The 255,725-nt window shown below is 42.7% G+C and overlaps 3 protein-coding genes and 1 long non-coding RNA gene across 5 annotated transcripts; 3 read left to right on the top strand and 1 right to left on the bottom strand.

Annotated features, from left to right (window-relative positions):
- The first annotated feature begins 22,896 nt into the window (after nt 1-22,896).
- On the top strand, nt 22,897-24,813 carry FAM181B (family with sequence similarity 181 member B). Its single transcript, XM_058849300.1, has one exon. It carries the CDS (start codon nt 22,973-22,975, stop codon nt 24,008-24,010), a length of 1,038 nt encoding a protein of 345 aa, XP_058705283.1. The 5' UTR covers nt 22,897-22,972; the 3' UTR covers nt 24,011-24,813.
- Nucleotides 24,814-32,342: 7,529 nt separating this feature from the next.
- ME3 (malic enzyme 3) lies at nt 32,343-150,744 on the bottom strand. The gene is made up of 14 exons (XM_058862278.1): nt 150,350-150,744; nt 85,834-85,967; nt 84,361-84,510; nt 67,643-67,718; nt 63,760-63,921; nt 60,714-60,817; nt 48,975-49,084; nt 37,797-37,894; nt 36,517-36,630; nt 35,746-35,851; nt 35,033-35,175; nt 33,978-34,151; nt 33,457-33,555; nt 32,343-32,636 (listed from the first exon to the last, which is right to left on the bottom strand). The coding sequence occupies exons 1-14, from the start codon at nt 150,521-150,523 to the stop codon at nt 32,475-32,477; spliced, it is 1,806 nt and encodes a 601-aa protein (XP_058718261.1). The 5' UTR covers nt 150,524-150,744; the 3' UTR covers nt 32,343-32,474.
- Nucleotides 150,745-193,910: 43,166 nt separating this feature from the next.
- Nucleotides 193,911-202,038, top strand: PRSS23 (serine protease 23). Of its 2 annotated transcripts, none has more exons than XM_058856950.1 (2): nt 193,911-194,074; nt 198,900-202,038. In XM_058856950.1, exon 2 carries the CDS (start codon nt 198,913-198,915, stop codon nt 200,029-200,031), a length of 1,119 nt encoding a protein of 372 aa, XP_058712933.1. In that variant the 5' UTR covers nt 193,911-194,074; nt 198,900-198,912; the 3' UTR covers nt 200,032-202,038. The 2 variants fall into 2 exon arrangements, with proteins under 2 accessions (XP_058712933.1, XP_058712943.1); XM_058856960.1 differs by lacking the exon at nt 193,911-194,074 and adding an exon at nt 195,789-196,046.
- Nucleotides 202,039-225,749: 23,711 nt separating this feature from the next.
- LOC131591955 (uncharacterized) lies at nt 225,750-226,646 on the top strand. Its single transcript, XR_009280494.1, has 2 exons — nt 225,750-225,826; nt 226,424-226,646. It is a non-coding gene; the product is annotated as an uncharacterized LOC131591955 (long non-coding RNA).
- The last annotated feature ends 29,079 nt before the right edge of the window (nt 226,647-255,725 follow it).

Genomic DNA, 255,725 nt, shown 5'->3' with positions numbered 1-255,725 from the left:
AAAAGTGAGAAGTTTTGTCTCCCATGATGTCTGCCCACCAAGGATGATACAAAAAATGTCATTATGCTTCAAATAAAGGGATTTCTTTTTCTACCTCTGCTCTTAAAAGGGGGTATTTAGCTGTTGTGAATTGAATCTCTAAGGAATAATGAGTGACCTAAAGAGCTTTATGTAGGTTAAAGACAGCACATAGACACTTGGATATTTTAGCTCCTTGCAGGACTAATGGTGGAGTCATTGTGCCTTTCTGGCAGTCAGGAGGACACTATGAGACCACTAAACCTGGGATGAAAGAATACAGGAGATTGTATACTCCAGGCCTCTATCTTTAGCTATCCCCTGTTGATTCAGAACATGATTGTTATGCCTTAACTGGCATCTTACTGGATGTTACTACTGTAGCCTCTCGGTTTTGTTTTTTTTTTTTTAAATAATCTAATTTCTGGTTTTGAACCAAAGCCTTGGTCTTACAAATAAGACTATGAATCTGTCTTTTTTAAAGGCTGTCCCTGTCAAAAAACCTAAAATGGTTTGTTTTAGCAGTGCAGGTTAGCAGAAAATGGGCAGTGAGGCAGTGACAAGAATATGAACTGAAGATATCTGTAAATTAACAGTGCTTAAGTACTTTTTAATTTCCCCCTTCTGTTGTTAAAAAATCATATTTTATCATTGAAAGATGCTGGGCACTGGAGCTTCCACTGGTCTAAGTAGACTTGTGCTCCTATACTGTTTGAATTCCTTGATTTCCCATTACTGCCTCCAGCTGCAGGAACATAAGCCGTAGTTTACCCCACAGCCCAATTTTATTTTACTAGCAAATCTGAAACCATTTGCTCCACGTGCTTTAAGGCAGTGTCGGCCTCTATCATTTTCAGTAATACAAGCCCGATGGAGAAGTTGCTTTACAGCAGAGTTAGATTGCTGACAGCTGATTGCATTCCTACCCTGGGCCCTGCTGAGGTGGGGACCTGCTTTGCCCTTGCTGCACCCGCTGTGGGGATCGCGTGGTGCTGGGGTGTGCTGCAGAGACAGCAATGCCCTCAACACCCACAGCAGGGAGCGGTGAGGATGCGCTCCTTCAGTGCGGAGCACCTCATAGCTGTGCTCTGCAAGGCCGTGGTCAGCTCAACCTCAGCTGCTGCTGATCTTGCAGTTGCGTTTTGGGTGCTGGATATTCAGCCGAGGAAAATCAGCTGGGGGGGTGCTTTGGGTGTAGCCTCTGGTCATCTCCACGTGTAACAATGTTCTCTCCAAAGTCCTCTGTGCTGTACCCAAGTGTTTCCTGGGTGGGGAGCCGGGGCTCCCCAGGGTGGGTGGGGGCTGCCCAGGTGTCCGGGGCTTTTCCCTCCGCTGGTGATTTGAAAAATCTTTTGGTTCCATCCCCCAGTTTAGAAAGTAGGGGCAGTGAAACACTGAGACCGGGAATAGCAAATCCCTTCCGTTTGTCTTGTTGTTTTCTAATGTATGCGACCTCTCTGGGTGGTTTAAGCGGTTTAGGTACTTTCTATAAAAGGGATCTTTTAATGACAAAACTAATGTGATTATCTTACCAAGTGTGAGAGGGGTATTCAAGGTTTAAAGAAAATCTGTTAGAATAGCTGAATGTATCTGCTTAATCCTTTCTCTAATGTGGGTGGACAATGCTCTGGGAAGCAATTGGTCTTTCTTTCTTAGAGTAAATGCCTGATCTCCAGAGGTAGGAACTTGTTTGCAGCTTTTTATACCCTTAGCTTCACCTTCTAGAGAATACAAAGGCGCAGGAGAGAGGCAGAGAGCTTTGAGAGGCCAAGTTTTACCTCAAATAGCTGGGGGTGTAACCAATACAGGGCCAATTCCGGCAGGCGGCTGAGTACTCTCTGCTCCCTTTGACTGCCACCTGAATAGAGGGTCCTCCTTTTTGCCGTCCTGCAAAACCACAGTCCCTGCAGCATGGGATACAGGAATGTGTTCTCCTTTCTGATGGTGAAGTCGCCTGCAGTTACTTGGATGACAAGGTCCTGTCTGGTTTTGTGCTTTGGGTGAGCAGCCCTACCCCTGCAGGTCCAGGGCTTTAGACCCAAAGGTCCAGTTTTCTGTATCAACCCCTTGGAAGGGTTTGCACCTTCTGACAAGTTTTTGCAGGGTGGTGCCTGTGCCAGGAAGGGAGGACGGCACTAAAGGGTGGTGCTATGGGATGCAGCCGCACCTGGACCTTGTCTGGCACCGGCCTGGTGGTATTCAGCTTCTCTGCTGTTCACAGGCTGGTGCTTGTGATTCTTTGGTTTCCCCATGTCCATCTGAAAGCACAGATCTTAGACACATCTTGTCCAGAGCAGTTAGCAAGACAGGTAGAACTCCCCATGTTGCTGAAGCATTTAACGAAGCAAGTAGTGGCTGTGGGACTCTTTAGCAGATGGATTTGGCTTTACAGCAGAGACAAACAGGTTGCATTTTCTAATTTGTTTTCTGAGCATCCTCAAAACAGCACATCAGGAGGAAAAGGATACTGGCTATTGCCTTTCTCAGTTGGAATGAAACACAATCTCCTCTCACCACCCGGTATAGAGCAACACAGGAAAAAGAGGTACCTCAACATCAGTGTGTCTTCCTCGTGAACACAGACACCCAGCTATACTTGTATATCTCATCTACCTGCCTTGACTGTGGACTTGGTGCTGGGTTCTCTGTTGTGGAGAGAGTATTCAAGAACTTAGTGCACCATCTAAAAACCAGTCCCAGATTGTATTAAACTGAATATTCTGAAGGAGGGAAAAGCAATTCTGCACCACTGCAATGAGTCCTTCCTTCCCAAAGGGACAGGATTTTGTACTTGCTCTCAGTGAATGCCATGAAATTCTTGTCTCCTTTCAGCACATGTATGAATGGCCACCCTTCCTTCAGTTCTTCCCTCTAACTTGGTCTCATCTGCAAGGCTAAGACATTCCAAAGAACTTGAAATCTGAGAACAACATAGCTTCTTCATTGTCTTTTTTGTAGAAGATATGCTCAGACTAGTTTTGAAAACACTTTTTCTCTAAAACTTTTGCAGCACCCTTTTGCTGACCACCTTCTTGCTGTCTGCATCCCTACACCAATCCTGTCATGGATTCTCAGCTGAGATCTGATCAACTACCCAGACATGGGAGGAAAAGCTTTGGCTGCTCTGAGCTTTACAAGTGATGTTCAGTCCTCACAGCCTCCATGTTGCAATGAAAACAGGGCCCAGTCATTTCTGATAGAGACTGTGAGACAGGTTTAACAGTCAATCACCATCCAAGCAATTGGGATGACGAAGAGGAGCAGTCTGGGCTGCCTCCATACGAAGGGTAAAGGATTTCTTTTGGAGGGTGGTTCATAGGGTCAAACGAGTCTGAGAGCTATTGGGATCACCAATGTAATATAACCATTTCATAAGTAGGGAATTTGGACCAGAGTAAGACTAGTCATGTCTTGACTGTTTTCCTTCAGAAGGAATTATAAACATTTTAATGTGGTTATTTCTGTCCAAATCTTGAGCGGTGCTCCAGGGCTGCTCAGCATTCCCTAGGAAGCTATCCAGTACATTTGGGCAGATGCTTAGGAGTCATCAGGAGTGATGGCAGGCACAGCTCAGTGTGTCACTATTTTCAGGACTGGCTCTCCGGAGCTCTGCTTCCACACCTGCACACCTGCATCAGTCTGATATGAAGCAACGCAACTTTTCGCAGTGTCTAATGTCCCCTGGTGTTCCTCCAAGCATCTCGCAGGTCCACTGGCTGTCCTCAACTCCTTGGCTGAGGCAGGCTCTGGTGATGTGAGCCCCATTCCTTTGGTCTAAAGGGAGGACAGTGGGCTCCCCTCCACGGAACACGTATCTGTGTGAGCACACAGATGAGGCCAGTGCTTGCTAGGCAAAGGAGACTAATAAATGTCGGGGCAGCAGGAGGTGAGTGCAATCAACTGTGAGAGCCTGAGTTATAGTGCTAACCTGCTGAATTCCTGGGTCACAAAGTAATTTACAGAACAACCCCAATGTCATTCAATAATTACTCCGACAGCCCGGACCCTGGGGGGCGCAGCCTCCTGCCGTGGGCGTTATTAATACCATCAACAAGCAGCAGGATGTTGGTGTGAAGAAAAGAGCCTCAGCACAAGCGTGTGAACCTAAGGAACAAATGGAAAATGGTATTAGTAGGATATTGTACCAGACTCTAAAAACAGATCTATCTTGTCCTAGCAAGTCATTCAGCGAAACATGAATGTGTCCCCTGTGGCAGTGGAAATGGCTGATGGCAGCTTGCAACAGAAGGGGAGGAAGATCGGTGTGTCAGCGCTGCTCGTTTCTGTCGCCCAGCCTCTGTGATAGTCCCCATGGAGACTGAAAGGGAGCAGGGGGAGGAGGTGGTTTCCAAGCACCCCAGAATAATTTAAATTAATATCCAGTGAACAATGTAAACCTTCCCTTTGACGTGGCGTGGGAATAGGCAGTCACAGCGCTCGGACTGGGTCAGCCGAAAGGGAAGGTAATGCCGCAGCCCGGGATTTGATCAGCAGAGTAAGCCAGGGGCTCGACCTCTGCTACCTCGGTTCCTCCCTTCCCTTCCCACCCCTCGTCCTCCAGAACGTCTAGGAAAGGCAGCAAAAATACCTTTTGGTGAATGCAGAATTTCTGGATAGAAAGGTTGTATAGGAAACCTGCAAGTGGGTGTAGAGGGCAGCACCTTCTGCAATGTGTGTGGACCCTGGCGTGCAGGTGCCAGAGATGCAAGTGCCAACAGGGTGGCATTGGCACAGCTGCACTTTCAAATCATTTCACAACACTGCTTTGGGTTTTCTGAACTTTCCTCCCACCTGAAGTTCTGTGTGTTCTAAAGGTGACTGCAAATGCACAGTAAGGAATTATGTGGGCAAAGCCTGAAGGGAATCAAGCCTGAGTTGTTTCTCAGCTGGGAAATGACAGCAGAGAGCTACTTGCTACATTCCTTTGATCTGGTACGCATGGCTAATAAACAGCCAAGCAGAATCCTCCTGGTTCTGATCCTTCTTCATGCAGAGGAGCACACAGTTTATTTAAATGTGAGGGCAAGGGATTCTCCAGTGCTTTTAGAGCACCAGAGCCATTCCTGTCCATTATGTCAGGGATAAATAGTGGACACTGGCCTATAGCAGAAGATCCTCAGCCCCAGGGCTGTTCCTGTAACAGTGATGGAGCTGGGCTGTTACCTCAGGCACTCCCTGAGGTGTGGATCCATATCCTTGCTTGATCCACCCACCACATGTGTGTGGGATAGGTCACCGCCGCTGATGGGAAGTGACCATTGTGCCTGAGGTGCCCTGCTCTGCACAGAGCCCTCCTGGAGCATCTCTGGCCACAGGGTCAGGCTGTTACAGGAACAGTAGCATCAACACTTTGACTTGGGGTATGGGATGAGCTCAGTGATCCTTTTTGCCACTTAAAAGTGCAAAATGAGTAAGTCTCCACAAAACTGTGTAGCAAACAGAAGTTGGCCAAGTGGAGCTGCCCGGTGGTTGGCAGTACCCTGGACTGGTGCACTGGTGGACAAGTTCATCCTCTACTGGGCACGTCTGGCATGTGAGGGGCGAATGTGGCCAATTCACTGCTTTTTCATAGGTTGGATAGAATACAGATGTCTGTGTAACTAAATCAGAATTAAGCAAAGGTCCAGCAGCTGATAAATGTTCATCTGCCAAGGAGAAGTGCCCAGGAACCTGCAAAACCACCAGGCTGGAGAGAAGCTCAGCAGGCTGTCATTTTATGACTTGGGCAATGCAAGGAGGGACAACCCTACATCTGTGTAGATGCCTCATTCCTAGAAATGTTGAAGGTTGGGTTGGGTGGGGCTTTGAGTAATCTAGGGAAAGATGCCCCTATCCATGGCAAGGAGAATGGACTAGCTGGTTTTTAAATGCCCCTTCCAAACCAACTCATTTGATCTAAGGAAACATATGCTGATGGGGTTTCTGGCTGGGAACCAGGGGGAAGTAGGATAGATGAGTGTGTCCTACACCTATGGTGAGTGGTCACTGCCTGAGGTTTAAGGAGAAGCTTAGCCATACAAATTGTTCCATTGGCCACAAATGACTTCTTTCTGTGATCTTTTTCAATATTTGACTAGTGCTCTTTTTCAGTTTTCAGTTCTGCTTTGCTTTTGTGCTGCCAGTGCCCATCAGGTAGACAGGAGGTCCACAGAGCACTGCAGGCATTGGTGACAGGAGGTATGGGGTCTTTCTGATATTAGTTTTAGCAGCTGGTGACCTCCCCCCCATCTAACCTCTCCTTGACTTCTCCTACACAGCACTGCCAGAAGTGACTACAATTTTGTGCCTGTGCTGCTTCTCTTGATGAGACTCAGGAAAAAGGGGTGAGAGATACGTTACTGTGATGTTATCACTGTAACTGCCTAAGAGCAGGATTACCAAAATACTTCTATTTCCTCTATTTCCCCTTTTGTGCTCATGCATGGATGTTGCTACTGATATTCCCTGAACTCCCCTGAAAAATAAAGCGTTTTTTATCCGTATTCCCCAAGTGCCCAATACAAATGCAAATCAGCCCCGGGCCATTGGTTTGTTGGGTTTTTTTGGTTTTTTTTTTTTTTTCCTGTCTGGCCAGAATTGCTTGGCAGGTCTTTTCTCACTTGTTTCTTTCCCTCCCCTTTCCTTTAGCTGGTGTGTCCAAAGTGAGGTCCCCAGGAGGCTTCATTCCCACATCTCTGTGTTCCTCTTCCTCCTCCTCCTCTTGGTGCCCAACTTCTGTCTTTATTAACCCTTCATGCAGAAAGATCTGATGGGCTAAAAATAAACCAGAACTCACTCAAATTCCCTAAAATAATTGTCAGGTTTTGAGATGAGAACATTTGAGTCATCATGTTCCTGCTTTGTTACTGCTCTGCACAGCTCATGTCTTGGACAAAACTGAGTAGAAAATCACAGCTCTGGGGACCCAAGATTAGAGGGAGGAAGGACTCTGAGCTTTCCCATCACTTTAAATTAGTCAGTGATTTTTAGATAATAAACTACCTAAATAAGTGACTCCTGTATCCCACAAGTGGGATTTGAAAAAGGGGGATTTAAATTAGTGAGGCTGGTGCGAGTAACCACTGTTCTAAACCCTTAGGCCAAAGCAGGTGCCTACTCACTTAGAAAATTCACTTTTTAAAAAATCACAATTTTTTAAAAAGGACAAATAGTAGACTAGGCTGCCAGGTTAAAGCCATGCCTGCCCTTTCTTCTTCTGCAGTTGGCATATTTCATTAAGTGCTCAAATTTCGTCTGATGTTGACTCTGTCTTCAGTGTCTCTTGCCTATTTTAAAATAAATTACTTTTAATTATATTTAAAGCTGCAGTTGAACATATTTACAGGTTATGTTTGATATGTACAGGATAACTACAGGGAGAAGTTAAAAATGGGACACCAGCATCAAAATATTTAGCTCTAGCAATCTAGCCAAAGGCAGCCTGCAGGTCCTGTGATCCTGAGCTGAGCATCACTGCCAGGGGCAGCCATGGACTTGGTCAGGATCCTCGCCTTCCTCCCATGGGTTTCAGATCAACCAAGCACTTAAATACACACTTTACAGACACACTTTAAATACACACTAAATACAGACTAGTGGTACATGAGCAGCTGCTTCCTACCAAAATGTTCTTGCAATGGGCCTAGCATTTGGGACATCCTTAAACCGCAGCAGAGGGCTGGTGAAGCTCAGGTGGGGCTGAGGGATGTGGCTTCCTTCCCTCCTTGGGTCCACAAAGGGGCTCAAGAGCCCACAAACCTGCTGAGCCTGTGGGCTTGGTTTCATGTTGTGTGTTGGGGCCCATGGAGATCAGGAGCTGTCGGCTGACGGTGAATGAATTTGTGTGGGAAACACGTGGGACCCAATATAACTCCCTGCATCCCTTCATTGCTATTTCCCAGGTGCTGATACCAAGCAGCTTGTTCTGCCCTCAACGCTGCAGCTGAGCTTGTTCGTAAAAACAAAAAAAAAACTCAAAGGGAAAAAAATAATTTGTGTGGGTTTCCTTCTTCCCTTTTCATCTTCTTTCCTGCTGCTATTCATTTAGCATGAAATAACCCTCCAAATCAATCCGGAAGAGATCATTTGCAACTGTTGCTGTTTTCCCATTGCTAATTGCTGGTTTGAAATCCCATTCAAATCGCCCTGAATACACAGTCCAATGTTCCTAAGCTAAGTGCCTACCAGGTATTTTTCCCGATGGGCTTTTATTTCCTTGCAAAAAACCCCACAAACAACCAGTCCTGGATCACTGGTTGGATTTAATGAGACAATAGCATCTCCATAGTACATCTTGTTTCTGAAGCAGAGCAGTGTTTTGGCAGGAACCGACCTCTGCTGAGTTTCACAGGCCTGGCGGCATGTTTTGGTAGTGGCAGAGCCAGAAATGAAGCAGTTAATTGCCCTACTGGGAAAGAGGAAATTTCTTGTAAAAATCCAGAATCTGGTTGAACAATGTGGCCTTTTATTTTTCAGCCTTGGAATCAAGCCTGGCTGCCCTTGTAAACAAAGAAAGGAAAGAATCACTGAACCAACCCAACACATAAAAACTGACCACGTCTGTCTTTGAAGTTCCCTTTATGTTGTTTGGAAAACTTGGGATTATAGAGGTTTTTTTCTTTTTTCTTTTTTTTTTTTTTTCTTTTCCTTCTTTTTTTTTTTTTTTCCCTAGAAAAAGAGGGATGGAAGTTAAGGGAAACTTTTTCTTAAACAGAGCAGAAGTCATTAATTAAGTATCCCATTCATCGCTGAGGCACCGGCTCATCAATCAGATTTCTTATTAGCATTCTGATGACCCGCCTGACCCCCTGTCTCTGCACTGTCTGCATGACGACACCGAGAAGCAGACCACACACCGAACGGAGGAGGATTATTCGACACTTTTCCGTGCTCCAGGGCGGGGGGACGGAGCTGGGAAGAGGAACGATGACGGATGTTGTTGTTCTGGGTTGAGGCGAGTCAATCAGTGGCTCCCGGAGAAACAGCCCTGAGAGCCTGGGAGGGTGACTCAAGAGGTGTCTGCTGTGTGCACAGCACTGCTTTGGGGCTGGGACCTATGGCTTGGTGCTATCACAGGGTGTCTGCTCCCACCGTGGTCACAGGGGACTTAAATCCAGAGGGAATAACAGGATTTTGACACAGTGACTCTCAGGAGTCAGGAAATGATTGGGTCCTGAAAATGTGCTGGTGGCTTCAGGCTCCATAAGTAGGCTGTGTCTTCAAGGTAGGTAAGGGGACCACATTATCAGTCCTCTAGCCTTTCTCCTTCCAGGTATCCTAATTACAAGCACTTAGCTGATCAAATCTTTACACAACTGCTTTTGGGCAAGGTTTTATGTTAAAAAAAGGACAGTGACAGCAGCAAGCTGTGAGGTGTGCACATCTTGAGAGAAAATGCAACTGCAGCAGCGCCTTGCTTAGAGTGGGAATTTACACATGCACACACATGCTCAGAGCACGCAGCCAAGGGTTGCAGGGGTGTTGATTTAGATTAGGTATAAGAAAGAAGTTCTTTACAATGAGGGTGTAGAGACACAGGTTGCCCAGAGAGGAGGTAGATGCCCCACTTGGAAACATTAGAGGCCAGGATGGGGCTCTGACCAACCTGACCTAGTTGAAGATGTCCCTGCTCGTTGTATGGGGTTGGACAAGGTGGCCTTTAGTGGTCTTTTCCAACCCAAAATATTCCATGATCCATGATTCTGTGATTCCATGATGGCCCTGACCAGGGAAGACCGTGGCCAGTGGAGGAAGGCAGCAGTGGCAGTGTGAATGATGTGCCCATGTGCCTGCCACAGGAACAGAACCAGGAATATGGCACTACTCTTAGGGCAGCTTGTTACCAAGAGTTGGCTGAAATTGCTAAATGAGATTTGTTTTGCCAAGTGTTCTTAAAACCTTTTGACTATTTCTTTTTAAGCTGGGGGTGCTGTTTTCCTATTTCTTCATTCTTTTCTGTTTTTCTTTCTCTTTTTCAAAAGCAAAAGTACAGTAATGTGTGTGGAAGATGGAGAAAAGGAAAACTGGAAAATGTGAATGAAATTCCAAAGTTTCTAAAGTATAGCTGGCTTGAACCTGACCAAGTGTCATATATTCTCCTTTAAGTCTCACAGCCCTGGAGAGTTACCACCACAGATCATCTCTGGCCTTAGGCAACATTCCCTGAGTCATGCTAAAGCTGGTAGGGATTAAACACCTTTAGGAGTCTGAGCCTCAAGGTTTAGCCTAACAAGAAAAGTCCCTCTGGGCAGACAATTGCATCTTCTCCCCAGCTAAAACCCTAGTGTATGAAACATCCTTGTCTTTGGGGCTCATCCTCAAGGCAGAAGGTTGCTGTGACAATTAAAGGGAACACAAAGGTCCTTCCTGGAGATGCAAAGATGTACATCAGTCTTTGCTGATCAAGGAGGAAATGGACAGGATGGAAGTGAAAGTGGGTGGCAGTTTCATCTGTTATGTTTAACACCAAAGCAGCACTGGGAGCCGATACCTGAACCCAGAGCTTCATAACCCATGCAGTGCCTTTGGCACAAAGCTACAGGAACTGTTCAGTTTGCTGTCCCTAGGGATCCTCAATTATTGGATACCTCACCAGTGTGAGGGGTGCAAGTCAACTTCTTCTGCACGGCGTTCTGAAATTAGCATTTTGTTGCGGTTTGTGCCCAGCCAGCAGCTCAGCCCCACACAGCCATGCATTCATTCTCCCCCACCCCCACAGCAGCACAGAAAGAGAATAGGAAGGATAGAAGTGAGAAATAATGACAGTTTAATAGGTGAAGAGAAAGCTGCACACACAAGTAGAGCAAAATAAGGAATTCATGCCCCACTTCCTATGGGCAGGCAAGTGTTCAGACATCCTCAGAGGAAAGCAAGTAATGGTGACTTGGAAATGTTTTCTTAAACATGCATGAACATCCCAGGCAGCCTCTGAGGCCCCAAGTGCCCAACTTTGACTAATATTATAGAGGTATAACCATCCGCTCCTCGGCAAGTAACTGTAGACCAGGGCTAGCAGGATCAACTGCGGCAAGGATAAGGGCAAGTCAGGTATCAGGCTATCAGACAAAGTAGCTGGAAACCGGTTCCCTGGGCTACCAACACAGACATATCTTTTAGAAATACACTTTTAAAAAGGCCATGTTTTTTTCCTGGTGATGGGAAGAGTGCCTTGACAGACAGCTGTTAATGATGGTGCCTGACCCAGGGCACCCTCCCAAAGCTGCTTCTGGTCTCCGAGCCCTAGACTGATACCCCGTTGGGTTATTGCTGGACCTCTCTACCCAGAGACTACTTCATGGAACAGATTATGGATGGTGGCCATCAGACTGTGAGGCTCATCTCCACACCTCTATCAAGCTGATTACTGCTGTGTATTCTGCAGCTGGGAAACACAGAAAGGAATTAAACCCATCACTTCCTGAAATGCTAAGGGGGTTTAGATATTGACAATGAAGTCTAGTTTTCATGGCCCTTGTTAACCTAAGCAGTGCTTGATCTAGTTCCTCTCTGAAGTATCAGGTCAGGAGAGACTTCTGTGTGGAAGATCAAAGAATGCACAGAATTGTGAGGAAGAGGGCTCAAACCCCCTCCAATCTCTCTCTGGTGCAGCAAAGAAGGAGGTGAGTTCAGCTGGGTACCAGTTTGGGGCTGCTGTTCTGGTGCTGGGCCATCTCACACAGCTGTCAGGTATTGTTGTCAAAAATGGCATAAATTAAATTCCATGGAAAAAAAACCCCAACAAACTGGATCTCTGGTGCCAGCAGCTCCTCTTATCATTCTGCAGCCTGTTCACATTCCCTGGCAGATAATCACCATGACTAACATTTATCTGACACAGCCAATTTTGCCACCAAAATCTGTTTTCTGACCTTAGCTGACTATTCACAGACATGACAGCTCCTCCTGCAATAGCATAAATGCTGACAAAGCTCTCCTAGAAAATAGATGGATTTTGTGAACACTACAAAATCAAAATAAGATAAAAAAATAAGCTCCCAGAGAACTGGATGGAGGGGCTGAGTGCCTGTTATTTCTCTGTCTTAGTGGTAATTTCCTTCATCTGATTTGTTTATTCTGCTGTTGTCTGTTGTGTCTTCAGATCCAGGGAGACACTGCACAGTTAGATGGCCACGCTGGAGAATGAGCTGCCTGCCATACTCTTCATGCCAACTTGACTTTTGGGCTTCCTTCCTCTGTGATTGTCTGCATTTCCAAGAGGTCTGTAAGGCAGGAAAACTGGCACAAGGGCTTGGCAATGCAGTGAAGGGCCCTGGGGATTCGACCAGGGTTCAGGTTTACGTGTCAAGGTTGAAAAAGGACATTTTTATCTTTTAGCAGCCATTTGGGCTGTTCACCTGGGGCTGTATGTGATGCTGGCTGCAGACAGTGGTGGGAACTGGGGTTGAGACAGGGAAAAAAGGAAGGACCATGACAGATGTGCACAGGTCTGCCTGTGGTTCATTAGCAGATTTCTAATCTAACAAGATTCTGCTGCCCTGACCAATTCCCTGTGAAACTGACCCGATTTTCCAAAGATCTCCACTCAAGTCATGTGCATTATAAACCCCCAGTTTGTCCTCTGGGACACAGACTGGGGAGGATCTCAAGGAACCCTTGCTGGATAGGTATGGGAACATTTAATCCCCAGTAATTTTTTAACCACCTGATAGCTAAGTTGTCTTTCTCAAGAATGAAATTCTTCAAGTGAACCTGCCCACCCCTTCCAAAATTCTGTCAACAGTCCTTCTGCCCTCTTTATCCTTCTGATTCTTCCTCCATGAAGCCCATAGCATCCCATGAACCAAAATCATGCTTCTAAGGAAAACCAACTTTAAATTGTGCATCTAGGTCATGTGTTAACTCTGCAGTTGTCCACACCTAGTGATCCCCACCTGAAGATCAGGTATGAAGGCTCCAGACTGCAGAGATGGCTCAAAGATAGTTTTTTGCCTAAAAAATATCACCAGATGTACTCCAAACAGGTATAAATAACTTCCTCTGGGCAAAACTGAGTGCATACTGTTTGTATTTCCATACCTTCGTGTCTGGCTGTTTGTGAGGGTGACAGGCTCAGAACTGGCTTGAGTCATTGGCAAAAGTGCCCACCCTGTCTGTGTCTGAGGATGTAGTCTGAATCCTCTTACCCCTCAGGGTTTTCCAGTGGATTTTATTCCTCTTTGTGATGCCACCAGAAGACTGAATTTTGTCAATATTGGTGAGTCTCCCCATCCAAGCTGAATGATTGTTCCCTATTCCACTTCAGATCCTTCTTAAAAGTCCCTTTCATAGGCCTGCAGGAAATAATTAAAAGTTGTTTGGAAGATAACGCCTTTCCGAACTTTCATTTTCCTGAGCATCCAGCCATAGGAACAAGGCTTACTACATCTGGCAACTATTTGTTGTAGTGTCTGTACGTTCTTGGCGTGAGGCTAATTATGGATATTTTGATATATTAGTAGACTTTCTAAGCCTAGAAGTGTGAGTAGGACGGATTAGATGACTTGGAGATTTTGGAGAGAGGTGTGCTCTGTGTTTTTTCCCATTCCAACTTTGGTCCCAGTCCAGTTTAAACCGGCAATGAACAAAAGTTACTGGATGGGAGTTTCCTCCTCAAAAAGGAGTGTGGTGACCTCTGAATTTCTAAAAACCATTTTCAGGACATTATGGGCAACTGCCTGCACTGGCTTGACACTCCAATGGATGTTGGGTCAAGTTGGCTGGTGCCCTGAGCTCTTCAGATCTGGTTGAGATTAGTTTGGTTAGGTTGATAATGGGGCCTTTTTCTAGGTCAGCAAGAAAACAAGGTCAACAGCATCACTGAAATAGGGCGGGGAAGTTACTCTGGAGATGCCTGCTGCTCCCCATGAATAAGAGATTAGGGATGAGATCATGTGGGGTCCTCTCTGACAACCACAATCAATGGCTTCTGAGTATTTCTTGTTTGGTTGTCAGTGTCTGTATTTGGCAATCTGGTGGGCAGGGTCTTGTGGTCCTTACTGAGGTCCTTGCTGAGCTGGATCGTGGCTGTGGCGATGGCTGTCCCTGTTCAGGCTGGCACAGCCGAGCTCCTCTTGTGGAGGGAACAATGAGACCCTTGCACAGCGCACCCGAGGGAGGGTGGGAAGCAAACAACCCTTCCATCCTCCAGCTCCAAGGAACCCCTGAGAGCGCAGGAAGGAAGATGAGAGCATGGAGACACGAAAAGGGAAAACTTGAATGTGGTGATGGAGGCCCAAGCCATGGAGAAGGGTGCTGCCAGACCCCACCTCACAGGAACCCTGCAGCCCCCAACACGCCTGGCGGTCCAGACACGCTAGGCAGGAGCAGCACGTTCCCACCGCCGGGTGCGCCGCGATATGACGGCGTGCCAAAGGATCTTTAGGAGCTGAAGAGGGGGGGAATATCCTGGCATAGAATTTAAAATGTGCTCTAACCTTTTCTGCAAACTGAAAGCAAGAAAAATGCTCATAAAACTAGTCTTTGTGCACAGAAAGAAGTCCGTTTTTACACTGTTGCTAAGTTCCTTATTGTTTTCTGGCTGTTTTTTGTGTTTCTGTGGCAGCCTTTTCTGTGGGCCTCTTTCAGTGACTTAGCTATATTGGCCTGCAGATAATTAGATCAGTGCTATCATTTTCACTGTCCTTTTTCCTCTGGAGCTATTTGCATGATAATGGCAGTTTGTGCGACTCTCTCCCTCCGTCTCCCTCTCTCTTTTAAACAGACACCATTTCTAAACATGAAATAATTCAGGGAACAATCTGTGAGTGGCTCTGTTAAGAAAAGACTGAAAACATCTGGTTAAGAAAACATTTCTAGTAACCAAGAATCCAATATTTATGTCAGCTATAGCTTTAAAAGAGGTCTTTTCTTAAAAGCATTTTTAGTCTGTATTTTACTCTATATACAGTATTGGCTGTATGCAAAGCTCCTAACCACAGTATACTCCCACTCTGGGTATATATGTCTTTATTATATGTTTATGTAGACAATTTATAGGCAAATAAAACATTAAAATCTAAACTCCTAATGAAACCTATGACAGGTACCATTTAAAAGGCAGCTGTGCCCCACAGACTGGTTCTGAACCCCTCTTGCTGTGAACAAAGTCTTTTGTTCCACAAGATATGCCCAAATCTAGGCAGGAGAGCAAACCCATTGAAACCCAGAGCCTGGCCTGGGTGACTGACACTGGTGTTGTGGTGATTTAGGGTCTGGGGCTTCCCATGAGAGAATGTATCGTGGCCAAGGAAGCTCTTTGTGCAGGAGTAGGCTCTCCAGCCACGCCCAGGTCCTGAAGACCAGTGGCCATCTCAGCCTCCAAGCTGTGCCACACCACTGAGAAGACTATTTTTACTGTAAGAAAGGAGTCCAATGCCTGCTCCTGATGAGATTGAACTCCCTGCAGACATACCTCAGCAAGGGAGAAAATAAATAGTGAAAAAAAAATAAATAGAGAATTAATAAAATTGGTCCTGGTATCTGACGACCATGAAATTAATTTGGGATTTTGATTTCCCTGCAGCAGCTCAGACAAGGAACATCAGCTGTCCTACACCTGGTAATTTTTCACATAGATCTTCATATCACCCTGGCAAAAATGTATTCCTGATCTTGGAGGGCCCCTCAGAACAGCCCAGTGCTGCAGCGAATGGGTGGCAAGGTTGGGAAAAGAAAATAATATTTGCCTGTTGAGTTAAGCTTATTAAAGATGATTTGAAATTTCCTAATAGGCAATTTTTGATAGGCAAAACTGGACACAGTTTTGATAGCTTTCTAAGTTAAAAATAAAGCAATTAAAATTTCCACAATTGTTTTTCTTTTTATGAGAAAAAGATTCTTGTAAAGAAACAGGGTTTAACCAGTTTTCATTTATTTCAATTAATTAAATAATAATAATTATTATTTAAATACCGGAATATGTTGCTGAACAGTACTTTTACAGATGAACTTGTGCTGCAAATATCTCATAAAAATTGTAACCAGAAAAAAAATTCTCTGTTGGTAAATATGTGTGAGGATTTGGCTCTGTTGTTGTCTGCCATGGAGTCACGCAGAATCACAGAATGGTTTGGGTTGGAAGGGACCTTAAAGGTCTAATTTCAAAACCCTACCATGGGCAGGGACACGTTTCAGTAGGCCAGACTTCTCAGAGCCTGGCTTGGAACACTGCCAGGGCTGGGACATCCTCAGCCTCTCTGGGCAATCTATTCCAGAGCCTCACCAGCCTCACAGTAAAGAATTTCTTTCTTATAGCTAACCTAAACCTATCTTCTTTCAGTTGAAAGCCGTTCCCTCTTGTCTTGTCACTCCATGCACTTGTGAAAAGTCCCTCTCCATCTCTCTTGTATGAGACTGTTCAAGGTGCTTCAAAGTTTCCCCAGAGCCCTTGCCTCTTCAGGCTGATCCATCAGCTGAGCTGCACCAGGTTTGTTTGAGAGACATAAAGGAGTAGGAAAAGTTACAAAAGCACTGCCACTGCTGTGGTCAGAGGTACCTGCAAATCACCTTCAAGTCAGAGAGAAGTCACCTCCAAGTCAGCAGGGCTGAAGCATCATTTGAGAGCTGCCCAGAGTGGGAGAGAGTCCTGATCCCAGGCCACAGGAGAGCTGGAAGGACAAGCAGAGTTCAGCTCATAGCTACATGGAGCAAAGATGCCACAAATCACATGGAGATTTTGGCATGGGGTTTCCTGGCTCAAGAAAATTGATTAACAGAAAATTGAAAAACAGAAGGCAGAGACAGGGACTCACTTTCCAAAGTCATGAGAATTGCTGATGTCCAGAAATTCTGAACATGAGATCCATCAACCAGAGTGATTCATCACTTAACGAAATTCAGTGGAAATGGCCTCACTGGGAATTGGACCAGGTCCTTACTTCAGAGCATAAATCCTGAAAGAGATGGCTTCTTTCTGAAACACTGTTGCCAAGCCGTGTGTGACCATGATCCCACCCCAGACAGCAGCTGCCCCTCCTGTGCTCTCCCCAGTGTTGTGTGGTCAGACCTCTCAGGGACACCAAACACCTTTGGTATCACTGGCCATTCTGAGAGACGTGAAGGCTCTTTTGTAGCCTTTTTAAATTCTCACTATTTGCATCAGGCAAGGTGTGAGGAGCTCTTGTCCTCCCCAAAGCCACACAGCCCCTTCCCAAGGCCATGTAGCACCTCCTCAAAGCCTGCCAGGGACCAGGAGATCAAACAAGCTGGTTCCTGCCAAGCCAAGCCAAGCCAAAAAAAAAAAACATTAGAGGGAAGATAGTCTGCAGCAAACAAGACAGTGCCTGACTTTACTTGCTGTCTGATAGCATTTCACATTTCTTCCAAGCAGCAACCTGCACTCCTAGAGAAGTAAAGGAAGGAATTTGATCCTAACCCCCACACATTTACCTTCAGAAATGTCTCTGAGTGAAGATAAAACACTTAAAATTTCAAGGAATACACAAGAACTGAGAAAAAAAAAAAAATCCCCCTCAAATGTATGAAAAGTAGCTTCTTAATATTTTTATGTATTTGTAAATGTTTCTTCATTGTATATTTCTACCAGTAGCCAAGTACTGGATTATGAGCAGGACTTACTGAAAAAAAATTATAATTTCAACCTCCAAAACTCTTTCCTGAAGATACATGCAAGTGGTATTTTTTGCACAGCTCTTGCATTGATGTGTCACCAGCACTAGAGGTGGCTTATCAACTTACAAAAGGCATTATTTTTTGACAGACAAGTTCATGATTTTGCAATTCTTCTGCTCCAGGTAATTTATAATCAAACTTTAAATAACTATGGACAATTCAGGTGGAAGACTGACATATTTCAGCTGATTTCAGCATTCTTCCTGAATGCTCCATGTTTTCAGAGTATGAAAAATTATTAAGCCCAGTGAAGGTAGCTTCAGTAAAGAGCTGAAAGCCTGCTGCCATCACCTTATGTATTATATACAATATTTGAACAAAAATCACAATAGCATGAGGAAGATGAGGATTTCTCCAATCAGGAAGTTTATGTAAGGAAAAAAATAGCTACAATGTGAAATGTGAAATGTGAAAGCAACACTAAGTTTTTTAAGCTGGTGCTGAGGTTTCTTTTCAGATGAGCTGCCCCAGGAATTAGGTTTCAACACGGTCCCTTCCCCATTGCATACTTCTTCTGATTTTCTTGTCCTTAACCTTCCAGTCTACCCTCACACAGATAGATTCTCTTCACAATATTTCATATATAAAGCATAGAATACAGGAGAGGAACAGGATTTAAAACTGTCTAGAAGAAGGAGAGTGAGATGTGATGGAAGAGCTGATTCACTGCTCCAGGTTTACACTGGAGTAACCCCACTGAAATAAGGAATTTCACTCCTCCAAAACTGTGACTTGGGTCAGGCTCAGCTGAATGATAGATTTTTGTATTCATTCAGAAGTTTAAATGGAGTCTCCCATGTGTGCCTGTTTTTCAGCTGAGTCCTGCACACCTCACATAGGCAAAACAACCTCTGCATTATGAGCAACATGATGACAGAACTGGACGCTGAAGGACTGGACTGCATAACACCACAGAATTTCAGAAAATACTGGCAAACTGGAAATTAAGTGTCTCCCTAATGACTTCATGAACTCAGCTCCAGTGGAAAGTTTGCCTATATAAAGTTGATGGGATGAGGGATCTACATACAAATATTAAATTTACGTTACAGGGTGTAATTTGGCTTAAGAGGAATGTGCCTTTCATCTCTCCTGATTTTATTGAGTATTTTATTGCAATTCTTTCTTTATTAGTGGGAAAGCAAACCAGTATGTTTTAAAATTGTTCCCACTGTTGTGAGTATAAACTTCCTGAAGATTTTAGCCTGTTTGCAAGAGATTGACTAAAATAAAGAATTTTTTTTTTTTAGGTCAACATTTTCTTCTGGCAGACTGAGCCTGAAGTGCACTTTATTTCCCTTTAATTTAACAGCTCCAGCAGCTTTTCCAGTTAAATCGACTGTTCATTATTGAGCCCATTTATGAAGGGCTGTGCAGTGCAGTTTAATGAATCCCTGGCACAAAGCTCCCTTTCAGTGTAGGGAAAGAATAGCAGCCTATTTAGGTCCTGTAGGGCTGTATGTCAAAGGCTGCCTATAATACTTGTCAGGGAAGGGCAGAAATTCCCACTGATATAAGAATGTGCAAGAAATCAACTTTCACAACCAACTCGCCGATTAAGACGCGATCAGGAAATGAGTCCGTAGGTTGGGAGCGGTGACACCTGTTTGGGCAGCCAGATTTTCCCATAACTCGATAACCATATGGGCCATACAACCAGGAAGGAAAAAAAAAAAGCCCTCCCTCCCCTGTCGCAGAGATTTTCTTACTTCACGCTGCCTTCCTGATGCCACGATGAAAGGAAAATGGGTGTTGTGAATTGTGAGAGCTGGGCTCAGTGCTGGATTTGGTTTGCCTTCCCTAGGAGAAGGTTTTCCTAGTGAGCATAAAATCATGGAACAGTTTGGGTTGGAAGGGACTGAAAAGATCACCTGGTTCCAGCCTCCCTGCAGTGAGCAGGGACATCTTCAACAAGACCAAGTTGCTCAAAGCCTCATCCACCTGACCTTGAACACCTCCAGGGATGGGAAATCAACCACCTCTCTGGGCAACTTGTGCCAGTGTTTCACAACTCATCATAAAACCTTTCTTCCTTATATCAGCCTGAATCTATTTCCTTTTGGTGATGAGGAACAGTGTGAGATGTTCAGGCTGAATCCTGGTGGGATCCTGCCCCTGCGTGGCAGAGGATTTACCCTGGGGTTGGACACTGAGATGGGCGGCCCCATGGGCATCAGGAGGGCAGACAGAGCTTCTGCAACTGGCTCCAGTGAGGAGCTGCTCCACAGAAGTGCTGGCACTGTAACGTGGCCCTCAACAATGCAAGGTTTCCTTGCTTGTGGAAACTGCTCTCCTTTCTGTCCAGCTTGGTCTGCAAGGAAAACAGATTGTTCTTCTTGTGAAGGGCTTGATTGCGTGGCCATGAGCTCAATCTATGGCCAGAGCAAAGCCTTAGTGATCAGGGCATGCCCCTACTCCCTTTGATTCTCCGAGTGACTGTGCCCTGGTTCTCTAAAAAAGCCAAGCTTGATGCCAAGGGTGTTACTCTCAGAAGCCTTGGTTCAGCCCCCAGAGGGGGTTGAGATGCTGCTCCCTATAACAAGCAAGAAAATTAACAAAACCAGATAAATTTCCTACACAAAAGTGGGCAAAAAATAGCAGTAGAACCCCTGGAACCCCTTAGTAAGCACTGAGTGCTCTCCTGTGGGATGAAGGTTTGGGGAGGTGGAAGTAATTATGCAGCCACTTCACTCACCTCAGTCTCTTGGGGGTAAAGTGGAGGGAAAAGGACATCTGGTCCAAAATTTTGTCTGGGGTTGGGGGTATTTTGTGGGTCTAATCCCAGCATTTCCTGGACATCAGACCCTGCTAGTGAGCTGAGGTGGACAGCTGGGCCCGAGAGTCACCCTGCGTGGGCTGAGCATCAGCATCCTCAAAGTGCATAGGTAGAATACAAGCAGGCTCACACAGCTGCTGGAAAAGAGAGATGTTTTGCAGGAATAACCAAACTGCTATTTCCTTGGAAAAAAAAAAAAAAATAAGTTTCTTTACAAGTTGTTGACATCATGTGGCTTAGCAAATTTCCCTCCAGGCATTGCCCAACTTGGGGTAATCAGCTCTGCCTGAGAGAACACGGAGAATAAGCATGTTTAATGCAATTATGAAGGCTTTCTAAATCTCCAGATCTGGTTGAGAATATGTAAATTCGGCTGCTTAGCACAACTGAATGCAAACGTTCCTTTGCATGCCTGACAATTGTTTTAATACTCTCCAAGTTTTAGGAGGTAATAAAGTCTCCCGCTAAACCGTAGCTGAGCTATCAAAGCTGTTTAATTGAATGAATTCAGCCTTACAGAAGAGAAGCTGGGGCTTTCAGCTCTTTTTTATCTGAGCCACCGGATATTTAGCCACTCTGCATATAATACCACCCAGACTCATTAACAAACCCTTTAGACAAGCCATGGAATATTGCTGCTACGATGCTGAAGCAGATACTAATTTGAGGACAACTTTGTTGCTGCTCTATTTAAATAATTTTGTGTTGCTCAGATAAGAAGCAGTCCCAGACTGCCTGCACAGCCCATGAAGGATAGCGACCCCCATTTTCTAGACCCATGTGCAGTTCGAAGTGGCCTCACAGGGGATGCAAAACTATCTAGTGGAGCATACAGGGGATGTACACGTTGTTCTTTACATTTCCCCATCAATAAGGGAGCTTGGAGCAGGCTGCAAAGCTTGACAGGGTTTGACAGGGCCTGAGGGTAGCAGATCGGGCCGCTAATCCCTGTCAGTTGTATCTGAGCTAAGCAGTTTAAATCCACCTTCTATGTAGACATATTCATTCTGACATGGAGAGGTACATAAACTTCCCATAGCCCTCTGCCTACCAGTGGTTTTTGGCTTCAATTACACAGTTACACTCACAGCAAGTTCCCAACTAAGAGACTCTGGGAGACTCCAGCTAAGCAAGTTTTGCAAAGGAGACCTGGTCCAGATGTGCCAGCACCAGAGCCAAGGCTGTGCCTGGGGCTGTGAGGTTCTGCCTGCTGCTGGGACCCTGCTGAGACCTGCTGAGGTGCTGGTGAGAGATCAAGAAAATCAGCCTACTTGTTTTGTAGAAGATATTGAGCCTCCTTTTCTTTTCATGAAAGACATGCTTTCTCCTCTTTTCTCCTTGCAATACTTGCTTTGTATTCAACAAGTGTTTCAAACCACAGTTAGGTGAATTTGGCTGGTTTTTCCATTTTACCACTAATTACAGTCCTAGAAGCCTGTCTCACTTCCCTTCTGCAGTTTTTCCTTCCAATACAAAAGTGCTGTATTTCTAATGAATTGATGCAGACCATGAAAACCCACTTATATTTAATTCCAAATCAGATATGGATCTTCATTCAAATTTGGACATATAAAATCACTGAACATAAATTTGGAGCTGTGTTGAGAGTTGTTCTGCATCAATGTAAGAGTTTTCTGAAGGCAAATTGAAATACCTTTCCCCCGTAAAAAAGACCAGATAGTTCCTTCAGGAGCTGTTACCAGTACTTAAAGTAGCCACTTCACTAATTTTTCTGCCCTCCATATGGAAGATATATACTGCTGCTTCACTAAATCCGTGTGACACCAGAAGCATGGTGGTCAAGTGGAAGGTGTCCCTGCCCACTGTTGGGGAATTGGACTCGATGATCTTTGAAGTCCCTTCCAATCCAAACCAATACATGATTCTGTGAATTTAACTCCATGCACCCCAGTAATTTGAAATCTCTACTGGATCACAGCTCTAGATTTTCTAAACACATGACTAGACAGAGAATATGCTATGTAATGTGCATAGCAATGAGCCTGGAAAAAAGCATCCTTTACAAATCAGTCTAAGTGTGTGTATCCTGGCGGCTGTCAGAGCAAGAGCATGTCCCCGTGCCCTTGCACCCCGAGCTGTGCAAGCGCCGGACCTCACCCCAGACAGAGGAACATGTTTTCTGCCTGAAAACATGAGCAGCTTCAGGAGGGGGGAGCAAGACTGATGGGGTCTGAAGGATGCCGTGCCCGTGCTCTGGGGTGCCAGCGTGTGTTTGGTCAGGGGATGCCTGTGCACCTGTCCCGGGGTGCCTGCGTACTCCTGTCCGGCGGGGTCGCGTATCTGTCCTTCGGCGGGTGTGCCCAAGCCCTGGGATGATGCTCATCCCGCCCGGGTCGGTCGGTCGGTGGGTGGGTGGGTGCGGCCAGCCCGGGTCGGGGCTGCCGGCGGGGAGGCGGGGAGGGCCGGGGCCAGCCCCGCTCTGATCCCTCCTCCTCCTCCTCCTCCTCCTTCCCCGCCCGCCGCCTTTTCCCCGCTGCCGCTGCCGCCGCCCGCCGGGCGCATCCCAGCGGAGTCCGTCGGAACTCGGGGCGGCGGCGTTCGCCGCCGGCCATGGCCGTGCCCGCCGCGCTGCTCAGCCCCCACCACCTCCTCTCCTTCTGCTTCCCCGCCGCCGGCGGGCTCCTGGGCTATGCCGACCTGGAGAAGGGCTACGAGGGCGGCGGCGGCGACGCGGGGGACTTTAGAGAAGCCACCCGGGACCTGCTCAGCTTCATCGACTCGGCTTCCAGCAACATCAAGCTGGCGCTAGACCGGCCGGTGAAGTCCCGGCGGAAGGTGAACCATAGGAAGTACCTGCAGAAGCAGATCAAGCGCTGCACCGGCATCATCGCCCCGCCGCCGCCCGCCGCCTGCCCGCCCTCCGCCTGCCCCGCCCGGCCCCCGCCGCGCCGGGAGCCCGCGCAGGCGGCCGGCAGCAGCCTCCAGAGCAAGAGCCTGGCCGCCCTCTTCGGCTCCCTGCAGCGGGGCCGGGGCGCGGCGGGCGGCGCCGAGGCGAAGGCGGGCGGCGGCGGCGGCGCGGGCGGCGGGGAGAAGGCGGCGGGCGGCCCGCGGAAGGTGCCGCTGCGGGACCGCAACCTGCCGCCCTCCTTCTTCACGGAGCCGGCGCTGCCCGGCCCCGCCGCCCGCGGGCCGCCCGCCAAGGAGCCGGAGAAGGGCGGCGGGGGCGCGGAGGCCACCGAGTTCTTCGAGCTGCTGTGCCCCGAGTACGGCGCGCTGCTGCCCGAGCACGCCGCCCCGACCGACGCCTTCGGCGGCCGCCTGCCCGCCGAGCTGGGGCTGGAGCACGGGCTGTACGAGCTGCCGCTGCCCGCCGGGCCGCACCCGCTGCTGGGCGGGCTGCTGTACCCCGAGCCGCCCTGGAGCCCGGCCGCGCCCTGCAGCCCGCCCAGGAAGGCTCCGGCCGAGCCGCTGCGCCCGCTCTACCCCGGCGGCGCCGAGCCCGTGCCCGGCGGGGGCGGGGGCGAGGAGCCCGGCGGGCACCTGCCCGCGGGGTTCGCCCCCTTCTTCCCCGAGTGCCCGCTGCCCCCGCCGCAGCCGCCCTACGACTACGGCGGCGGGTACCACCGCGGGGGCTACCCCGGGCTCTAGGGCGGCCGGGGCTCGGGGACCGGCGAGGCGGGGAGCGGAGCCCGGAGCCCCCGCGGGGGCGGGCGGACGGACGCTGGGACAGCGCGGGGGCCGCACGGAGCTCCGCACGCCCCGCTGCGTGTGAGAGCCCCGCACCCGAAACCGCGGCCACGGCCCCCGCAGGATTCACCCTTCAGCACTGCCAGTCTCCTCCTGCGGTTTGGGCGACGCTGCAAATAAAATGTGAAACTCTGGGTTTCTTCAGGTGTTTCTGTACTGGCCGGTGCTCCCCTTTCATCCTCCTTCCTTAGGGGCCAGGGCCTGGCTGGCTGTAGGCGACGCGGGGACAGGGGCTGCGCTCCTCGGAGGTCGCGGGGACCGCTCGTCAATGATTCCAGTGTAAAACTAAAGCTCGTGTCAACACCTGAGGTGCGTTTAACATTTTTCCCAGGCTCACGATTGTCACGAGTGCTGGCAGGTATTCAGCTGAGGACACAAAGGCAAGAAAATGAAGCAAAATTAAAAATGCTGCTACCAAAACTCAGTGTCCTGAAATTTTAACAGCATCTTGCAGGATCTTGCAAACGGCAATTTACAGCGATTCGTAAGTTAATTGATGGTGTAAGTTCGGGACAAAAATGTACTGTAGCCACTGCGGCCATGTGATTCCTACAGACTGTTGGATTTCTTCCAGGAATGTGTCAAAGCTCAGAAAGCAATGCGCTTCGTCTCATTGTGTACAGGAGATTATCTGATAATCATTTAAGTTATGTAAAAGAGTCTATGATAGGTCCTATAAAAATAAAGCTACACAATAGATCCGAGATGTGTGGTTGTTACTGCTGGTGAGATGCGGCGTTCAGGGGGCTTTCACCGTGCATCCATCCTCTGTAATGGTTTCTTGGCAGGAGTTAAGACAGGCAGCGGGTTTTGTCTTTTCTAAGTCTTTTGAAATGTTGTATTTTATCCACAGGGACCCGTGCTCGTTTTGCCTTCATTTGTACCGTCGGTTTCTCTAACTTCATAGAAAGAAAGGAGCGATAATAATGCTACAAAGTCAAGGGATGAAAATTGTTACAGTTATGAAAACAGATTAAAATACTTGGAGGTTCCTATTGAGATGCAAGTTTTCAAAGGCAATCTCGCAGTCTGGCTCCCTGCCAGCCCCATGTGGATTGTTTGTTTTTTAAACGGGATCCACATAGGGATCAGCCTGGGGTTTTACCCTCGGTGGTGACAAATCCTTGTGCCTTCTGCGTTTTAAAAGATAATGTGAAATGTAAAGCAATTTTTTTCATTCTTCAACCCAGATTTAACTTTTAAGAGATTTAGGGTCAGCATGCTTGGAAGTGTGGAGAGGTGAAGCAAAATCCTTTGGAAATAAACTGAGATAATTTGTTTTGTCAAATGTTTTAATTTTACTTTTGAAAGTGAGAGCTGTAACTGCTGCCTCCCCTTTCCTCCCCACAAGCTGCCCAAGGTCTCCACAAGCTGTACAGAAAGGAGCCACCACGGATGAACATCCACATCTGATAGCTGAGTGCTGTTGAGGAAATGCACTTTTCGCGAACAATTTTGCAGCAGTTTATTTCACTCAGCTTCTCGAGAATGAGGATCAATGGGCAGCCTGTCCAGCCAAGGTAGCTACAAATTAGGTTAATCCTGCCGTGCTGCTGCTGTTGATGATGGGACAATGTTCTGCTCTGTCAGCTCTGTCCTGCCTTCTTCAGTTTGGCAAACCTCCCAGTCTGCATTGGTGAGCTGCACACTGCCAGCTCCCAGCAGAACTTGCATCTGAGACTGGGCAAGACCAGCTGAGGGGTTATTTCAGGTGGAGATGCATTGTATTATTTTTTTTTGTTTGTTTAGCTCCTGCTTCAAGCATGTGAATTTGCAGCATGTCTTGGCAGCTGCTAAGAATATTTCAGCCTGATGATGCTGTGCTAACAATCTCAGTACCCGCTTTTCTCCCCTGAGCTGCGCACCTAAGATTTGTTTCAGCAGGCCAGGCAAATGATGGGAGAGCTGATAATGCACTGGTCTCTGCTAAGGAACAAACACACCTTTTTAGGGTTTATCTCATAAGCTCAGTAGGCAAAAGTGTATGAACTGGGGATTTCATCCTGAAGACTTTATAACCTGTCCTGTCAGCTGTCTCACAGATGTCAGTGAGATTTTGCTCAGAAAAAGTAAACAAGAGGCTTTCAGAAATTGGTTCTGGGATAGACGTTGCAAACCGGGTCTGACTGCCTACAGACCTCACCTTCTTATTCCAAGTAGCCCTGAAGGGCCACAAATCTGACCAGCTGGTGGCTTTTGCTCATTTGGTGCTCTTCTGCCATGTAGAAGGTGACCTGTGGTGCTCAGAAGCATCAATCAGCCTTCTTGGGTTAGACCTTGTCTAAAACCAGTGGGAGAAGCAGCTCTGAGGGTGCCAGCAGAGCTGGGCTGATCCAAGGCTGGGGTGGCAGCCCATTCCCAGGGCTGCCAGGTTGGGAAGGTTCTTTGTGGGCTTGCAAGAGCTTTGGGTCAGGCTCTGGGAATCAGGCTGACTGAGCAGAAGCTGCAGAAGTCTCTTCAGCTTAGCCTCTATCCTGCTATAGTTCCTTAAGGGGGATGTTCAGATTATAGGGGCTTGCACTGAAAGAAAAAAAAAGATATCTAGAAATCAGTGTTCTTCAAAAGTATGGTTACATTGCTGCCAGAGGATGTATTTGTATTTGAGGAGTACCTGGCATGGGAAGTCTGATAAGCCTGGAAAGGAGCTTACAACAGCTTTCCCCCACAACACAGACCAAACAAAGAACTTTTGTGTAACTCCTGAGGAGCGCTGGAGGCCCTCTCCCCACTGTGGAGGTGGTGAGGGCACCTGAAGAGCCCAGGGGTTGCCATCTAGTGAGGCTGCATCTTTGATCTCCTTTGTGCATGTGTGGGCTCTTTTTGTTGGGTTGTTTCCCCCAGCTTGAATAGAGCAGGCAGTGAAAACATCACCTAATAGTCTTGCTCAGAAGCACCCTTGGGAAATTGTTTTCTCTTCTGAAACGCTGAAGATCATCATCCTAAGCATCTGCAAGAATAAAAGCTTTTGTAATTGAGCAAGATATTTTGGGTTTTTTTATGCACTTTTATAAGAAGTCTGTCCCTAAGGACTAAAGCTGATTCTTCTGTCTTAAAAGAAGTGTGTCCCTTTGATAGGAAACGGGTTCTGTTTGGTTGGATCGAGGTCAGACTACCAAACTATTTAATTTTACAAAGCCTGCACTGAGTTTCTCAGATACACTAAAGTCCATTTTATTGTTTGTGTATTTTACACATACTGGCTGATGTTACTGGAGATTTTGATGGGTAAGCATACATTAATTTTTCATATATAGTCAAAGATGATAAAGGGGGATGACTTGATTCTCATTTTAAATGAGGGAATCTTAACCTTTTCTTATGGTGATTTACTGACAAATAAGTAAGGGTTCACCATGAATAATTACTACTGTGCCTCAGTATTTTGTGACTTAAATGGTCTGGGTCTATTCCAAAACCACTTTCAGAAAGCAGAAAGATTCCTTGTTTTAAAGTGTTTTGAAGCAGGCTCATTAACTATTTCATGGCCTGAGCTTGGGAATGCTCTAGTACAGCCTGGCTGTTGATGATGAGTCATCTTTGCTGAGCTTACATAGCTGATGAAAGTGTTGGTGAGGAAGATATAGAAGTTTACTGTAAACTCTTTTTGTTTTCTGACTTTCTAAATAAACTGATTTTGGCAACAGTGCAAAAACTGAAGGTCATTCTGAACTTACTGGCAACAGGAGGAAAAAGGTGGTGGAGCAATTCTGTAGAGATGTGCAAGAAATTCAGATGAGACTGTGAGAGTTAAGCCTACAAGCCTGACTATATGAAGTGAGAGCTGGGAATGCTTTTAGGATAGCCTTGTGTCAGTCAAAGAGGCTGGTGAACATTTCCTTAAAATCCAATTATATTTGTAACACATCTACATAAGCAGCTAAAAATAGAGTGTATGACAATGAGTGCCCTCTCCCCAGTTCTGTGTGGGTAAAGATTGGCAGGAGATTGCTGAAAGGTGAAGGTGTTTTATAATATTTTTCAATACTTCACTGTAACCCTGATTATCCCCTTCCTGGCAGAGAACTACTTCACCAGTCTGCCGAGTTTTAGGCTTTTATGCTTTTTGGACCCCCTCCATATGAAATGTAAATGTGTGGTCAAAGCCGTATTTTTTAGGGTTGTTATAGTTGTAGTCCACAGACCTACGGTTGTCCAGAAGATCACAGACTCAATGTCACTGCACTGCTGTCAGTGGAATGTATTTTTAATCCCTTGAATTGGCCAGTGTGGGATTTGAAGAACAGGCAGCATTTCCCAAGTGATCCTTCACCTTTCCTTCACTGAAATGGGGGAAACAATTTCTACAATATGTGTCACCCTCCCAGAGGCAGCTAAAACTGCATGATTTACCCTGTGCTCCCCAACAACACTGGGCATATAAGAAAATGTGGACTGCTCTGTACTGAGGGAGGGGGGAGGAGAAGCATCAGGATTTGTAGTAACGGGTTCTGGTGCGCCTGTTAGTGCATGTTTTGTGTGCTAGGATGTCTCCTGGTGGGCATTTTAGACTGCTTCAGCCTTAGCAGCTAATTGTAATTCATTCAATGGGCTCTGCTGAACAAATTCTGGCAAATCCTGCTGTGCTAGATGAAGAGGTGACTGTCTCCATTTTCTGCCCTCTTTACTGTAGGTCCCATCCCTTAACTACATGCTGAAGGGAACTGGACCTGTGCCTCTGTTACTACAACCTGTGATCAGTGCCCAAGTGCATCCTCAAAAGGAGGGTTTGGAGTGAAGTGGGGGCAGTTTGGCTTAGCCCAGGAATGGCTGGAGCTCAGCTCAGCCGTTTCAGCCACAGCTACGTGAAGCAAATCTGCTGTCAGACTGGGAGTGAGTTAAACCTAAAACACTGGGTAACAAATCACTTTACTGATAGCTGTAGATGGGGAATACATACTGCTCTCTCTTGGAGAAGATAGGCATAATTGTTACTAATTTTTTGTTCAGCTTCATAAAAGATAGAGGCCCACAGCTTCAACCCTCTGTACCTCCACAGTAGTGAAAGCTCAGTGAATGACTTTTAATTTGATGTTGTCACCAATACTCTTCAAACAGAACAATCCTGCCTGAGAAGCTGCTGGACCAAGGATGGTGTCACAGGAGAGATTTTGTCCCTTTTTTAGAAACTGCAGGATGTGATACAGGCTCCTCTGTACCACAGGATAAAGGAGAAATTTATAGGGACTGATCCCCATGGCTCATTTCAATGATGTAGCAGACATGATCCTTTCTGTCTTCCAAACCTCACAGTGAAGAGCTTGAGCTTGTGCAGAGTGTGCTCAGGACTCTGCTCTGGGTTCAGGTGGGCACAACACTCCAGGATGGCATTGAGAGCTGTCCTGGACCCTCCCTTAGCATGACATTCTTATTTCATTCTCTTCCCATCCCTCTTTGATGTTTTCAGCTCCCAAACTCACCAGAATGTTTCTCTGGGTACTGAGGCTGAGCACCCTGAAAGGTGATGGAGGTTCATAGTCAGTCTGTGACATCTCTGGACATCTCAGTGATTTTTCCAGACCAATCTGCAGGAGTTACAGATTAATAACATCTAGTGCTTCCACTGCTGACTGTATGATTACAGCCTGGGTGACTATGAGTTGAGCTGGACTCTGGCAGATCTTGTTTCAATTATATCAGCAGCGTTACAGTTCTGTGATCAAATTCCCTCCCATGCCAGCAGTCTCTTCCCTGCCAGTGGTTTGTCAGCTAGATTTGTTAGGTTTGGAGTAAACAGCCCTGGTATTCTCAAGATACAGAAAGCAGAGATCAGAGGAGTAAATTTTGCTGAAGTTTAAACAAGGAGAAATTCCATCCTTCTACCACCGTTTTTCATCAGTGGATAACTAATAAGGAATTTTTTGCATAGAAACACCTCACAGTAGAACTGGGCTTCAAATAACAGCTATAATTGCTTCTGTGCACTCCAATAATTGCATATAAATCAATTACCACCATTTTAGGTATTTGAACAGCTCGTTCTATGAAGAAAAACCTTTCTTTCCTGTTTAATAGCCAGACCTTTAGCTTCTTTGTTTATCCACATATCTGGGACAAATGATTCAAGCTCAGCCATTAATTAGTGATTTTATCAAGATTTTCCTTTCAGGATGGAAAGGTCATCACACCCTTGAAGTGCCAGCAAAACAAATGTCTCCCATTTGCACATGAAGTCAGGGCTTGTGAGGAAGAAACCTCAGAACATGACTTAAAGGGTAGAAGCTTAATTTAGGGTGGCTACTTGTAAGAACACGCCTGGTGTTCGTAACACAAACGTGATGGCCAGACATCCTGACTTTTTTCCTAAAGTCTGTGATTAATACTTTTTATGGCTTAGATGACCCTTAACACCTAGAGACAGCTGACAGAACACCAGGCACAGGGGCTGAAGTAAAAAGTCAGGCCAGAGGAGGATGGCCCTGACTTCAATATGATTTTTATAGTATTGTCCAGAGCCCCTTGGGTTGTCAGAGCCACACACTGGTTCCTGGATGCCCCTGGAGATAGGCCAGTGCTACAGCCTGTGGCAACTCCAAGCAATGGGCTCTCTTGGCCAATAGATGGGCCCTGCCAGGGGAGGAAGAATACGTTTCACTACAGGACAAATGCTACCTGGCTAATCCAGACCAACTGGAATTATAAATAAGATGAAATTTTGTTATATAAGAGGAGAGACATGAGTGATGAGGCAAAGAGAAGCAAAGTTGTTTTTCCTGGCAGAGGTAATTCATATATCAGGAAATTGCTAGGCTTAGTATTGTGTTTGGATGACATGATAATCCTTTCTGAGTTTGAAACAGATATTAATATTAATTAATATGCATTATTACCTGTATTTATATATTTTTTCTTGTGTTTATGCTAGTTGTATCACTGGTTTCAAATTACCTCATTTTTCAAAGAAGAAGAAGAAGAAAAAAGTTTAAGAATAGAGACTTTTCCTGCTGCTGATAGAAAAACCTGGAGCAGAGAAATCCGAAATGAGCTGCTAGAAATATCTTAACTTTAAATTAGAGAAAGCACAGCAGCTAGAAGTCCTTTCCCTACACTATTTTAGTCTCTTTTACTAGTTGATGTTCCTTGTAGGGCAGATGCGCAGCAACTCCAACTCCAGTAAGTATTCAGTAAGTATTCCCTCAGCGGGAGTTCCTTGTACAAGACTGGACAAGAAAAGAAAATTCACTGTCACTGGTTAAGTGCCTGGTAAAATGAGAGGTACGGCGGCAGGACCTTCTCTGCTGGGGAAAAGCTGTGCATAGAAGTGCTCTGCAGCCCTCAAGTGGTTCCCTTGAATTCTGCATGGGGGGAACACAGGGCCGTGGGCTTTGGCAAGGAACTCTCAGGGCAGGCATAATGCTCCCATAAAGGCTCCCACCCAACTTGCTGTGCTCCCCCAAGCCCCACCTTCCCTTCAGCCCCACCAGTGCAGGGAGTGTGTGCTGGAAGAGCTGCCAGCAACCAACCCCTCTGTTCTTTCCCAGTTCTGGTCAGGAGCACCCATCCTACTGGGATAATATTCAGTGAGGCATGACAATTGTCACAAGGCTGGGGGAGGCCTTCCTGGAACTCTGTGACACAGAGACTCCCAGGGGAGCCCTTAGCAGTGTCCATCAGGAGCTGCACCAGCAGGATGGATGGCTGTATGTGGTTTTGGGGGTGTCCTGATCTCTGGCTTGGCTGTCCCCGATAAGTCCCTTCACTCTTTTTCTCTTGAAGGGTCAAATGAACTGAGGAGGGGAGGGGGTCTGTTGTCTCCACGGGGTTGAGGGAGGTTTTGGGGTTTGTTTCTATGGGGTGTGGCAGATGATAGTGCCAGGCTGCGTGACCCATGCACCAGTTTGGGTTGGTTGAGACTACCCAACATCAGGGACTTCAGAAGCAGAAAAGAGTAGTGTTTCCCAAGTGTGCAACTCTCCCAGGGGAATGCACACACTTCCCACTACATCCAGAGAGCCACAGGCAAAGCGTGGCTGTCATGTGTGAGGGATGGCCACGTGGATTCAAGCTTCCTATGGGCATTCCCAGTATCAATGGGATTCTGTGTTTCTGAGGTGGCCCTGGTAGCTTATCCCAAGGCAGCTGAGAGCAGGCAGTATGTTAAGCAGTCAGCAATCAGCAGTGCTGACTGACTGGGATGGATTGCAGTCTGTCTCTCTCCTTGGAGTACCCACTGCCCACCCTGGACTCCATTTTATTCCCTTCTGACATGCTCCCCCAAACAAAAATCAGTGGCAAGTAAAAAACTACTTGGACTCATTTACTTTTATCATTCTGCAAGCCTAGAGGTGTGTTGTATCAGCAATATATGACATAGGCCACAGGCCACAGGAACCGATGGCAAAAAAGAGAGAACAATTCTCACAAAACATTATATATTTTGTGTTTGCGTGGCTGCGGGGGGCCACCCGTAGTCATCAAGAACAAATGAATCGTAGTCAGAACTGTACATGAGCTGTTTCACAAAGGTTTCCTTGTCTGCTGGCTCAGGGTACCAAGAAGCAAGGCCATGCTTGTAGGCCCAGTCAGCAATCTGCAAAAAAGATAAGCAAAATGAGCTGCTGAAACAATGCTGGCACGTTATGAAGTTGAAACCAACTGCAGTTTGGCCCTGTCTGTGTTGTCCTTCTTTCCTCCTCTCAGAATTGTGCAGTTTTTTCTTTTTTCTCTTTGTGAGCCAACTGGACTTCACCCTCAGTTGGGTGAGGGAATGCAAGCTGCCTGCAAGCAGTGGCTGGTGAGAAATGCACCCCTCTGGCCTGGCAGAATGGTTAGGGTGTGCAGGTGAAGAAGTAGAGCAGCCCTTTGGCCAGCTCTGTTCACACCTGTAAGCTCCTTGGCTATGCTCTGCATCCATTAGCAGCTCTGAGCAGGCCAAGGAGATTCTCAGTGGGTGTCTCTGAATTACAGATCTGATGTATACAGGGCACCAAACCCATAATTAGACAAGTCCAGATCTGGAATAGTATTTATTTACATACTTAGGTCCCTACTAAATAGAGGAGAAAAGGCTCCAAAATAGCAATTTGGAACCTAAAATCTTTTGGCTATTTGAATCATGTTTGAATTTGACTCTAAATCTCACTTTTTGAAGTGCTGAAGACTCACAGCTTCAAGCAATAAAGCAGAGCGTTGTGAGCTGTGAGGCACCCAGAATAAGAATGTATTTTTCACATACGGGTTTTTATGATGGAAAAAATCGAAGCAGCAATTATGGCCAGAGTAATTCCTGAGAATGACTGCTTTAGACTTTGGAATAAATTGAATTTAAAAAACACATACCAAAAATGATTCCGGGGCATTTTCTGCCCTCCTTACCATGTAAAGTGGAGATAAGAATGGAAAATACTCACTTTCACAGCAATTTTGAGAGACACTTCTCTGATGTTGCCTAAGGGGGGATAGAGTCTTCCTTCTGCAAGATTCTGCTCTGTCACCTCAGCAGCAATAGTCTAGAAAGAAGAGGATGGTAGTTTATAGAGATGGTCTCAAGCACATCCCACATTCCCTCACATTGCATGGTATGTGGCTGAAACCTCAGCAGCATCGGGGCTGGGACTGGTCCTGAGTGGGAACTTGTGGCCTGTTCAAACACACATTTCATCACAGACTTCAGACTGGAGCCAGAGTGGGGAAGTGCTGAGTTAGGGCAGCAGGTGTGGAGAAGGAGAACCCTGTCATGGCTCCTGCACCTCTGTAGGTGTATTGGAACCATGAGCTTTCCCTGAGCCAGGAGAAGGCTGCAGCTTTTTGCTGAGGCTGAGCCATTTCCCCTCCATGCATTGTCCTGGGCCAGATTCTTTAAAACACCTGAAGTCAATAGGTGTGCCTTTTATCATCTTTTTACAGTATCAGTTAAATGTCAGTTGGAAACCTCTGCTGTGATGAGGAAGATTTCATCAGAGATGTGCCGGATCCCGCAGGTAGTGACTCCCAGTGCTACTCCTGGAAAGACGTAGGCGTTGTTTCCTTGGCCAGGGAAGAAGGTCTGTCCACTGGGCAGGGTTACCTTTGGGAATGGACTCCCACTTGCAAATATTCCCCGGCCCTGATCAAAGAGAGAGAAAAAAGCATTCAGATTTGGAAGAGGAGTCTTGGATTCCTGCTGCTCATCGTGATCTGTGCTCAGGGGATGCTGGTGACAAAGTTGCCAAACCTCAATCAGCAGAGGTATCTCCACCAGAACCACCTCCAGCTGACACTTTAGGAGGACCCACCTCCCCAGAGCCACGATCAGGGCCATGGAAAGGGCCTCCAAGCACCGAGCATGTGTTTGTACTGAAAGTGCTCTGATTTTGCTGAGGAGTCTTTCTACCTGTCTATCGACCATATAGGGAGAGTGGAGACTCATGTGGGATAAAGATCTGCGGCTGTGTGACTGTTCTGGCCATGGGCAGGTGGTGGGGAAGGCAAAGGAAGGAGTGAGACAAGGGCTCCTCTCTCAAGCCAAGTCAATCCACATGACTGTAATTCAGTGACACTGGGTCTAAGCTGAGTGATGAAATAGTTACACAAACAACTAGGCTGGCATAACACAGGGGACAGAAACCGGAGAGGACAGGATGGGACATCTCAGGCAGCTGTGGGTGAAGGAGGCAAGCACTTTCTTTAGAAGATCACTAAGTAATTCAGGCTGGTAGGGACCCAAATGCTTGCTCACAGCAAGGTCAGCTATGGAATCACACCAGGTTGCTCAGGCCTTTACCCAGTCCAGTCTTGAAAACTTGCAAGGACAGAGACTGCGTGAGCAATCTCAGCCCCATCCCCTGCTCCACCTCCTGACCCTCCGGACAGCATGGAAGCTTTTCTTTACGACCAGCTCGAATGTCTGTTATTTCAATTTATGCAGGCTGTTGCTTGTCTGCCAGCATGCCCTGCTGGGGTGTCCTGGCTACAGCCAGGCCCCGAGCTCCCTGTGCCCAGCGGTACCTGGGTGAGGCGGTAGCACTGCTCTGCTGTGCACTCCGCTTTGCTTGTAGGATTGCTCAGGGCGAACACGATGGGCCTCTCATTGAAGGCTGCCATGTCCTTCAGCAGCTTCTCAGTGAAAGCTCCTGCAACAGCCGCGACACCTGGAACAGCAACAGCAGAGTGAGGCGGTGCTTTCCCACTGTGCAACTCCAGTGCTTTGGGCTGGTCCCTCTGGGATTGGTGAATGAACTGTGGGAAGGAACCAGCTTCATCTCTGGAGATGCAGGTGGCAATGTTGCTTTCTCATATGACAATGAGATTAAAAGCATGTCTCAAAATAAAGCCCTCTGCTCCTCCAGGCAGAGTGGGCACCAGTGTTTTGGACAACCTGACTGTAGCACTCTGACTCCCAAAGGCCTTCCCGAGGTGCCTGTTGTCATCCTCGTCCTGCCCATCTTGACAGGCCCAAGTTTGTTGCTTGAGAGCCCCAGATCTTGCCTGCTCCAGCACCTCCCTCTACAGCTCTGAAAGAACTCCTACAGCTCCAGAAGTGAGGAAGCCTGTGCCCCATAGTTAATGAAAAAAGAATACGGAGAATTCAACCAACAAAATGGGGGTGAAAAAAGCTCCTTTTGTTTTGACTAGGAGAACAAAAGGAGACTCTAGAAGAAAGACAGAAACTCTCCTTAGAATTGAAGTGACATAAATAGGTCATATTAGGTGAACTCCACCTATAATTGCTGTAGGCTTCACTTTCTGCACAACCTCTTCCAGTGTGTCCACACTGGGGTGGTCCTGGGCAAACATTTCTTTCTCATGGTTCAGGTGGCTCCTGCCCTGTAAGGAAAAAGGAGTCAAACTTTGGTCTGTTGGCAAAAGGTGGACACATAACACAGTAACTCATCTTCAGTTCATTTCATCTCTCAGCCCTCTACCTAAAGCAGATTCCACATAGCAAGACCCCAGCATCAGCCAGTCAGGCATTGAGTGGCTGGTGTAATGTCACACTGGGCTGGCCTCTGCTCCTCTCACTCACTGAAGTACACTGTGTGGAGGAAGAACCTGGTTGCCTTTCATTTGTACATAAAGCACAAGTGTCCTCCAGTCTGAGAAGGGACAAGGGCAGAGGCCCTGGGGGCACAGGGAGTGCAGAATGGAGCTGGGCCAAGCTGGGTCACTGAGCAGGACACAATTTTGCTGTGGTAATACCCCATCTGATGGGCAAGACTTCCAGCACTGCTTGAGGCCATGGCCAGCAGGGTATGCTTCCAATAGAGAGGCCCAGCACAAAGTGTCATCTTTAGGGCAGCCAGTGCTGCTGGCATACTTGTCACCATGAGACCTAGTCCTCTGAAAGCAGGAACAGCAAAGCTGACACCAAAAAAACTGCAGCCTTTACTTCAGGGCTGAACAGGGGTTCAAGGTATCTGCCTCTTGCCTCTAGCTGGCAATGGATGGGAGGTGAGTGGAGCTGGAGTCTCCAGTTCTGGAGACAAATTCACCTTCACAAGCAGTCCCTTGGAGTCCACCATCCAAATTTTTTTTATGGCATCCTCTCGTGAAACTCCTTCCTTTTCCATGGCCATGAGGATGAGATGAGCTATGCCCAATGCAGCCTGAAACACAGTATATAAACACTTCATTGGAATATCACTATCTTTTGGGGGAAGATTGTGCATGAGAAGTGGGCTGGGTCATCCCCCAGCACTGCACAAAGCAGGGAGACTTTCTGCTCCAAGGGCTGTGCAGTGCCAAGGCATAGGGCTGATTTTAGCATTGTAAGTGCTACCATAAATAAAAACCCTAACAATCATTCAGCAGAGCAGATTGCAGGTGAGGCTGAAGAAGCAGAGGTTGTCTCCATAATTTAAACCAGCTGCTGCAGGGGAGGAAAAGAAGCAGACACTTAGAAGTGCTGGTGGCAATGCCAGTACAGAGGAGCTCAAAGCCAAGTGAGACTGCTGCATCTGAAATACGGTCATGAGGAAAGTCTTCTCCCATTCCTGCATGGGAAAGCAGTCCTGGACATGCTGTGTGTTTGGTCCTACAGCCATGCCTGGCCCTCCTGCCCAGATGGGGACTAACAAGGCAGGAGGGGCTCTGTGCCACGGAGACGGTGACCAGCACAGACATGTCTGCTAGCAGGGGTGGAGAGAGAGAGAGAGCAATCTTTGTCTCAGTGAGGGATAGACAAATAGTAACAGACCTTCCCAAAGTCTCACAGGTGGCTGAGAGCTAAGAGAAGTCCTGGACCAACACTTTTAGTCCATGGACCAGGCTTTGGAGAGTTCTTTCTCTCTTTGAGCAAGGCACCACACAGGCAACCTGGCTTCTGCCATGGAGTACTATGACTGACTCCAGACAGAAAGGTTGTGTTCTTACAGTTCTTTGAGTCTGAGTCCTTTGGACTCTGCTGCTAAAGAAATTATGGTTTACCCTAGACATCAACCCTATGAACTCAAACCAGCCTCCTTAATATTCCTGCCTCATAAGGGACTTCCCTAGAGGTACTTAAAGCCCCACTGACACATGGGCAGTCTTGTAGTATCCATGGAGCCTGCCAAGGACTTGTGGGCCAAGAAATCACTGAAAGACTGTTGGTAACTTCCACACAGCAGCAAGATCCACCTGTAGGACCCAATCCTGCCCAGGGACAAGGAACCTGCCTTCTGTGCTTCATCCTCATGAAACCAAGCCTTGCATGAAGTTTCATAGTTGACTTTTTTCTCTCTAAATAAAGAAGATGGAGCATGTTAAGGTACAAGCTCAGGAACATTCCTACCTCTCCAGCTCCCAGGAAAACAAACTTCTGGTCAGAGAGCTTGTTCTTTGTGATCCTTAAGGCTGCAAAGATGCCAGCAACTGCAACAGATGCTGTGCCTGAAAGAGAGAAACACCATGAGATGAACATCCTGGCAAATGCACTGTCTACCTTGCAGATACACTGTCAGAAACCTTGTGGTAGGAATCATTCTCTTAGATTCTGTCACTGAAGGATCAGAGTGCCTTCCCTATGCTGAAATATTAACATTCAAATTCTCCTGCAAGGCTGGAGAACATAAATTTTCCTCCATGTAGAGTAAAAGGGATACAAAATCCTTGAATGCCAGGAAAAGTTTATACCTAAGTTGCAAGGGTTTAAGATGCACCTGACTTCTCTAAGGTCACATAAGACCCCTGTAGCAGAGCAGTGGTTTGAACTTGGGTTCCCTTGTCAAAAACTCCTCTGTTATCATGGAATTACCATCCTCTTCCCTATTTGCCTTCACAGCCCAGCATCACCATTTTTTTACTCCTCTAACACCTTGATACCCTGACTCAGTCATCACATCCTGCTGCTAAACATTAAGGAGTCATTGAGAACAGGAGTTGGTCCCAGATTAGTGAGAAACAATGCAGTAAATGGAGCAGAGTCCTGCTGTTACAGCCACTGTGGTATCTACAGCTTTCCATGCATGAAGAGGGGCAAATGTCCAGACTGAATAACCTCCCTTTACCCCACATAACTCACACATAAATCACATGCAACATTCATCTCATGTCCTGTCTCAGGTGAAGGAATATGGTGGAAATAAATCAAATAAGGCACAAGCTAATAAGGATTCAGGCACTGGCAGTATCTCAGCTCACCTGGGCAAGCTGGATGCAAGGGGACCTGGGAGTGAAGCAGGAAGTTTGATCACAGAATATGTAAATTGGAAAGGACCCATAAGGATCATAAAGTCAATTAGTTTTATTCCTTAGCATTTGAAAGAATATCAGTTTGGATATGACCTAGTTTTGATCTGTTCCCAGTTCTAGTGCTGGTCTCTTCATTCTCATCTTTAGAAGCTTTGTGAGAAATCAGGGAGACCACAAGTAACGAGTCTTGTGGGGGTGGTCATGGCTGGGGCAGGCACCTTTAGGCTAATACACCCGATTTCACCCAATTTCCAGCATTTCCTATTTTGCTGCCTATGTAATCAGCCAGTGGTCCAGGGTTTCAAGTAGCCAGTGCTTCACTGAGGTTCCCTGCAAGTTCCTTAGGCCTGTTCCTGATGCCTGCAAGGCATCAGGAACAGCGTGGCTGAGAAACAGCAGCTCCTGAGCAGATGACCACAAGCAGTGACACCAGCAGATGGAGCTGCCTCATCTCTGAAGGACCCAGAAAACAAATTCAGCTTTACCTGCTCTTTTTCTTTAGTGTAAAAGCCACAGGCAAGCTAGGAATCTGCTAGTATATCCATGGGGAACGATTCACATTCTTATCATTTCCTAGCAAGCAGAAAATCTAATGTAAGTACTCTGCCAAAAAACTAACTTTATTGGCATGACTTATCTTGTTAAGGGAACCTATATAAACTACTCAGACAAAGAAAATCTTTATAGGCCAGACCAGAAGTATTTGTCAGTATGAAATGTGAAACATTTTGTGATTATAACTCATATGAGTTTAATTCTCCAAAAGCTAATAATTAGCCTCCCTTGAGAGTGATTCTGGTTTAGCAGAGGTGACAGCAGCCACCCTCCTGCAGCAGACATGGTGTCCACACTGGCACACTGGTACAGAACGGCAGCATCATTTCACAGAACCATAGAATGGTTTGGGTTGGAAGTCCCCTCAAAGACCATCTAGTTACAACTTCCCTGACATAAGCAGGGACATCTTCCACTAGATCACGTTGTTCCAAGCCCCATCCAACCTGTCCTTGATCACTTCCAGGGATGAGGCATCCATGAATTCATGAGGGTACTGCAAACATTCATGCCTTAAAACACAAAACAGACTAGACTGATGCTTGATAGCTTTGTAAGCTTCTTTCTTGTAATGGATCACTTGAGACATTTACTTAGCATCAAGGATGAATTCCCTTCATCAGCTCAGAAAAGTTTTTACCATTACATTTCCTGACCCAGACCATGAGTTCAGTCAGTTTAAAAGGGAGGTGATGGGGAAGGAACCAGCCACTGAGTGCCTTGTTGCTTCAATACTAACATGTCACACAACTGAAGGAAGTGTACAAAGGATTGCCTCTTGCCCCTGCTGCACTAAATATCTACTTTTTAATGCTCTCTTTAGAGTAGTATATTTGCCTGATGAAATTACACTGGACTAGGAAAATTACAGAGGAAGATAATGAATGTCCAAGAAATTTAAAAGAACATTGGATAACTGCCTGGGTTTTAGATTTTGTGTTTTATGGGTGTCACATAAGGAGTCCATGCTCATTCTCTGTGTTATGGTAAGTCTATAATCAGCAGGACTGCTTGGCATGCTGCCACAACAGATGCTGAAGATGGGACTCTAAACAAATATGTATGATCCTGCTCATGCTCGTGCTAAAGCAGCCACCTGAACTGAGTCAAATGAAATGCACCTTAGAAGAGCCACTACTACTACATGTTTTTTAGAGAGACAAGGTAACTGGAAGACATGTAGGCACTTCTGTTACGGACATCTAATCTGTGCAGGAAGAGATTCCACCCTGTAAGTCTGAACTACAAAGAAATGTGAAGAGACCAGGGTCCCCCAGTTGTCAGCAATGCCAAGCTTGTGACATGCAGTAGAATATGAACATCTATGTGTACACTGACACATGTTCACACACTGACTCCAAGGCTTACTTTGCACAGAAATCCCCAAATCCCTTGTGATGGGAGTGGGGAACTGATCAAAGTTAAAAGACCAGAAGTGAAACCATTACAGTGTGATGGTGTAAGTGCCAGGTCACAGCATTAGCAGCAAGAGATGCCTGGAAAGTACTGAAAAAACTGAGATGTAATTGGAGAAATATCTTGTTTCTCTTGGTCCTGACCCAGGCAAGACTGCTTTATACTCCGCGATTGTCAGGAAGTCTGATGGGACAAACGGCTGGTATTTGCAAACCCATTTAAGTGGGAAATGCTCTTGAGGGAATCAACAGAGGGAGGTACTTGAGGTACTTTTTAAAGGTGTCACTGGCAGGAATTTGACAAGTGGTGTGTATGAAAAGAAAGGGGGCATGGATTCTGTCTGCAGAGCAGAGACCTGTGGGACTGGGTGTGCCATTACTCATCTCCTGCACTTGTACTGCAGTTTGACTAACAGCAGGAGTCTGTTCAGCTCTGCCACTCCTAATCCTCCTCTCGTTCCAATGTGTTTCTAATCCCTCCACGTCTCCCAAATTGCATCTCACCCCCATTACTCAAGTAATAAAGTTACTGTACCTTGGCCTTAGCTCAATATTTTTCTTTGATAATTACAATTTCTGAGTACGGAACAAGAGTGTCTCTGTGGAGAAGAGTTCACAGCTGGTTCATGTAAAAAATTGGCTAATCATTGTGCTTCGGTTCTAAAAGAATCACAAAGTCAGACTGGGGTGAGGATCTCCTCACCATGGCAAGAAAAAAACCAGCCATCCTTCAACATGTTGGTCTATCTGTTTTCCAAAGAGAATGAGTGCTGCTATTGTGGATAACTGCTTCCCTAAGTAATTAGCCAGCTTGGCTGCTCTGTATCTGAGGTGAGATATGGAGGGGTACTGAGAGAAGAAAGGAAACTGCTTGCAAACCATCCTGTCTATCCAAGACTTAAAGTAAGTGCTAAACATGATATCACACAATAGCAAGCAGACCTCGGGACCTCTCTGGGAAGTCCACAGCAACAGAACCAGAATCAAAAAAGAGATATTTAGAACTAAGGCACATTCAGGAACATGGTCATCTCTGCAGGAAGCAATTTCTGACACTCAGGCATATTCAGAATATTGTAAAATATTAAGGAAAAACCTGTGGGGTTGATGTTCCACTAGTAATACTGCAAGTGAGAACAAGCCCCAGCAGATGTCAGTGGAGGTACACTGGAGCATAACCTGAGGAAAGGATCTGCTCTGCAGCATGGCATGGGAAAGGCTGCAGCAAACTCCTATTCCCGGGAACCTGACCCTTCCTCAGAGAGGGGAGGGCAGGCAGAGGGGCCAGCAGCTCTGCACATGGAGTCACAGGAAGCACTGCACGAGTCACTGGGGTGCCGAGGTCAAGGCTGTGCCGTGGGTGCCAGCAGCCAGTGGCTAAGCAGGGGACACGGGGGAAAGCGTGGACCATGGGGTGCTTGGGGGCAGGAGTCCTTTCATGCTGACACTGCCCTGTCACCTGTCCTCCCACCTCAGGAGAGCTGACTGAGCTGACCTGAGCATCACCACCGTGCTGAATCCTTCCAATAGCAGCAGCAATGAGAACGTGCAGCTACACCACAGCCTGTTTCTTTACACAACACCTGTGTGAGTGATCCCACTCTTCTCCACAGTACATTGGTGGAAAAGATGACCAAATTCAGCCTGATCTTTTATTTTTTGCTCTTGACCTGCCTGCTTACACTTTGCCCTGTCAAAACCATGCCAATATGAGGGCCCAGGGAACAGCAAACTCTAGTTTAACAGCTCCAGCAAAGGGCAGCCAAGGAAATATATCTAAATTTATGGATGAGGAGGAAGCCTAGGGCTTTTCCAAATTCTGGTTCACATTAACTCCCTGCAGCAGTTCCGCCCATTACTGGAAAGCAGAGTGGAGCTTGTCCAGATCCACTCCAAACGCATACTCAAAAGTCAAACACAACAAAGCTGGAGCAAAAAAACTGACAAAATGTTTGTAGCTCAAGGTCTTCCCCTCCATGGCTGAGGGCTAGTGTTACCCTTCCCCCAGAGGGCCTCTGTAAGACATAAAAAAAATAAACTTAGAAACGGTGCAGAGTTAGTCAACAAGAAGAGGAATAAAATACAAAGCATTGATGCACAGAATGGAACTTGCTCTCTTCAGGGTGACCCAGAATTGATAGTGGCATGAAAAAGAGCTGCCTGACAATGGAGAAGCCTAATGAGGCCATCTCTAGGTTCCTGCTTTTAATCCTTCCACTGTAAAGTGCTTGGACTATACTGTGCATAACCTTTATGATGGGTTCTGACCACAGCAGCAGTGCCCTCCCTCCTGCCTGTGTGGTGCCAGCCTGCAACAGCTGTGCCAACGCAGGCCGAGCCCCTGAGGAACACACACAGGCAGAGGCCACCAGGCAGCTGCCAGCACTCTGCAAGAAAGCATCCCCATCCCCATCACAGCACTGGGGACTCTGTGCATGCTGCTGCATACCAACAAGCTAAACCAGGTCAGAGCACAGCCCTTTCTTCTGTTCATTTTGCCTCCTTAGCCTGGACTTAAAAGATCACAGACAGCTTAACACAGAGGTGACCTGTGATGTTCTTCACAGCAGAGGAGAAGTTGGCAATGGCATACAGTGGATGAGAAAAACAGAAAACAAGAAAAGCAGGAAAGGAAAGGGAAACAAATATCACAATTCCCAAAAGTGACAGAAGATATGGGCCTGATCTTTAGAGTGCTGCACTAATAAGCCAAAGAAACTGAGGCCCATTTACAGCCCAGAGTCCACACCGTTCTGGTCTGGCTTGTGTAGCAGTCAGTGCGTGAATTCAACACAAACCCAGGAGCTGGCCCTTACACAGCACCAAGGGGAAATGCAGCAGCCTCTTCTGCTGTGGAGCACAGCAGGTCCAGAGGGACTGTTAATAGTGAGCCTCTACAGGACTGAGACCACCTTCACATCTATCTCCAGGCTGGGTAAATCCCCAGGGAAAGCCTGGTGCTCAGGGGCTGCCTGGCAAGACATTGCCTGCTTTGTTCCACAGTGCGGTACCGTTCCGCACCGCATTCCCTTCCTTTTGTGCTTCCCCCTCCTTGGCTTCCTGTGATAATTACCGATGCATTTTCCACGCCAGCTGAAACAACAAAGTAAGATACTGTACCATTTTAATCTGCAGAAATTAGTCTCTGCTGAGCCAAGAACTCTCACTTTGCCTGCTTCTCACAGCACATGGAAACGTGCCTGTGAAACAGGCCTCAGTTGCACATGATTGATTTCCAACTTGAGGCTGATCAGATTTGTGGCACTGGAGTCAGCTCAGTGACACATCATGCCTCAGCTGAGATCTGGAGCACTGTTGCTTCAGGCCAGGCACTGCTTCCTGAAGTGTCTTGGGAAGGTTATGGAAAGGTTATCTGCTAGGATAATGAGAAAAGGTGGTTGGTGGGTCAAGAGATATTTTGAGAACCATCAACAGTCACACATCCTACAACCATAGGGAATGACTGCTTTAATGACTTGGAAAAGACTCAGAGGTGTTCTGTGGAAGGGGGGACCCTGAGCATTGCCCACAGACTAGTTTAGATAACAGGCTTTATGCTTTTGTGCACAGTTCTCTTTGCCCTGCCTGTATGTGTGAAAAATTTTTGAATGACATGATCCAACACAATTAATTAACACATTAAAGATTTCCTCATTTTTTCTTCAATTCTGACTAAACTTGCAGAACTACTTCTGCTGTTCAGTACTGAGTAACCATCTCAAAGGCAGCTAAGTTGGTCAGCTATGATTTGCCTTGGGAGATCCATACTGTTCTCGTTCACCTTCATGTTCCTAGGTGCACTTCCAGAAGACTTACTTTGCAATCCCCAGATACTGTGGTTCGGCTAGCTGGGCTAAAATTCCCTGGATCTTTCTTCTTGCATTTCTTGAAGATAGTTGTGACATTTGTCTTCTATTCATGAATTAGGAATCTCCTCAGTTACCATAACCTTTCGAAGAGTGTCTTTGTAATGCTGTTGGCCACATACCTCAGATGAATCCTAAGATGCATCTCATCAGGTCTCATGGACTTTGTCTCTTGAACAATCCTTGCTAAATAGGCAGAAGTTCATGGAGATGCTGTAATTTTGCATGCCCAAAGTTCTCATCATGGAACTAGAACACTGGGTGCTTTCCTTGATCTGCATGAGGCTTTTGAAATAATCTCCCAAAACATCCTTGTAGCCAAACTGGAGAGGTACAGACTGAACAAATGGGTGAAAAAGTGGCTGGGCTGGTAGACTTAAAGGTTTGTGGTCAGTGTTACAAAGAGGCCAATACTATTTAAATTCTTCTCATAATCTGGATTATAAAACAGAGTGCACTTCCATAAAGTTCATGGATGATTACAAATTGGGGATAGTGACTGATACAGGGGAAGTATGACAGTTACACAGGGATCTCAGCAGGCTGGAGAAATGGGCTCAAGAAAACCTCGTGAGGGTCAGCAAAGGCAAATGCCAAGTCCTGCAGCTTTGCAGAAGAAAATTTTGGGGTCGTGGTAGACAGCAAGTGGAAGATGAGCCAGCAATAAGCCCTTGTGGCACAAAAAGCCAATAGCCTGCTAGACTGTGTCAACAGTAGGTCCAAAAAAAGAGGTAATTTTTTCTGTTTCAGTACTTTTGAGGTCATCCCTAGGCAAGCATGTCCCATTTGCGGTTTTCAGCACAATGACAAACTGGAATAAGTCCAGAGGAGGGACACAAATATGACCATGGTATACAAAAAGGACTGAGGAGCTTGGGTTTGAAAGGGCCGGAGAAGACTAAGAAGGCATCCAATTTCTGTTTATAAGCACTGGCTGGAGTATTTGTAAAGAGGCCAGATTCTTCTCAGAGGTGTAGAAAAAAAATATGAAGGGCAATGAACAATTAGAAAAATTCCAGTTAGATATTAGGGAAAAAAATGCACATGGAAGATGAGAAAACATTGGAACAGCTAGCACAAAGAGATTGTGGATACCCATCCTTGTATATACTGCAAAGTATTTGGCTGGACAAGGCTCTGAGGAATCTGAACTAATATAAAAATTGGATCTAAGTCTGAAATCACCCTGAGTGAGGGCTGGCTGATGTCCAGAGGTCCCTTCCAAAATAATGTCTTCAATGGCTTTATGTCATTTCTTGTATGAAGCAGGAATCCAGAGATGCCTGCTTCGAGGATTCACCAGATTTGACCACTTTGTAAGACTTTAAAGTTTCCTACTTTCTGTTTATCACTGTGAACAATTAAGTGGAGCCAAGATAGAGGAGGAAGAGAAAGAGCAGGAGCTAAAGCATTCTCATGTACCGCTAATCTTATGTGCTTCAGAGCCTTCCCTGGTACTGGGAAAAAGGAAGAAGTGACAATCAATTTTCTCCCTCAGAGCTGTAATTGAAGCTGTTGCCCCTTGCATGAACCCAGACAGAGCTGGGAAAGGACTGATGTCATCACCCCCTTAGAGGAAGGAGAAGCACTCCCTCAAAGGGAGCTCCCACACGTGGGCACTGTGAGCCAGCTCCTGCCTAAATCCCAGGCTGATGGCTTTCAGAATAAGCAACGGGCACTGTAAGCCAGCTCCTGAGAGCTCCCAGGCTAATGGCTTTCAGAATGAGCAGTCACCTTGTCCCTGTTGGTGGTACCTGGCTGGCATCCCACTCAGCATCAGCAGGCTGGCTCCAACTGGAAGGGGTCTGAGTGACCTTCATTCTCTGGGGTTAGGATGCATTTGGAAATACAGTAATTTGTGGGGGGGGAAAAAGAAAGAAAAAGTAGGTATTAATATTTTAAACAATTTTTCATTTTATGTAGGCCCTAGGGCAACAACAGGGATGCCTAAAGGATCTTAAAGGAAGCAACTTAAACCTTTTTCCCTCATCTCATCTGGGTGTGTATGTGTAGGCACACTGCATCCAGAGTCCCACTAACCAATGGTCAATGAGTTTAAATTAGTATAGTTCAGGCCTGACCTACCTTGCACTGTTTGTGCCTGTGTTTTTATTTCAACATACTCAAAACATTGCCATCTCAGAAGCTGGAATAATTCAGACTTCAGAAGGTCTGTTCCTGACTCGCTTGAGTAAAATTGATCAGGTCTGCTTAAATAAGGCTTTTTATAATTCTCATTAATCATTTAATGATTACATTGAACTCTAACACTTTTTAAAGTAGGTGAGTCATGAAGCATCAGCATGTTAGAAAAGAGATAGTCTAAGGTAAACCCAAAGAACAGGAGGGAGTAAGTGAAAAAATACCACTTCCTACCTTTCTCCTATCATCTGAGGATACAGAGGGATATATTAGGGTGGGTAAATCAGACTACTCATCCCAGATTCAACTCCTTTATCTCTGACATGACTCCAAGACAGAGGTAACTGAGTAGATCCACATTACTTCAGCATTCCAAAGGTCCTCAAAACTCGTTTCTGACTACCACACTACAGGCTTGGATTTCCCTTTCCTTTCGGACAGCTCCATAAAAAAGGTGCTTGCTTCCTTTGACTCATTGCTTGTTATGCAAAAGCTCAGCAGGATTTCTTTACTTATCTGCTAGGGAGAAACCAGTGCCAGCAAATGTTTTATTTGAGAATATAACCATGTTTTACTACAAAGAGGTAAAATCCTACTCATTCAAAAGGCAGGACTTGAAAGAATTTTCAGGGGACTTGACATCTCCCATGCACTGTGACATGCATCTAACTGGAGAGAATCAGATAAGGTCCATTTTATAACAATACTGTTTTAAAGCATCCTCCTGGATGTGGTTTGCTGCTCTAGGGCAGTCATTACCAGAAACTGTCTGAGGCATTCAGCTATGACCTAAGGCCAAAAGAAAACTATAAAAAATAGTCTCATGCTTCCCACTCAGAATCTGCAGTTTAGCTTTAACAGTTTTTTTTTTCTTCTCTCTATTATCAAAGAAACCGTTCCAATTCACCAAGAAACCTTTGCCATTCACTCCAGTTATGCCAAGAAAACCTACATCCAGGCCCCTGATACGTGATCTGCCACATCACCTGGCCTCTTTTTGACTGCTGACTCCCCTTCCACTTTCAGAGGGAGCCTTATTATGGCCGTTATCTGCTCATTTTCAGAAAAGTCTGAGTGCTTGGTTCCCCCATTCAATATTTCAATTCAAAAACATATCTCCTGGGTTCTCTTTTTCTGTGCTTCTCTCTCCACTGAAGTTTTTGGGGGTGGCAAAGATGAGTCTTTTTGTACAGGAGTATCCATCTGCCGTTCCCTGAAATGCCTTTAGCTTCTCTGCTTCTAAACCCTCATCATGAAAATGTCTTTGAGCAGGTCCATGCATCCCACTACACCAACCATATTTCCCCAAACCAGGATCTTATTCCTTGTGTCAGATAGGAAGAAGCTGCTATACACATTGCCAAATATTGTTAGATAAGCAGCAGATGCAGAAACAGCACTGGAAAGTCTGCTCACAAAAGAACCAGCATTGTGTGAAAAATAACACTGATGTTTCTTTCAGCCCCTTTCAAGTACAAGTGAGGATGAGCCCAACTGGCTGCAAATAATTAAATCAAACATTGGAAATTTCTGCATGTTTCAAGCAGGGCTAGACAAAAGAAAAGATGAAGGGACTCAGAGGAGAAGTGATTGTTTGTAGACATTTGGGAAGATCCTGTCCCTGTCACATGGGCAAACAGCCCTTCCAAAGGTTTAAAGCAAAGTCAGCATCAGACTGGGATGCAGACTGCATCCCTCTGGGCATTGAGCAATCCTGCTGACTGCTGAGCCTCTCAGGGCCTGGAGACTTGCTTGTTATAACCCCAGCTTTGCTGCTGTCACTTCTTTTTGATGCTGGAAGAGTTATGTTAACCACTCTAGGGGAGAACAGATCTGTTCTCAGATTACTGCAGAGTTAGCATCCACAGAGAGGAAAGAAGCTGGTTTACGTTTATTTTTGTGCATGTAATAAGAGTGTAACAATAGAGGGAAAATGCCAGGATCAGCTAATGACCACCTGGCTCATGAAAATGGAAAGCTTTGCATAACTGTTAAAACGTCATCATTGTTTTAGCTAAATTACAGAAAATTAATGGAACTCTCTAAGTTACCTGCATAATCTAAAGCATGTGATCCATTTTCTTCCTTGAATGTTTCTGCAATGAACAGCTAAGTTCCTAAAAACAATGGAGACTCACTTTTCAACTCAGATGGCTGAGCTTTTGTTTATATTTTTAAATGCTTCTGTGTAAACTCTAAAATTCGCTAGACATCTGACTACTGCATAATAAACATGTGATATTAACCACAACTTCTCATGACAAGGTGAAGGTTAAATTTGATTTTCCTAACAGTACTTACCCTGAATATCATCATTGAATGTACAGTATCTGTCACGGTATTTATTGAGGAGACGAAAAGCATTAGCATTGGCAAAATCTTCAAACTGGATCAGACAATTTATGCCATACCTGCAAGTTAAAGGGCAATTTAAAATGGATAGATACATTTATACAACATAGGACAAGATATACACCTTTCACCCAGACAATGTAGCTAATGACTCTAATACAGAAATTAAAGGATCATGACAGAAATGCAGTACAGTAACAGCAAACAGCAAACAGGAACACATCCCAAAGTCCAGACACTGAGAAATGTGGAGTCACCAGGGTTAAACTGTATTCATAATTCAAGTGGCTTCTTAATATGTGTAATTATATACCTATATGTACATGAATCCTTGGGCTTTTTGTAAGAGAAATTTTCAGTGATGTATTTGCGAAGGAGCTTCTCAAAGCAAAGGAGATGCTTTTGGTGTTGCAGCGGCTACACTGCATTACAGCAAATATGACTGCAAAGAGGACACCAGTTAAAGGGACACCACCAGGGGCCCACTTCAACTGTAAGAGGCCAAGAGATGAGAAAAAAATCTGCTTATGGGATCCCATGGAGTGTTTCACAGTGGGGCTGAGTGCTTCATGGCGTGATTTCACAGTCAAACTTCTGTGCCTTGGAAGTGTTATTCTCCATTGAGTTGTTTAGCAGGAAAACAGCACGCAATGACAGCTAATGGTCTGTGGAGTGGAAAGGCAGGAAATAATTGCAAACTTTCCATAATTGTCCACTGTTTTCCAGCATTTTAAAGGAGAAGTGTGCAGTTTATAAATTGGGTAATATTCAGGCTGGTCCATATGGATACACATTCAGCAGTTTGTATGATTCTAGGCTGCATTAAAGCTTTGCAAATAAAATCTAAAAGGATCATAAGTACTCGTTTCTCACATAAATGTGATAGGGCAGCGTGAGAAACTCAGGGAATGAGTAATGCAACTATTAGCAACCTATGGGCTGCAGGCAGGTGAAGGGGCTTTAAATAGCTGCACTTTGTTAGAGGTAGCATCACCTTACATATCTTCTATTCAGACTTTTCTCCTTTGCCACTGAAATCTGAGGTAGAACACCCCTGCTTTAGTGTAGAAACTGATACTGGATAAAACACACTCCATTTGAGAACTGTGGCTTCTGTCATGAAAAGGTCTTTTCATGCCACTCACAGTGTGAGCAGTCACTCTCTCCTAGAAGGGCCTTGAATTTTTTTATTATTTTCCACTTCAAGTATATCTGTCAGTAAGGAGACAATGATAAGCACATGCATTGTGCTCCTTTATTTTTCCATCATGAGAATCTCTCGTTTGATAAACCCCCCGGTCTCAAAAAGGGACAAGGGCTGTCTCTAACAGTTGCTTCTCATTCTGTGTTTGCTTTTAGAAAAGGACCACAATGGGGACAGAGTTTTTAGTAAGGCCTGCAGCATCAGGATAAGGGGTAATGGTTTTAAACTGAAAGAGGGTAAATTCAAAGTAGATATAAGGAAAATATTTTTTACAGCAAGGGTGATTAAAGACTGACACAAGTTGTCCAGCGAGGCACTGGATGCCCCATCCCTGCTAACATTCAGGGTAAGGGTAAAGGACTCTGAGCAACCCGGTATGGTTGAACATCAGCTTACTAATGGATGTTCCTCTTATTCATCAGTTGGATGTGTAAGGAAAACATGGGTATGAGGGAGATGATATGGCATCCAGAACATCTGCTAATATCTCACAGCAAATAACTAGCAAATCTTTATTATTATTTATTTGTATCACTGAGGAAGTAACATTACTGACTTGCTGAACAAAATCAATGATCTCAGCCAGTATTAATGTACATCTGACCAGCTCTGTGAATTCCTTCCTCACTTCACATTTGTGGTGTGCAGCAAGGGACAGTGCACAAGTTACTTCTACATTCATCTTTGATCCCTGTTTATTAAGCAGAGCACAAAAGCAGTATGATAGCCCATAAACACTTCATTTCTCTTTCTGCCCCTCAGTATGACAGGACAGTGCTGCAGTGAAGGCTCTTCTCACTAAGGTATTTTTTTGGAGATTGTTTTCTTTTCCACTGCAATACATCTACTGAGCTTTTTAAAGGATGAACTCCATTATTGTGCTTATGTGAGCCCTTGCATAATGTGAAAACTAAAGTTTTCATTCATAAAGACCACAAACTGTCATGGTAAGACCTGATGACTGGATGCTTCAAATGAAAGAACCAAGTGTTTTGGATTTACAGTTAAAGATGGGAATCTCAGATCATGATCTTAGTCCTCAAGGGCTACTCTCCTTACTGAAGTTTCGATAGAAATTTAAAGAACTTGTGCTACCCAAAGTCACTGAAATGAAACACAACTGGGCAGCTGACAGTGATTTGTCTCAGAAATTTACCAGTTAATCTTGCTGCCCTTTCCTAGTGGTACTTTGGTGGCTGTGTGCAGTGCTCCATCCGAGGGTGACCAGAGCAAGCTAAGGATAAACTTAGCAAGGAGTTTGAACAAACCAGCTGCTGGAGCCATGTGCAGTAAGATCTTTGTGAGTATCAACATGATGAGTCAGTTCTACTGTCCCTCCCCCACAGCACAGCATCTCAATATTTGTGTAATTCCTTTCATCCCAAAGGAATTCAGTGTGCTCTACGAAGAATGTTTGGGTAGCACCCAAAAGTAGAATGTAGCCAACTTGGGACTGGAGCACAGAAGTCCTTTAATATGCTAAGAAAAAGTCCAGCTTAGGTGAGAAGGTGGAAAATACTTATTACTGCAAGGGGAAAGGGTGTCCCAAGAGCTACAACATGTATTGGAATCCAGACAATAAAATGCAGCACAGAATGGGATTTCTTCCACTACTTTTACGTATCTAAAAGTTGGTTGTGTAGTGCCCAGCCGTGTATTGCCCAGCTGGACAACTCTGACTGCCCTCTCAGACCATGGAGAGAAAGGGCATATCCAGTAGCAACTTCTTTCAACTAGTATAAGTGAAACATAGAAACAGATAACATCTCTTGAGATGCCTCTTTCTTCAGACTGTCTGTGAAGGAAGACTAAGATGATCAACCTAAATTTAGATACCTAACTTTAGACACCTAAATTAGGAGCGGTAATCTAATATTATCTAATTATCACAGTTGGGAAGATGTGGTTTGGAACATCTTAAATATGTGTCATGCACCTTAGGTCACTGCCTTATCACCCTTTCACTGCAATACTATGCTGTCCTTCAATGTTTGCAATTTCTTTGTTGATGTCTGCAGAAACTGCCCTGCTTCATCCCTTGTGTATGGTGTCCAAGCGGTCCCCTGTCAGCAAACACAGAAGTACTTGATGAAGTGAATTATACTGGCCATTCTTCCCCTATCATAATGCTTTAAAATGAAAACAGATTTTGAAAAATTGTGTTTAATTGGAAACATTGTATTTCCCAATAAGAAACCAAAACGAATGAATTCCTTTGGAGGAATCATTTTTAATGAGGTATGCTTTTGTTGCACCTCCTGTTCTGTTTAATACGTGACATCTGATATGAATGCAGTCCCAGTTAATACTCACATACTTGTTGTCTATAGGTGCATGATGCCTTTTAATAGAAAAAATATTTGTAAAGTGAGTATTTGAACAAGGATTTCTGAAGATCCCTTTTAAGACACTTAAATATTCTTAACTTTGCAGCAAGAATTGATGCTGGCCCTGCAGAGAGATCTTCCAAACTGCTGTGATAGGAAGAGACTCGAGGTCAGTCTGCTTGGCTGGTTGTCAGATCTCACAGATTCTTCCACTGGTCCATGTGACTCATCTAACTTTCAGCTGAGAGCCTGAAGGAGATTTGGAATCAGATCAGCAGGTCACATCAGGACTGAATGTTTTCCACTCCAGGAAAGGCATGGCCAGCAATCTCATCCTGACTGTCAGTGATTCATCTTCTCTAGAGCATTCTGTGATCTTCTTGGCATCTGGAACACGAGTTCCAGCCATAATCTGACTGCTTTTATCTACAAGGAAAGCTCAAATGTAGACCAGCAGGATTTCAGACTTACAAGGTACATTGAAACTGAGCAAGTGCCATGGTCCAGTGTGGTTTCTCACTGTGGTTTTTTCAGTTCTTTATCTCCCTTTCAAAAAAAGGAAGGTTGTATTTTTTGAATGGTTTTGGGTTCAAAATGTTGACATTCCTCTTGGGAATACTGCAGTTTCCATTTCATGGGATCTCTTCAGTTCCATGTCTCCTTGTGGAACTGGAGTTTTCCCCTCAGCACGAGTTATTCTTACATTTGTAGGCTGTCAAGAAGGGTCCTTGAACAGAGGTGTTTTTGAAAGAATTCAGACATGCTGAAACTTGTAAGTAGTTACACTACAAAAGTCATTATTTAATACTATCACCATGTCTCCTGTTGGCTGCCAGACCACCATTTGGGGGATCCTGCTCTCTGCCATCTCTGGAATTAATTTACCCATTTTACAGAATTGGAAACAAAAAGATATACTTTGTCAGTTTTTCCTCATCCAAAAAATATTCACTGGTCTTTTAGGCAAAGATTATATTGCTGTCTCATTAGTTTGCTTATTTCATGGTTTTGTGCCATAAATAATTACAACCCAAATTCTGGGCCTCATACCTTGCAAAAATCTTCCTGTGAAAATAGCCTCACTGGGAAGTGCTTTATAGAATGGTCTCATACACTCAATTTTAGTCCAATCTCCAGCCTTTGCCTAGCAAATCTTGTACAAACAGTACTTTCAATGAAACAATATACTATTGGTTAGAATAATAGTACAAACTGTCACCCTAATGAAGGATTACTTTAAGAGCTTATAATGTAATACTATAAGCCTATTGTAAAAATTATCACCTGAAAATCTTTATTAAGAAATAATCCCATTTCCTGGAAAACACACAAACACAGAATTCATGCTTTGTTTATCACTGTATTGCTGTTCTGGTACTGTTACTATCCACCTAAACCTACACAGAACCCCTGGGCTGTGCAAAGACAAAAGATGCTTTTAGTGAAGTCTGTATCCTCTGCAGAGAATGATACACATTTCCCTTGGATGACCACCTGGAACAAGTGGTGGAACAACACTGTGGAACAGAAGAGCATGAATCCCATAAAAGGCGCAATGATTACATTGCTTTTAGATTCTTTATTCAAGAGACTTCTAAGCTGCCTAAAAAATCTCATTATGCAATTTTTCCTTTCATCCTCATTTGTACGTACCTCTTTGAGTTCATCTGGACTCATTATAAGCCATGAGGTCAGAGAGGAAAAAATTCATGAGGCAGTAGTTACCATCTGAGAAGCATCTGACCAAAACTTCCCAAGTCAAACTTCCAGTGTGGCCTGAGGACCTGTCCAGTGCCTTTGCTGACCAGTATCAAAAGGGATTTTTTTTTTGACAAGGGAGTATAACATACTCTTACATGTGTACAAACAAAATGTATTTGCAAGAAGATCCTGTTGCGTTATGGAAAGAAGCACAAGATAGAAGTTCCAGTCCTTGTCTGAATTTAAAATTTTATAGCACTGCTTTCAGCCATTCACGATGCAAGGAATATGCTTTGAGGAGCTGCAACTCCTTTTCATAGTCTTAGATAAAACCAGGCAGAGAAGAAACAAATTGTCCATGTCCTTGTCATCTTCTTACTGCTGCTTGAAACCCCAGCAATCAAAGTCCTGATTTCCAAGAAAAACTAAATTATCTGTAAAGAAACCCATCATCAGAAAACTACCATGCTTGGCAAGTGCTCAGCATATAAAACCGGAAAAACGAAGTCCACTCAAGCAAGATTAGAACCTGAGTCTGTCTGGTGTCCTGAGGCCAATTTCACTGTTAAATTGTTACTATGATACTTGTCAGGCACCTCCTCAAGAGGCCAGCTGAGAGCAGCCCTGTGGAGAAGGACTTGGGGATATTGCTGGATGGAGAACTGAATATAAGCCAACAGTGTGTGCTTCCAGCCCAGAAAGCCAACTGTGTCCTGGGCTGCTGCAGTCTGCAACCGCAGGATCACGTCCAGAGAAGCTACAGTTACTGGGAACCAGCATGAAACACCAATGAGGCGGGCCTCTGTTCATGAAACCATTTATTCAGCTTGGGAACAAACTCAGATCCAGAGACAGAAAGCTCTGAGCAAAGGCAGGGTGAGAGGTTTTGAGGGACAGAACCCTTGAGGGTCTCCACCTTTGAGGGTGGAGTTTAGGGTTAGGGACCACTAGAAACACAACAAGGGAGAAAACCCCAGAGACTCAAACCCAATCAGAACTCTGGGGCACCTCCTCCCAAAAGGTCTGGCGTGGGATAACTTCATCCAGGGCTCACATTGCTCATCCTCCAAAGCAGGAGGTCAAAATTCACACTAGCCTGGCTTACAGCCATGCCTCTCACGTTAACAATGCTTATCTGAAACGAAATCTTTGCCTCCCTCAGGCACCTCACAACACTGGGCTGCATCCAAAGCAATGTGGGCAGCACAGCAAGGGAGGGGATTATGGCCCTTCTGAGACCCCACCTGGATGCAGCATCCAGTTCTGGTGCCTCCAACACAAGAATGTGGACCTGTTGAAGTGGGCCCAGAGGAGGCTGTGAAGATGATCAATGGGCTGGAGCATCCCTTCTATTGAAGACAGGCTGAGAGAGATGGGGTTGTTCAGCCTGGAGAAGAGAAGGCTCCAGGAAGACCTTGGAGCTAATATAAACTTAAGAACTCTGGGTCCTGGGTTTAGAAATCCCATGCTAGGGAGCTGCATCACAAACCCAACAGGACGTGCTGCTGGCCTCACCATCATCTTAGGTTACAGACAATTTCTAAGATTGTGCAGGAGTCTCACTGGGTTTCTGCCAACACAAACACAGCCACCATGCTCTGAGGCACAGAGCCTGCTGTGGATTCAGTGAGTGCTGTGTCAATAAAAGCGCCCCCTGAAGCATATCAAGGAGAAGATATCAGGAAATCCCAGCATTGTACATTTTTGGAAACTGGGGAATGTGCTAAGGATTGCTCTTCTTAGTCACATGCCGGGGCATCTGCTATGAGTATTGTTAGGATAAGGGGAAAAATGAGGTTAAGATTGATTACAAAGTTCTTGGGGGGAAAAAAAATCTTGCAAGCTCATAGTCAACTTTCATTGCAATCCTTTTAAGTAAAAACCTCCAAACAACTATTTTGCACATCCGATCTCATGACTTTCAATCACTAAGACCAACACTAATGGCTGCTACAACCATTCTAATGTTTTTATGCACAATAACATCATCCTACTTGCAGTTGGCGTGAGGAAGGACTGCAGCTGGAGCTACAAGACTTCTCAGGAGCAGGGCAAAAGCATGAGATGCAACCATATTAGTGCTGACCCTCAGATGTAGCCTTGAGCTACCCTCTGGCACACACCAAGGAACAGAGCCTCACTGTACCTTCTGCACAAAAGAGCTTCTCCAGCTGCATCTTACTGAAACTGCTGTGTTACATCTGGCATAGGTGGAAAAGCCCAGACAAAAGCCTAGAGCAGAGGGCTGTGTGACATCTGTACTGTGTTACCCCAAAGGATTTGAACTCATGGTAACAAAAGCCACAGTGATCCCCAGCGGCACATCTGGAGCTCAGTCATTCATCAGTAGCAGAAAATCAAGCTAATGAAACCTAAATATTGTTACTTGACTTAAAATATCATCCAGTGTCTTAAATCAGATTACAGATGCTGGCCGATGATCTTATCTCAGATCAAGCCACGACAATGGACAGCTGGGATGGCTCTTCCCATCACCATCACTTCCCCCTCACGAATGGTGTCAGAGTCCCTCTGGCCACGGTAACTGGGGTAGATGGGCAAGGAGAATACCCACCTTGTATTCCATGACAGCTGGATCTGGTCTACATGACCGGCCCTGCCACGGCACTAATGATGGTGTGCAGGCCTCCTAACAGACACACAGATGCTAGGGAGTGACGTTGAGCGCTAGCAGTGTATGTGAGGACTTTTTTTGAAGCCCATCAGTGCCTAGAAAATGAAGTCTAATCTTTCAGGATCAATTAGCCAAGTTAACCAGAGCATGTGAAGAAATAACATGGGGGAGCACCTGTACTGGTGATTTTGTTTCTGAAAAGTGCTGGTGAATTTGTGATCCATGACCCTGGAGAACTGCTGAAACAGAGGTGGCTTCTCTTCAAAAAGGTTCTGATTGTTGAAGGGCACATGAGACCTGACTTAGTATGTTTGTGGGTAAAAGTACTGGGAAGGCATTAGGCAAAGAGAAATCAGGTATGAAACATACACAAGGAAAAAAACTCAGCAGAGGTATCTTTCTTTTCCCAGCTAAGAAATTGAACACTTGATCTCCTGATGCCTTCTGTTCTGTGCTCTGCCTTATGGCACAGGCTGACAGAAAGCTTGTTCCCCATGTCACTCCATTAATAAAGAACTGATGGGAAAGGAAAGGGGAGTGAAGTTATGAGAGGTTAATGAGGCTTCTGCGACACGGTTTGCTGGCGTGGGGAACTGCATCTCATGGAGTCTCAGGCAGCATGTTCCACATCTGACAGTTAGTGACTGAGGCTAGAGCTCAAAATGGAGGCTGAAGTTCTGGGACAGATCTGACCCCTAAGAGCACAATGAAAGCTACATGAGGATTGATTTGATCAGATATTCAAGCCCCAGAAATTCTGGGGTTTATTCCAATTATAATCCTTGGACACTTTAGGTGGATACTTATTTCAGTCTAAAGAAATGTACCAGGTTAAGAGCAAGACTGACTTATCCTTTGCCACAGTAACTGAGGAGATGGAAAACTGAAGCAGTCCATTTTCCCATGTGAAGCATACTGCTGCTCACTGTGAGAAAACAGCAATCTATCAGGCTGCTTCATTCAGACACAGGTAGGCTCAATGGGACAAATTTTGCATGTAGTTGCTTCCCAAGAGGAGCAAAAGGCATAGCTTGGAGCTGTTGTTAAAGAACGTAGTCATTTCACATGTTTTAGGTGAAAGACTAATGAATGGTGGTTTAGGCAGCAGGAAAACACAGAAATTTATCCAGCTGTTCCAGAACGAGCTTTTCTTTCTAAAATTGCTCAGGGTGCCCACATCTTATTTCAAAATATTGGAACAGCTAACTCTGAAGCCTCTGCCACATGCCTTGTTTCATTACTAGGTGGGTATTAAGAGACCAGGAGTCCTTTCTATTGACTCTATAGGTCTCCAGCAACAGAATTTTTACATCTGTTTGATATTATTATTCCATTAGAAGACTAAATCTTCACTCCCTGGCTTTTTTTGTGGGCTCCAACACATTCCACTTCAGTGACAAATGTCCCTTGAGCCAGCAGTGCTTTGACAGGGTGGGAGGTGCTCCTGCAGAGGAACTGACAAATGGTTTCCATGAGAAGTTAAAGTACCCTCAGGAAGTAGAGGGAATTTCTGCATGAATATCAAGATGAAAAGGAAACCCCCAAATTGAAAAGGATTTGTGGCAAAAAACCAAAAGGTTCCTCCTCAAGTAACTGAATTTGCATGTGACATTACAGACTTGCCTAAGAGATTGCAGCAGCTCATACTCACAGGTTGCCTCAAAAGTGGAAGCAGGCTACAATAAAGCAGCATGCTCTTGACCTTCTGAACAATTTCTGCTTCCTTTTGTAACAGAAGTGAGAGCTCCTACTGGGTTGAATCCAATCATTCCAGTGGAAATTTGACACTGAATGAACCTGTTTCATATGAGTTTGCCAAGCCCAGGCTGATAGCAGGATTATTCACCAGCCCAGAGTGCATAAAGATCACACCCTAACAATGCTTTAAAGTACACTGGTGGTCAGGATGATAATATAGGGTAATGGCTCCTTTCGCTCTAGGATCTCCAAATACTTTACAGATGTGAATGGTGAAGTGCAAAGCAGAATTTCCCAGCCCCGCTTGCTGAGAACTTTCAGGGTCCTTACTGTGTTTAAGGAAGTAATCCCAGTTAAGGGAAATAGAAACATGGGGACAGGGGCCCCAGGAACTTGATTACCAATACTTGGATGAAAGCGTTAGACATGACTTCACCATCTCCCAAGATAAAAGTTCATTGTTCATGGTCTTCTCCCCTCAATGTGGAGATTAGCTCATGTAAACTAAACACAGGAAAATAACTGCCAATCCTTCCTCTCCAACAGCAAGTACAGAAAAGGCAAATTGTCTTTAGTGGGTGCAATGAGCTTTGCATTTAACACCACAAGCATAAATCTCAGAGCCACATTTATGACGGCTGAGACCATCTGCATTCTCATTCTATTGCTCCCATTCTATCATCAACACCAACACTGCAATACCCCCATGGTCTTCTGGCCAGAAGCAAGCAGGATAGGGTTTCCCTGAAGGATTAAGTAGTGACTACAATCAAAATAAACAAAACCTCCACAAATCAACCCTGATGACTCTTAAATTGTTTCTACTTGTCTCTTGTGACTTCCTAGTTGTGTTTTACCAGCTTTCTAGCCTCTAAGAATTTCTTCCCACTAGATAATGTACAAAGCATCTACCAAAATACTACAAAGTAATCAAATAACATTTCAGTCAAGATTCTTTATCAAACGTAAAGAAGGTTCAGCTGTGAATGAATAGTCCTCTGCATTTCTGTCCCTATTTCCTCCACTCACAGCCAGCTGGGCATTCACACCATGTGTAAACCCATCCTTCTCAGTGGATGGGCAGGTGTTGTGTCAGACACTGGTCATGGTCATTTTTAACACAGGCGGAACTGTGAGTTGATGACACATGTACCACACATTCCCTCCCCTTTGTTTAGGAGGAGATACACACATACAGCTGGCTGGAGACACAGAGGGAGGATCAAACATAGCTCCTTCACTGGGAAGAAAAGACAGGCAACAGCTTGGCAATCAGGCAGAGACTGCAGCTCTCTGCTGCTCATCAGCATCATTCGTGGCTTTAGGAAAGGCAGAAAAAGCTGCTTAGCAGCTTATAGTTTTCCAAATATGAGTCTTTTTTCCTTAGCAATTGTCCTTACTTTCCTTCTTATGATAATCTCTCTGGATAGTCATGGAGATTTTAATACATTTTCTTCTTTTTTCCAGAAAGTGGTGCACAGGGCTGAAGTGGTAGTTCTGCTCTTTCCATATTAAAACTGCCTGGTACATCAGAGACCGTCTATCCCAGTTAGTGGGTATGAATGGAAGTATGCAGCTGGTCTGTCCCATGCTTAAAAAGACATTGCTTATAATCCTGGCTCTCTCACTCCACAGAGTTAAATGCCAGCAGGAAAGTTCCTATTTTTGACAAAGCCATAGAGAGGCAGTCTACAGACTCCACACTGTGTGAAGGAACATGCCATTTCCATTTAGATGATTTCCTTCACAAAGGCAAGAGCTAGAAACTTCCTTTATAAAGTGTAAATAAACCAAAGTTTAGGTTCTGATTATGCTGAATGAGGATCATAAACACATGACAGAGGCCAGACACAGCCCACAGTACATATGTTTGACACCTCTGGCCTATGTGGATAGGAAATACTTATAAACAGTCAGTCCCATTTCAGTTCTCTGGAGACAAATATTTTTGACACAGAGTGCTCAAGCACAAAGAGTCATTTGCAGACCACCCAGGAGACTTGCATTGAAATGACCTTCCTTTGCTTGGATGATCAATTATACTAATGTTTATTTCAGGAGTTGCAACATTTGTTCTTAAATGGAAGCAGCCCAGAGGAGCCATGTATAATAACCCCACTTACTTGTTGGTAACTGCCTGCATAAACTCATCAATCAGTTCGTCGTACTCTTTCCCACGAACCCTCTTGTGTTTCAGTCCAATATACAGTGGATCACTCAGGAGAGCCTAGGACACAAAGCAATTCTGTTGACATCTTCTCTTCTGCAGATGGACAGAGATTTATGTCCCAGCCTACCAAAAATTTTTGTCTGATGTAGTCGTATTAATTTTACTTACTATGCAATGAAGGCCAGCTCACACGTCTCTTCCCAAGCAGGAAGTGCTTCCTTAGGAAGTTGTGGCCTATCTTTTAGCATAAATAAAGTCAGAGGGATGCAACTCTTCTTGACTGCCATAGGAAATGGAGCTCTGCATTCCCAGAACAGCTCTTTGCCAAGGTGCCTCACTCCTAGTGAATAGAACTGACCTCGTGTGGGGAGCGTTCACTGTACATTCAGTTCTTAATTTTGCACTGAGGGCAGGACAGCTGTTGACCACAAAAAGTGCTTTGTGCAATGAAGACCACCTGATGTAACTTGAAATGATGTGTCATTTAGGCCTTTTAGGTGACAGCAGAGAGTTGACCACAATCAGTGATCAGATGGCAGAATGTTCCCAAGACCTGCACCTGCCTAGCACTCACTTTGGTTATCTGGCAGGTACAAAGTCAAGGTATTTTCATACAAAAGATTAATTTATACTTTGATTCCCAATAGGAACATAAAATCAGGCCACTTCTCCAACCAATCCATCAGGTGTTAAGTAAATATCCATAAGCCACTGGGTCGACATGGAAATAGCATATATTTTGGGGATGATTACAGGACAAACACTGGCAGGAGACAGGTGGGCCAACACCTCTGAGAGTCACTGCAAAGGAACTCTACTTCCCTTCCAATTTCAGGAATGGAACTATCTGTGTGAGGGGAGGATAAGCCATCTCAAACTTACTGTCCTGCAGCCATATAGCATTAAATATTAGCAGGCATGCTATTATCAGATCTGCTTCTACAGCCACAGCTGTTTTCCCTTAGAAGGAAAGATGAAAGAGGTTTTCCTGTGAGTTTGATACATTAGGGCTCTTCAGGGCCACGAAACAGAAAGGAGACCCATTTGCACAACTTCACGGATTGCTCCTACAGCACTGTGTGCTCTGGGCTCTCTTCACGGAGCACAAAATTCTGCCACAGAAAAGCTGAGAAATGCCAAGCTCTTAAAAAAGCCTGATTTGCTGAAAGCAAATACAAAGTGCTATGCACCGTCAGAAAGAGAGGCTGGCAACTGATGCTAAAAATAGAATACAGTGGCTATATTTACTGAGTTCTACCTGAGGTTCATGTGTTAGCGACACAGTCACTCTTGGCTCACCAGATAATAATGGGCAAAGATGAACAGGATGAATGCCTGTAAGAGGTATCCTATTTTATGCACTGATAAACGAGTTCACTTGTGGGGCAGGATGCTCCTAGAATCTGCTTAGGGTTCAGTTAATCTGGGTTTATGCACATGAGAGAGCCATTAAATAAACAAGCAAACACATTATTTATATCATGAGGAAATACATTGTTCATATTGCTGGAAAACAGCAGCTTCTATATCTTAACCGCAGATGTGGAAATTGCCTTCACAGAGAAGTTCCTGAACACATAAATTACATCTAATCTTGGGCAGAAGAAAAAAGGTCCAAGACTGATTCTGTAAGTCCCTTTTTCTGATGCCATCTGACACTTGCAGAGGCCTAAAAATCATTGGTGACACTTTGGATTTTAGTGTCTCCTGTCTGCTGAGACAGAAAAAAGATGGACAGGCATGATCAGATGCTTTTCATGGGAAGGGAAGCACTTTTACCCAGGTCCCTCTGGGAGAAGCTCCAACTGGGAGGCTCAAAGCACTGGTGGTGTGCAGATCAGCACGGAGGAGAAGGAAAAGATGAAGGATCCAAAGTCAAGTACAATGTTCTATTGACTGGAGATTGCAGTGACTGAGAGAGTGAGACTTAATTCCTGCTTTAGCCTCAGCGGGTCCAAACTCAGAGTTCTCCCTTTTCAGGAAAGACCATGAATCAGGCCGAGATGACCATACCCTGTATTCCACATGTCCAGGACAGTCGCTGTGTTAAAGGGGTAACATAATCCTGGGGCTAGAGACCAAAGAAGTAATTGAGATTTTCAGATGTCATCTATGGGCACTGATTTTGTATTCTTTCCTTCTTTTCAAGGGTCTAGTGTGAGAGATTTGGGGCAGGACTGAAGGAGGTGCAGAAAATCTAGCTGTCCATGAGCATCAGCATGTCTCCAATTGTCAGCATTAATTTGTATTCATACACAAACTCAAAGCTCTTATACCCCAGCTTTTTTATGTCCCTCAAGAAATGTGTGTTTGGTTTACATGGGGTCATGTGAAGCACAAGTACATTTTACAAAAATGGACAAACTTGGGCTATCACAAATAGCTATAGGATATTAATTTTTAAAAGGCATCCTCACAGATGTCCATTCTGGCATTGCTGAAATGTTTCACTTTGGCCTTTCTGAGCCAGAGTCATAAGGCAAAAATCTGCAAACAGATGGAGTCCTCTTGCTTGGTTATCATGTGCAGTAAAATGTGCAATCTAACAAAACAGTGACATTAATCATTCCCAAACCACTCACCAGGGATTCTCCATTTCTGGAATATAGTCATCTCTACACAGACACGAATATCTGCCTATTCCCTCACAATTGCCAGAGGAAGAATAATTTTGGGACTTCCTGTACGAAGCCTGTCAACTTACCTTGCCATGCTGAAAGGTGGAGCTGAGCTTTCAGCTCCAACTGGTAACACTCTGAGTCTTCTTCACCAGGTGACCACAAGTCCATTTAGCATTTATTTCAGCTCCACGTAAGAACAAAAGGTTCTCATGCTTCAAACAGGAATTAAACCTTCCCACTTTCCTGCAGTGCCGGTCTAGTTATCATCTCATCTTGGATGTCTCCAGTTTTGACTCCACATTTAGGGACCTTGCCCCAGTTAAGTGCTAATCTTAATTCTTTCTCCCCCCGTGTCAGATTTATGAAAAATTGTCTTACCTCGTTGTCTGTGCCAACATCCAGTAAGACAGGGAGGCATTGTTGTGGGTGAACTCCACCACAAGCTGTGTACAAAGCAAGTTTTCCAACTGGGATACCCATGCCGTAACTTCCTAGGTCTCCTAAACCAAGAATCCTCTCTCCATCTGTCACCACAATAGCCTAGGAGGATCAAAAGAGACTGTTGTATGGGGTTGCCAAGGCTCTAGAAGCAAAACCAGCTCCACTGTTTCCACACTGATGCCATTTTGCAGATGCACTGTGCAACAGATATTTGCTCCTTGTCCTCAACAGCGTGTAAATTAGCTGTTAGCAACAAGGGGCTGCTCATTTTTGTGGGTAGAGAAAGTGTGGTTAACAGGTAGCAGCTCACACTGTGGGACAACAGAAGCTCTGCTGGAGAATACTTCAATTCACCGTAGCAGAGCCCAAGCAGCATGGCTTTTTGTGCATCCCCAGCTGCACTACAAGAAGGATCACAAATGAGATCTGGCCTTGATTTTTTTGTCTTTTTTTCTAGAAGAAAAAGGTGTGCTTAGGAACTGCATCTGTGGAAGAAACATATTTCAGTGTCCTTTTTATTCAACATAAACCATACACGTTTCAACTTTTTGCTATTTGCTTTCCCTTCTGAGTCAATGTGAAGTGTTAGCAATGAGAAGGTCTCTTTTTGGGTGGGCTCCATCTGGTTTTGGGTGTGCGCTCACTTCTTTACCACACCCAGAGGATGCAACTGGGATTGAAAGGCAGTAATGGGAATAGGGAAAGCTGCAAGCATATGCACTGCTACAGGTTTATCCTGAAATTAAATGGAGTTAATATTCAAACTATGCAGAGAATATTAAAACAAAACTAAGTTCTAATGAATCAAAATATTTCTCTGGAGCACTGATTCCCTTTCATCCAAATAAATAAGTGTTCTCAGGCAAACCTAGAAACTTCTCAATAGCATTTAGATAGCCAACAGAGAGAGAAAAATTCTTTTCCTAAATTCTTAGCCTAGGATGTGCTGCAGCACTCAATAGTTATCAAAGCTCCTCAAGGCAACACTGAGAAATGAATCAGAACAGAAAATACAGCATGGGAGAATTGCTATTTGTTACAGAGAAGGGAAACTGGATTAACATGTGTTTGTGGCTCTTTGGATTTGAAAAACACTCCAGAACAGAGCAGTTTCTGTGAGTACCTGATATACAATTATTAAAAACATTAACGTTTTTATTCACTCATGTTCATATGATCAGAACTCAACAAATAGGACATTAATCCTGGCTGAGTAGGGCACACCCTTCTACCTGAAGTAGAAGGTTGCTGGTTTAACAGTTAGGAACCTGTTTTCTACTTCCATCTGTGATACAAATTTTCTTGATGACTCTAGTGAAGTCACTGTAGTGAAGTCACAGGTGTGCAGTTTATGAAAGCCATCTAAATGGTTTCTAAACTCATTTGACATCTGATAGAGGAAGACAGTAACCTCCAGAGGGCATCTCCTCTCTCCAGCAGCTGTTTTGGGAACAGATGAATGGGTTATTTCACTTTGAAAAGCTCAGTTCCCTCTTCACTGGCAGTGCAGAAGTACTTACAATGGCAGTAATGACAGTACAATGACCAGGCACTAAGTTCCCAGGCACCTGATATTAACGGAGATGATTCTGGACCATGGGCTGTACCCAGTTAACCAGCCCAGGTTTGCAGTGACTTAGTAGCAGGCATGTGGCCCAGCAGAGTGATCCAGACTGCTGTGCTGGTCTCCAAGCTGCCAAGGCAATGCAGACAGACAAGTGCTACTGTTGGCATTCCCAGTTCTCTGCACTGATTGCATGAAGTCAGCCTTTACAGGATGAATTGATACTCTACACTGAGTGAACCAACAGAAAACACTCAATGGGAAGGGTTCTGAATAGCCCTGTACAGCAGTAATCCTGGTGGGGATTCAAGATCCTGAGTGCACTTATAGGGCAGGCATCCCACAGAAAGAGGGAGGAATGAAAGAGGGAAGGCAGGATGGAAGACCAGTGCAGTAGCTTGCACAGCAGCACACTTGTCTTGGAATAAAATACATCTTTCTACACCATCCTCACTCTGAGTGGCTTGAATTCATAGCTGCCAGGATGACACTCATCCTGTATGATTCTTTGCATTCTTTTTGCTTTAGCTGGGCCATTGTGAAGAGAAGAGTACAGGACTAAGGAACCAGAGGGAAAATTAGAAAGGGAAGGCACTCCTGAGGATGGCCAGCATTTTATCCAATACTTCTTCACGTCAGGATTCATTAGCCATCCTGGAAGAGACACAAAACCCCCACATTCCCACATAAGTATGAGCAGAAATGGTTTCTTCTCACTTGTTCTGCTTCTGGCACTACAATTCTTTCAGGGCAGCCCAGCTTTGACAGGAGGGTTGAAGGTGTGGCTCATTAGAGCTTGGCTGAGGCTTTGCTAAGCTAAACAGAGCACCAGCATCTTTCCAGCACTTCCAGGTAGAAGATCCAGGGTTTGGCCCAGATTTCCCATTTCTACAGTAAGCACTGTTGCCATGAAGCCCTAATGAGCCAAATCTAATGAGCAAAAGCTGGGCAGCATTTTCAGGTATTTCTGCACCATCTTTAGTGGGTGGTGTTCAATGGTGGGCAGTGTTCAGCCTTTCAAAAAAAGACCCTGGGTCCCTCCAGGGACTTAGGTACAGTCTAGGTGCCTCACTAATTATCTCAAAATCTTGAGTGTTCCAGTGTCTACCAGTTCAGGCATGGAGAAGTCTGTGCACAAAGACACAGGGAACCCTGTGGTCCATAGCAGTGATATTGTTAAAATGAGCTGCCTCTGGCAAACCTGGAAAGTAGATAGTCTGAATCTCTTTCATGGACCATTGCCCTTCCTATGGTCTGTTTTGGGTGCCAGAGGGGCTGTTTCAACAACAGTCTAATCCTTCTGTGCCAGTTTCCCCATCTGCAAAAACATTTCTATTAGCCATAATGAATTTTGCTCACGGTTCTGAAAGAAATGGAAATACTGAGTTTGTTGGACAGAGCAAGGACAAAATACCTAGCCTGCCTCTCCTCTTCTCCATGATTCCAAACACAAGTTTATATGACTGTGATCACTTTTTCTGAAAACATGTTAAATTTCTTTTTTTTTTCCCTTAGAAATGGAAAATGCTTGTAAGATTTCTCAGCTGCCAAACCTTTGCTCTTGGAAGAAGCAGAATATTGATAGGGGACCAAAACTCTGTCAATAGCCATGGAAATTCCCAGAACATATACTTTCAGACTGACAAAATAAGGTGAGGTGACTGGCAAGACCTATCTTAAGTGTTGACTTTATTTCATGCCAGGGACTTGCCCAGCCCCAAGCTCTAGTGAAAAACACTTCAAAAGAACACTTGTTGGGTGGGGTGTTGCTAATATTTTCAGCTGCTGGATATCAAACATGATTTTCACAGTTGCCAGTGTTCTTGATGCTGCATGACTCACTGGATTTGGGAAGGAGTCCTACAAGCATGTTGACAACAGAGATATCTTAAAGAGCTTTGGTACGAGTTAGCCACACTATTCTTCAATACACATATCTTACATTTTCACTAGGCCCCCTATTCTGTACAAATTTATTATCATGCACATTTATTTTTTTTATTGACCAAGATTCTGCTACCACTGAAAAAGTTGTTCTTGACTGCATACATACATGACAGAGTCTCTAAAGTCCTAACTTGACTGGAAATTGAAACTGAACTGAAGTTCAGCCTGAAAATTCTCTGAGGAAGGGAAGTATTTGCTTGTCCTTTTGAATAGCCAGTTCTTTAAATGATGCCAAGCAGTTCCACTTAATATCCCATTTTGCATCAAACTGCCTGTAATTTCCCAGTCCACTGAAAACATGCCACATACCTTAATATTTTCTTCAGGCCAAGAGTTCAGCATTGTTGCAATATGGCCTTTGTCATGGATGGTGATAAACAATCCCCTAAGAGAGGAAAAGAAAAGGAAAGAAAGAGAAGTAAAATAAGCCTTGTAATAAAACTAGTAACTCCAAGATAAAAGAAAACAGGTGAACTTGAAAATGGAGGGATGTGAGCTGCTGAGTACAAAGCCAGGCAACTCACTGATACAAAAATGAGACCTCAAGGGACTCCTAATAGCAAGGTAAATTCTCATTTTCAAACCAAAAGGCTCAGCATCCTTAATGGGGTCATTCAGCAGCCACCAGTGTTGCACATTTAACACTTGTGAAACATCTTTGCTTCAGGGAGCAAACTCCACCTTAGCGCAGAAGAGTTTTCTACTTAAAGCAATTTTGATAAATGCAGTGGAGGCTGATGGTTTTAACATAAGCCTTGTTACACATTCTTTCTCGAGGAGCTTATAGCTCCTGGCCATCCCAACAGTGAAAGTATGATCCTTGTCATCCAGCTACCAGTGTCAATGATAGCGATGGCTACTCCAGAGCTAGATATTTTGGGTCACCTCTCTAGTCCACAGAACTCCAACTTGATTGGATCAATATCTGCCATGTCATCTGCTTTCATCAAGCCAACCCTGCCCTATTTTCCCATGAATATCTGATCCTAGTTTTTGACATTCACCAAGTGAAAATGATGAAAACTTATGAGAAGTGAAACAGAAAATCAAATGTTTGGATGTAACTTCAGTGTGAAGTGTTTATATGAACAATACCATAGATGATTGCACTAAGGTTAATCACTTCTCAATGCAAAGGTCTTCAGGATTTAAACAAAAGTGCCTTCTTTTTAAATAAAATTAGGATTTGGAAAAGATCATTTTTGAAACATGTTTTAGATTTGTGGCTTATCTTTTCATGTCTCTGCTGTTGTTACCAAAAAAGAGTATCTGTAGCAGGGATTCTTTAAATACCCAGGACAGTATTACTTACATTGACTGATCTCTGCTCTGATACTCTGGGATTTTGCTGAAGTTCCTTTTAGGCTGCACTAACCCCAAAAGAAGCAACCTGTCCTCTCTATCAGCACAAATCAAGGGCTCTAACTCGAGGACTCCCCTTGGCAGGAGGATGCAGCCATTTTCCTTGCCTTGTTATCTGCTCACAAAAGCAGGAGTTGTGTCAGCAATTAGTAACAGTTGGAAAAATGGGAGAGATGCATTTTTGTTGCTTACATCTCTCAACTATTGCTCAGACCCAGAAAGTTCAGATCCGGTCATGGTTTGGGCTTCTAATGTAAAACATTAGGGAGAAGAAGCTTGAAAACAACCTCCATTGTAAGGCCATATGAGTGATGGATAATCAAACATAATTGGGCTACTCACTCTGGCAAGGGCTTATCTCACATGACTCTTCTAGGGGACAGATATCTTCCCACAGTCAGCTGTGGGATTCCTAATGAAAATGCCCTTTACTTTGAAAAGAAGAAAAATAAAAGTGCTGACTTCAACACTGATCAAGTCACAATCACACAGACAGATCAGAAAGGCAAAAAAGGAAAATAACATTTCATTTATTCAGTGTAATTCTTTAACACTGTGCCAATAACCAATGAACTAATCACATACACATGGCTTGCCTCAAAGACACTATTCACAGACGTCAATCTTCATAAAAAGGGAGTACTGTATTGCTGCCATCTATGTTTAGAAAGCAGTTATTAACTGGGAATTAAAAGTGCAAATTAGTAACATCACTGCATATATTTCAGGTTGTGATATGCTTTTAGGAAGAACGCTATTGTTTGAAGGTAACATTTTCCATACATAATGAAGACACCTATTAAGTGTCTAGCCGTGTGCCTCATACATTCATATCTCTTCAGTACTGAGGGGAGTCCACCAGCCATTTAACCTTTGAAAAACATCCTGAGCTCACAGCAGAAGCTGAAACCCAACTGTCTACCCACTGCTGGTTGTGCAGCTCAATGGAACTGAGAGTTGCTTCATATAAAAGTGGAGAAGGCAGCTGCCCCTTGATTCTGACCCTTGAATCGGGAAGGCAGTGGGCTGGTCTTCAATCCCTGCTCGGGATTTGCCAGTAGAGAGAGCTCAGCTTGGGTCTTCCAAGATCTGATGACTAGCCTCACTATACTCCTTGTGAGAGCAGGAATCTCACAGTTGTCATCAGATTGGCTTGGCTTAGATAGTCTGGTTGGTGACTGAGAACCAAGCATGGAGAGACAGCCCTCTCAGAATTTGTGTTCCCTTCTTTAATATTATGTATTTGATGCTAATTTCTCCTTACTTCACTTCAGGCAAAATCAGATGGCTTATTTTAGACTAACACCCTAATGGCACTACCAGCTTTGCAAGGGAAACCATCAGGAGAGGCAGAAATGGTGATCCATGTGGGGAAAGTGACCTCTCAGTGACACAACCACATCAGGAAGCAGACATGTATCTAAGCAAGACTTGTATGTCACTAATGCTGAATCTGAGAGCCAAGGGCCCAGGTTGAATAAAACACCTAATTTTCCAGTGCCTTTAGGCAACCAGCTGAAGCAAGTTCCTGAATCTTGCTGAGGCTCTGTGGTCTCCCATTAGGTGTTCAAGCATTCAGAAGGGGATCCTTTTAGTAGTGAGCTGGAAATCCCTTCGCACATGGAATATGCAATGACCAATTCTGACAGGCAGTTGAGCAAATTCATGGTAGTTTTGAGATTTTGAGATAACAAAGGGAAACAGACACATTTAGAGTCAGGGGTCACAGGTATGTCCTCGTTTTGTGGTCTCCCTCCTGACAACAACTTAGCCACAGAGACGAGCTGGCCAATTAGTTAAATAAACATGCCCCAAAATGGCAGAGGGTTTATCTGTCCAAAAATCCCTTCTGCAAGGCAGAAGGAACAAACAAGCTCCACAAAATGAACTCAGCAAAAGTCTTGCTGATGAGAGAATAGGGAAGAGTAGCAGCCAGGTTTGTCTCAAGGACACACAAACACTCTGAGGGTGGTGTGGCACTTGAACAGGTCACCCAGAGAAACTGTGTGTGCTCCTTCCCTGGAGATATTCAAGGCCAGGTTGGATGGCCTCAGGCAAGATGGTCTGGTAGAACATGTCCCTGTCCATGGCAAGGGGGTGTACTACATAATCTCCCATCCTTTCCAACACAAACCAATCACAACTATGATTCCATGATTATAGGAGGGGTAACAGGAACAAAAGCTTATTTGAGTCTTTGAGAACAGAAAGCTAGAGCTCTGAATATTAAGAGGAACAGAATGGCCTATGTGGACCAGTAGTAAATAAAAAAACATCCAAGTGGCAACAAAAGAAATTAACTTGATTTACAGCTTGAAAAGATGTAGCCTAAGCCTTCTGAAGGAGAAATGAAACCTCATCAACCTTTATCACCTTTATTCTGCCTTTATCATCATGTCTGCTCCAACACCCTTGGTATTACAGTTGATAAATTGCTTCAGAGAAACAAATGATGCAGCTTTCTTTTAATCTCCTTGGCACTCAATAACAAGGATTCAATTAAAATGTAAAGCTAAAAATGTAAGCAATTTTGATCAAGTCATGTAACACAGGCATTGTGTGGGGCAGAGACACAATGTTTTTCCAGACCAGAAAACTCACCTGTTCCCAAGAACCTGCCATTCTGCATGGGTTCAGTCATGCATGGGGACAAAACTACACAAACTAGAGCTTAGTAAAAATTAATTGCCTCAGCAATTTCAACCCAGAAAGTAGATGCTGTACCATTATTCCTGGTTAAATAGTAACCTTCAGAGAGCTGTTAGCTTTGTGGGGGTAATTAAAAGTGGGGAGTGCTTCAACCTGCATTCATTAGGGTATCAGAGCTGCAGTCTCATATTCAGTCCATTAATGTCACAGGTTTCACTACAGCTGCTATTAGTTAAGGTGGAAGTCAGACTAGATTTTATTGTGCCACTGAGCACATCTGTAAGAGTCCAGGAAACTTCAAGGAGAGTTACAGCTTCTTAATTTGTCACCGAGGCAGTATTTCTGTCTGGACGTCAGCAAGTCCAGTCAAACTGCCTGAACTGGACTGCAAGATCCAGCAAACTGCAGGTCACTGCAAAATCCATCAAAGGGCTTGAGTATATTCACCCACAGGATCTTTTGTAATCCCTAAGCCAGGGACATTATCTTTTCTTTTCTGATTTTATCCTGACTGAGCTCACAGCAGTACTCCAGGACTTATAAAGATACACTGTACCATGTGATTCATAAGAAGAATCCTGCTCTAACCCCCAGTACTGGTTAGATCTTGGACTCCTGATGGCATTCTGCTGTCCCTTAACAATCCCTTAACTACTGTATGATATGATATGATATGATATGATATATACATTATAGAAAAAGTTCAGAGACAAAGAAAATATGGCATATTTGATGGCCAGAGAAAGTGATACTAGATACTGCTGATGGCTTTTTGGAATAACATTAATGTTTTTTACAAGGACAGGTAATGATAGGATAAGGGATAACAGCGCTTTCAAACTGAAAGAGGGCAGGTTTAGATCAGATACTAGAAATAAATTCTTTTCTGTGAGGATAGTGAGGCACTTGCAACATGTTGCTCAGAGAGTTTGGGGACTTGTTGGATGGGGCTTTGAGCAATCTGACCTAGTGGAAGGTGTCCCTGCCCATGCCACGGAGGTTGAAACTAGATCTTCTTTAAGGTCTCTTCTAAACCAAACTATTTCATAATTCCATGATTCTTTTAGTTATTTGGGAAGGAATTCTTTTTAGCATGTCTCAGATACTAGAAAAAAGAAATGTGCTTTAATCCTTTAATTCAATACCAAGTTACTTCTTTAAAAGGGCTAAGTAGTATTCCCCTTTCTGACAGTCCTGGTTAGTAATGCTGACTTGTGAACTATTTCCCATTAGAAAAAAGACTGAAGCCAGCAGTGCTATCTCTAAAGCTATTGTTTGTTTACAGAGAATGTTCATTCCCTAAAGCACAGAGGGGAGTGAAAAACATTATCCAATCTTTCCTCACAGCTCTAAATCTCTCCTCACTTCCCTCTTACCCAGAAGTCTCTCTCTCCCTCTTCTAATGGCTTTCCCTTGGCACTTACTAACGCTCCTGTGGTTATGTTTGCAACCTCCTGGTGTAGTCTTGCCCCACTGCTGCCCCTGACGTGAAATCAAACAGAAATCCACTGCAATCAAATGCAATCAATGCCTTTGCTTCATCAAGCTCCATGTAAAACCATGTAAAAGCCACTACTGTGCTCTTCTTCCAATCTTGTTCTGTGCTGTGGGTTTGGGCAGCATTCCTGACTTCAATTACCTGTTTACATCTATAAAATTAATGGCCTCTTTACACTTACCATATATGAGTAGCAGTCAGCAATTATACTCACCAGCAGTCACACCACACTGGTCAAAACCCACAAAAGAGCAGAGCAAATGATGGCACTGGATCACTGATACATATACTAGCATGAAGCAAAAGAACATCACTATTTGATTTGCATGAACTTCCCTTACTAGCTGAAATTGAAAATGATTGCATTTTTAGAATCTGTGGAGGAAAAGAGATACCACCAGAAGGACCTCAAAAGCTCCTAAGTTGACAGAAGTTGAAAAACGCAAGCAATTCACTCAACTATTGCAGCATCATCCTTCCCCTCGCTCACTCCTCCAGAGGACTTCTCTCCGAAGAATAAGATACTTGCTCAGTAAGGGAGGAATGTAACAATGTTATCCAATATTTACTGGCACTACAATGGTCAAGCCTGACCTGACCTTGCTCAGAGTTTGGTATACAGTGGGAAGAACACAAAAAACCTCAGCTGCAAGTTCCACATGCTTTCTGCACAGAGATCAGTCCATCAGCCTTCTTTATTCAGAAAAGAGGTGTCTTCTTTAATGGGCTACCAGGCTTTGCCTTATAAAAGTGCTTGTTTGGAGAAGAGGAACTGATGGAGGGAAGTAGGTTAAAATGGTAGCTAAGTTACTTCTCAGCCAGCCAAGGAAGGGTCCTTCCAAGGAGTCTGTCTCCTTTGTGTGTGCTGCCATACCAGTTCAGTGAACTGCAAGACTAAAGGTAACAAAACTCAGGCTTTGTTTAATTTTCTTTGCACTTATTAACTTCTAGTCTGGGTGCTATGAGGGGAACTTGCTCCACAAGCAAGGAGACGATAGAAACTACCATGTAAGTTAACATTAAGAAAATGCACATATTCCCAATACTTGTATCAGACAAGCAGGCGTCATGAGTAAGTGTTTTTATCTGGATAGGAATGGCTCATTCTTGGAATATTAATAAAGGTTAAGTGTCTCCACTTATAACCTGAAGGTGATGAAATTCTACTCACATAAAAGTCCTTGAGCATTTTAACTTAATTTGGCCTGGACTTCCCTTAGAAGACATAGGAAGTCCATGGGAAATCATTGCTTAAAAAAGCAACAAACAAAAGAGATGAGTCAGATCTTTGCCAGCATCCCAGCCTGCACCAGGCTGCCGTTGGACAGCCATAAAAAAGCTGTAAGACAGCAGCCAGAAACCTACAGTGAGTTATAAGGTTGAACAGAAAACAGTTCTGACAGGCATGGCACAAGCTGACCTTCTGCAGTGATCACAGCCATTCCTTACACAAAGGTGTGATGCTCTCTGAAAACCTAGTGCAGGACTGTCTCAGAGTAACACTGAAATCCACATGTCAAAATTATTTTCACACTCAGGAAATGAAAAACCAAGTTGGCTTGTCAGGGTGGAAGGACGCTGACTGCCTGCTGCATGCTGCTCTGTGCTCTTTGCAGTCTGGCTGAATTATGCCCCCAGCCCAGCTGACTGGTAGGTTTTTTGGCTGCCCAAGGTTGCAGAAGGGACACACGTGAAGGAGGGACCAGCTGATGGACTTGGCTTTTGTTGTGTACTAACCACAGAAAACTCACTGCTGTGCCAGAGGAACTGGCTGGAGGAGCCACTCTGGATTTAAGGCCAGTCTGTGCTAGAGATGAAATAAAACGTGGTTACAGTAAGGGCCTACATTTGGTTTTATTTATTTTCACTTTCAAAACTCATGTTAAAAATTGACAGGTTGAGCAATATGAGCCTTTAGGGACATTTCCACCAGCTGCACCCCCACTGTTGACTTTTTTTGGTTCTGGTCTCTGCCAGAACAGGACAAAAGGCTTCAGAACAACAAAATAAACTTTGAAATTGCTTGGCTGTTTTAGGGAGCTTGAGATTACAAATGCCTGTGGGCTACAGACTTTGGAGAGAAAGTATGTGCTAGCATGAACTGATTTGTCTAAATACAGTACAATTAATCATCAGATTGGACAAAATCTCTGTGATGATTCATCAGCTAATTTTTTTTCAGATTTGTTTATAATAAAGGCCAAGAAATTTTCATTGTTTTAGGTAATTTTCTTTGTAAACTGTAGGCTGCTGACCAGTACCCTGAGGTAAGAATGAAAAAATAAAAGAAAGCAAGTACAATCAACTATTAGTGAAATCTATAGAGAGACTTAAAGGCAATACATGTATAATTTAAATACAGTAAGAGATTTAATTTCAAATGATCTGCAACAGGAATAACTTCATTACTACTATAAATGTCCTTAACATTGTCATCATATATTTTAGGTAGGAAACCCAAAATTCAGTGTCAAAGCCAGAAGATGCAGGCTCCAAGGTACAATAATGAAAGATTCAGTATCCACACAACACCCCTAAACCCACACTGGGAAATCTCCATGATCCCAAGGGACTGAAAGGTACTAAGCTGTAGGAAACTGCCAAAGATCAGGAACAGAGAGATTTAAGTGAGCACATATGAGTGCAAGCTGTAGCTCTCCCCATGCTTTGGCATAGTCCAACCCCTGCCACATCAGGAAGGTGCAGACCACAGCCTAAAGCAAACCTTTTGGATCCATCTCCTATCTGCCAAATTATTAACACCCACCATTATTTTTAGCAGCTTTGTTTTTCTTCTTCCCCAGGAAAAGGGCAATTATACTGTGTCTTCTCTTACCTGCTAGCTCATTTCAACAAATTTATCAGAAAGGCAAAGGTCTCAAAGATGTTTGTTCCCATACCCTTTTATGAAAATTACTGTTGAGATAAAGGGGTTCATGTCCTCACCACTCTGGGGAGGGGAACATAGACCTTACTCAGACTATTATTCTGACAGCTGCCCAAAAACACAGTTTGCAGCTGCCCACAACATGTGCTGTTTCCCAGCAGTGCATGTAGTACTTTAGTACCTGCTCAGCCCTTGCTAGCAAAGCCTTAAAGCTTTCCTGGGCTGCATGAATAAGCAGAAGCAGAAGGCAGAGAAATGGAGGAAAAAAGGTGACTGTAGAGGAAACCAAATGAAAAACCAGAATGGTTATGGGCAGGATAAAAAAGGCACAAATAGAAAATCAAGGGAACAGCAAGCAGAGCACTGAAAACTGTGCTCACTGCTCCCTGAGGAAGAGGTGAGGGAAGGGGAGGAGCACAAGCTGGTGTAGGTGGCTATGCTGAAGCACAGGTGGACACGAAAAAAAGATGAAGGGGATGTGGAAAGGAACATAAGGTTTCACAGATACAAAATGTTAGGGGACAGTCTACAGAACGCAGGAGGAATCCCAGATTTATTTGTTCTGCTAGTCAGGCATCAGCCTAAAGAATAAATATCCTTTCTTTATCTCCAGGGGGAAGTTGATGGAGGAAGACCAACTCAGTACATATTGTTACTGGTCATTATGCAGCAATGTGAAAAGGCAGAGGGTTGGAATCAGGTCCCCAGTGGATCTCTGATATCCACATTCTAGGATTAAGGCAAGAGGCAAATAAACCCATGTTGCTCTTGGCTTGTCAAGAGCTGCTTTTCCTATTGTATTCTCAGGACTGGATTCTCTGGTTGAACCAGAGAATTGCCATAGCATAAATGGCATAATTCAACGATTAAATCCTCCTTGTATTTTAAAACTTGACAACCCCAAATTTCCCAGTATTCTTTCCAGTAGTAGTGTTTCAATACTGTTTAGGAGGACCTCCAAGAAGGTCTGTCTCTGGATCATGCTGCTGGAGCCAAGGACTGGGTAAGAGCAGGTCTGCAGTATGGTATCTGACTCTGGCTTATCCCAGATCTCCCTTCTTGCTAATGTGCAGGAGGGAGAGGGAAAGACCAGAGTGCCTTCTGTCTCCCACAAATAAATTTACAGATGCAGTTGGGTAAAGACCAGGCATTGAGGTAAGACATAAGTTTCCACCATCCAGGGATTTCAACCAACCAGCAAGTGTCAGCATTTCCCAAATTCAGTAACCTTTGTTGCATTTAAGCTCATTATGCTCAAGGGGCTTGATATTCTTTGTTCAAAAACAATTTTAAGTGTAGGAAAATTTGACTTGGCCCTGATTTTCCTCTGCATTTTTGGAGGTTCAGTTCTGCACCTGACTGTGTGCTGGATCCTGGAAGTATCTTAGTAACTGGAAAATTACAGGATTACAAAGAAAAACACACTGAGATGGTCAATCAGTGCTGTTGCTCAGTTGATTTTGACCAAGGAGCTCTTATCTGCTTCACTGCTAAGCACACAATGTATTCTGTTTTACTTGATAGTGCAGAGGTTAAGGTGGGATCAAAAACCCCTGGGAAGTTAAATTAAGTCCTACCCTGATTATATTTCCTTCCTGTGCTGTGCAAATTCTTCCAGGACCCACACCTTCCCTTTTAAAGTACACTGCAGGGAGCCCCAAGAATGAACACAGAATTAGGACAAAGTTTGACAAAGGAAAGAAAGACTATTTTCACAATACTAGAGAAATCAGCTTCCAGATAAATGAAATATGATTTGGTATACTTTTAGTGAATCCACCTATTAAAAAAAAATCTAACTTCTGCTATAAATTGCAGCAAATACAGAAAATAGCAGCAGCTTTTATATGAATTCTTCCATAACTAGGTCGTAGAATCATAGCATCACAGAACTGTTTGGTCTGAAGGGGACCTTAAAGATAATCTTACCATGGAAAACCTCTTGCCATGGGCAGGGACACCTTTCCCTATACCAGGCTGCTCAGAGCCTCATCCAATCTGGACTTGAATGCTTCCAGAGATGGGGTATCCACAGCTTCGCCTGGCAACCTATGCCAGTGCCTCATCACCCCCACAGTAAAATACTTCCATCTAATCTCAACCTACCTTCTTTCAGATTAAAACCACTGCTCCTTACCCTATTACCACATGCCTCCATGCAAGCGCCTCTCCAGCTTTCCTGGTACTGCAGGTGCTATAAGGCATCCCTCCCTGGAACCTTCCCTTCTCCAGGCTGAGCAGCCCCAGCTCTCACAGCTTGTCTTTACAGGAGAGGGTCTCCAGCCATCTGAGTGTCTCAGTGGCCTTCTCTGAACTCTCTACAACAGGTTCTTGTCCTTCTTGTGTTGGGGGCCCAGAGCCAGGCACAGGCCTCCAGGTGGGTCTCACCAGAGCAGAGCAGGTAGAGGGGATAATCACTTCTCTTGCCCTACTGGCCACTCTGCTTTGGATGCAGCCCAGGATATGGTTGGCTTTCTATGGCTGTTCCCCAGCCCAATGGATACTGCTGTCCAAGGTTTTCATGACAGTCAGCATCATTTCCCCTCAAATTTACATCCTGGTATTCATTATTCTAAATAATTCTTCTCCCTCCTCCCTGTCTCTGGCATTTTTTGTTTGAGGTGGAGTTGTTACTTGTGTCAGCAGCATAGATTTATGCCAGATCAAAGGAGAACACATTCTGTTGTATTTCCTTCACCAGGTCAACCTCTTTCTTTTGGACAACTCCACCTCTTCCTTTGAGATCCTCCTGGTAAATCAGGGAATTTCAACAGACTTAAATCACCTCTGACAGGAGCAGAAAGCATGACCTTCATAAATTAACATGAGATTTTCTGTTAACTTCTGTGGGCCTGACATTTTAATTCATGCCCATAAAAGTTTCTCATGGTTGTTAGAGCCAGTGCATACACATTTTTCTTAGGAAATGCAAGGAAGAGAGAGAAAGTCTAGAGATACAGAACAAGGAGCACTGACTGTTTTCTAATGAAAACACAGAGCTAAGCCCTTTTTCACTCCCTTTTTCACTCACTGCAATGCAGAAACTGTGTTATAGCCTCAGACCAACACTGTTCCATTCCCCAGCCCGCATGGATCTGAGCAGGACCAATACACCAGCTCTTCTATCAGAAGTTCTCAGAGTTGAGAAGAACTCAGAAGTTCCAAACAGCCATTTTCAGCAGCCTTGGGCTCCCTCTGCATGAACTACTTTCTCCTCACCTATTCCAATTGTGGTTTTCACCCCCTCATTCAATAACCTTGTCCCTGCATGTGCCCTGACAGCCTCTTCAGGGCTTCCTGACTACACATGGTCTCTGTGAGACTTTCCATGGACATTCCCTCCCCTTCAGTCAGTTTGCATGTCTGGGCCAATGTTACCTAAACACATTGTTAAACACATTCCTCTTCTCATGCACTGACTTCAGCTGCCTCTGGAAGTAGGCTGAACTAGGCTGATGGCACCAAGAGAAGTTACAACGACTGGAGTTTTTACAAGTAGAGATTATCTAAAGGGGTTTCAAAACAAACTTTCAGGAGGACAAAAATACAAAAATCCAAACCCCAGTCTTCCCACTCACTTCTGATCTCCAATGTTTTATAGAAGAGGGAATGGAGACAATTCTGTGGTTAGGAACAAGTTTATAGGATTTACATTTTTGCTCTAATTCCATTTGGTTTGGTCTTCAAGTGTCCAGAAATGACAGGTAACTTTCCCTTCTACTGCTCAGACAGCACAAAAAAAGGTCACTCATCAGAACCAGACCTGCTGACAAGACAATTCTGCAGACTGACTGATGTTTCATTTACTCATTTTTCATCAGAGACACAGATCATTATTCTGTCAGACTTAATTTTCACACCATCTGCATCCTGTTAGCTTTCTCCAGGTTCAGCCTAATCCCAAAATGTTTTGCATTGTTCTGCAAGCAGTTCTCAAGGATATTTACATTGTAGGAAAAAAAAGAAGTGAACTTAGGCAAGTTTTTTCTGTCCCCATAACCCTTCTCCAATGGTGATATAACCACCTTTTCCAGTTGTATTCTCAGAGGATGCCAAAAGCTTTTGAGAAGCAGCTGACAACTTTATACTATTAAATACCACTATGTTTATGAATTAACTAGTCTTGAGAGACTGTGGTCTTATGCCACTGCAATAAACTATCCATCATTATCACAGAAGAAATAAAACCCTGATTCCATGCCCTAAGTTTCCTCTTTACTATCTCTTTGTGAAGACGTATAGTCCCTTTCAAAGATACTGCCACAATTAAAAGAGATCCTCGGACTTAAAACATACCTTTTAAATAGCACTGCACGTGTTCAGTCCTGTGCTCCATAAGTACCCCCATGGTACTCACTAAGTGCATTCTACATTAAAAAAAAAAAAGAGCAAAAAAGGAAAAATAAAAAATCAAGATACTACTACACTCTTGTTTTTGGTAGAGACTTTGTATCCTTACTCTAAAGCAAAAAGGATTCTCAACCACAGTTTGAAGGCTTACAGTGGTAGTAGAAGCATTTCCTAAGGAAATGGTGACTGTCTGTTAATGGGATCAAAGAACGAAGATTCCTCCTTCCTTCCTTCATTTAGTGTCTCAAAGTTTCAAGCCCTGCTCTGTTACATTTCATTCTTTACTTCTGATAAACTTCCAATTAGGATAAGGAGTTCCTGGGCTTTGAAAAGCAAACACTTCCAAGGCCCATATTCCTTACTACCTAGGATAGGTAAGCCAGTTTTGTTATCACTGCTGCTGAACATAAGCAAACCTGGCCCCCCATGCCTTGAGCAGCTTGCTTCTGCTTCACCACATCAGCACAGCTCCTGTCCAGGTAAACTGGCTATTTGGATTACTGCCAGTCTGGCCCAAAAAGGACTTGGATCTGCCCAGATTTATTCTTGAACCATCACTACACGGCAGCACGGACATCTGTGGAGGCACAGGGGTGGTGGGAGGGAGGAGTTGAAAGGATGCCAGGGATGGATTGCAGGAGACAGACTGCAAAGCTGCACGTGTACAGACATTGGATCTGAAGCTGTACAACTCTGCAAGAAATCTCCCTTAAGTCTGGATCACCCTTGATCATCATACACTGCAACAGATATATTCTTTAGATGAAACAGGTCTTGTCACCTTGGGACTCTATTTTCAGTCAAATCCTTTGTGGATACATCTGGGTCCCCTCACCACCATTACAGAACTTGTGAGTCAAAGAGACCAATGGATTTTCATAACAAAACTGCAACTGCAAGACGCAAAATGAGGAGGAGCATAACCTGAGAAGTGCCCAAGAAGTGAGCATGTTTGCCTGTCCTAGTCCTATACTCCTCCTGTTACTGGCCACAGCTGCAGGCAGGACCTGTGCATAGAAGACTTCTCTTTGGATGTGTTACTCTTCATTTGTGCTTATTTAACATGTTTTGATCACAGAAGAGAGATTTTAACAGGGCCCTTAATCATTACTGCAAAAGAGGTGCTACTGTTTAGTACTTTAACCTGTACTTACAAATCGCATAATAATTTATATTTCTTATTTCAAAAATTCAAAATACAAAATCAAGCTGTACTTTAGCCTGAAGGTTATAATGCTTATTACATGGCTTTAAATAAACAAATATTGTTAAATCACCAGGGAGCTGGCTGGAAAACAAGATAGGAAAAATGTATTAAACACAGACACCTTCCAGCAAAAACTTCACAGCTCTTAGGCAACAGTGCCTGGATGTATTTTTTATAAATTTTATGGTTCCACCTCCATTTCAGTAATTCTAAATCTCTGAGGCTTAATCACATAGGAAGAAGTCTGAGGTCAATGGAAAAAAAGAAATCCTGTCTGAAGAATTTTAAGCAACTAGTACAGAAAGGCAGTAGGAGTTTGGGGAAGGCAGAGAACCTGCTGGGGCATCAGGAGCTATGCCTGGCCCGCCAGAAGAAGTGGGGAAACTGTGGGCATCATAGATAAGCATGAGAAGAGTTGAATGCTTGCAAGTGTTTTTGTTCCTAGTAGCTCTTTTCTACTGTTAAATATAGAAAGCCTGTTCATTTAGACTGTTAGCTGGATAGCTTTTTGAAAGAGAAGAACACCAGGTGTCTTTATCTGCTCCATTTGGAGCAGATAAATCTGCTAGCAGGGAGTATGCTGGAGCCCTGACCTGGAAGGAGAACTCTGTCCATTGGCCCCATAAAAGTGCAGGTTAGAGATGTTTACCCTTTAAAGGTTTGCATATAAAGACTAAGAAAGCGAAAAAGAAGGATTGATTACTGCAATTACAACAACAGTATCTGACAAACAAAACCTGCAGCCATGTAAACATAGAAAAATGTGCTCTGAGAAATGATTCTGAGAGGAGCCCTTCTGGATATCCCAGGACTGTTTTTAGATGCTGGTGTACAAGAGCTGCTTTGTAAGCAAGTTAAAGTGCACTGTAATCTTTCCAGGCTCAACCTTCAAGCTGCACTAGTTGCAACCTTCAAGCTAAGCACTAATGGGCTGAGAAAGATCCTAGCATAGGTAAAAAGCTAATTGTGTCTAAAGGTTGCTGCCACTGTGGCCACAGATAGACAGCACAACAAGCTGTGTTTTTGCACATCCATCCACGTTGGAGCACAATGTGGGGTTTTAAAATGGAGATTTTAGCAGAAGTATTGGCATCCTACCTGGAATTATGTGTCTTTCAGGCCAACTCCTAATGTATGTAATATGCTCCAGCACAGAAAATATATACTCCAAGACACTTAGAGTCAGATTGAAAAAAAAATAGCATGTACATAGACTTCCCATTTTAATCTCATCACTTTACATGATACAAGAGCTCTTTTCTTTTCACAACAAAAACATTCTTCTGCTAAAACAACCTTGATTACAACCAAATCTGAAGCTAGGCCGAAATTCATTCTGTATCTTCAGGGAAACAAACTCCTCATCCCAGGAAACCAAATGTACCAAGGACATGGTCATTTGCTCTTTCCTGAAGAAGCCATGGGCTGGAGTCCAGAAAAGACGCAGCCCAAATTTAGCAGCAAAACTGCTGGACCATGAGAACAGACATTCCTATCACACTGGTAAAATAATGTGGATTTAAAACATGAGAAAGACATGAGCTACAGGAAGGGGAATTCTCCAACAGAAACAACTGCAGAAAGAGTTCAGTATGTGGACAGATATCCCTGCTTTCCTGAAGATAACAGTGGATGGAAAATAAAAGAAGCAAAGCTCTCCAATATTATTTTAACTTATTGCAAGATAAAGGCAGCCGGAATGCAAAGATGACACAGTGGGTATACAGCAAGAATTGCTGCAGGAATATTGATTAGCTGAGAATCAGCAGTTGCTGCATTAATATTGATTAGCTGAGAACCAGCAGTGTGCTCTTCTCTGCCTGACAGTGCTCACAGTTCAACACCTGGAGACACAATCTGGGCTCTATTATCTCTGCTCCCTTTTATTCATGCCCAGAAGTTAGTGTCCTCCCTATACAAAGTGCAGATCCTTCTCTTGTTTCCTCATACACACTGAGGAGGAGGAGGGGATAAGATCAAGGCTTGGAGAGACGAATGACTTCACCACAGCCCAGCAGATCCACTAGTTGCACATCAAGGCACAGAACACAATTACCTGGCACAGACACAAGCCTGTGCAAGAGCAATCCTGAGGAGCAGCTCATGTGAAGGAATTCATTGGCTTTATTAGGAATTTTCACGACAAGCAGGAAGCAAACATGTTTGCCAATATAATCTTATAGATAAAATGTTATTAATTATCTTGTCTACACAGCCCTTATGTCTTTGAGGTATGCCTTAGGGACTCCCTGTGACCTAGACTCAGTAGAACTTACCTCAGCTGCCCCATCGGTGGCACTAGTCTCAGCTGAAACTGCAGTCAAACCTCATGCTTGTGAAATCCCTTGAAAATAATATTATTCCATTCCTTTACTTTGCAAATTTATATAGCAAAAGTTTAAATGTTCATCTGACTACTGGTACATTTCAAGGACAAAAAAAACTAAAAGCCTGCAAAGAAAACTGAACCACACCATTGAATTTTCAGGCTAAGTTAAAATGCACTTCAGAAAGCTAACAAGGGATTTATCAAAGCATTAATCATTAAAAAGAATTATGCAGAATGGGGTCTTCCAACATGGTACAGAGTGTTTAATGTTGCATGAATTTATACAGTGACTGTTCTGAGCAGAGAGGGAGGCACTGATGCAGAGCATCATCTATGAAGATGATTCTAGTGGGGTAGTTTATGGAAGTGCATACAAAAGTTCAAAATCAGCACAATGTATCCAAAACCCAACAATTACGCAAAACAGCATTGCAGAGGGCACTCAGTGCTCCTGAGGCAGCAGATGGGGAGGGGTGCAGCCCTAAGTTCAGCAAGCTGTTTGGGGACTGTACAGCACTGTTCGAGAACAAAACCACTCTGTTCACTGTTTTTAGGAAGAAGTCAGAGCTATTCTCGACTCCCCAACTCATCATCAAGTGTACACACACGAAGCTGCTTGCTGGTTCATTTTTTGATGAGGGACTGAGTTTTAGATGTTTTGGGCCACCCACATAAAGATGGTGTCAATACAAAAGAAACATTCACATGAAACTGAAAATAATTCAAACACAGTCTCTTCACTCACCGTGGTTTCCTGAAAGCCAAACCATATTGCTGACAAGCCAGGCCAACTGTTGGGGTGTAAACTATGGGCATGAATTTCTCAATATCAGAGGTCAGCACTCGGTAAAAAAGCTTCTCATTTCTGTCTTGCAATGTCATAAGAACAATATACCTTTAAAGCAATAAAAAAACAGTTTTATAGTTACATATCAGTATTTATGGTAGTTCATAGTTTCACAAAAAGCAGTCATTGACTTACTCAGTATGCACTCAGTTCTCCCAAGCCGTGACACTCCTTTCATCATGAGTAGGTACTTAGAGCAAAATCTCCCAGAGGGCCTGGCCAGCTCCACCATCCTCAGTGACAGCTCACAAAGACTCAGTGACTCCAGGGCTGGACGTCACAAGCATGCACAATCTTAGAATTTTGAAATTTGCATCAAAAGGCATCACACACAGCTATCAATATATAATTTTCAAGATTTGTGACACAGAAAGGCCAGTGCAATTGGTCTACAGGGTAAGAGTCCTGCTGCCTCATATCAACAGCAACTGAAAGAGATGGAGATGCAAACCCTGCTGTCCATCACAGCAGGAATCAAACAGCATCTTCCATTAGTAACCCTGATGAACAATACCGGATGCAATGAAAACTCAGAAAGATTAGCTGATACGATATTGCTTCTGTTTTCTTTCTACTTTTTCCTACATTCTGACAGGTTTTTTTCCGTTCTTCTATTCAGTGTTTTAGTGAATGTATTCGGGAGCATACAGATAGGTACATGAACTACATGAATTCACTCTATTTTCAGTGCTCTGCTTTTTTCTCGTACCCAAAGTATACCAGAACTCTCCAGTAATGTAGTGGTAGAAAAAAGTAAAATCAGTGGATCTGCTGGACCAGGTCCAGAGGAGGGTCATGAAGATGATCAGAGGGCCAGAGCACCTCTCTCCTATGAAGACAGACTGGGAGAATTGGCCTTGTTCAGCCTGGAGAAGGGAAGGTGCTGGGGACATTTTCTAGCAACTTCCAGTACCCAAACAGGGCCTAAATAAAACCTGGAGAAAGACTTTTTACAAGGGCATGTATTGATAGGACAAGAGGGAATGGCTTCAAACTGAAAGAGGGTAGGTTTAGATTAGAAATTAGGAAGAAATTTGTGAGTGTGGTGAGGCAGTAGTACAGGTTGCCCAGAGAAGAAGCTGTGGATGTCCCGGACCTGGAAGTGTTCAAGAACGGGGCTTTGAGCAACCCAGTCAAGCGGAAGGTGTTCCTGCCCATGGCAGGGGGTTTGGAAGTAGATGATCTTTAAGGTCCCTTCAAATCCAAACTACTCTATGATTCTGCTGCTGGAGAATATGGACCGCTGGAAAAAAGTGATTCAGAGGGAAGGAACTGTGTACATTGAAGCAGAATCCACAATTTTTCCTTGAGGCTTTAAAGAACTGAAAGGTAAAGGGGGAAGGGAGAGGAAATAAAATGTTTTTGACATACTTGTCTAGATCATTAGACTTGTTTTCAAAGTTTTTCATCACACGAAGGACTTGAACATCTTGGCTCAGGAAGCAAGGAGGAAGGAGGCCATGAATTCCCAGCTGTAGCCTTTCTTTAAGTGTAAAAGCCATTCCCTGGGAAGAAAAAAAGGAAGGCACATTCAAATGTCATAATATGCACTAACAGCTAGGATATCCAAGAAAGCAAGCAACAGCATACAGCCCCTGTGGGCCTGGAAGCAGTCCTGCCCTGCAGGAAGTGTGGGGTCCAGACCACCCAGACCTGCAGCTTCTGTATTAGGTGTCCAACACCAGTAGTGCTTTAATGACTCACACCCTCTTGCCATCTGAATTTGGTTTATTTCTGTAGTGTCTCTGACTTCACAGTGTACATATACTTAGTGTTTCTTCCACTTCATACTCTTTTTATATTACCTCATTAGCTCATGCCTACTAGTTTCCATCGCCTTCCTGGAAGCACAGCGATCATACTCCTTTACAGATCACATAACACATGTAGAATCATGGAATCATTTAAGCTGGAAAAGACTTCCAAGATCATCAAGTCTAACTGTTAACCCAGCACTGCCAAGTCCACTAAATTGTGTCCATAAGCATGACATCTACATGGCTTCTAAATACTTTCAGGTATGGTGACTCCACTGCTTCCCTGGGTAGACTGTTCCAATGCTTGATGACACTTCACATGAAATCTTTCCAATATCCAATACAAACCCTTCTTGGTGCAACTTGAGACTGTCCCCTCTCATCCTATCTATCACATCTTATCCTATCCTATCACTGGGAGAAGGGACTGACCCCCACTTGGCTACAACCACCTTATAGTGGTTGTAGAGAGCAGAGGCCCCTGAGCCTCCTTTCTCTAGGATAAAGACCCCCAGCTTCCTCAATTGCTCCTCATCAGACTTGTGCTCCAGACACATGTCCAGCTCTGTTGCCCTTCTCTGGACACGCTCCAGCCCCTCAATGTCTTTGTTGCAGTGAGGGGCCCAGAACTGAACAGAGGACTCAAGACGTGACCTCACCAGTGCCCAGTACAGGGGGACAATCACTGCCTTGGTCCTGCTGGTCACACCATTGCTGATACAGGCCAGGATGTCATTGGTCTTGCACTACACTTTGTTGAACCAATTCGCCTTGGCCCATCAATCCAGCCAGTGCAGATCTCTCTTCAGAGCCTTCCTGCCTCCATTAGATCAACACTCCCACCCACCTTGGTGTCACCTGCAAACTTAATGAATTAAGTACACTTCACTCCCTTGTGTAGATCATTGATAAAGATGTTAAACAGGACTGGCCCCACTAGTGAGCCCTGGGGAACACCACTGCTGACCAGTCAGCAGCTGGATTTAACTCCTTTCACCACCACTCTGGGCTCAGCCATCCAGCCAGTTTTTCACCCAGCAAACAATACACCTGTCCAAGACATGAGCAGCCAGATTCTCCAGGAGAATGCTGTGGGAAACAGTGTCAAAGGCTTCACTAAAATCCAGGTAGACAACATCCACAGCTTTTAATTCATCCACTAACTGGGTCACTGTCATACAAGAAGATCAACTTGGTCAAGCAGGGCCTGCTTTTCACAAACACATGCTGCCTGGTTGTCCTGCACATGTTGCATGACAGCCCTCAAGATGACTCTGTCCATGTCCATGTCCTTCTCCAGCACCAAGGTCATGTTGACAGGTCTATAGTTCTCTGGATCATACTCACAGCCCTTCTTGTTGATGAGTTTCACATTTGCTAACCTTCAGATAGAGACTTCTTCAGATAGCAAAGATTTATATTTGGGTACTGCACAGTACACCCAACTCATCCACTTCAGTTACCTACTAGTTTATCACCAGACACAGTTTACTAATGGCATATTAGCGGTGTGGAAGACAGACAGGCCATGTAGGATGCTTTCTCAGTGCTAACCTTTTGTTTTAAATACAAGTAGCTCATAGAGTGCCACAAATCTTATTTTGTAACAACACTGTCCCATAGCTGGAGCTCAGCTGCTAGACTCTGTAGGATGACCCTGCTCTTACAGGACAAGGTCATGCTTCCTAGGCAGAAGCCTGAGCATGTCCTGCTCCTGTGCAGGGGCTAACACTCCAGACCACCAGCACTGCCTTGTGCTGGACTCAGCCTGGTAAACAGCAATGGTAAATTAATTCAACAGTCTTTAATTAATGGTATTTCTGCTATGCTGATAGCAGATTAGACAGCAGGACGTCAGAAAGCATTTTCAGGAGTGTCTGGGGAGCTTAAATCCTAATGAAAACTTCACCTGTAACTAACAAACTGAGTAACAGATATCTTGATGAACAGCTGGCAGTGAAACATTCAAAATCTGTAATTATTGAACTACATCTACTCAAGCACACAGACATGCTTGACAAAATATTAATGAGCAGCTTTATGGCTGCAGAGATGTTAAACTGCTGTTTTCTACCATGGATTTAACATTTCTCTATGACAAGTAACTGTTACCACTGCCAGAGGAAAAACTGGATACTGAGAAGGTATCTTGATGAACCTGGTTGTGGCAACCTTCCCTTCCCTCCTCTTGCTTGCTCCCATCCCTCCCATCCCAGTGGTTGTGCCAGTATGAGCACGTGTGCAGTCACATGGTTAATCATCAAGAGGAAGTACCTGGATTAAAAATAACTGCATCACTTGATCTCAGATAAGCTCCCCTGGCTGATGATACCACAGATGGCTCTACAGGCATTGGCAAACTTGAGAACAGCCATTGAGAACATATGGCTGTGGGAATGAACCGCTGGAAGAGCCACTCAAATGTAAGTGGTGCAGATGCTGGCAAAAATGTTTGTCAAACTATCAGCAATGCCAAGGAACCTGTGCCAAGACAGAGGGAAGGATCAAAACCAATTTTCCTGTTTGCCAGATCCATGCTCTGTATATACACACTGTGACTCTCCTTTCATTAGTAAAACGTGCACTAGTGCAAATTAAAAGAAAGAAAAAGTCTTCATATATTTTAGAAGCTATTCATCCTCCAGGATGGCTGAAAACAATCTTTATCTCACAAGCATTTTCACAGATTTTTTTTTCTGCTCTGAATCAAAATAGAGTAAAGTATTTTCAAAAATCTTTGCTCTAAGAGCATAGCAGAGAGAAACTGTTCTTCTTCCAGCCAGCAGATGAGGAATTAGCAGCTGCCTAGGAGGCATGAGGCCAGAATTTTGCTTCCAAACCCAGAAACAGCACAGAGGTCTCCATGGTTGTTGTTGAATGTTGTACCCAGGACATGCCTGTTTCTGCTGAAATGCCTGACATTTCTGACCCAAATTTCCTTCCAGGACAAGAGAAACTTCCCCCCAAATGAGTTTCATAGCAGAACTGTGGGAAGCAGAAATGTGGGAAGTACATTCCCACAAGATAAATGAGTTTTTGTAAGTCATCATTTCTGAATTAAAAAAGAGGTATCAAGTTCTCATCAGAAAACTTGTAGTCATCTGCGTTCTTCAGGTTGGAGACTTCTGAAGTACTAGACTAAGATCAACACTGGACACCAGCTCTGAGTCAGAATTTGGCTTTACATTGCCAATATTGTATCAGCAGGGAAAACACAGCTACTGTGAATGTCAAAGTTTATCTACAATGAATGGGTAAAAAATAATACAATTTCAAACCATTTACTTCCTGTGACCTTTGCACATGCAGGACAGATAATGTGAGACAGAAATATTTGTCAGTAAATACTCTACTTGCTTGTCTAGAGAAAGGCACATGGAAGATCGGCCAGTCAGGGTGTCAGACCTGACCCCTGCTCATACCCTAGAACAGAAATGAAGCTAGCTAACACAGTAAACCAGCAGTGGTTACTCTTCTGAAAAGGGTAGAAAAAGCAAAAACAGTATCCTAGGCATTTCTGCATCCAACCACTGAAAATCCTGTCATAATTTTTCAGTAGGAAATAAAGTCCTTTCACCGGTTTTCCACACAGTGGAAGGTTTTAGTATTTCATCAAATGATCACACATCCAATGCAAGAAAAACTTTCTGTATTTCAGCTCATTTCCATACAAAATAATACCATAATGCCTTACAGAAACAACAGTCTGAATGGCTCTTGTTTTCCAGACTGAACTCTGCCTGAATGACATTTCCAACCATCCTGCAAGACCAGGAGCAGCTCAAACTGCTCCAACAGCTCAAACTGTTTAAACACAACCACAGTTGTGCTGTTACTAGCCCAAGGCTAAGCATGGTAATAGTGACACTCAACATCTTTAACTCGCTGCAGTTCTGCATTTATCTGAACGAGCTATACCACTATAAGCATCTTCATACTGGAGCAATCCAGTGTGATGAGGAACTTGCTGCTTTCACAACCAAAAATTAAATCTCCAAAACACTTCTCAGTACAGAGCTGGTCCATCATCCAGTGCCTCTGTGGCAGGGTTGGGAGCAGAACAGAAATTGCCAGCTCTAACATTAAGTCTGCTTTCTGAAGTTTCTGTCAAGGCCTAGGAGCAGGACCCCATGGTGAGGTGGTTATATTCACTGAAACAGCACAGCGTGAAATGAATCTGGAAGCACATTCTGCCCCAGATCAAAAGCTCAAATTCACTGAGGTATTGCTGTGTTTAAGATTAAAGCTTTTAGACTTAGATTTTTTTAAAGACTGCCTGAAAGCCATATTGTATCTCTCTTTTTCTGGTCTTGAAAGGTCTAATGATTAGATGATGAGCACAACCTTGCAGAGCTGAAGCCAGGTGCTCCAATTCAATTTTAAATGTATTGGAAAGGAGTTGGCATGGAGAGGGCAGATGCTATGTCACTAACCAAAAACAAAGGCAAAAATATCAGCTGCCCACAAGGCTTCACGCTACATAGAAGCTAAGTGAGGGGTTTTGTTCCGAAAAAGGCTTACTGCAAATAACCTCAAATGCTTCTGTTTCTTATTGCTGACAGCACCAAGTCTGTTATGTGACAGGTCCCTCTTTGCAGTTCAATTCCATAAAAGCCACTTATTTTGGAAACTGAAGGGTGAAGCCAATTCACAGATAATGATTAGTTTTATCACTGCCTGAACCTTCTAGCAGTGAGAAGGGGCTGTTTCACTCAGGACTGGATACAAGCAGGGGGGATGCTGGCAAGGCTTGTTTTTATAATTTACTCATTACAGTAAATTATAATAAATTATACTTGTGTTTATAATATGTGTTTATAATTTACTCATTATAGATCACCCTTCTGTAGGTGGGAATAAAGACACAAATGATAGTTCCCATGGTATCAGAAAACTGTTTTTAATGTAATGGATGCCTAATCAAGGGCTGAATTATTCTTTACCTAGTGTAGAACATCCAGAGTCCAGCGTAGCTCAGATAATCTCCAGCTCCTTAGCATCTTTTTGGAGCAAAGCCTTGGCTTACTGCATTTATCCATATCCCTGCGCTCCAGAGAGCAATGAGCAGCCACAGCACAGGGAGGGCTGTGGGACTTCTTGTATGGCCAGACCAAGAGGTTCACACAGTTTATACACAGTCCCAGGCCACTGCCCTCTGTGATGCTGGGATTCCAGCTGCAGGAAACTTTTGGGACCACATCCTTCATCCATGCAAGTGAAAGCTGGTTTGGCAGTCTCTAAGCTGAGTAAACAAGTGAACATCTCCAACCCTTTGGCAACAGTCCCTGGAACTGGGATCTTCCTAGTCTGACTAGAGCAGAGTGCTGGAAAGGCACAAGGAAATAGAGACACAGAAGGATCACCGCTGCAGGCTTCAAGAGCAGGTGCAGTTAATCTACATCTCCTTTACAATTAGTATGTTAACAGCCACGCTAGGGAAGACCTAATAGTCAGGGAAATTAACAAGCTTATTCTATACAGATTTTTCCTGTCATGTGTTTCCCATAGATATTTGCACCTGTCCAGTTTTATGGTAGGGATGTACTTTGACTATCTGCAAGTGAAAGTTCCTCCCATAAGGGGTCAGCACCAGAAGCTAAACTAATCCCCACTGAGACTGCACACAGACTGGGAAGCAGAGAGCAACAGCAGCAAACATCCATTTTCTACATGAAGTAAGATTTTTCTACAGAGATCAGATCCTACAGTGACCTTTTTGACTCCAACTGACTTGATAAGCTTTTTCACAGTGCTCCTTCTCAGCTACTCAAGCTTCTCCTCCTGGTGTAGATGGACTGACAGGCACTGCACTCTACCCTGGAAAAGATATATTGAAAATATTATTTGCAAAAAAAAAATGAAGGAGGGACATCAGAGGGGAAATTTTTTATTTTCTCCTTTCAAAAGTCTTGCAGCTTCATATTACCTTTAATTTGAATGTGTGCTCTTAAATTTAGGAAAAACCTAACCTTGTGATGCTTTGGGATATGGGGGAGATATCTCTAAAACCTGAAAAGAATCTCCCCTGTGTCCTCTCAGCAGTTATTGCTCGGCAAACATTCTGTTGCCTGTGATTTACAAACTCTTCTCACAGTGTGTATTCATCTTTCTGAGTTCACAGTCACTAGCTCAAAAAATCCCTCACTCTCAGCCATCACCTTCATTACAAAATGATATAAAAATGGATTTCTAATCCTTTCATATTGTTCTTCCTTCCTCTCCCACAGAGCCTGGAAACACTATTAAAAACTCCAAGACAAAGATAATTAAGCAACTCAACTTTGTTTGTTTTAGTTCCTGGGGGAACTATCTTTAATGAGGTCCTCTAATTCAATTACAACATAATTTGTCCCTACTATTAATGAGGTTTTACCAGGAACTCTTTCGCTTTGTGCAAGTAACTTTTTTTCACTGGATTACATTTCTATTATTCTTCTCAGTGACTTCTGATTTACACCAACGTAAGACTGAGCAGAACTGGAACATGACAAAGCCCCTGTGCCACAGGGATCTGATCCTGCACACTTTAATCCCACAGAAGTAAACACTTTCCTGGTGAGAACATCCCTGGTGCAAGATGTGACAGGGTCCCAAGCAAAAAGCAGCCAAGCTGTACCATTCCCACGTGTTGCAGGAGGTTTTCTTAATAAATAAAACTCATTGGACAAATGTCTTCAGAGATTTATTAATTAATCCATAGGAAGAACTGCACTGCTAAACTCCTCAAGCGCCTGCACTGTGATTTCAAACTGCAGTGGTGCAACTCTAAACCAAAGTTAGTCGACAACTCATTATGATTTCCTGCAGTTTGTCAGCCTCCAGGGCAGCAATTTGTCCTCCATATAAAAAATTAAATAAATAAAATCTATATTCTAGAGACTTTATGTGTTTTATCTGCAAATAAGTTTCTGTTGCACTGAGAAAAACAGATTTTTAAAAGATGAATGAGGCAAAACTCCCCAAAGAACAGCTTGTTTGGCACATTGGCTTCTTCCCACAAAAACATGTTAAGATCCTCACAAAGTTCTAGCCAAGCTAAAGGGAATATTTCTTTGGCTCTATGGAGGGATAGATAAGCCTGACTTTTCTTTTGATTTTGACTAGATTCACAAATGTGTTTACATGCATGATGTGTCCAAATACAAGCTTCAGTGTCTTTTGGTAAAGGAGAAGAGTTAAATCACTTCAGGGAGAACAAGACTGTCATATACAGAAATATTAGGTGGCACAAGGAAGAAAAACCCCAGAGAAATCCTGAGAAATTATTAGGACAATAGAGCAGTGCAGAATCACAAATGGTGGGGGACACATGGTGCATGTAAACAACAGGGTAGAAAACCACTCCTGCCTGCATCAGCCTAAATCATGAAGCACTTGCTGGTTTCCTCCTCATGTGTAGCAAGATATTGTAGACAAGAGTGGCCTGATGGAATAGGCAGTAATAAGGACATCAGGTTTTGGGATACTGCTAAGCTGTTGAGCAGAACCCTGAGGCAAACCCCAAATTCTCAGTCCCTTCTCAAAACTATCCCATGTAATCCTGGCACACAGATTTCAGTGGATTGCCCCTCGTAACTCCAAAGCAAATGAAGACTCCTTGGTGTCGCCCCTACTTTATTCCCAGTCTCCCTAAATAATTCCACATCAGTTTTACATCTACAACTGTCACAGCTTTTCATGCCAATTAGTGAGTGAAATGAGCTAGTCCAGGATAGAAATGGGAAGCTCATAGTCCACATGCCTATCTCTCAGCTAAGGGGGAAGCTATTATTTCTTCTCATGAGGAAAGAGGGCAGGGTAAAATCAGTTTCTGCAGACAGTTTGCCAAGCACTAACCCAAATATTTCAGTTACTGTGATGTTGGAGACACACTTTTCTCCCAAATATAATGTTGCCGCTAGACAGGAAGAATTCAGTGTAAATGACAATGCTTGCATTCCTAAGCCTGTGAAAACAAGCCATCATCATCAATTTGAAAAAGCAAGTATGTCTGAGAAGAAAGATCAGGGCAATTCTAAGGTTTAAATGTGATCCAAAACATTAAGAAAATACAGTTTTAAAAGCCAGTTTTACAATGTCTGGAAACTTCTCCCATTGTACAGGCAGTTGATCATGTGAATTGTGGTTGCATAGAACTGCTTTTTGTTGTTGTGCTATTTAGAGCACTAACTTCCTTTTGAGGTCCCTTTTGAGTAAATCACATAAAATGAGACTTGTGCACTTACTGCTTGCATGCCAACTGCACCACGCTGTAGGTCTGGAGGGTGGGAGCCTCTCTGCAATTTGTATCTCTTTTGCTATTGCCACATCAGCAAATGGGGTTGCTCCAAATGTAGGCTGGAGCTGGATTACTGCTCATGGATGACTGCTGATGCTGTATTTGGTTAAACACCACTGAAAAGCACTGCCTCAGCCATACAATTAGCTGTTTCACAAGAAAATAGTTTGGGTGGAAGCTGAATCTGAATGAAACCAGGAGTAGTTTTGTTACTGACTTTACCAGCAATGTCTTCTCCACTGTAGTATTCTTAATGGCCTTGTCACTGTCCTCCTTCACATGCTGTTTCTAGCAAAGCTCTGTAGAAAGGAGCCATAGCAGCAGCTTCTTGAGCAGTACCAGATGTTCTCTGCACATCTTTGTCTAATCCAGGAGAAGCAGGCTTGGCTCCTGAACCACAATTTTGACAGCTGTGCAAGGAGATCTAACATATGTCGGCTTCAGAGCATTTGAGATGTTTACTAAACATTCAGATATCCTCTCAGATAATGGATTCTAGAGAAAGGCAAGGTTTTCTTTTAAAAATTAGGAATACGAGAAACAGACAAGGCTTTAACTGAGAAATCTGCCATCTTAGTAAAACAAACACACTAGAAAAAACACCCTGAGCTTTCATTTAATGATACAACCATCACCTGAAGGCAACAAAACATGCAGGTAAACACAGGGCACCCCACAGGAAATCTGCGTGAGCCTAGCTGAGTAATTTGTACAACTTTTGTTTTTCCCTCACTGATTCTGCAGTCCTGCATGGCAAGGTCATTGATGGACTTCCACCCAGGCAGCTTATGCTGAGGCTCAACAGAGAAACCGACCCCCAGTGCAGTGCTCATTGGCACTGGAACACACCAGAGGCATACAGCAATCTCAAGAGTGTCCAGCTTCCCTTTGGAGATTTTTGTGCAGTCCTCATTTGGCAGCTCACCTTAAGAGTTTAATTGTGCTCTGTGCCATGGTGATATTTTTCTTCCCACTTCTCAGCCTTCCAAAGACTCAACCCTCCAGTGGTTTTGTCTCTCAATGCATTAAGCAAGTTGCTTTCCTCTCTCTACTCCAGCATTTTTACAGCTGCGTTTCACAAAACCCCTTTTTAAGACTGACAAACATATGTGTGTGTATATACATATATACAAACACTTAGCCCCAGTGTCCTTTTCCAATCCAGCCTCCAGCCAGACCCAAAATGATCTCCATGCTGACCCCTGGGGCCTGTCGCTTTGCCAAGCACATGTTCTTCCTAAGCTCACATGGGCTATCTAAGTGTCCAAACTACTTTTGGCAGCACCAGGAGAGTAGCTGGCCTATCATGATTATTCTCTGACCCGTCCCCTTGTCCTCTTTGTCTGAATACTTTACTTTAAAGTTTTTATTCCTTTTAATGCATAGAGGAAAAAGGAAGATGCATGAAGTGCTCACATACATTAGTCTGACCCTCTGTCTTCAGCACTCATCACCTTTGTGTGCACTCTCCCTGCTATCTTTGTTTACTGACAATTCAAAGTGAGCTATTGCTAAATTCTCTGCAGCCAACTGCTCAGCACTTGGCACACTGAAGCATCTGGGCTGCAATTTCTACAGTAACAAAATACAAAATGATACACCCTTTCTATCAAACTTCCCCTTCAGGATCTCTAAGTATTCCAATTACACAGTCCTTTTATTTTCCACTTTTTTTGCTCCTCAAAATTCCATTTCTATTGGTTCCATGTGGTGTGAGTACACTATGTCCAAATATTCCAGGTGACAAAATACCACTAATTTCATACAAGTGCTTTAATTTGTATCACTTTCTCAAGACTGAGCTTAACCACTTCAAGTTTCAAAAGCACACACTGCTCTATAAACTGTAAATCAAATACCTAATAAAGTTCCTGAGATTTTTTAAAAAGAAAGTTCAAAAATGAAACTCCCATTTTCCTCTTCAAAGTGCTTTTAATCAAGGACAGAATGAAATAAGTTATCCAAGTTCAGAATGAAAAAAAGAGAAAGCACAATTACTTGGAGATGAAATTTGAAGATTAAACCCCTTTTGATTCCTTGAGCTGTCTGACAAACATTTCTGTGGGACAGCAATTGCAGCTACATGTTATGAAATATTTCTGTCAGTTTGTAAAACGCGTGACCACATGTTGGTCAAGACAGCTGAACTGTTCATTATTTCTAGGAAGCTGTAAATCACCCCTCTGGCAAGCCTTCACATGAGTTTCAAAATAAATTGGTTCTGTTCTAGATCCCATTAGATGCTATAGATTAAAATGCAAATAATATTATTGTTGGCATTGCTGCTGCCTGTCCACCTTGGCTCAATTACTCCAGCCTGTCCTAGCTTAAACAAGTATTATCTGAGGCAAAAGCAGTGGTTTCCTTCCTCCAGCAGAACATCTATTCCTCTGTACCCAAAACAATTTGGCTAAATGACACAAATATGAAGCGTGACTGCAGTAAGGGTAACAAACAGTCCAGGCTCTTTGAATACACAAGTGTTATCTCAAAATAATTTGATATATGGATGATTAGGTAAAGATTATGGTTAAAACATTGATTTTGCTCATTCACTTCAGTCAGGAGACATCAATCAAATCTACAAAACTGATATTCAGTGTGGGGTTTCAACTTAGTAATACCTGCCTTGCTAAAAAGGGATGTGGGAAGCATTGGAGGCAGTGCCAGAGTCTGCAAATACTGGGAACGCTGACATGATTTTCACTCATGGCCTGCCATGAAAGACATGTACACAGGACATATCTTTGGGAATAGACCCCCTCAAATTCAGGTTTGAGGCCAAGGTTTTGATTCTCCTCTTCCTGACACCACAATAATGCAGCAACATCAGAGTAAAGCAAATGTAAAATGATTTTTAACTTGGTGCTTGAAATAAATGAAGATCGGGATAGTCAGAGCTGAAAAGTTGGATGGAGACCTTATCTTGACCTTTAAAAATAAAAAGGGCACTTATAGGAAGGATGGAGACAGACTTTTTAGTAGAGCCTGCTGTGATAGGACAGAAGTTAGTGGTTTTAAACTGAAAGAGGGTAGGTTTAGATTGGACATAAGGAAGATTTTTTTTTTTTAGAATAACATTCACATTTTTTTACAAGGGCATGTAGTGATGGGACAAGGGGGAATGGCTTTAAACTGAAAGAGGGAAGGTTTAGTTTAGATACTAGGAAGAAATTATTTCCTTTGAGGGTGGTAAGACACTGTAAGAGGTTGCCCAGAGAAGCTGTAGATGACCCATCCTTGCAAATGTTCAAGGCCACTTTGGATGGGGCTTTGAGCAACCTGGTCTAGTGGGTGACATCCTAACCCACGACAAGGGATTAGAACTAGATAATCTTTAAAGTCCCATCCAACGCAATACAAGAGTTTGTGTTCTGGGGAAAACAAGGCTACAACTCACCACCAGTATGATTTTGGCAGTTGTCAGTGGCTGTGTGGAGTTTTATCATATGCAGCATCTTTGTCCTGGCCCTGAACCTCAGATGTAAGAAGTTATCACACTATCTATAAAATCTGAGCGAGGGAGCACTTCTGAAGTTGTAGATTGCCATTATGTTTAGCATTGAACAAAACCTAACAAGTCACACTCTGCTTTGTCTTTCCTCCCTACAAAAGTGTGATTGTCAGAATATATGTCCATATGGCATGTCTTTTGTGTGTTTACAAAAGCTTTGTGTTCTGTCCCATCAGTACATAGAAGTGCTGACTTTTCCAGGTCAGTCATTAACCAACATCACTTGCTTTCTGGCAGTGTGCCTGACTTGCTGTCACATGGCAGCATCCTTTCCAAACTTAGGAGAAGAGGTTGGCAGTTTTGACTGATCCATTACGGATTTTGATGAACTAAGGATTCTCTTGGAGGAAAGTCCTGAAGCTGAGCGGCAGCCCAGGGAGTTACTGAACAGTTATTTAAGAATGCGCGGACACCTGCATCAGCAGCCTCTCCAGTAAATAAAAGCCAAAGGCTGGGCAAAAGCCCATGAGCCAGAGAGATGGAATCCCAGTCCTGATACCAGTGTGGGCAAACAGAGGGGTTTTTGGTGCAGCTCTCTAGTAGTATGCAGTGGTCAGAAAGAAGCCAATGAGATACTTCAGCCCTCACAGCAGGGTCAGCACTGCCCCAGGAGCTGACTCAGTCTTTCCAGAGCCCAAGGGGAGTTCCCAGTCACCAGGACATGAGCATTTCCAAGCTCAAGCGCATTTCCATTCGTAGACCAGTTTCTACTGTTTTGTAACAACACAGGTGTTGCATGCTTCTTCTGTCCCCTCTCTCTTTTCAGATTTTCTTCCACAGAAAATGCAAAGAAGTTATGTGGCAGAGGTGATAACAAATGCCAAATTATCTCATGGCTGTTGCTATTTCCAGGATGTATCACTCAGAGCTTTCAAGAACGTCAGTGAACATTTTGTTTGGGCTGCAGTACTGACACATTGTCATTGTATTTCCTCTGATGACTTCCTGAAGCAAGGTTTTTGTTTTTTCTAGCTGATAGCAGATGTATGTGCCCCAGAAGCTAAGGAAATGAACACCATTAGTGCCAAATCTGCAGGACAAACGTGATTGCTGCTTCAGCACACAATTAAAAAAAAAATGCACTAAAATTTGATTATTTTCACCATTATTAGTAACTTGTTATCACTACTTTCATGATAGCATTCTGTGTACAGATAATGTCAGTAATAAAGAAAGATAATCCTTCAGACAGTTCCTACACATTTATTGTTTTAGGTTGTATTAGGCAACTTGGTACACACTGATTTAAAGATCACAAAATCACTCCTGCTGGCACAGAGTGGTGACCTGCTCTATCCTGTTGTGAGTCCACCAGCCTTCTGTTCAAGTGTACACAGCATATTTCAGCCAAAAATGTTAAACCTTGTTTTTTAAATAAATCAATCTTTCAAGTTGCTTCCAACTCATACTAAGATTTAGTGGACTGAGCCCTTGGATACAGATTGAATTTTGACTTAGAGCTTGGTCTCTGAACCACCACAACATCTGGTGTGTTGAGACAGGGCAGATACAACATCCCAAAGCAAACTGTGTGCAAACTTGAAATATATTGTCAAAGATATCTAGCTCTGGAAGAAGTCAATACGATCCTGGGTGTGACCTTCTGGAAATAACCAAAAGCCTTTCCCTTCAGCAGTACCCCTAACAATTCAAAACAACCTTTTATTCCTAAAACCCTATCAACTCAACTCTTCAGAAACACAAAGCACAACAGAGAGCTTAACCATAGATGGAGTCTGGACTCCACAGAGGAAGGAGGATGGTGTTTCTGTGTCTGAGTCCCAGGATGACAATCAGTGATATGAAGCCTAAGGATGAGCAGTTGCTTGTCTAAAGACAAAAGCACATAGTTAGTCCTTCTGCTAGAATAAATTTTAAAAATTAAATCTTTAAAACCAATTTAGAAATTTGTCTGAAAGCCATCTCTTCTGCCCAAAGGTTGCAGATTTGTTCAGAGCCTAATGCAGGCCATCACTCAGCAGCAGGCTAGGGTGGAAATTATGATGCTGACATTTAGGCCTGGCAAAATCAAACCCTGTATGTACTAAAACAGAAAGCAAGGTGGAATAAGCTTCCTTTGTTACTTAGTCAGAGACTTTGGCTTAGCATTTAGACAAATTTATTTTATTTATTTATTTAATTTATTACCCTAACCCTAGCCCTTCTTTGCAACTTAAGAGAAGCTGGACTCCGGTGGTAAAGCCCTGGCTCCACAGCAAAACTCATGTTGAATCCAGAGCAGATCAGATATGATAAGTCTTTGGGATTTGTTTGCTAGACAAAAACATAAATGTAAACAATGACAATTACTACATTATTATTAAAAGCAATGGCAAGACATACAAAGGTTTAATCATACTAAACCTGCAAGGTCCTGTGAGGAGGAGGGAGTAGGACTCAGTGATCCTTATGGGTCACTTCCAGCTAGAGATCTTTTACAATTCTGTGATCTTACAGACTTAAAGGTTTTAAAATAAATGTAACTTTTGTAGCAAAACAAACATTGCATTATTAAGCTACGTGCTTTTTAATTTATGTAGAAACAACAGAGCCAAATTCAGTATCAGGTACTGACAGTCAAAATGAAAATGAAATGAAAATAAAATTTCATTTTTTTCATGAAAACAGAGTGCTACTTTCCAGGTGTATTTAGGTACTTGTAGATGCATAAATATATCTACTTGGATTATCAAAGGTATGTTAATAAAATACATCTCTAATTTGCATTGTGTTCAGATCCCAGAGATTTAATATAGCTCTGCCTAAATACTTCCACAAGTCTGACTGAAAAGATAGTAAGAAACAACAGATTCTCTATTGCTGTATTTTATTTATTTTATAAACTAGGTTTTCTCATGAAGTTATCCTGCAAGGCTGGGTACACACACTCACACACACAAAAAGAAGCTATACAAATTTATTTAAAAGAGACCTTTATTTAAAAGAGGCCAAATAGCCCTAATACAAAATCAGAATAAAAGCATCTGGGAAAGGAAAAAAGAATAGCTGCTCAACTAAAACAATGTCTTGGGGCTGTCTTCTGATAATAAGAACTTGATTATAGACATACATGTACATAAGCATTGCCAGCCAAGGAGAAAGAACATTAAGAAAAATAAAGACAAAATACAAAATCAGGTTTCCTTTTCATTACAGACCAGACCTCAGTGAGCCACTACTTCCCTCCAGATCATTTACTCCAGCAGGATGCTGCTTCTGCACCACAGTGCTGTAACTCATGAGCTGCTTTTGCTACCGGGGCTCATTTTGTTGAGGGGGCTACGTGAGTTTTTCTAGATGTGCAGTTTTATGGACAACCAAGTTCCTCACCTTCTAATTTTCAGACCTCCTCTGCAATTTCTAAGGCTCAGAACATCCCAGCTTATTAAAAGGATGTGCGTATGTGTGGCATTGATAATTTTGTTAATGAGAACAGAAGCAGTAGGAAGTTAGTGCCCCGAACAAAAGTGCTAAAGGTAAAATGGCATTTTGGGAAAGCCTCTACCAGTTGATTTCTTCTATTTAACCATGAACAAACAAAAAGGAAAAAACAAACTTTAAAGTGAATACAACACATTTTTCACATGGAGTCATGTAAATGAATCTTTGCTGTTGGTTTTTTTGTTTGTTTAGAGGAAGAGGAAACAATGATATGCAGGTATTTAATTGTACTGAGGAGACAGACATACTCTGTTAGTGTGGTTTTGTCAGCAAACATTTGATTACTTGAAGCTTTCTTTAGAGTCTGGAGCAGAGCCAGGTGGTGACTAGTGGTGGCACTGAAAGAAGAGGAACACGGTGAAAGTCAGTCACCAGAAGAGACCTTTTTTGCTTGTGCTTTGCCAAGTTGCTTGACAATGTGGCTGATGGAAACAGCTTCTTTTCATCAGTTACAATGCGATTCTTTCAGGCTCTTTCTTAGCTCAGCCTTATTGTCAGCCGTGTACACAGCCCAGTGCCGAGTTCTGCAATGAAGTCACCATAGAAATGACATGATGAGCATGTACTGACCTCCCAACTGTGTTTCCTGGTCCTGAAATAAATTTGAGCTCAGTTATTACGGCGCCTCTGATTTAATAATTGGCTTTTGGGAGACACTCAAATGCTTCAAATGGAATCTTTTCTTAGGGTCAAATCCTGTCTCTTATTGTAGCCTACGGGAATTCTGCCACTGGACTTTAATGAGACAACAATTTGGCCATTAATCCATGAAAATTTGCTACTCTAGTTCACACTGCCCTCACATTTAGGACTCTGTTGTTCAATTCACTCTGAAACAGCTTGTTTTCACTTTCAAGATAATTGTGCAGACTAAAGAGTAATTCAAACAACAAATTCAGCAAGAGAAGGCATTAGCTGCATTAACTGTATGGCTGCTGGCTGGACATTGTTACCCCCACTGCAGAATCTTCCCAAACCTGCTAACAGTCACCAAGTCACTGAAAAGTAATTTAAACAGAAAGACAATAAAAGCACCATAAACAAGGAGTTTCTATGGTGCACAGCCTAGGACCATGGATATCTTTCACCTCCAAGAGAGAGGAGCCAATTCTTTAGGTCAAGAAACATCAAGGATCAAATTCTCTCTAGTTGTATATGAGGGCTCACAATACTGGGAGTGTACCTTAGGGCACACCTTCCAAACTGCCTCTTGCACATCCTGACTTCTCTAAGCTTCTGTCTATCACAGCATATTACATTTTTGTAGTCTTGTTTGAGTTGTAGGTCTCTGATAATCTTCAAGCAAGATACAAATGCTCTTTTAGAAATGTCTATACAGTGCTGTTCAGAAGCTGCACACTTATGTTCCGAACCTCTCTTTACATACTCGTGGACTCCTGGGGCTCACAGGTTAAACTGGTACAGAAAATACTGCAGATTTTTGGAGGTGACCAAGGTCACAGTAACTACTACTAATTTCAAATCTGTAAGATAACTTTTCCTACCTTGGGAATTGTTCATCGCTTTTGTTCACAGCTGTTTTTAAGTTATACTCCTAGACTTCACTCCTACATTTGCAGCACCTAGAGAAATGCGTTGATAAACACAGAGGCAAATTTCTCTGTGTGGAAGAGGGTTGAATAAAAGAATATCCAGTTTACCATGTCCCTGGTTAATAAAACATAGCATTTCTCTCCTGTTGCCTCTCATAGATCCTGTTTAAGTGGTCTGGCACACTCTGAAAATGCACAAGGGCTCTATTATGTACAGGCAGTAGGTACAGCAGGTTTCACTGGACTGTAACTGATTTGTTTCAGATGAAGGGATGCTGTTAACCACCACTGTGAATATAATTGCTTAGTTGATTTCCACATTCTTGTCATTGTTGGCCTGGCTACTGCAAGAACAAGCTGGTGAGGAATTCCCTACTGCTGGTTAAAAAAAGAAAAGGGAAAATAAAAAAGGAAGTCTTCAGGTCAAACCAGGAGTTCATCCAGACATGCCCACACCAGAGGCAATACAAATACGCCTTTTCACCACTGCACTGCTTTTCCTTTGCTCCTTCTTTAGACCAGAACCAACTCCAGAAGAAGAGATCGTCCACGTGAAGAGGGAAGGAGACCTGTGATATGGTCAAAATATAGAGGTTCCACCTCCAAGCTCTGGGATGAATAGTATGATTCCTTCTGTGGCACATGGCAAGGGGCTCAGAAGCCTTTAGCAGACTTTCAGTGCTGGTTGTTGCTTGCACTCTGTCCTTACACAAAGCACAACTCTGCTCCTGATGTATTGCCTCTGTAGTATGTCTTATGCTATGAAATTTGTGGGAAAGCCCCCAGATTTCAGCTGAAACCAGAGCTGGGTGCTTCCACCAGAGCATAGAGAAAAGACACAATTTATCACACTGGGTCTTAGCGGTTCTGGATCTGGTTTCCTCCCCTCTCACAGGCTCAGACCAGAGTGTTTCCACCTTGGAGTCTGGTAGCACCTGCAGCCTCCAAGAAAGACTGATGCCTGCCTGTGCCAGACATTATACATACATGGGGTCCCATGGGTTCTGATCTAAAGGTTGTTGAGCAGCATAGCACTAGGAGTGGAAATGTTACAGGGAATGTACTTGCAAAGGTGTAACTAGAGAAGTGTGGTAGTCCATGGGTTCCGGGTATCCAGGAGAACCTAACATCTCTCTACTGCCAATTCCCACTACGTTTTTAATCTACATTCTTTGGATTTTTGCTAACTTTGTCTCTCCCATGGAAAACTCACGTGCACATCCTTCCTCCTCTGACTTACTCTTTTCAAAACACCAGAAATGATGGCCTTTTGTTTATACAGAGGCTTTTGGACATGCTTTTTCCCTCCATCTGACATGTAATGCCAAATGCACACGTAATTCTTTATAGACTGGGAATCCTACGCCTGCTTTCTTACCATTTAACTTATCACCTTCATCATTATAATCTGAATACGGGGTGTATCATATTATACATTTCTCAGTAAAACTCCTTGGAAAGTAAGGTGGAAACACTATCATTTATAGCATTTTGAGCATTTTACTTGGTTTAAGTAATTAATCGACATCAATTCTCCTTATGAAAATCAAACAAAAAACCCACCATGGTGAGACAAAGCTCTCTACAGAAACAGCCTGGCAGCATTAAGTATTGACAACTATGCTTGCAAGCTTTGCTTACCAGCACAGCAGCACAGACATAAGCTCAATGCACTCCAGGTACCAGGAGAAGATTGTAACTTGCAGCAACTGAAAGAAAAGCAGCCTATTTCTTTTCAATAAATGTGAAGGTGTTGTTCTGTACTATGAACAAACCCTCAAAAATATCCATATTAGAATATCCTTGTCATGCATCATGGCCTTAGGATCCAAAGCACATTGTAAAAAAAGATACAGGAGATGAAAATGAAGCAATGAAAAAAGATGGGCTCTGTCCCAAGGAGACAACTGGTACAGAGAGGCAGGAGACAGCAGAGGAGCAGTACTGATTAGCATGATGAGCTTCATCCTCAGCACAAGCCTTGCAGTGCTCTCAGCATGCCTGCTGCCAAGTCAGTAAGTCAGCTCAAAAATATTTGTTATGTTAAAGTAATCCTCTGTGCAAGTCATTTAGGGTAGGATGACATTCATCTCAGAGGTAAAACACAAAGGATCTTTGGCTGAATTCTTATTGTGAGTGACACGAAGAAAAACCCCTCGCCATAGGACACCGATTTATTGCCTATGGCCCCTTTGAAATATCTGCATAGAAAATCAGGCTACTCCCATCGAGCTGCATGACACCCAGCTGGGCATGCTGCGCAAATGAGGAGCTCACAGTGCCAGCTTTGGCAGTCACCAGGCCTGCTGAGGACAGACATGGCTAAGCAGGACAACCATTCCATAACACAACACAGTCAAGGGATGCTCCCTTGGAGGGACAACATTGAACAGACCCTATGGATCTACACAGCAGAGTGGAAAAGACAGCATGTTGTTCTTTGTAAAAGCAGGGAAGACCAAGGAAGAGATGCTCCAGACTTCTGTCTTGCTTCACGTAATTGGGATGCATTACCAGCTGCAGGAGGTATGTAACCAGCATAAATTACTGCATCATTAGCTACCTAATAGGCAACTCTTGCTCTCAGAATTAATTGGGTGAGCCAGGAAGGGCAGAATAAAAGTAGACAATGATACTGTATGAGATGTTTTTCTTCTAATACCATTCAGTAGCAGCATTAGACCACCCCCATCTGAAGGCTGTAAGGAAAAGTTTTGGGATGGCACTACAGCAAAGGGTACAGATGGCTCCTAGTAATATTCTGTCACCAGGGACCTTGTATTGAGTCCTATTACATTCTTTCATATATTTTGTTAATACATCACTGATCCTACAAATCTGACATGCAGTGAATAAGAAGTTAGAAGATGAACTAATTTTCCCAATAGCTCCCATATACATTTTACTGCGAACACAAAGGCATTTCAGCTTTCTGGCACTGCTGCCATGCAAAGTTTACAAGTTGAATTTTGTGGTCTGTGTCTGAAACGTGCAAAATGACTTTTCAGTTTTACTGCATCAAAGGGAAGTTTTTCCAGACTGCAGAAGTGCAGTCAAACATGGATGTTTAGTTTCAGCCTCACAGGAAGGGCTGAGAAGCAAACGCAAAGCGTACTCCTGCCAGCACAGCCCTTCAGGGAGGTCACAGGCTAAAGGTTTACAGCACTTTCCCTAAAACAGGAAAGGAATTAAGTCATTGTTTCTATACTAGACAAAAAGTTTAAGAAAGACTCAAAGGCCAGGCTCAGTGGTAAGCAGATGGAACCCACCAAATACTTTGTAAACTTCTGTCTCAAACTACCATGGCACCTTTGGGGGACATCTCTGCTAGTGAGACCCAGAGCAGTTGTTTTGGAGGTGGTACCAACAGAGCAAATCCTGCCCAAATAGACTATAAAGCATAGGAAGTCCAGCTTCCAGGTCCAGGCACACAGCAGGGTACAAATATATACCTGCAAGAAAAGCAATGATTTTGAGAGATGTGGTGCTTAGGGACATGGTTTAGTGATGGACTCGGCAGTGCCATGCTAACAGCTGGACTTGATCTTAAAGACCTCTTCCCACCTAAATAATTCTATGATTCTGTAGCACTAGCTTAACTTGGTCAGGTAGTAGTTTTTTTAAAAGTTGGTTGAGTGTTTCAGCTTCGCTGGTACTCAAAGGAAGTTCTTTCTAATGTGGAGAAAATGAGAGAAAGCAGAAAATATTACAAAGGAATGACAGGTTCGTGTTGCAGGCTGCTTTGAATTAGGAGTCAACATCTGACAATAAACAAAAGAAGCCATGCAATGAGAATCACCTGTGAACTGCTATGACCGAAAAGACTGGTTAGATTCATTACAGGAAAGTGGAAAAAGAATAGCAGCACACAGAAAAGCCAGAAACAAAGCAAAAATGCTTCAGGTTTATTCAGATACAGAATTCAAAAACCCTAGATGAAATGACACCTGTATGACATTTCAGCATAAGAAAGACCGTGCACTGGAGATGTTATGCAAAAAGACGCTGAGAACATGCAGATATACTGAGTACCTGGTTACATTGAGACAAAGAGTGCCTGGTTACATTGGGATGGAGGCTGCTGCAGCTGAAAGTGGTCCAAAAAGCTAGGGAATGAAATACAAACTTCACCATCCTAGGTACAGAAGGACGAGCTAATAGCTAGATAGCCTTAAAAAAGGTCAGATAAAATTGTATCTGAAATAGGCTAAATTGTAGCTTGTAGAGAAAGGACTGCAGTTTGGAAAGAGATATTCATGTGGAGAAATATAAAATGTACATCACACATAGGTGATGGTAGTTGCACTTGTAGTTATGGTAAAGGTCAAGGGAAAAAGAAGGGACAAACAGCAGATCTTCCCCCAAGAAGTCTTCTAGTGAGAAGAAAATAAAAATGTGATGAGAGATGTATGAATAGAGGCAAACAGCTACAGATGGCAAAGGACGATGGGACTTCAAGAACAGAGATGTCATGGACTTTGTCGAAGTTGGCAGAGACTGGAATAGAAGGAAGGGTGTAAAATACTGTATTTGAGGATTTTTTCCTAAGACGAGGAGGTCTTGTCACTAGAAATGTTTCTCTTAGCAGGAATATGCAGTATGTACCACATAGTTATTTAGACCACAGAGAAATGCTACATTTGAACTTTTATCAACGAAGAACCTACAGTATCACTAGGACCTGGTCCTACTCCACTAATTTATTATTCCTGGCATTATACCTGTTTCCTCTGATAAAGAAAAAAAATAAAGAAGTGATGTAAAGGATTTATGACTTTCTTAAAGCACAGCTCAGCTGTAAATAGGAGACAGGGAGAAACTTGAATGAAAAGACAGCAAAACCTCAGAAAGGGGTGAAGCACAGCTGATGGAATGACAATATCTCTGAGTGTACAACTCCTGTCCTATGAAAACAGGTTGAACATTTTAATGTGAAAAGCTTGTATCAGGCTTTAAAACGCCCATAAGGTATGAAGTCTTGCACTTCTTAGAAATTAATACCTAGTCCTCAAAACCCTTGCCAAGGAATCTGCCATGTCCAAAAGCTCCAGGTCTCTGCATCCACTTCTACATGGAGCCTACCAAAAGGGCAACACCACTAGCAGCAGCCATACTGGGGCTGCCCCTGTAGCATCTGGAGGAAGGTCTTAAACTAAACCAGAAATCTGCTGCAATCAACATCAGAGTTGAAGGCAGCTGTCAAGAAGGGAAGATTCCCCACAGATCAGGGTCCTTCCCTCTTTCTCTTTTGATTCCTTCTGAATCCTGAGCAGCTCATCATGGCAATTCTCCTATCCAGAGCCAAAACAATTTGAACACTTACAACATGGCGGTTATTGAACATTTCCCCCATTAGTGTGCATCTCTGTTTATAGTGCCCTTGACTAATGCAGGCCCTTCCCAATGCTGAACCTATATGACTGCATATTTTAACAGCATATTCATTTGTATTAAAAAAGCATCCCTTAACTGTAGCCAGATGTCCACTGAACTCTGCAAAAAAGCTTTTTCTACCAGTGCCACTTGGTTTACTCTTACATCTGTTGTGTAGCTCAGGAATTAGTAGAATGTAAAACGTTTTATGAATTCCCTCTGCTCTCATTCATTGTTAATGTATTCAACATGTTTTTCTAAAACCACATGCACGTTTTTTCCATTTCTTCCAATTTACTTGCATAACTTAACTCCCAAAGCTAACCTGGAAAATTCACAGAAATTGGAGACAAACTCCATCCACCTATATAAAAGCTTGGTCCATTTCTTTTTCCAGAGAGGATCATTTCCAAAGGGTGAAATCTGACCTGACTGAAGTTAAAGGGCAAAACTTTGAGGGGCATCATTAAAAGAAAGTTTGTCTCAAAACTACTCCCAAGATTCTTCCCTCACCCCAGTTATTTATGGTTATGACACACCATCCACTCCATATGAACATGTTTGAATCAGTATTCAGATGTTTGAAGCTCCTTGGACTGTACTCAAGCTCATACACACCATAATGGTATCATGGAATTACTAGCAACTTGGTTGGTTATTTTCCTAGACATTTCTTTTCTGTCTGAGACTGAAGTTTCCATCTTATTTTCCCCCCTTTAATCTCAAGAAGCGAGCACTGGTCTCAGATTTGCCAAATAAATCCCAAACCATCTTTATCTTTTTTTGTTTTTGGAAATGAGTGAGGGAAAAATGACAAACTGTAATTACCATCTTACTCTCTATTGTGCAAAGCCCAAATTGCTTCATATTCAGCACAATAGTAATTTTGTTCTTTAAAGTAAATTCTGACCTGATTTCAATTTTCTTCTTGGGTAAAAAGGTGGTTGGTTGTTGCACAGAAGGAGGAAGAAAGCAAGTACTCAAAATTGCCTGTGTGATATAGATGTAAGAAGAAAGGTTAAGAAAATCAACAAGCAGGAATTCATTGTTTTGGATGCTTCATTTCCATCATTCTGATTTCAGGCTGTGCTCACAGTGCCAACATAAATCCACAGAGAGCAGCAGCCTCTGCACATCTTGTGCTTCCAGCTGAACTTGCTACTTTAATGAAAGTAAATTCCTGTGCACACTGTTCCCCAGCTGAATGCTTCAATGGGCAAATCCAGCTCCTCTCTCCTTGCCAATGTCCTGCTGACATAGCCCACATAATGACACTGCATGTTGGCACAGGATAGGAAATACATCTGGATGAGGTTCTATGTCCAATTTTGTAGTCATGAGCCAATTTTTTTCCCCAAATGCTTCTTGCCCTACTAGTTCTCCTGGGGTGGGGAAAGGAAACATATGATTATTGATCTGCCTGAAGAGGTTACATTCCTCATGACATGGCCTTGGAAGAGTATTAATTTACTTCCCACTTAGTCAAGCTTCCATGAGAACATCCCACATCCAATACACCCTTTGGGTCTAAGGTCTGCTCAGTTGCAAATTTACTTTCTTTTAGTCACAGAGAAGAAAAGGGGTTGGAGGGGGCATGAAGAGGTCCTCTGGCCCATATGGCAAGATGAGCTACACCTACACCTCTCTGGACAGACCATTTCTTTAGTCTTAACAATCTCGCATGTTAGAAGTTCCACACCACCCATTCACTTCTCTTCAGAAAACCATCCTGTTGTCCAGCCCTTACTTGCAGTGAAGCTCACTACTTCCCATCATGTCTCCCATAGCTACAAAAACCAATTTATCCCTCTATGCTACTGCCCCGCTTCAGATACATGAAGACCACTGTCCCTTATGGAACACACCTCCAGCTTCTGACCAAGAGGCCACGTCTCTTTGGAAGTGCTGTGTGCCAGATGGGGCATGGCACCCGGCTCAATTGCACAGGCCAAAGGGAGGTGAAGGTTCACCTAAATACATCTTGCAAAGAACAACCCAATCTATATATACCGATATGAAGACTGGATTTTATTTTCCACAACAGTATGAGATCGTTGTCTTCTGTTTGGTTTGAGATCTGACACAACCCCCCAATCCTCCTTCGGATCCCTTCCTGCAGATGTGCTCCCTGGCTGGAATTCTCCCCTCAGCTTGTGTTTGCACTACTGATTATTGCAAATCAACCTCACATATGTATGTTTTTTCATGTAATTCCTGCAGTTTGTGCAAATCCTTTTGAGTTCTAGTTCTGCCCTTGGATGTGCCCACAGACACTCCATAGCTTGTTGTCATCAGCAAACATAATGAATACATACCACAATTGCATTGCTTTAAAATCACTGCTAACTCAAACCCTACAATACACAGAAAGCAGTAAAAAGCACAGAAAATAGAGCCCTGCTATATCACTGCTGGCATCTAAATTTTTAACAGCCAACTTAAAAGAATGATTTCTTCATTTCTGTGTTCTGCCATGGCAAAGTGCATGGGCCATGGTGGAAGGTTCTTCTGCTCTCAGTAAACTCAGGAAGAGGGAATCACTACTCCCAGTGCCAACAGCATTCCCATGATCTCAAGCAGCAGCTGATAAATACAGATTGCTCAGGCCTCCTGAGTCCATGAAACTGAGGGAGCAGTGAGTACAGTGAACAAACAGGTAACAGTACCATGGAGTCATTTTACTATGTCATTTCTTTATTGTTTACTGTATAATTTCCATCAAAACCACAAACAGGACAAACTGTTCAGGAAAACAAAAAGTAAGTACTGTAACTGCCACTACCAGAAATGTTTGCTACACCTCACATTTCAGGACAAAACTCCTAGATTAGATGCTTCAAAGAGCAGCAGGTTCCCATCAGAATGAGCTACTTGGCAGCTACAGCCAAGAGAATTTCAGTACCATGCTTCGCAGGGAAACAACACAGGACTGGAAAAGGCAAAATTGAGCAAGCCATTTGTTTAATTAGTATACCATAGTTGTTATAAAATTATAACCACCAGGTGGGAAAATGTCTCCAAAAGCATCAAATGAAGCAAAAAATGGTTAAAGGAAATGCAGACTGTGTACATCTTTCTCTGTTTTGTACATCTGTTGTTTCCTGCCTTTGCTCTCTCCTTCCTTTAAGCTTAGGTTTAGTTGTTACTGCATCACAGTGATGAGCATTCTTGAATTATCATTTCTTCACTCTACCATGTCCTACTTCACAGCCCTGTGCAGAGCATCAGGCAGTTCACTGGCATTACTGTCCAACTCCAGACATAGCTCTCAGCTGTGGCTGCAATCAGATGGGACAGCTCAGGGCTGCAGGCAGAAGTAGCTGCCAGCTCACATCTGGAGCCAGCTGATGGCTGCTTCAGTCAGCTAAAGGACTTGTTCCTCATTGCAGACTTCCAGCAATGCCACTCACAGCCCATGACTATTACAGTGCCCCTGCAAATCCTCTGCACTGAAATGGAAAGAGATGCAGAGGTCTTGGTGCCAGCTCTTCTCTGCACTAAGAAAAACTTTTTAGATCAGCTTTACCTGCCCACTACCCAGGCCTTTTTTGATCCTGCATCAGCCAACCTACAGACCAAATGCTGGGCACAGTATAATTGCATTCACGACTTGCATTGAGGGAGTGAAAACAAAAAATTTCCCATTCCCTATGAACAGCCAGGAAGGATAAACAACATAACTCAGCCTCAGAAGTTCTCTTCTTCCAGACTTGGACAATAATCTAGTGGCAGTCAAGGAAAACTGGCAACAGCCAAGAAGGCGTCTCCTGCCTCTCTATGGGAGCAAAGTAAGAACATTAAGTTGTGTTTTCTCACTTCTCCTAGCCTTTCCAAAGGCTGTATCAAAAAGGGAGTAGGAAGCAAACAACTTGGTGAAGTGATCCTGCTGCAGTACATCTGTCTTTTCAAAAGCTTGAGTCAGCAAGCTGTGGAGGTTGGAGCACTTGGCTTGGAAGAACATTAACCCCACAGAAAAGCACGGCAAGCAGCCGAGCCTCAGCACACTACAGCAAGCCCCCTTCCACCACAGCACCTTGCTGCACTAGCAAAGACCAGTGTCTGTGTTTCTGAAAAGCTGGATGCTGCAGTGTGGGAACACATGGGATGGAGGGAAGGCAGGAGGTGCAGGCAGGATGCAGAGCAGCCCCAGCGTCACAGCCAGAACAACAAGGGTGTCACACCAGTGACCCAAGCAACCTGCTCAGGAGAGCAGACTCTGACAACAGCCGGCACCAGCTGCTTGAAAAAGTGGGAAATGATTTGCGAAGGTGGCAAGTGGGCATCTGCTTTGCATCCAGTGGGTCTCCTTTTGAAGATCTGGGGCTTTTGCCCGAACAGTCTATCTGCACCCACACATGTATTGGCTGAAGTGTTCGTGCACTCAGTTTAAGAGGCTTTGGAAGTAGAAAATAAAGACCTATATTTGTATTATGATTCTGCAATGCTCCAAACTTTCAAGTTAATTCAGTAAATAACACGAAAATCCAGGGAACTACACCTAGTCTCTTAACCCTTCTGTGAGTCTCACTTAAAAAAGAGGTGATGCTTCTCACTTCATTGCTTCTTTCCACTTGTCCCTCCAACTCATAGGGGCTACTGCTGCCTCTTCAGCACCCATCTCAGGCACAGCACAGATTCATCATACTGGTCTTACTGCCCCAGCTCTGTCCCTCCAACATGCAGGCTGAGCTCTGCACTAGGCTATGGCTCAGGCAGAGAGTACTCTACTTCTTTCTGGAGTCCAGGTTTCCAACCCAGTACTTTTACAATCTCACCTCAGGTAACTGTAAATACTATATTAAATGTTAGCTTCAACAATTTCCAGATTTTGATGGGTTTTATAAGCAATTTTCTTCTTGTAACTACACTATTGAAACTGTGGCATGATGGGAAGAAAAAAAAGAGAGAAAGGGCAGCCCCAAAAATGTTTAGAAATCTCATGTTATGATGAAGCACAAAATTATTTTTATTTCACTAAAGCAAGGGATATGCTTGCTTTCAAAAAACACATTTGAAATGTTTTCAAAAAACATTTGAATACTTTAGATTTCTGTACATAGGAAAAAATTAGCAAACAACTCAGGTACCTACTAAACAAAGGACAAAAACAGGTCGTAGCAGGTCAAATAGCTAAACCCAGCTTTTCAGGCCAAACTGATCTGAATTCAAATCAATGATGTCCAATTCTGTAATTTACAGCTTAGTAGCATCTCCCTCTGGAATGTCAAAATAGCAACTCAATGCATAGTCCAGTGCTTTCACATTTCCCTAATGGAGTTATTCACATGCTGAACAAAGCCTGAAAGGAGCCAGGCTGGGAGGAAAAAGTATGAATCTCACTCAATATTCAGTATTTAAAATGCAGGTCAGAGAACACAATTGAGTTTAATTTGAAAACTCAAACGGGACCCTGCATGTTAATGTACTTGCTCATTGCTTGGGTTCATTTCAAAGTGTTCCCACTTGATTGTCCTTGGAGACATTTGTGTTTGTATCTAACAAAGAAGATAAAAAATGACAGGAAATGTTTGTTCTGGGTGTATCTGTGTAAATCTGCTTGCACCAAAGATGTTATTGCAGCCCTCCACTACAGCACTGAGTTCATGAGACAGGAATGGTTGAACACTCAGTGCTGCATGAACCTTCTTCCCTGGAAAACCCCTTACTAAACTGCATCCATAGCAAAATGTAGTTTCCAGGGCACTGGGGTTTGACTTTTAGAACCCTGGAAAATTTTGTCAGGAATTAGAGCAGTGACGCAGATCTGTATCACAACCTGCCTGGAAATAATCAGGTTTTCAATTCTCAGACGCAGTGCACAGGGGTGCTGCTTAAATGCACAGATGCATTGATGATGTATTTATAAAACAAAACTTCACATGTTTTTATTTAGGGTTATAAATAAAATTGTTTCTTGAAATCACTCAGTGTAATAATAAACTCTAAGTATGTGAAGCACAATCCCTACTGAAGCCCATCAGCTGCTGTCGGTGCTACTCAAATATGACTGTAGTGAAACAAGTTGGGCAGCATTCCTCTAGATAAATTTTTCAAACCCTTTAAAGTTTAGCCCTTCACTATCTGTTTTTGAAAAGTTATCATATAATAGAAATCAGCAAATTTTATTGCTAGATTTAGTATATTTTATAGAACCAAAAATTAAGATGTGCTCTGCTTATGTTTCCTTCAGTTTACAGCTTTTGTGGAAAAAAAGGGCGCAAGCCAGAGCTGAATCAAATACTATGAAATATTTTGAAGAAACAATTTAGACTACTTCAGGCCAGAACTGTTCTGAAGGGAGCTACTAGGGGGTTATTGGCAGTATTCCAATGAAGGATTGACCTCCTCCCTTATCCTTCTGAAAGACACGATATGAAGTACATATATAGGTATAAGAAAAAAAAATAATTATATACTGACTGGAGGCACACAATGTTTGCAGCAGACCTGAACAAACAGCCCAGTTTGAATGGTCCAAAAAGTCTGAATGTTTTCAGACTACTCCTATCTTTCTGCTCTGTTTGTAGTCCAAAAGTTTCAATGCTAAACTAGTGCACTGGTTTTCAAATTTTCCTCATGTATCTTTCCTCCAGAGAGACCTGCCCTGACTAGAAGACATCACTTCTGACTGCAAGGTGCAGTAACGGATGGAGGGCTAGAATCCCAGCGCTGGGGCACACAATGAAGTGAATTGGAATCTAAACAGATTATGAACAGAAGATTAACTTGTGTAGATGCTTGTTATTTCAGCTGAATTAAATGCAGCTAATAGCAAGTGGCAGCAAACACACACATGTAAACCAGGGTTGTTAACACCAAACATAGGATGCAAATCATACTTTTGAAGAAATATTCAAGCCCATTTTAAAGCATTATCCACAGATATAGATATAAAAAAAATAAGTCACAGTAACATAATGAGGTGAAGATCTGGAAGATCCTGTTCTGTTCTTTAGGACTGTCTCAGGCTCAAGAACAAATGTAAAGCTGGAAACTCAATATGAAATTTTCCTGTATTGTGTGACAGCCACCTATAAGGTGGCCAGTGTGTATACTGTGAAAAGTCCTATTTGGTGTTGCTTCAGCTGGGAAAATGCTGACTTAAGTGGTTGCTTATTGAAAAAACTTAATATCCAGTTCACACACTTGGTCAAGAGTGGTGGATGTGGCTCATGCTCTTTGGTGTGACCCAGGTTCATGGGGCAGGGCCAAGGAGTCCATCTGCAGTTCAGTGCTCACCACTGTCCTTCCCACAACCTGCACATATGCACTAGCCCTGGGAACCTTTCTGAGCTTTAATTTCCAAGGATATCTTATCGTAGACAAAGTCTGCTGCTGCTAAAAGCTGTTCATGAGAGGCATTCCCCCTCCACAAAGACTGGGTGCACACAAGACCAGTCTCAATATAAGACCCACTTCCAGCAGCTGCAGATAGGACTTGACAAAGGCTCAACTCTCCATCCCATCTTCTTGCCCTTATCCTCTCTTGCAGTCATAAACCAATTCCACGCCCACTTGAGGAGTCAGTTTGGACACTGACATGCCAAGGAATTCTTCCCAGGAGGGACCAGGAGAGCTGTGGTATCTCTACAGTCACCCCTATGTGAAGAGCACACACTGCTCTTCAGAGAAACAGACTGAAACATGGGACAACTGTTAACCACCTCATCTGAGTGAAACCTGACCCAAATAAAATCAGAATTTGTTTTTAAATCCCATAGCTCTTAATTTGTGACTATTTGGCTTTCAGATGCCTTGTACTTGTATTTGGTCTAATGAGAGATGTTCCCCTTTCTGCCCTCAGCAAAATACCCTGGATTTCACTCTCTAGCAGTGCAACAGAAATTTGAGGGCTGCGTTTTTCTTTCCCAAAGGGGAGACAAAAACTACCGAGCATCTCTACTCCTTTGAACCTTGCAGACAAACTGAAAAAAATCTCATTACTTGGGACATATTTTACCTCCTGCCAAGGGTGAAACAGGCCAAGTGCAGAGATAGCTAAAAAACCAAACCCAGTCACCCTTCCTCCATCCCTGCAAACTCACTGGAGCTTAAAGCATTTCCAGAGATCTCCCACTGTGGGGAGCTACAGACCACAGTGCCCTCGAATCACCCACAAAGAAATAAAATTAAGGGGCTTTAATACAGCAGGTAGGAATTAGATGTCAGGGTCTCCTTCTGGAAAATTTGTAATAATTGCTGTGGTAAGCAGAGAGTCAAAGAGATGAGTACCCAGATGCCAAAACCAAGCTGGTCCCCTAAGCGAAAGGCCTGGCAGGTCCCCTTTTGCATATTCCCATCTAAGCTGCAGGTAGCTGATGCCCTGAAGGAATGTGTGCTTTTCACTCCTTCAGAAATGCTTCTGGCTCTTTGTATGCTGCTCCTGATAGAGGAAATCCCTTCCCAACCCCCAGCAGGAGATCGCTTTAGGCATGTGCACAGACAGACAGCCTGCTACGCCAGCCAAAATAGGCTTCCTTAAATCCTGCACATTGACATCAGATTGTGAGCTGATGTTGAAGAAAATTTGTAGAAAAACTCCTAGCTGTAAACAGATGGCCCCATTTTACCTAGTAGAGAGGAACAAGAAAAATCAAGTAACCATCAGATTAACACTTGAATAAAGCAAGGCAAAGTAGCACAAAGATTTCAATATGAGCTAAGCACAGAACTGAGAGCTTAAATCTGACACAAGCTTTTGCGCCCCAGCAAAAAGCCTCACACAGAAAGAAGTGACAACGCAACACAGAAAGCCATGGCAAAGTGGCAGCCTGTCCACCCTAAGAAGATGCATCTCCTTAAGATAGCTGCAGGGCTGACTGGTATTTGAAGATTTAACTCAAATACTCACTCACCTACAAGACTCTTGGGTGCACCAAGACACTGACCTCCCAAAAGGTCAAATTCTTAATAAGCATCAGAGTGAAGAAAGCACAAGAAACAGCCTGTTTTTCAAATTCCAGGCAGGACAAATCCACCCTATCAGCCATGGAGCAGTGTCTGATGATGCCAAATTCAGCCCTGCTTGGGGCTGGACTTCAGCTGCCAGGATGAATCTGATCCAATCAGTTAAAAGACAGTAGTTTTGTTTTATCCCTCACACACTCCCAAACTACGACTATTTTTCCACCTTTCAGTCTACTCATACAAAAATTAAGATCTGGTACAAAAAAAAACAGGCCAGACAAATGAAAGTTGCTCTATTTGAAATTGCTAAGGAGAGAGGCCTCCCCTTCTGGCAGGGAGACTGAATCAAGATCACTTACAGGGCTGCTTAAGTTGGTTTGCTTGGATTCAGAGCAGAGGCCACAAAAAACATTCACAGATACAGCAATGAAGGCATTATGATCCCCATAGCTTATCAGGCTGGACAAGAATGTACTTTTCTGCAGCAGGTTATAGAAATATAAAATCCTTCTTTCTTGTGTTTTCACCATATCTGCTGTATTTTCACACCCATAACAGGGAGTAAGTTCTTAAAAGCACAAGACCCGATGATTCAGCAGAAACACTGGCAATATGCAACACACATAGAATGAGGCTAAATTTCTATCAGTTCCTCCTTTCCATCTGCCTTATGGCCTCTCCTATCTCTTGCCTACTCCCTGTGCTCTCATTTAAGTCTCTCTGTGCATGTGATTTTGGTAAATTATCTGGAGGCATCAACATTGTGACCTTTTAGGAGCTTCAGTTTATACAAATGAAAGAAAAATGGCCCAACAGCAAAACTGCATTTAAATATTTGCTTTTTACTTCAGAGATGGTGATCAGCTTAGAAAGAAAGAGGTTTATTTTAAACACCTGCAGACTCTGGTGGACCACAGCACCAAATCATGCTGACATGAGGCCATGGTTTATGTCTCATTGGGGTTCTAACTACTATAAGTAGTTTTCCTCCTGAAATTGTATACAGGCACATGCACAGCTGCTGAAGTGGATGCAGGTAGGAAACACATTTACTGTGAAACTCTCCAAGAGTTAGAAAACAATAGTTGGCTGGCGGTAATTTTTTCTCTCAAGGGCAACATTTTACAAATACAGATACATAGCCTGTAAATGAAAACCAGAATAAGAAGATATTAGAGATGCACCACCTTTAGAACTTTTGGTGTTAAAGCAGTTAAATTTTCAATGTTTCATACACTGAAACCTTCGTATATTTTCATATCAAATGTACATAGCCAAAGTGGATGAAAAGCAAAGTGACAACAAATCACAAGCAAGATACAGTACAGGCAGCAGAATTCTAGATTTTAAGGTCCCTGCAGGAACTGCCTTTACAGAGATTTTGAATGCAACTCTAATGTAAATTTAGCATTCACAGTACTTATTGAGCATCTGTATTTTCAGCTTGAAAAGGAAACAAACCTTGGAACTGGCAGAACATGATCTTCTTATGCCTTAAGGAGATCACACTCAGGTGCAACAAAGCACCTGGAAGCACAGGATTCTGTAATGGCAAAATCCTCCAAATAACACAAAGCAAGAGTGGGCAGGTGGGGGCAGTAATTTAGGACAGGACTCCGTGCCAAATCTGGCATATATATTAGTTTATGGTGTGTGAAGCATGAAATGCCTGCAGCAAGCTCCACATGGCAAATCCAATGAGATGCGCGTATGTTTAAACACCCTGGGATTTCTGAATGCTGCAAACAGGGAAAATCAGTTTGAAGTCAGAAAAGATACGGCATCTAAGGATCCCAGGATAGTGTTAGTTACACAAGGTCAGGAAAGCTGAGAGAAGTCCACTCTAGAAGCAGCATGAGGGATCAATGTTCTCCCATATGCAAAAGCAGGAAAAGAAATAAATTTTCAACATACATTTAATCAAGTCCTAAAGCAGAATTACTAATGAAAAGCCCAAAATAAGAAGCCTAAAAAGGACAAAGAAAGGAGGAAACACCATCCCATCTACAGAAGGCGAAGTCTCACCCTGAGTGACCACAGAGTACCCACAAGGTCAAGTCAGCTCTTTGGCAGAGCAGCCTCAGGTGGCTGGAAGAGCAGGCAGATGCAGTGAGCAAAGCCTCTCCTACTGAAAAAGAAGGGGATTGGCTAAATACCCCCTAGAAGGACATTTTCTTACAATTTTCTTTTGTAGATGTTCAAAGTAGTACAATTGTAGCCTACAATCATGAAGATAAAGGTCAAATGTAACTCTTTGAGTTATGGCTGGTACTAAACAACTTCCCAGTGACAGTTTTGGGGAACCTTTGGAAGTGAACTGACAAATTTTCCCAAAATAAACCAATTGGTTCTCTAAAGCTAGAGATACTCTTTACACCCTTCTGGAAGCAGCTGATTTAGGGACTGGTGGAACAACAGAGAGGTTTCAGGTCTCTTCAATGGGTGAGAATCCACTGCCTGAAGGTGAAGAGCAGAAGTGTAGATCAGTCGCTGACCCTGAAAACATTGTCTCATTCCATCATTCAGAAATTAATATGGTTAAACAAAGTGTCCTGGGAATAAACAAGTCATTTGAAGGACAAAATATAAAACAGAGAGTTTGGGCATTTGTGACTTTGGGTTGGTTTTTAAAATTATTTACTGGGCATCTTGCAAAAATATGCATTTCAGTGACCCCAAGTGCAATGGTAGTGTGTATTGAGTCTAAAAGTTGGTATGTGCTTCAGAGACCTATATCTACCCAAGTGTCTTTACTCGTATCTTAATTACAGATGTATTCCCCTGGGAACAAGACAAACATTTCTTTGCCCAATGTGACCAACCTTCATAGTCTGATGATTACAAAATTTCATTTTTTAGCAATTATCATGGTCTTCAAACATAAGCATTTGCAATTATTGCATTATCTAAATCAACACTTTAAGACATAAATTAAAATTACATCGTTAAGCTCACAATTTTGCCTAGCAGCATTTCCTGTTCAGTGATTTGGATCAGCGTGGGCTGATCCTTATTGGAATGCCTGAAACCTTTAACTGTATTGCATGTGAGCACAACATGATTTTACGTTCATGGCAGTGATTTAATGTCCACTCCTCTTTAACGAAGTCTTTTAAGTGATCCATAAAGAAAAAATTAACAGCTTTAATACTCTGGCTTACAGTAGTCTCTTTATCGATTAGCATAAACCCCAATACTTCCACAACAACTCTCACAGCAAATAAATGTCAGCAGCAGTTGATCTGGTTTGGAAATGAGTGCTTCTCTACTTCTGGCAACAGTTTAAGGGCACAGTTTTCCTTTGAAATAGTGAGCCTAGTTTCTCATTAAAAATCTGATTTTGATAGCACTTATCAGCAATACCTCAAGCAACTCTACTCATGTTAATAACATAACAATGGGGTAAAATCAGGTTAAGTGAAAATAAGGACTCGGGACCACAAGCAATAAAAGTTTGGCATCTGTTTATACTGGATCCAAGCTTGGCCTGGCTGATCTAACTCTCGTGTATTCGTGAAAAACAAGTATGTGCAATGCAGCAGAGGTACCCGAATAAAGCTGAAAAAGCACCCACTGGAGAATTTTTGGCTGCTTCTAATATTCTAATCTTTTATTTACTCAGTAAATGCTTTTCCCCCCCAATACAGACAAACTCAAAAATTACTTGCCTCTTTCCTTTATATTCTGGCAACCTCCTTTAGAAGACTATGAACAATCTGGGGGCTCTATCATACCCCTACATGAAATAACAGGAATTTACTGTCCTCACATTCCAATCTAAATGAACCCCAAGCCACTCTGCTCTGGAAACAAAGCAGCAGGCCACTTTGGCAGTGACTAACGCAGCCACAGTCTTCTTAACAGGAACTATGTTATTACTGGCCAGTTTTCCAGCAGAAGCAAGTAAAGTCTCTCTAGACCCATATGCTTAGGTACAACTTGTGTCTTACAAAAAATCCCCCAAGCAATACTCAGGAATTTGAGTATTGTGACTAATTTGGGGGTCTCATGCTGAAACACTTAGTGTCCAACTTAAAGTTACCAGGAGAAGCCATAGCTTTATCAATCTATAGTGATGGCCAGGATTTCTGAAACAAAATGAAACTGGAAAGACTGAAACCAATCAAATTAAATTAATGTCTCAATTTCAGACCTGAGAAGTTAAGGAAGGCACTAAGAAATACAAATGGAACTTGTGACATCTCCAGCTCACTGTTTTAACTCCTGGGGATTTTCTTTCAAAAGATAACTCCTGAAAATGATATACAACTTTTCATATGTGCTTGGAAAACTAAAGTTGTATTTGTCCATCCTTTGCATGCCACTCACAATTTTGGAACACAAATAATCCAAATATGGTCAGTTGTTCCTGCTGAAGCCCTGTTGCAATTCTGGTGACCTTTGTCAGGACATCCCTTTTTGCAGGGCACTTACGAGTGAGATGAGCAGAACAGATCTCAGCACGGATTCTTCTGGGACTTCATTGGTAACTCCCTTCATTCACCCCAAGCCATTGTTTCTTATCTTTCAATTACAGATATAACCAGGATTTTCCCTCTTCTATCACAATTCCTTCACCTCCTAAAAAGTCTGGCAAGGACTACATCAAAAACTTATCAAAATCCATATAGACAATATCAATCAAACCATGTTATCTATGAATTTGTTGATTCCTTCAGAGATGTACAAAACAAGGTGATTATAATAGTCCTTAAAGAAGCCTATGGATTCTTCCTCAGCAGACTTGACTATCCAAGCATCTACTCATTCAATCCCTTATTAGATTCTCTGCTAGTTTGCTGATGCTGCAGGCTTGTAGCTCCTCACATTCCTTCAGAATGCTCTGAAGCTGGACATCCATCAACCAATTCAAGATCTTCAGATACTGAGACAGTTTTAAATGATACATTTCACTACAAGCAACACAGGTACTTATGTGAGTTTCCTTAGATTCTCAGGTGAACACTATTATGTTTTATCTACTGCACCATAACTTCCCCCACAGTGGCCTCATTATTGGCCATATTCTTTCATGAATTTACCCCAAAATACTTCTGTTTGTCTCACCTGTTTCTTCAATAGTGAATAACAATGCAGATAATTAATTTGGCTTCTCTGCAACAGGGTGTCCATCATGACCAGCTGCTCAGTTTTAAACTATGATCATAAAGCGACCCTACAGTCTCTGGTCAGATTTTTGCTTTTGAGGATTTGAAGAATTAATACTGGTTTTTTGAGTCCTTTAGCTAACTGCTTCTTCTTTTTGCTTTATATTTTTGTATCTTTATATCTTATGGAGATTAGGATCCTTTTTACTTCTCATCCTTTGGACATGTTTTTAGCTTTTTAAAAACTGTCTTTCTGTCATTTCATAACCTAATTTACTTTGCTATTTAGCCTGTATCTGCTCCCTTTGACCATTTCCTTTTTTTTTTCTACCCTTGTTAGAGGATGATATGTACTAACAATTCTGGTGGGGCATTGTTCAGCAGCCCCATATCTCCTCCAAGTGTTTAATTCTCTTAAAATCCCTTTTTAATGTGCTTTTATCAATTTTCTTCATACTCACACACACTTAATCTTACAGAGCTGAGTGTAACTGCAGTGGATATTTGGCCTTTTTATTCTGCAGGGACAATGAATCTAATGGACACTGTAGTCACTGGTATGAGCTGCACTTAAAATGAAAAATTTTCAGCCAGATCTGGCACCTTACTTAATGTCAAATCAAGGTTTTTTCTGTTTCTTTTTTGGGGTGCACCTTGGTTAGCTGCTGCAGGAAACAAACACTGACACTGTCTGCCCATTTCACCTCTGGGCAAATCTTAGACAAGATGTGAGACAACAGCTATGGTGGTAACTGGATTTTCCACATACAAGAGTATTTTCTGCCCCTGTGATCTCTGTGTATGCAGTTAGAGTCATAGTTCTGGTAGAAGAGACAATACTAAGTATGTAATGTTATTCTCTTCTTACTGAACATGAAATTTCAGCCCAGGTTGCACAGAATTCCCAACAATTCCTGCTACCAAATGTGATCTTTAAACTATTCTGATTTTTTTTTTTTCTACTGATCTCAAGTGCATACAAATTCATGTCCAGACTTGCCCCTTACTGTGAATTAAGTCCTTCCAGAAGGCAAGTGACACTCACACACACTCAACACAGTTAAACACTCCCACACACACTCACTCACATGCAGGTGATACCAAAACATTGGAAGTACAGTTGTTCTGGCCTCTCTTATTTTCAAAACAAACCTTTGACAGGTTTTTCTGATAGCCTTTAAAGAAGGAATAGTCTATGTACAAATATTTTTTTTAAATTAATAGCAAAAGTTGGAAAGATTATGAAAAGTTGTTGCACAGTGACAGATGAGAGGGCAGCAGCTATCTGTCTGCCTGGCTTTCACATACACACAGCAGATGCTATTCTCAGAATTAATTTTCCACATTCCTGTAGCTCTATACTGAGCCCATGGACTCTCATCTTGAGCAATGACACAGATAGAAGCCCTGGCTTCAAGTTTTAAATGAGCCAGAGACTTTCCTGCATGAAAACAAGTTGTCCAAGTACTTCTGCCATCCAAGAGTGCATTTAAGTAATCTGCAAAGACCCTCCTGGAAAGAGCAATGTTCTTGCTCTTCTCTGCTTCAGAGATGCTGTATGGATGTGCATGTTTTTTTAAACTTTGAAAGATCTATGCTGAGGAATAGGGAAGGAGAAATAAAGAACAATTCTCTTGGCACAGATTAAAAAAAAAAATTACACCTTCTGCCAAAAGTTGTAGTTTAATTTTGGTCTCACTTAAAAAATAATCTTTACAGAACATTAAAATTCTACATTTTGTGTCCCTTAGGCAGCAATAAAGTATCAATTAATGTCAAGCTAAATAAAAATAAACAAACCCATTTGTTTTTAATATCTAGAAATTAATAGCTAGAAATTAAAGTCTTCAAGCTTTAAGCTCCTGGCTTCAACCAGAAGGACAGAGCTACTCTTCTTGCTGTCCAGGTCAGCAGTGGAGGCCAAACTCCAAGGTCAAAATTTACTGAAGTATAGTCTCCCTCAGGAACATGAGTGCCACACAGTCACTGATAAATTTAGGTAGAAAGGGACCTCCAGAGATGATCTAGTCCTAACCCTGCTAATAGCATGTCAGCTTGTTCAGGATCACGCCTCATGCCTTCTTAGTTGTTTGCAAAAACCAGGTGGGTTTGACAGAGCAGAGAGAACGGTGTGACTGGAGCACAGCACTGACCTAATAATTTAGAATTTAGAAACTTTTCAGAATAAAAGAGATTAAATCAGTAGAAAAATTAACATGTTTTTGGTACCCATTGTAAACCAAGTTTTGTAGTGTGGGGTTTTTGTTTGTTTCAAACAAAATGTCCAGGAAGAGAGACAGGCAAAATATTCCTTGTTGCCCAGACCTGGCATGCTGTGCAAGGTGACCTGAACCAGGCATGCCAGACTGTCTCGTCCTCCTGAAGCTCTTTCTCTTACAGTCACTGATGGAGCATCTGCATCCTTGTTCATCTGCCTGAAGGAACCAAAGCCAACTGCCTCTTGATCTTTTATTGCTCTTCTCCCATTCCCTGCTTCTCTCATGCGGCAGAGAACAACAGAACAGTGTTTCTCACTATTTGAATTAACCTAATTATCACAGTGAGACCCCAGGCCACACATGCTGTACAGATCTAAATATAATTACAGGAATATTTTCATTTGAAGAATATTTTTGTTTGCATATTCCCCTTATGCCTCATTTTTCCTCAGATGGATTACTGAAAAACTCATCTGATTGTGTTCACTGAGTGACTGTAGGACCCTTGGTGGAGGTTGGCTTTTGTTATTTAAACCTTATTTCCTCCTCTCCTTTTCTGTCTTTCTGAAAGAGAATAATTCAGTTCTTTCCTCCTTCCACATTAATTCCTTTTTCTTTATTCTAGCTTAAGTTTGAGCTATTAAAATAAAAAACCCTGCAATATGGTAACAGGAGGAAGAACAAAACACAGTAGGTAGGCTTTTATTGTACTTAGTGACAAAAAGTAAAACTCCTTTAAAAAGGCTAAACTAAAAACAAGAGAGTTTTAATATTTCATTTTAATTAGAAACTGGAAAACTTCTAACAAATGCCTTTTGTGAAAAGTTTTGAAAGATACTTTTGTAAGGGAAAAGGCTTTTAACAGCAAATAAATGAAACCCCAAAGTAAGCTCCCATCACAGAACCTTGGGGACAAACCTTTTAGTAGGGCCAGTAGGGACAGGACAAGGGATAATGGTTTTCTGCAAAAAGAGGGTAAATTCAGGCTATATATAAGAATGAATTTTTTTGCAATGAGGGTGGAACTGGAACAGGTTGCCCAGAGAGGTGGTAGATGCTCCATCCCTGGAAACATTCAAGGCCACACTGAACAGGGCTCTGAGCAACCCTGATCATGGCAGGGGGGGTGGACTAGATGAACTTGAAAGGTCTCTTCCAATCCAAAATATCCTGTATTTCTATTTGTTCCTATTCACAAGACATTGGGCTGCTGCTTGCCCAGCACTATCAACCCTACTGGAAAAGCTGATTAATAATTTTCAGCTGATCCCCAACCTCTAATTAGACTTCAGAAAAAGAGTTCCCTGCACTCTACCACAAATCAACAGAGACCTGCTGAAAGAATTCCAGGTCAAATTCCCTGGATGCAAGTGAGGTGAATTATGACTACCATAACACAGGCTCCAGTAACAGTATGAAACAAAAAAATAAGCAAAACACCCCAAACAGAAAACCCAACTGCACTTCCGAACAAATAGCCAGGACAGATGAAACTTCACAGACCCACAGGGCTTCCTGCAGTAGCAACTTGGAAGTAGATGCCAGGAGAGCTGCTTAATGTACTTGGGGTACAAAAGTTGACAAAGCTACAAATGATGTGGTAAGGAAAGAATTTTAGAGCCAAAGTTGAGAGGAATGCTTTAGCAGAACTGCACCTGTTCAGAGAGATAGCACTCCTGGCCATGCCAGTCCTCACAGGCCTCTTTAAGGGCACAGTCATTCCGAGGACAACACAGAAGGCTGAGTCCAGAGCTGTCTTGACTTCCCTCAGGTTATCCTCATGTGTCATCTCCAGCACTGTACTGGCAGAAACCTCTCCACAATTTTGAAGCAAGTGACAGACCTTTCCATCACCATGCTTCTCCAATCAGCAAAATTTTTCCTTTCTTCTAGGTTTCAGACTTACTTTCTTTCACATTCTCTGCAGAACTGAAGTCCAGTGTGAGATCCTCAGCACAGCTCAGAGAAACATTTCAGTGAATGACAGGAGTGCCCAATAAGATAGAGCAAATGGGACTGAGAGCATAAATGAGTTTTGGGATCTGCTCCTACAGCTCCACAGGGCATCCCTAGGGAGTTTCCACTGAGGCTGCAATGATGAACCTGCTGGGTTTGCATTAATTCTCTTACAAGTTAATGAACCCTCAGAGCAGCAGATGACTTCAAAATACGTGGAAATTTCAAGCCCAGCCTGTGATAACAGAGGAATTTATTTTAAATTAAAGCCAGGCTCAGAGCAAATAATTACATAAAATGGGCAAGGACTGTTTCCTTAAGAAAAAGTGTACGTTATAGCAGTTTGTTTTTAAAGAAAATCAACACAAAAAAACTGTTGTAAAGACCCTTACAGCTTATCACTACAGCTTTACCACCACAGTGGTGTTTCCCCTTTCACAGAGCAATTTGTATTGAAATTCTATCCTACAGATTTATTAAATATGCTCTGAGGCTGTAGAATATGTGCTTATGTGCTGCACTTGAAGTTACATTTTCAGTTTATGGTAGTAATTTTCATTTCAGAGCTGTATTTTAGATATTGCTTTAGAATTCTTATTTTCTTCTGAAATGAGAAACATTACTTTCTATAAATGCACTTTTTAAATTAATTTTCTAGCTCTACTCCAACACATTAGGGCTTATAAAAATCAAGCCTCCATCCTATTTTTGAATTTTTCACTCATTCACCATGAGAATTTTAGCAGCTGGCTGAGAACCAATTACTTTAAAAAAGATGTGCTAATTTTTGGTAATAATCTTTTGTAGCATTTATTATTATTTGTGGTTTGTTTGTTATTTTTTAAACTTGGTGAGACTCAAAACTAATCTGCATCAAATGAAACTCACATTTCCTGACTCTTAGTATTATTCTCTTCCCTGCACACATTTGAAAAAGAAACCCCAGTATTGAGATTGAGGAGGTCATAAACATCTGAACATTAATAATGTACTATATTACTTGAAGGTAAAGAAGAGAGATCCACTCTATCTAGTTAGCCCTAGTAATTAGTCCCCAAGACTGAGAAATTGAATTAGACTGGTACATGTTGTCCTGCTTCAGAGCCTGCATCCCACCACCTCAAGGCCCTCATTAGCAATGCCTTCATTCTATCGGCACCTCAGGCTCTGAGATTCTCTAGATATTTCTCTTGAAAAGTTGCTGGAAATCATATTTCTCCTAGAGGTACAAAGAAATCTGTGATTATTCCCAATCTCTTCTAAGAGAAGGACAAGAGGACATCAAACAACACTAGCAAACTGCAAGTTCAAAATAAATGAAACATTTCTTTACACAACTCTCAGTCATCTTAATCAATTCATTATCTTGGATGTCACTTCTCTGAATATGGAGTTTAAGAGCATTTAACAAGCAGGAGAGAAAAAAAATTTGAAGGGTATTAAATGGAATTATTTAAGTTTGTAGATCCCCGAGATGGATGCTGATGGTGGCAGAAACACTGCTGCTGCTTGCTTGCCTTCCCCTGTTTTTCCCTAAGGACCTGCTGCTGGCCACTCTAAGAACAGGACACTGGCATAAAGAGTCTGGTCTAATTAAAGCCAAACAGACATATCCAAAGACTGAAATTATTAATCTACCTGAAATCCAGGAAAGTTAGGATATGAACAGCTATGGATGCTAACTCTAAAGTAGAGAGCATGGTGCCTGTGGAATAGCAGGCCGCATAGCTTTCTCAGTCTTGCCTGAGAAAGTGGCCTGGGAAATCATGGAGAGGAATTAAAACAATCCTCAGAGATAGAAAACAGCCTTGCAGGTGCTGTTTGTCTGTTCCTTGTTTTCTTGCAAGAGAAGGTCGAGGGGTGGTGTACCGCACTGACCAATGATGGTGATGTGTTAGTTTACTAACCAATAAGAGTTTCTTTTCTGTACTTTTCACGTATCAGTCTATAAAAAAGACCTGAAGCAATAAACTGAGAGAAATTCTCCTGATCAACTCCCAAGAGAGTCTGTGTCGTTCTTCTCACCATTCCTAATAGAGCGACAAACAGCCATTTGCTTGGTAGAATACAAGGAGCCTCCACATTAATTCAAGTTGCTCATGGGTTTTTTCATACTATTTCTTGCTATGGGGCTGACACAGCTTTAGCACTGATGCTCCAAGCCCAATTCACTGCAGAGCCAAGGCACGTGCCAGGGGATCTTATCACACAGTAAGTGCAGAAACCAAAATTCTCCAGCACTTATAACAAGATCCCTTAAAAAGGCCAAAGTGTATTCTAATTTATGAAGCACTGAAAACAGCATTAGGAACAACCTTAGTAGCTGGACTGTCTTAACACCAACACAAGACTGTACTCTCTGAACAGTAAACCTCACACTGACTGGTTATGACTCATGGCTGAACTAGAATTCCTAAAGACAGTGAACTGGGGATGAAGTAGTGGAACCTCTGAGATTTCTTCAATTTTATATTTTTTCTTTCCAAACTGTGGAACAGGGGAAAACAAATCAGAGGGTGGGTGGAGAGAGAACATAGTAGAGTCAGCTTGACCAGCCAAACTCTGCTGACAGAGACAAAGTATTATCCAGTATGTAACTCACCAAAATGCCCTAAACTAACATACATGGACTGTATGGCTTCTGCAATCAAGGTACATGTACTTACAGCCAGGCATAAATGCTGAAATAAACTCAAACAAGATATAGGTAATGCTACAGAAATAGCAACCCTGACAGAGTGAAATAGACATGAATGGCTTTAGATGAATAGGCTGTAAAGAAAACAAATACAAGAGTGTTTTCCAATTTGAAACTTTTTGGATGTAACACCACTGTTAATGCAAGGGTACTGAGAAGGAAATTTTACTCTATAAAGAGCAAGATTAAAAAGAAGCTGTATCATCCATAATTTTGGTGTTTTTTTTCCTATATGTACACACACTTCTAAACATATCAAGGTGTTCCTCAAACTTCTGCTTGTGCGGCAGCTTTGGCTGTGAAAGGCCTTCACAGAAAAGAAGCTGACTATGATCTATCACTGAAAATATTAGCAAGGTACAAACATCCTTTGGAACAACAGCATAAACCCCATCACATGCTCTCTTACTACCAACATGTTTACATGTACCCAGCTGTCAGTACTTGGAGGATTTATGCAGGCTTCCCACAGATAAGCAGTCAATACAAAAACCATGTCTCACAGGTCTGTGAAGTCAGAAACTAATATATAGTGTTTCTTGAAACACAATAATATATTTAAAATCTGAATGTTTTCCTGAAGGACTGAAGCATGGCACAGAGAAAGCGTGTGCTGTTCGGCTAGACCCCATCCCAGTGCCAGATATATCTGAAATATCACACTAACACCTGACAGTGCTTCAGAACTAAGTCTTACTTAGCAAAACAACAGCAGGCTTTTCTTCATATTTAATGAAAACAAGACCTGCCTGCAAAAAAACACCCCCAAAAATGTTCTGGCCTTTTATACAGAAACACGACCTTTATTTGTAGAAAGGAGACTTGACAATACTCTACAAACAAGCAGAACCCTTTGAGGGCTCACAGATGCAGCAGATCCTTTCAAAAGCCAAACACCCACATAGAAGGGTTTGTACCACAACAGAGGGTCCTTTGAGGGTCTGTGAACTGCTATAGTGGTAAAGCTTTTTGCTCAAGGCAGGACCACCGGATTTTGGGTAGAATGCTGTCACAAGGCCCTGAAGATAATTGCTGCATCTATTTAAGATCTTTCAGTCTCTGATGGTCCAACTTGAATGTTTAGCCTTAAGTTGATTGCTGCTGTAGTAAAGTGAGCAAAAGTCTCTGTCCACATAAAGAATGAAGAAGCATGAGAAAACTGATGAAAGGTCAGTTTTGGAGCACAATAGACATAAATTTTGAAGCTCCCTTTGACCTTGGTTCTTTAACTCCAGAACTCCCGTTACTTATCTACTGAACACCATTCATCCTTTGCCAGGCTTCGTTTTTGGAAGGATGATGAACTAGCGCTTGAAACACAAATCATCACTTACTCTGGGGTTGATGAAGTACTATTTTTCAGAGGTCCATCAGATTGCTTGCCTTTTATTTGGAACCTCTCCTACATGGGTATCTCTATGAGAAGTATTTTACATGTACCTTCCAATTCCACCAGCCTTACAGGTGTTGCAGGTAGGAGAGCATTTCCTACAACGGCCAAAAACCCCAAGAGTACTGGCAATCACCAGTTGTGAGGCTTTAAGCAACCCTGTTCCAAAAAACAGCCCTTATAAACGGGGTCTAGTTCTTCATTCCTCTCTAAAATAGCTACCCCATTTACGTGAGGAGCAACGAGCAAGATACCATAAACTCTTAGTGCAAATCAATTAAGAACCCAAGGTTTAAAAGACATTATTAGAGAACTAAATATTTTAAATAATAAAATTAGAAAACTAAAAAGATCAATTCTCCTATGTAAAGTTATCTGCAATTGCTTTCTCAGCTTTCATATTAATTATCATAATGAAAAATTAGTCCAAGAGAAAAGTGCCATCCTGGGGGAATGAAAAGCTTTCCAATTAGCAATGCTAGGCAAATGCATTAACCATTCGGCACTAACCATAAACATTGCCATTCTCAGTCTCACAATTATGAGCCCCTGGAATATGTCTATCATCGCCATTTAGCTTGGCGATGCAATACAGTCACAGATAAAAAAGTAATGGACAAGCTTTCAGGGTCACAAATTCTTCTTCAAATACTGGAAATTTTTGTTTACTCTAGACCACTTAACCAAGCTATAATTTGTGGGTTTAATACCTCATGATTCACCAACACTGAGGAAGCCCACAAGAAATATAATTTTCAAAGAATTTCTTAAAAATGTGGGTGGAAAATCCCTGTTTGCTGAGAGGTCTTTGACTCTGCTGTGGACAAGCATAAAAATCCACAAGCAGCTGTCATACAGACCACACTGGATTCACACTGAAAAGATGCAGGCAAGGAGAGCTGCACTGACGCTCTAAGATGTCAGTGTCCTTTTCCATAGTCTAAGCTTTTAGCCACAACTTTGTAAGTCTTATTAAAGCAAGATGACATCACACACAAAATTAATAATTTTCATACCTTATTCCAAAACAAATAAACAGAAATAACATCACAACTGAGCTACAATATAAAGAACAGTAAGGTGATGTAAAGTGCTTTTGCATATTTTAAGACTAGAATTAGAATTAGATTCTGCTTCAAAAAGAAATTCTACTTCTATCCAGAAGTTCTTCACATGGGGACTCATGTCTTTAAGTAGAAAGAATGGAACAAAAGAAATTAAAACCTGTGGTCATCACTGATGTGGAAAGAAAAATAAACCATACAAACCAAAGCAAACAAACACAACACCCACCTCTCAAAATAAAACAACATCATCAATGAAATGTCTCCCTGGCTAAAAAAAATGAAAGATTGTAAAGCATACTTTGAATTTTGAGATTTGAAGAAAAGTGGTAACAAAAGTTAATTGTACTATTGTTAACATATCAAAAGTAGAATTGCACTTGCATAGCACGTTATATTAAAAACAAGTGTAGGAGAATAATTAAATACATGTATATAGAAAGCTGTCATTACCAATACTGCATTTCACCTGTGAATCCATGATGTTTCCCAGTAACACAACCTCTGCAGCAGTCAGGTCTATTTATAGGACCAGTGATTCCTGGACTGGTCATTTGGGAGCTATGATGGGTCACAGAACAGACCCAGTTATAAAGACTCACTGTTAGAAAGATTAAGGCTTTAGCAGTGTGCATGCAGACCTTGCAGCTGGCTTCGGTTGCTTATGCTGTATATGCTTAATATACAGTACAGATACTGCCTACATCTGATGTATGTTGTTTGGGGTTTCTAGAGTTTTTACATCATCAGGAATCCAGTACAACACAAAACTGAAAGCAGACCAATTCACAGAAAGTGCTGACTGACAGATTCCCCAGAGACAGGGGTGAACTTGAGCTATAAAGCCTGCATTAAGGAACTGTAATCAGATTATAATTGTGAACATTTAATTATGTCATAGAAACTCGTTCAGATGGCAAAGTAGCCCAAAGTGGTTTTAAATGAGAATCAGGATGTGCTGATCAATTAGTAGTCCAAAGAAGTCTGCTAGTGATCATAACACTGTTGAGAGCTGGCAGATTACTGGATGTTGAGAAGGATAATACCTTACATTTGATTTTGATTGTAGAGGTGAAGCTACAACCTTTCTGGGCATCACACACACAAAAACCTCCAATTGCTTTCAAAAAGCTTCTGCAACCATTTCCCCAAGAGCTTATCTGCAATACCCGCCCTTTAAAATAGTACACTTCTTTCAACACCATGACATCACCAAAACCTGATGTCTGATGAAGCACAGTGAAGACAAAGAGGTATTTCTAAGGGAAATCTTAATTTCGATTTTAAATCAGATGCTTTTCTGAAGTTTTTCTCAATGTATCCGATGGCTAAGTAAACTGTGGGCAATTATGTTTACATAAACTGTGGGCAATTATGCTTACATCCAGTGAATGAATTTGTTTGTAGCAAAAAGCATCCAGATTGAAAAAATGGTTTCTGTAATCTTCCCTTGGTAGCTAATCATGTTTCCAGAAGATAAAATCTTCCAAATCTTAAACTTGATTGTAAATTCTCACCACATTTAAGTCCTCAAAGGCAAGAGAGAGAGGCATATGTAACCATTTTATCTCTGATTTCCTGAGACATATTGATAAAGTTTAAAAAAAAATTATCATCTCCATGCTAATGTGCTGCAAACTTAGAGAACTACTGACACAAAATGAGGAGGCAAAGTGCACTGCACTGCAGCTATATGGTACTTTATACATCTAAACAGCATTATGCAGACTTAACTCCCTTCCCTCCCCACTGTACAGGAGCAAGATTTTGTTTTAGTCATTTTGAGAGGATTATTTTTGTTTAAAGATACAGAAAAGTAAACTAACTGGCAACAAATATATGTTATACAAGATTTCAGAAACAGGAACATCACCTACTTCTACTGTATCTTTCAAAATGCCAGGCTCAAGGCCTGATTCACTGCTTGCCCATCCTGTTCACCCTCAAAAAGCCTCCACGGGACACTAGCAGGATGATCAGGCTGCTACAACTAAGAAAAGGTCTCAAGTCCGTGCTTTACAGTACACTCAAGGATAAGTCTGTCTCCTGTGGTGCAGCAGATCAGAGGGAGGCTCAGATATGTCCTCTCTCATCCATTTTTCAGCCACCTGATGCCAACAGATAGAAGGACCACATATACTTCCTCCTGAAGAGATTTGAACAAGAGTTTCAGTTTCAGGAACAAAATGAAGCTGAGCTGCTTACCAAGACAAATGGACAGACAGAACCAGGATCTGGGCTCCTCCAAACTAGCCCAAATACAGCATAGACACAGGCAAAACCTCAAATCACTTTTGTAATCAGTCTTGCTTTTATTATTGGGCAGAGATTTTGTTTATCTTCTCCTTATCTCATACTCCTGATGATAAAATCCCCTCAGTTATGTTAAAATTGTTTTCTGGAACACCATATTCAAAATAAAGTGATATTAATAGCATGAAACATTTCACACTTTTCTCAAAAGTTACAGATTCTCCACAGAATGCAGCTTCAGATTTGAAGTTATACCTGCATTTCCAAAGCATTTATATTAAGGATCTACATCCAACATTAATAAACATTAATTATTTTAAGAAGAGCTCTAGAAGAGACAGCTTTAGCAACTATGTCTGACGATATTATTCAAAGCTGTTACTTCTTCAGAGGAATGTTTTTAGTTATAAAATACAAAATATGGATTAACACAAAGTAGATAAACACATCATTTGTAGATCACAGAACACACAAACTGAAGCTGATGTTCACCTAACCAATTGGTTACATGACAAAACACGTTCAGTCTCTTAATTTTCCTGTTTGACACAAGATAAGGAGATGCCTTTGAACATTCTTAGAAAGTCACCATATGCTGAGAGATCAGTGTGGTTTTAGTGTGATGTAGATGCTGATGCATTGCAGATGGCAAGAGCAATGCCTCTGCCTGCATGACAATCAGAAGAGAATTTCAGAGAACAGCAGGAGTGAATCAGAACTTAGAATAAAGAGGCCAGATTCTGCCAAAAACCATAGTATAAGCACATACGTGTGATTGCTTATGGGGGGAAAAATGGGCAGTTTCAGACAAATTTAATGTAAAATTCTACTTTGATAAGCATCCACCCTATATTTACGTTGTTCAAATCTTATACTGTTGGGAGTGTTTCATATCTATGAAAATCTTACTGCTGATTATAATGTTACATTAAATGCAAAGGGATGCTCCTGCAGTTGCACATTTTAAAGTCATTTCCTACTACATGCAAATACACAGAATCTCTATTACATTATGCTAGCCTCAGTCAAACTTTCTGCATAAAAGCTGCCATGATACTTCTACAAGTGTTTTTCTCTCCAGACAAAATAAAGCAGTTCTGCAAAGCCTGAGGTTACCTAATAACTCAGAGATATTAAAAAAAAAATAAAATTTGTTTTTCCTAAAAGCCAACAACTACTAAGCTATGTTTATGCTGGAACTACATTGCTAAGACTCAGCAAGAGGCAAACATTCTGGGTTTATTTTTATCCTTACTGAAAATCTATGCCTTGGAGTATCGTCTGCACAGACCTAGGCATCCACATTCATATTATTCACCAATCTTTCTACCACTGAATTTTCTCATCAAATCCCAGAATCTGTGCATAATCCTGAACCTACAACCTGGTGTAAGTCTCTCCACGTGGATCAAGGAGATAGGATTCCACTTCCTGACTGTAACCAACTGTACCTAAGGATCTGTATGATCAAACCCCAAACATTTACACAGTTTTGCTGATCTGTTTTCTTCTCAATAAATTCATTGACTTTTGGCTTGCAAAGGGCCTGGTATATAGAAGAGGGCCCAAGTTTGCCATGACTATGGGTTTTATGCTTTTTATCATACTGTACAGGCAATCCTCACTATGATCTTTGTTATTGCTACACTTTGCTTTTCTTTCCCTAACTAGGAACAAGAGAGTTGGGATATGGGATTTCTGAACCAAAATAGCAGACGCCTCAGAATACCAAAACAAAGTGAACCAAAATTTAATGTCTAACTATCTGGGGAGAATGGTTTAGAAGGGTTTGCTCTCTATGGCTTGGAGGCAGATCCTGGCTCCAAACACCCTTAACGTGTCTTTTTTACTAATCATACTTTAATCTTACTGCTCAGTTACTGCATAGCACATGGGGAAGACAGGTCAAACTCCTACACTAGCATTAGAGAATCCAGGATCTAAACCCATTATAGTACAAGGGCCTGTCATACTGCTTCAGGATTTCTTCTTCCATGCATCCACTACACTTCTGCTTTTCCTTTTTCAAATAAAAGAAAGAAAGCAATTCAGTGAAAAAATGCCATGAAACCTCAGATGTAGGCAGATACATACATTCAAAAGTGACTGTTTTACTTCTCATTTATTTAATACAGCAAATGCCAACTGACAGACATCATAAGCTGTCTGAAGCTCATCCTGCAAGTTCATTTCAGTTTTGCAGTTGATTTTCTTCTGCCTGGTACTAAAAAATACATCAATACAAAAATAGGTAAAATACTCAAAAATACTCAAAAATACAGACCAATTATTGTCTTGTAGTTTTGCTTCTCTTTCCTCTGAATGCAGAGCAAAGTGCATCACCATTTGTTTACAACCCAGCTGTGTTCCTATAAATCCACTCCTCAAATAGGCGTTAGCCAGAAGACACCCGGAGTCTTACAGCAGTGGGATACTAAATCAAAAACCTATGCCCTAGTTCAGCAAAGTACTTTCTTAAACAATATGAAGCCAGTAAGATTATAACTTTACTGCAAAGGGCTGTAAGTACTCATTTGCTTCTCATAAAATTCAATCTGCTTTGGATCTAGTCCTAGACATGTGCTGGAAGGTGTCATTAAATAAAATGAGAGGAAAGCCAAGCTAATAATTTCTTGATTTCTAAGAAATCACTGGTTGTTACATCTGTCTCATCAGATACTTGAGTAGCAGTCACAGGGGGACCACACATCACACCCACTAGCCCACTCTCTGGCCCACTAGCTTAAAGTATTTAGTTTATTTTAGTTCTCTCTTTGAATTACTGTTTTAATTATGCATACAAGGTAATAACCTTAAGTTTACAGGTATTGACATCTGTATCTGTATCTTATGCACACTGTGATTTGAAGTTTTGAACTGTTACGAAATAAAGCCAGAAATAAAGCCAGAAATTTTAAGTGACTAAATAAAAAAGAAGTGAGCTCTAGTAAACAGAATTAAAATAACCTCCTCTAACAGTGATGTATTAGCACTCGCTTCCTTTGTGCACAGCTTTTGGGAAATATTTCACAAAATGTTTTTCATTTTATACAACAATGCATATTTGATGGCATGTATGGGATAGAGCATTTGATACATCACATGTGTTTCTAACAGGCTGTGGTGGAGATTATTTTTGGTATAGATAATAGATGCTACAACAATACAACTGAGTAAACAGGTTTGCTGGCTGAACGATGAGGGAATTTATTCAGAGAGACTCATGTTGACCTACAAATGTCCCATATTACCTTGAGCAAGCTAAATTCAGCTCCACCCTAAAGTACTCCAAAACTAAATGTAAATTATGACATGATGTCCACACCTGCATGATTCTTTCTTGAATGTATATCAGTGATTCAGAAACTGTCCTCCATAACTAATAAGAAATAGGACAGAGTTCAAAAGTGTTTGATGTAATGCAGCAGTGTGTTAGGGCTCCAGTAGCCTAAATGAATCCCACTAATGACAAGCAGAAAGTGAATGATACATGCCTTGAAAGTCCCAAGAATCAGGAATAAGAAATAAACCACAAATATTTGTCTCAGTCACAATCTTCTTCTTTTCTCATTTTTCTTTTTCCTTTCCTTTCCTTTCCTTTCCTTTCCTTTCCTTTCCTTTCCTTTCCTTTCCTTTCCTTTCCTTTCCTTTCCTTTCCTTTCCTTTCCTTTCCTTTCCTTTCCTTTCCTTTCCTTTCCTTTCCTTTCCTTTCCTTTCCTTTCCTTTCCTTTCCTTTCCTTTCCTTTCCTTTCCTTTCCTTCCCGCACCTTCCCGCACCTTCCCTTCCCGCACCTTCCCTTCCCGCACCTTCCCTTTCCTTTATTTTTTCCCAAGTCTTGATGTTCAAATTCAATAGTTTCTATACCTCACCAAAATCTGGAAGCCACAGCTGGGGTTCATGTGTCTAATCACAGCCTCACTGCACTGAAAAAGTAATCTGTGACTCCATTTTATACTCAGGTTGGAGAGCATTTGACATAAATGATGCATTCTAGCATGCTTCTTGATTTGCAGAGCAATAACTACGTACCTTTACTACTTCTAGTATACCTTCACATCACCCGTCATTTGTCAGGTGAATTAAAAAACATGAATAGAAATGCTCTTCCTAAAGAATGAGCTCTGAGATCTATTCTCTCCTGCACAGGTATCTCAAGGCATTCCATCTGTTTCTACCTGGATTTTCTGCTGGGGAAAAATATAAGGATTTTGGCTGTTGCCCTATGATTTCTGAAAGTCCAGGAACTCAGAGCTTCAGTCTCACATGATGAATTAGTCTGCAAGTGGACAGTAAATCCACTGCATCCCAAATATGATCAGCCTCTGCATATGCACAGACTATATGCAAAGGAGATGTTGGTTAAGTAGAAGCCCCAGATATATGGTCCATCTCATCCAGAATGAGGTGAAGAATATACAGTGCAAAAAGTTTGTCCAGATGGTCTAGTAACCATACCCACCTCAGATCTGGAAAGTCTCACATACTTGCAGCTCCTCAGCTCAAGCCCTCAGCCTCACCTCTCCTAGCAGCATTCTTCTGCCTGGATAGGAAAATGCAGTGCTTCCCCAAAGTAAAGGGTGAAGCTTCCTTTCAAGAGACAGAAAGTGCTTTCCATAGTATAAAATAACTACAAATCTGAAAGGAAATAGGCTCACAGTACTTCAATCAAATTTGGTTTGGGCCCCAAATTGGGGTTCACTGCAAGCAGCTCAGACTTTGAGAAAAAATTTCCAACACTAGGGAAATTAAAACCAGTGATGAACTGATAGGTGACTCTTATCAATGACTTTATGTCTCCTACAAGCACACTTGATACAGTACTGCAGCTCAGAGAGTACATTATGATGGTGCCAATCAGACTTGGAGAAAGACTTGAGTACGGTTCCAGCTGCTCCCTGTATCCTAGGAGATCTGTAGCCATGTTCACCACTGCTCTTCCCTGCTCCACCACTGTGCCATATTTAAGCTCCTGTGAGATGTTACAGTTATTCTGTGACAAAAAAACAAACCCCAAAAAGTTAAAAGCATCTACTTTACTGAATTTGCTATTTCTCAGGAAATACTAATTGAAAACTTCTTGCTCTATGTTACAAATTGCAGCACAAATATTATGATTCTGTAAGTCAAACAAGATTAATATCCCTCTTTCCCTGCAGGAAATCCTAATAAATGCTACAAGGGTTTCCAGCTTTGCAGGAAGTGAAACTGCTGGACTCTCATACTCTTTTATATTTGGCTTCAGTGGGAAACTCATTTTGCAACTCCATCAAATACCGGTTACATTCCTACAAGGAAAACAGTCCAGCTGCCAGTCAATAGGACATTCGACCTTGTAAAGAAACCTGAAAGGCACTTGTACAAAACAACAAGATCTGGTTACAGTTGCACTGTCACTGCCAATTCCATTAAAGCTTATCTTTAAAATGTAATGAGCTGTTTAAAAGTGGCCAACACTAAACCCACTTTACAGCAGCAGCCAGAGTCTTGCTGCTGCTTTCCAGTGCTTTCCCATCACTTCCTTTCTATTTATATGAGAAATTACTTGGTTATCTTATAACTCCAAATACAGTTAACATGCTAAATACAAAACAATTACTTGCCTCTAGGGAGAGTGCCCCAGTTTCAGCAACATGAGTCATTCATTCTGCTTTCATAAACCCACCCCATTACCCTCGACCAGTGGACATGTGGGAGGTCACAGTTCAAAGGCACTTCTGTAAATTTTATTAAGCTACAAGAATTCTGCAGGGCCGCTTCAAGCTCTCCAAGGCATCTTAGTGCCCTCGTTTTTCCTCCAGCAGCTCTTGTGAAAATGTCCAGCTCTTCTTGCCTGCATGTCAGAGGACAGCTTCTGACTTTGGAAAGGCATCACTGAGCGGGTCACCCCAAAGCTCCTATGGAAGATGAATGAGTTTAGGCAGACAACTGTGGAGGCCCAGGGCCTGTTACCAAAACGTCTCAATGCTGGAGTGGCAGAGGGAAAAGGGGAGAGATACCTCTCTAGAAAAGTGTAAGAGAAGGCCTCCTTCCCATGGGCCTTTTGCAGCCACACGTTGGTGCCTTTTGGGTTCTGGTGTTCCGATAGTGTGTGGGGATTGATGTCACCCTTTTTCAGCCCCTGTTTACCATTCATGTACCCTTCCTAGAATGTTCTTCCTTCCCTTAACCCCTATTTGCTCTGTTTTGCCACATTGTTCCACCCGTTATCCCCTTGATTCTCCCAAACCTTAGCCATTCCCCTGCACCACTGTCCCTTATCCCTATTGGACCTCGACCCTCAGATCCACCCCTTCCGTCCCTCATTTAACCCTGTGCCCTGAGCCCAATCCTTGGTTCTCATCCCTGCACCTAATCAAGGCTGTGTTCAATAAACCAGTTGTCGGATTCCAAATGGGAACCCATCCCTTTGTCTTAAATCATCAGCATTTTCTTTGGTGTGCTCCAGGCCCTGAGAACGCTGGTTGCTCTCTGGGATCTTGTTGCAGCATGCGCCGTAACAGACAACATTAAAATAAAGAATGCTAACATGCGCTTTTGATTTTTAGGACACAACTGTGGGAGTAGCTGGAGCCTTCATGGGATTCTCTATCAGTAGAAATTGGTATTATTGGTAAATTCCATTTTTGCTTGGAGACTGGCTTAAACAATCAGTAAGCACAATTTTTCATATATGCTTTCATTTTAATGACCATTTATTAACAGAGCAAAACAATGAAATTTGACACTCTACTACCATTAACCTTAACACTTCATAATGAAAAGGACCTTGTATCTTGAAAGGTGCAGCTGCTTATTCCTAAATTCAAAAAAGGCTCAATGTAAAGTTGACTGAAGTTAACAGAAACCCTCCCAATGACTTAAGCCTATGCTGCCCCTTAGAAACCAAAAAGCAATGCTCAGGCAGAGCTCTGCTGTTGCAAGCATTTTTTCCCCCTAGACACAAGCCAGGAAAAGCTGCTGGCATCAGCACACGGAGTGAAAGGCACGTTCCACATCTCCTTCAAATAAATACTGCTGCACATCGCAACCTGGGCAAGTTACCAAACCTAAGAGGAATCTGCTGCATGTGTGCAATGAGCAACAAGTCACAGTGGTATGTGCGCTGAAAATCCTCACAACTTGAGACAAAAAAAAGTATTTTATTTTACCTTTACTGCTGAACAACTATTTCTGTGTCTGAATGTAATTTACAAGCTCATGAGCCACCAATGGCAGCCAGGAGTGAGTATAAATACTCACTATTGAGTATAAAGTAACAGAAACTGCAGAACAAGCCTCTCTGCATTAAGACCAGCGGTGAATTCCATTTGGAAAGTTTTCTGTCTAGTCGCCTACCTGGAGCACATGGTCACATCTATCATTGCTTTTCATGGCTTTCACACATCAGCCACTGTATCTGCCAGGCACCAGGGGAAAAGAGTGGTTTTCACTTCTTCTTCCCAATATTCTCATCACTTCAAGTACTTTGGGATCCCCTCCCACAAACTGTGTGTCTGTCACCACAAAACACCTGAACTACTAAGATGTTAGTACAAGTGTCTTTCACACTTCTGCAACCACTGTACAACTTTTTCCTAACAGAGTAGTGTCTGCTGGAATTTAGACTTTATGCTCACTCCACTACTGCAAATGACCTTCTCTTGCAGATTTTTTTTGGGTCTTTTTCCTAGGTTTTAAAGAGGTTCTGTCATAGAAAAATAAAATCCAAAACAATGGGAGATACAATTTTTAGATTTTTTTTTTCTTTCTCAGTAGTCAGATTAGCAGTTCGGCAAACAATTTTTGATACTTTTCTCATTTAGTGGCTAGATCTAGAACCCTTCATACAGAATTGAGGGAAAGAAGGGTCTTGATCCTCCAATAATTGTGATCAAGGAACCTGATTTACAGAGGCAGTTGTTTTATCACAGAAATTAGCTACAGATGCAAATGACAACATGAAGACATCAAATTCCCTGTGAGATAGGAAATGGCTAAAAGTGAGAAGCTTTTAGCTTTGGTGGTGGTGGGGTTGTTTGTTTTGGTTTTTTTTATTGGATTTTTCTTTCTTTGTTTATTGGACCAAGTAATCTATCTGGGGATAATTAAAACTGAGCTGCTAGAAGAAGGGCTATGAACATGAAGATCCATGGTCTTACTTCTCCCCTTTTCTCCCCACCTCTAAATCATTAGACACAATAAAACAGATTATCTCTTGCTCCAGACTCTGCCCTACTTACCTGCTTAGACCATCTTGACAACAGAAACCCTTAATAACCTGGACACTAAAAAATAACAGGATTTGGCAGTTTAATCCATTCTCTCATTTATAATAATCACAAATAATGCAAATAATCATAACTGTAATCACCTGCAGGTTTTACATCAAACCATTTTAATGAAGATAACACAGAATTTAATAGTTTCCATAATGAATTTAAGCACTAGGCAATGTGACAAATCCATTAGCCCAGCCAAAGAGAAAATGTTCAAGGTATCTTGTCCAGGAGAACACAGCACTGTTGTTTTTGAAATAACCTATTTTTTCCAATATTTAGAGACACAATGAAGTCTTAACTACATGTTTTATGAGACTGAGCACAACTAATCCATATGGACTTACCATAAAATAGACTTACCATTTTTTAAATTAGACATACAGAATAGAATTCTCTACGGTGTGAAGCTATTTGTTTTATATACACAACAGAGAAATGTACTGACAATCTGTTTCAGTTCTATGGGTCCACATGTTGAGAAAGGCAACGTGCAACAGAGAAGCTGCAAAGTAGAAAATGCTGATATGCAGAAAACTTTTGCATTGGCCTTAGATTTCTTTGTCAGAACCATAGTCTACTCAGTTCCTGTCTTAGTTTTGTGTTTGGCAGCTGCAGAACTATAAAAATCTTTGCCATTTAAAACATTTTTAGAAGAATGACATTGTATTAGGCTGACAATACAGAAGTCATTTATCAAAATGTCACATCGTCTGGAGAGACAGATAGCAAGTGTCACCCCTGGGCCTCAAAGAGGAGATTAAAAAATTAAAACATGCTCATCATCTCCACTAGAGCACATTATAAACTGAAAGTAGTCAAGTTTGCTGTTAGGCTAAGCCTTCTATTGAAAGAGAGGTAATTTTCAGCAGTGTTTATTCTCCCCCAAGAACCAAGGCCTGTCTGACCTGTTTACAACAGCTCTAAAGCTAAGTCTGTCCCAAAAGAATTTCTTTGGATGAGTGCAACAATAGGTTGTTCAAGGTTTGGTAGCAGGTCTGTATTTCAATGAGAAAAAGACAGAAAAGTAAGTAACAGAGGAAAAATAAGAGACAAAACAAAACCCAAACCAACAAACAAGCCTAAAAAAACCCAGAAAAATCAGACTATCTATAGAACTGCATGTCATTTAATAAGAGAGAGGCAGAGGCAAGGGTCCCCCCATGCAGGGCAGCATCCAGCTTTCAGCTACAGCAGCTGTGTGTATTGGCAGCTTCCCTATCAAGCTTAGGGCTCAAACTCTGCCAGGGGCTCAGTGCTAGAAATGCCAGAGTGCTGCCTGCATGGGGGCACATGGTGTCAGAGGCTCTCTTAGAAGTGAAGAATGAGTAAAACAGCTGAAGCACAGGAGAGCTGCCAAAAGGTATGTTTGCACAGTGTCTCCCATTAGCCAGGCAAGTGAGGTGGGGCAGGAAGGTAGATCAGCATCACTTATAGCAAGTCAGAGAAATAAAACTATCCCAAAGCCCTGGAGGGGCCTAAATACTATAAAAAATTGTAACTGTTCCACCTTCAGCAAGGGGTATAAAGAGAGCACAGTTACTCATTGAAGAACAACCTTTCCTTTCTCATCTCTGAATGAAGGTCAGTAACAGCACTAATTGTTCTTCTGGAGGTGGCTGCTGCAGAAGCTAAAGAGGAATTCAATTTACATTCTCTTAATCCAAAATGGATTTGTCAAATGGAACTGGCTCTAGGTCCAGTTTTGTTTAGCAAATGCCAGATCTAACACAACAAAAACAAAAACTTAGGAGTCAAAATCTGCCACACAGCATTACAAGGCTGCCAGACCCATCTCTAGCCAGTACCTTACTGCATGTCCAAACCACGTGAAAGCAAAACCAAGCCACAGACTACAGCTCTCCACTTCATCTTGGAGATCAGCACTGCCTTTCAGCACCTTCAGGTGAATCATCACTAATTCTAACAAGCTCCAGTGACTCATCAAAGAGCAGCACACAGTCTCTAACACCAGTGACACTGTATGTTGTGCTACTTAGTGGGGCAAGGCTTGAAGCGTGCCAAAGTCAGTGAAGTACACACTGTTCACCCCACTCATAATATGCTCAGTCTTCCTGCAAGCATCTACAGTGGTTCCAAAGTAATCATAATCTACTAGTAGCTTATCCCATATTTCACTAGATGCAAGGGATAGGAATGTGAACAAGCTGCAATATTCAGCACTAAATCCATTCTAACTGCAACAATATCAATTTTCATATTCTTCACCTAAGAGTTTGTGTTACTTAAGTGCAAATTTTATTCAAGTGCCAGAAAAGCTTAGTCCATCCTATGAAACCAGAGCTGCATTCATTCTTGGCTCAGCCTTAACAAAACATGCCTGATGTAAGGATTAAGGCTTCTCCAAAAGAAGGGGCATGATAAAAAGAAAGCAACATAAACAGCTGCCAAACTGATTAACTTCCTCAACTTAAAGGCAGTTTTAAAAGTATTTTTACAACATTTTCAAAAAACAGAAAGAAGCATTTTGTTCCAAAACCAATTTATTTTTATTAAAATCTTATACTGAGTGCAAGCATAAACTCAGCAGTTATAAAAGCTGCCCAACCAATGCTTCCAAGAACTCTCAATCTCATTTATAAGGGCTGAAGGGAAAACAAGGACCAACATATTAATGGGTTAGCACAGCACAGAGACAGGGTCTGCATCAGCACCCCTCTCACCCTCACAGCAACAGACAGTCTATGCACTTCCGAGCTTTTCCATGGGAGCGCTACTCCCAAAGCATTAGCAGCATCCCAAAGGGGAGAATGAAGTGCTGGCAAGAGGTTATGTGGGCAGACAGGAAGGCAGATGGCTTCTTGGTTTGGCTATGAAAAGGGAGACAAACTGGATCAAAGCTGGGTGAGTAAAGGGACTTTTCCAGGCTGCTGCTAATACCAGAAGCACCAACAGATTTAGTTTGGGCTCAGTCTGCTGACCACACCGTAACAACAAGTTCTTTGGCATCAAACCATTAGGAAATGTCCTTACCAAAAGACAGTCTGGACTCAGAAAAAGATATGACTGACACTAACACCAAGCAAACAAAATAAAAGTTCATATTCCAGGATGATGGCCAAAACAAATCTAACTGAGCAATCATATTTCCAGAATGCCACCGCATTTGTTAAAATATTTGGCCAAAGCTCATGGCCTAGGAGTTTGTTTCCAATTGAAGTCATGGGGGATACACACACCTTGGCTTGACTAATGAAGTACAAACATGCTCTGGGCACCATCAAAGGCTCATCCCAATGCACAGTGCTCCAGTTCACTCACATTTCAAATCTAGAGTATTTAGAACCTGATTTGACAAAACATCATGTCTCAGCTATAGTTTTAATTGGGTCTAAAGCTGCAGGGCTTGGCTATGAAAATGTCTTGTTTGACAGCCCTAGAAACACAATTGTACTATCAGGTCAGTTCATGTACATGGGCATCCTGTCTCCCAAAGCAGCCACAAGCCTTAAGAAGAGTAAATAACACATGGTAATAGGATACCCTTCCACTGTACTCTCCTATCTTTTCATTATTTTCAGTTTGGGGACTTTCTAAGCCAGGTGTTTTTTAGATTATTTAGTAACCCCCAGTAGAGGATTTTTTTTCTCTCTAAATTAACTTCTCCAGTCTAAAATTTGTCCCCCAAAACTTGCTCAAATAGTTACGGGCTCCTGAAAGAATATGAAGGGAACCCCTAAACTCTGCCCACCTCATACTCTTGCTTTGCAAAACACAGATGGCAAGTTAACAAACACTGGAAGGTACACACTTAAAGCCCCGTGCATCACTCAGTTGTTATGTGTCTATCCAGACCTAAAGGTAGCCAACTGAAAAGTCCAGCTGCAAAAAAACCTCCAGTTGTAAGAACTCAACCTTGTGGATTTAGAGAGATTCACTACTTTGAAAACAGAATTCTGCCTCGATTTGATCTTGCCAACTAATTTCAGACACACTGTTTTTGTGCTCATTACTATTTTTTTTTAAATCAAGTAACTTTACAAATCCACCTAATTTTAGCCCTGTTTCACCACAGCTGCCAAGTGCAGCCATGTGCAAGATCATACAATTTGTTTCTCAGCTGCAGTGGCAAATTACTGACACCATTCAAAGAACTTTCAGTCAGCTCAATTTCAATCTCTGCAAAGCTGAAAGACAAACAACCTTTCTGTATTTGAATCATGTATACAGCAGTACATTCAAAAAATGCTGCAGAAACCTACACCAATTCTTTAAGGTTTGATTCTTACAGATCCAGACTAGTAATTTTGTTTTGTTGGGTTGTTTTTTTTTTTTTTGGTAATTCACTATGACATTCCATGAAAAACAATGGACAACATGCATGCACATCAAAAGAGTAGAGAGTATTATCCAGATGTACTCAGAGACCACAAAGTCAGATCTCCGCACTGCACTTGCAGGAAAGTTTAATGGATTATATCAACCCTTCAAATAGGGCAATATCCTGCCACTCCAAAAACAAACTGTGACCTCCAATGCTGCATCTGTTTGTCATGGCAGATCTCCAAGCAGGCACGATTTATCTCAAAATTAGAACTTCCAGAAAAATGCAAGAAGTGTCATCAACCTTCCAGTCAGATGTCATGAACAAAGTTGCAGCCAATTTTGGACATGACAAGATTTTTGAGTCCTTGCAAGGGTGTGTGGTCAAACTGGGAATTGGCCAGCTCAGTCCATGGTCGTTCAAATACAGAAAAGGCATATGAATTTGTGACAGAATCCCTGGAAAAACTGGGAATCATTAAAGGCACATCTGAGATGAACAGAATTGCACAAATCTTAAGAACTGACAGCAGTGACAGAGAGATCATGACATGGCCTTGACCACATCTAACACAAAGCAGCTTTGATAAACAAGGCAGCAGGTAAGGGAAGCCCCATCTTTCCTCCCAGGGTCTCAGCATCAAATTAGCTTTTCACTAGGCTGAGGCCCCACAGCAGAACAGACTTATTTCTCAGCAAGTCCATTTTCATTGGATCACCACAGAACACTCTTATTGGTGCTCTCTGGTTATTTTTAGGTTCTCCAATTTTGCGGCATTCAAAGTCTGGAAAAGAACTTCTTCATGAAACACTTCATAAAAACATGTGACAAGTTCTTCTTCACCCTATTGTTATTTCTGAGACTCTTTAGTCAACTAAGAACAACTGCTATTGCCTTTTAAAGCTGCAAGTACCTCTCACAAGAATGCTGATGTTTCCCAAATCCTGCCTTTGGATTAAACATGGACTGTCACACTTCACAACACAAGGAAGAACAGTATCTGAATACTACAGTAAAAAGAAATGTAGCACATAGTAAACAAAGACCAAAGGGAAGAAATAGCTGCAAATTTATTAAATACGTAACTATTTTTTGGATATATTTTTTTTCTTCTTCTCAGGCAGCTTTGGAAACCAGGGGAATTTCTCAGAGGACAGCCTGCTTTTACTTTTACTAATATTTAGGATACTACAGAGGACCTGTCAGCAGCGGATTTTGAGCCTGCTTCTTCTTCAAAGCACCTTCAACCTAGTAAGCAAGCAAAGACTTGGATCAATAACCTCAGACTGTAAATCAGTCTGCAGTTCTGCTGAAGGGACAGTGTTCTTCATTTAATAAATACCACACACTTCACAGCTTCAGATTGACAGCTTAAACTTCATCCAAAAGCTATAAAAGAGCCAGGATATTGAATAAACCAGCAAAACGCTGCCCAAAGTCTCACTTCTGAACATTTTTATCAGAGGTTCTTAGAGAGATGTAAGGACTATTCCCTGCAGAGCTGCTTGCAATCAGTTGAAAATTTAGATTAAAGTGAGATCCACTGCAGAAAAACAGCAATAACTCCATGTCTGCATTTAGTTACCAGAAGGGTAAAGAGCAATTGATATGTGAGGAGAGTACAACAGCTGAAAACCTACCTAAATTAGGGATCCCTAGTTTTGATTTACACTACTGCAGCTCAGCAGACCAAAGGGCCACCAATCCCACACTGACAACACATGAACTGCCTGAAACACACCTTTTCAGCTGAACACAGGTCATTCACAGGCTACAATGAACTGTTAAGAACCACAGAGGAGCAGAAGCCTGTTTAGAAAAGTCTGGAAAGAGGTCTTGAGTGTTTAGCAATGACGGGTTACCTAGGTGCATACACGGGCAGTCCTTATCTCTTACCTCAGATGTTAGCCATCTCTGTCTTGGCTTGGATGCGCTGTAGATGATTATCTCCGTGACTGTAAGGTCCGCACTGACTGAGGAACATGACAAACAGCAAACACCCAGCTGGAGGCCAGCTGGGAGACTTCTCGTGGCCAATTAAACATGGCACACTACAGTACATTTTTCCTCTAACAGGAACAGTTTTCTACTCTTCTCTCCACCTGGCCAAAAAATCCATTTAGATGTCAAGAAAAGTACTTTATTTCACGGGAGGAAGGAAAACACTTAAGAAAAGCCTCAGTTCTGAAAATTACAAAACAGGACATTAAAAATCTACTCTTGCATCAGCCAGATTCAACTGTTTGTGTGTTATTATTGCATTACACAAAGGTCAAAGTATTAGTTTTTCAGTTCAAGTCAATATATGCAATAAAACTAGAAACACTAGCTATGTGACTTTTTGTAATTACCATGAAGCACTCATCAAAACCTCTTGATGTCAACAAATGACTGTTGTTTATGATCTAGTTGGCAGTCCCTTTTCTCTTCAGCCATACAGACAGCCATAATGATTCAAACCAGAATCATTATACAGTGTCTGTCTCTGCACTGCACTTGCAGGAAAGTTTAATGGATTATCTCAACCCTTCAAATAGGGCAATATCCTGCCACTCCAAAAACAAACTGTGACCTCCAGTGCTGCATCTGTTTGCCATGGCAGATGACAAACTTGTTGCATATTCAGTAATATCCAGTGTCATGGCATGCCTTGGTCCTTTAGGATTCATCTCTATGGATGCTGAAATGGTACCAGAAGATGCAGCTCAATGTATAGCATCCTACACAAAGCAAAAGTAGTTATCCAAAGGGTCTCCAGTCTGGAAGCTGACATAGGAGGCTCATGGACTGAAAAACTGTGTACCAAGCATATGACACATAGTCACAGCCCAATCAATTGATCAATTTCAATACCATGTTTAACATCTGCTCATTTTAGGTAAATAATGCACTTGTAGTTATTTTTAGTAATATTAACACAAGAAAGTAAATCCCAACATTCTTGAGTCTGACATATTCGATCCCAAAATTGGCACCTAGATTATTTTTTCTCTTCAAATTATGGAAAGGCATAGAAAAGCAGTATACAGTTAAGGGGTCTCACTTCACACATCTTGTAGAGTGCTGAAAACTTTCTCCAAAAGCATTTTTTTTTAGTTCTTATGATAACTGTATTGTTAATGTTTCCACAGTATTGAGGATAAATACATCTTCAGCCTGGCGAGATGCTGCTTTGGTAGAGGAGCACAGACAGCTATGGATATGCTATAAAAGGAAGACTGAAAACAAGAACAGCCACACATGCTTGTTTTACCATGAAGGTGTGAATGACCCGTTTCACTACTACATGTGTAAAACTATATACATATATACACACATACACACATACACACACACATACATATCTATCTATCTATCTATCTATCTATCTATCTATCTATATATATATATATATATATATATCAGGTTTTGGCATTCGACTTTAAGGAGAAGCCATGCTTTGTCCAGTCCAGGTTTCAGGTTTTTGCGTTTTCAGGAAAACAGATTCAGCTCCCAGGCAAAGGCACTTCTGTCCTACCCGGGCTCTCTCAGCGCCACTGCGGCAGCAGAACAGCGGCCGGAGGGGAGGAGGCATGTGCCTGACTCCACAGGAGGCTGCAGTACGGAGCCAGGAGCTGGACATCCATCACACATCCCCAGCTGTGCTCATGTCAACCCGCGGCCGCTCCCCGTGCCCAGCATTTCACTCCCGTGGGAGCGGAGCCGCTCCCCGGGGCCGGTCCCGGCTGAGGCCGCCACAGGGACACCTGCCATGCAGGCCCTTCCCCACCTCCGCCGCCCTCCCCGAGGCCCGGGCCGCGCACTCCCCTGCAACACCCCCGCCAAAGGCACCCACCTTGTTGAGGTGCGGGTTCCTGATGATGTCGTAGCCTCGCTTCTTGACGGCCGAAGCGGGGCTCCCCGCCTGGCTGCTTCGGGCCCGGGTGACGGCGAGCAGGAGCGGCCCCGGGCCGGGCCCCACCGCCCGCAGCAGGCGGCGGGCGCAGACCCCGCCGCACACCGGCACCATCGCTGCTCCTGCCACAGGGAGCCCGGCGGGCCCGGCCCGGCCCGGCCCGGCCCAGGCGTGCCCGGCCCAGGTGTAGCCGGCGCGGCGGACCCGCCGAAGCGAAAGGAAACCCAGGAAGCAAATCCCGCCGCAGCCCCGCGGCGGCCGCCCCTCCTCCGTTACCTGCTAAGGCTCAGCCGGCGGCGCAGGGGAGGGGGAGCCGGGCCGGGCCCGCCCCCGCCGGGGACAGCGACACGCCCGGCTCGGGACCCGGCGGTGGGAGCGCGGCTGCCCGGCGGTCCTCGCCCCCTCTGCGTCCGCACTGTGTCCCCCAGCCGCCATAAAGGGCATCGGGTGGGCGCTGCAGCGCCTGCGGACCCTGGACAGGGACACGGGGCGCCAGCGGGACGCGGAACGGGACAGCGGAGCAAAGCTGCTCGGAGGAGTTGTTAGTACTTACGGAGCATCTTCAAAGAACTTTTCGGTCCAGGAGTGTGAACAGCAGCGGTTGGTTTGGCGTTTCAAGCCGCATATTATCCATAAATTCCCTATGTGAAATTTATATACACCGTATACTGTACATATAATGTATTTTCTATGTATATAGTTATATAATGTATATAACCTGTTTGTTTGGTTTGTGAATTTTGTTTTTGTTTTTGTTTTGTTTTGTTTTTGTTTTATAAATGAGCTGGTTTATCCTTTAAAATGGTGAAAACATCATCACCACAGCCACTTCTGTGGAAAAAGCAGTGCTCTGATTACCCCCAAAAACACTGGAAGATTTGTGTTCTACTTCATCTCAATTTCATCTTAAGATCAACACCACTTCTGTATCTACATCCCTCTCATGAAGTTCACATCTGCTTTGCTAGAGGGACACTCTCCAGCTTGTCCTTCCATTAGTGTTGCTGCCTGCAGGTGTGTTTTTTAATATGCTTTAATATATTTGTGGATAAATGATACTATCCATTCAGGAGAGAACAGATTGCAGAGCAAAAGACATGGTTGTTTTTCTTTGCCTTGCCTCTAGGCACTCAATAGAATAGACTGTTGCATTTTGATTCCACAGTCATGATTTCTCCCTAAAGAGCGTATGGCTTCATGCATTGTTTTTAGTGTGTTCAGGATATTTACACCTCTGCTGTAGGCAATGATTATATTCAAACCTCATACTTGAGGACTTTGGCAACTTGATATCTACTAGAACTATGGGTGGGAAAAGACTCCTAGAAGTAAGGTGGTTTGTCTGGTCTTTTGGTCTTTCCCTGAAAAATTGGTCATAGATGGAGACACACTTCAGGGAATACCCAGGTGGTGGAGAAAAAGAGTATGTGCATCACTGAGCCCAAGTTGGGGAGATTACTAGCGCATAGAAGACACAAGAAGAAATATACCACTATTCCTACTTATTTTTTGTTTTGTGTAACTGTAAACTGGAAAAATCTGGAGATTTCAATCTCCTCAGGAACAATTTGCATAAAAACCAAATCAATATCATGCCAGCTTGCCAAAGCTCTCTTCCTCCCACCAGCCAGTTGGTACACCAGCCACCATGTCCGTTCTCTGAGATCTTCATGACCTGCTCTGGACTCGCTCCAACAGGTCCACATCTCTCTTATGCTGGGGGCCTAGATCTGGATGCAGCGCTCTGGGTGGGGTCTCATGAGAGCGGAGTGAAGGAGGAGAATCCCTTCCCTGACCTGCTGGTCACACAGCTTCTGATGCAGCCCCGGGAATGTAGGCAGGGAAATGGAGGAATCGTTTGCCTTGGGGTACACATCAGGTCGAATGGCAAAGGTGGGAATTGCTACACAGCCCTTGTACAATGGATTGGCAAGAAGTGCAAATTGGGGAGTAAGGGAAATGCTGTATCTGTAGTGTCTCATTTCTAAATGGGCTGCAGAAATGGCTGCGTGTGTGATCTCCCGTTGTTGGCTGCTGAGGTTATTGGACAGGGCTATTTTAACAAGTGCACAAGATTATAAGAATTTTTGCCTCATGCACATATGGCCACAAGAAGATATATACACATATGTATGCTTTAGACTTTACTGTTACTTTGTGGACTCTTTCACATACTTTGTTTCCTTAATTTTAAAATTCTAGCTTATGTGCTTCTCAGAGAAGGGATGTATTATATATTTATAAGTGTAAAAATTAATTTTTCTCTGCAGCGACAAATTGTCCCCTACTTTTGTGCAGCCACTGCTTGCGGGGGCCATCTCATCTTTTACCTCCTGTTGGCTGACAGTAGCCATCAAACTGACTTTTTCATCTTAGTGAGAAATAAATTACAAATGCTGGGCCTCTAAAATTCACCTGGCGCTGCAAAATAAAGCTTGAATCTGATTTAGATGCATTATCTCCAGGCTGCAGAGTGCTTGCTTTCAGATGCACATAAGTGTACTTCGTCTAATGTGAAAACCTCTCTTGAAAGCAAATTGAATAAAAGAGATGGTCAAATTCTTGATTAAAAAACTAGAAAGAACATTACAAAAAAGCCATAAAAGCAATGAAATTCGCACTTATATTTGTCATTGAGGTCTTAGGATTTTTTTAAGCTATTTTTCAGCAGCAAGAGGGAAACAATGGTTTGTGAAGTGGGATTCCATATACACTTGGGGATTTGAGAGTTGCTACAGAATGCAATTGAAAGTGTGTTACAAGACCCAATTTATTCCTCCAGTAATTTAAGAAACGTCTTTGTGCTGTGGCCTTGCATTTAACAGTTTGGCATCTAAGAGAATGCCAATGAAATACTCTTTAAGCTTACCAGAGAATGAATCTCTGACATATAAAGCAGAATTGTATAGTGTCTATTCTTCTACGGTATTATCTTTCCTCTCACGAAATGAATTGAGCTGCAGTTATAAACTTTCATTGTAGTGATTTTCAAATCAGATACCTTGAGAGTTCCTGGCCTTGTGCAGCCATGTGTCCCCTGGTTTATTAGATTTTGCACAGACTATATACTATTTAGACTGTTAATTTAAATTCATTGTAGCATGAGAAGCCTAACACAACAGGAGTAATGAGTTTTGGTTGGGATCCCTCTGTACAACAGTGGCTAGAAAAACTGTAATTGCTGTAGAAGAGTCTGGAGTCAGCTGATTCACAGACAGAATCACCGGGACACGTAGATTTGAAAAGACCTAAAATCATCGGGTTCCAACTTTAACCTAACACTGCCAAGTCCACCACTCAACCATGTCCCTACAAACTACATCTATATGATTTTCAAATACCTTCATGGATGGTGAGTGAACCACTTACTGGGAAGCCTATTCCAGTGCTTGATCACCTTTCAGTGGAGAAATTTTTCCTAGTTTCTCATCTGAACCTCCTCTGGTGCAACTTGAGGCTGTTTCCTCTAGTCCTGTCACTTGTTACTTGGTAGAAGAGATCGTCTCCCACCTCACCACAGCCTCCTTTCAGGCAGTTCTAGAGAGCAATAAGGTCTCCCCTGAGCCTCCTTTTCTCCAGGCTAAACACACCCAGCTCCCTCAGCCACCCTTCATCAGACTTGTGCCCCAGACCCTTCCCCAGCTCTGCTGCCCTTCTCTGGACACGCTCCAGCCCCTCAATGTATTTCTTGTAGTGAGGGACCCAGAACTGAACACAGGATTTGAGGTATGGCCTCACCAGTGCCCAGTACAGGGGACAATCACTGCCCTGGTCCTGCTGGGATTTGAAGACACCACGAGGATCATTGTGCCAACCTTCCCCAAGCGAAAGCAATTACATACTTGATGTTTAATCCACAAGGATTCACAAAAGTCCGTTTTGGATGCAGCAGCCACAGAATCCTTCTGTTCGCCTCTAACAAATGTAAGACTCAATATTACAGAGAGAATGCCACAGATCACATGCTGCCATAAAATAGCAGATCCCTGCAATGAGAAAACAAGCCTCTCTGGTCTTAAAAATCCTTATTACTGCAGCCTGTCCCATGCAGTAAAGTTCAGAGTTTTTCTAAAAATATAAGTAGGATTAATGCAGCTGTGCTAACTCCATATTTTCTCACACACATTACAGATGGAGGGACAGGCAGAGAATTCTTGTTCATGGTCACATAGTCAGACAGTGATGGAGCTGGGAACAGGATCCATACATCCTGGCTGTCAGTCCCTTGCTTACTCTGTCTTCTATCACTAGGCTGCCTTTGTCACATCTTACTTCCTTGATGTATGCTCTCACGGTCTTACTCTTCAGCAGTGAGAGACTTCACTGTCAGCTGGACAAAAACCTCTGCAGTTATGCAATTAAGGCCTTAATCATACTCTTGGACCTCTTTCTCGGCTTTTTTAAGTTATAATGATGATAGTTTATACTTACACCTCTTAAAATGAATGCCAAGGATGGAAATAAACATAATTCAGTCAATAAATTCTCCCTTCCTCTCTAATACAAATGGTGTCTTTTTGTTGTTCTTATGTTGTTTTACTCCCATCTTATTACATATGTCCTAAGCAGCGCAGTAACCCTGTAGAACAGATGCATGATCCTCAGTGACCAAAGAAGAGGACAGAACAGAAAAGACAGTGCACTGTTTAACTGCTTAATCAATCTATAGTGATATATAAATACACATTTTAATTGTATGTGTGAAAAGGCAGGGTTTGAAAATAGCTATTTTGAACTTTGCAAAATGAGGAAATAATACCAGGTTGTGCATAAGTGAATGTGGATGCTAAATGCAAAAAGCAAGCAGGGAACAGAGCCCCTGTGAAACTAAGTCACACAAGCTTCTCATTCTGGCCTGAGAAAGCATAAGAAAGAATCCAAACAATCCTTGGTAAAGGGCAACAACCTTTGTGTCGCTCTATTGGGAACGGCGAGAAGAATGACACAGACTCTCTTGTGAGTTGAACAGGAGAGTTCCTCCAAGGTTTATTACCTCAGATCTTCTTTTATAGACCAATATGTGAAAGTACAGAAAAGTAAAACTCTTATTGGTTAGTAAACTAACACATTACCATCATTGGTCAGTGGGGTACACCACCCCTCTACCTTATCTTGCACAAAAACAAGAAACTGACAAACAGCACCTGCAAGGCTGTCTTCTATCTCTGAGGATTGTTTTAATTCCTCCTTATGATTTCCCAGGCCACTTTCTCAGGTGAGACTGAAAAAATTATGCAGCCTGCTTTTCCACAGGCACTGTGCTCCCTGCTTCTGCTCATATTTAGCATCCATACCTATGCAGGTGTTGTTTAGGATCCTTGCTGTTTACTTGCAAGAAACAGTCAAGGGGTGGTGTTTCAATTAACCAGTGATGGTGATGTGTTGTTTTAATGACCAAAGACAGTTTTACCTCTCGGACCTTCTCGGGCATGTCTATAAATGAAGATCAAAGACAATAAATCTTGCTGTCTTAGACAACGCAGCTAAGAGAGTCATATTGTACTCCTCACCATTCCTAATGTAGTGCAACAAGTGAACATTCTCAAAATTATTTCAGAGCCAGATAAACCTGGATATCATAAGAAAAATAAATATCATAAAGAAACCTGCATGCCTACATGCAAAGCATTTCTTCACTCATCTTCTACAATCAAGCAGTTGTAATCCCTTCATTTTTTGAATCTCACTCATCTAAGAAGGCTTACTAATGTTAGGTGGAGCAGTCTCCAAGCGCTATATTTATATAATGCTCTTCATACTCATCCCTGTCCTCAAAGGATATCTTCCTCAGCAGGCAAGTCTCCAACAAGAACTGTAGTACGAGTAAGGACCAGAAGAATTCATCTGTTGAAGATTTCTCAGGATCTTAGAGAAAGTGGTGCTGGTATGGTACAGACCCCCTTAGAAATCTGCTTTAACTTGACTGGCCTCTGTATAATTGTATAAACTCTGCCATTAACAACCAGGAGCTATCAAGTGAAACTGCAACCATGGCCTCCTGGTGAAATCAGCTCATTAGTGCTGTATCTGAAAGCGTGCCTCCTTTAAACTCTTTGGGAGAGGGAAAACACCGGCACAAAATTTCCGAGCGATAACCAGTTCACAGAGGGCAGCAGCCTCTCACTGACCTTTGCTGTGCATCCAGTTATGCATGACAGAGCTCTTCAGATCTCTATTGGTGAAGTACAGGACTGATAAGCAAAGTAAACAGCTGAAAGTGAGAAGTAGCTTGAAAGGTCAGCTGCAGAACAGGTACAGATGTACTCAGCTGCTGACATGCTTTCCTACCTTGGGCAGAGCTCTCAGTCTTGCTGCCATTCAAAAAAAAATGTGTGTAAAGTCAGTCTTGCAGAGACCTATGCAATTTTTAAAAAGTGACAGGCTTCAAATCATGTGGCATAAAAACATGTTATTTCCATAAGTAAAGCAGAAATGTTTGCTGGTTTTCTCATTAAGTGCTCTTTTTCAGCAATACAAAGCTTTTAAAAAATTTTATCTGTTCATCAAGCCTTCAGTTAATTCTCTGACCTCCAAAAAAGGGTTTCAAAAAGCCTTTGGGTATGATTTTAGGAGACTTTGAGTCTTCTATGCATCTTAAAATAAAGGAGGCCTAACATTTTTTAAGTCAATGGGCCTATATTTTTGACTGATAGAAATCAGCATAGCTTTTTTTGACATTTCTTTTCACACTAGCAGAATCTTTTCACCCTTATATCACTGACCTTCTCTCTTCATTCCAAACAAGCATCATTTCTCCTGAGTGCTTGTAGTTAGGAGTACCTATTTATTGCAGATACAAAAACCAGAAAGTAGGAAATTAACACTTTAAAAGGCCATTTAATAAAAGTACAGGAAAACTTGCACTGCTAAAAGTAAATTGTTTTAGATGGTTCACTGAGAAAAACCTCTCAGATACTCTGCTGAGAAGATTTGACAGTTTGGGTAATAGACTTTATTTCATGGAACCTGAATGCATGAGACAGCTGCAGAAAGGAATTTTAATCAGTGTGTTCATTTTCTAATCAAAGCTGCTGCCCATCATTAAAAATAGAGGCCTGCCAAGCTCCAGCTGAAGCCCAGCTTTGCACTGAAGCTGCTGGGAGCTGGGCAGACATGTGCTTCTGCTGACTCTGCACTGAGAAATCAACTTTTGGCAAAGGAGGTGGACAGCAGCTGGCTCTGCTGATGTTGTAAACTTCTGCAGCACAAGTTGCCAGCCCTGTGTGTCAGAGAGGGGTGTTGTTTTTGGTTTTGGCTTTTTTTATTTTTTTTAAGAGGAGGGAGAAGACAGCAATTATAACATTGAACCAGGCAGAAATGAGCTTGAGTTGGGTTTTTTTTTTGCAAATGTACATTCTTTAGGCCACAGTGGGGAATTGTGACATTGAAAAGGGGATGAATGAATTAGTAGGCAAAGTAAGAGGAGTCCTTGAAGCTGTAGTGTGCAAATGCTGCCAGCACATCCATACAGGCTATTGGATCCATGCAGAAGTCTAGGAGGCTTCCAAAGGCTTTTTAACCCATGGAAAATCCCACATATGAAAGTTAATTCTTTATGAATTGCCATTTAATACAAAGGGAAAACATAAATCATTGTAATGGTGAACATAATTTATGCCATAATGAATCTTAAATGATGAACTAATTTGTGTTGCTTCTAAATTAAGAGGGAAGGAAATAGCCACAGGCCCATCCCTAGGAAGCTCAGACTAACTCCACTAACACCTATTGGCATATGCAATGCTGATGAATAAGCTCATTCTCTAGAGCTGAGTGGAGACAATTCATCACTGATACAGAGAAATCTGCAAGCAGCAGAGATTGCAGTGAGCCATTTATAAGTGAGGAGACACTTCCCAGGAATCACAAAAGGCAATTTGATAACAAAATAATTGATGCCCAAAACTCATATCAAAATCAGTGAAAGCCCCATCTGTTTCCCAACATCACTAGAGACAGCAATGGAAAGAATCAGAGGGAAGAAAGGTAGAGACATTCCAAGTCCAAAGGGCATGCACAAGTTATAGATAACCTCTAAATTCTGAAGACCTGTTAAAATCCAAACATTTCCATACATCATGCACCTTGCAGCAGTGTGTGGGTGCATATTTCACTGAAATGGAGCTGTGAATGTCAACATGGACAACTCCTAAGAGCCCTCTCTTTTGTCACTACAGCAGAATATGTAAGCGTTCAGTGCAGGAAGCAGCTGAGGGTTAGTGGGACAGATTCTCAAAACTCAACCACCAGAACAATAAAGAGGAAATGGATACCATCTTTTTATCACAAGATAAACTATCACTTGCACAAGCGTCAAGTTGCCAGTGCTGTGTAATAAAAAATTGTATAACACAACAAAATGAATAAAGGACCTTTGAAGCCCAAAATTACACAAAATGCTCCTAAGACATTAGATGTTGCTTAACTGCTGAAAACAGGAGGGATAATAATTTAAATGAGCAGAGCCTGATGTTGAGCAAACAGAGAAAGATATCAGCAGAGGCCACTTTCTCCCATCCTAAGATAAGCACCTAAGGAGCTGTGAATCACCAGCTGGGAAGTGCCTGACTCCTCTCATCCTAAAGAATGGAGGTGTATCTTTAAGTGCTGTCTAATATTTAAACAGGTAAAACAAACTAGGATTAACCCTTAGAATCCACCTGTTATGAGCCCAGTTTGTATGCCTTGTTCACTACAGTTTGTAAACTGTTTATAAACAGTTTATAAACATTTTCCTTTCATTGAAGCTGGCTGCCTTCATTACTGTGTATTCACATCAGTATTCTCTGGGAAAAGCCAAACTTTCCTGCAGCAAGAGAAGGGTCTCTACTGACATCTAACTCCCATATAGATGCTGTATCTGTAGCAGTGGTATCTTGAAAATCGAAGGATTAAATCTGAAAAGGAAGGCCAACATGTGTGCTGGAAGGAGGGTGGAAGAGAAGATGAAGTACAGAAGCAAAATTGTTTTGGAGTACTAAATGTGCTGGAGGCTCTGGTATGACAGTCTGTGTACCAACAGCCATAACTAAAAGTGCAGACACATCTCTGCAGCCTGCCAGGCTTCTCCCCCGTCCCAGCACAGGCAGATACAAGAGACCTTCCCCTTCCCACTCACATTCTCTAAACCTGGATGCTTATTGACACTTGGCTGCATTTCAGAGCCTGTGTGAGTCACTGAGCAAGGGTTTATTACTCATTGCTGAGCAATAGATCAGGAATTAGGAGCTCCGGGGTTCATGTGTCTGTGGTCACTGTGTATGTGAAGTTAAATAGGGCAGGTTTGCCTGGGAACCCTTTGAGTCATCCCTGGGAACCCTCCGAGTCATCCCTCTTTTCCTTTTATTTCTCTATTTATTTATTTATTTATTTACTTAGTTTTCAACAGGGTTCAGGGACAGGGTGTTCCTGCTTTCTGGGTTATTTTGTTACTCAAGGGTGAGCAAGAAGACAAACTGTGCAATAAAATGGATTTTATTCATTGTGGGAAAGTCAGTGTATACAGGGGGAAAAAATGTGTTCCACATTCTCTCCACATGATGAATTTAAGATTCATGTGGAGATAAACCAAAAATACCCATGAAACAGCTTTGGTTTTTGCTTTTCATTTCCACAGGAGATTCCCGGAGTTGTTTGTTTGAAATAAACAACATAAAAGGAGACCCTCTGCCCACTCTCTGATGTGAAGCAATTAATGGCTGGATCAGCATTTCCACTCTTAATTCTGCTTTTCATATGGTTTGTTTTAAAAATTTGCTCCAGTCATGAACTTACCATGTAATAATACTTTGCATTTAGAAAAGTCTTTCATCTGAACAGCACAAACTGCTTTGGAAATGTTAGTCAATTAGTATTCACACAAGCATGAGAAATACAGGGGTTTTTTTCCAAGAGAAACTGAGGCATTTGCGGTGAGACCCTAGTGACATTTTGTATGGTGATATGACAGTATCAGAAACCCAGATTTCTGTTCATTAAGTCTGATAATCACTTGAACCCATCACTCTTTTGATGTCCTACTTAAAATCAATCTTTTTCATTTTCATACTGAGAAGAAATTTTAAACAGTTACTTCAGTATTTTTTTTCTACATAGCTAGATGTAAGTTTAGGATATGAGGTAATAATAAATAATAGATTGTAAAAAAATATCTTGTATGTATAATCCTCATGAATGATTGTAAGACCTCATTGATGAAACAGAGGAAGTCATCTGCTGTTGATCTGCAGTCATCTTATGGGTGTTGAGCATCAAATACTAACAGCACACTACATCTGCACTGCAGCATCTGCAACTGATAATGCAGATGGGAAGAACTGTAAATTATACTTATCTGGGACAGAATTTTCCCTTGGTCTCATGATCACGGAGTATCACAAGGAGAGTCTGGATGGGGTTAAGTCTAGGTAATTTGGACAACTAATTTACACTCTAAATTTCCAAAACTGAGTAAAGAGTTCTTGTCCATTACGGGCGAGATGCCCATTTCCAAAGGCACTGTAAGCTTCCAAAGGCACTTCCCTCTTTTCATTAACTATACAGACCATGTGGGTTCTGAGGTTCTGACTTTTAAAAGATTACTTAGCTGGATACAATTCAGGGTACCATTTGGTTGCCTCCATTGGGAAGATTGGATGCATGTCTCCTTATGATGTTCTGCAAAAATTGCAGTGGCATCTACAATGCCTAAATCTCTCCTGCTGATTTCAGCATTACATGTGAAAATCTTATTTTTACGGCGTGGGAAGAAACTCTAAAAGTATCATTTGTTTCTTTCCTTGCTCATTTTGCTTAGGTAGAACAGCTGCTAAGATGTTCTGTACTGTGGCAGACAAGATTACCCAACCATACCCTGCATGATGTGACTAAGCCTGTGGGTGCTCTGTGTGTTATGGGAATGACCTATAAAGAAATGTCAGAAATTACCCTTGTCCTTCACAACCTTGTTCTCTGACTTACAGAAGATTGCAGGAGGTGGTTGTATCATGCAATCAGGAGGAAGGGGGGAAGGAAAAGAAATTTTATAGGAGCCCACAGGATTATAGCTCTCCTGAATGCCGAAACAAGTAGTTTCAAGTCAAGTAGTTCCAAAAGAGTGAAATATATGAAGGAGGCACAAAATTGATGAAAGGGAGATGAGATGCCTCTCCTGCCCTTGGCACAAAAAGTAGTGGCAGGTTTGGGAAAAGTTGGCAGACAAACTGGAGGAGCTGGAGCTGGAGCTGGGCTATTGAGGACCTAATAATCTCCCGAGTCATAGAATTCACAAAATTAAGGGGGACAGTGGTACTCTGATATCCTACTCGGTTTGTGACATTCAGTTTGACCTTGACACCCAGTTCTGGAACAAGACAATGCCAATACCTTAGCTTAGAAACAAGAGCCCTAAAAAGAAAACTATAGTGGGCTCTATTTGAGGTACTGCAAAAAGACACATGGAGGGAGAAGGTAAATCCTCATTAGTCCTGCTAACTCTGTTTCTCTTTCTGAATATGTTTTTTCGATCAGTTACAACAATTGATCAAATTTCAGTAGTCAAGGACCACCATATCTGCTCCTCTCAGTGTCCAATCTGCAATGGATTAATTACCCATGTTCTACGATTAATTGCATAACTAAGAACAAAACCTATCAGTATATTACTAAGTTTCCATCCAAACAAATAAATTAAATCTTTGTTTTAACAATGAAATACCAGGTTGGCAGGGACCTTAAGGACCATCTGGTCCAACCTGTTCAAATCCCATGAAGACTATAATACAACAGTCTGCATATAAACTGGTTCCCTGACCTTTATCAGAAGAAAATGTATTTCAGCTTTAACTCTGGGGAGGCAAGGGTAAGGAAATTGTGTGACTGCTAATAAGCTGCCCAGCACTCAACATTCTGAGAGGATTGCAGAGTCATGCATTATCCTAATGACTCTTAAGAGGGGGTGACAGTCCTGCTCCACAGTATATTGATCACCAGAGCAGCTGCCAAACAAAACAGCAGCGGCACATCAAATATACATTGAACTTGGCTCTATTTCTTACAGTATCTTGTTCCAGGGTTTGTAACTGAACAACTTGAGGCATTAAATCGTCCTGTTTACATTAACTGTATGTTCCTTCTGGCGAGCTCTCTGTAACTATGGTGTCAAAATGTTTCCCATCTTCTGACACATGGTTCTTTCTCCAGTCTCCTGGGATTCCCATTTTTCAGAAGAGGACCTGCACCATAACTGAACAGGATCTTTTTTAGGATCACATGGGAAGCGTGTGTCAAAACAGAGGAGTTCCACCTGTCCATCATAGTGGGCTAAGAGCAAAGCCATCTTTCAGTAAATTCTCAGCTATAATCCTTTTTTCTGCCAGCCTGTTAAAACGCTGAGTGCCATAAGTCTTCTGATTGCAAGTGCAGTAACTGCAAATAGAAATAATTCTTGTGGCACTAAACAAGAAATTGGGGAAGCTGCACGCAGTAACAAGAGGTGAGTCTAAACTGATGTATTGCACTGGGCACAGTGGCAGCAAAGGTACTGATGTAGGGAATGTAACAAGGAGGTACCTCCCTGCTGCACACAGGGCTTAGACTTCCATTTTGTGTGGAAGCTTGTTTTGTTGCAGCTTCTCTTCTTTTTTCTTTTTTGATTAATCTAGGGCCATTGTTGGTGGTATAAAAGCCTTTTAACAGATTGCTTAGGGCATGGCCCACTGTGATCAAGGACATTTAGTCCCTGTCATTAAACAGTGCTGCCTTTAATCCCCAGAGGTGAATGACGTTACATACTTTTACGATGTGGCAAATACATATGGCAATGTTCAGATATGGGTTATGAGAGAGAGTTTTTTACAGGCACGAATGCAAACATATAAAATCGTTCTGAGCAAAGTCAGAATAATTTGTGATACATATTTTGGCTCAGCTTGAGGACCATCAGTAAAACCTGCATACAGAAAAGAGCAGGCAAGACTAATAAAAAACAGAATAGTTTGTTATGATTTGGTTTAAGAGACCTTTCAGCTGCTATTTTCTCATGCTAATAAACATTGGCCATTACCTGCCCATGTACCTTTGTTTAGCTTGCCATGAACCACACCTCAGAAAAGACACTACAAGAAAGCTTTAGAGGAACTTCCTAAAAGGTCATGTAGTGATAGGACAAGGGGGAATGGTTTTAACCTGAGCGAGGGCAGGTTTAGATTAGATATGGGGAGGAAATTCTTTACTATAAGGGTGGTGCGGCATTGACACAGGTTGCCCAGAGAAGCTGTGAATGCCCCATCCCTGGAAGTGTCAAGGCCAGCCTAGATGGGATTTTGAGCAACCTGGTGAAGTGAAAGGGTCCCTGCCCAAACGTAAAGACTTACAGACCACAGTTGCCAGTCTCAAACACTGAAGGCCACAGAAGGACTTTGTCATGAGGTAAGTAGAGAAGGGAGTGACAGGATGGCGCTAACCCCAGTCCTGGTGGAGGTGAGATCTGGTTAGCACATCCCGGGTAATGCATCCAGACAAAAATTCACACTGTGGTAAACTGTATAAAGAAGTAACTGCTTGTACTCATATCACTGGTCAGACAAAGATCACTCCAAGTTATGGGGCAGATGGCATCTGTGACCACCAATGACCACCAAAGCCCCCTGAATATACCCGGAACCTGGGCTGTAAGTTAAGCCACCACAGCAGGAACCTGAGATAAGATAAAGGTGGTACTATTGTCTTGGGTGTTATCTCAGACCTAGGGGAAGGTTAACAAAGTGGGGAGAGAAGAGTGTATCACAGATAATGCAGGATTTATGGCCCACTTGGAAAGCCAACTCAGCTGAAATCAGCTTGGATGGGGTAAAAGTTCTAGCAGGGGGAGATTGCAACCCTCAACTCACAGATCAGCAACACAAGAAACCGACTGACCTCAAAAAAAGAGATAGGCAGAGCATGTGGACCAATTAGCATTAGAAGTGAGGGAATAATTTAACCAATAGAAAAGAGAACCGTGTAGCCAATGACCCTTTGTTTGCTAAGGTGTATAAAGAGAGAATAAGAAGTTTTGAATGACCTTGAGATCTCCACCATGAAGAAATTCAGGGTGAAGAAGGATGAACAGGACAGGATGATGCTGGATCCATGGGTTGAGACTACCTGCTATTTGATCTCTATCTCTTTCTTCTCACTCTTATTTTTTTCTCTCTCCCTACCTCACATTTATTGTTAAATAAAATTGTATTATTGACTTCCACATATGGTCTTGTTTGCACCTTAATTTGGTCAGAGGCATCTCTCAGCTGTTGGGTATTGATACCATGGCAGGAAGTTTGAAGCTAGATGATTTTTAACAGCCCAATCCAAAACCATTGTATGATTCTACATGAAAAGGATGTTTGTGTAGACACTCAATGGTCTGTGAGAACCAAGTCAGATCTGGTATTTTATATCCACGCCCAGAAGAATTACATTGGAGTCACTCCTCTTTGTCAAAAGTTAGTTTCAAAACACAGTCTTGTTTATAAACGATTCCTTTTTAAGGCTGATTCCGGAACATTAAATGTCTCTGGGTAGTTTTAACTATTATTTTATTTGTCTGATAAGAGTCCTACTTGAATATTTGAGACTTATCCTGGGGAGCACACTAACAGGGTACAGTCACATCAACATCTGACTGGAAGGTTCACTAGCCATGAACTTACAAAACCTCAGCTATTTTGTGGAAATAGCCCTTTGCACGCTTGATCCCCCGGCGCCAGGGAAAAAGCTCCCTGGATCAGACCACATTGACCATGGAGTATGCTCCAGCAGTTACCGGGATGCTCCAGCAGTTACCGGATGCTCTGTGAACCCACATCCCAATTAACCCCTCAAGAACATGTTCACAGGCCTAAGCACAAGACATTTAATCTGCAGCATACAATAACAGGCACTCTTCAGCATCAGGTAGAGAATGTTCTTGTCATGTGAGAGATTTTGGATGTTAACAGAGGGTGGGAGCAATGGCTTTGCCAGTGAGTGGGTTTTGGGACAAGATTTAAAGGAAGAGAAGATTCTTAAGAGTGCTGAAAGCCTGAAAAGCAATGATTTTTTTTTCCCCTCCAAATAACAAACAAAGCTGAGACCACAGAGTCTGCCCATCCTGAGTCCCTGGGATACCGGAGGGAGATGATGAGTGATTAGAAACAGCTGAAATAATATTTTAAACCTCTATTAATTAATCCTGTAGCAATCCCACTGTCTTCAGAACTTCCTTTGACAGGAAATTTTCCTTCCATTCTCTGAAGGCCAGAGACCATTTTTTTCTTATTATTGTATGTCAAAAACGTGTTTTAATATTAATTTGTAAGAGTGCCCTGAGTGATGCTGTACCTACCAAACAATCCTGCAAACGTGAAGAACCACCACAGAGCGTTAAACAACTCACTCCACCTATAGGAAACAGCCTGTAGTGCATAAACATGCCCCCAGGCACCATCACATCTGTGTTCCCACTGCCAGGTATCCAGCTTGGCAGGACACCAACGTTTGGCTTCTAAAAACAAACCTGTGACAGCAGCAGGAGGCTGTCACAGGGCTCTCTCCCACAACCAGTTTTAGTCGTCTCCCAAAGCTGGGGCTGAGAAGCAGCCTTTGAAGAGGTGTCAACAAGGAGAATTTTCCTAACTATTCTACAGGGCGAGTCTGCACCTCAGGGGGTGTGTGTATGGATCCCGGTAGTGCTACTGCACAGCTAGGACACCTAGGAACGGTAGTGCTGAAAACCCCAACAATTCAAGACCTTCATCTGCAACAAAAAGAGGCAGGAACACACATGAAATAGGTGTTAATTGTGTTGCTCTTGCTCTTCATAACACTGACTCATTCCTTCCATTTTGACAGGCTATATCCGGAAAAACAGCTGTCAGTGGTGGCTGGTGGTGCCTGCAATCCTGGCAGAGATACAGCAAGACAGATCACACCTGTTTGTATAGGTGTAAAAAGGCCAACACTGAGAAACAATCAAGATGGAAGAAGGCCTTTTTGTTTACTCTGCAGAGCTGTTTGAGAAGTGGGCATGTGCTATTCTGCCTTTTCCACCATTCCTCCTGGATTACTTTGTCACTGGGACAGGTTCCAGTCTCCCCGACATGGAGATAGGAACACGGGGGCAGTGTAAGTAACCTGGCCTTGCATCTGTGAGTTCTGCTTGCACTAAGCTTGCTTCACTCTTGAGTGTGTCAGCTACGTGTGTCTCATCTGGGAAAGCCTGAGGATTTCTGTGAGACTCTGACACAAAACTCACATGGGAATAGTTTCCTAAAGCAGAGCCACAACCTCATAGTGGAACTCCACACAAAGAGGGAAAGAGTGCTGGGAAGAAATGCTGGGGTCAGGAGTGGTAACTCAAAGATGTAGCTGATGACAAGAGAAGGGAAGAGAGTCCCAAGAAGCTTAAAAGAGTGAACCTCATCTATCAAAACAATTTGCTGCTGTCCTGCTCTTGGGACAACCTAACTCAAATGCCTGAGATGAGACTGGCAATTAAGTGTGGTGACCTCTGAAAGCTTATGGGGTATAAAGCAGCATGTGGGAGAAGGATGCTATCCCTTCCCATTACACAGTGTTTTTTCCATGACCATGTAGGAAGCTGTGGCAGAGCTGGACCTTGCATGTGGTCTGAGGAGCCCCAGCAGCCACAGCCATCCCTGTTGGCTGATTGCAGACGCTGCACTTCTCTCATTGACCTGAACAACGCCTGAACATCACAAATGTCCAAAATGCAGAAGCGTTAAACTGGTATTATCTCACAGAGTGAAACAAAAAGAAGCACAAACATAGAAGCAAATAAATCAGTGAGATTATTAACATTTATAAGAAAATAAAAGTAACCCAAAAACCCGAACATACTCAGTCCCAGCTCCCACCAGAACGTGCTGCAGTGTGTTCACCTTTACCCGCAGGGAAGGGATGGGAGAACAAATACCAAATGCCAGATGTTTTATTGCATAATGGATTACTGGAAAATGGAATAAGGATGAATATATAGATCAGTAGCAAAATAAGTAATAAAGTAATAAAAGAATTCACTCTCATGCAAGAAGCACAATAATTATTCATAGGAACCAGAGGAAACTCCATCCCTTGCCAGAGTTTCAGCTAGACTTGAGAGTACACACATCAGGAATATGCCTGGGAAAACGATAAATCATGTTATCTGGACCACTTTACCATCTTTAAAAAAACACCATACTAAAGAAAATTCTGGTTTAATACATTCAATTCAAAAATGGGCTGGTTTTTCACTTGGTAAGATAACTTGGCAGAAGCTGACTGACTTATTTATTCACTTGAACATTTTCTTACGTTAGATAAGAATTAAGAAAATATCTTTTTTAGCTCATTGAAGAAAAAAATATTTACTTTTATAGTGACTGCTCCTCTTCTTCCAGACTAGAACTCATTGTCAAACAGGCCTATGAGTAATCTCTTGGTGTGAATCTACATGCATTTGCCCAGGGCACAAACTCCTACCAGATGGAACCTGAACTCTATCACAGAGTTCTGTGAAACCAACAGCTAAACAGGGAGTCTCCTGTGCTTCAGCGGCTGCTTTCTCTAAGCCACATGTTCCTTCATGCAGTGAAATTTTAAGTAACTATAGCTTGCACATCTGTTCTCAGAGACTTCAGGGTAAAGGAACCAGCACGTACTGAGATTACATTTTAACGGATGCTTTCCTGGATTCCTGTCCCACCTACCTCTAAAGAGCAAGGTCCATGGCACACTTTAAAACCTAAGATATGATTTACACAGAGGCAAACAGCTTGCTGCAGTATAGACAGTCTTTCATCAGAACTGCTGAAAGTCTTTGGCTGTTTTCCTCACCTCTACTTTTCTCCATGCCTTGATCCCTCTTACTGTTTCCTGACTCCAGCATCACTATTTGAATACATCATGAAACCACACACTGAGCCTGAGACTATTTCTAGAGAAATGTTTGTGATACCTATGGAGAAAGGGTATGGCAACAACAGGATGGTGAGAGATGCCTGGAAGAAGGTATGGAGAGGGAAAAAAAAGACAGGTAAAGGTACAGAAAGTAAGTTTCTACATATTGTCTTGATGAAAGCAGTAGAAACACCTTAAAGAGGAGTAGGGTATTGGAAGTGCTGATACAGAGAGCCAGTGCAAGCAAGTGGACAAAGACCTGTCAATTGAGATATTTCTAACAGCTTCATCCTATAGCTAGGGAAAGAGAAGGAAAAGGGAAGGACAGACTTAGGTAATGGTAATACTAAGGGCTTTATCACCTGGGCATCCTTGCACAGAAGATAAAGGTCATGGTTTCATGCTGTAGAACAGTATTGAGGCATTGAACTTTGGGGTTTGGGAGGGAAAATGGGGTTGCCATTTCAGGCATCCAAACCAGAGTGCAGGCATGCAACAAGAGTAACACATGTCTGTGTTACTACAGCTTGATGAATAACTGCCCATCAGCTGTATACACCAACATAAAACAACTTCACCTTTCATATCTGCCAGCCAAAATGTGTGAACTGACTCTGAGATGAAGGTGGATCCCTTCCAAGGCACTGTGAGAGAAATTTCAGCAAATGCATGTTTATTGTTACCCAGACAGGCTTAAAACAAACCTGAGGTGCATCATATTGGCAAAGTCACAGTATTCACATCAGATTCACAGTATTGGCATCAGATGGCAAAGTCACAGTATTCACACTGCTTTTATTCAGATAGTCATATAAAGTACCATGGTTTTGGGACTGATAGTCTGCAGTCAGTTGCTTCCCCATATATTTTGTGGATTTTCCTTATAAGACACAGAGAAAAACTGCCCAAAGTTATTTTTCCTTTCTTGGACCCCATATTAAAAAGAAATATGAATATTATAAAACTGCCCTGGGAAAAAGAGAGAGTGCTGAGTTTTATACTAATAGCTACAGGGTTCTTTTTTAATCCAAGCCCAGATGACAAGGCATCCCTTGTGTATTATAAAACACTCCACGTAAATAAACCATTAGCCTCTTAGGTGGAGGAGGAGTTAGGGACTGCCAACCTTTGCCTTTAGGGTCTGTGCACTGAGTAGTTTAGGAACCTGCCTTTTTTTCTGTGCTGCAGGCAGATGTTTGCAGTCAGCTAAGCCATTCCAGCAGATATTTCCCAACATTCATGTACTTTACAGATTCCCTCCAACCCAAGCAAGCAGTCATTGGCATTGCTGGTGTATGGTGAGATCACTCACCCAACGCTGTTAGTAAGGGACTAGTAAAAGTGTAGGGGACAAGCCAAGAAAGCAGCTAAGTGTCACTAGGCCTTTTTTAAACATGCCCATTCAGTTTATGATGCAGAGGTAATTTTAAAAATCATCATTGCATCCATTGTTCCTCAGTTTAGGGAAACACCAAAGCTGCAGGATGCCCAGTAGTAATCTTTCTCATGGCTAAATAAAACCTTGTGTTTACATGGCACTTTCTGGTGTGAAAAAGGCTCTGCGATTCTTCTATGTATCTATGTCTAAGGACTTTGATCCTTACATATCCAAAAATCAGCAGGTTCCAGTTCAAACTGGCTGCTGAATAGAAAAGTAAATGTGGCCAAATGCAATAGAGGCCGTGTAAACATTGCACACACAAGCACACTCACAGATATGTGGGAAATGTCCATGGAAGCAGTGTATCTGAGCCATATGTGTGCTTAAATAGTGGGTTTGTGTGCCCTGAATACTGTACACTTGAATGAACTTTCCCTCAGCAAAAGTGCAGTTTTCCATCTTGTACTCATATTTTTTCCCCATAAAAATATTTTAATGATTTAAGTCCCACAAGCCCAAGAGCTCCAGATGCATATTTTAGTTGTTTGTCATAAGAACTATCTGACATAAAAAATGACCACCCTTTCAGCCAGAATGAGTTTGCACAATGTTTAATGTTAAAGTGAAGAAGTTTTTCACTGTAGTGAAATAAGTCCTTGTAAAAGTGTCATTTGTGAGACTTTAAAACCAGCAGTGGAGAAATAATTATTTATTTTTTTTTACCATCTGAAATTCTTTAAAAGGAAATAGGTCTCTAGAAGGAAAACTCTTGTTCCTGTCAGAGGCAGCAATAACTTTCCAATTGATTTCAGTGGTGCTCAGGTTTTAGAGAGATACATCTTTTAGCTTTTTCACTTTTTGGTTTTTTGGAGTCTTGAATCATCACCATCCTACTCTTTTGGGAAGAACTATGTACTTACCATACTAACTAAACTCTCCTGCAAGGGTAAGAAAATAAAAGTCATAAGTGTTTTTCCTAAGCCATCCTAATAGATGAATGAAACAAAGCACTGATTTTCCAGAGGTCCACACAACGCACTGCTCATCTGCCTGTAACTGTTGCTAAATCAAGTCAAGGCATGGATCTGTCTGGCTGGCTTCCTATTTCTTCTACTGGGTGCATCCATCCACTTTGCTGGGACCTGGATTTGGATGCAACAGAGAAACCCAACAGAATTCCATGTATGGATGGAAATGGATGTATGTTTCAGAGAAAACTGGATTTGCACGGATTTCAGGAGGCAAAATTCACTCTTATCTCTTGAGGAACAGGATTTGGATGTATCTCTTAGGACCTTTTCTTCCAAACATGCTACCTCTATCTCTTGGAGAAAAGTGCTTGCAGGGGCACATGCCAGAGGGAACAGACTGCTTCAAGTCAGATGTGGTTAATGGAACATCCATGTCTCATCTCTGTGTAAGACAGTGTCATACATTTCACAATTCTTTTTCAAACTGCTTGTTTTTCACTCTGGGTTAATGATTTTCCCATAAGCAGTACTCTTTGTTTCTGGAATTACTTGGGTGATGCCCACTTAATTAAGGGTCCTCTGCCCTTTTCACCTTGGGGTGAACTCAGATATGGAGAGTGATTTGCCTAAAAGGGAAAGTTCTAGCAGTCTTCAGTTAAATATTCACTTATGCCTTTTTTGGTGTGCCTTGTCCTTGGTATTCCCAAATCCTCTGAGACATCAGTACCAATTCCCACTGACTCTACAGACACTCCCCTCCTCAAGGAGGGTTACTCAATACTGCTTTGGACACATTTTCTGCTACTTAACTTGACTGCAAATATTTTTGTATTTATGTTACTAAGGTCAACAGAGACCTTGTGGACAATTTCCTTCTGTTTTTAGAAAAGTATGTGCAAGTGTGGTTAGGATGCAGACATTTCAAGCTGGGCTCAGAGTGGACTGCAGAACCAGGCTGAGGAGCCTTGTGGCACCCAAAGAGGTGTTCCCTGCCTCTATGAAAATACCTGTGTGCTGGCAATTTGAAGAATATTGTTCAGGGTGGCAGCTGGCTGAGGCAATCCAAACCCTCCCATTTGGGTGCTCATGTAAAAGCACTGCCGGTTAGAAGGTTTTTATGTTTGTCTTAAAGATGACTGATCAGATTTAAGCCAAGCTGCTTTGGACAAGCCTTGAACATGCCCACAGGGATGGGAGGTATTTGGGAGGGACAGTGCTAAGCCTTCTTTGTGCATGTTTAATCTTAGGTTGCTGATAGCGTTTGAAAAGTATGGCAAAACCTTCACTGAACAGTGTGTACTTTGACACAGCACCAAGTCCTTGGTGGAAATGTTGTCTTCTTCCCCTAAAGGTGATCAGGCTACTATGTACATATCTTCAAAAGATATGTAGATTCTTCAAAAGCTACTCAGAGATGCTTTGCCCAGTGTCCTTCGCTAGTCCATGTAGCTTGTTATTTAAAAGTCCCACTGGCTGCAGCTGTACTACTAAATGGAACAGACCAGTGACTGCTGCCTGGCATGAAGCCAGAGGCATGTTATGATTCACACTCACCTGACTGAACTATTTTACCCCTAAAAACAGTGTGGCCACACCCAGCCTACCTTTTGGGAATGGTCCCAAGAATGTGCTGTTCTCTACCCTGTGCTAACAGGTATGTATTTTCTGCTGGCTCTTGCTAATCCATGTTCAGGGGCCACGAAACAGCACAGACAAGCATGGGGCAGTGTCAGAAGTGGTGTCGTGGCCCTGTTTAATTTAGCAGTCTAGACACAGCCATTAAGACCAAGAGTTTAGCAGGATTTTTGGAAGGGCCAATGCGTTTATATGGCCAGTGAGAATATCCAGAGGAATGGGAAAAATATTTCAAACGCCAAAAAAAAAAAAACAAACCCAAAAAAAACCACCACCCAACCAAAATCAGATTTTTGGAACTGATAAAGTATTAAGTTCTTCTGGGATCAGATTACACAGAGTTTCTGGTATCCTCCCTAGCAGCATCTGGTCCTGCAGCTTTTTGGGAAGAGGATGCGGGACACAACAGCCCTCTGTCCGCTCTGCTATGTCAGTCCTGGTGCTAACTGCCACACAACGTTAAATTTGTGGTAAAATCTGTAAGGAAAATGTGAAAATACCTCTCATGTCCTCTGATTTCCTTGGCTCACTCTCTGATACGAACAGGAAAAAGCCTGGAGCTGGAAGCTGACAGCTGGCTTCTGTGCAGGGCTCCATCGAGATCAGGGGACCTGAGTGAAGCAGCCCTGCTGAGTGAAGCTGTTCTGCTTCACACCTGGGACAGTACTTGAAACAAACATGGATTTAGTTTCTAAGGTGGTTTTACTGCCTAATATCCTTATACTTGTGGGAAGTATACATCTTATCTGTCTGTCACGATTTTTGCAGAGAATTCTGCAACTGATCCCCCACTTAAGCTTTTTCTCTTGCTTCCTTACTTAAACCTATCAAAACACAGACATTTAGTCTTCCCCATGCACACATATCATAGCTTGCCTCCTGTATCCCTTCTCTTACCTCCAGGATTCAACTTGGTATCTTGTTCCAAACATGCCTGTGGTATGATGAGTTGGGGGGCTTTTCTTCCAGCTGAGCTTCCTTTTGTGAAAGTCCATGAGAAGCAGCAACCGTAGAAGAGAAGGATGAGGCAGCTGTGTAGAAATGACACCATGGGCAAACCCAGTCACTCATTCTTACAGCAGCCAACCCACATGATTGCCCTGGATAGAAACACCAAGAGATTATGGGAAGTTCAGAACAGCCACAAACATCATCTGCACCCTCTTTCCTGAGGACAGAATCTGGGACACAAGCATAGGCATTATAAGAAAAAAAAAGCGATACCTGAGTGAAGAACCAGTGTTGACAACTCAGCTGGAGTCCCAGTAGTGTCTGTTGCAAGATCCCAAGGGAATTACATGCACAGATCCATTTGCATGGCCAGGGTACAGGCACAATGCTTCTTAGTGTGGGAATGAAGACATGGATTGTGTAATCCCTATGAGAGACTCTGAGCCAAAATTACTCATGTCACACCATTTCCATCAGGTGAGTGCCACTGCCTTTGATGGCTGATAGTCGGTCTGCAGGTATTTTATGTGCAGTGTCCATTTACATTGAAGAAATATAATCCTGGATAATATATCTGTCTTCTCCTTTCATTATGAGGGCAGGTTTCAGGTATGAGGTGAAATGTAAAGACACATCCTCTATCTCATGTTGACTACAAATTCCCACTGAAAAAGGGCTTTGGAAATACAGAATCAGACCCAGGCAAAATTGAAATGCAGTTTGTCCCTGCTCTTTCTCGTGGGTGATATTCCATCCATTACTGAGGCTTAGCACAAAGCGTAGCCAACACTTAAACCCTCAGCAGGATGTTAAGTGGTGTCTAGGCTTTGTGCTGGGTCTCTGCACTAGCCTGAATTTTTACCAGTGAGGAGAAGGATTGCTTTGTCCACATTGAAAAGTACACAGCCAGCCTTCTCTGTAGTATGCCATTTAATTTAGTTTTGATTTAATCCTTTGCATTGAGGGGATGCTGATTGCCTTGAAAGAATAAAAGCTGCCACTCTGAGGCATGTGCCTTTTGCTAGGCATGTGATCCAAATGGTTACATTCAAATCAAATCAAAGCATTTCAAGGGCCAAATGTAGTGCAGTTTTTCTTACTTGGCATGTAAAGTTTCAGTTAATATTTTTAATATTTTAAGGCAAATTAGAAGCAGTATTCTAAATGCTGAGGATTAAGGACAGTACCTTCATACATGCAAGTACTCCTGCACTTCTTACTTCATATGAATTTCCACTAGCAGCTGCTTTTTGGATGCTGGGATATCAGATGTGGCCATGTTTCCTTTGCATCATAGGTTTTTAGTGAACTAAAATCTGATAGCTGTGAAATAGCTATCAAGTAAAAAGAGGAGCTGAAAAGCTCTGAAAAATAAAATAGAAAACCAAACTTTTGGTTCAGTGGCTTGGTAAATATTCCAGGAACTACTCTTCTTTCTACGGTATTAGGGAGGAAATCCTCCCTCCTTTTCCCTGTCTCCTTGCGGAGGCTGATGTATCTGGTTCTCATTAGGGGCTGGTTATAGCAGTGGGATCAAACGAGCTCGGCCTATAGTTGTGAGGCACTGCAGTCTCCTGCTTCAGGCAGGGGGCTGAGGCTCAGACATCCTGACTTGCATTCCTGGGTTTGACTCAGTCAGGCTGTGGACAAGTCCTAGGTACCCAGCTTCTAACCTGTGTATCAGGTATTCACAGTGCTCTCCAGCTGTGCAGAGGCTGGGAGATGTATGAGGTTGCCTTGAGTTCCTTTGAAGTATTTAGCTTATATTGACTTACCTTAACAACTCAGATGCTGGTCTGTCCCTATTTCCTAACAAGTAGGATTGTCACGTGGCTACAGGATGGAAAGAATTAGCCCCATCCCTCAAATAGCTGTGTTGTCCTAGCACATCTCAGCTAACTTCAGAAACTTATCTCCTACATCTAAGGGTACAGCTCCACTAATAAATTGAACAAGCCAGGGAATGCTGCAAGGTGCAGGATTTGAAGTGCTGCTGTACTGCTAGAAGGGCCCTTGACACTGGTGTAGTGGAGGGCACTAGCCATGTTCAAACAGTGCCCTATCATGACCTGGGAACCTGCCATGACCCAACACAGACACCTTGATTAGGAGAGCAGGCAGATTTACTTGACTGGCAGTAGTCTGATGCAGTCTGGCCTCAGGTCTAGAGTTGGACACATTTCACTTCCTAAGACAGACCAGATCTAGGACCAGAAAGATAAAGACACTTTCAGAGTATGAGTTAGCCCAGCCAGGATCTGAATCACTCCTGGAGGTATCTGTCTGTCTCTCTGCAGTGGAAGACTTAGGTGTTATCTTCTTCCGTAGCTGCCTCAGCTGTAGGTGTACAGTCGGGGCAGAGGAATCTGGACAAGTAAGAGAAACCAAGATGTATTTGATTAGACCAGAGGAGTGTACTTTCCCTTGTACTCTCCCAGATGATAAATTAATTAATTGATTGATATTGATTTTAATACCAACATCCTGGTATCACTAATAAATAATGACCACTAATAAAAACATTTAGAGCTTTGAAAGCTAAACTGGATGGTTTTGGAATATCAGAATTTGGTATCTGCATCCACCCAGCATCACTGGTTGTTTAATAAATTGTAACTAATTCCTATAACATTCTAAGATGACTTTGAGTAGCAGTGTGTGTCCCTGCTTGATGAATGTGTAGACTGAGGTACACAGAGGTGAAAGCATGGTTTGTCCTTTCCTTCCCCCATATATATATTCAGAGATGAAGCTGGAAGTGCAGCCCCTGGGACTCAGTTCCTACTTTTCCAAACCTACCAGCCAAGGAAGTGTCTTGCTTTGTTTTAATGAAGCTCTGTTTGCCATTTCATTTTACAGACTGTTAGCCCAGAATAATGGGAAGTGGATACCCTGATGGATGACAGGAAGCCTTTCTAATTTGTCAAACTACAATTAATAGCTGGCAAGCTCAAGACCAGCTCTCTGTCAGTAAATACCATTTGGGCCAGAGTCACTTAAAGATTTCTGTCCTTGTGTCTCCAAGTTGGCAAGGTCAGCTGCAGCTCAGGCTGGAATCTGAATCCCCAAGTGCAGAAGCAATCCTGTGGAGCCCTCTTAGAAACTATATCCCAGGTATCCAAGGTTATGAGTCTTTTACATCTGGTCAGAAAAAAAAGGCAGAGACAGTAAGAACAGGGCAAGGTTGGATTTGTGTTTTTTAATGGAGTTTTGTCCTCAAGCTCTTCTCCGAGGTGAATTTTCTTGCCAGACATTATCAGCTTCAGTGGTTTGGCTCAGATTTTTGCTCTAGATTCTTTTGTCCTGTTGACTTTTGGATCAACTCTGCACTGGCTCTGTTTTGAAGATTGCTTTACCCATATTAATGTTTAACTTACACAAGTATTAAATCATAAGTTTAACATGGAAATGTTTTAGTCTCTGAGCAGTTCCTTTCCTAGCTGATTTCACACTGTACATAAGTACAGCTTCACTTGGCAGGATTTCTTCTGTTTGGTGCTGGTCTCATGACACTCTGTTATTACTGTGGCCTTAATTCAGAGGAAAACAATAAAAAAAAAACCCACTATGGTATTGTAGGCGTTACTGTGGGTTCCTGTGAGTCAGAATGGCCCAAAGTAGGGGCCTTGGGTGAAGCCTGAAATTAATTTATTTTGCATTATATCCATGAGTGTCCACAGGCAGTGCTTTGGGGCTGGGAACTTGGTGGCGAATCTAGAGGCTGTATGAGGAAGAAAAATCTTTCTTACTGTTGTCATATACCTTTGCAATTCATCAGTCATGGTTTGATTACTAGCTACAACTAACAATAGAAACAGGAGAGAAGAAGATAGGAGATGCATCAGGACAGTTATCCTCATAAAGTCTTAACTTTCCATGTTGGCACAACTTTGGGCAGACTTTCCAGGGAACACAGTGACAAGAGTTGTTGTGGCTTCCAATACCCTGAGTTGCCTGCAAGATCTCACAGAATCACAGAATATGCTGAGTTAGAAGGGAACCATCAGGATCATCAAGTCTAGCTCCTGCTCCTGCACAGGACATCCCAAGAGTCGCACCACGTGCCCAAGAGAATTGTCCAAACACTTCTTGGACTCTGTCAGGCTTGGTGCTGTGATCACTTCCCTGGGGAGCCTGTTCCAGTGCCCAGCCACCCTCTGGGTTAAGAACCTTTTTCTAATGTCCAACCCAAACCTCCGCTGGCACAGCTTCAAACCATTCCCTTGGCTCCTGCCACTGGTCACCAGAGAGAAGAGATCAGTGTCTGCTCATCCTCTTCCTCTCATGAGGAAGTTGCAGACTGCCATGAAGTCTTCCCTCAGTCTCCTCCAGGCTGCACATGTTTGACAGTCATGGCAGAACAGTGAGAGTAAGAGCTATGACCTCTCCAAATGGCCTCAGTTCTCATTTCATCTATGTTTTGTTGGTTGGTTGTTTGATGTGAGTTTTTTGTCTAAGAGGCTTTTAGAAAAAGATGGACTCATTTTATCTGCATGTCCAGGACACCCATCAAGCAACAATTCTGCCTTTGCTCCTGCAGGTGAGAGTGTTATCAACTCATATTGCTTCCACTCCCTCTCCTGCTGTGTCTCCACTGGGACACATTTTGAAGGAAATGATATTGTGCTTAGTGACAGAAAGGCAAAGCAGCCTAGGAGTAAAACGAGGAGCTCCACACATTAATCTCAGGTTACCACCTTGCTTTTCTATCTCCTTCTGAAGCCCCAGCAGACAGCTCTGCCCTTGTAAACAGCCATCCTCCCTAGCATGTGAGCGAGCCCTACAGACCCTTCTACTCTCTCTGTACAGCACATCCTGCCTGCCCATTCACATCCACGGCAGTCTTGTGTGCACATAAAGCACATCAAACCACAGAGAACTGAGGCTGCTGACCATCTCCTGAAGCACAAATGCAGTGCAAGTGCCTAACGCCTACCTCGTTCAGGTGAACTGGGGGACAACCCAAGGGCCCAGAGCTGTGGTTCACCTCTTGGCATTCTCCAGAGCAGTGAGCAAGCTGCTCATGGCCTGATGGTGCTGGAGCTATCTGGATTCACCAAGCAGCCTTCCTTGTGTTTTAGGTTCTGGGTGGATATGCTTGAGGATTTCAAAAAGCTTCCAATTTATTGTGTGACATTCTCAAAGCATTTTATAAGTCTAAAAACATGCTCTGCTTAGCACTGGAATACTCTTACCCAGGTTGGTGCTGGGCAGAGCAGATGCTCAAACAGTGCTGGTATTGCTGCTAAGGTCAGTGAGTGATGGATAAATGTCCCAGTGCTGCTGGCAAAGCACCGTGGATAAGAACATTGTACTTAGACTGGAATTTGTCTATGGCTCAGAACTGAACAGCTCTGTCTTACAAAAAGATTTCAGGGTCTTCAGGGAGCAATGGTGGTTTGGTACTCAAATTTATGTCCCCTGTTCTCCTGGCAGTACATGGGCCACAATACACAGCAGGATGTTCGCCTGCTGCTTAGTCCAATAAAAGTCACTCCCTGTAATGACTGGGAGGATCTTTTGGAGCCTGTCTACTCCTTCCTGACTACTGCTGCTGCTGCTGCTTACAAGAGAGATCCCAGCCTGAGGGGAGCTCTGGCATCTCTGCCCTGTTTCATAAAACAGATACCAACAGTATGAGTAAGGCAGGATCCCATGTGACTGTATAACCACTGCTTTCCATGGGAAGATATTTCTCACGTTAGAAAGCCCAGTGAGTAGGAGGGGGGAAATCTATAGCCGTGGTTTGGCTTGTGACTCTGGAAAAGATATGTGATGCAAGCTAAACTACTGGCCCCTCTCACCTTTCCTTGGCATGGGAAAATTTTTCTTCCTAACTCTCAACTACCAATGACAGTGCAAATGATTATCTACTAGAAGGTAGTTGTGTGTTTCTCACTGTGTTTTGCATTTTATTAGGTAGAAAAACTCAAAAACTTTGGCTTTGTTGTGGCTATAAATTAAAAAGCTGATCAGAATCATTCCTCCAACAGGAGTCCCCAGAAAAAGAGGAGGAAGTTCACTCAGTGAAGTGAAAGAGCTGGTAACTGTAGCTGTGTACATTGTTACTCACTCAAAACAGCTCCTTGGGACAGCTTTCCAACCTCACTCATCAATGTTAATGTATTCCATTTTCCTCTCCACGACATGTGAAGTTCAAATTTATCTGAGCAGCAAACAGACAGAATCTCTATTGACTGATTTTGGCTGGAAGTACATTTTCTGATTTCCAACCAAATTTTTCATGGAGTTTCAGATTATTTTATGAAACAACCATGTCTTCCTGCTTTTATGAGAATACAGCTGGATTCTACAGAACAGGTGTGAGCCCCTGCCCCTAATGTTTTAGCCTATATTAAAATAAGGGATTAATTAAAAGTGATTAGATCTATCTGAAACCTCAAGTTTCCATTCCACATGAAATGCCAACATTTTAATGTCAGTTCTATTATGGTGAGAACAAAGAATACTATTATGACTTTAGTTTTGGGCAGTATTAATATAATGTAATATAGAACAAAATATTGTTTGGAGACAACAAGTTGTTGTGAAATAAAAAATCAGTCAAAGAAGTCAATCCAAAATACCATCAAAGTCAGCACTGTTACAGAGGAAGTTTTGAATGTAGATGGAACAGGAAAAATTATGTCAGAATATTTTCAGGCAGTCATAGATGCTTAAATAACTGCTGCATTATCAGTAGGTAGATTAAATAAATGCACAGCTCTTCTCCTGGCAAAATCCAGCTATTAAGCCAGAATGTCCTTTCACTTGTTCCTATGCAGTGTCAGCAGTCTAGTGAGAGATACAGCTAATACACACACATGCACACACACACACATATATAAATATATATACACACACATATATATCTATGCTTGGTACAACCCAGCAAATAGGTGGATAGGAACTTTCCAATAGCGACACATTTCCAGGGACAGTGCAAAATGACTTTCAGTAAGAAAGTCTTCTGCTTTGAGGAGACCTCAGCACTGATATCTGTGATGGAGGAATAAGCTGTCCTTTTGCAGTGAGGGTTTACCTGGGGGGGTGCTGTGGAGGCAGCTGCTCTCCTGATTAGCACTGCCCACAGCTCCTCCTCGGCTCTGGATGACACAAGCTGAGTATCTGTGTCTCCTCTTGCTGCTAGCCAAGTATGTAGGTCCAGCCTTATGTTGCAGCACGTTCACAGAGACATACATAGGGCATGGGACTAGCTGAGTTGCCAGGTTTTGGATCACCTGTTTGCACCAGAGGGATATTTTCAGGCTGCCTGACCCAGTGAAGATAATGTGTCCCTGAGCCGTGGAACACAAGCAATGCTGACATTTTAGAACGGTTGGCATGAACCCCTGCCTGGCCACTGGCTTCTTGTCCTTGAGACATTCAAGTTCACATGTGAGTTTGATTTGATTGCTGTATCCAAGTAACTCTTCCTTGCCTCCCAAGGTTCCAGCTGCTCACTGCACTGCACTGGACCCCTACAGACTCTGTCGTATTGCACCTCTCAGCTGCGGATAACTTAGTCCAAATTCTCTTATGGCAGTGTTGTGCATCCTTCCTATTTTGTACAGCTTCCTTTCTCCATACAAAGATCTGGATCCTACAGTGGGAAGATCAGAGATGGAAAAAACAAAGTATCAGCACAGTTACTTATACACAGCTTGTTTTATCATTTTCTTATTGCCATTCCTTTTCTTCTGCTGGCAGACAGGAGCAGTGTCCTGTTCCATAACTCCACAGAGCATTTGAACTTGTCTGTGTTCAGCTTCTCGGAAAAATCTCTTATGGAAAAATTGTCTTCTGACCACTAAGAAATCACTAAGTGAAAAAGGCTTTGCCAATCTGCAGTCATTCCCAGCTCAGCACCAAAGGAGGTCTTCCTTGGAAATCACCAGAAAATATAAACGTAGAATTATGGTGGCAACTATCTTCCATTCCAGTCTTCCAGCTTTCAGAAGGCTATTTGTGACAGGGTCTAGCAGGCTTGGCATCCAAATAATGAGGAGGCTGTAGGAACTATCCAGAGCAGTTAAGCGTGAAACTATGTACTTCCTATCCACTGCATTGAAACCACAATCTAATTACCTGCTTTTATCCTTGGACGTAAGTTTTCATCTGCTGTAAATTAATATAATTGAATAGGCAAAGTGACTGGTCCAAGTAGTTTCTGAAAGGCTTTAAGAAAAACATTAAATACAAGCTTTCAAAATTTCACAAGGCATGTTTTTATGCTATGGCTCAGATTGTACTATTCCTTCAAATACTGGTTTGCAAAGCTGCTTTCAATGTGAATTTTTATTCCAGGTAACTATTTGCTGTAACAACAGAAAATGCTACTGCCTGCAGCTGGGCATGGGAATGACTGTGGGATTCTGGGCAGGAGGGGCAAAAGCTCCCTCTTCTGATGGCTCCAGAGCTGAGGCCAGAAGGCCAGAGGAGACATGAAGGACTGGGTGAGAAAAAAATGTTATCAGGCATTCCAAGGAAAATCCAGTTAAGGGTAAAGCAACTTGGAGATGTCAGTACAGGTGTAAGTTCAGCTGTTAATCCCACAGCTCTTTCTTAGTACCTTCTATCCCAGTCCATCACTTCATGAGACCCACAGCTTTAAATTCTTGTTGTGACTGTGCTCTAACAGACTTTTGGGCTTCTAATATTTCAAAGTACTAAAATGTCTCCTTCTAGATCAGAAAATCTGTCCTACTTCTACCCTTAGCATTTAGCCAATTGCAGTTTCTTAGGTTTCCCTGTTTTCCTCTAGAAAGCCAATGCTTGCAAGAAACAACTGAATGTGAGATTACAAATTGAGAACTAAAACCTGGTCAGTATTCCCAGACACAAGTGATTTTTCAACAGAGGATGTCAGAAACTTGTCTTCTTGGCAGTGTCTTCCTAATTCCAGTTTTATCACTAATTTTGGCAAGTGACCAATAGGGAAAATGTTTTCCAGCAGAATGGAGTGGGGAAAAAATGTGACAAGGGAAAACGGACAATGTAGGCTGGGCTCCTGATGAGGGATCTGTGATGCTAAGGAATAATCCTCCAAGGAAAACGCATCATGGGGAATTGTAGAGAAATTTACCTTGTAAAGGACCTCTGGAGATATCTAGTCATGCTGCACATTAGAGCTCTCCTTGACAATGAGCACAGCCTTCTTCTCCATCTTCTCTGTACTCCCTGAAGACTGAGATGCATGTTCTAGCTCCACCTGAGTACATCTATGCACTCTAGCCATGCAAACATCCCATCACACCTCTGTAGCTGCAGTGATGGCATAGCTCCACAGTCCTCCAGTTCCTCCTATTTATTTCCCAGGTGGTGTATTAGTGTTCAGGAACTCCCCATGATGTCCTCTGCTTCTGGGGAACATAAGGGCCTTCCCAATGCCCTGCTTCCTCTGTGATTTCATCTCCATCCACAGATGAACCCACTTTAAAGTCTTCTTCCATTGGATTAGAAAAGAGCCAGAAGAGCTTTTTCATGAGCCAGGCAATGGCACATGGAGCTTTCCCCTTTTATCAGGCATTCAAATCAGGTCCGAGGCAGCAGCAACCAGAGCTACTGAAAGCTGGCAATTTGGAGACACAGGCATGTAATATAAGTTCATCTTCCAACATCACCACTTTCTAACATATTTATCAGTCATCTCAGCAGAAAGGCCAGAAACTTAGTGAGGAAGGCCTGGGGGTCCCCTTGCCTCAGCACAGGCACTGCTGCATGCTAAAGGAGCAGGGTAGTGATGCACAAGAAGAACACCACTGATCTCCAAGGGAAACCACAGAGCTTGTTTTCTAAACTGAGAGTGTCTCTTCAATTCCCACACTTCATGGTCTCTGTCAAACTATGACATTATTTAACCACCATGAGGAAACAAGCTCCTCAGATAGATTTGCAAGTGAGAAACAGTTTAACCTCAAAAGCTGCTGTCTTCCAGCTCCACATTTCTTTTGCTTTCCGTTCCTCCAACAGAAAATTTCCAAAAAATAAGAAAATCAATTCCAAAAATTTATTGTTATCTCCTCAAGCACATTAGAGACAAATTAAAAATTCTGTCCTTCACTGAATGACACAGGGGGTTGTACTACAGAATCTGACAGCCTCCTGAAACTACTATGAGGAATATGGAATATAGAAAAATATGAAAATCAAAAGCAAGTTAAGTCCTAAAGTTAGGAATGTAGCTGAGAAACCAAATTAAATTAGAGTACTATTACTGACTGAAAGGAGGTTCTGGGGTGCTGACTGTATTCTAGGTTGTGCCAGTTACACAGTGTGCAAAATTAAACAGAGAGACTATTTTTTCCTATCATGATTGCAAATAGGGTAAGAAAGTATCTTTTTTTTTTTTTTTTTTTTTTGGTTTTATAATGTATAGCATAGTGCAGTTCCAAACAGAGTTAAAACTTGTGGATTCCAGAGAAATACAAACAATATATGAACCAACATAATACAATAGTGTTCCTAATCAGACAGAGCTCCCATTTACTTCAACGAGAATATTGCCTGCAGGATCAGGTTGACAGGGCTCAGTCAGCTGTCAGCGTTCCCCAAGGAGGGGAGTGCGGGGGATCCAACTCCATCTCACCCTCCTTCTGCCACTCCTCTGCCCTCCCAACAGAAGCTCCGTATTCACATTCAGGACAAGAGCGCTCACCACACACTGATTTCATTCTGGCCAGGCCTGGCATTTCCCGTCTTTGTCAGCGCCCGCCTGCCTCGGTGCCGGCCCTCATTGTAAGCCTAATAAGTACATAAAGGCTGAGGAATGGGGATCCCAGCAGACTCGCAGCAATGAGCCTCCAGGAGCTTGTTTGCCCGGGCAGACAGACTGGGTAAACAATTAGCTCCAGCTCCAACATTCAGGCCATGTAGGAGAATTGGATGCTTGGCACTGGCCGCTCTCCATGACATTCGAAATTTGGCTTTTCTCCAATCAAATATTTAAACATTTGTGACCGTTTGTCCAGACCAAAAGCCTCGATTAGGAATTTCTGCCCCATTCTATTTTTGTAAATGGAGATTTGGAGATTATTTACTTGTAACTTTGAAAAAGAAATGTACATAGCTTTACAGCAAGGGTAAAAGAGAGTTTGTTTGAAAGTCCTATAACTAAACAGGTCAGCACCACCAGCATATACTACCAACATTATAAGCAATGTACACTTAGACAAAGTATAACTTGGAGTGTTGCTGTCACAGACCCTTCTGTGTTCATTGCTGGTAGCAAACAGCTGGCTTTTAATGAAACATAATAGAGAACTCGTTATTTTAAAACTGCCTTTCCATTTATAATCATGCCTGTTGCAGTACAATGGAGAATTGTATCCTTATTCCTTCATGCTGGCAATGCAGGAAATATTTAAACAAGTACTTGTGAAGTATTTATTTTCAAATATGTTAATGATGTGTCTCCAACTGAGTTATGCATGCAGGTAGTACCTTTTCTGTCAGGACTTTATGCTTATTATAATCCATGCCTTTTATAGTTTCAGATTGATGCAGTAAAAGACACAACGTTATCTAAGTCAATCTCCTGCACATCACAAACTCCTACATTTTACCCTAATTAATTTTATCCAACCCTTCTCTTCAATGCAAGTAAGGAACTTGAGTAAGTCCTCAAGGAAATTAACATTCTGAATGCCACAGATCTGTCAAGCCAGCTTTGACATGGTAAATAAATAAATAAAATATGGTAAAAACATTCAAAAATTTAAAGGAAAATATTTTTTTATTAGATGTTGGAAGAAAGTGAGAAAAAAACCAGGTTGCTTGTCTTCCTGGAAAGCTGCACATGAGCTGGCAATGTGCACCTGCTGCCTGGAAAGCCAAATGTATCCTGGGCTGCGCCAGAAGCAGCGTGGCCAGCACATCAAGAGAGGTGAATCCACCCCTCTGCTTTGCCCTCATGGGACCCCACCTGCAGTGCTGTACCCAGCCCTGGGCTCCTGAGCACAGGAAAGACATGGACCTGTTGGAGAGCCACAGAAATGATTAGAGGGAAGGAACACCTCTCCTATGAGTAAAGGCTGAGAGATGGGGTTGTTTAGCCTAGAGAAGAGAAGGCTTGGGGTGACCTTATTGTGACCTTCTAGTGCCTGCAAGGGGCCTGCAAAAAAGCTGAGGAGGGCCTTTTTACAAGGGCATGTAGTGACAGGACAAGAGGGAATAGAGTTAAAATGAAAGAAAGAAGGTTTAGATTAGATAAAAGGAAGAGATTCTTTACTGTGAGGGCGCAAGTCACTGGCACAGGTTGTTCAGAGAAACTGTGGATGCCCCATCCCTGGAAATGTTCAAGGCCAGGTTGGATGTAGCAACCTGGTTTAGTGGAAGGTGTCCCTGCTCTTGCCAGGGGGTTTGGAACTAGATGATCTTTAAGATCCCTTCCAGCTCAAACTGTTTTGTGATTCTAATATTGCTTTTCACTTGTCTTTGAGAGCAGAATCAAGCCACTCTTGCACATAATCACTGGACTTGGTATTGTTTTCTTCAGCCATTTACACGCAAAATGCTTAGAAAAAACCAGAGCGTATAGGAAAGATCACTGTGGAAGTCTTAACCCGTGAGGCTGTTCCTGTACAAGTTCCTGTACAAGAAGTCACAACCTGTTCAAAGGCAGATGGTGGTCCTTGCTGCATATTCTGCAAGAGAGGGTGTTTATTTGACTTAAAAGTCTCAGCTTCATCATATGGGCTCCAAATCAAGAGAGAGGCATAGAGACTTCTCTGGGATCAGGCTGAGGCATTAAGCTGGTAGAAAAAGAGCAGAGAGAAAATAGAACAAAAGCACTCATTAGCACAAATTTAAAACACCATGAAAGGAATCAGCAAACCAACCAAGAGACTGGCAAGGAAGAAAATATCTAATTTACTTAAGCTAATACTCAGTCTGAAAAATAAGTTAAAAGAATTTGCCTGGTCACTAATAAACATCAATTTGACCCAACAGATATTACCAAATTTAATGGCAGTATTTCTGTGAGCAGATAGTTTAAATCACTTGCTATAAGTAAAACAGCAAGGAGTGATCCCAAAATAGCATAAACTGTACATCAAAAAAGGGCATCAGCTCTTTCTGTCACTGGTAAGGGAAACCATTGATATCAAATGTTTTTGAACCACAGGATAAGTATCTACTTAAAACATCTCTCTGCACTGTATAGAGAAACTGACTTAGGCTGAATAAACTATTCTGGATTTCCCACAGTGACAGTGAGACTATCTAAAATTACCTACAGCAGTTACCTAGACTGAAAATCAACACAGGAAATATATGTTAGCCTTGCCAGGTAACAAAGGCATAGTTCCAAGAATTAAATATTGTTGTTCACAGCTGTTTCTAAAATTAGGAATTTTAAAATCAGGACTTCCCAGAAACTTTTCAAGACGTCTTGACCATTACTGTCAATTTTCAATTAATCCTAAAACAGAAGGAAAACTGTAAAAATATGGCAGAAAGTGAGGGTGATATGAGTATTTCAACAAGATATATGGAATGACCCAGATAACGGTGGGCTTTTTTTACTTGATTTCAATCTCAGATCACATTATCAGATTGACAATATATTTCACAAATAAACAAAACAATATAAGTAATATAATATATAATATATATAATAATATATAATTAAGATTTATGGAAATAGATTTTGCCAAGGTATAATTCAGCCTTTGATGTAAGTGCAGGTTTTAGAATAACAGTACAGATATATATATATATATGTACTGATGCAGTACACTAGGACTTTTAGGGCCTTTGACCTTAAGATTTCTTGCTAAACAGCTGAAGTATAAATAGAAATAACTAGACAATGATGAACTTAAGGCTGTAATGTACACCTACACTGTGATAATTTTTAGCTCAAGACTGACTGTTCTTTAAAATATCTTTCTAGCTCAAACAAGACTAGCAGCCAGGGGCAGAGAACTCCATGGGTAATGCAGGAAGTCAGGCTGGATCTCAGTGCTTTATCCCAGCTATAAAACCCTCTTTGTGTGGGTAACTTAACTATTAAGTGAAACACCAAAGTGTTTTGCATCGCCTACGGTACTTTTGGACAGTCTTTCCTCATTACCCAGGTTCTACTACTCCAATCAGAAGTTATATGGGATCTTCCTACTAATAAACTAGGGTGAGGGCAGTTTAAGGACCTTTACTTCTGATAGTAGCTAAACCACCGTTCCAGCTGTATCTGTGTGGATGTCTTTGTTGGGTGTGTGCTGCTCACTCCTTTTCTGTCCCAGGAAGTCTCCTGCCAAGGTGGCCATGCAATGTCGCCATGGAGTTGTTCAGAATGCCTCTCAGACTTACTGTCTTAGGCTATTGATAAATGTAGGTAGATACCTATACTCGGCTTGTCTTAGTTTGTATTTTCAATGAGAACTAGAAAGTGGTGTGAAAATCTAAATTATATTTACAGGTTTGATGCATGACTCAGTTCCTGGTGCAAACCTGGTCCAAGTCTTGAGTTCATAGTGTCTGTATTTTTATCTGATTTTTCTTGTGTGACAGTATATGCATGTAATTAAAAACTAAATGCTTCCACTTAAATCTCTCTCTCTTTGGTTCCAAAGGGAACTCAGGTTAAATGAAAGAGTATAGACTGGGTGCATATATTTGAATTTTCCAGACAAAACACTTTGGAGAAAGGAAATATTAACAGACCACCAGTAAGTACCTGGTTCATTGTATGGAGCAGCACAGGGTTCTTTTATATATTCATCTTTGAGCTTTGAAATGCACTCAAAGCCAAACTGTGTCACAAGTAAGTTATAAGACTTGCTATAAATATTTCTCATGGGATATGTCTCTACATGACATATCATCAAATGGTTTGCCTATTTTCTAGGCTTTGATCTGTAGATTGTAGTAATTAGTGCTGGGAAAGATCTATTGGATTGCCTAAACTGCTACATGAGGTTCAGCATAGTTTTCCCTTCCTAATGTTTTGCCTCACACAGTTTATATATCCAGGGGGCAGGCAGCAGAAATCCCCTGGGATACTATTTCACAACCAATTTGCACAGTCAGCGATTTTTCTGGTGAGGTTTAGCCCAAATATGTCTTTTATAATCTCATTGCATTAAACTCCTTTCATTATACTCCTTAGTGCCATGTGAAATAATTCTGCCTTAGGGTCCTATATACTCTGCACTGTAAGTGCAGACTGTTAGATTCATCCTATCATAAACTATGTAAGTTTTCTTTATTCACTTTTAATGCACTTTTTTTCTTCTTATTTACCTCCAATCTGTCTATGTCTCGTGTAGTTAGCCAGACCTAAATACAGTCCTGCAGCTGCAGTCACAGCTGAGATGCATAAAATTGCAGTTAGTACCTTGCAAATGAAAGATGTCGTCTGTCACACAGGAAAGAAAAGGATCATAGGTTAGTGAAACAGGTTGCCTCTTTGGGGAAAAATCATCATTCTCTTTATAGTTGGATACTCCAGATTTGGAAAACAACCCAAGTTCATCTTGACAAGATGTGAAGAAGAGCCACTCAAGAGCAATTCTCTGGTGAGGAGCATGTCCACTCCACACAACCTGTCTAGGCTGCCTCTATTGATACCCAAGAGAAAATAATTCCAGACAATAATTCCATAATAACATCAGCATCTAACATGGGTGGGCTGGATTGCCTCCTCTCCTCTGCTTAAAGATGGCCTTCCCTAGGCTATTGACATAATTTTTAGATGGCTAAAACTAGACAAGGCTGATCTTGCTTACTTGTTCCCAAGCTAATCATAACTGACCTCTCCTGGTTCTACTATGATTCCTCTTCATGTTTCAGAACAGCAGCCCCTTACAGACGGCCCCATGTGCTGGCTTTGATGACTAAACAGCCCTCCTGCATGCCTTGGGCCCTCATACTCATTTCCCTTAGAAGCACTGATCCATGGGACATTATGTTGACTCAGAAATTCTACCAGCAAAAGCTCATTTGACCAAGAAATTGAGACAGAACCACTGAAAAAAAAAAAAATAGTCACAATCCCTCGTTACTTTTCCCTTTCCTTTGCCTCCCTAAGATGGGGAGATAGACCTGATTTTGCTGTCCCCACAGGGCCTACATCCATTGCAGGATGATCTTCACAAGAGCATCACCTTGTTTAGACCATAGCTGAAACATTGTCTGAAATATGATGTGGTCCTTCAGAGTCACACTGCTAACTTCAAGGTGCCTTCATGCTGCTGCAAGATGACAAGGCATCAAAATTAGTATGAGCTCAAGTATCTCACTAGAAATGCCACCAGTTCTGGTTGTACAATGGGATAGGAAAGGCCTTTCCCTGCTCTGCAGGGTGGGCTCTTACTGGGGGGAGAACCTTCTGATTTGCTATGTATATCGAATATGGGATTATTTTAAAACAAGCTGGGCGGGGCACAAGGTGAGGATTATCTCTAACAGGAGCTGAAAAAATGTCTACTGATATCCTCAACGACCTCATGAATACAGGAGCTTCGTGGTCACATACAGCACTTAGAAAATGTTGCAGCTCACTATTCTCAAATGAGCACATAGTGGATTCAAAACCACCAGACGGAGCAGTGACACCACCGTCAGAATCTAAACTCAGCAGATAGACACAGGCTGGCATGAAAACAAAAAGAGTAGTGATGAATTCAATCCAATTTTGCATAATACTGAAGATCCCCTTTTTCAGGAAATTCCTGAAGTTCTCAGAGAGTGCAGTTGCAGTGGACGTTTTATTTTTAAGGTGTCATTTTGGGATTACTTCACTGCAGTGATATGCTGTTTATTTAAATGGTGAAGATGCAGTGTCCTAAAGGAATCTCAGTCTTGCTGGAGCAAATCCAGATGCCTGTTTTGTTTCAACAAGTTTTCACTATTATGAAATTAAAGAGGTACTGTTAGTTTAAATATCACTCATCAGAAATGTTTTCAATAATATGAATAGTAGAAATTCTCAATAGTTAAGAGCATATATATAATATATATAGCTGTGAATTTTGAAACAAGCTGAATTCAAAATATTAATCATGTTTTTCTTCCTTCAATGCACCTCATAATTTGACCAAAACTATCTATGTAATATACTCTATTTAGAGAATCCCATGCCACGTCTGACAGATATGGATAATCCCATTAAACCTTTAAGTTGAAAATTCTGGTGGAGGGGAAAACAGCGACAAAATCATTCCTAAACATACTGTGTTTTCAGTCCAATGTTACCTCTTGTGTTTTCCATATAGGAGTAGATTATTTTTCCAATAGATTTAGAAATTTTCTGTAACAGTTGAGTTTTCTTAGGCAAAGCTTTTTATTTGCAGTTATATCTGTAGGTGGACCTGTGCAGTAAAAGCCTTCCCCTGTCTGTGTTACAACTAGATGCTCAAATATCCTATCCGTCCAGGAAGAAGATGAACACACTGAGTGGGCTTCACTTCATGTAATTGAAGGCACCAAAAAGCTAGATTTAACCTCTCATGATAGACAGCAAAATAAAATGAGTGCTTTTAAGGAAGGATTTTCTGGCCTTACATCCCATTTTGGGATATGATTATTTGCCCTCTGAGGAAGCCCCTTAAGACCTTCAAAAGGAACCTAGAATGGTCATGACTAGCTTTCGAATGTCTTTATTCATCAGTGGAATCCCCAGCAAGGCTAGGGCCCTCCTCCATGCTGCTCCACAGTGTCACTTGCTGATGCCAAGATTTTTGCCAACACAGGAAGGATATTGTATACATTCAGCTGTCAGTTTTCCCACTTGGCAATCTATTCCATAAACAAATCAACTCAGATTCCCAGTCCTGACGTGCTTCCTTTCAGAGCTGACAGTAAAAGCATTTTGCTTCTGGGAAACCACCACCCTTGCATCCACAGTTTTGAAGAACCTGAGGAAGAGTTCCTTCTTTCCTAGTGGTATCAGCTTGTGGTGCAGCACACTTCATTGAGATAGGATATGCTTTCACACTTGTTGCACAGATTTGGGAACTGTGGCACCAGAGCCTTCATGAAATCTTGAACTGAAGTAGGGGTGGGGATGAGACAAGTACTTGCTTCTCCAAAGTCCTAGTCTGCATCATTCTTGCTTTCAAAATAGGCTGTTTTTTAAGGGATAGAGAGTGTCTTCACCTTTAACTTTCTTTGACAGTTAAAAAGCATTTCAGGAAACAGGGCATCAGTGATGAGGGGTCTGTGTCCCAGGGAAAGTAGAGAGAGACAGCTGGAGAGCTGCCATTGCAGTGGGGAACTCCAAGGACTTTTCTTGTGCATCGCATCAGCAGTGAGCAATGGGGAGACTCATTTGAGCCAACTGTGGGTTGTCATTCTTCCTTCCAGACTCAGTGGCCTCTGAAATCACTTCATTGTCTGCAGCGGAATCTGGCACAGGACCATAATGCCAGGTTACTTCACTTCCCTGCAGAATAAAAGATTTCTTCAACCACGAGAAATTATCTCCTGACAGTGCCATTCATTAGGGCTCCCACCTGTAGACTGTTTCATTTTCAGCTTACTCACAGGGTGCTGAAAAGTCAGTGTGTGTGTTATCACTTGACAATATAGTACAGCTAATACCTCTTCATCCTTACGTATGTTGTCACTTACTGCTCTTTGCCTCAACAATGGCTCACAGTAACATTCAGATCTTGGACTTCACTCTCTTTTAAAAAAAAACCTGTGCAGCCAAATTTCACCAGAGCTCTTCTTTCTTAAGAATTATACACATAGGGCAAAAAGAAATCTGTATTTGGTAATTTTTTTCCTCTTTTGAATTAGAAAGTTAAAATAGAAAATTTTGTCTATAGATGCTCAATAGAACAGGACAGTAGTTCATTATTTCTAAAGACAGGGCAGACAAACTGTCCTTTCTGGTTCTGGTTTAATGTATACACTAAAACTAATAGAAATCATATGTTTTTATGACAACAAAATGTCTTGTAACTAAATTTCAAACTAAACATTCTTCTCCACTCCTTTTGCCATGAAAGTTTTACACTTTATTTAAGATTTCATTCTCAGGAGGAGGCCTGTAGACATCACGCCTTGTGGTTCTTTTTCATCCATCTGTGCTGTACATTCACAGATCTTCTAGCTCCAAACGCCCTGCCACAAGCAAGGGCAATTTCCACTGCTGCTGCTTCAGGCATAGAAGGTTTGCAGTCCTGTATTGCATCGTGGATAGCCCAGGGCATCCCAAACCCCTACAATTAAGTGAGGTGAGACCCACTATATACATCTTAGCATCTCTGTATCTCTGTTGCCCTGTCTGCTGTAAAAACTTCTATCACCATCACATCATCTAAGATTGTGTCTATTTGAATTTGTGTCTGGAAGGCCCTAGAGCACGTAAAGCAACTGCGACACAAGAGACTGCACATCCATGGGAAGCAAGAACCCACCTGGACTGCTGCTGCAGCCCTGAGACCTCCTCTAACCAAACCTCACGTTTTCACCCCTGCAAGGCATGGGCCAGCCCTTCCACCCAAGCAAATCAGCAGATGTGTACAGGGCAAAGCTTCTGAACTGTGGGACTGCACATCTTGTTGGGATGTGATTAGACACAGAGTCAGGTCAGGAAAGGTTAGTATGGCATTACAGATGGAGCCTGACTTTGCTGCCTGCTGATACTCCAAGGATCTCCGTCACTGTTGCATGGTCATTCTCGCATGGCCCAAGAGCGGCTGCACTAGTGTCACCAGCCCTTCCCCAAGGCCAGTTGTATTCTCTAGCTGTCTGAGTAGTTACTTTTTTTTTTTTTTTTATTTACTACATGCTTTTTCATTCATTTGGTAAACTCTTTCTATAGACCCATATGGAGATGGTGCTATGGCCAAGGAAATGCAAATTAGAAAAATCATGTCTGAGAATGTAAGATCCTGTCATATTTTGGCTTGTCACAGATTGTCCACGGGTGAGGCAAAGGTTTTGCTTTGCTCCAGGCTCTCCTCATCCTTTGTAAGGGCAGCAGTGGGTTGAAAAGGTCAGTAGAAGACTGTGAATAAATTGACTACTATGAAATTTGCATTTCCTTTCTGGAAAAATATGATCAGCTGAGAATTTTGAAAACCTTTTTTTTTTTTTTTTTTGGTGACTTTTTCTTGTGGAGTTCTAACATTGCAGGTTTTTTGCCTTCTTGGCTCTGTTCTCCTCTTTTCTTGCCAGATATCATTAAAAGGATTCAAGAAGGATGAGTAATTAAAACTCATGCAAACAATGTGTCGGACAATTAAATTTAAATGTCCGCTTGATGAGGCAACATGGGTGAGTGAGTGCAGAGCTCCTGGAGCTGATGCCCTGCGGAGGCAGGAAGGACCCCGGGGGTTCATCCTACTCCCAGGGACCCTCTGAAAAGGGATCTGGGGACCCAGGCACTGGGGACAAAGAGCCTGTTGCCCTCGGGGCTGTAGAGGTGCCACGGGATTTCTGCACCCCAAGATCTCTCATCGAGACGGCAGCCCCCGAGCTGCCCGTCGTGCCGGAACAACCGCGAATAAAACACAAGGATGGGGAAAGCCCCTTATCTTTTTCCTGGGGAAATAAATGAAAGCAGCAGTAAAAGATCGCAAAGCGGGGGTTGACGCCGCACAGGACGCGCTGGGGCGGCGGGACCCTGCCGGGGCGGCGGTGCCGGCGGGATCCAGCGGCGGATCCACCTGCGGGAGGCGCCGCTCCGCCCCGCCCCGCCCCGCCCCGCCCCGCTCCGAGCGCGCCGCCGAGGGCCGGCGCCCGGCGGGAGGGAAGGAGGGAGGGAGGGGAGGCGCTCCCGAGCCCCGCGGAGGCGGCGGGAGAGATGGGACCGGCACCGGCCCCGCCACCTGCCTGAGCCGCGCCCGGAGCCGCCGCCGCCGCGGGGAGCCGGTAGGTAGCGGGCCGGGCCGGCCGGGAGGGCGCCGCGGGGTGCGGGTCGTCCCGGGGGACAAAGGGGCGGCGGGAGGACGGCGAGCTCCGGGCTCGCCCTGCGCTGCCCCGGGCAGTGCCTCACCTGCCCCGGGCGCGGCGCCGAGGCCGTGCGAGGCACCGGGAGCGGCTGTCCCGGCCCGGGGCGAGCGCTCCCTCCGCGCAGGGCTTAATGTTTAACCCCGCTCGCATCCACCGGAGCGCACCGGGAGCCGCCTCCACGGCGGCGCCGGCGACAAAAGGGCGAACGCGGCTGCTCCCGGCCGGTCCCCGCTGCGGGTCCGCCGCTGCCGGTGACCGACTCTGAAAGGACGGCGGGTGAGGGAGCAGCTGGGATAAAATTCGTCTTTGCTGCTTTTTCATCCTTTGGAGGCGTCTGAAGGTACCGCTCCGCTGCGGTCCTGTGCTTGGATTCGTCACTGAGTGCATTAGTATTTTTGGGTGGCCTTTTAAGACGTACGTGACACGAGCCCTTCAGTGAAGCGGCTGCTGGAGCCTGGGGAAGGGTAGTTTTTTGCTTGCTGCCCCGAGCAAGGTCCGAGGGGTTGGTAAGGTTGCACCGGGACCCAGCTTGTGCAGCTGCCCCGTCACTCAGGTGGTTTGGAAGCCCTGGGGATGCAGGTCCTCCCTACAGCTTACCCCGTTATTCAGACTGACCCTCACTGTCCGCCTGTAACGCGGTTTGCTCTTGTACCGTCATACCGAAGCTGCTTGACGTGCAGGGAAAGAGAAAGAAGAAAAGAAGGAAGGTGAAAGGAGGCAGTCCTCTGTGTGTGCACTGACACACGTGCCAAAATAGCCGCTGTGCCCTGTGTGTATGCTAATGGACACACCTGTGGCCTGCCAGAATCAAAGTTAGTTTCAGGTTTTCCAAGGCATCTCTTCCTACAGCCCTCAGTCGAGCAGGTTAGGCAGTGTAACCCTCGCACCACCCTCAGCATCTCAGGCAGGCTAATAAAGTTGTTAGATTTTAATGGCAGGAAGGCTTCTGTAGTTGTTGAAGTGCAGCTCCATTATTTTTGCTGTGTTTTAACAAGTTCTGTGACCAGGAAAAGCAGCAGAGGTATTTTGGCACGGCACTGACAGTGATTCAGTTCTCCTTTATGATTTGGTTTGAGGCAGATTTTTCTCTCTCACTGCCTTGGTTTTCTCCCTTCGTTTTTTTGGTATGTTAATCATTCTGGCTTTCAGCACTGTGGAAAAACTTTTTTTCATTTCAAAATGTAATGGAGACTGGTTCATGGGCTTTCATACTAGATGATCCATGATTTATTGTTATTTAACCATCTTTTACAAGAACCACCCCTGAAGTAGTGAACTCTTCCAAAAAAAAAATTACTTGCTTATTAGAAAATTATTCATGTCCATCCTGAACAAGGCAGTTTTCTTTCAGCAGCATCTATCTTGGGGCGTGAATGCCCAGAGTAAGCAGGAAAATGTGTTTTAGCAGCATGGGGAGCCCCGGGGTAGCTGTCACTGTTTCCATTCTCTAAACAATTCTAATGCCATTAGTGAGTGTGATTATGTACAAACCGCTTCTAGGGGGTTCCTAGGCTGGATGTCAGAGCAGGGCTTTGTGCTGAGTCAAAGGGTGGGTTGAGTTTATGACACAGTTTAAATAGAACCAGAAGAGCAGAGCTACAGTAGAGCAGCACATCGTAATTCATTCAGTACCAGTCTGTGATAGCCGTGCAGGGAAGTGCTCACTCCTTACCAGTGTGTTCAGTTTGAGAACACCTCTAAGGGTCACCCAGGAGTAAGTAGCTGAGGACAGAGAGCTTTAACCCTGGAGTTTTTTGCTGCTTTTTGGTTGTGTTTCAAATGGAAAGAGAAAGGAAAAGGAAAGAAGAGCCTTATTGCAAAGTCTCTGTTTAAATGTAGACTGCTTTTTCATTTTTTCCATTTTTAAGAGAAAGGATCTACACAGAAAGAGGTACTGTGCACTAATTTGCATCGTGTTATAAATAAGATGTATTTATTCTATTTATTGCTGTCCAGATCTGATTTAGTACCAGTTATGTCTCCAGATGGGCTGTAACTGTGAAGACTTCAGTAAATGAGCACTGTTTAGCTTCTACAGTCATGTATAAACTCACAGCTGTATTTTATTGTCAGGTTTAAATAACATTCTAAAGAATAGAAAAGTTCTGTAACTGATGAAAAGGCTTTTTTATCCCCTAGAGCTGCAATGTGATCACAGCACAGAAGCAGCAGCGGAGGGGGGTAGGAGGCTTGCTCAGGGACGTAAAGTGGAGTAAGTACCACTTTGCACAGCACAGACTCAAATACCGCCTTCTGAAGTCTCATTTTCGGGGACCAGCTCGGGTTTTCTGGGACCAGCTCGAGTGCGGTCTCCTGTCTTGTTCTCTTCCATAGGGCGGCTGCCCTCTGCTGTCTAGAGCTGCCCTTCCGCACGCTGGCGGTGCTGCGGTGGGGATGGTGGGGAGATAAGGGAGAGCAGGTTGCAGGGCGAGGTAATCTCTCTTCTCAGCCCAGATGATAATCTCGGAGGAAGCACAGGAGCTGTTTGGCACACAATCCCTTCATGGGGTTGCCGCGCTGACAGGCACGGGGGAATCTGGCTGCTTGTGCAAATAACAGCTGACAAGACGCTTCTGTTTTTCCCCTGCCAGCTACAAAAAACAGCCAAAGGCCAGCAGAGGCTCAGTTAGCATGAATGGGTTTTAGCTCCAAGAAGTGGCATGAGTGGTGCAATTTAGAAGATTCCATCTGTCGAGAAAGCTGAGGGCAAACTGCATAGAAGTACGTGCTCTTAACGATGGCATCAGCTACCTGATGCACAGCTTAACTGTAATTTAGTCTGCTATCAGCTTCTGACTGTGATACCTGTAAGCACTGCTGCATGCAGCCCTCCCTGACACAAGCAGGACAGCTGGCAGCTGACTTATGCCACTGTATATTGTCTTTGTGGGGATGAAGCAGTATCATTTGTGCCTGTTACTTTATTTTTTTTCTGGCTCCCTAATCACTGTCCTGCAACAATTTATGCGATAATAAAGCAGGTGGTCCCTGTGTCTTCCTTACAGCAATTTGAAATGCTCTCATTTCATAGCTTGCAAAATGCAGCCACATCCAATATTAAAATTTGCTGTGGAAGGAGTCAGAGGAGCCAGTGGTTTTCCTTGAATACCAAGTATTTTCTGGTTTTGGGACATCCAAAATGATGCAATTCTGATTAATGTTTTAAATTACCTGTATTTGCCAGCATGAGCCATCTGCTAGGTATAATGCATCACATTTGGTAGAGACTAACCTAGGAAAAAAAGTATGTTCCTTTAAAGATGTCCTGTTTGTTAATCAAAAATTTGCCAACAGAATGTGTGCACACTTCTGAAAGAGTCAGTACCTGCCTCTGTGGGTTTCAGTAAATCAGTTCTGTTCATCTACGTCTGTTTTTTTGACTTCAGGTCTTTTGATATCTTGCATGGGGCAATTAATATTTTAAGCATTGTGTGCTTTAGTGATAGCCTTCACTCCCAAAGAGAATGGTGTCAAAAATCTTAAGAATCTAGGCCCAATATTTGAGCTGAACACCACTGGACGTCAGCAGCCTGCAGCTTTCAAAGTCTTTTTTGGTGCAGCTTAGGGATGGAGTATTCCTACAAAGAGCTGGAGAGACAGATTTTTCTTTTTTATTCTTAGATAGCTGTGGTCATTTCCTGTGTGATTTGCTTTGGTTTACTCGTTTGAGGCATTTCAGGAATGATCCTGCAGTTGTGATCAGTGTAACCTCAGCAGGGTTTTAAATATGTGTAAGCTCAACATAATTGTGAACTTTCGTTTGAATAATCTTTGTGTGAGGGAGATCCTGCCTGCCTTCTTGCCCAGGGCACAGTGCCTCCTGCAGCGATTCAGCTGTATGGCTAATTTTCAAATAAACTGAAGTTACGCATTTTTTTGACACAGTACTAGTGCACGCTGTTCTCTGCAGTCTCAGGCACTCTGCCTGTGGTTCATAAACACGTTTACAGTCGCGTTTGCTTCCCTGTGCTCAGAGGGGGTTGGTTTGCATTTCTAATTAATTGAGTTTATAAAGCAATAAGCCAGTGTGTTAACTGAAAATTCCCTCAAGAATTGTAATCTTCCTTCACTAGCTGCCTATGTGTAATCATATCACCCTTTCTCGTGTAAGCCTCGGGGAGAGCCAGTGCCACGTGGTGCAGAACCTTTGTCTGGTGTGAGTTGCAAGGAGAAGTGAGTCTCCTCTGTGGTTCATGTTCTGCAACCCAGCCCCTGTCAGGTCTCCTTCTTTGTCCCTCCCCGCCTGTCCCTGCTGTCAGCCTGATGTCTCTGGCTGAGACAGAAAATGGTGTGAAGAGATTTAAAGGACATATTTCAGCGAAGTTGGAGAGTAGGGGAGAGCTTTCAGAGAGACTTCTAATCTGCCTGAAGACAAACACATTTATTATTTGCAGGAGCTCTGTTTGCTGGATGAATGGATTTAAAGAGAATCTGAATTTTCTTTGAACTGTGTGAAGACAGGTACTATAACTTCCCACTGATGTCACTGGGAGTTGTTGGCTCAGCACACCTAAGGGTTAAATGTTCTGTATTTCAGTGTTAACCTGGGAGTCTTGTTTCAAGACTCGGGCTAAGGCATTAGTTTGACACGGAGAAATCTGAGCTACTTAATGTAAGTTAACTCCATTCAAATTGCTTGACCCTTATTAGATTTATACTGGGTTAGCAAGCCACTACTTAGCAAGGTAGGATAATCTTGCAATGAGTTTGGGTGAATAACTGTATTTGCTTTTGCTTTCCACAGACCAACATTCAGAATGGCAGCCTTGTCCACTTTAATCCTCCTTTTGTGTGCTGCTAAAGATGTGATGCCTTCCAGTCCTCACTGGAAGCCAACTTGGCCGTCTTACAGAGTTCCCGTTATCCTGCCGCAGTCTACCCTGAACTTGGACAAACCACAGTTTGATGCTGAAGCCAGACTGGAAGTGGTATCTCCATGTGGCCCAGCATGCCACAAAAGTTCTCCGCTGCCAACTTACGAAGAAGTGAAGAACTACCTGTCCTACGAAACCTTGTACGCCAATGGCAGCCTCACTGAAACTGAAGTGGGCATATATATTCTGAGCAACGGTGGCGATGGGTCTCGAGGCAGATCTCGAACTAAGAGGCAGATCTATGGCTATGACAGCAGGTTTAGCATTTTTGGGAAAGACTTCTTGTTGAATTACCCATTCTCCACATCGGTGAAGCTCTCTACCGGTTGCACAGGGACGCTGGTGGCTGAAAAGCACGTTCTTACTGCCGCTCATTGTATCCATGACGGAAAGAGTTACGTCAAAGGAGCTCAGAAACTGCGGGTGGGGTTCCTAAAGCCCAAACAGAAAGATGGCAGCAAAGGGTCCAATAGCACCAACTCGGCAATGCCTGAGAAAATGAAATTCCAGTGGATCCGAGTGAAACGGACGCATGTCCCCAAAGGATGGATCAAAGGCAATGCCAATGACATTGGCATGGATTATGACTATGCCCTGCTGGAGCTGAAGAAGCCACATAAAAGAAAGTTTATGAAGATAGGTGTGAGCCCACCAGCAAGACACTTACCTGGAGGGAGGATTCACTTCTCTGGCTACGACAATGACCGTCCGGGAAACCTGGTTTACCGTTTCTGTGATGTCAAAGATGAAACGTACGACCTGTTGTACCAGCAGTGCGATGCCCAGCCGGGTGCGAGTGGATCTGGGGTGTATGTGAGGATGTGGAAGAGGCAGAATCACAAATGGGAGCGTAAAATTATTGGTATATTTTCAGGCCATCAGTGGGTGGACATGAATGGCACCCCGCAGGATTTCAATGTAGCTGTTCGCATTACACCCCTCAAATACGCACAGATCTGTTACTGGATCAAAGGCAACTACCTTGACTGCAGGGAAGGATAAAGACAAACTCCTTGAAAGCACTTAATGACTGGTTTTAGTTACTCATCTGAGGAAAGGCTAGACTTGTGCTGCAAATGCATGTGATCATGTAACATCGAGAGGTGATATGTAGCTTTTCAAGCCTTGTTCTTAGGACAGGGACTGTGTGGTGCTATCATTACAGCCTGAAATTGGGGAGAAAGGAACGTCTGCTGGGTGGGGAAGGAGCAGGTGGACTTGCTGAATTTGCAGCTGAGCAACTGAAGATTAATTAGGGGCGGATCAGTAAACAGTATGAAAACAGAACCGTCTCCAAAGAATCTTGTAAAAGGGACGCTGTTGACTATCTCATGCCTGCAATGTTTGTTTTAATAAATCCTAGGATTAGTAGAAATGCTTTGATCTGAACTTTTAAAAGAAAATATTTCTATGCTGTTGGGGGCTGAAGAGGGGCATTTAATGGTGTTTGCAACCCAAACATTACAGCTTTGTGTTCCTGCATGAGAAAAGGGAGTGTGAAAAGGGCAAGGCATGCGCCGTGGGAGATGAATGCCACACAAATAGCGTGAAGGGTAAATAACCACATAACACTTCTAACTTCCTTTCAGCCTGAGTGATTTGAGACTTTATTAGTAACAGTTAAGAAAAATGCTTTTTGAGCAAACAGACCTTGATATTGCAAGGATTTGACTGTGAAGATGTTGGTCATATGATCTGTGCCATTACATCCTGCTTTGGGAGGCACGAATCGCTCATGGGATTAAATCTTTATAGGAGCTGGGACCTATGAAGGAGCAGGATCCCTATGAATATACTAGAAAGTGTGTGGGGAAAGGGGCTTTTGTGTTTATGACCTGCTTAGGTCTTTTAAGGAAAATCTCATGTCAGCAACTCAGATTTTCAGAGGGGAAGGCTGTCTTCAGTCTTGCAGTCTATCTGAATAGCTGCCTGCAGAGCAGGATAAGGGTTCTACCGAGTTCTCCCCATATCTGTTGAAGATCCTAACTGTTTTACCTAATAATACACCATGTAGAGGGACCCTAGACTTATAAGTGTCTCTCAGCCATATCCCTTTGACAGTGTAATTTGGGCATCTTGACTAATGTTTCTTGTGCTTTTGGAATAGGAATCCTCCTCCCCACCTAGGTATTGAGTTACAAATAATTCTTGGACAATGCACAGTACAGGATTTCTGCAGCTGGAATAGAACCACTTTATAGGATGCGGCCTGAGTTTGCTGTGAAGTGATCCTCTACTGTCTCTTACAGATAACAATGATATTTTTACTATAGAATAATTAGAGTTGAAAACAAGAATTGCCTTTTTAAGGTAAAAACCGTTCAGCCGAATACTGTAGCTCAGTGAACAGCATTCGGATGTAAACATGGTCTCTACAAGCAGCCTTTCTTAGATGGATTGTGCCACAGTATTTCAGTAACATGGTTGAGGACATGCTGCTGTGCCAAGATTATTTTTTAAGTGGAAGGATAGACACCAGCTCCAGTTTCTCTTCCATCGATCACTCACTGACTCCTGAAGCTTCTCCAGTTGCCCATGGTGCTTGGTGTTGTGGGGCAAATGCAAGTCCCTGGTGAGAAATATCAAAGCTGGGAAGGAGCGAATCCAAGCAGAGTTTCCCTGTGCTATACCAGTACAAGGAAAATGTTAATTCAGCTAAGCCTTTTTTACACTCTACTAATTACTACGGCATTTGTAAACATATGCCTGATGGTGCTTTATCTTTGTGGTGGCTTTGGCTCTAGTTCTGACAAACATTTTTGCTGGAGCTGCCTATGATTATTATTTTTATAGAAGCAGTGTACAAAAATGTGGACTCTCATGTGGGTTTTTGGTGCACTCAGATACAAGCAGTTACTAATGCTTTGAAATACGAATAATCACCATATGTATCTGATGGTCTTTTTCTGACTTTTTATTTTAATTTCCTTTACTCTATGGCTGTTATCTGGAGCACTTTTGTTTGAATGTATCACAGTGAATAAAGAAAAGTTATGGAATTTCAATGCAGACATTCTTGTATTTGTGCTGTATTGGGTTGTGCTTTCAATCTCATTTCAGCTACTTATTTGTAAAGACATTCAGATACAGATTTATTAAAACCCTTGGTGCTGTTTATTTTCCTTCATTTTTCTTCTGCTCCCACCTGTTGGAAGTTCTTGTTTTAGTGTATTGTTGTAGGTTTTTTCGGTAGGCTTAATTACTTTATACATTGGGATGCTAATAATCAATCTTAGCTTTTGTATGACTCTTGCATTTCCAAAAACCGTCAGGAGCTCTGATTAGTTAGAGCTGAAGATAACCTATTAGACTGAAAAGCCACATTGTTTTTATGAACTTCAGGGTAAATAAACTATGGAGGAATGTGAACCAGTCAGTATAAGGTCATAATTGAGGTCAGTCTATCTTCTTTTTCTTTGAGTTGATGCAGTATAAAAAAAAAAGTTCCTTTGAGGCCAACAGTGAGACTCACAGTTTTTAGAGAAACACTGGATGCAGAAAGTTTTTCATTTTGAAATTGCTGCCCGTACAACTTTCCTGACCTTTAATAGTGCACACTACGTCATATGAGCTTGAGAACATCAGTCCTGATTTATTGGACATATTTCCCATCCACTGATCCTGTGTTCTCAACTGCTTTCTCAGTCAGATAAGAACTTTTCACAGGATCGCAGAACCATTTGGGCTGGAAAAGATCTTTGAGCTCTTCAAGGCCAGCTGTAAACCTAAGACTGCCAGGTCCACCACTAAGCCATGTCCCAAAGTGCCACATTTATATGTCTTTTAAAAACCTCAAGGAATGGTGACTCCACCACTTGCCTGGGCAGCCAGTTCTGATGACAACACTTTTGGTGGAGAAAGTTTTCCCGATATTCAATCTAAACCTCTGCTGGCACAACTGGAGGCCATTTCCTCTAGAGTAATGTGAGCAAAGTGGAGGTTTTTAGGTTTTGGGTTTGGTTTTTTTTTATTTTTATTTTTTTCTAAGAATGTATGCAGAAAGTTCAGTGTAATCAGGAGTGGGAGAGTCTCTTCCCACTGCACACCCTGTGCAAACATTCCAGTTTTGGAAAGAAAAGGAAATCTCAGATAACATGGGCTGAAGTTCAGCACTGTTTCACTTGTGCCCACCGGAATCAGTGGTAATTTTGCCAGTGTAATTATGTGCAGCAAGGTTGGGCGTGCTAGACAGGTTTGAAAATTGCATCCTGAGGGTATTTGCTTTGATGCTGCAAATAGGCTCTTCTAAAAGCAGAACTTTAAAATGTGGGGATAGCCATGCAGCCAAAATAAGGCTCATCAAGAAAACACAAGTAATTAATTATGCCATGCCATACAGGCATGGCACTTGAAATTTCATTGTCCAGCCAATGACTGCCTATAACCTGCAGAACTGAATGAAGTGCCTCATTATTCTTGTATATATGAAGGCAAGACAGTAGATTGGCATAGAGGTACTGTTTTGACTGTGATTGAAAGGGATTAAAGGCTGCTCCTGCATCTGTAAGAGGCTGACATATGAGAAATTTTACTTCATTTGCTATAAATCTCTCAAGAGAACAGTGTTGGAGATGGAAAGTGGGGTCTCAAGAAAACACAGACTCTGCTGAGCTGTTCCCCAGCACACACTGAACTTAGCCTACTGGAAACTGCAGAATATCATCAAGTTTCCTCCTCAGAGAAAAAGTATTTTCCTTGCATCTGTAATTGTTTTGCAACTGAATTCCCAGGCCTGCCTGTTTAGAGGGCAGCCCTCGTCTTAAAGTTGCAGGCTGAACCCCAAGCAAGTATAATACATGCTTGAAATTCTTTTCCGTGTTTCCACTTAATCTGCCATTTGTTAGCAGGTTTTGGTAGTGTGCCAACGCAATATGCACAGGCCTTGGGAAGAGAAGCTTTCAATGAGTGCATAAAGTATGCTGGCTGGGTAAAAAATTTGCTTTTCTGAAATGAAAAGGAGGCGTGGATGGAGAAGAGCAGCAGAGAGTGAAAGGGCAGTATGATTTGTATCACAGGAGGGGGATTCCTAGAGGATCAGTTTTGTGGATGTGCATGTGTGTAGGGTTTTTATAAATAATGCTGTTGGTTTCCATTCCTACTTCTACCAGGTGGACAAGAAAATCTTAGGAGCTGAAGTAAATTGAGTCTCTTCAAATGAGCACATTAATGCCAGCCCTGCAGCCAGTGCAGCACAGATGAGAAATTTAGGCTGTGACTTGTCTACACAAGAGAAGAGTGACAGTGACATAAGCATTAGGAACCTGATCTCCTCTCAAAAGATGTTTCTTCCTGTCTTACGTGGGGACTATTAGGTGGCACGTGCTTTGTGCCTGCTGGCAAAGGTAGTGTGGGCTTTTATAGGTAAATGATTATACAAGGGAAGAGAAATAGCTTAACATGCTCCAGACACTATTATCAACACTGATTATTCCCAGGATAAAATTATCAGTGAAGCTTTGGCTGTGGATTGATTTTTAACTAAATGGGCATAGGTTGAGCCATGAAGCAGTTATACTATGCCATGAAGGGTTATACTATTCTTTTTTTATCTAAAGATCTCTAGTAGTAACTAAGTGTTGTGGCTCAAGGAAGGGATAGTGAACGTTCCTCTGCAAACTTTATGGACAATGTTTTGTTGGTTTTTTTACAATAAATTCCACTTAAAGATTTGTGCATAAGCAGAGATCTGCAAGAAGTTAAACACTTCCATTCACCAAGCAAATAATCACGATATAAAATAGTCCACTTAAATAGCACATATAATATGCAATATCTGAGACATTTTTAATGACATTTGCTTGTCTGCAGTCATTTCAATTTTGGAAATTGCCATTTATGCTGATTTGGTGAGGAGAGAATATTTTTCTAGCAAATCTGACCAACTTGAATGCAAAAAGCATATACAAGAAATACTGATTTGTGATAAGAGTATGAAGATTGTTAATTCATATGGAGTGACAGCAGTAATAAGGTACAACAGTTTTTTTCAACTTATCCTAAACAACTTCCTATAACAGCTTTATGCCACGCTATCACAGATCTGGTGATTTTCCACAGGTTACCTACATGAAGAAGTTAATTTAATGATGATTTAGGTGCTGGTTGACATAAAGTTGAACATGAGCCAGCAGTGCCCTGGCAGCTAGGAGGGCCGAGTGTGTCCTGGGGGACATCAGGCACAGCATCCATCGCCAGCCGGGCAAGGGAGAGATTGTCCCGCTCTGCTCTCAGCTGGGGCAGCCTCACGTCGGATATTCTGTGCAGTTTTGGGTGCCACAATAGAAGAAAGGCATTAAACTATTAGAGAATGTCCAAAGGAGGGCCATGAAGATGTTGAAGGGCCTTGAGCAGAAGCTGCATGAGGAGTGGCTGAGGGCACTGTGTTTGTTCAGCCTGGAGGAGACTGAGGGAAGACCTCATGGCAGTCTGCAATTCCTCATGAGAGGAAGAGGATGAGCAGACACTGATCTCTTCTCTCTGGTGACCAGTGACAGGAGCCAAGGGGATGGACTGAAGTTGTGTCAGGGGAGGTTTGGGTTGGATATTAGAAAAAGGTTCTTAACCCAGAGGGTGGCTGGGCACTGGAACAGGCTCCCCAGGGAAGTGATCACAGCACCAAGCCTGACAGAATTCAAGAAGTGATTGGACAATTCTCTTGGGCACATGGTGTGACTCTTGGGGTGTCCTGTGCAGGGCAGGAGCTGGACTGAATGATCCTTCTGGGTCCTTCCAACTCAGCATATTCTATGGTTCTGTGATTTTTTGCATCCCTTTACCTTTGAAGCCAGATGTATTTACTGCTATGGACAGGTCAGAAAAGTGTTCACATTTACAAAAGTTTGGTAGAGGCTTGTCTAACATAAAGTCCTGCTTCTGAGCTGAAGCTGAGAATGGGCAGAGTGAATTGGGATTGTTCAGCCTCTCAGAAAAGAGAAGGCTTTCAGGTGACCTTATTGTGGCCTTCCAGTACCTGAAGGGAGCCTACAAGAAAGACGGAGAGAGACTACAAGACAGGGCAAGGAGGAATGGCTTCAAACTAAACCAGAATGGGTTTAGATTAGGTATTAGGAAAAGAATCTTTTCTGTGGGGGTAGTGAGAGATTGGAACAGTTTGCCCAGAGAAGTTGTGGATGTCTCATCCCTAGGAGTGTTCAAGGCCAGGATGGATGGAGCTCTGAGCAACCTGGGCTAGTGGAAGGTTTTGGTTCCTGCCCATGGCAGAGGGTGGGAACCATATTGTCTTTAAAGTCCATTTCAACCCAAACCATTCTGTGATACTTTGTCATCATACAGAAAGGGGTAGGTCTAAATGGGTTAGTTTAGATGAGTTTAAACTTGATCTAGCTAGAAAATGGTTTCTTTTAGCTGTTTTCCCAGATTTTCTATTCTTTTTCTGTTTCTGCCCATCCTAGGAAAACAAATTTCCTGTGATGGAAAAGAATGGACATCCTTAAAAATGAGGGGATCAGGTGCACTTAAGAAAGCCTATTCAACTGGCATGTTTGTGCTTTCTGGCTGCAAAGATGGAGCCTACCCAACAGCTTGGCTGTTTTGACTTTTCTGAGACAGAAAGGTCACACTTGCTTCAGTCTTGGCCAAAAATTTGCACCTGGGTCAAAGAATACTTTCTAATAAAACTTTTTTGAAATCAGGATGCTTCAAGAAAGTCCCTTCTATTAACAGAAGTTCATAGAAACCAAACCTATTTTTCTAATGAATTTTTAATCATATCCTGCTTTAGGTAATGTTTCCTGCTGTGTTCTGGTCCACATGGGAATGAGGATGCTTGGAAGATGGTATTTTGTCTCATCAACAGCATTAAACAAAATTCCTCTGTCCAAAAGTCATGTTTTTCCTGAATTAATTGCAGGCTTTTTTTTTTTTTTACTCTGAATGGAGCATACAGGGGCTGGTTTCACTGTTGGTGGGGCAAGGAGGACATGAGAAGATCACCACTGCAGCAAAGGGTCAGCCGACCGTGGGACTGGAGCCCACAGAAACAGGTGGAGTCACAGGGGTTTTCTGGCCTCTGCCATCTCACAAAAGCTGCACTGAGCAAAGAAGCGTGGGGTGGAAGAAAATGTCACTCTGGGCTTCATCCCGACCCACCAAGTCGACTATTGTGCTGGGTGGGAGCGGGATTCGTGCGCAAAGGGATCTGCCACATGGCTTAAATGTCACCAGTCGTGTGGGAGCACTTCTCTCCAGCCAGCACTTCTGAGGGATCATTGTGGGAAATGAAAGGGCAGGAAAGACTTTTCCAGAAAGTGTGGGTGGCAGAAAAGCAACCCTTCATGCTGGGAACACATCAGATGTGTGAAAAACTGAAATGTCTTCCCTGAAGTAAAGAGCTAGGCTGAGTGATCTTTGCAGGTGGAAGGAGGGCAGCTTTGCTCAGCAGGACCCCTTCCCATGCCCAGAGATGTCTCTGGCAATAGCTGAGCAGGAGAGGGATTGCCACACTCTCACCTTTATGGATGAACTACTCAATACGTGCCATCTGCCTCTGGTGGGGAGTAATTATTTAACAGGAAGAACAATAAAAATTGAGACAACAACACCATACCAACTAAATAACTTTACAAGCAGGTACCCAGAAAAACTCTTATTTTTTCTAAGTACCTGTGGCCACTGCTGTTGTTGCCAGCACTAAACCTTAACTGCATGGGCTGGACTCAAAGCTTGTGGGTACTGTGGAGACATCCGCTTTAGAAATTCACATTTCCCAGGCTTCACCATAAAAACAGACTTTCTGTCTCCTTGTTTCCACCAGACCTCACTCAGGAAACACAATCCCCTTTTAAGTACATGATCTTAAGCTTTGTCTAATGAAATGTCTTTAGGGTATTTCTCAGTAATCGGCTCCCTGAATTCTTCCTGTGAGACATTCTGCTGCTCTTCCCAGCTTTGTGTCATCAGCAAATTTCATTAATGTGCTCCTTCTTCTTGTGCAAGTGTTGCTGGTGAATATATTTAGTTCAGACTGCCTAAGAGTGATGCTTGAAAAGCTGTGCTTGTAACCTCTCTCTACCCTGATACTTCCCCTTTCAGCACCTTTTGTCACTGCTTCAGCCAGAATTTTTTGTTAATAATTCCCTATATGGCACCATTTTAATTGCTTTGCTGAAATCTAGTTAGATGAGGCCCACCAAAACCAATTATTATAAATTAAATTATTGCTTGAACAATGCTAAGAGTCTGCAATAAATTATGTGCAATATAAATGACCTATTTCATCATGCTCACTTTAATGTTCATGAGAAAGAAATCACAGGAACTAAGATTACAGTTTTGGGGCATAGATATAGTGTAATGCTATCAAAACAGCTGGAGGTCATATGGGACAAAATTTCAAAATTATCTAGGTTTCAAGCATATGAAAAAGTTGTACACATTCATTTTTCTTAAACTCTAATCCAGAACATGAACACTATTAGTCCTCTTTCTTCATAGAGCTGATTGTTTAAAAAACCACACATACTGCCCAAGGACACAAAAGGAATTTTTTTTTATTCCACTGATGCCTTATTTGCATTGTTACTAATCTGAGCAGATGCAAGATCTTTAGCATCATCGTGATGATAAAACAGCTCATTCTTTTGATGTCAGATAAAACACAATTTTCATGTGATTACAAAGCCAAGAATCATAAAATCTGTTGTCATGATATCTTCCACTGCAGTTGAAAGGGCTGTGAGACATCTGGAAATGGAAGAATCCTTTTCTTTGCTTCCATAAAAAAAAAAAAAAAGTGTTGCCTTCTTTTTCCTCTCAGTTTTGATTCTTGCAATCTGGAAAGATTACAGAAACAGACTGTGAAGTCAGTTTATAGAAGGCTTTAGTAGAAATCCTCAGTTTGGGGTATGAAATGTTTTGTTTATTTGAGTGGAAGAGCTGAATCAGGAATCAAAGTTAGGATTATGTTAGGCACTGTGTTACACAATCTCTTACTATTTCAGAGCTGCTGCTGCTGAGGAGAGGGTCATGATTCCCTGCATCACCACCTTGCCTCTGCCACAGCCTCAGAGGGTTCTCCAGCACACAGGAATAACCCAGTATGAGGCAGTGGCTGCCAGGTCTCCGGTTTACCCCACAACAGGGCCGTGGGAGCAGCCTGGGTAGTCCTGGCTTCTTGGCACTGAGCTGGGATTTGTGTTTTCCACACTATAAATGCAACAGCCGCAGTCATCTACCCATCTGAAAAAACCCTGTTTAGGTTTGCCTAAGGTACTTCCATGACAAATATTTGGTTTGGGATTTGCTTTGCCCATGTCTGTGTTCAGCTGCTCCCAAATTCCCATAATAATGCTTTTTCTTGAGATACAGTAAGAATTGAAGCTTAGAACTTAATGTGTAGGGAGACTTGTTATGTTGATATCAAGCGCTGGTACCTTCACTTAGACACTTGCGTTCAAGGGCATTATTTTTTCCAGGAATCCTGTTGGTGAGGGACAAGCCACAGGAAACCATATGCCCAGCAACACACGCTTAGTTCTGTGAAGGATCTGTAATTTGAAGGTGAAATGGGAACAGGCTGACCGATTTAATGGATAATTTCACACAAACTCTCTGAATTAATATGTACGGTGGCTTCAGGTCTCACAACCTTTCACAGGAGACCAGGTACCATTGCTACTATGGTTTTTAATAAACATGGAATTCAAAGTCTGCAAATTCTCAGTTCTGCACATATTTTTTGCTGCTTAGTGCAAGATATGTGCCTGTTAAATATTCTTACCAAGGCAGAACATGGTATATTACAAGGCATGTCGAAGAGAAAGCATGGCTTGCTTTGATCTTGGGGGTTCTTGCATGACTTGCCACTGAAGGTTTACATTTGCTTTTCATATCCTATATGCAGTTTGTTTGGCTTTCAGTAAAAATGACAGGCAGAATTAATAACAGGTCTAATATCTCATCAGGAGATGCATTCCAAAAATTTCTATCTACACAGTGAGTGTTTGAAAGCCTATATGGGATCTTTGTCAATAAAATTCTTCTGCTTCACTCAAAGAGGAACTTTTCATTAGTCTGGGAAAATGCTTTATTCATTACAAAGCCTTACTTTTATGAATCCAGAAAGATATTGAAGGTAACTGGTAATTTCTGAAGAATAAGCCTTTTACACTACTACAGCCCCAGCTTGCTTTTTGTTTCTTAAAAAAATATTAAAAATATATTCTTTGTGGCAAAGGATGAAGCTGTTATAATGCCCTGGGACACACTGGAGAAAGCACATGGGAGTGTTTAATTAAGAAGATTTATCATTCTATGTGAACCTTGACTTCAAGCTGCATGGGCCAAGAGAACACTCACATTTCTGAACTTTGGAAAAGTTCAGAGATTGCAAACTTGGGCTGTTCTACAGGGATCTATCTGGTACCCACACTGTCAGCAGCACACATGGAGCACTGTTTTATACATACACAGACACTCCATCACTTGAGCAGAAACTGCATCACTAGATGGTTGGGAATTTTGAGGAGGGGCCAGCTATGTGACCAGGGACAGGAGTTATCTTTGTCCTTATACTTCTCAGACACTTCCTGACAACAAAGGAATGGTAAAACTGAGGGCTCAGATTCCAATCTCTGCCCTAATAAACAGAAATTCCTCTGCATATTTTCTGCCAAGTTTTATCTTGTCTGCTGTACTCCCCATTTTTCCTCATCACCACCATCTGGTGCTGGAGACATTCCACTTTGTGTTGTCTAAACTGGTTATCAGAGAGTTAATGAGTACCTGGATAATACAGAAGGGAGACATGCTCCGTCCTTCCCGCACATCCTGTTGCTCAGTGGGATTTCCCCCTCTCCTTAGCTTTATTTGTGATGCAGTAAAAATAGATCAGCAGAGTTCCATGCAGTATTGTGAGCAGGGTTTACTTTTAATCAAGCTATGTGGTCTTTTTACAAAATCAGTGACAAAGCTGCTATTAAATACCTTTGAAGTTCTTCATAGCCTCCAACCTCAAGTGCTTCAGCAAAACAGATCCATTAAAGCGTTTAGCTAAAAGATAAAGAAGGTGAGTAATAGGAGCTTGGAAACAAAGCTGGCTCTGTTTCCTCTGGAGTGCTGAACAACTCTTCAAATACCAATGGGCATGAGCAAGCCCAGCCTGGGAAGGAAGACAAGAACATGTTTGGATGCCATCCATTCTCAAGATGAGAGCAGCATTCTCACAAACAAAATCATAGTTTTGTGTCAAACACAGTGTCAAGGCCAAGACTGAGTGTGTGTCAAAAATGGAATTATCTACCAGCTGTTGTGTGGTCTGAGCACCAGCAAGTTGAAAATGACCCTGATCTTTTAAACTGCATGGGATTTATGTTTTATGGGATCCAACTTCTAGAGCATGTCTATCCACAAGATGATATGTGAGATTCAGCCCTCACTCTTGACTGGTGACTGTCCAAACACCTGGAGCTTTTGATAGTAAGGTTAAAGTCAAGAGGTATCTATAAAAGTGCTAGACTATGAGGCAGGTAAGAGCTGGCCTCTGCCTGGAGACAGCCTGTTTACCATGGTGAGGAGCTCTTCTATAAATCAGTAAAAGTCCATCCAGACAGAAAAAAAGAAAGCATTAGAGATTAAAATCATGAGGTCATGGTTCACACGTTTGCCATGAATGTGCCACCCAGAGCCCTTCTCCACCCAGCACTCCACCAGAGGGAAATACTCCTCCCCTTCCCATGTGAGACACTAATGAAAGTTATTGCTGGAAGCTCCTTGGGGAAGAGAGTGAATGCAAAGCTTTTGTCTTAGGCTCACTCACTGAGCTTCTCATTCCAGGCCCCATCTCCTACCACAGCCAGTTACCAGTTTACTGGCTTTTTCTCCTCTTTTTAAGCTCATCCCTTCACCTGGGCTGGTTCTTATCACCAGGGATCTGAGCTGGCTCGTAATTACTCCACAAAGATAGAAGAGGAGGATATCCTGACCACTCAATCCCTCCTTCAGTCTCTGTCTCACCTCTGTATTGATTAAAAATCTGCATCCTTCACTATCCATCCCAAACCAGATCCCCCAAGCCACAGTCTCATATGGAAATTTAGATCCTTCTCAACCTCTCTGTCACTACTTCTTCCTAATCCAAAACTTCCAGCTGCTCTGCAATCATATCCCTTTCTCTACTCCTATCTTAAACATTTCCATACTGAATTGAAATGTTACTTTCTCAGTGCTCCTGGGAGCCTGGGTCACCCAGAGCAGTGCAGACCCCAGCCCTTGGTTTTAGCACCGGCCACAGCTCTTTATCACTGGGAAGGTCAATGCTTGTCCCTGGTGTCCTCAACCGGAGCAGTCGTAGAGGTGTGGTGGATTGGATGCCCTTGCAGTCGGGTTAACAACAGGCCCTGGTTAGCATCACTCTCTTGTGGGTGTAAATGGTGTGAGCACACAGGATAAAAATGAAAGGTTTGAGCATGCACAGTAAGGACTTCAGAGATAGCACTTATTTACACAGGAGAAGCCTCTGTAGAGTAAACACAAGGTTGGGTTTTTCCTGAACACTTAGAGGTTGCTCAGGTTAGGGCCAACTTTTAGAAAACTGTTAAGAGAGATAAAACTGATGAAAACACATTTCTATACCCAACACGTTGCCTTTGATTTTTAACCTGTACAACAATCTCTTTCATCTTCTTTCTTCACTACAGGAATGAGTGAAGTTTCCAAGAATATGCCAGCAGAAGGCTGAACATCAGGAACATCACCATCTTAGAGCTGGAGTTTGCCAAGATCGGAGGACCTTTAACAGGATCTTCTAAAAGAAAGTAGCAGGAAATCTCAAAAACAGGCAGTGTCAGGGAACTCTGAGACTTGTAGTGGAGGACTGAAAGGAATTACAGAGCAGAAAATTTAAGTCAGGAGCTCAAGAGCTGCTCAAAATGCTTTGAAGGCAATGCCAGGACAAGCTGCATATGGAGTTGGAAGTGTTGAGAAGAATGAGTGTTAAGGCAGCAAAAAGGGTGTGAAAGATGGACTGGACATCTGTTTGCTCATTATGGGAATTGTGGGTCAGTTCCAGGTAGGAGTGGATGGAAAATCCTCTTCTACTTCCCCAGTGAAGATGAATTTCTCTATTACAAGAGGAGAGAAAACTGGCATGGAGGAAAAGAGACATACATGAAGGGAAGAGAAAGGCAAAATGTCTTGTTTCTCTGGAAAGTATGATGTTTTAGTTGATTTTAAAGAGAAATTTATTGAGCAAAATTAATAACTGAATCATATCACTACAAATAAATCCTATAGGCCATTTTCCCCCTGTTACACAACTTCATCTAACTTACAATAAATTGTGACAACTCAAACAGCTGTAGAGTTTTCTGACAAGATTCAAATGTAAATATCTGAAGCAAAATAATCAGGACAGATGTGATTTTAGACAGATTTGGTATGTTACAAATTTAAGACAGAGTTAGGATAAATTTTTAAATGATAGACAATTTATTTCTGAGCAAGAACTCTAACATAGAGGAAACACTGAGATTCAGTCTTTGGGGGATATTTATGTTCTGTTGAAGAGAAGAACTCAAACCATATTGGCCTATTTGGAAAATTTAGTTGTAACTGAAATAGAAGCTAAAAACAAACCATTTCTCCTTTCATACTGGACCCAGAAGGAAGTTAATGCCTGGAATTCAGACCTAGATTTACTTCCCCTGTCTGTGTAACCATGAACAGATTTAAAAGACATTTCAATGTCAAACTCCAATGAAATAAAGAGAATTAGTCTGGGCTTTCATTTCTCTGGATGCAATTTGGGCTGAGTAAATGCAGATGTCTGTGATGTGATAAACACTTCTTCACAGTCAATAGAGAGGAGAAGTAATTTTGTAGGTCACGATTTGTTTCCGTAAAGTTCGTGTTTAAAATAGGTCAGATGAATCACTGAATAATATTGTTTCTGTCTTTTGTCTCTAAAAGGAGCTGAGGGCTCTTAGCTCAGTTACAGGAGCCCGGAACCTTCCTGTTTTGGAAAGGTAGCTGACAGCTAAAACTGTTAAATTTGGAAGGTGCTTGGACAGTGGTCTAGCAACATCAAAGTACTATAGATAGATTTGAAAGGTCAGCCTGGAACACACTTTGTTTCCTCTTAAAATTCAAAGGGATTCGACTCAGATGTGATCTCCACAACACATTGTTAGGACTTCTGCCCATTTCTGAGAATTGTTTTGACTTTCTGGGACCCAGTGGAAGCCACTGATGTGAGGGAGCATTGGGAAGTCCCCAAAGGAAAGTGCAAGCCCTAGTCACCAAGCAGACCTGTGATGGGCCCCTGCACAGTCACTCCTTGTCTTTTGCCACTTGGCCGACCGTGCCAAAGGCCAAACACATTTTTAAAACTCTAGCTGAATGTGAATGAAAAAAGGCTCCTGCATCTCTTCTGGCCCTCGTGGCATATCTGGAAGAAAGGGGTTGGCTCACTCAAGAACTTTCTGAGCTGCAGCAAACTACACCGAGTCCTTGGTTATGCTTTCCCTTTTTTCCCTGCTCCTCCCCCTCTCACCTCCCTCACAGTTTCTCTGGAGCCTCTTCTCTGGGTTGGGACACTGTCCTTGTCCCCTGTCTACTCCCCTTACCATCTGGAGACACTCACTTCCCTTCAGGCGATGAGTAAGTTTCCACACACCTGCTCTGGCCACTGAAAATATGATGTCAACTGGAGCAAGCAGACCAGAGCTGTCTTCACAAGCACATTCAACGATTTTGTCCTCTAAGTAGATGATTTGTTTTCCACTGCCTTGGCTGATCGTGGGTCCTACCTTAACATGTGCTCTGATGGCAGCTCCCAAGCCTTTTCTCTCTTTGAAGGCACTCGCTTTTTTGTTCTGTCCTTTATCCAGTGGTTTGGGGAATTCTACAAGTTCACAGAATTTCTGTGTTGGGTGAACTGCACAATGTGCCAGCAGGCCTGACAGTGCCTTTGACTCTTAGAGTTGGTGGATTTTCTTTGGTGTTTTTTTTTTCAACACAAGTCTTATAAGATTTTTGTAAGTCTCTCCTGCTATCATGTCCTTAGCAGCACTCTAACATCAGAGACAGTAATGGCAAAAAATATTTATTTTGCCATCTTGTTCATCTCTCTGCTATTGCACAATTATTCCCCAGGGAGCACTTCAGGCTCTCATCCAAGAAGTTTTTATGTTTAGCTTCAATCTCAAAAGCAACTCTGTGAGCATGATAGTGCAAGGCCCATTGTCAGCCTTTCAGCCATTTCAAAAATTAATTTGCCAAAAGTACAAATAAAACGCTATTTTATTTTCCCTTCCAGGCAGTCAGACCCATAAACGGTTTGAAACATCAAAGCCAAACTGCATTTCTTCTGGCTCTAACTTCATTAGCCAGAAAGCATCTGCAACTGGAAATGAATCTGCAGCTGTGTTGGTGGTTTGCAATCCAGAATTAAAAATCACTTCGCTTTCTCATAGCTCTCTTAGTACTCTATAGCAGGCAAGAGGGGAAGGGAAAATACATTGTAATTAATATGGGTAATAATTTTAGAAGAGTGATCTTTACTGAGTAATGTCTGTATGTATCAATAGTTCAAGGAACTCAATTTTTAAAAGGCTGCTTGACTCCAACAGTCACTTTAGGTAAGATATGAATATAATTAATTCAGATAAAGTTTGATTATATGTGGTAAGAAAGTGGTAAGATCAGTGGTAAGAAAGAGCAGGGACAGGTGATTAGCACAGCTCAGTAAGGCAGCAGACAGATTTCTTCTCTTGAGCTACCATGGGGTAAGAAACTACTTTTTCTTGTCTGTGCCTCTGTGACACTTCTCTGAGGAAATACCATTTACTAGTTTCTGAGGTTTGCCTTATAAATGGTGCAGGCAATATGAGGCATCTACAGGGACCTTGTCTCTGGGATTGTCACTCACAGTCACTGGGCTAGTATCAGGACTAGTTCATGCTTCTTGAATGTTTTAAAGAGCTTCAGATGTGTAGTGACAAAGCTCATATGGCCAGAAATAGTAAAAACTACTGCAGATGCAATGTGTTTTTCAGACTCTTAAAACAGATTAACCCAGAGATAAATAAATGCCATGTGGAGGCTTTCCCATTGCTTTGATCAAAGAACGGGGGGTTTTACTGCTTAATTAAGACCCAGAGGTCTGTTATGCCCCTCATCCACCCATCATCACACACAGTTCAGCTGAAAAGGCACTGAGCCTGGAAGGCCAGATTTCCTACTTTCCCTTTTTCCATCACTTGCACCCAGAGCTTGCTGCTATGGAGTTGGCTTTGCTCAGAGGGTTTTAAACTGGGAAAGTCCCTTGTTAAGGCTCAGCTTCTGGAGCATGGTTGGAATGATGAAGAATGGCAGGGCTGAGCATTTCTACCAATGTTGAAAGCATTAGTTTCTGTGGTGGGATTGCATAGAGAGGTTCACAATCCTGTGGACCTGTTTGCTGTCAGGCACATGATGTAGGCAGTTTGGGGGGGCCTGTCTGCTTCCTTGGGATACCTGTGTAGAACTTGGTGTGGATGGCTGAGGCTTTTCAGGGCGGCAGAGGGAGAGGAGGACTCATATGGGGCGTGGGACTGCTCTCTCAAGGGTGATGCTCGGGCTGTGGGCTGCAGGCAGCTCCTGCCCACCTGCGAGCTGTGCTCAGTGCTGCTCTGCTCCTGATCATGCACCAGAACATTGGCAAATAATTCCGTTTTAAAACAGACTGTGCCCCTTGGAATGTACACCCTCCTTCTGGGCTGAGCATTTGCAAAATGTTAGTTAATAGAGCCATAATATAAAATCCCAGCTCCAGACGCATGTGGCTTTTGGTCCAAAAATAATCAAAATCTGAGGCTGGAACCACATGCCAGTTTTGCAACTGGCTCTGTGACAGCACTTGAACTATAACCACAGAATCAATCAGCTCAGCTCTTTGGGAGGTTGAAATCCAGGCCAGATTTTGAAGTCTGGGACCTCTCTTTAGTAATTTACAGCATACAAAAAGAAATTCCATAATAAGCCTGGTTTAACTTCCCTAAAACCTTTGGGTCAACAAAGAAGCACTTCCACATGTTCAGATCTATTGGGTCCCTCTGCTCTCTTTATAGCAAAATCTTTGCACAAGCATGAAGTGAGACAATCACTATTCTTCAGACTTTTTGCATGGATTTTAAGCTAGTTCCCCTTCTTCTGTCTAAGCAGGGATGGGTCCAAAGGAAGGGGGTTTGGATGGGCAGAGGCAGCTCTATACACTGGCTGCAGTGGCACAGTGGAGTGAGTGACATTTCTTTTCTAATCTCATTGATGAGCTGTTTCATTCTCGGTTTGTTTTTGCAGCAGTGGATCTCTCCCCTTCGCCTGGGACTTCTGGGACCTTTGTCCCGCAAATATTTCAGAACCATAAAAAGCTTGAAAAACAAAAGTGACAGCAGGATATTAAATGCTTGTTGCTTTTAAATAAGCAGATGGTAATTTTACCAAATGCTATCACTTTGGCCATATTTTTCTTGTGCTGTCATTTTTTGATGGCTTGTTTTTACTGTAGAAAAGGTCTGTGAAGCAGCTGCCAGCAAAGCGATGGTAACTGGATAGCATCTGTACATTTGAAAACTTGTTAAATGATATGTGAGGGAAGTCTATTAAAGCATGTTTGTCTGGAGTTCAAAGTTATTTCACGCAGGGAATTGTTCTGTTGCAGCCTACGTCTGCCTTTTTTATTAAAACACAAAGTTAAATTATTGTTAAAAGGAGCGCTGGAAATGTTATTGGAACGAATATCACGAGCTATCACGAGTGATGTGGTGGCTGTGCAGTGAGGCACAGACCTGCCTGCACTGTACATCTCAGCTCATGGAGATCAGCTCAGGCTCCTTTGAAGCTGCATCTCAGCGTATCAGCTCGTGAAGTGATGCAGCAAAGAACATTTATGTCTGTGTGGGATAAAAGTGATGAGAAGGACCAGCTTTTAGAGGTCAAAAAGGCTCCATGTGGAAAAGCAAAGGATGCCATGTGGAATGTTTCCTTTCAGATATTCTTAGCAACTACCAGTTTTCAGCACCACGTGTTTTGTTGCCTGGAGGTAAGAGCTGGGAAGTCCTTCTGCACCTCCTTCGAGACGTCATAAGTCTTCCTGATGGGAAGAACAACTACTAAGAGTTTCCCATCCATCTTTTGATTGCCACTAGCCCTTTCTCAAATTTTATACACCTTACCAAAACACAAGTATTCTTTAGTGATGCTTTGCTATTTAGATACACTTTCAGGTGATGATCTACCTGCACATCATACCAAGAGAGTATCAGACTGAGTTACACATATATTTTGTAAATGATAGCATGCTGAGACTGACAGCATGACCTATAAATGGGCTGTTAGAATCTTGCCTGATTGCTGTATACCTTAGGCCTTAAGTGATATATCCAGGTTTTCCAAATTTAAATCTGAGATTGATGAGAATGTCCACATCCTTTTGTCTGAGATGAGCTAAAAGAAACCATGGAAGTGTATGGATGTGTGTATATGAAGCTGGTTTTTTGTCTGTTCTTTAAAAAATTTGTGTATACCATACAATTTACCATGTCATAGCACTCTGCTTTTAACCTAATTATATCTGTGCATAAACCCACTCTTTCACTTAACTCCTTTCTTCCAAATTTAAAATTGGATGGAGTACTGAGTTGGTTGGCCTGGGAACTGAATCCCTCTTTATCCAGAGAACACCAGATGCCTTTGAAGTGCACTTGAAGGTTGCCTGCCTCGATCTGACTTCCAGGGAGGAGGCCTGTGCCTGCTGCCTTGCTCATGGGAAAGCTGCCCACTTGCCAAGGCTGGGAAGGTCAGTGAAGCGGAGTACGGAGAGCACTTTGGGATGACTGCAGGAGCTGTCATTAGCTACTCATGGGATCCTCGTGTGGGCTGTGAATGGTATTGAAGTGACTGCTCAGGAGCAGTAGGAGTGGGGCTGCTCCACAAGGGAGGAAAGGTTGGGAGTGGAGGGTGATCCCAGTACAGGGTGTGCCATTCCTCACTGGGTGCAGTCATCAGTGTGGCAGGAGCAGTGACCACTTCTGTTGACCACCAAGTGGCCTTTGGACAAGGCAAGATCTGGGATCTATCCGGGCAGCCTGCTCAGGGGCAACAGGACATGGAGCCAGAGACAGGACTGGAGACAAGGCTACTTACAGCATGGGGGCAGAAGGGGCAGGTTGGTCAGGTCAGTTAACTCAGGGCTGAGTTTTAATTGAGACAATCAACTTGTCTCAGAGCCCTGGCTCTGCTTTGCACAAGCTCACCCATTGGTGAGAGGGGCTGGTGGAGGCAGACCCTGCTCTGAAGGAGGGCTGTGCACTGGGTGCTGTCATGTAAATCTCCCCCTGACCTTCACACCTGCTCTGCTCCTGTGACTTCTAGCCTTGTCATCTTGGCCTGAAATCTCAAAAGCCCTGAGCCAGCATCCTCAAAAGTAATTTGGATTCTTTCCACTGGCTTCAGTTTTGTTGGAGCCAGACAGTTACTGGGACAGGCTTTTCCTGGTCTCCCAGCACTGCTGATGAACGTGCTGCTTTTTCATCCACAAAAAAGGCCATCATCAGTGGAGAGATTCAGGCCAGGTGGCAGCCAGGAAAGTTTGCTTGCAAATGGTTGGAGGGACTTCAATTATTAGAAGTTAAAAACTCACCATGGAGGGATGGAAGCAATCCTATCTGCAAGTGTAATAGGGTCTGTTAGCCAGAAGGTACTGCTTTGCTTTTGATTAATTCTTGTTCTTTAATTAATTCTTTCAGTTTATTATCCTTCTTGGAACTTTTCTGGAATAAAAAAAATGACAACTCTGGGCAATCAAGTATGTTTTTTCCTGGCTTAACGTGCATATGTTTGCATTTGGCTTTCCCTGGCTGCAGAGAGAGCAGCAAAAGCCATGCCTCAAGTCATCAAAGTACTGCCTGCATGCCAGGGACTGCCCAGGGCTGGCCATGCCCCAGGGGAAATGCTCTGCCTTATGGGAATGAGCCATGTGCTCCCCTTTGGCTTCCCATGAGGAACAGGCTGACTTGTGGCTGGATTGGAGCTGCACCCCATATTTGTAAAGGAGAGGGTTTGGGTTTCTAGAGCACCAGTTCCCTTTTCTGCTGGGGTCTTTGGCTCAGGAAAGCCCCCTCTCTATCCTTGAGCTCGATAAGTAGAAGGAACGGGGTTTTTTTTTAACAGGAAAAAGCCACTTGGCTCTATTTGTCATTCTTCATTAACCTTATCTCAGTCCCTCTTTATCCTCCTTTCTCCTGTGTTGCCTGGTCAATGTAGTTCTTAATACTTCCTCTCTTGATAAAGATGTCTTGTTCAAAGTGTATTTATATCATTAGTTCCAACTGCCTTACATGGCAATGCGACCCTTTGTCATCAGCTTGCTTGTTGCTTTCTCAGGCTCAGTCTGGGGGGGCAGGGTTGTCAAAGTCCCCTGTACATATGGTGAGGCCCATCTCTTCCCAGGAAACATCTCCAGGCTTCAGCCTGTGCCTCAGCAAATCACCCCTGTGGGATCACATGAGGTCGGGGAGGCTGGGCTGCATGAGAGGAAAGCAGAGCCTGGCACTCGGCTCTCCAGCCCTGGCTCCTAAGGAAGCTGGGCCCCAGGAATGGCAATACAAAAAGCAGAGCTGAGGAGACCTGACCACCAGTTGCTCCCCCCAATACTGTAATCTTTCATTTTTCAGGACCTTGCCTGGCTGTGCTCTGTTGAACACCCTTGTCTGACTGTTTGGTGTCCTTTGCAGCGATGGTGGCACCGAGTGCTCTGGCTGTTTTCAGCTACCAGGACAGCCTTGCTTAAGTGTCACGCTCACAACATCGCTCAGCCTCTTGCTGGGCTGCAGCAGGCACCTCACCCTCTGTCAGCATTCCTCACCCTTTCAGATGTTTCACTCTGAGAACTTTGGGGCTGATTTTCCTTCTCTTCCTGTCCTTTGTTATATAGATTAGATATGGCAGGGAGCTTTGTGAACATAAGCCCTTGACTTCCAGTGTCACCCTGCAGAGATTTAAAGCTCCATGTAACAAGAGCACGTGGCCAGACTTATGATACATTTTTCTATGGAAAATAGCTTGTGAAAATTTAGAAATAGAAATCAAGGAGAAAGAAAGGAAAAAAGAAACAAAACCTGAAGAATTCTTAAAAATATTTGGAAGCTCAGGTCAATTCTAAGATGGGCCAGGGGAGTCTACAAGGAAGGTAGGAGACAAGTTTTGTATGTTTGGTTTCCGAGACTGGCTTTCATGGAAATGGCATGATACAAAATAGTTTTGGTCAGGAATCTCAATTCCTATCTCATCAGGTCAATACAAATTAGAGAATCCAGGCTGTCAGTGTTAGTCCTGACTCCATATTCCCCTGGCTGACATTCACGCTTGGGTTTCAAGCCTTTTACCTGCAGATACAAGGCATGGTAAGGTAAATCTTGCAGCTTGAGGATGGGTTGTGTGCTGTCCATATGGGCAGAGACTTCTGTCATTTTGGTTTGCGCCAGGGTGCTTATTTCGGGTTTGGTTCAGAGGACCTCAGCTCCCTTGCTGTGAAGAAACAGATGTGCATGGTGTGCACTGAGGAGTAACCTCTGTATGGAGTTGTGGCTACTGAACCACAACTGGTTTAGACATCTTGAGTATGGTTACATAGATGGCCCATATTTTAACATCTGGTGTGGGATTCAGTTGCATGCTAAAACATGTGAGTGCCAGTGTGTATGTGAGGCCTAAGTGTCTGTATTCCTTTCATACTCAATAGAAATCTAGGTAATACACACCATGGAGCTTTCAGTATAATTTGGTGTATCCTGAGTCACCTGGTAGCTAGTCAGCTGAGTAATTTCCAGACTATTCACTACAACTTTATTGGAGGCACCATCCATATTTACTGTAATGACAGAATAGTCCCTAGTTCACATGCAGATGCCTACAAGTGGTGCTTGAACCCCACCCCAGTTTCCTTTGCAGTGCACACCTCCAATGCCTGTTAAATGGTAGGAAATTTTGTACATGTCTGATTAATGACATTATTTTTTACCAGAGCCTCCCAGAACAAAATTACATTCTAGGCACCTGAGTTCAAAAATCTTGACCACTGTTGTTATTCTCAGATTTCACCCTCAGTTAGGTTTGTCTGGTTCTAGATATGGAATAGAAACCTAATACCAAAATATTTCTCCAAGCTTCACTGGCTTCTCTATGAATACCATAATGTGTGACTCATGCTCTTTGGCAAGGATAAGAGGCTGAATTTAAAATATGGTTTTGTACTTCTTTCAATTTCCAAATAAAACCTAATGGAAAAATATTATTTATCCCTACACTTTATGTGTTAACTGATACAGTGACTTAGTTGCAATAAGAAACTGCTTAATTTGCTATATCAAAAAAAAACCCCTCAATATTTTTACCAAGCATTTTTGAGTCTGAAAAATCTTACTAGGTTTCTCATTGCATCAAACTTTTCTGATTAGCCCTTCAGGGGAATACTTCTCTGCTGTCCTGGTGTCCTAAAACTAGGCTTGTGCTACCTGAGAGGGTGTTTGAGATGCATCTCACTGGAGACTGGCAGGAGCTATAAAGCCTCTGACCTTTTAAGCACCAAAGCAAAATCTGAAATCTCTGCTTGTAAGTATTCACAACTTTAAATCTCAGGCTGTGTCTCTAACCTTGTCTTTAATTAGACACCCGGGTAATATCAGAGCAGAAATAACCTGGTGTGTCAGCATAGCCTTCAGCAGTAGACACAGATGCTGTTTGGCAGCCTGGCTTCCTCCAGCACTCACATTCCTTCTGTGTGCACTCACCTTCCCTGCTGGTGTACAACACTTCACCCCCGGCTCGGGTGGAATAGAGAAAATCTTAAAGAAATTCATGAAGAAAAATGCAGCTTGGTAAAGCTGGAGCTGGCAGAGTCAGAAAGAAAAGGAGATGAATGTTTCATCTGTACAAAATATTTTCTAAACCCGTGTCAGACAATATTGGGTTGTTCATATTCCAGAAAATAAGATTTGCTTGTTGCTTTTCACTCCTGTGCCCTGTTGCCATTCAAGTCAGTGTCTGTAAGTGACCTCAGAGATGTCATTTAGACACTCACTCAATAATTTCAAACGGTGGAATTATCTTTCCTCCTGCTCTTTACTTGTCCCTCTAGGTTACACCAGGCAGGCAGAGGGACACCACCTCAGCGCTATCATAACCTGGTCATGCAGCCTTTGGCTCAAAGCTGGCTCCCATCTCACCTGCCCTGAGCCCTGGCAAGGGAGTTCTCGTCTGCTCAAGGTCTCCCAGGCAGATTTATCCACAGAGAGTGACCTGGTCTGAAGGCTGGAAGTCATTAGTCTATTGCACCATGCAGGCCAATTTTGTCCTTTGCTGGAAGAAAATGGAGTGTGAAAATAAGGCTTTTTGTCCAGCTTTTCTGGGCAGGACATTCACCTATGAAATACTTCACTCTCTTCAACATTAATCTCCTTGCTGTTACGGGGATTGCCTCCTACTATAAGGACTTTGAACAGTGCTTATCTCAGGGGAATGCTAATCTGAATTATTCTGTATAGGTGCCACCCTAAGAGTGACAATTATAATACAAAGCTTTGCAAATAATAGCAACTTAAAAGCCCTTGCTTTCCATATTTAATGGCATTTTTAACTTCCTAGTTTTCAGGGAAGTTCAGGGTTTTTTTTTCTAGTGGCTGGTTTTAGCTTTCCTTTGGAAGTTCAGTATGTGGCATTGTTCCAGAGGAAAGACTATTTAGATCTGTGCAAACGGTGAGTGTTTTGAAGGAAAATAAAAAGCCTTTCTCATTTGCCTTCAGATGGGTAAACTGAAAATATTTTAATCCAGACATGACCTTGCAGCTGAGACAAAAACAATTGTTTGCAGTGATGGGGGCTGAGTCACCTTTTGAGAGAACTGATCTGGACAGGAAGGGTTTGCCTAATTTCCTAAAGGTGCTCAGGGAATCAATTTGTCCAAAAGTCTCTAATAGCCAGGCTCCAATCAAGAGAAAAAAATGCTTAGTTTTTTGTCTTAAGCTTTATCCTGACTTTTTGTTATTCCCAAAGTAGCACCAATATCTCAGGAAACAAAAATGGGCATGACCACTGGTACTAGACGCTCCCTGGGAGCTTCTGTGCTTATGGAGACCTGACGCCTGGAGAAAACAAGCTGAGTTGGACTTGTACTGCCTTTATATTCAGATTCAAACACTGAATCACAGTGAGTCAGTAGGAGGTATGGAACACTGAGATCCTCATCCACGGGGAAATAAGGGAATTTCTTAGCTTGCCTGAAGCTACAGAACCATAAAAAAATCATCTAGCCTCCACCCCCTGCCATGGGCAGGGACACCTTCCACTAGACCAGGTTGCTGAAATCCCCATCCAACCTGGCCTTGAACATTGCCAGGACTGGGACATCCACTCTTTCTCTGGGCTACACATTCCAGTGCCTCACCACCCTCTGAGTAAGGCATTTACGACTAACATCTAATTTAAAGATGAAATCAGATGCTTTTAGACACTGCTGTCCTGCGAGTTCTGAGGACTTCAAGATTTTCAGCGTGGAAATAGCAGGTGCTATGGTTTGATGGGAGGTCAGTGTCCAAGTGAGCTCTCTAAAACATTTCACCTTTTAGACCAGCACCATTTTAGCCTTGCTTGAAATCATCCAAGCCATTGTTGCTTGCAAAGTGATTTGCAGTGTTGCTCAGAGGTGCTTGTTAAAGCATGTCAATGCTCATTGACTCTGGACTTGCTGTCTCAAACACTGTCTCACTGATATGAAGGTGAGGTGCAACCAGGAGTATTTCCCAGACAAGCTCAGGCAGAAGCCATAGTTTCAGCTGTCACCTCCCAGCTGAAGAAAAATGATGGGACCACTGCAGTGCTGGGACCCTGCTGCAGCGCTGCTCCCTCATGGTGCCCTAAGGCACCCCAGAAAGCAGAGGAAGCCCCTCAGAAAGGGCATGACAGTCTTAGAAGAGGCCACAGCCAATAAAGATTTTTGTTTTATGCCAATAGAGAAGTCCTTACATTCCTGAGAAAATATTAAATGTTTCCAGTTAGTTTTGCTACTCTTACTCTCTGAGAAGTCAACTTCCACACACAGCAACAGAAGCAATAAAACTAAAAACCATAGCCTGCAAAGTTTCTGAAGAATGTTTGAATAGGTTATATCCTGGTGCTGGAAGAGACACTGCAGTCCCAGCTGTGGAAAGAAAAGAAGCATCAGCGAAAACCCACATCCCAGTTCATAAATGAATTTATCACACACAGACCAAAGCAAGGCAGAGAAGAAACAACCACTTTGAAAATGAGAAAGGAGAATGGAAATGGAAATGGAAATAAAGAAAAATGGGAAAAAAAATGGAAATGGAAAGGAAAATGGAAAATTCTCACAATATTTGGGAGAATTAGGGGTGCTGAGCCAGGTGATCACACAGACAGCACTGAGCAAACATTTACTGTTACATATGTGTAGCTACTATTCTTTTGAGCCCAAGATGTCAGCTAAAACTAGGAAGTCTAAATGAGAGCAGGATGAAGATTAGGATTGAGGTGGAGTTTTGTTCAACTGAAAGCACGCAAAACGTGGGGATTTTGCATATGGTTGCTATTAAGTGACTATGAAAACATGTAAATGTGACTGGCCCTTGCTTATACAACAAACTGAATTCCTGTGAGTACACAGGACCTCACCAACTGACTTGGTTGACTAAAATAGACTTGCCCTGCTTCTTCTCTCCTTGAGAGCACTGCAGGAACAACATGGGCAGAAGCAAGTCTCTGGTATATGCATTATAAACACATTCTTTTGGTGAGTACAAACATTATTGGTGATGGAAAAGTGAGAGAAAGTTAAACACAATTTTCAGATCCAGGTTCAGTTTGTAGACTGCAGGAGAACGGTTTGGGGTGAAATCCTGAACCCACTAAGTCATTCTATTGGGTTTAGTGAAACTATCCTTGACTTTTTATGAAAGTGGTTCCTGTGCTTCAGACATGATCAAGGCATAGATAACTCTGACTTATTCCTGCCAGTAACTGTGCAAAGGACAGCTGACTTTTCAGACGGAATTTTGTGATTTATTCAGGTTTCAAACAATCAGAATTCACTGGGCAGAAAAAAAAGATTCGCTTGGTCTCAAACGTTGAAATGCATAGAGACCAGAATATATCAGATGTATGGAGAAGGCAGGCTGGAAACCCTTCTCTTAGGACTTCCCTTCCCTTCCCTTTTTTCTCATAGGGAGTGTTTAGGGGAATAACCACATCCAGCGAGGCTCTCTGTACATCATTCCATAAGACAGGCCCAAAGGTTTGGTTATGTTCTTCAGAATGCTGGCTTTAAGGTTTTTTTTAAACTTTGTGTTATGATGCCATGTGGAACTAATAAATTTTCTTTTATTTACAGGAATCTCATCCTGGATTGTATTTTGACTTTGATTATATTAGAAACGACTCTTTTCAAAGACTCATCTCCATGTGACTCCTGGCCCTGCTTCCATGGCAGCCTTCAGCAGTGTTGTGGCTGTCCTGGCTTCTGCACAAGCTGCTTTGACTTTTCATGGCTTTAATACAGCCCAGTGCTATCCCACACTGATTTCACTCCTAAAAATTAAATATTCCTTATGTCATTTGTGGCTTCATCAGGATTTTTGTTTTTCAGTGATACAGGGGACAAGGGAATGATGAGGGATAAGGGGGAGGGAGTGTTTACTGACAGCTGAATGCCTTCCCAGCCTTGTCTTGACTTTTCCTCACACACGCTTCGATTTTGCTAACATTGTCCCTCTAGAAACATGTTGCTTCTTGGAAGCTGATTTGCCTGTATAGAGCAACACAGATCTCTGTCAGAATGACTGTGGAGCTGAAAGATATCTCTGTTTTGGGATGATTGTTTTGCACTCTTGTACCATATGCAATTTACTGAGTGAGGGTTAGGGTGTGTAGAGCAAAAGGAACTGCTATAAAACATACAGTTATTGTCAGAATCCCACAGAACCGCATGAAAAATGCTCTAGACTGGACTTAATGGCATTATTTCCCAATACTGTTAATGCTGACACTGGTCCAGTCTTGATATTCTGCTTTGTGCTTTTCCACTGTTGCAGATTGGGGCACACCTGCCCTAAGAGTGAGTGCATGCACTGGGAGGAGGAGGAGGAGGTAAAGACTAAGAAGGCATCAGGGCTGGAGCACCGTGTCACTCCAAGAAAGAGTGGTCCTCACCTTCACTCCAATTCGAGTACTCAATTATTTGCAATACTTTATGCAAGAGGGCAGGAAAGAAGAAAAGTGGCTTGGATCCATATTCTCTCCCCACCTCTTTGTGTCCCAGACTCCTGCTGGAGAGTGGCTGGCATCAAGAACTACGACCTTCAAGGCTGCTAACAGAAAACCTGGTGTCTTATCTGATGGAGACATGGAGAGGGAGGGCTAATATTTAGATTTCTACTAACAGTAGTAGTGCTTCAAAAGACTCGCCTTTCACCTAGACTACAAGTGACAGCAGACTAAAGGTGACTGGCAGACAGCATTGAGAACCACTTGACATTTTAATTTTTAGTGTTTGTCTTTTTATTACAAAAATATTTTTAAAATAAATACATTAGATTTGCAGGAGGTCCTTTTGATATGATTAAAACAAGCCTCATAAACCTGACATGCTCATCTCCTGTCACAGGACTGAGGCTACCTGCTGTCATCCCAGATGTTTTCTCCAGCCCAACAGTGCAGGATGAACTTTTCAGTAGCCTGTTCTTGCACAGATCAGTGGAGCAGGGTGCCCGACAGATGGGGCCAAGTTAGCTGGCTCCAGAACTGGGAGCGTGCTGGCCAGAGGACATTGCACAGAAGCTCATCAGCCTTATTTATGGCAGGGTTTCTCAGTGAAGCAATTACACTGATGCCGAGGTTGTGTCTGCACTGCTCTGCCCCCCGTACAGGCTCAGTGGCTGCTAAATCATGTTCTCCCTGCAGTAATTCATTGCACCAAAATCTGCACACTCACACTATGGAGGGCTATGAAGACCTCCAAGGTGAGGAAACCACTGCTGGGAATGGCCTGGCAGCAGACACCCCTGGGATATGCTTGAAAGAAATGAAAAGAGGAATGGGATGCAAGAGCAATACCTTAGATATCATAGAATCCCACAATGGTTGGGGTTGGAAGGGTACCTTGGAGATCATCTCCTTCCAGCCCCCGGCTGTGGCCAGTGTCACCTTTCACTAGACCAGTGCTCAGGGTCCCATCCAGCTTGGCCGTGGACACCTCCTGGGATATGAACAGATCAGAAGTACCCCATAAAAAAACTGGGGATATTTACATTTCTCAGATAGGCCTAAACCAGCACTGACAGCACAAAAAGTCAAAGCTAGCAAAACAAATATATGTCGAAAGTAACTGTCCTGCTTTCACCCCTGCTAATGAACTGAGCAGCCACTTCCTGCAGTAGCTGAAGTGATTTTCAAGGATAACCTAGGCAGGGCATTTCATGCTAATCTAATCTGCAAGCGAGGGCTATCAGACACTGACACCCCCGTTTGCCAAATTCAGACTGACTAATGCTTCCCTGACCTTGGCTCCTGTTACCATATGAATCCACACAGTGCAGGAGAATTGGCAGCGTGACAGCAAGACAGGCACTTCATCTTCAAGGCATTTTATTTAGCATTCCTGTGAAAAGTGGGGGTATTAAGATGCCTGGTTTACAGAGAGGGTAGAGGTGACAAAGGACTGTGCCCTGGGCTGGGGGCCGTCTGCTTTTGGGTCTGGAATTCCAGCTCAGGAATGTCCTAAGGCAAAACCCTCTCTGCATCTCCTTGTGGTCACAGGAACAACAGCCTTGTCCTTTTCTAATATTGCAATGTCTTTCCCCCCCGGCTCTTATTGGAAAATAATCTCATCAAGGCAGGAATCACCTTCATTTAATGTCTTCTCACAGCTTCTGTGAGCCTTTAGTCAGAAATTGTGTCAAAGCACATAGCTGGGATTAGCTCCTTGTGCTCTTTTATCCAATATAAAGCAGAATTTGGACTGAGATCTCCAGCAGGGTGAAGTGCTTTTTCCTAAATTTCTTTTAGGAACTGTTCAAGACTCCAGGACACCCAGGAGAAGCAATTAAAAGGAAAAAATCAAAAGGTCTAAAATGGTATTTTTAAACTGGGATATTTCCACAATGGCTTGTTAGCACTGTGATCCTTTGCCTGCTTTCTGGGGCAGAGGGAGGCAAGAATTTGATTTCTTTTTTTTTTTGGTAAAGAAATAGTACACACTGTTTCCCTCTGCTGAAAATAGTTTTAGCATAAATTAGACGAAAAGGTCTCAGAAGAAGACTTCATATTGAACCAGAGAATTATCCTGTATTCCAGATAGAGAGGTGTCATCATGTTGTTGTTTTTCTCTTTGGCAGAGGGGCCAGGATCCATCCAGAGCAGCTGCTGTTGCTGCGTGTCAGAGGCAGCCTCATCAAAAACTCTTCCTGAGTGGAAGCAGTTGGGTTTGCTTCCAAAGCTTCCTCCCTGGGCCTCCCAGAAACCAGGCTGGCCCTGGCTTAGCTTTCTTTCTAACAAGTGAACCAGTGAGGGAAAAATAAAAGCCGAGGTGTAAACAGAGTCTTTTCTTTTCCTCATATGATCCTGCAAAGCACTGAGTATTTTGACCCTGCTCTAATAAAACACTCGCTTAATGCCAGGCACAGAGCAATTCCTTAGAGTTCACTGAGTATTCACTTAAGATTATGCAGATTTGGGTCAGTACTTTGCTGAATTCAGCCCAGGCTCCTGCCCAGCAGCTGCGGGGAGCAGCTTGTCTGTCCCGGGGAGCACAGGCGGCTCCTCTCAGCCGCTGTATAATCATTTATAGCTCCGGTTGGGTTTGATGCATTCATGGAACTCCCTCTGGTGGATGCCTTCCCGGGACTTTTTTGTTGATGGAGCTCCTTTGCTGAGGCCTTTTTCCTAAGGACAGATTGTTAGAGGTAAAGGAAGTGTTAAATTTTTTGTCTTACAAAAAAGGATTAAAAGGTTAGATTTCCCTGTAGACCACCGAGGCTATTCAGCACTGATCACCAAGTTGTTTTTCTAACTTCCCCCCATTTTTCCTCCAACCTTTGTGATGCTCAACACTGTCACAAGATGTATAAAAATACTAACAATTAATCAGGCCCGTATTTTTCTGGGAGCAGGCACAGGTCCTGGTCTGCTCCCAGCTATTGCTTCTTTTCTGAAGGTTACTGGCAAATACAGAAGCAAATCCCAGGTAAAGGGAGTAGTGCCCATGACTCCTGATGCCCAGGATAGTACCCTAGCCACCAGCTTGTTTCTGTTCCTCCTCTGGTTGATTCATGTTAAACTACTTTCCCAGTGGAGGAAAGAATGGAAGCTGCAGCCAGAGCTGCAGGCTGGTAGTGGTGGATTTGGTGGGAATTGCTGCTGTGTCCTTCCCCAAGCTGCGCTGGTGCTGGGCAAAAATGCAGAGGTCCTCGAAGGTGTTAGAGCTGCTCTGAGGTGTCCATATGAATCCTTGGCAGAGGAAGAAACACAGGCTGATTGTGTGTCAAACAAACCCTTCCTTTCTGTAAAACCAGGATACCACAGGTATCTAAAATGGAAGCGACCAACCCAAACAGGTTACAACCCAACAATCAAGAACACAACCCAATAATCAAGAAGAATCAGAGTTATGGTTTGCTGTCTTTATTTAGTCACAAACAGTTAGGGTGTGAGAAAAGGGTTTAATAGAAAGGAAATACGAACCATAGAATATTGTCTATATATCCCTTCAAAAATTTTCTGTTGTTTTCATTGCCTGCAGTAGCTCATTTCATTGATCAATGATCTAGCTGAAAGGTGTTCTATTTAGACAACAGACCTGAAAATTAAGCCATATTGGTTTAAGAGGTGGGTTATTCTATATTTCAGCAACTTCCAAATCTTTCTTTTGGCTTCTTTTTTACAAGATGTCTTGATGAACTGAGATCCATGGTTGCAAATAGCAGAGTTCTGAGGACCTTCATCAGATATATGCAAATGATAATTCTTCTTTAATGAGTGAAGAATTGCCTTATATTTAACAAGAAAAAATGGAGAATGTTGTATAAATTCCATTTGAATTTTTTTATATGATTATATATTTTGTATATAACCAATTCTATCATGTTCCCTACAACATTTAGGGAACAATCTTTTCTGGCAAACAGAATTGAAGCAACCCAGAAGTGTCAGCAGTAATAAGAGTTATGCACTGGGCCATGAGTAATGGGAATGTCACAGAAAATATGGAGTAGATGGGAGGAAATCAAAATCAAAATTAAGGCAGGTGAATAACAAGAATGAATGGTCTATTCTTGGTCTTGGCTGTGATGGGGACCCAGTCTCAAAAAGATTGAGAATATCTTTGGGAATGGCTGGAGGAATCAAGCTCTGTGGAAGAGAGATGAGGAGATGAGAGCACTGGGTATGGAACAGTTTGGGTTACTTCTGTACTCTGGAGTGAACAGTAATACACCATGAGCAGGATTTCTGATCCCTACACATTTTTATGACTTCCCATTCTTTTCTCTCCCCCTTATCCCTTTTGCTGTCACTAATATGGGTTCAGTTTATAACATTATTATCTCTTTCTGCAGCTTTCATTGGTTTAAGAACCAAAAATCACCTTATTACTGCAAAGAAAATATATTCAGGAAAAACAGTTGGGATGCACAGCTCCATCAGAGCTGGCACGTGAGCCACTGGACTGGAACACAGTAAACCTACTCAGTGAGATGCTAGGAACTACAATTCAGATTAAAGTAATATATTAAAAGAAACGTTGGCACACATGGTCCTAATGAATGCAAGTGATCATTTCTCTCCTGATTTAGATTTGAAGATTTTCTAGGTAGCTGAATTTTTAAACAAAAAAAAGGGCCTAAGTTGCTATTGAATAGACTGCTATTTTGTATTTTATAACACAGTAGATTTGCCAAGGACAGTCTTTCATCTGATGGAAATTGGCTCTTCAGTTATCTTGTGACAGAGATACACAGAAATACTGAAATACATACTTAAGAAGAAAAACACAACATACAGGTTTGACTTGGCAAAACAAACATATTAGCTTTAATCACAAGTAATGCTGATCCATTGCAGGTGAAATTTGGCTATGAATAATTAGTTTAATTTCCACAATGATATCCAGGTCTGCATGCAGAGCTGTGCTGCTTTTTGTTGGCCCTTTCCCAGAATAAAAGTGGTCCTGGCTCTTTTCTTCCTTGCTGTTGAATTAGGAGCACTAGATGCCCAAGGGAAGCAGATCAGATTCAAAACCAGCCTGGCATGCATTGCTGGCAACTCCACTCATCAAAAAAATGTGGATTGGCTCATGCAACATAGGCAGATTTACAAAATAAGAGTTTCTCTTTCACATTTACTTCATAAGAATTTCAAATATTCCATCTTCAAGTTTTTTTTTTCTGTAAAAACAAAGACCCAAATGGTTTGGGTTTTTTTTAAAGGACAAGAGAAGATGTTGACATAAAAAAAAGTGTGCTGGAGAGTACCTTTGTAAAAGGGAAAACACAGCTGTAGTTTGCCTCAGTGAATGTGCCAGTGGTAAACAACACACTTCTCAAAGACTTGATGCAGGCAGGTCTCAAACAGGCCACCACGGGGATGTTTGCCTTCATTTATCCATACTTATTTTGATTTGCGAGCTGCAGAAAAAAAACCCACAATCAGCTGTTCCAGAAAAAAAACTTTTCAGCTCTTCCCAGTCCAGCTTAGACCAAGACGATCCAAAAAGAGACATTCCACTGACATTTTCTTTTGAACTTAATTTTCTCATTAGGCCCTGGAAATGACAAAAAAAATCTGTTGACAGAAAGCTTCAGATTAATTTTCTCTATTTTATCGAGATGTGGGGTTTTCCCCCCCAGAGTTAGCATAGTTCAAACATAGTACAGTCACTGACTAGGACATGAGTGGGAGAATATCACTTACATGCCCAGAATTATAACAGCTGAGAGGCTTTTTTAAACAGTCAGTATTGTGGCTCTGATAGATGCCCAGCAGCATCTTGGTTACATGGCAAAAATGAAATGTTTCAATAAAAAAGAAAAAACAAAACATGGACTTGAAAGCTCTGTTAGTAACTGAAATGTGAGCACTTGTTGGCACTGAGTTTAAGATCAGAAGATCAAATTAAGATTAGAAGGTCAGAAGATCACTAGATCACCTGTTTTGACCTCCAACATGATGCAAGAGGTAGTGTATGAAGTGGATGGATTTCTGTGTATGCGTTATTTGCCTTTGGAGTGCCAAAAGTGTGTCCAGTTTGTCTTTACAATTTCAAAAGATAAAAAATTCAGAAAATTTCCAAGGTCTTTGGCTCTTTCTCCCTCGTGCCAAGCAAGAAAGATGGTAGCAAAGGCAGAACTCTGGAACCCCAAACCCATTTTCAACTGTGAAAGCAGAAAAGTGTCCACAAAAATGCAGCAAATCAGATAATAACAGAGAAGATGAAAAATGCCAAGGAATGCAAAATGCTACTGAAAGTGTTGCCTAGTGAAGCATTTTTTCAGAAAACTTCAGAATAAGACTCACTATACTTAGAAAAAGAAATTAAAGGTGCAGAGAGTACAGTGTGGCGAAACACTGATGTTGGATGAGGGTGTGCTTCTTGTTATTAATCTCTGAATACCGTGTCTCCTCTATGTTCTGGGACTTCTTTTTGCAGATACTTCTTGTCACAGCTCAATAGATTCTCTGATGAGGTGAGATTAGCCTTGTTCTTCAAACCTGCTGGGGTCAAGTCTTCTGTCTGGTGCTATCTGGGTGGCTTTGCAGCATCCAGAGCAGACATACCTCAGGAAACACAAGTAAGTGCTCACCCATATGACAGTGGTGACAATGATAATGCCTGTAGCACTAAGAGTTGGTGACACCATATCTTCCAAAAGAGTGTCCTCCTGCTGAGGGGAAGGGAGGCAATGCTGTGTTCTCACCTGGTGATGATAGAACAGTCACAAATTAGAAATTGCATCAGGAATTGAACAAAGCCCAAAACATTCGTGGTACTTGAAAAAAAAAAAAATAAACATGAAGTAGGACATTAACTGGCATTAACTTTAGACATTTTCAGTGCACATGGGAACACCTAAGCTAGTATCTTGCTTGCAAGGAAAAACAAGAAATATGCTTTTTGAGGGCACAATTAATTTGCCTAATTTTTACAGTCTTTAACATGAGATAAAGTGTCTCTGCAGACAGTCGAAAGAAAGTTAGGGGATGACTTGATTGAAAATAAATGGTTGTATTTAGTCAAATGATTCCCACACCTGATGTCTTTCATTCTTGGGAAAAGAAAACGTAAACCATGTATTGAATCCTGTGGAAATTGAGTCTGTGGAAATACTCTAATGGATGACACAAGAATTGAAAAAAAACTAAATTAAAATTATTGCAATGAATATAAAGATAGGCAGCTATAATACTTGAATTGTGAGGCCTTAAAAATAATTTTGGAGAATGTCTTTTCCTGACAAAAGTGTGACACACTTAGACCTTGATTTATCTTAATCAGTTAGTTGGGACTGCCCATGACAGAGACAGTGACCCTTGCCATGTGGTTAGGTACTTGCTCTATGCATACAAATTCTCTAGAACTCTGGACACCCAAGATGTATCACCTGGAAATCTACTCCAGACAAGGGATATTATTTAACTGAATTTTGTTAATGATCAATTCACAAGTGTTTTTTTTCTGAGTATACTGGTCAAAATCAGCTCATACGTCTGGCAGCACCAACTGTGTCACTCTTTTTCACTCTTGTCCAAATCAATGCCAGGCACCTCCTGCTTCAGAGCTGTCTGGTACTGTCCCCTGCTATGGGCCTCAGTCAGGAGTGTACTGAGCATGTTAAACACGTGTGCTCACCCTGAAATCCTGTGCTTGGGTTAATAATACAACCAGGTTGCTTTAAAATCTATGTGTGAGCCTACGTTATGTTTACCTTCCCAAATCCTGGTTTATTGATATTTCTGTGCAATTCACCCCTGCTTTATAGACAAATCTCAAACTGGCATTAATTTTTAAAATTATATCATCACTGTCACAAAGAAAGCCTGCGATTGATGTAACTTGTTTGTCCCTCTGCCTAAGAAGTGATGTGTCTGATTTTTGCACAGGAAGCTGTACATACTCTCTCAACAGAAGTGGGATGATTATGTGAGACCTGACTGCAGAATCCTACTCTCAAAGTAAGAAAAGAAAGAAGACACACACTCCATTTTTCCCGTCAGTTTTTAGCCTGAAGTTTGCTTCATTTCCTTTGGCACAGATGATTATTTACATGTATATATATGTATATAAATATATGTATTGTGTTCTGCATACCTATATCTCTCTGTTGACTCTGTTAGCAAAAGGAATACCAAGCTGTTGTATTTTCCATGTGAAATTTCATATAAATTCAAAGGACAGCACATTTTACTTTCTAAAGGAGATATCCTTATGTACATTTCCATGGGGAATCTACCAAAATGAGGAGACAGGAGCTTTAAATAGGATTCTCCTTTGAAAACTTCATTAAAATTAGCATTTTAATCCAAAAATTTTTTTAATAGGGGCCAGATTTTTGCACTCTTTTTCTTGTGAATAAAACAGTGATTATGATTAAAATTTTTATAAGTCTGAAATATGCTGTAGGGTTTATTGGTGTTTCTCTTCTAAGACTTCTTTTTTCAGGGCTCAGGCCTGAAGGTGGGAGGTCTGAAAGTGTAGCCACCACTCCTACTGTGCTGATATTCCACTGATTTCAAGATCATATCAATTAGAGGTTCACCCCTCTTATGATGCCAGACAAAACACTCCCCAGCAAAGCCAGGCTGTGTGAATGCCAGCCTTGATTTTTGCTACAATTAGTATGTTTCTAACTAGGTAAATTTATGGTAATTTCACTGCTTCTTTGCCCTTTTCAAGTATTTTGTTTTTCCTTACCCTTTTGTCTGGCCTTGTACGTGGGCTGTAAGCTCTGCTGTATGAGCACTCATTAAATGGGAGCCCAGTGCCTCAGAACAAGGAGGGTGGGTGGGCGAATGGGGCTGCTTCTTGCTCCTCAACACAAACAAGCAGCAGCACAAATGACGAGAGCAGCCCTCACATTCAAGTGACAGCAAAACAAGGTTGGTGCAAAACACGAAGCGCTGCCAAAGAACCCAGGAGGTAACACAAGAGTGAGAGGCATCTGTGAGTGCCACCAAGAGGGCTTTGCCCCCTTTGTACTATGCTCAGCTGCTCCCAGTACGAGTTCATTTTTCACATAACTCATCTGTTTGCTTCTGCATCTCAGCAACCGTAGCGACAAACGCATGGCAACGCCTCTGGAAGAGGGAACGCGACTGCACCACCATTGTGTCCATCTGGGCTGCCAGTGCACACAAGCCCTCTCCTCCAGAGCACAAATGACATGTCAATAGAACACCTGCCCTCGCCACACAGGGGCAGGCTCCAGGGCAGCCAGGCCCTCTGCAAATGCAGAACAGAGGGCTGTGCAAGTGTCTTTCCCCGCAGGATTGGCTTTTCCCATTCAGTTATGCGGCCTCCAGTTTTAATGGCAGAGGGATTGCCAGCTCAGATAGCCACAGTGCTGGGTCCACTCTTCCTTGTCAGACTGATCGGAAGCAAGAGTCCACAGGAGAGAGAATGAGGTTGGCACCTCCGCACCTCAGGCTTCTCTTTGCATCAGGTTCCAGCTATGTGTCCTCAAGACCCTCACAGCTCTGTTCTGACTGGCCAGCTCTTGTGTCGCTTCAAATTTCTTATGCTAAAGCCATCTTTAGTCTGTATTTGTTCATATTTCCCATGATCCTATTTACAGTTTATATCTCAGCCCTAAACTTACAATCTTTCTCTGGAATTCCTCTTGAAGGCTTAATTCTCTCTTCTTTTGAAAGAAAACATCCAGCACATCCTGGATGGAGTACAGGGCAGTCCTACTTCATTTATGGTATTTAAAATTGAGGAGTCCACAAATGCCCCGATTTTCCCGTCTTTTAATATAACTGAATAAAACCAAGCAGCTGTCACACCTTTGAAAAAACTTGTTGCTCATATTTGTTGAATGGTGTATGCTTTGACTGTCTCCTTCTCATCTACTCAAAATATGCTTTAATTTTTTTCAGGACAAAACTGCCTTAACGTATTTGTTGTGTTACCATGCAAGGGCACATGTATGCAGACTTTTATGTAATTTTGCTATTTTTACCTTTTATACAAACAATGCACTAAAACTAATCTTCCCCATGAATACATGGAGTGATTTGGAAAGAAGCTGAGATCAGTGTTTGAAGGCATTTCTATAAAAAGTCACTGTGAGTACTGTCTACTGTGAGTGTGGGATCAAAATGTTGTTTCCAAATCTGAGTGTGGTGGAGTCTTGCTCTGACTGAGGTTAAAGTGTTTGTCACCTTAAAAGATGTCACTTCTATCAGAACAAATTGATTTGAATGACCGAAGTCCGGAAAAGCTGAGTACTTGGCTCTTTGCAAAGCAGAAGGGATCACCTTATGCAGGCATGCTGGTGGAACACAGCTGCAGGGTGTGCAAACAATCTGGGCACCTCAGGATTTTTATCTTTTCTAGAGGCTGAAAGTTTTGGTCTTTCTGACCACAAGGAGCTGGAAGTCTGCATGTTGGCTGTGTGAGAGCTGGGTCTTGTTGCTGGGACTTTGCTGAAATATGGTAGCAAACAGAACTCTTAACCCAGATCTAGGGAAAAGATTCTGCGATGTTATCTTGAAAATAAACCAGTGATGAATCACTGCTTGAATTCTGAGTCACTGACACTAGTAACATGCTTTTACTGAGACATAAAAAATACTGGTGTTATCCATGAAATAACATTCAGTAATCATGAAAGACAGAGAGCATGGTCCAGAGCTCACCAGCCATTCTTTCGCTCCCTGTAGGTCCCAGACAGTGTAAGAGGTGGAGTCCAGGAAAAGACTGTGCAAATTCATCCTGCAGCATAAAATACACTATTTGCCCTGCACCGTGGAAGTGCCAGCTGCTTGCTGCTGGTTTATTAGATAATATGAGATGTAAGCCCTAACTTTGCAAGTATCTTTGTCAGGTAATTCAGTTTTATTCATCAGTTTGGAACTTCATTTCTTCAACAGTTTTCATATTTCTTCATATTGTTAAGATGGGAAAAGGTAAAACAAGGAGAAATGGGACTAGATACTATGAAAACACAGATCTGGAAAACACACCAGATTCATTTTGGAGGTGTGTGTCTGGCTTTCAGATGGAAAGCATTTCACACACTGAGAACTAGGGAAGGATGGCAATTCATATATAACAGATTGATTATACACACAAAGATATGGTATTTGTATACAATTTTGTATGTGTGCTTAGCTGAGGAATGCAGATTTTCTAGCTTTTTCTTCTGTTTGAGGACAAATATACCAAGCTTATTGAAGGTTTTTGTTTAGAAACCTTCTTGTGCACAAAGACTATACACCAAGTCCTACTTCACTGTAGAAGCAAAACCAAAGACAAACCATTAGCCATTGTTCAAATTAAAGACAGTTGTACAAATTTGTTCAAAAATTCAAGTACTCAGCCCACAAGAAGTTTGGCTTTCAGCAGCATGCTAAGGTCAGGTTTGTTGCTGCTCCCTTCCTCTTGGCTTTGTTTTCCCTTTGGGACTGCAGCTCTTCGAGGCAGGCCCAAGCACACCAGTTGTGGTCATGCCAACCCTCCCCTTGTGCTGATTCTGATACGGGGCTGGCACAGACTGGAGCTCTGGATGAGTACCAAGGAATGTGCAAGTGACATATATTACACAACTGTGTGCTGTGCTGTGCTCAGGGATCATTCTTTGAGGGCAGGCAGATGTCTTTAGACCTGAACTGGCACCTTCTTGAGGTTTACCATAAATGAAGTTTCAATTTATCTTTGTAATCAGAGAGATAAGTGTTGCAGCTCTCTGCTCTTCATCAGACTGGAAGAGGGAAAAGAAATGAAATCCTGGGAGCTGGTAAATGTCTGCAAAGTCTTCCTGTGGTGCAGGACTGAACTAGAAGAGTTGAATGCCCAGAGGACTGGATTATGTGCCAAGTGAAATCTGACAGCCAGATTTTATAGAAATCATGTGATTTTTCATTACTAGGGAATGAGCTTCAGGAGATCTTTAAAAAATACACAAGGTCAAAATTCCTTTGTTGCTCAGTGGAAGCACACAGGCTACAGTATGTTCTTTTCTCAGATGTGATAATGCAAAGATAAGGAATTATCTCCCCCCTTGAATGCAGCAAAGGTATATGGCTCTGGAAGGTACATACTGAGATCACGTGGCTCCCTGTAAGCAATTCTGTGTGCCTCTAAGCCCTTTCCCACACAGAGGGCCTTTTAGTCTCCCATTTCCTCACACAAGGTGGATTGTATGCTTAGGCATTTCTGGCTGGCAATCAGGCACTGTAATTCCTTCTGTCGCAAAGCTGTATGCCAAGAACATCTCACTAGATCAGGCAATTAGCAGTAAAGTCTCCAGCTGTTCTCAAAAGCCTCTGTCTTCAGCTTTCTCTCTCCAGCCCTGAAATTCACCCTGCAGATCATCACAGCCAAACACAGCCATCCGTCTGTTCATCAAATCCTTTTCAGAGGCATGGAACCTTTTCTTGGCCTGGGCAAATGGCTGTCCTCAGTCGCTGATAACTTGACAATGCCAGGGATCTCTAAGAGTGTACTAGAGGAGCAAAATACAATAACTTCAGGTAGCAGACTGCCCAGAGCTTCTTCACCCCACATGGCTGGCAGAAGGTGGCTCTTTGTGTATCTCCACTGGGTGTGAGGCATTCAGTACAGATAAAGCCAGAAAAAAAGGGTTCTGTCCCAGATGTGAATCAGCTGGATCTGGGCAAATAAACACAGCAAGGAGGAAATCAGGAAATGTCTCCAAGTTACAGGGGAAACAAAGAAAGGAGTGAATGTACTTGAAAAAGAAGTACCAAGTTCTGTTTGTGGAACCAAGATGTCTGCTCAGGGCCCATGTACCATCAGGCTGGTGATACTAAGGGTAAGGAAACAGAAAGGTATTTAGCTGCACTGTGCCACAACTGGTGATTGATATCTAAGCACATTACTGCAGAAGTCATCACTCCAATTAGTACTGAAATACAAAGGTAAGAGCCCTCACCCAGAACTGTTCATAAATATTTTGCCTTTTACTTAAGAGCATAAAATGTAAAGTTTTCATGAAAGTCATTAAGCATCTTATCCCAACTTATATTTTCTGTTAGTGTTTTTATTGTGCACTTTTACATTACAGCCTGGTACCACGTTGGTTTGCAGATAATATTGTAAAAGGCAGACCCTCCACAGCTGCTACATAAGGAACAGGAAAACCAGAGGCCCTCCCCATGTATCTAGCTGAAGTGGAATTTAACCTTAACACTGAATAAGTTACCACAGCTTCATACCCACTAGAGGCACTATTGCATTTTAGTGGTTGGTAGGCAAACAGCAAAGATGGCAGGACAAACACTGGGCAGCAGCAGAGAATTTTTTGCCCTTTCTCTTCAGCCATTGTCATGGGGTAGCTTCACCTTTAAGACAGAGTAAAAAGAGGGGAAGTTGAAGCTACTGGTGGCTGATGGGAGTTTTTCCTCCTGACCAATTACCAGTCATTTCCAAGAATTGACAGCAGATCTGACCATAAAAAATGAATTCAACTTGTAAACACCCCCTTAAGAAGTACGCTCAGAGCTCTCTCATTCTCTTTGGTTTCCGGCTTTTGAGAGGTAACAAGCTCCGTCTTGGCTTTCCCCCCTCCCCAGGCCCGGGACAAGGCCGCAGGGAGAGGGGGGAGGAGAGAGAAGCAGAGCCTGGCAGCTTAGTTCAGTTTTCAAGGTCTGCTGCTAGACTGAAACCTGACACTATGAATTTTTGCAGCTTTCTTAAAACTTTTAATTCTTTTACTACCTAGATAAGCAAACAGATTACTCCTTTTTCTTAGAAAAGACAGAGAAAGAGAGACAATTAACATGTAAGACATCATAAAACCACCAAAAACAATGAAGAAAAGAGTTAAGTTTAAATAAGAAAGAGAGAAAAAAGAAGATGCTTGCTGCTGAAAGGTCTTTCTGTTACAGCTATGGAGATGGACAATAATAGTTTAGAAGACTCCTTTAATTCATGACTAGAGTATGGGAGGAATAGAGTATTCAAAGTGTGGACTTCAGAGAAAAGAAAGAGTGGTTGTGATACTGTGAGTTGCTGGAACTTACGAGAGAAGTGAGGATTTTGAAGCCTTAAAAGAGCCAAGGAGATGGCTGTTTTCCAGGAAGGCTCACAGAAGCAAATGAAGAAGATTTCTACCTTTGAATAACTTACCCTTAAAAATAACATCCCTGGATTCATTTGACCCATGCACACCTCAGAGTAGTGTGGGATGGGAGGAGTGGACTCTAGAAACTCCATAAATTGGCAGAAAGAGACTTCTGTTTCTCTACAGGGACTGATGAAAAGATTCTAGAAATTGAGACTGGTTTTGACCACCAAGATTCTAAAATTTTTTGTCTCTATGTTGTTCCGTGTACAAAGAAATAATCGAGTAGTAAGAAGTAAAAGGGTTTTCTGAAAGTTTATTTTGGTATTCTTATTCTAATAGTTTGTTAATAAACTGTCTTTATTCCTTTTAAGTTTTAAGCTTGTTTTGCTCTTATTTTAATCCATGTCTCACAACAAAAAATAAGTAATTTTTGTTACTAGTTTAAAACCACAACAGCCATCTATGACACAAGAGTTCTCAATCCCTTTGAGCTTGCCCAGGATATTCAGAAACCTAGAAACACAGCCTAATACTTTATTTTTCAAACTTGAGTCAAGGAGAATGTGAAAATCTCAGAAAGTGGCTGTGTTTTTGACTAAACCTCCATAGATCTCCTGTCCTGAATGATGACCTTCAGCAACTGAAGAATATATATTGATGTATCTTCAAATCAAAACTAACTCCCTTGAAATATCTCTTTAACTCCATATTATTAACTGGGGGAATGGATCTGGCTTTTTTTTGAAGAAAAAAAAAAAATCCTTCAAAAGAAGAACTGGATAACAAAAATGGATGGTCAGAATGTATTTTATTTACTCAAGATATTAATCTAAGAATTCAAAAAGGAACATGGATTTCTGTAAATTAAATGATAATTTGATGTGGGGGACTGTTGCAGCAGAACAGTTGTCTTTGTTCACTGCTTTTTGCCTTTTGGTTTCATCTTCGTCTCTGAGGCCAAATTTACTTATAATAGGATTACTTATGCTCAGACAAGCTGCAGTTGTAGAACAATATTATTTTGAAACTTAAGCACCAGGAAGATTTGCCAACTTTAAAAGACCAAACAGCACCAGGAGAGCCTAAGCTCTGCAGGGTCCTTTATAAGCCTGTGTATAAACCCAAACTTGTGGACATAGAAAGTCAGGACTGGTTTTCCACTTTGTATGACCCCACATGCCAACTAAGAGCACTGAACACAAACAGGAATCCTAATCCAAGCTCCCAGCAGTAGCTTGCTTCAGTCTGGAGAAAGAGACTGAAATGTATGGCTACACAGGTGAGAAGCAGTAGTCAACCATTAGATTATTTATAGCAGCCATCCTGCACCTTCCAGCAGCTAAAGGGGATACAAGGGAGATGGAGAGGGACTTTCCGCAAGGATGTATAGTGACAGAACACAAGGGAATGGCTTCTACCTGAAGGAAAGTAGGCTTAGATTTGATATTAGGAAAAAAACTCCTCACTGTGAGTGTGGTGAGGCACAGGCACAGGTTGCCCCGCTGTGGATGTCGCATCCCTGACAGTGCTCAAGGCCAGGTTGGATGGGGCTTGGAACAACCTGGTCTAGTGGAAAGTGTCCTTGCCCACAGCAGAGGAGTTGGAAGCAGATGATATTTAAGATCCTTTCCAACACAAACCATTCTATGATTCTATAACTGATTCTATGGCAACCAGAATGCATTAGATAACTACTAGATTTGACACTGTTTTCCTTCCAACACTAATAAATTATTTTCTGGCTTTTATCTCCAGGAATGAAGAATTGCCTCAAGAAGAAATTTTGCAGTGCATAAACTTCTAAAAGATGTTTTTCAAGCCTTCTCTTTCCTTCCAGTGTGTCCTAAAGTAACTTTATGATGCTTGTATCCCCAATTGCCTGTTCTGCTTATGCTGGATGTTAAGTTCTGCACCTTTAGGATTGGTTCCAGTAGTGAAGGGGGGAAAGAAGAAGTTGCAGTTTGTTTTCAGAAATGACACTCACTCCTCTGTATTCTGCTTCTGGACTGTGGTGTCTGCAGCACAGACAGGCAGCAGGACAGAACTTCCCTTTGCTTTTAGTTAGTTTTTAGCTAGCTGAGGCAGAGAAGTTCCTCAGACTGTGGTTTTTTTCTTTCTTCTTAGATCAGTTCAAACCTGCTCTGGACCAAAATCCCAGACAAACTCTGGAAGCTCATGCCTGGAGCCCACCAGGGCTTGGGCCTCAGCACTTTCCAGCACAGGAGGGACTGAAAAGAGACTGAGCGAGGTGAGCTACACCCCACAAAAGGACTTTTCTAAATTTTTCAAACAATAAAAAGTTTCATTATTTAATATTATTCTTTTTTTTAATGCTTATAAATACTTTGCTTATTAAAGAAACAGTTTTTTCCACTTTTCTCCAAAAAAATATTTTCCCAAACCGGTTAAGAGAAAAGTCACTTAAATTTGCTTTCTGGAGGGACCCCATTAGGAGGTTTTCTCCCAAATTTGCACTAAACCAAAACACATACATTGATACTTTTCCCTTGTAAGTAAATTACTGTTAATTTACAAAACCATATACCATATATTGAAAAATGAGCAAATACTACAACATTAATTTCCATGGAAGTATTCAAACCTCAGGCCTGCTTTCAGCTGTTCAATCTAGTTTCAAATTCCCAAACCGTTCCTATTATCCACTCCATATAGTAATCTTTGTACTTAGCCTAGCACATCAGCCTTTCTAAGGTGAGAAGCAGGTGTCCTCTATCTCTGACAAGTGGACAAAATTCATTTAACTGGAGAAAATCAGTGACTTTGAACATCACTTCTATTAAAGCAGCAACAGCAACCAAAGAAACAAACAGCCATCTGAACAGGTTTTATCTGATCCTTTTCAAACTTCATCTGTCTCCCTTCAGACTTCTGAAGCATAAAATACATACTGAATGAATCAGTGAGTTTATCCTGATGGCAAGGAAAGGGATAAACATACTTCATCCTGGGATGGGTGTTTCTAACACAACTGATGCAAGTGCAAAAAGGTCAGTCTGGATGACTAGCACAGAAATAAACATTTCGGGCAAGGCTGCCTAAAATTGAGATAAATCCCATCCTTACTAATACAGAAACACAAGAGCTAAAGGTGATTTTATAACAGTAGCAAGATTTTCAATGGATTGGAAAGGACCTTTAAAGGACATCTTGTCCAATGCTTCTGCAATGAACAGGAACATCTCCAACCAGAACTGGTTGTTCAGAGCACCATAAATGCCTGAGACAGAAACAGGACACACTGTATTTATAGTTACAGCGGAATTTCAAAGATGCAATGGCAGAAAAGATGAAGAGGTACTTTGCTCTGGGCTGTTCATGAAAGGAACCAAAAGGAAGGACGCCCAGGCATGCTCTGACTGCCAGCATTGATTACCTTTCTGTTAAGCAGGTGATCATAAGTGTTGCACATTGAACTGTGAGTCTAAAAATAATGCACTTAACTCTCGCTTTTCCACCAGTCTCCTCTGCAGAACAACTATTTATTGCACAGAATACCTATTTATTGCATGTTATCTCCTCTGCACTCTTAACTGAAAAGGATATTGTTACCTGTGTGTGCCTCAATATCAAGATAGAGGGTTTGAAGCACTGATAGCTGTTCTCTGTTATTTTTCACTTTCCTTTCAAAGGTAAAGTTCTGCAGAGCCTATTCACTCCATTTCAATGAAGACTGCTTCTGGATCACATTTAAAACTGTTGTGAAGGAAAGAAATGCCATGCGAGAGGAAAGGTAATGATCTCATCCTGGAAGACTCAGATGGAGTTTAAGAAGGGGTACAGGTTGAGCTGCCCCTTTTAAATGCAGTATAAACCAACAATCTTTGTCTAGAATTTTGTTCATTTATATTGCAGCATTGCTGCAGCACTGACCCAGTGAGTAGTCCAGGTTAACACCCTGCTCATGTGGGTTGCAACTGAGCTACACAAAGGCAGTAATGAACTGCCAGAAATAGGGAGTAAACAAGTAATTAATTAAACATTAATTACACAATAATGATTATGCTAAAAACATTTTTGAAATCTAGCCACATGTAATGTAATCTAATGGCAGTGCTAAGGGACATAGAAACTAGCTATGTATGTATTACATACACAGAATATGTAATTTTAAATTTCAGGGGAACCATGTGGCATGAGGTAAGACTATGAGTAATAGGATGAAGTTATGTAAAGGAAACTTTACAATGAATTACAGGAAAAATTAATTAACTCTGCTGAGGTAGTTTAGAGTCATAGGTTCCCAAAGGAAGCAGGAAAGTCACAATTTATTTGTCATCTTAGACCAATGTATTATATATTCTAGACGTGGATGTTTGAGACCAGTCCCCTACTGGTCTCTGGATTACAGTAAATATCTAACAGAGTACTTTAATCAACACAGCTTTCCATGATCCTGTTTATCAAAAGGCTCAGACTTTCTAGCATACCTGCATGCCTAAAGAAACATGGAACTGCCTAGCGGGATTTTTAAAAGCGCCTTAGAAGAAAGATCATGTGTGCTGCCTGCCTTGTCTTTGGAGTGTAATCTCTAGTGCAACAGTGAAGAGTGTGTGACTGCCATTAAACCAAACTTCCAGTGGGTAAAATTACCTTGGTACAAACAGTCAGGGAAATGATAAACAGGACACTGTGTTGGTGCATCCCCCCACCCCTCCTCAGGTCTGCTCTGTGATCTCAGGGATTCCTGCTGGGCCCTGGCCTTTCTGTAAGGAGCTGGGTGTTGAAGTGTCCCTGGACCATATCAGGTACTACAGATGCCTGCCTAAATGAAGGACAAGAACAAGAATAATCAGCCATCCCCTGACAACCCTGAAACATTCCCCACCTGAGTCATGGTCTCCAGTACCATTGTTATTACTAAAGCCTTCTGCACTCTTACTCTTTGCACCCTTGCTTTTTTTCATCCCTGACTGCTGTGTAAATGACTCTTAACCGATTCTGATCTCATTTTCCTTTACACACTACATCCATGCAATCAGAACTAGAGTGGGCCTTGCCACTGAGATAACTTTTCCACTAATTTATATTAAAACCTGCTTTTGTCAATACCTTTGATGGTGATTCTTAAAGTGGCCTAAACCACTCATTTGCAACAAATTGGCGTAGTCAGCAGGATCGTAAATCAGGGTTTGTGACAGATACTATACTTCAAATATAATTTTGGAATTTCTAGTATGGCAGTTCATTGGTGTCATATACAATAGTGAACAGAAAATTTCAGCAGAAAATAAAAAGACTGGTTTCTAGCTTTTCATTTCTCAAGTATGTGGGATTAACAGGTAGGCAGTTATTGCTTTGGAGGTATTTCTGGGGGTCATATCCTTGATGGTGAATGATGAATTTTCCACTGAATTTAGATACTTATAATTATTTGTAAAACAATACTAACTATTTAATTTTTATTTCTTTCCATGACCGGAGAAAGTGGTCATCCTGATTCTATCTAACATACTCCAGCTGAATCCATTTAGCTGAGCCATTTAGGCTGCTAACAATTAATTTTAATTCTCGGGTGATTGAGAATAAAAATTACAAACCAAGACTCTCAAGAATATTTCCTCCTCCAATTGGATTTTTGTAGCATTCTATATTATTTCAGTTTAGGATATGAGGGTTATGGTAAAATAGTGGAATAACTCCTGAAGGAGTGCTGGACACTGTTTATGTTCTGATCTCAGTTCTAATTAGGAAAACAAATAAAATAGAGGGATAGGTATGAAGTCCTTAGCTGGTATAAATCAACTTGATTTTACTGAGTACAATGAAATTACATCATTTTACGTCAGCTGAGGATCTAACACAAGTTTGCAGGATGATTAACCTTCCTCAAACACTCCAAAGTTACTACAGACTAGCTTTATATGTAAGCCCTCCCTTCAGCACCTGCCAGAAAGGTTAACAAATAGATTCATCATGCTATAGCTGTGATGCTTCTTCTTCCTAAAACATAAAACATCTGGTGCGATATGTCATTCTTAACATCTGTCAACCATATTTACTAAATGCTAAACAAAGATACACTTTTTCCAGTGACCTCTTTTTCTAAATATTTCCTTGCACATGCTTCTTCTAAACTATTCTTTCCAGGTCTAGTTCCAGACAGAAAAGTAAAATTTGCCAAACAGGATTAAAGCCATGGCAGGTGAAGTACCACCCCAGAAGCACCCACGCCAATAAAGGCTGAAACAATGAAGCAAAGGGTGTCTTTGCTGCTACAGGAAATGAGTGGAAGCAAGACTTCTGGACAGTTGTATGACCAGAGTGAGCAGTTCTAGAAACACCTGCTGCTGTGCTGCTCATGTTATGACCATTTTGATTATGGCTGTCCACTGTCTGGAGTTTGCATGGGCCCACGTGTTCATCTCGCTGTCCTGGGTTCAGCTGGGATAGAGATAATTTTCTTCCTAGTACCTGGCATAGTTCTGTGCTTTGGATTTAGCATGAGAATCTAAACTGATGACTCTCATGAAGCAGAGATTCCCAATAATTACTTCTTGGAGGTTAGACATGATAAATAAACAGTAAGGAAGGCTGAGGGTGATCAGAGGCTTTGCAGTAATCTCAAGTTAATCTGTGTAAGGTCATTTGTTGTAAATTTGTTTGTTCAGCTGCAGTCTCTAATGCTGTTTCATATCTGTCTGGTTAGGTTTCTTCCCAGCAAAGAAAGTAATCTGCTAGATCATTTTTTTTATTTTATTTTCTCAGTTTCTTTTATTTTCTCAGACCTTTTTTCCCCCTCTAGCCTTGTATTTAGTTTATTTGACTTTTTTACCCAAAATGAGATTTTTAGTCCCTCCCCAAAAGCAAGATGAAGAGGATCATTAACCTATGGCTGAGCCTGAATGATGTTTTTCTTAAAATACAAAAGGAGTATAAAAGATAACTTTATGTAATTAATCTGCTGTATTTTACAAAAAAATTCTTCTGTCTTTTCATAGTTTAAAAAAGTTTAATAGTTTAAAAATTTCTGAATTTACTTCTAAATCCACAGTGGTCATCAAAATAACCATCTCTGGTTAAAGACACATCTCTGTGAGGAAATCAAGATATACTGCTGAAATTCTTTTTCACTGTACGTGGCTGCTTCGAAGACATCCTTGAAAAGCAAGGATAACACAGGGACAGGACTACCAGCCAAGCAATGTGGCTGACCAAGTGCTCTGTGCTTGAGCCTGAATTCTGGTCCTTCTTTTTTTTGGGAGCGTTGGTGTTCCCTTATACTCCACAAACCTCTAATATGACCTTGGACATATCACTGAGGAAAATGAGGTACCAAGACTCTTACAGGAAAGTTCTCCTTTCATTGCAAGGGGTGTTGTGGGATACAGATCACACATAAAATGTGGTGGCAGCTGAGAGAGGCTATACATAGGGATAGAAGAGTTTTACACTTTCAGCTCACTTACCTAAGTCTGATTTGCATGAGTCAGGCCAACTAAGAATTGACACAAGGTACTTTTAAAATACCTTTGAAAGTCAAAAATATGGTTTCAAAACAATGAGAGATTCTTGCTTCTGGGATGCCCTTCAGCAGATGATTGGATGTCAGAAACTCTTCCATTTTTAACATGTTAGCACCCAGCCTTGAGATGCAAAAAGAAACATCCTGGCTTATGTACAAAAGCATCCTGGCCAGGATCAGCAATGGTGAGGCCAGCAGAACCAGGGCAATGACTGTCCCCTGTACTGGGCACTGGTGAGGCCTCACCTCAGATCCTGTGCTCAGTTCTGGGTCCCTCACAACAAAGACATTGAGGGGCTGGAGCATGTCCAGAGAAGGGCAACAGAGCTGGGGAAGGGTCTGGGGCACAAGTCCTGTGAGGAGCAGCTGAGGGAGCTGGGGGTGTTTAGCCTGGAGAAAAGGAGGCTCAGGGGGGACCTTATTGCTCTCTACAACTGCCTGAAAGGAGGCTGTGGTGAGGTGGGGGATGGTCCCTCTGCCTGTGCAACAAGCGATAGGACAAGATGAAGTTGGACCGGGATTGGGTATTAAAAAACAATTCTTCATGGAAAAGATGGTCAAGCACTGGAACAGGCTGCCCAGGGGAGTGATGAAGTCACCATCCCTGAAGGTATTCAAAAGATGTGTAGATGCAGCATTTAGGGACTTAGTTTGCTGATGGATTTGGCAGTGCTGGATTAACATTTGGATGTAATTATCTTAAAAATGTTACCAACCTAAATGATTCCATGGTTCTAAAACTCATTGTTTTTATGGCTCCCAGAGCACTATATTCATCCAGAATAAATAAACTAGTTCATTACATATAGATTACATAATACATAAATACATAAAGTTATTTCTAGGAATCATGCAAATAGGTGAGCAGAATTTTTTTAATAAAAAAAGCTTTTATTATGAAATAGAGCAGAGCAAAACTCTGTTGCTCCAAATTTCAGCTCTCTGATGGTCTGGTACTGACAGCACTTGAGACGTAGATGCAAGCCCTGTGGAATGGCTCATGGTGCACCAACAAATCTATACCATTCCCTCAGCCAGTTTAATAGTCCAAGCAGTGCATACAGCATCAAGAAAAGATTTTTCTCTGTTTACCACTCTCTATAAGCGTTTTCCAAAGCATGTCACTAGATTTCTTCCTGCTCAAACCACAATGCTTTGACTGGCCCATTGTTACAAAAACCACAAAATTCTACTTTCTAAGAATAAGCATCAGAGAGAGCAGTAAGGGTCTAAACTGATCTTCTCTTTCACTGGGTTTACCAGGTGAATTGCACTGAGCTGTTAGCATGTCTGCTGTGTTTCTGTCCTGGCTGCTGGCTTAGGAGGCCAGGGTTGGTTTGGGAGCCAGGGCAGGTGCCCTGCATGCTGTGTATGTCCTCATCACTTTATCCCTGGCAGTTTCCCATACTGACTGTGGGGAATGAGCAGGGAGGGAGGGCAGTGGGGGCCAGCTGGAGGCACCTGCTCTTACACTCATGTATAATTGCAGGGTGTAAACACCTGGTTTATGTATGGCAGAGCCCAACCTGTGAAAAGGGAGAACCAATGCAAGGCATTGAGCCTTTGCCAAAGAACACACATTTCTAAACCAAATGTTCAAATTAAAATGGATTTCCTCCCACCAAACTTTCTCTTACAGGCTACTCCAGCAGAAAAGGCTTCAATTTGTAAAAAAAAAAAAAAAAACAGAAAAAGAAAGAAAGAAAGAAAGAAAGAAAGAAAGAAAGAAAGAAAGAAAGAAAGAAAGAAAGAAAGAAAGAAAGAAAGAAAGAAAGAAAGAAAGAAAGAAAGAAAGAAAGAAAGAAAGAAAGAAAGAAAGAAAGAAAGAAAGAAAGAAAGAAAGAAAGAAAGAAAGAGAGAGAAGAGAGGGAGGGAGGGAAGGGAGGGAGGAAGGAAAGGAAGGATGCAGTCCCACGCACGCACCCTCGGTGTGGTCTGGGCAGCAGCTGCAAGGGGGGCAGCGGCGGGAGCGCGGGTGGGACCCGCGGGGAGGAGGGAGCTGCGGCGGCCGGGGAAGATGTGTGTGTCCCCACGTCCTCAAGGCTCTGGCGTGGGAGTCATACCCTCCTCCCCGTGCCCCCCAGCCATGGGGGTGTTGCCGCCACTGCTGCTCCGGGGAGGATGCGGGGGGTGTCCTCACTCCTGCCCGCAGGCGGAGGGTGATGGGTGGGCTGTCATCTCCGGCCCCCGGGGGGAGGCAAACAGCAGTCCTCGCTGGCCAGCCAGCTCCTGAGGAGGGGGGAGGGATGTTTGTTCCACCTGTTCCCTGCAGTCCCTGGTTCGTGTGGTGGGGTAAAGGCAGTCACATCCCTCTTCTTCCCCTGCTCCACCTTCGCCGGGACTGTGAGGTCTCTTAGAGCTCTGGAGATGGAGAGCAGCTGTGCTGGTGGAGGAAAGTGAGTGCTCCCTGAAAAGACACGGTGTCAGGAAAGGTGAGACAGGCTGTAATAGCACAGGAAGGATGAAAGTGCTCTGCTTTCATTCCTGGGGGTCTCCAAAATCTGATGGATGGGTAAGTCTTTGCAAGAGCAAGATATGTCTTCACAAGGAGGTCTGTGGAGGGGTTCAGGAATGAAGACCCTATATTAATTCATGGCACTAGTCCTGTTGATTTTCATAAAGATGGAAGGACACCAAAGCTCTAAAGCAGGATTTACCAGCTTTCCAAGTAGTAGCCATTTAAAAACAAGGACCTTAATTCCTTGAAAAATTATGTGAAAGAAACCATCACTTGTAGGGAGTGAAGAAGCCAGAGGGCAGCTGGATCTGAGACCTGATAGCCACCAAGGAATGGAAAACAACTAGAAAGGACTCTACATATGTGAATTTTATAAAGCAAACCTTCAGGGACCTTAATGTCCCATGTTGCAGACCTTTATTTTCCCCTTTCATCATCTCTCAATTAATTGCATATAATGAACTGGGACGTCATGAATTCCTAACATCTATTTATGATCACATCCTCAAAAGTCCACCACCGCTTTTCTCATGGACACCTTTTTCTTCCAGAGAAAGCACTGCAAACAGTTATAAGCCACTGTCAGCGAAAGTGGAGAAAAAAAAAAAAAAAAGAAAAAGACAGAAATGTCATAGCAAAGTAACCTGACATTTCCAAAGAGTTTTGCAGGCACTTTCAATCCAAGCCAAGAAATCATTGGGAACAGAGAATTACAAACAGCTCTCATTGCAGCTGGTCTCTGAGTGGATGCTTAAAAGCTAACACCCCCATCCCAGCAGGGCAAGCGCAGCCCAGGCCCGCAGACACACCTAAGTCCCTCCCGTATGTTCCTCAGAAGCCAGGGCTGTGTGGATTTTGCGGAAGAGGCCGAGGAGGTATTTCCCCTGTTGCCGAGGGGGGATCCCCGCAGCTCAGCATCCCTCCAGCCCCACTCGGGACGCGGCGGGCGCTGGCCATGGTGCTGACCCAGCTCCCGCCGGGCTGCGCTGGGCTCTGCTGAGAAGGAGGAATGCCCTGCCCTGCCGCCGAGCCTATTCACAGACAAGACTGAGAACATCTTTCCTAGTGTTTCCCGTTTCTTTTCCCTCTTCTCTTTCATTCCTATGCTTTATATTTTTCTATTTTTCTTTCTATTTTCCAGTAAGACGCAGGAACAAGTTGCCCAGAGAAGTTGTGGATGCCCCATCCCTGAAAGTTTTCAAGGCCAGGTTGGAGAGGATTTTCATCTGCCTGGTCTAGAATAAGGTGTCTCTGCCCATGACAAGGATGTTGGAACCAGATGATCTTTAAAATCCCTCCCAACCCAAGCCATTCTATGATTCTCTTTCAAAATTTTCAGCCTGGTGTGTGGCTTGTCCACCCAGCCCACCTTTCTGTTACTGAGGGCACAGTTTTTATTTCAAGAACTAAAAAGAAAAGCAAATTATGTAATGAATGTCTCTTTAGGTTCATTAAAAATCACCACTGTTGAGATACAGGGATAGAAATGTTCAGTTGAAGGTACCACAGCCATGCTTCAGAGTCTCCAGAGTGGCCTTGTAGTGAAATAAATTGCCTCATTCACTACAGAAATTGACATTGTGTTAGCTCTTTGCTTGTGTACCAGGTTTATAACAGGAAGAAGATGAACCCAATATTATTTTGTTCATCTAAGTGACTCAGTGTTGGAGCAAGATAGTACAGAAAGGTCATATATATTTTATGGGTTTGCCTACTGTTAGACCATTTTTAACTTCTAAGATGATGCAGCCGGGTCTGAGGATGAAGAAAGAAAGGTGTTATCTACCTTGACTTCATCAAGGCTTACAACACAGTCTCAGCATCCTTTGTTTCAAGCTGGGTTCTTAAGGTCTGACACGGTGGATAACTGAGGCTGAATAACCAGCTGGCCTGTCAGGTTCAAAGAGTCTTAGGGAAGGGTTTGTTTGTACTCTTCTTGGAAGCTGCTTACACATGGAGATAGCCACATCTTTGTCCTGGGATATATCCTTTTCAAAATCTCTGTCAGTGACCTGGAAGAGAAGACAGAATGTACCCTATCAGCTTTGCTGGTACACTAAGCCAGGGGAGGATTGGGGGAAGAGCAGTTGGCATGCTTGGGAACAGGGCTGCCGTTCAGGAGGTCCTGGACAGGTTGGAAGAATGGATCAACAGGAACTGTATTAAATTGAACAAAGCTGCAAAGTCCTGCCCCATGGAAGGAAGAATTCATTGGAATGGTGCAGGCTGGACATGACTGACTGGGGAACAACAAGAACCCAGATGTAAGTTAGCGATGTGCCCTGGCATCACTGAAAACAATCAAGGTTTTGTACTGTACTAACAGGAGTGTAGCTAGAAAATACTGGAAGGAAGGGATTATTATTCCTTTCTACCAATCACTTGTTAGACCACACATGGAATATTGTGATGTGACCAGTTTTGGGGCCCTCAGTAAAAGAAAAAGAGGGATGAACTTGGGCAGGTCAGCTGGAAGGCCACCAAAATTGTCAGGGGCATGGAGGACATGTTGTGTGAGGGGAGGCAGATGAAAACAGTCTTGATCAGCCCAGAGATGAGTAGTTTTTGGGGGCACCTAAGAGCAACCTTTCCATATCTATGAGGAGGTTATCAAACAGAGCCAGGCTATTCACAATGGTTCATGATGGGAGGGCGAGAGACACTGAACATCAGATGAAAAAAGAGAGGGGTGGTCTTTTAAGAGTGGTCTCATAGAACATCATTCACATAACATAAATTTTTGGCTTAGGGTACCCTGATGTTTGGCACTTTCTTTTACTTGGGTGTGGAATTCTCTTAGTATGATAAATCAGTATTTCAATCCAAACAAAGTGTTGCTTATAATATTATAATATGCAAGAGGCAGCACTGGAACATGCAACTTGAATTGAATGGGGTTTTTTCTTTTTTTTTTCAAAAAAAAACAAACAAAAGGAAAAGCAATTACTTCAAGAAAAATGTTTTTATCTGAGTTTTGACAATCTGGGCTATCAAATGGCAAATTGTTTTTGTTTCTGGAACAGGATAATATAAAAAATTCTACCAGGCTGAATATTCTGTGCAAAATTGATGACATGCTCATAACATTAACCTTACCAAAGACATATGCATTTGATTTTAACCTATTGATTGTTTTCTGATCAGCACTCAAATTTATTTTCCAGCAGTATAGAAATAAATTCTCACAACACAGTTTGAACTTCTGTTGACCTTTTGGTGTTATTTTTGTGCCTGAGATTTGACTGAGTGAAGTACTGAGCATTCTGGCCCTAGTTCAGCAAAGCACGTAAGTACCTGTTTAACTTCAGCCTCAGACTCCTGTGCTTTTCTGGATCAGGGCCAAAGGGGCACTGTGCTGAAAATCCATCCCAAAGCTATGCTTTACACACCTAAAAAAGAACCAATGCAGCCTTTTCATTGCACTTCCATTTTCAAAGTAATTTTTTAATAAACAAACAAATAAAATGAACCATCCTTCTCCAGCTATATGGCAAAGGCATTATGTGAAGCTTTCTCTCTATGGACTTACTCTAGATCTTGTACTCTGACTTGGAGAGGCTAATAAAGGTCACAGGCAAGTGATAGTGATGTTGGTGGGCATATGACACTGAATTTTTACAGCAGTGCCTCATCCTAAGAGGTAACATAATTTTATGTGTTATTAGCAACTATTTCGTTTTAGTTCAGGCTTTTATGATATACCTCAGCATTTTAATTTTGTTAGAAAAAACTACAAGCGATCTTTTTGATCAGCTTGGCTCACAACTTCATTAAAAGACAAGGTTCTGGTAGATTTCCTCCTCCACATACACCTAAGTATACAAATTAAAACTGTCACCTCTAATCTGTGCACATAAATACCTCACTTCTGTGCAATGCAGATAGTTGTCGTGGAGCTGCAAACTGCAGGAGTTGCAACTGCTTCCTGAAAGCACACTGCTGGTCCTGCAGCACTTGAACAAAGGAGACAGGAGAATGATGCGCCGGCTGCTGTTTATTCTTATTTTTACAGCTGAACACCACTAGATGTCTCCTGCTGCCAGCCCTGCAGCGACAGCCGCAGCTGGGGTGCTGCTACAGAGCCTCTCCGTGCAGTTATACCCCCGGCACTGAAAAACATGTCATTACTGCCTGGAGAAGCTTCCAGGGAGACTTTATTATGGCCTTCAAGGGGATGTTTTAGCAGACCCTGTTGCAAGAGGACAAGGAGTAAGGGTTTTAAGCTAAAAGAGGGTGGGTTGAGTCTAGATTTACAGAAGAAAATTTTTATGCTGGTGGTGGATGCTCCATCCCCAGAAACATTCAAGGTCAGATTGGTCAAGGCTCTGAGTAACCTGATCTAGTTGAAGATGTGCCTGCCCATGGCAAGGGGGTTTGACTAGATGACCTTCACAGGTCTCTGACAACCCAAAGTATTCCATGATTCTGTGACCTGTTTTGCTGGCAAAAGCTA

Source organism: Poecile atricapillus, chromosome 1 (genome assembly GCF_030490865.1).
Source record: "Poecile atricapillus isolate bPoeAtr1 chromosome 1, bPoeAtr1.hap1, whole genome shotgun sequence".
Lineage (NCBI taxonomy): Eukaryota > Metazoa > Chordata > Aves > Passeriformes > Paridae > Poecile > Poecile atricapillus.
Note: the sequence above shows the minus strand (reverse complement) of the source record. Positions and strands in the feature narration are given on the sequence as shown.

Bases quoted from the DNA above. Each gene is read 5' to 3' on its own strand.
- PRSS23 (XM_058856950.1), top strand. From the start codon at position 198,913: ATGGCAGCCTTGTCCACTTTAATCCTCCTTTTGTGTGCTGCTAAAGAT.
- FAM181B (XM_058849300.1), top strand. From the start codon at position 22,973: ATGGCCGTGCCCGCCGCGCTGCTCAGCCCCCACCACCTCCTCTCCTTC.
- ME3 (XM_058862278.1), bottom strand. From the start codon at position 150,523: ATGGTGCCGGTGTGCGGCGGGGTCTGCGCCCGCCGCCTGCTGCGGGCG. The intron at 35,852-36,516 runs GTGAATTTGTCT...TTTTCCTTACAG, and splicing joins CCAAGGGACTGCTTGTGAAG to GGCAGGAGCCACCTGAACCA. The intron at 33,556-33,977 runs GTTTCCAACTGA...TCTTCTTTCTAG, and splicing joins TCTTCCTCATCACAGCAGAG to ACTATTGCTGCTGAGGTGAC.